Below are 288,358 nucleotides of genomic sequence, written 5' to 3'. Positions count from 1 at the left end.
AAGAAATAAATAAACGGTCATTTCACGCACTCTAAAACTAATAAACAGGAAGAACAATGGATTTAGAGACATAGGGAAATGATGAATCAAGTTCTGGACATTAGTGCACAAAACAATTATTAATAAGTTAATTAATAAATACAATTAATTAATAATTAATAAATCAATTATTAAACATTAATTGTTTGATTAAATTAATGAATGAATTAATTATTAATTCATTATTAAATACAATGCTCCAGTTTGAGCATTGTAGGGCCATCCAAGTGAAGTTTTCCTTTGGTCAGCTGAGTATTCTGATCTCAAACTCAAGAAGAGGTCTAGAATCAACAACATAGAAATGATACTAGAAGCCTTGAAGATAAAGTGTGTAGAATGGCAAAAAAAAGAATAAGCACAGAAATTTCGGGAACATCTGAAGTAAAATTCCTCAGCAAAGAACAAAGAGAGCTGAGAAAGTGACGTGATGGAAACAAAAGAAAAAACGTCAAGAAAAAGGAATGATCAACACTGTCAACTACACAAGAAAGAGCATATAATCTAAGTCGAGGAAGTACCTAGTGAATTTGATGACTGGATCACCGGTAATCTCTGTAAGAGATGCTTCCAGAGAATACTGTGCTAGGAAGCCAGATTGAGGAGCAACAGGAAAGTTAGGAAGTCAAGATAACAAGGATCATATCTGAAGAAGTTTGACCGGTAAGGAAGAAGTTCTGGTAGTCAGAGAGCGATGTTTTAGAAGGCGGATACAGGTACTTATCTGGGTACCAAGGGAAAGAATCAACAGAGAGAGGTAGTAGCAATATATAGAATGGAGGGTAATGGATGGACAAGCTCCAGGGAGAAGAAGAGGATATGTGATATAAAAGCACAGAGGGAGAATTGGCTTTAAATAGGAGAACAGATGTTCAGAAAGGAATATTTTACTTGGATGCTAGAGTGAGGGATAATGGGAAAGTCAGGTGCAGAGGAGTCTGCAGGTGAGGAAGGAAGGAGAGAAATGAGGAAAGTCACAACAACCACAATTTTCCCTCTGAGATAGAAAAAAGGGGGCATCTGTTTAGACAGAAGGTGGAGGGATTAGAGTAGACAGTTGAGAAGGTAAGAGGATTTGGAATAGCTATAATAGGAAATAGGAAAGGAAGCTGACCAGGAGCGAGTGAAAAGGCTGATGAGCTGAGGTGAGGCCCAATTAAGGTCAGAGGCCACTAGTCAGATCAATTGCACATCTGGGCAATTCTCTCCAGCAACATTCAGTATCCTGGTGACAGAAGTAGAGAAGATCACAATGGTGGGCACCTTAAGTGGGGTAGAGGTGAAGGTCATGAGAGTCAAAGAGGTTAAATAATTGTAGGTAGAAATGTAAATGGAAACTGAAAGCAATCAGGAAATGGAATGAAAAATAAACCTATAAGCTAGGTTCCAAAGTCCCCATAAATATTGGGTAAGCCAACATTTAAGATGAGGAGCAGGGGAAGTAGCATAGCTAGACCACATAAATTTCAAAGGAAAAGAGACTTTCACATGAGGATCCAAGAGAAATGCTTTAGTGGGACATGAAGAAACACAAACACCTCCCTTGGCCTACTGATGTGTGGAATATAAAGTATTTCCTCAAAAGGGCCACTGAAGAAGCAGGTTCTAGGGAAGAATAAATTTCAGTTAAAGTGAAAGGTGAAGAGAATTTCTGTAAGAAGTCTAGGATATAGAAAAGTTAATTTAAAATAAAATGAGTTTGGGGGGTGCCTGGGTGGCTCAGTCAGTTAAGGGTCTGACTTCGGCTCAGGTCATGATCTCGCGGTTTGTGAGTTCGAGCCCCGCATTGGGCTCTGTGCTGACAGCTCAGAGCCTGGAGCCTGCAAGCAAAGAATAAGGCAGATGTTTATTCATAGATGGGGAAATAAACGTATGTAATATAATCAAGTTCACATAACAGGTATGTCTAATTTGATTCTATTTTTGTAGGAAAATAGAGACTAAATACAATAATAATAACAAGCATTTACATAGCCCTTCCTATGTATCAAGCACTATTCTAAGCACTTCATGTACATTAACTCATTTAATCCTCACAACAACCTTATTATTGTCCCTCTGTTGCAGATGAGGACACTGAGGCACAGAGAGGCCAAGTACTTTCCCAACATTACACAGCTAATATGCACTGAAGCAGTATTTGAGATCAGGCAGCTGGATCCAAGAATCTGAAAGGTTAACCACTATACATACTGACTACATATGTTTACACATATATTCATGCTGAGATCAATACATACATAAAAGAAAACTGATAATTAGAAAATTTTAACTTTTTGTATTATTCAACCCTCCCTGACTTCCTTCAATCCTTACCTCTCTCCGTCTCAACCTTCTTTATCTCCAATTCCCTCCAACCAAGCCTTACAAGAGCAATCTACAATACCTATTGTATTAGGTATTAACTAATTACAAGCCATAATTTACATTTTAATTGATAACCCTTCAAAAGCAAAGTAATTTTACCATCCAAAAGAATGAGGCCATAATAGAATAGTAGAGTGATAAGTAGGGAGGTTTGCATTTTGGGGAAAGAGGGCTAAAATTCATTGTAATGAATGACCATACACTCTCAAGTTTTCTGTACATGTATACATGAGTGCATGTGTTTGTAATATGTGTGTGTTGTTAATATAACTTTGAGATTATAAATGGAAACTGTGCTTTCTAAATAAATAAATAAATAAATAAATAAATAATTTTTTTTAAATTTTTTTAACGTTTATTTTATTTTTGAGACAGAGAGAGACAGAGCATGAACGGGGGAGGGTCAGAGAGAGGGAGACACAGAATCTGAAACAGGCTCCGGGCTCTGAGCTGTCAGCACAGGGGCCCGATGCCGGGCTCGAACTCACGGACCGCAAGATCATGACCTGAGCCGAAGTCGGCCGCTTAACCGACTGAGCCACCCAGGCGCCCCAAATAAATAAATTTTTAAAAAAATTTTAAGAATGCAGGAAAACCAGTAATGTTACTCTTAAATATGACTAGTGAGAGTATGTATTGTCACCTCCTTTTCAGAAAACAAATTGGCCACTTGAATCAAAAGCTTTAAAATACCTGTAATCATTTTTTTAATCTTTTAATGTTTATTTATATTTGACAGAAAGACAGAGTCCGATTGGGGGAGGGACAGAGAGACACAGAATTTGAAGCAGGCTCCAGGCTCTGGGCCATCAGCACACCGTCTGATGTGGGGATTAAACTCACCAACTGGGGCGCCTGGGTGGCTCAGTCGGTTGAGCGCCGACTTCCGCTGGGGTCACGATCTCGCGGTCCGTGAGTTCGAGCCCCACATCGGGCCCCTGTGCTGACAGCTCAGAGCCCGGAGCCTGTTTCAGATTCTGTGTCTCCCTCTCTCTGACCCTCCCCCATTCATGCTCTGTCTCTCTCTGTCTCAAAAATAAATAAACGTTAAAAAAAAAAAATTTAAAGAAAAATAAAAAAATAAATAAAAAATAAATAAATAAACTCACCAACTGTGAGATCATGACCTGAGCAGAGGTCAAATGCTTAACCGACTGAGCCACGCAGGTGCCCGAAAATATTGGTAATGATTAAGAATAATGTTTTTGCAAGAATAAATGACATGGAAAGAGAATCATGACAAAACAGATGAACATAAGGGAAGGGAAACAAAAAGAATATAAAAACAGGGAGGGGGACAAAAACATAAGAGACTCTTAAATAAGGAGAACAAACAGAGGGTTACTGGAGGGGTTGTGGGAGGGGGGATGGGCTAAATGGGTAAGGGGCATTAAGGAATCTACTCCTGAAATCATTGTTGCACTATATGCTAACTAACTTGGATGTAAATTTTAAAAATAAATTAAAGAAAAAGAATAAAAAAGAAAAGAGCATGAAAAAATTATAAAGAGGGGTGCTCCCCTGACTCAGCCGGTGGAGTATGTAACTCTTGACCTCAGAGTTGTGAGTTAGAGCCCACATTAGGTGAAAAGATAACTTAAAAATAAAATTTTTTTAAAGAGTAAAAAAAATAAATAAATAAAAAAGAAAAAGAGAAAAAGAATCATGATGTATTGGTAGGTGAAAAAGTTTACAAAAGGTCATGTATGTTATGATCCCAATTTTGTAACTATAGGTATACATTTATATACGTACACACGCACATACACATATACAGTGTTCGTATAGATATGCATAGAAAAATTACTGAAAAGACATCAAAGTATTAACATTAATTGCCTCTGGGAGTTATGGTAATTTTTCCTTATTTATGATTCTCTCTACTTTCACACTTTCTACAATGTAAAGTTAATATATCCGCATTTAGGGGAAAACATTTTAAAAACGGATTCTTCTAAAACATGCAGCAATATAAGTGAAATAAGTCAGTCAGAGAAAGACAAATACCCAAATAAACCATATGGTTTCACTTGTATGAGGAATCTAAAAAACAGAACAAACAAAACAAGCAAACAGACTGTAAATACAGAGAACATGCTAGTGGCTGCAGGTGGAAGGAGTGAAATAGATAAAGGGGATTAGAAGGTACAAGCTTCCAGTTATAAAATAAATAAGGCAAGAAGATGACAGTACAGTGTAAAGGAACATAGTCAATGCTATTGTAATAACATTGGATGGTGACAGATGGTAACTAGATATCTCATGGTAAGCGCAAAGTAACGTAGAGAATTGTTGAGACATATGTTGTAGTCCTGAAACTAATATAATACTGTATGTCAATTATATTTCAATGACAATTTTTTTAAAAAAGAAAAAAAATAAGATGGAGTAAGAAAAGCAAGTACTCAGGACGAGAGAGAAAAAAGGGAGAAAAGATAACTACAAAGGACAATACGGATACAAAAGGAACTTGCTAAGATATCATGCCTGTAGAGATAATTCAGAAGATGAAGGCAAGACACATCCAAAGATGAATACGAAAAGACTAAAATACCAAAGGCTAAAATACCTGGTCAGGAAGTGGAAGCCAAAAGTGACCTGAGGCCTGCATCATTTGGAAGGACAACAAAAAGAACCATTTTCCTTATGTTTACACTGAGAAGATCAAGAAAGGTGTAAGTGTTATTTGGGGCAAATGGAGTAAAACTAATATAATTTGCATTTCCCAGTGCATGCAAACATGGAAATAACAATAGGCGGTAATAATGGACACAAATACTCTTTCTCTGGCTTCAACCCTACCCATTCTGCTGAACTTCTAACCGACACAGAGACATACACACACCCCAGAAGTTCCTTTTATATGGCTGTTGGAATTTCCAAAGCCAAATAGAGATAATACCGAGTCATCCAGTTTTCACTGCTATAACTGCCATTTTTCTCCTTTCCTGTGCTGGTTCTCCATGGAGAGTTCTCAGTTACGGTCCACACCCAAGGCAGCAGCAACTGCTGTTGCCTAAAAAGCCATCACCTCTGTCAACATCTTTCCTGCTGATAACACCAGTTCTCATAGCTTGTGCTCTCAATGGCCCACAAAAGCTACTAAGAAATGGCCATTTAGTGTTGGCTTGCTCACCCTGGGTTTGGGCATAATTGGGGGGGAGGGCTAGGGCAGAGAACAACTGAAATGACACATGGGGGACTGTGCTCAGAATTGCCTCTCCTTTTGATAACTGGCCCATCCTCCTTGGACCACCTTCTTGGCCTCCAAGAATTCTCTCATGTCCCTCTGCCTTTTCTGCTAATTCTATCTCTGGAAGATCCTCAGACCTTCAAATAAAGAACACACACTGTCACTCTGGGTCCATAATCGTTTGGGCATGCAAGCTCATATCTAACTTCTCAGCTAAAGCTGAGATTCCTGCTGGGCTAATGAAGGACAGTCAGAAACCATGACTCTTTAGCTTCTGTTTTGCTTCCAGCTTATCAGAAAATATCTTCTGGACATGGGGACCAAGGAGGAAATAAAACCCATGGTAAATGAAAAGCTGTGGTTTTCACCTAGATATTCAAAATAGTCATGTCCCCTGGCTCTGACACGTCACCTACCACCTCTGAAAATCTGCAGATGAAATGGCTGGTCATAATCAGTAATTAGTGAGAATTCACAGAAAATCACAGGAGGGGTGCTGGACACAGCCAGTCAGTCCCATTTTTAAGCACAGGAAAGAAAGAGAATTCACAAATGTGAGAATGGTGAATTTGAGCACCATATGGGCAAAACTCTGGATTTATTTTGTATGTAGTAGCTATTCAGTCTCTGGCCACAGACTCAAGAAATTTAACTTTCTTGAGTTTTCACAACTACTGAATTTCTCAGTGTGAGTGCTCATTTCCAGGCTAATGGAAAATTTTAACTTCAGGGTTTTCTGACATTACTCCCTGATCCTTGGGTCATATATAGAACCAAGATGTGAGACAGGTAGAGTAGGGCACTGGGGTGTAGGTGGAAATATGCTCTTTTAGTTTCCTCTAAGACTTCCTGTTCTTGTGGCCATTTGGGGTCCCAAAATGCTAATCTTTCAGGGAAAAAAAAACAGTAATCACTGATAATTAATTCTGCTGTACCAGGTTTATTGCACTTTTTTTTTTCCATAGCATTATGATCATGGTGTCTCCAGGGTATCAAGATTTCAGTAGAAGAGTCTAAAAGGTTTCATGATGTTTCTGAAAAAAAATGGATAAATGTGGCTAGATTCCAGCATAGTCAATCTATTTCTAACCTAGCTAATCATGATAAAGATGAGAGGCAGTCTAGGTCAGTGACTAAGAGTATAGATTCTGAAATCTAAATGCCCAGGTTCAAATTCCATCTATTTCACTACTGTAGATGTGCCCAATGGAAAGTACTTAATTTTTCCCCACCTCAGTTTTCTCATCTATAAAAATGGGGATGATCATAATTTTAACTTTGTGGCAGGGACTACTAATGTTCAGCAAATATCTAATGCTTTGCTAATTTATCGGTCCTCATGGGTCCAGATGAAGTCCTATGACTAATACAGGCTAATGGGATGTGAGTGGAAGACAAAGATGTGAGCCCTTAAAAACATCTTGGCCCTTAAAAACATCTATTGGTTTCCTCCATTCTCTTTCTCCCTCCCTTCCTTTCTCTCTGTCACCCTCTTTCCCTCTCTGCCTGTCTCGCTCACTCCCTCTCCTCTCCCTTTGCAATGGCAGCCTTGGAGATCACATGTTCCAGATGGAAATGGCTTGGTTTGCCAAGTCATCACTTAAAGGAAAGAGCTACCCTGAAGAGTTACGCAGCCCACATTGGAAAATGATATGAATGAGAAATAAACTTATATTGAATGAAGACATTGGGATTTTGAGGTTTGTCTACTGAGACAGAGCTAATTATCCTGCCCAAGAGGATAATAAAGCACTCACCACAGTACCTGCCAAATGAAGTATACCCAGTAAATGTAAGTAATATTTGTGGTCATCATCATCAGTAGTGGAAAGGCTTCAAAATATTGTGGGCTTCAAAATATTTGGGATTAATAAGAGACTCTTAAATACTGAGAACAAACTGAGGGTTGATGGGGGTGGGGGAGAGGGGAAAGTGGGTGATGAGCATTGAGGAGGGCACCTGTCGGGATGGGCACTGGGTGTTGTATGGAAACCAACTTGACAATAAATTATATTTAAAAAAATTAAAAAATAAAAAAACACAAAATTTTTTAAAAAAGAATATTTGAGATTAACTCCTAACTTACTATCAACAACAATGCATTTTGCCTCTCAGGACTTCATTTTATAAACAGAGGTAACCAACCTAGCCTCATGAGATTGTCGTGGGAATTAACATAGAGATGTAAAAAAAAATTTTGGAACTGACACATCAATGTTAAATATTTTTACCAAATGATTGTTGATTATTTCTAATTATTCACTGCCACCCATTGCCATACTTCTAGAACCTTCCTATAAAAGGAGTACGCACCCTCATCCTACTGATGTTGGGCTTGGTCGTGTGACTTGTTCTGACCAATTGTATGTGAGGGGATATGGCACGTACACACGCAAGCAGAAGCTTTAAGAACCATTGTGTGTGGATTAGCAATATCTCTCGTTCTCCCTTTGACATGAAATCACCCATTAGGATTTCTCCTTTTTCCTGGCCTTGCAAATGAAGACAAATGGAGCAGAGGCATGACTGAGCAGTAGTCAGCATAAACTGTGAGTGAGAAATAAACTCTCACTGTTGGAAGGCACTAAGATTTGGGGGTTGTTTATTAATACAGCATAACCTAACTATGCTTTAGCAGAGTTATATATTAACCAAAGGGTATTGACTAATAGAGTAAAAGTCAATGTAGGCAAAGACGTCCAGCAATTTGCTGCAGTTTTCCTTCCTTGACATTTTTCTAAAACAGCTTTTATTTTAACCAATGATTTAAAAGAGGAAATCGTGTGCAAGTGTGCATATGAAAAATATCCTGAGGCTTAATTGCTAATTGTTTGCAGGACAGAATGAAGATTCAAAACAAGATAAATAAACTGAAACAATGGGCTAGGTCTAGCAAGAAGTCACTTAACTAGAAGAAATGGAAGATCCTCCCCACAACTGCTGGATAAGGGAGATAGCAGTTCCCATGAAGTTTTATTTGATAGTCAATAGAATAAAAGGCAAGAGTATGAATTGGCTGCCAAAAAACAAATGGATCCCACGCTGCATCCATAGAAATGTGGTGCCCCAAATGGAGTTTTAAGTGTGATCATTTTAATTTATTAAATTCCCCCCTCAAAGTGTAGAACTTAAACTGAAAAGACTTAAATTTGGTTTAACTCCAAAAAGACAGTCACTAAGTTGTACATGCCACTTGTAAATCTTGTAGGAGAGAAGAAAAGGGAAATTTAAGGGGGGTGCGGGGCAGAGAATAGGAGGCCACCACCATAAGGGTGTCTAAATATATGAATTTAAATATTTGAAAACTTGTCTTTTGGAATAGGCATGAGAATTATTCTGCATGACTCTGAAGCATAAAACAAAGTCATAGTCAGGGGGTAAAGAGAGAACTTTCAACAGATTCCTCCAAAGATCGAATGGGCAGCTTAGGATGCTTTGGGATAGAGATCCATGCATTAACTCAGATATGGACTGGTCTCAAAGACGGCAAAAGTTTCTTCTAAATGAGAATCAAAACCAATTTACACAGGGCAGGAATGGATGAAGCCAGTGGAATACCTTGGGGAGGCTATTAATAATTCACAATTTGCAGTTCATGTTGGAAAATGAATTTCACTAACCAAGGAGAAGTGCTAAAAAGGTATTATTGAAGCACAAAGTGGGGGAAGGGAACCACAGCCACGACAGCCAATGGGCAAAGTAGATTTAGGAATAGGCTGATGTGTCATAGGTGGGCTTTCTTTCTCATGTCAGCGAAAGAAAGGCACATCTCTGGCAAACTCTCTGTTTTAGACCTGGCATTTCCATTTTTTATTTCTCTAAAACAGAGGGGATATGGTTATGGGGATACAACTAGTCCCAACTGGTAAAAGAGAGGCGAGTGGCCAACACAAATATTATAGCATGAGGCTGAACCAGAGGAGAAATGAGAAGAAAAGATCAGTCACTCCAAAAACGTTCTCTCAAAATAAAAGGTCAAGCCAAGGAAAGCCACAGATGCAACACCGCAAACCCAAGGAGAGCTTTAATCAGGAAAACCTGGCCTCAGGCACGCACGTGCATGCAGCTTGCTACCCGCCTTTCTGTGTGCCATTTTCTGACCGGAGACAGGAGGTTCATTCATGGCCAGATGAAAAAGCAATACACACTTGAAATGGCAGCCCTGGTAGGATTCATGTTTCCACAGCTTTTTTCCTCTTCCTCTCATAAATCTCATTCTATATACTCTCCCGGGCCATCACACTTGATCTTATTGTTTCAACTATTGTCTTTGGGCTGACCGCCTCTAAATCTAAATCTGCAGATCAGATCTGTCAGAATAACTAAAGACCTTCTATCTTATTGTTTATTAAACACCGCCCCCTTGAATCACCTACTGACACTTCAAACTCAAAATGTCCAAACCTCCCACATATATCCTCCTGCTATATTCCCCTCTACCTGAGTTCCTGCAACATCTTCCTAACTGGCCTTCGTGATTTCAATCTTACCACCCTCCAATCTATTTTCCACACCACATTCAGAGTACTCTTTCTACAAATGTAAGTCTGATCACATCCCTCGTCTTTTAAAACTCTTTAGATATTGCCTTTTGCCACCAAAACGAAGTTCAAAATGACTAACGTGAAATATAAAGCTCTTGTATTCTGGCCTGTGCCCCATCCCTAACCTCTCTCTAAACATCCTCCTCCTTGCACCTTTTGGGATGAGCACTGGGTGTTGTATGGAAACCAATCTGACAATAAATTTCATATATTGAAAAAATAAATAAATAAATAAATAAATAAATAAACAAACAAACAAACATCCTCCTCCTTCCTAAACAGGAACCCTCTTGCACTGTTGGTGGGAATGCAAACTGGTGCAGCCACTCTGGAAAACAGTGTGGAGGTTCCTCAAAAAATTAAAAATAGAACTACCCTATGACCCAGCAATAGCACTGCTACGAATTTACCGAAAGGATACAGGAGTGCTGATGCATAGGAGCACATGTACTCCAATGTTCATAGCAGCACTTTCAACAACAGCCAAATTATGGAAAGAGCCTAAATGTCCATCAACTGATGAATGGATAAAGAAGATGTGGTTAATATATACAATGGAATATTACTTGGCAATGAGAAAGAATGAAATCTGGCAATTTGCAGCAACATGGATGGAATTGGAAGGTATTATGCTAAGTGAAATAAATCAGTCAGAGAAAGACAGATATCATGTTTTCACTCATATGTGGATCTTGAGAAATTTAACAGAAGACCATGGGGGAGGGGAAGGGGGAAAAAGTTAGAGAGGGAGGGAGGCAAACCATAAGAGACTCTTGGATGCTAAGAACAAACTAAGGGTTGATGGGGGGTGGGGGAGAGGGGAAAGTGGGTGATGGGCATTCAGGAGAGCACTTGTTGGCATGAGCACTGGGTGTTGTATGGAAACCAATTTGTCAATAAATTATATTAAAAACAATAATAAATAAAATAATAAACATCCTCCTCCTTGCCCTCTCCCTTCCACACACACCCCTTCACATTCAAAAAAGCTTCATCATTAAGTTACTTATTTTATCCTACTTTCTTCTTAACTCTGAGCCTTTGTACTTTCTTTTCCTTTTGTCTGGAATGTCCTACCTCTTTGCTGCCATTTCTAACCACTGGATCTGACTCAAACTTTGGGACCACTGGGAAGCCTAGAAGACCCCATCAGTACCCTCACAATATGCCCTCGGCCTTCTACAGACTCTCTCCTTACATTCCAACAGTTTCCTGCATCTCACCATGTAAAGACATGTGTGGGCCAGGGGATGGCATTCCACCAATCAGCCAGGGTAACACACAGGAGTAACCCTCAACCAGTGAGTTAGAAGTTCACCCCTTGGTAGGACAGTTCTGAAATACCTTCTATGCTTTGGTAAGCGTACATAAAAGTCTTAGCAAAGATCCATTCAAATTTTTCATCTATTTTTGTGTAATAGAATATAAGTATAATTAGCATACAAAGACTCAGTCTATAAAATTCACAAAGCAGCAACGCTCAAAATGAGTTAAAAAATTCAACGCAAAGTACTGTTATACACTTACAGATTGAAAAAAAAGAGGAAACTTTCCTAAGTAATATGGAGTCAAAAGGGGGGAGCACAGTGACTATTTTTCAAATAGTGAGAATACTAAATATCAAAAATTATTATAGGGGCGCCTGGGTGGGTCACTGGTTAAGCATCTGACTTCGGCTCAGGTCATGATCTCACAGTTCGGTTCATGGGTTCGAGCCGCGCGTCGGGCTCTGGGCTGACAGCTCAGAGCCTGGAGCCTGTTTCAATTCTGTGTCTCCCTCTCTCTCTGCTCTTCCCCCACTCATGCTCTGTGTGTGTCTCTCTCTCTCAAAAATAACAAACATTAAAAAAAATTATTATAGCCAAGTTGTGCTCAAAGGCAAATCCGTAACTTTTATGCTAGTATACATAGCCTAGTATAATAGTGTAATACTAATTAAACAAAAAAGCTTGCAAATAAATGAATTAAGCATTCAGCTGAGTAAATCAAAATTGTTTTAAGGCCACAGCCACCTAAGAAATAAACTAACATGAAGGTGAAGGGAGTAATCAAAGAACCAATAAACGAGATCAATACAATTTAAAACTTTAGGAGCTGGTAATTAGCATAAGGAGGACAATACAATAGACATCTTCTGACACAATAAATCACAAAAAGGAAAGTCTTAGTAATATATGTAGGACACCAGAAACGACTTGAAAATTCTGCAGAAACATCTTTTACTGAGATTCTTGGTTGTCTTGATGGCTTCCAGACCTACCATGTCTTCTACAACAAGACAATTTTGGTGAAACTATAGAAACTACAATGTCATTTCCCTTGTGTTTAAAAAAATAATAATAGGGGCACCTGGGTGGCTCAGTCGGTTGAGCGTCCGACTTCGGCTCAGGTCACGATCTCACGGTTCATGAGTTCGAGCCCCGCGTCGGGCTCTGGGCTGATGGCTCAGAGCCTGGAGCCTGCTTCCGATTCTGTCTCCCTCTCTCTCTGCCCCTCCCCTGTTCATGCTCTGTCTCTCTCTGTCCCCAAAATAAATAAACGTTAAAAAAAAAATTTAAAAAACAAAAATAAAAAAATAATAATAATAATAAAACTGATTTTTTAAGGCCACACCCTTTATCATATTTTAATTTTGATAAAACTTGTCTCTATTATCGTAAATATCCCCAAAGATAGGTATCTTAAAGCCCTAAGGTTTACAGCTGAAAACAATGGACTGCCTATGACAATGGATACAAACGCCATCGGAGAATTTTCGTGATAATTACAATGATTTTGTTATGAAGTACATTAGGTTTTCAGTGGCTAGCCTTTAAACCTTTTTTTCTCATAAGTCCTGTAATTTTTAGTGTACAATTTTGTAGAACAAGAGGTTTTTCAGGAACACATATTGCATCAAATCAAAAATACCTGTATAGATAAGAATTTAGTATATAATAAAGGAATCATATAAACCAAAAGACAAAGTATGGGAAGTTAAAAATAATAATGTTAAAAATAGCTAGCAATTTTGGTGAGAAGACAATTAAATATTTACCTTAGATCAAAGAAAATTCCAGATAATTGAATATAAAAGATAAAGGTATAAGAAAATTTTAATGGAGTGCCTGGGTGTCTCAGTTTGTTAAGTGACTGGCTTCGGCTCAGGTCATGATCTCATGGTTCATGGGTTTGAGCCCCGTGTCCAGCTCTGTGCTGACAGCTGAGAGTCTGGAGCCTGCTTCAGATTCTGTGTCTCCCTCTCTCTCTCTCTCTCTCTCTCTCTGCCCCTCCCCCGCTGGTGCTCTGTCTCTGTCTCTCAAAAATAAATAAAAATGTTTAAAAAAATTTAAAGATACAAGAAAATTTTTAAATAGATAAATATTTAATGTTAAAATAGGGGTGGAATTTCAAAACACAGAAACAATAGAAGAAGTCACAAAGGAAAAAAATTAAAACACTTCATCAAATAAAATTTCTAAATTTTATCGGTCAAAAACATTTTTAAAAATGCTGAGAAATATTTGCAAAGGATAATATATTTTATTAACTCAAGAATAAGAGAAAAAGAACCTCCAAGACACACATATACACAGGATCATCAGAATAAAGGAGAGAAGAGAGAAGAATATTTTCAAGGGAGAAGAAAGTAATAATGTACTAACACATTTGAAAATCCTAATGAAGTGAACCTTTTCTGAGAAAACTGTCAACTCGCAAACAAGAATAAACGCATATACAGGGGGAAAGGTTTACATATGCATATTGAATGATTACATTCCAAAGCAGGTTTATTAGTAAGTTCTCTCAAACTTTCAATAAACAGTGACTTTTGCAGATATGAAAAGATGGAAAGATACCCAATTTAGTGCTTGAAACTAGCTAACTGATACCAAAACTTAACCAATTAGCCTCAGGGAACCTTGTTTCTGAAAGACTCTCCCTAGTAAGGAGTCCACACTGTACTTTTCAAAATACTCACACATCATAAATTTCCTGGTTTCCTCTGCTCTGATGGACACACATGCCAATGAGCCTCATGCTTGTCCTCTTGCCAACATTCAACCTCACGTACTCAGACATATTTGGCCTTAGGCACTAAGGCTGAATACATTCTCAAAACAGCTTTGGTAGGAAAGGCTGGTACATGGAAGGGAAAATAAAGGCTCCCTGGCCCTACATTCAATCCTCCCATCAAAAAGTTGCCTATAGGGGCACCTGGGTGGCTCAGTCAGTTGAGTGTCCGACTCTTGATTTCAGCTCGGGTCATGATCCCAGGGTCATGGGATTGAGCCCCACAATGGGTTCTGTGATGAGCATGGAACCTGCTTGGGATTCTCTCTCTCTCTTCCTCTGCCCCTCCCCCCCACTCATGCTCTCACTCTCTCTCTCTAAAATAAAAAAAATTAAATTAAAAAAATGTTTAAAGTTGCCTATAGAAATTTCTCTCCTAGGTATATACTTAACAAAAATGCGTACATATGTTCACCATGAAACATGTACAGGAATGTTCAGAGCAACACCATTCAGAGTTGCCAAAAAGGTACAGTTGCCAACACTATGCATAGTCTGCCACGTCCATCTATAGCAGACAGGACTGGGACAAGAGTGAGGTAAGTGAAGCAAAATTTAAAGGAGTGCCAAAAAAAAAAAAAATCTCATAGTCAAGATAAACAATATTTCAATGCAACATTTTTTCAATCAAAATTATACAAAACATCCATGATGAACAGGATATCACATTTTCTTAAACAGGCAGGATCAGGCTTTTGCCTCAGGCTGCAATATGACTCAACACAGAATTTAAAGGATGGACAAATAAATTGTGGAATACTATACAGCAATGGGAATGAGTGAGCTACAAGCACATACAAGAGCATGGATGAATCTCACAGACATAATGGTAAGTAAAACAAGCCAGACACAAAAATGTATGTACTGAGGATTCAAAAGCAGGCAAAGTTCAAGTTCAAAAACAGGCAAGACTAATTTGGGTATTACAAGTCAGGTAGTGGTTTCCCTTGGAAGGGAACATGAGTAGGTTTCTGGGACTCAGGGAATATTCTATTCCTTGATCTGTATGGTACATGGGTTTTACGTGGGAAAATTCATTAACCTGTTCACTCATGATTTGTGCACTTTTTATATGTGTTATACTCTAATTCAAAAATTTTTAAGAGTTGTCTTACTGGGAAGTTAAAATATATCGAAGCAAGTTGGAATTGAGTTGAGTCCCCTGGAGGAGGAGGAAGAAAAGCAATCAGAGCTGCAGGAGGCAGCTTTTAGGGCACTACCTTATTTCTGGGCTTCTATCCTCGACTAACCCCAAGGCCAAAATAAGTAAAGTGAATTCTTCATTAGCAAGCATGGCTAGGACCCAACGGACACCATGTGTTCCACTCATTCAGAACACTGGGCTGTCAGGAGTTAACCCTCCAGTGGGCATGATTCACCAAGTATTAATTACAGTTGCTGCTTGCTCAGATTTTTCTGGGGATAGGACAGGACAGCCCAGATTTCATCCAAATCCCAGAGGAACCTTTCCTCTAGACACCAGACCCTGCCATATCAGACATGACAAGACTTCCAAGCAGTAGACAAGGCAACAGTCCAGGAGACTGCCAGTCACTGGCCAGTTCTGCCAATACCCCCACGTGGCTGTCAGCATGACCAGCAAAGAACGTGGCAGTCTCCCTGCAGCCCACCACAGAAGTCACTCACTGAATGGCAGGGCAGGAGCCACTGGGGGCAAGGAAAGGCCATTTCAAAATGTGAACTGGAACCAAAGGTGGTAAATTGTGGCCTAGTTCCTAAACAGGAGCGGAGTCTGTCCTGGCTACCAACAGTACCCAGCCTCACTGCCAAGCCTGCAGAGGCTTTTCAGTGGGAATACTTGGCTGCTTTGGATGTTAATAGCCCCTGAAAAGGGGAAGGCAGCAGGCAATGCGAATGGCCAGCAGATTTTTTTCCTGAGTGTCCAGGAAATGCTAACAAGGCCATCACTAATCTCCTTGAAAGGGAAATGATCATCCAGGCACCCCTTTCTGAACTCAGGCCTAGGGCCTAAACCCACTTGCCAGTGGTCAACTTGTTCCTTTTCCCATTCCTAGAGCAGCTGGGGGCTACAGCATGAATGGACCACAAAGGCATTATGCTAAGTGAAATAAGCCAGTCACAAGAGGACAAATACTGCATGATTCCACCTAGATGATGAACCTGAAGTAGTCAAATTCATAGAGGCAGATAATAGAATGGTGGTCACCAGGGACTGGGTTTGGGGAAACGGGAAGGGTGGGAAATTATTGTTTAAAGGGCAAAGGATTTGCTTTGGGAAAATGAAAAGAGTCTGGACATGGACGGTGCCGTTGGTTGGACAACAATATGAATGTACTCAACACCACTGAACCATATGTTTAAAAATGTTAAGTTTTAGGTTATGTATACTTTACCACAATTTTAAAAAGAAAAAAAAAGCAGCTGGGGAAAGTCAAATTCTCAACCATATCCCCCAGGCTGTGAAGTCATCTTATCTCCCATCAGTTCTGCCCCTTAGGCTATGCCTTGACCCAGGTCTACCAGTGAGCTCAGCAATTTGTCTCCAGAATGTAGTCAGGGCAAGAAGGGCCTTTCTTCCTCATCCTTTCCCCAACACACCTCTTCCCCACACACCTACCAGGGAGGTAAATTGACCAATAGAATTATATCAAAAGACTGAACTAAAATATTAAGGAAATAGTTCAAGAGACAACCCTGAACAAGACATCAGGAAGAAGAAAGGTCAATAGCCAACCTTGGATGGCATATCCAATGTAGTTTTCTGCAGAACTTTTCATTCTATTATTTCCTTTCTTCAGTCTTCTCATCAGATACTTCTTCCCCAAACCTAGTTTCAGGTCTCCCGCTCAAGAAAAAAAAACCCTCTTTCAGGAAAGGAACCCAAAACTCAATCCCAATGAAGGTATAAAGTAAAAGCTTTAACTTGTTATCTCTAGTAAGAGTATCAGCTCACAGATTTTTTTCTGCAAACATGGCCTTAGGTGAAATCTGACTGAAGGATTTCATGAAGGGAATAAGAGAACTGGCAGGGAATGAGGGGCATGGAGGTCTTCAGAAACTCCTGAGGGAATATTTGATAGCTGTCTACTTCTCATCAAACAGTCCTAAGTTTTCCTCTGCAAAGACTTCTCTGTAGGCCCCACTCACAGATTTCTAAGCACGGAGAAGAAGAGAAAGCCAGGAATTACAAGAAAAAATATATATATAATTGCTACTTTTTTGGCATTTACTATATATAATACGTTATCCTATTAGTCTTAACCACTGCCTTATAAAGAGAATATTATTATTCACATTTGACAAATATGGAAACTAAGACTTTGCAAGAGAAAGCAATTACCTATTGTTTAACTTCTATATAAACACACAGATAGTCATGAATGGTCTTTTCCACATTTCCCTTTCTCTCAATTTTCCCTTTCTTCTCCATTTCTCCTTTCTCTTCATTCTCATTTAAGTATTGTGGACTCAAAATACCTGGACCCCTAGGCATTAAAGCACAGCAGTCAAGATCACACTCTAGAGTCCAAGAGTCCCTGTGTTTGAACTTATCAGTTACTAATTGAAAAACCTGTGTATAGGTGTTTGCAGCATCAAATCATGTGTCTGAGAAAGCATGTCGAAGAACGAACCCTATCTAATAAACATCCTTTATGTAACAAAGTTGTCTTCAGAATAAAAACCTGTAAAAAGATGTCTGAAAATGTAAGTCAGAACTAAGTACTGTGAACACATTCTATCTGGTTTGATCCACATCAAAGACAGCATGTTGCAGTCCAGATTGTACCAACTCCTCCCACATTCAGCAACAAATACATGTTGAGCACTGCTGTGGGATAGGAGATACAAAAATGAATAAGAGCCAGTCTTCATCCTCAAGTAGTTCAGAGTCCAGGAAAGGAGAGAGATGACTAGACAAGTAAGTGAGCAGCATGACAAGTTATAATACAAAGACGGACACAAAGCAATGGGTCACAAAGAAGCAGGTGCCTTGATAGGACCGGGAATACAGAGGAACAAAAGAGGGAAAACATTTCATAGCAGAAGGGAATAGCATATGCAGAGACACAGAAGCCTGAAGGAACATGGCACCCCCAGGTAGCTACAAGTGGTTCATGGCTAGAAAACAGGTGTGAAGTATGGCCGGGGACACAACTGGTCAGGTAGGCTATGGCTGCTTAGAAGGTCTGTCAGTCTCTCAAGAGTTTGGATTTCACTGTGCAGGTAATAGGAAACTATTCAGGGTTCTTAACTTAGCAGCGATGAGATGCAAAGCTCGTGTGATGAAGATTACTTAGGTCACTGTGTTGGAGGTAGATGGGAAGGAAGTGGGAACAAGGATACCCATGAAAGCTCATGTAGTTGTTCAAGGGAAAGAGAATTGGGGCTCGAACAACAGATTCAAGAGATTTTGTCTGGGAGATTACACAGAATCTGGTGAAGAGAAGGGGTGTGAAGGAGGAAAGATTTAAAACCATTCCAGTATTTTGGGCTTATAAGACAGTAGCCAACTGTTCAGCAAAGGGAAGAACACTCTCCCGTCAGTGAACATCACAACACATCATGGAAGCGTGTGGATAATCTAAAGCCTGTGAGTGCCTATCTACAAAGTAAGGGAGCCCAGAAAAAGCAACCTTTAGTTGTTCTTAAGATTCACCCCCTCTCATTGCTCCATCTTTCTGCTCACATGGGCTCAGCACAAAGCAAGACCTCCATGAGAGCTGGTCCTTCTGCACAACCTATCATCCATGCCCAAATGCAGGCTGTACCGAACTCATCTGTGTGTGCTGTGCAGAATCCTCTCCTTTGGGTTGCTAAAGTATGGCTTCAGGTAGTTAATCACCATGATGCAGCATATCTTTATTTTCTTAAACCACAATGGGCTGAGGGGTGCCTGGGTGGCTTAGTCGGTTGAGTGCCCACCTTTGGCTCAGGTCGTGATCTTGTGGTTCATGAGTTTGGGCCCCGTGTCAGGCTCTGGGCTGACAGCTCAGGGCCTGGAGCTGCTTTGGATTCTGTGTCTCCCTCTCTCTCTACCCCTACCCCACTCAGTCTCTCTCTCTCAAAAATAAAAACAAACATTAAAAAAAAGGAAAAGGAAAAAAAGAAAGCAGCTGGGCCTCTAAAGACTCCTGAAATTCTTATATGTCCTTAATTCATCCACAGTACAAGGACTGCCGGCAGTTCACCTGGGTCATCTGGCTCGCCTGCCCCAACCCAAGCCATGCAGTCAGCCAAGTCTGTCGGCAATACCCTCTGGGCTCAAGTGTCTTTGAGACTAATTGCCTGCAGGTCACAGCCAGAGAGTACACATTTATTCCCTCTACCTGAGGGAACATTTAGTCTTATTAATTTTTCACTATAGTCTTTATCTCTCATAAGGCTATACACACACGTTAGCTATAAAAATGCTCATCAGATCATTATTTATAACGTCAAAAAAGTTGCAAACCATCTGAATTTTCAACAATAGTGTACAAATAAATGAAATCCCATCTATATCATGGAATAGTATGTAGCCTCCCAAAACGTTGTTCCATAAAGGGATCTATGCATATGCAAACATGCTCACTACAGAATGCATGGCCGGGGACACATACTCTTAGAACATAAGCTCCATGAAGCAAGGGCTTTGCTTTGTTCATCAACGTACTCTTAATGTCTAGAACAGGGCTAGGCATATGGTAATCATTCATTAAACATCTGCTGATTGAATCATATAAGAAGTGGGAAAGACAGATAACACAAGAGTGTGGTTCCATTTCTGTAAAGAGAGGCACATACACACATATATGTAGACAAGGATCTGGAAAAATATGCATCAAAATGTTACCAGTAGTTTTCTCTAGGTGGGTGGACTTTTCTATACTCTTTTATTTTTATCTTTTTTTTTTTTCTGTGCACTGTTGAAGGTTCTATCGTAGCAAGGACCAAAACAAAAAAACTACTGAAAGTGGGGATCGGAAGGGGGATCCAATTACAAACTGAGGTCTTGCTTCTCAAGTTCACCTATGCACTCACTGTCCTTTGCATGCCAGAATAATACTACATTATCTATCCACGATCTCACATGTAACCCAGAACACTAATTTGCACTAACACAGAACATACCCCTTGGTGCTAACTTCATTACCAGCCTCTATTCCAACTAGTGCCAACAGGACCGCCATCAACTCTTGATAGTCCCTCATGACTGAGCTCTGTGGGAGCATCCAACTCCCTACCCCCCAACTGGGAAAGTTTTACTACTCTCTTCATAGAAATAGATTGCCCACTGGGGCGCCTGGGTGGCTCAGTCGATTAAGTGTCCAACTCCTGATTTTGGCTCAGGTCATGATCTCACGATTCGTGGGATCGAGCCCTGCAAAGCCTGCTTGGGAACCTCTCTCTCCCTTTCTCGGTGTCTCTCCCACTCCCCACTCATGCTTTCTCTCTGTCTCTCAAAAATAAATAAATAAACTTTCAAAAATCCTTTCAGAAGAAGAAGAAGAAAAGAAAGAAAGAAAGAAAGAGAGAGAGAGAGAGAGAGTGAGAGAGATTGCCCACATTTGCAGGACAGTTCTCCTTTCCTTAATACCCCAAGCATGAGAGTGTGAATACTTCTCACCCAGTTTCTCCACAGGCAATAAAAAAAGTTCCCAAAGGCATCACCTGCCGGGGCTGAGTCCCAGTTGAACTATGACTGCCCTGGAGGAAAACAGGGCAAGCAAAAACACTGAAACTTTGTAAAATCAGCTTGTGTCAAGTTGCCCTGGTACCAGAGCTGGTGTGTATAATCCTCTCCTGGCTGAGCTAATTGGCTTAGCTCACTGATGATTTTATAGCCCCAGAAGCCGTTCTCTGATTGCAAGAATGAGAGTTGCCAAATGATCTTAAACCACAGCACAGACGGGCCCAGTGCCATCAGAAGAATATTTGGGGAAAGAGCTATTTTAAACAAATGCTCCTCTGGGTATAAGGATACTTTTCTGTCTAGACTCCTGCTAACACCTGTTGCTCACTCATCCTGCCCCCAGACCACCTCCCCCTTAACATCACCGTGGCCAAGACAAACCATGGCCACCCAACATAGCCCAGAGATGTGACCACGTGAACAGCAGACCCAGGCAGCCCAGGCATCACATGCTCTGGCAAAGACAGGCCCAGACAGCTCTGCTGCCAGGTGTCCAGGAGCCATTTACGGGCAGACAGCAGACCTGGCAAGACATTACTTTAAACTTTCAGGTGGCCAGGGAGAGAAGCCTTCTTCTTGAGTGCATCACAGCTTTGGCTGTGACACCAAGCACATCGAAAGAGGATGGCAGCACGCTTGTCCAGACCAGTACACCCTTTCATACCTAAGTCCCCCTTCAGCATCCCCAGTAGGTGGCTGTCTAGCCTATGTGTGAATCCTTCCGGTGACCAGGAAGCTCACTACCTCATGGAACAGCTCACTTTATTTGAGAGCAGTCTTCCTTACACTGAGCTGAATCCCTTCCTGTAGCCTATCCTCCCCCTGTTACACTTTAGAAAGTTACATAGAAAAAATCTCATCTCTCTCTCATGCAATTAAAATCAACATAGGTTTCTGCACTAGGCACATAAAACAGTTCAGATATATAGGGTAAGCACGTACTAGAATCCTGGGGAAATTTGCCAATTCCTTGTAGCTTCGAGCCTGGATTTTAACAAAAGGGTAAGGCTGGGCTTGTGTAGGGTTAGATCAGATCTGAGATTACTGCATAAAGTCAGGATTCCAAAAGGGTAGTCCTCAGGAAAAAAAGAAAAGAATGACAGAAGTTAGTACCAAAAAGATAATGGGTAACTCAAACTAGACTCTGGATGGAACAGAAAAAGAATTATTTCCCCAATAACACCCTCAATACAACTTCACATTCTTTGAAACAAATATTCATTCTATATGTGGGCTGAAAAACTTAAGTTGAATGTCTTCACTTTAATGTCTTGAGTTAGTTGCACAAAATCAAAGCACATCCTCTCTGGAAGAACACACTTTAAACTCAAGCCTCAGGATTTATCACAAAGTTTCCAGAAAAAAACAGCTCAAAATAGAAAATCATCAAACATACAAGGAAAGAAGCTACTATGATAAAGAATCAGAAGAAAGAGAAAACTGCTGAATCAGAAGCATATACATCACAGATATTATCATTATCAGAAAGAGAATATTAAATAATTTATTGAATGTGTTTAGAGAAATTTTTTAATGTTTTGAGACCATGACAAAGGAAAAAGAAAGTTTATCAAACCTAATAGTTTAGATTGGAAAAATAGAAAATAGAACGCTTACAAATAAAAGAATACAAAAATTGAAATTATAAATTCAGTTGATGAATGAAACGATATAAAATGGAAAGAGAAGAAATATATTTAAAATATAGGTTGGAAAAACACACAAAACACACTATGGAGATACAGAGATGAAAAAACTGCAAGAGGTTAAAAGATACAGAAGAGAGGGGCACCTGGGTGGCTCAGTCGGTTGAGCGTCTGGCTCTTGATTTTGGCTCAGGTCATGATCCCATGGTCATAGGATTGAGCCCCACATCAGGCTCCCTCCCTTACTCATACACATGCATGTATCCTCTCCCTCTCTCTCTCTCTCTCTCTCTCTCTCTAAAATTTGAAGAAAACAAAAAGATACAAAGGATAGACTGAGAAGGTCTAATACATGTCTAATCTGAGGTCTAAAACAAGATAACAGAATGAGGTACAAGCAATATGACTCTTTCTCCAGGGAAAAATCCACAGATTCAGGAAGTACAACAAAGCCCAATGGAGATAAGAAAGAAAAAAGGAAAAAAACAAACCTTGACCCATTACAGTGCATCTGTAAATATTAAAAGCAAAGAGATCTTTAAAACAAGCAGCGAGAAAAAAAAGATTACCTATAAATAATTTAAATTACACTGACAGCTGATTTCTCAATTGCAACCATATAAGCCAGAAACCAATGAAAATGATAACCTTAAAGTGCGGAGAGAAAACAAATGTCAAACTAGTATTCTCTACCAAATGAAATTTACTTTAAAGACTAAGAGTGTAATAAAGACATTTTCAAAAACAATCAAAACTAACAGTATGCTACTAACAGAAACCCACTAGAGAAACTTCTAAAAGATGTCTTTAAGAAAGAAAATTATCCTAAAAAGTAGAGCTTAGATGCAAGAAGGACTGGAGAACAAAGTAAATGCTAGTAAACATGGAGTGAACATAAATAAACATTAATTATATAAATAATAACAATTATAGCCATTTGAGAGGCTAAAAGATCAATGTAGAACTAAAACAGTAAGTCACAGCAATAATTTATAATAAAAGAGAGAGAAGAAGACTGAAGTTAAGGCATTGATTTCTTGTATTATATATAAGGAGAATAAAGATAGTAATTATCTTTAGACACTGTTAAATGAAATATATATGTTAAATTTTCTAAGGTAACCATTAAAACCCCTGAAATAGAGTCTATAATTTCCAAACTACTGTAGAAAAATAGGGCAACTGGTGTTAATCAACACAAAACAAAAGGAAATAAACATTGAAAACATGGGTGGGAAGCAGATAATAAGATAAAAACAAACCCAAATCAAACAGTAATCATGATTTAAGGTAAAGAGATTAAGTTCTCCAATTAGAAGTAAATACGGTCAGTTTTATTTTTTTTTTTTAATTTTTTTTAATGTTTTTTTTATTTGTTTTTGAGACAGGGAGAGACAGAGCATGAACGGGGGAGGGTCAGAGAGAGGGAGACACAGAATCCGAAACAGGCTCCAGGCTCTGAGCTGTCAGCACAGAGCCCGACGCGGGGCTCGAACTCACGGACTGCGAGATAAGACCTGAGCCGAAGTCGGCTGCTTAACCGACTGAGCCACCCAGGTGCCCCTGGTCAGTTTTAAATCAAGGTATATACTAACTATAAAAAAACAGAAAATGATAAAAAATAAGAATGCAGAAACAGTGAAAGGAAAAAGATGAAATATGCCAAGTAAATACTAATTAAAATAAAGATGAGATAATCTTATCAGACAAAATACATTTTAAGTCAAAAAAGAAAAGAATTATTCATTACAAAGGTATAAAATCCATGATATAAGATGTAAGGCAAAGATACAAGGCAAAAGTTAAAGAAACCATAAAAACTGACAATTTCACTATTATAGAGGGAAACTATATACACCTCTCTTAGTGACTGACAGATCAAACAGACAAAAATATTACAAAGGATATATGGATTTTCCCACTAAACATCTATTCTAATCAAACTTTAGTATGTCTTCCTATACTGTGAAGCTAGAAACCTAAAACTACATTTCCCAGATTTACATGTATGACCCAGTTTTTCTGGGACAATTCTGGTCTATGCCCACTTCCCTGGCATAATTACTAAAAGCACCCCCTTCTACCCTGAAAAGTGTCTGTGGTGGATAATAAGTTATACTATTATGCGACTTATATGTAAAACACCATAAAAACAAAAGTTTCCTTCAAGCATGCTGAATTGGTGACTCAAATATCAAAAGCCACATTACATTCAGAGATGTAATTTTTCCAAAGAGGTGAACACTTTTGGACAAAACAGGATACAGTCTCCTTGAATTTACATGATATGACATTCTTGGAAAATTCACTGAATAAAAGACAAAGTCACTTTAGAAAGTCATGCAGGATGTGGGACAATTCTTCACTGTATGAGGCTGTTTTACACATTTCAGCACATTAAACATTTACTACTTCCTGCCCACTAAGTGCCAGTTGTGCATCCCCCGATTACTGTAACAAAATAAAAACACTCCCAACATGGTGGCTTCACCCCAGTTCAGTACCATTGAGTGCGGATGGCAGAGGCAATTAAGAGGCCATTTCACTTCTTCACGCGAACATCAAGAGCCTGAATAATACGCCATGGGCTCTGAAACCTTGCAGTACATACTCTTTTCCTAGAGGTAAAGTACCTCCTCTCAGGCTCCAGAGTAAGTTAGACAGTGGCTATGGGCCTGAATTTACCATCTCTCTACCCTATAAGACATTTCCAAAAATTATCTTTAAAAAGAAAAAAAATGAACTGTTTTAGACAGTTTTAAATTGACAGAAAACAACTCTAAAGATAGTTCCCATATACGCTACACCAAATTTCCCCTATTATTAACATCTTACATTAATATGGTACATTTGTTATAATAAACCAATACTGATATATAAAATATTGATACATACTTTTATAACACTACACAATATTATTATTATTATGACTAACTAAAGTCCATACTTGATTCTTTTCTCTGTTCCAGGATCCCATCGAAGACACCACATTATATCTAATAGTCATACCTCCTCAGACTCCTCTTGGTTTTGACAGTTTTTCGTACTTTCCTTATTTTTGATGACCTTAACAGCTTTGCAGAGTCCTAGCAGGTATTTTATAGAATGTCCTTCATTTGAGATCTGTCTCATAATTAGACTGTAGATATATGTTCTTGAGAGGAAGACCCCACAGATAAAGTACCGTTTTAATCATATCATACCAAGGATAACTGCTCTCAACATAACTTATCATTATTGATGTTAATCTTGATCACCTGGCTCGGGTCATATTTGTCAGATTTCTCTACTGTGGAATTACAAATTATTCTCCTTTTCCATATTGTACTTTTTGGAATGCATAGCTCACCCTTAAGTGTGGGGAGTTATGCTCACCCTCCTTGAGATCCGAGTATCTACATAAATTATTTGGAATTCTCCTACATGGAAAATTTCCACTCTCTCCCGTTTATGTATATATTCAATTATTTATTTAGATCAGTATGAACTCATGGATATTTATTTCATATTTTAGGTTATGATCCAAAAATATTTTATTTATCTTGTTTCTCAAATTGTTCCAGCTTTTGCCATTGAAAGCTTTTTCCCTTGTCTCCTGTGTCCTTTTTATACACACCCTGATTGTTGTGGGGGATTTGGAGTTTGGGGCATGGCTTTTTTTAAGGTCCTTACTTTCTGGTACTACAAGATGCTCCAGGATCATCTTGTGTGTATCCTGCACCACTCCTAGGTGCTATTTCTTCATTTCATTTATTGGAGGATTGAAGAATGATGTTATAAGCAAGATATGGTTCCTATCTGTTCTGCTTGCTATGGGCGGTAATGGTGCTTACAGCATCTTCAGCTGACAGAGCAACAAAATACATGTGCCTGTACTAACCCAGGTATATAATCATATCTATAAATATTTCTACACTTAACCATATATAAGCCTAAACATATTAGGCTATGAGTTCATACTGATATCTCCAAATCTCCACCTATAAGCGTTAGTCTAACATCTCCTTGCTTATCTGTAACCCCCATTCCAACACTGAAGAACCTGGCCCCCACCATCCATCATCCATTTACTTGATCATTTAATCCCATTACACATTCTAGCAGAATCAGAATTGTTAATTCACGTTCCCATTGGAAACATCATCAACCAGAGTACAGTGCTTATATACACTTCATGTGCCTTTAGTCCTACAGACCACACCATTCCCAAAGTTACTTAAGTCAGTACCTTTCTCTCCACCCCAACCCAGTGAGGTTCTTTCATACATCTGTTATGTAGCTAGATTGTTTTGTCACATTCTCCATGCCGTCCTGAGATCCCCTGACTTCCTAAATTATTTCTTTATTTTAATACATCAAGGTTTACTCTTTGTACTTTAAAGTTCCATAGGTTTTAATAAATGCATATTGTCATGAATTCACTATTACAGTAACCAATGGAACAGCTGGAACGATCCTTAAAAACTCCCCTGTGATTCGCTCATTCAACCCTCCCTCCCCACCCCTAAATCCTTGGAAACCACTGATGTTTTTTCCAACCCTATCATTTACCTTTTCCAGAATATCATATCATTGGAATCATACCATATGTAGCCTTTTTAGACTGACTTCTTTCATTGGCAATATACATTTATGATTCATGCACATCTTTTCATAACATGATAGCTCATTTCTTTTATCACTGAATAATATTCCATTGTATGAATACAACACAGTCTGTTCACCTATTCACCTACCGAAGGACATTTTGGTTATTTCCAGTTAGAAGTGACTATGAATAAAGCTGTTAAAAACATTCGCGTACAGGTTTTTGGGAGGGCATAAGGTTTAAATCAGTTGGGTAAATACTTACAAGCATGCTTGCTGGATCACATGGCAAGACTATAATTAAATTTGTAGGAAATTGTCATTCTAGTTTCCAAAGTGGCTGTATCATTTTGCAATGAATAAGAGTTCCTTGTGCTCTGCATCCTTGTCAGCAATTGGTGTTATTAGAATGGTCAAAATTGAAAAAACTAACAGGTGTGGAGTGCTATCTCATTGCTGTCTTAATTTACAATTTCCTAATGACAAATGATGTCTAACATCTTTTTATAGGCTTAAAATCTATACTTTTTTGGTGAAGTATCTGTCAGAACTTACTTCCATTTTTTTCAATTGGATTACTTTCTTACTGTTGAGTGTTAAGAGTTTTTGCATATTTTGGATACAAGTCCTTTATAAGATACGTGTTTTGAAAGTATTTTCTGCCAGTCTATGGCTTGTCTTCTCATTCTCTTAATAGCATCTTTCACAGAGCAGAATTATTGATTTTAATAAAATTCAAATTGTCATTTTTTTCCTTTCATGGATTGTTTTGGTGTTGTATCTAAAAACTAAGAGCCAAACACAAAGTTACCTAGATTTTTCTCCCATTCTTTTTCCAGAAATTTTATAGCACTGCAATTTACACTTAGGTCTATGATACATTTTGAGTTAATTTTTGTGAAAGGTATAAGATCTGTGTATAGCTTCATATTTTTACATATGGACATCCAATTGTTCTAACACCATCTGTTGCAAATACTATCTTTTCTACATTAAATTGCCTTTGTTTCTTTGTTAAAGATCAGTTGACTATATTTGTTTTGATCTATTCTGGGCTCTTGTCTGCTCCATCGATCTCTGTATCTATTCTTCAGTACTGTGTTGGCTGTTCCATATAAACTTTAGAACCAGTTTGTTATATTTACAAAATAACTTGCTGGGATTTTGATTGAGATTATTTTGAATCTAAATCAAACTGGAAACAAACGATGTCTTAACAATATTGAATCTTCCATGAACACAGACTATCTCTACATTTATTTAGATGTTTGTTTTTTTAATCAGTTTTGTTGTGTTCTGAATATAGTTCCTATATATTTTGTTGGATTTATGCCTAAGAAATTTTTGCTGCTATAAATGATATTTATAATTTCAAATTCAAATGCATTTGAATGCATTTAGGTATGCAAGTACCAATGCATTTAGGTATGCAAGTACCAAATGCATTTAGGTATGCAAGTAACTTATAATAGAGTATTCCTAATTCCTCCCTCCTATCTCTTAAGACAGTGCTGTCATTCATTTCATTTATCAATATGATTATAATCACCCAATAGACTGTTGCTATTAATATTTTAAACACATAGGTACCTTTTGGATCAATTAAGAATAAGAGAAATAGGGGCGCCTGAGTGGCTCAGTTGGTTGACTGTCCAGCTCTTGATTTCGGCTCAGGTCATGATCTCATGGTTTGTGGTATCAAGCCCCACATCAGCCTCTGTGCTGACAGCACAGAGCCTGCTTGGGATTCTCTCTCTCCCTCTCTCTCTCTCTCTGCCCCTCCCCTATTCATTCTCCTCTCTCTCTCTCTCTCTCAAAATGAATAAATACACTTTTTTAAAAATAATAAAATAAAAAATATGTATTCCTTTTCCAACATCCTTTCTTTATATAGATCTGAGCTTCTAACCTATTTCATTTTCCTTCTACTTGCAGAACTTCTTTTAACACTTCTTACAAAGATCTGGTCATCATAAGTTTCTTTAGTTTTTTTTAAATCAGAAAATGTCTTTATTTCTTCTTCACTTTTGAAGGATAATTTCAGTGTATATACAATTCTAGGTTGGTAGCGCTGTTGTTTACACTTTAGATATTTCATTCCACCCTCTTCTTGCTTGCATGGTTACTGATGAGTTCACTGTAGTTCTTATCCTTGTTCGCTTCAAGTAAGATATTCTTTCCTCTGGCTTCATTCAAGATGTTTTCTTTGTCTTTGATGTTCTGCAGTTTGAATATGAGATGCAAAGTAGGTATTTTTTCTGCTGGTGTTTTCTGAGCTTCTTGGATCTGTTCTTTGATGGCTGTCATTATGTTTGGAAAGTTCATGGCCGTTATTTCTTCTGTTCTGTTCTCTCTTTCTTCTTCTGGTATTCCAATTATACATATGTTACACCTTTTGAAATTATGCCTACAATTCTTAGATGATAAGTTCTATTTTTTTGTGGCAATTTTCTTCCATTCTTTTTTAATTTGCATTTCATTTTAGGAAGTTTCTACTTACCTATCTTCAAGGTCAATGATTTTTTTCTTTGGTTGTGCCCAGTCTACTAACAAGGCCACCAAAGAAAGTCTTCATCTCTGCTACACTGTTTTTTTTTTAATTTCTAGCATTTCCGTTAACCCTTTCCCAGAATTTCTATTTCCCTGCTTACATTATTCACATGTTCTTGCATGCTCTCTACTTTTTTTCCATTAGAGCTCTTAACTTATGAATCATAGTTATTACTTTAAAATCTGTATCTGATGATTCCACCATCTGTCACATCTAAGTCTGGTCCTGATGCTTGCTTTGTGTCTTCAGACTATTTTATTCTTGTCTTTGGCAAGCCTTGTGGCAAAGTATGAGAGAAAAATATCATCCTATCATCAAATGATCAAATCTCAATCTTTTAATGGGCCTGTATCTCTGGACTGTGACCTTCACAAATGTTTCTTCCAGCTTCTCTCCACATTCCCTACAGAAAGGATGGCCTGAAGGAGCTGGAGAAAAAAGAATGCCCTTTCCCCAGGGAGATAAGGCTTTGGCAAAGTATTTTCCCATGGAGAATAGGCTTTTGTTAGGGAACATACTCTTGGCATATCACAGTGATTAATCTTCCCCTCCCTCTGCCAAAGCCACGTAGGATCTTTCTTGGATCTTCATCATGAGAACCTGGTGGTATTCCTGAAGGTAAAACCCACAAAAGAGTGAGGTTCTCCCCAAGACCACAACATAAGGAGTTTCTCACACTCAGGCTAGCCCACACTCAGCTCCCAGAAATTCATGAAAATTACCACTTAATTTCCAAAATCTCCAGCAGCTTCTACCCCAGATATGTAGATCTCAGCTGTGGCTCTTTTGATTCACCTGTCTCTCCAGACTTCACGGGGATAATTTCTCCTGCAACTTCATTCCTGTCATGGGTATGAGAAAAGTCACTAATACTCAGTTTGTTTGTTTGTTTTCTTATAAGAATAGGAGTGATGACTTCTAATCTAAAGAGGTTTCAGGGCTGAAACTGAAAGTCTAAAAATCATCTATTTTAATTAGAAAAAAAATTTAAGCAAAATTGGCAAAATGTGGTAGTTGTTAAAGCTGAGGATAGATTTATAGTTCTTTATAAAATCTCTACTTTTAATTGTAGAAAAATTTGTTTGAAAATTTCCATAACAAAAAGGTTTGTTTTTAATAAAAATTGTTAAGTATCTGAAACAGGTCGGCTTTAATTAATAGGGATAGGGAGGAAAAAATCAGTGATTAGTCAACAATATTTATTAAATGTCTACTATGTGCCAAGGACTGTGCTAATTGGAATAAAATTATGAATACTATTGTTTCCTGCCCCCAAGAAATTTTGGAAAGGTTGGCATTAAATAAGTAATAATGAACTAATAACCTGTGCTAAGGGCTACAAAGCTGATTTGTTTTTGATGGTGCTGTGGGAACAGATAACAGAGAACATAGAATCTAACCTGGTCTGGAGAGTCAGGGAAGATCATCTCAAAGACTATCAGAAAATATGGCTGCAGGAAGAACCTTCATGCTGTGCCTAACTCCAGGACACCCAGCAGCATGCATCAATGATAAAACCTGAAGTTAGACAGGACCCAACGGTTGGCCTCCACGGGTTGGACATAATGATGATAATATTAAAGAGTGAGAATGTTTCAGAAGCAAACAAGCTTTCCATAGGTTGGAATCCCAGGCAACCTCTTAGATCTCTAACCACCTGAATTTATGGTGGACAATCATTGAGATTTTCACAATTCATTCTTGCCTTCTATAAATACTAACTTTCTCATGAGCCTTCCTTCCTTACACATTCAAATTCTCTTTAGATACCAGTCAGCTCTGGATTAACTTGTAGTTTTATTCCTGGAGTAATCACATAGAAGGAGGATTGAGGCTTCATGTTAGAGCTAAGGAAACAGGAGCTAGGCAATGAGAAAACATTGAAATTTCGGAATTCTGTGCTCAGATATGCTATGGCTGCAACACATAAATTAATGCAAGTTACATGTCTTTTGGGTGTAACATTTTCCCAGCTGAGAAAAATGAAATTATGCCACTTACCAACTCTAGCACAGACTATTATTAAGCAAGTTAAACAATTATGCCTATAGAAGTGCTCTCTATTGATTTATTATATGGCTAATGGTAATTTATGATGGTAATTATTAAAACATAAATTGATCGCAACATTTACAGCAACATCAAAACCTCCCAAATTATTATTATCAATTTATAATTTTTGAATAACAGCAATCAATCGTTATTATTGTGGCTAAATGATAATGATTTATAATATGGTATCATATGTTTGCTCCAAATATTAAGAGAAGCACTAATCTCTTATGGTGAAAATAATAACACTAATAATGATAGAGTGACGACTGCTAATCATTTCCCATTATTAGTATTAAAATGTTTAAATCATCAAAAAATCTAAGGAAATAAGATATAGCAGAGGCATATGGCCAAAAAAGTGATGTATTTTCACCAAGTTGAACAAATCAGGAATGGAGGCCAGTGTCCACAACACCAGCTGCCCATTAGAAAAGATAGGGGACTTTCTAAAAAGTATCAGTGCCCAGGCCCCACCTGCACCCCACTCCCCCAAGGGAATCTGATTTAATCCACCTGGGTGTGGCCAGTGTTTCGAAGGTTCCCTGAGAAATTCTCACGGGCAGCCAGAGTTGAGAACCACTGCTCCAGATGTTTGATTTTCATGCCTGAGAATATAGATGAATTTGCTCCTAGGGGCACATTGAATTTGGAAACCTACTTGCCCAACCTCTGTCAATCAATGCTGTGTATAGCAGAGGAATGAGTTGTTAGTTTTAGTTGTCAGGGAATTTTCTTCATGGAAGAAAAGTACATTAAAATACCAAATTACAGTATTTACATATTTCATGTTTTTTTCCAACTGCGTTCCCATAGCAACTAAATCCATTTGCTCCCTACTTTCTTCTGAGTTATTTTCCATCATGAGCCATGCTTTATTAGAGAGGCAAACAGTTTGCCCTCTGAAATGACTGTTTTGCTGTTTACTGTTTCTTTGCCAGAGAACTCAACTCGAGTTGCATCATCCTTACTCCTGCGCTACCCAAATTCAATAAAGTTAGCTTTGCTGGTTTGGGAAGAGATAGTGACTCTGACCCCTTTCCTCCATCTGGAGGAATCCCTGCATTTTTCTTCCAATGAGCTGGCCAAGAAAAGGCAAGTGGAGTGGAAGGCTTCCCTCAGGGAACCTGGGAGTGGGGAAAGAATGCAAGTGAGGAATCGATTAAATCCCAAACAGTGACCAATTCACTTAAATCAGCAGCGGATGAAGGATAACCCAGCTCCTTGGGATCTCACTGGGTTTGGTCAGGCAGGGGCACTGGCAGAAAGGCATTATGGTTGCAGATGGCCACCTGCTAGCAAACGGGAAGAGGGTGAGTCCCGCTCCAGTCATGAAAGAATTAACTGAATACCCTGAGAGGAGGCCCAAAGGAGTCATAGGACACTAACATTTCTTTGAGATTTCACCCAGACTTGGCAGACTGACTGCAGGGACTGTTCACTTAAAATGATGACATTTCACTTGCTAATGGGGCTCTGCTTTGCAGGGGGACAGGGATGCCAAAGAAGACCGCAGGAGGGAGGCATGAGGCTCAAAGCTTCAGGGCAGCTCTCCTGGCTGACTCCTAATGCCAGTATGGACCTGGGCTGCCAGTACCAGGGGAGAGACAAATGAGTGGCACCAGAGACCAGCCAATGCTTCCACACTGTCTATTCTCACTTGCTGACTCAGAAGCCTCCTTCTGTGCTAGCTGCACTAATGAAGAAGACTGGCTTCCTCCTCTCTCCCAGACTCTACATAAAATCCAGACCTGTGGTGCAATTGCCCCCAGGGCAAGGGTGCTGGTACCCCATGCAGCATCTCAGAATGCAGCAAAAGAAATCACATAGAACGAGTTTCCCTCCCACCTGTATGATCTGGGTGTAACTTACACACGTGAATTAGTTACACTGCTTACTGCCAGGCTCTAGGGGTCCGAGATAAAGTCCTTCAGGACCCTTCAACCAACATCATTTATTCAAGAATAACCCGCAGTGTCAGTTAGCATCCCAGCAGGAAACAGCACTGTCAAATTGGGTAATTTGAGGAGAGTTTAATTAAGGGACTATTTACGAAGGAAAAAAAAAAAACACACTAGAAATGGTGTATAACCTCAGAACTAGGAAGAGTAGGGCACTGTTACCACTCTGGGCCTAAGCAGCAGAATCCAGAGACAAAGCCACGTGAGGCTGACAGGAGCTGAGACCCTCGGCTTAGGGAGGAACCCAGCACACCGTGAGCACACGGGGAGGGGGCCAAGGAAATGAAACTCACCCACTTCAGGGTTATTGATAAGAAGACAAAATTTGCCAAACTGCTCAAAAGAAGAGAATGTGGGGTGGTAGAAATCAGATTCTAATTAATTTAGGCTCTCCTTGCTTTGCATGGCTTTTATTCAATATATTAATTTTTTCCTCATTGTTTGCCTAGTAAGTCATCCCATACGCTGGTCATCTAAGAACCATCTTCGCTGTAGCCCATAGCTATGGTGAGCTTATTTTCCCAAGTAAATATTAAAATTTACCACCTTGACATGTGCTAACCTGGAAAACATATGGTCACCATGGTTATGATACATACAGAAGCATACTAGGGGTAACAGCATCCACAATAATAGCCAAAAATAATCTCTCAAAAGCCTCTCCTTAACCCATGAACCTGTTCTCCAGGAAACTTGATTCCTGTGATCAGAGTGGTTCAGAGTTAAATTCAGACAAATGGGGGCATTTGTCACTTCCTTTGCACTTTCATCCTTCTGCCTCCCCATATCCAACAATCCCCCCTCTTCCACCCTGAAACAACACAGCAGACATGCCCAACACAAACCAATGCCCTCTGCTCTGCTCCCAAGCCAGGGAACTTCTCCACTTGTGGTCGCTGCACAAAAGCAATGGCTGTATTTGCAGAGCGGTAACCCCCGCTGCCCAGATGGCTGAGACCACCATCGTTGAGAAAGGCCCTTTGGTTGTCAACCTTTCATCTGCTCTCCACTGCAACTGATATGCAAGTCTTCACCCCTCTAGTCTCTTTCCAAGGCCCAAGTCAGTGACAAGAAGCACTTGGAAAGCCACGTGCTGTCTTGTGTGGCTGTAGACAAAGTTCTGGGGAGGAGGAATAAGACTGGGCCCAACTGAAAGGGCAGAATTGATCATCCTCCATCCACTCGGTTTGTAGTTGGATACAAGGCAAAGGATTTGTGTAACGTTTCCTGTTGGTAATGGGGAGCTATCACCGGTTTTTTAAGCAAGAATGTGGATTAATCAAAGCTAACTTTGATGACAATGTGGATGAAATGGGTGGGGTAGGGACATAGGACTACTGATGGGACACCAGGTGAAAGAAGATGACAACCCATGGCAGTGTCCATAGAGAAAGAGACAACAATAGAGAATATCTGGAAAGAAAACTGTTCAACATAATCAAATGATGTCATGAAGCTAAAGAGAATAAGATTTTTTGAATTTAGCTATTTGACTTTGGGGATGGTATTAAGAAACTTAAAAGGACATGATCCCTTTTCTCAGGAAATTTTACTCTAGTTGAGGAGCTCAAAAAATGTCACTGCAAAAAGTATCTAGAACACAGTTCAATGTCTATGAAATATTTGTTAAATGACTAAGAAGATATTTTTCCATCTTTTTTTCTTTTTTCCTTCCAGCCTCTTCACACTATTCTTCCTAGAGACCTGTCTCTTCCCAGGAGACAACAGACTGCCACAAAAATCAGTAATTTAGTTTATGAGTTCCTTTAATTTAAAGATATGTTTCTTTCTTTGTGTTGGTTTGAGCCTCACTTACCATGTTAAGTGGTGGGTTTTATTTTCTTTTCCTTGATTTACTTTTTAAATTATTTTAATATTTATTAAACATTAAATGTTTAATTTATAAAATTAATTAAAGAGAGAGGCAGAATGTGAGTGGGGGAGGGGCAGAGAGAGAGGGAGACACAGAATCCAAAGCAGGCTCCAGGCTCCGAGCTGTCAGCACAGAGCCCGACTCAGGGCTTGAACTCATGAACCGTAAGACCATGACCTGAGCCGAAGTCAGATGCCCGACTGACTGAGCCACCCAGGCGCCCCTATTTTCTTTTATTTTAAAGACCACTCCACTGAGAGGAGGGAGATGGAATGGAGGCAGGAAGGTAAAAGATTCTCTACCCCTTTTCTGGTCCCGTTAAAATGCAACCCCATCTTCCAAGGGCCAGATGATGGGTATTTACTCCTGACAAGGCAAATTCTAACTCCACTGGAACAAAACTAGAAATATGCAGCCACAAATCGAATCTTTTCCCCAAAACACTAGGCTTAGGATTATGCGGTCAGCCGCATTCTTGGAAGACGTAGTTCCTCAAAGGGAAGCTCACGATGCTCCAAGAAGAGATAATAAAGCTCTTGCTTAAATTATTTGCATTTAAGCACAAAATTCAGAGATGCCCAAGGTGTCAAGTTATTAAACCGTAAGACTGAATCTGCAAAGCACACAGAAACAACCAAAACAAGAAACAAATCTGTTCTGATGTTACAAAGCAACTATCAGATATCATAAAATCCTCTCGTGGTGTTCCGTTTTCTACCCTGAGCCTCTTTTCATGAAAATGTCCCAAACCACCTTGTGGAAATGTTTTACATGTCAACAGAGGCACAAACAGTAACCAGAGGAGACAAAGAAGAATCGAGCTCAGACTTACAGGTTTATATATAGAGTGGCCAGACATTCTTTTCCTTCTTCTGCCCTTTGCACTTGCATTCTCTAGATCAAATGTCTAATTGTTATGCTGGATGCTCCAGTGCCTCTGAATACAAGGTATCACCTCCTGTTGAAACCCACATTGTCCTCCCCTGGTTTTTGGTAGTCTTCCCACCCTCTATTACTAGTGTAGCGGTGGGTTTTGCTTTCATTCCTCAACTACATACACTAAATTCCATCCGGAGCACTTATTCGCCTGGCTTTTTTGGCATCTTTCCACGTGCGTCTGCATTCCTGTAAGGGTAACATCTTCATCCCCTTCCATTTCCCCTCTTTTCCATTTCCTATGATTTTCTCCGTTTTTGTTCTTTGGCCAACCCTCCCTGCAACTACATGTGTTTTCAAATCTGCCCTGTATTTTTAAATTATCCTGGTATTCTTAGCCTTTGGGCTTTCAGGACTCATTCAAACTCTCTCATCTTTCTTCTGCCGCCTTTCCAATTATTTCTGGGTTTCATTTTGCATGGTCTACCCATAACTTCATCTTAAGTAAAACTAACTTTCTCAACAGTGAAATGCTTTACCCGAGTAGATGGTTTCTGTAACCTGTCCTTGAAGCACAAATTCAAAGTCTTCCTGGTGAGCGAGCCACCCAACCACTTGCTTCCAGTCTGACTTATCCGGAGTTCTATTATCTCCTCTTGTTGTTGGTAATACAGACCAGCTTCCCCTACTAGAAAATGTTCCCAAGAATGGGGAATTTACGCCAAGAGTGAGACTGTACCAATGACGAGTTACCTGCATCTCTGCTCCTAGTAGTCTATATTGCTTGCCTTCCCACAATCTAATCATCCTTCCCAAAAGGAATTTCTGAGCTTTGCACAGGCACATACACGGAACACACAGATTCACAGTGGAAGCCTGCTAGTGAAAATTAACCAGTGATTATCCTACAATCCATGCGAATTGTCTTCATATTGGTCTTGATGATCAATAGTCAGACATGTGAATTCAGTTATTTAGGATTCATCTTCCTTCTCTGTTTTGTGAGCTGACACATCTTGACGAAAGCCCTCACTTAGTCGGGACAGTTTTGGCATCTCGATGAGTACAGTATAAGACCATTTTTAACTCCCATTTAGTTTTAGTTCAAAACACAAATTTTAAATGTCACAAAAAGCAGATTTGTGGATCATTCTGCCTAATGCTCTGCTTATGATAACAACACTACAGACATATGCTAAGATATTCCTACCTCAAAAAAAAAAAAGGACCATAATATAAGAACATTCATAAGAAGCCAATTTGAACCCAGGCATCAAATTCCCTTCTTCCTTCTATTCCCACTGAAATAGCCAAAGAAAATTAAAATCGGGGAGGAAACATCTATGTCAACCCTGGAAAACAGGGAAAGTTGTGACAAATATTTGACCCCCAAAAAATTGTTGTGACCTTATTTACTAAGAAAAAATAACATAGCAAAATTGACTCAAGAAGAGATAAGAAATACAAATAAGTTAATACCATCAAAGATACTAAAAATACCATTGAGAAACTGTCAAATCATAGAGGGCATTTGGCCTAGAATGTTTTGCAAGCCTTCAAGGAACAGGAAATTCTAATGCTATTTAATCTGTTAAGGAGACCAGCAAAAAGATCAAAATTTTCCAATTCAATTTTAAAAACCAACTAGCATAACCCTGGCACCAAATATCTGGCAAATACAGCACAGAAATCTATAGACCAACATCACTTAGGAATGCTCATGCAAATATTTTAAGAAATATTAGCAAATGAAATCAGCAACATGTTTTAAAAATAATAAACCATAACTGATATACATTAAAGATGACTCCAAGTTCTTTGCTGTTTCTCCCATTGGGAGGTAGAGCCTAATTCCCTTCCACTTGAATCTGGGCTGACCTTAGCAACTTGCTTGACCAACAGAACCTAGCAGAACTTCTGGGGTTAGGTCATAAGGAGTCCTGCAGCTTCCACGTCTGTTGAAAAAGCAAACTGCATGACAATATAGGTAGCTTGAGTCCACATGGGTAAATTAAAGACACAAACAGTAAAATAAAGTAAAAGCTACTTCCCAAAATACCAAGAGCTATTCTAAGAGATTATAGGGTGTTTTTTAATTTTTAACAATTTTGCCTATATGATTTTTCTAATTTTTCTCTGATGGCCATATGTCATTTTTGTGATTTAAAATGAAGAGTGTGGGCATATTTCTCAAATTGACCTAACTGCTTCTTAGATGAAGGAATTTCATGATTTTACTATAAATGTGTAAAACCACACTTCCTTTGGTTCTTTAAACTACTTTTAGTATATGTTCCTTATTTTTCTGTGGCATTACTCACCTGATTCATTCCCTTCATGACACTGGACATCTTTAATGACATCCCACTCCCCCTCCATCTTCCCAGATTGGGAACATTAAGTAGTCACCTCATCCTCATACAGAAGCACTCATTTGCCCCATCTCTGTTTTTACTGCATCATTAAAATGACCACGTGGCCAGAAATTAGCACTTTAAGGACAGTCCCTGACTTATGATCATTCAACTCACAACTTTTCCACTTTGCGATGGTGTGACAGCTACATGCATTTAGTAGAAACCGTACTTCCAATTTTGAATTCTGATCTTTTCCTGGGCTAGGGGTATTCAGTACAATCCTCTCTCTTCATGACGCTGGGCCCTGGCAGCAAGCCACAGCTCCCAGTCAGCCACAAGAGCGTGAGGGTAAGCAAGCCAGATACTGACAACTATTCTGTTTCTCACGTTCAGTACCATATTCAACAAATTACAGGAGAGTCAACACTTTACTATAAAATAGGCTTTGTGTTAGATGATTTGCCCAACTGTAGGCTAAATATAAGTATTCTGAGCACATTTAAGGCAGGCCAGATTAAGCTGTGATGTTGGGTAGGTCAGGTGTGTTACATGCATTTTGACTTAGGATATGTTCAACCCCCTGTCACTTTACCACAGTGTAACCCTGTCATTAGTCAAAGAAGATCTGTATTCCCAAATTATTTTTCCCTTATTTGTACTATATAAGAATAATAGCCCCAAATGTAAAATATCCTCCTCAATATAATTTATAAAAATATTTATTGGGGGGCGCCTGGGCGGCTCAGTCGGGCTGAGCATCCGACTTCAGCTCAGGTCGTGATCCCGCAGTTCGTGGGTTCGAGCCCCATGTCAGGCTCTGTGCTGACAGCTCGGACCCTGAAGCCTACTTCAGATTCTGTGTGTGTGTGTCTCTCTCTGCCCCTCCCCCACTCATACTCTGTCTCAAGAATGTACATTAAAAAGAAAATTTAAAATACACATACACACACAGAGAGAGAGAGAGAGAGAGAGAGAGCGAGCGAGCGAGAGCGCCAAATACGTGTATGGATTACTTCTTCACTATCCAGTGGGAAAGCAAATCTTTCTTTAGGGTCAATTTCAGTGACAACATCTATAACACTATAGCTTTTTACCTCCCAAATAGGCATAGATTTCTCTAGACTGCACAGATGGATCTGTATCTAAATTCACAAGGAAGGCCTTTTGTGAATCAATAAGTGCTATCCTGGTGTCATTTTTCTTGCTGTCAAAATGCCACAGTAAAGGGGAAAAGGTCCAAACTCAGCCTGTGTAAATTGTTAGTTTTAGGCTTTTCCCAAATTACTTGGGGGCTTGGGGAGGGACATGAGCATGCGCACGCACATACACACAGAATTTCTGAAATGGTCTCGTCAATGTGCAAAGCTACCAGGAAGAAAAAGAAAGTCTACTGTTTGATTTTGGATAAAAGAGCCTGAGAGTGGGGAGGAAACAGGGCAAGACCACGTAGTAGACAAACAGGAAGAGAGTTGAGAGAAGGTGGCAAAGGACACAACTCAGCCGCTAATCAAGCAGCTCCTATGGAGAAGACAACGAGGCTGGTTGCACAGCTGTGAGCCATTCTGATTGTCAGTATGACACTTGCTCACACAGGCTGGTGACAAGTGCACTCTTCTGCATGCACCATCTAACATCACACAGAAAAGGAATTATTAACCCCTCACTTCACCTTCATTTCTTCTCACCCAATATGCCACACCCTCTGAATACAGCTCCATTTCTCTCCACTTCATCTTACCCATTGGTGTGTGAGTGATTATGTTTAATAGAAAAAGGTGTCTTTTGGTCCCTTTTGCTTCCTCTGTAAGCCTTTCAGAATTGAGCAAAAATCCCATCACGTACCATATGAGTCCTTCCAAACCAGGCCCAGCCTCCCCTCCATGATTCACATTATTCCAACTCCCAAGTTGTTCTCTCCTCAAAGAACCCCTCCCTTGTCTTTACTGACCATCCTTCCTGTATCAGTCTTTAGGTTCCCATGCCCACTTGCCCAAATACCACCCACCCTTCTTTAAGACCAATTTCCCCAACTGAGACTAAGTAATCAACTTCTTCCTCTTTCCCTTTCTATTCTCAAAGCACTTTAGGTAGACCTCAATAAATCTGTTAGCACAATAAAACAATAATACAGAGCATTCATTAAATAGAGGGTATGGTGTTGAGTACTCATCCTAATTAGAGATCGTTAGGTTGTGGGAAAGAGAAATCTGCTGGAACCAAGAAAAGGGGGATTTATTTTAACACATCAAGAAACCCAGGGCAAGATATACAATCATGCTTCTAGAGGGACTGGAAAGTGATCAGAAATCAAAGAAGCGGCTCGCATACTCGCTTGCTCACTCAGGCGTGCATGTGCTTTCTCTCTCTCTCTCTCTCTCTCTCTCTCTGTCTCTCTCTCTCTTTCTGTCTCTACCTCTCTATATTTCTGTCCACCTCCAACTCTTTCAATCTCTCCCCCACCCTTCATTTAGCAATGCTTCTTTCTGGTTGCTGGGTGCTACAGTGGAGACAGTTGTGAAGATCCTCCTTCCCCCCCCCCCCCCAACTACCAGCCACTACAGAACCATTTAAATGACTCCACTTTTATTTAGTAGTGTTGAGTGAATGTTTTTTTTGTGTGCAGGTCATTATGTATAATAAATGATTTTTTCAAAAAGAGCAAAAGGTGATTGTTTGTATTAGGTAAACATACCCTAATTAATCAAGTCTAAGATTCCATTGATTGTGAGATTCACCTCCATTTTTTATGCATCATCAAGAAAGAAAAAAACTACCTTTTATCATTATTAAGAAGCTGTCAATTTTAAGACATCCTTATTTTTAGATATGTTAAAATGTAAAACAATAACTCTTGATGAGATGTTATATAGAAAATGAGGTATAAGCTGCCTTTGTATAGCACCTAAGATCTCAAAACAAGAGGCTGTTTATGCCATCTTCCAGGGAAAAGCCCCAAATCACCAGTTTACTACTACATAGGCCCCCAGTGGAGGACCTAGTAGCTGGGGCTCATACCAGAAACTGTCAGAAACCACATGCATTCATCTGAAAGACGACATCCATGATGGTAAGTCCGTAATTCAAAGCCTTTGGGGTCAGGACATACAGACTACCCAGATAAGACCTGCAAAGAGGTCAGAGGTTTCTTGTCACAGGTTTCTGACCCTGGAGCAGAAGAAAGATTGATTCCTCACTGTCTACCCCTTGATTCCTGAAGCAATTCAGTCTGAGTCCAGATGTTCAGACAAAGGGAAACCTTCAACCTCACCACCAACGGTAGACATCTTTTCTCCCTGCTACTCTCCCTCCCCTCAGGCAACCCATGTGGTGGGCCTGGATAGTGGTGACTGCCGCCCATTTCAGGCTGGGCTTCGTGCTCCACAGCCTGACCCTGAGCTCTTGTCAAGGCCAGTCATTGAACTGAGGACTAGGAGGATGGCATCTGGAACTCTTCCCAGAACCCAACTCTCTCCTTAAAGTGGCTTTATTGTCATTCATTATTGCTTCTAAGATCCATCCACGTTGTTGCATGTGCCTATAGTTCATTTATATCCACCCCTGCACATTACTCTGCCATGTGAATGCACCACAGTTTATCCACCTGGCTTCCCATAACCATTTGTTTTCCTTTATTTCTTCAATTTTTCTTCTGTTGTGAACAGAGATGCTAGGAGTTCTTATACACGTCTGCTCAGGCACACATGCAAAAGTTTTTCTGGGGCGCCTGGGTGGTGCAGTCGGTTAAGCGTCCGACTTCAGCCAGGTCACGATCTCGTGGTCCGTGAGTTCGAGCCCCGCGTCAGGCTCTGGGCTGATGGCTCGGAGCCTGGAGCCTGTTTCCGATTCTGTGTCTCCCTCTCTCTCTGCCCCTCCCCCGTTCATGCTCTGTCTCTCTCTGTCCCAAAAATAAATAAAAAACGTTGAAAAAAAAAATTAAAAAAAAAAAAAAAAAAAAAAAAAAAACAAAGTTCAAAATTAATAGTGAGTAATAAATTTTTAGGTATAGTATATATGCTTGTGATAAAACTATACTTTAAAAAAGAAATGATAAATACAAAATTCAAGATTGTAATTACCTCTAAAAAGAGGCAAGAAAATTTGGATTACTATATCTATATAGTTCATACCTATATAATGTACATACAATATATGTACAATATACATATTGTTTTCACTATTTTAAGTAACAAAATAAAATATTTTCATTGCTTTATTTACTGTTCCCACAAGACTAAAACAATGGTTGCAGATACCTTTGAAACTACATTCTTACAGTCTCATTACGAGAAAAAAAGATTCTTCCCTTCTAGCTCCAGACTGAAAAAAAAACATCTCAGGGAAGGACTCTGACTGGCTCAGACTAGATCACGTGCCCATCTCTGAACCAATCAGTATGGCCAGGGGTGATAAATCCCAGGATTGATCTATCTTGTGTCTATCTATGTGGCCAGAGGGATAGAATCTGTTGCTATAAAGTGTGGGTAGAAGGGTACGAAAACGCAAAGCATAACAAAAACCATCTGATAGATGTCAGAGCTGAGATTCAAACCCTGATCTGCATGACTCTGGGACCTAGACATTAACCATTTCAGTTCTAGCTCCTACTAGATTAAAATATGAGTTTTCTCTAGTGTTAGGCCAGGATTTTCTTAAAGTCTGGGACCCTGTCTTATTTATCTTTGTCCCTCCAGCTCCTAGAAATACTACCTGGCACTTTTTAGGTGTTTTGTGGAATTAAATCCCTGAACTACAAATTGCTTATTTGAACATATTCTTAAATCAACACGGATGTGACCATTTCTGAGACCAGCTGTGTGGGTCTTGTGCTCAGAAGGGAACAGATGGGGATTTGAAGAGTGGGAGGGGGTGGAACATTTTAATTTCGAGAACACTTTAGCACCACAAAAATCAAAAGGGAAATAGAAATACTAGAAATTTTATACTCAAAGCAAAATTGCCTGATGATCAGAAGTGAGCATAATAAGAGTAGCAATGAGTAGCTAGCATACATTTTTCTTATTGAGAAAATCATGACCTTTTAGATTTGTTATTTCTATTAGATTTTCTAATAACCTTTAGAGAAAGGAAAGAAGGATTGGGTGGGGCTAACAGAAGACCTTTCCTTTGACTGTATCCTTAAAATTATTATAACAAAAATGTACTCATAAGATTATTTGCAAATTTAAACATAATCACTCCCTAAATACATGTTTTAAGTTTTGGCAATAATTAGCAGTTTTCTGTCTCTTTCCACTTCCCACAACTGTGATGTGTAGGTATTGTTTGAGAAATGATCTTTATCTTCATTTATTTTCCTTTGGGGCATGTTGGTTTTTATCTTTTTTCTTCCATAGAATCATGTCTTTTCCTAGCATTTGTCTTTTACGTTCCTTTGTGCAGCCTAAAATAAAACAAACCAAAAACCATTTCTTTGTTAAGTACAATCTTCTCTTTTGTCACTATTCATTTTGTCTTGCTTTGGAATGCTTCTAGTCTCCTCTGGACTTTGTATCTACATACTTAAACTTTTATCTTCATTTCAGGCTTTCTTTTGTTCTCCTTTCTTTGTTTCACACACACATTTAAAAAAAATACTTCACTTTAAATGACTCACCATTGTATTGCTTCCCTGGCTTGCACAGCCATTAAGTTGAATATAGTCTATTAATTTAGAGTTGTGTTGTGCTGTCTCAGTTCAGGCTGCTTCTAATTTTGCTGAAGGATCTGTATGTGGCTGCAATTAATTTATTTTTAAACATTTTCTTTCTTTCCCTCTGTCCTCTTTTCTGTATTATCCAATCTGATATCCACCAGAGCATTATACTCTGATCCAAAGTTTGCCCCATTCCAAATTTCAACTTTTTCTTTTTTTCCCTCCTATTAGAGTTGTTTTGTTTCTAATTACAATCCAGCTACCCACAGGCTTGTTTCACCAGAGGCCTTCCCATCGGTGTTTATTCAGGTGATTCAGAAGTGAGTTTTATCCTGATTAACTTTAAAAAAGGAGAGGAGAGGAGAGAAATTGAAAATAATAATTGTTTCAGTCTTGAAACCAAATATTCCCTACTGGCTATGTATACTGCTAGGATTCTCTGGGGTCCTATGTAATCCTCCCACTGCTTTCCTGTATTGACTTATGCAGAGTAGGTTCAAGACAGAAGTAGAAGTCCTAAGAGTCCTGACTCAAGACCTATGGCCCCTTGTCCTAATTCTTTTTCCCTATCTCTTACTTAGCAAATCTACCCTTGTTCTTGGGACAAAAGAAGGAAGTTCCCTTTTACCTTCTTTTCCTCTGGTCTAGTTGATGTAAGCAAAAGAGAGTATAGTCTGGCAGTGCTCTGGAGATTCTTCCCAGATGACCTGACAGTCTTGTCACAGGTGCAAGATCTTCTAAACATTAACTCACAGAAAGCCATGGGGCAAAGAGCAGAAAATAGGTGTTTTATAGAATTAATTTAATCTCCAAACCACTGATTGCTTATTTGAACATTTTCTTATATCAACATGTACATGACCATGTCTGAGACTGGCTGTGTGGGTCAGGTGCTCACAAGAGAACACATGGGAATGAGAGCTCATCCCATGGAATATGAGAATGGGTAGGTCCATTGGTCTACCAAAGTGGGGGATGGAGTAAAAGCCACCCCTGCCATGGTCCTCTCTGGGCTACCCACCAGGTGTGAGATCCATGACTACAGTCATAAGCAAAGTGACTTTTACTCCCCAAATGAGCTCTGTGACCTCAGTTACAAAGAATGAAGCGTTACTCAGCTAATTATAATGCAGTGCAATGCATTCGCTGCTTCAGGTATGAGACTAATAGCAACCTGAGATTAAAATCTCCAACAGACTGGTTTTCCCCATGCCTTGTGGAGACACAGAAAGGCCTATGGAAAAACAAAAAAAAAACTTTGACATCGCAGGGAAGTTGGGTCCTGAATCAAGAGTCTGGTTACGTGGCCCAGATAATGTGGAGCGCCGTGGTGGGCATGAGACTTCAGTGGAGGTTGAATCAGATGACTACACTTAAGTCTGCCTCCTACTCACAAGATTTTCCACTGTCACCCCTACCATGATTCACCCCAGTCTGTAAAGCCCAAGTACAGGACCCAATCCCCCAGAAAACCATGAATGTGTCCCTAAGTCTTTTCCAGGCAAAGCTAGTGCTCTCTGTTGGTTAGAACAAATGCCAATGAAGCCAAAGCTTGGGCAATACATGAGCCAGTTTCTCACAGGAGAGAATTCTATTCTGTAGTAAGAGACTAAACCTTTAAGCCTAGCCAGACATTTTGCAACTACAAACGTAATAAAGTGAATTCTGTGTTCAATTATCTACTGTGTTAAAAAAGCTACTGTCACTTTAAATTCTGTGTCAGAACCAATCTCTCAAGAAGTCAGTTGCTGGAACAAAGTAGCCGGAGGCTATCTATAAAGAACCAGATAGAAAAGATTTCTTCTAAGAAAGCAAAAAAAATTAAAAGTAACAAAATCTGAAAAACCTCCTATGATGAGAGCAAGCCAGACATGGGTGTATTCAAGTCTCTCTATTTCATAGATGCAAAGGAAAATTGAAGTACTTCTTGGTAGCTTCTAAATTCAGGGAAAAATTAAATTACACAAATATCAAAGGCAATTGTTGGAGGTGATGCTAACAAGATGGTAAAGAGAAGCTAAATCCCTTCTCACTGAAAACCATCTCCTTCACCCCAGTGTGAACGTCCTCACAACTAATAAAGGAAGTGAAATACCTGGAAGAAACTACCAGGAAGTTGAGATCAAGATAAGAAGGGGGAATTTAAGAAGAAAAAATTGCCTCCTTCACTGTGACAAAAGTGTAAACTGGTACATTTCTGGAAAGCAATTTGGCAACATACTTAACAAAGCCCTTCAAAATAAGCGTTACCTTTGACTTAGTAACCCTACTTCCGAGCAACAATCCTAAGATAATAATAAAAATCGTGGAGAAATATGAATGCCACAGAATTATTTACAAGGGTGAAAAATTAGACATCTAAATCTACTATGGAACAACCCATACTACCGAAAATTATGCAATTATTTAAATTGTACCTTTCAGATTAGTCCGTATTATGAAAACACGCTCGTGATATGTTAATTGAAAAGAAAGGGTGCAAAATAACATAAGTAGAATTACTGTAGGTTAGTTTACATGTATATTTTAGGAGGAAATACAACATTGCTAGCTACCATTTGACTGTGGAATCAAAGTTCGTGTTACCAAATTTTCCACATCAAACCAGTATTACTTTGATAATCACCAAAAAGTTATTTTTTGAGAAAATTTAAAAGTTTTTAAATGGGGAGAGGGAGGAGCAGATCGCAAAACTGTATGGGGGGAGGGGGAGGCCAAAATAAAATACTTAAACTATTACAATATGAATTTTTGTTATCTTAGGATTATAGGTCACTGTATAATTTTTTGCTTTCTACTTTTTGGCATTTTCCTATTTTTCTTTAAAGAAAAGAAATCTCTTTTATACAGGAGAGATATTTTGAAAGAAAGAAAGAATGAGAGAAATAAGAATGAAAGGAAGAAGAAACACCCTTCTCATTAAGGATAACAAAACCACGTTAAGAAGTGAATCAGGGGCTTCCTTCTATTTGGTCTTTTATTGGAAGATGTAATAACATGAGGGTAACTTCATGTTGCTCCTAAAATGGGCTACCAAACCCAAAGTGAGTGAACCGTAAAGATGGCACATCATAAAGAAAAACATAAAGTGAGGGGAGGGGGCAGCCTCTTACGAGAGAAGACTGACCTGGCTCAGCCACCCTTGTCCGATCACCTCTCTCCAGCGTATACAGGCAGACAGCTGGGGGATGCAGAGGACCTAAGAAGTACCTTTGTAATCGTGATTCATTGGTCTGGCCTAAGGAAGAGCACTATAGGTGGCAGTTGCTGAGGCTGTGAAAATGCACCACTCAGATTTCCTAATGCATGGAGCATAAGCAATAGCCCCAGCTACAGCACAGTGGAATCCACCATCACATTGGAGCCAAGATCAGGCTTGTCATTAGCTGCTCCCAGACCGATGACTGAGTGAGGCAAGGATGATAAGGCAGACCCATTCCTGAGAGCCTTGATGGAATTTTCTTAGAACTGCACTGAAGTCTAAGACCTTCCTTCCTTTCTGCCCTATCTCCTCCACAGGGGTCAGACCAGCACAACAATCTGGTGGCTCTCTCAGCCTTCTCCCGCTCCCACCCCTTTCCTCTTATAAGCATTTCCCCCCAGTAAATCCCTCGCACATCTCATCGCATCTTGGCATCTCTGAGGACCTGGACTGTGGGAGATGCAGGAGAGGAGCATCAAAGGAAAAGACTTCAAAAGGGAAGGGCTGGAGAAGGTGCAAGGCCTTAGGACATGTTTACACAGCTGAACTCAGTGGCTGCAGCTCGAAAGGAACGCCTAGAGCCATCAACATTGTCCAGGGCCGGATCCTCCTTCACACCTGACCCTTCCTAGTGGTATAGAAACCAATTAACTCAAAATTCAACCTTGAAAAGCTAAACCATTAGATTGATTAACACACTTGCTTAGCTGACTTTATGCACATAGTCTTTAGCAATTATCCTAATAAAAAGAAGCTTCAATCTGGAGTCAGGGCCTCATTCTGACTCAAGTCTGAGGACCTTCACTTAACTGCACTTTGTTTGCGGACTTATCTTTTGCGACTCTGGCCATACTCCCTGCAACACTGGACTAACACAGAGGCACTCCTTCATCCATTCACCCACCTATAGAATCCAATAACAGACTCATTTACAGAGACTGGGGGTACTAAGTACAAAAGAGTGGATTGGCATCTCATATCTCAGTAGGAAATCTGTTTATGCAGTGGACTCATTGATGGGGCTTCAATATCTATTTTAGCATCAGGAGAAGAAAACCCCAAAACAATGGGGAGCCTTTGAACTGTCTACTCTCCCACTGGTTGGCACAAGTTTCTCGTGGGTCAAGAGAATATTGCAGCATGTAGATGGATTTGAATGGTGTCTCTATACTCACTCAATAGATTTAAACTCAGATTTACTCAGATTTAAAGGTGATGAGGATTCAAAGTAAGGGATTCCGCCACAAGCTTTGATGTTGTGTAAGGGCCTGGGGAAAACCTGGGAGAGGGCATCTGGAAAGGAACTGACAGCAGTCCCCAGCTGAGAGCCAGGGTGCTGGGACCTCAATCCTACAACCACAGGGTTGTCCTGCCAACAGCCCGAATAAGCATGGATGTGGGATCTTCCAAGATCCTCCAGATAAATGCACAGGGATACCATTCCTTGAGCACAAGACCCTAAGCAGAGAACCCAGTTGGGCCATGGCTGACTTCTGACCTACAGAAACCATGATAAAATAAATGAGTGTTATTTTGAGCCAATAAGCTTATGATCATTTGTAACAAAGCAGTAGAAAACTAATACACGGAGATTCAACAGCACACATTTGATAGCAGTAATTGGACAAAAGTAAACCATTTTGTTTGTGCCTTTACCAAGTTCAGAATGTTCAATAAAGTAATTACAAAAGCTTTATTATCAAGTTTGCCTTGTATTACTGAGTATGTTCAAGTGTTTCATTAGAAACTTATATCAATTATTGGACAATGTAGTGGTTGAAAATTTCATAGTAATCTCTTACCTCAAATTATAACTATTGATAACCAATCTGGTCGTTCCCTATGGTGTTCTGTTTAAACGACCATATAGATGTCTCACATCTAAGTAAATGGTACAATATTTAAAATAATCAACAATCTCCACAGTTCCTGAAGGGAGGCAAGAAAGGAAGAAAAACAAATCTAAGATAGTCTATTTCTGAGCTGGCCATAGGCTCACAAAAAAATAAAGCTGGTTTCTTCTTCAGGTAGGACTTCTCCAGAGAGACCACATGGAACCCTGCAGCTCAAAATAGTCCTGTGGCAGAGAGGGAGCACAAAGTATCTGCCAGGTCCTTACTGTCTCCTGTCTCTAGGAGTCAGCCCCCTGGGATAGTCAGGTCTCACACCACTTTTCAGCAATTCTTCCAACCTGGACATGGTAGAAAGCCAGGAGGGTGGGGTTGCTGTAATTCCTGCCCAGTAAGCATGGTGTAGTCAGGCACAAGCAGGGCCCTCACGCTGGGAAGGCTAGGAGGGCTGACGGCGTTAAGAAATAGGGAAAGATGGTGGCCAATGGTTTCCAGTGAGCATGTGGCACTGGCCCAGAAGGTGGGGTCACTCACATCCGGAAAGGTGCATTAACTTGGGCCTCACAGCTCCAAATGTGATGTCTGCACTGCACCACCCTTCCTCCCACACCATTATCTCGACAACCAGGTGATAGAGAATTAACCCATTCCCCCCACTGCTTCTAAGAAACAGCTACTTCTTTCCTTTGATCATCACTCTTAATTTGGGGTTCCTCCATCTGGTTTACATTTCTTCCAGAAAGCACTCGATGCCCTTATTTCCAAACACCTCTCTTTACATGAAGCTATTTCTCTCCCACCGATTTGTGTAATCCATTCTGGAAAACACACCCAGAGCCCCTGGGCTTCTGCCCTGTTCTGCTTTTCATTATTGCAATTGCAGTGTGGTTAAACCAGTAATGTCAAAACCGTGTGTGTGTGTGTGTGTGTGTGTGTGGGTGGGTGGGTGTGTGTGTGTGTGGGGGTGGGTGGGTGTGTGTGTGGGGGTGGGTGTGTGTGTGCGCGCGCGCGCGCGCGCACACGCGCGCAGTACATTCTACTCTAAAGTTTGGTAAGAGTGGTCTTACACAGGCACACGTGGACACACACTTCTTTTCTGGATAGTGCAGTGTTTGGGCAGAAGTACAATGACATCTCTTGGAAAGGAAGAACAGAGAGGAAAAGCCTGGGTCTGAAGTATAAGCCTTCCAAATTCAAAATGGGAAATATTTCAAAACCAGTTGCATTAAACCCTTATGTGCAGGGGACAAAAACCTTATGAGGAGCAGGAAAAATTAAAAACTAGGCCACTACTAAATACAAATCTTTTTCCCACAGATAAACAGGGCTTTGAGTGCTTTATCCAAGGCCTTCTTTTGACATTTCCGGGATTCTTACATTTATATTCAATCTCATCACAAATAATCCCCAAGTGAACGCAGTATCACTTCTCGTGGTTTTTCTTCTTTCCTCTTGATTAGTTTTTCTCTTTAGACTTTGGCTGACTGTTTTGCTACCATTACCAGGACTGAAGCTCCTAGTGGGGTTAAAAGAAAGAACCATGAGTAGCAATGCTGTGTTCTCAAGTTTTTTCACCCTGAGCAGGAAAGGACCATTTATGGATTGATCTCCCCATCAGAGAACCATGTCACCCAACCTCCCTGTTCTGCAACTTGCCACAAGATTGATGGTAAATATAATATGTATGAAAATGAAGGAGGAAAATGTATGCAAAGCTTCAGTGGTAGTGCAGGGGGCTGGAAACGATGTTGTGCAGTACATCATTTCATCTGAATTTCTCATTTTCAGGACATTGACTCTAAAATTACTACAGTCATAGTGTTTAATGTTCCTGTATTGGGATTCCAGGGTTTAAAAAAATGATTTGAAGCCAGAAAAGCAAGACTGAGTTACATGGACCTATGCTGTAGTGTGACCCCCAAAAAAATGCAAGAAAATAAGAAATGCTATAAACACACATACACACACACACACACACACACACACACACACACACACACACACACGGACTTACAGTGACTTTAATATAATATCTAGTAGAATACCAAGAAGGTTTCCAATAAAAGAGGGAATATAACATAATAGTAAACTAATGAAGCTTAAGTTCCAAAGCTCTAGGTCAGAGGTTTTTTGTAAAGTTTGTAAAACCTAGCTATTTTAACCAAAATGGTTACAATCGCTGTCTCTCTTCACTCCAATTTTCCCCTCCGTATTGGAAGGCATTAGATAAGTCATGAGCATATGGGGGATCCAGCTAAGAGAAAGCTGAGTTGAGGGTATGTTTCATGTAAGTTTAGTACAAGGGTAAAATATATTTACGTAGTTCTCAGTCATTCCTGTGTTGGTTATGTGATTGCTAGTGTCCTGGTAGAATAATGGCTTCCAGGAGTACTCAGATGGCCTCGGAGCGACATAGAGGTACAGGGTAAAAGACTTCACCTCAATATGAACATGTATTTCAGGAACATCAATTCATCATTTCATTGGACTTTCTTATCAGGGAATATGTAAACATGTGTTTCAGGACCAGGAGTGTGCTGGGTAGACCAGAGGAAACCCGGTTTGAAATAAACAGTACCAAAAGCCAGTCTATGAAAAATTCTTCTAATCTTCAGATCTACTAAAAGATCAGTAGCAGACTCAGATTTCATTGACACCTCATCAAAACAGAAGTTTTCTCCTTGATAGATATTTTTCTGAATTTGATAACAATTCTAAAAATTTATGTGATACGAGCCTAGTAAGTTGTGACACTGAAAAAAAAATTCTTTTCTATCAATAATTTTTTAACTTCACCCATGTTATTAAGAAAAATGAGCTACCTTTCTTTCCCCTCTATGAAAAGGATATTACAAAACTGGTGTCATATGAAGAGGCAAAGATTATGAAGTCAAAGAGTCTATTTTTGCTGTTCGTGCTATCAGCTTTTTCAAATTTGTAATTGGCTACAATTCTTTTCTCATTCTAAATAAATTTTCTTTTATGCTTAATTTAGCATTCATGATTTCCATCCTCTTGAAGAATGGTATAAGCTTCAGGCCCCTCCAACTCTGCCCTCTGACTCAAAACGTCAGTGCTGGCTCAGATCAGGCTCCCACCCAAGCAGCTTCTAACATCCACACATACGGTGAAGTTCAGCCCCTTTCTTTACCTCCTGGGGTCCACAGGCTTCCACTTCTGCATCCCTTTGTCCCCCTGCACCTTGGCCACATCTTGTTCCTTGTCTTGCTGTGGAACCTACTCCATCTCCAAAGTCTTAAGTTCCAAAGTGCCTACCTACAAGTCAGTTTATATAAATCAAACTCACCTTTTTTTCCAATTCCTTTTACACGTACACCTACACACACACACCATGGATCATCTTAGTGTGTTGTATTCTCCTTCCTTGTCTGCCTCTTCTCTTCCCTCACCTCCTGTCCTCATCTCTACTGCTCACTCAGAATTTTCCACATTAGGTCATCCTCTCTGAATCTTGTTCTTCCTACTCCATACTTCATAGCAATCCCTCCCCAAATCAGCCTGGGTAGCTCCAATTACATTTAATAGTTATGTAATATTTCACAGTGAAGATATATCATTATAAATTCAACATTGCCCCTTTGATGTCCATTCAGTTTGTTTTCTGTTTTCTTCTGTTTGTAGCAATATGAATGATCCTGCACTAAATATTATTTCACCTATCTCTTGGTGCTGTTATATCCACAGGATTCCCAGTACTTGGGCTGTTGGTTGAAAAAGTACACACATATATATTTTTGTTAATTTCATAGATGCTGCCAGGATGCTTCCAGAAAGCGTGTAACAATTCACATTTCCATGAGTTTGAGAACTCCTTCTCCCTGCCTACTTTTCAGCCATAGATACCATTGCTCTTTTTTTAATTTTTTTTTAACGTTTATTTATTTTTGAGATAGAGACAGAGCATGAACGGGGGAGGGGCAGAGAGAGAGGGAGACACAGAACCGGAAGCAGGCTCCAGTCTCTGAGCCATCAGCCCAGAGACCGACGCGGGGCTCGAACTCACGGACCGTGAGATCGTGACCTGAGCTGAAGTCAGACGCTTAACCGACTGAGCCACCCAGGTGCCCCACCATTGCTCTTTTTAACTGAAGTGCATGATACTTACTGTTACCTTCATTTTCTTTTCTGTGACTACTAGTAAATTTAAGCCTTTTTTTCATTGATTAATCAACTAGGCTTTTAGATTTTGCTCTTCTGAGAGTGGCCTATTCATATTCTTGACCAAATGTTGAGGGGAGGTCATTTGTTTTTTTCTCAGTGATTCTCAACCCTACTTGTACATTATAAATAGCACCTGTTTGCTATGCTTGTGGCAAATATTCCTTCCAAATCTACCATATTTCTCCTGTGTTGTAGTTTTTACATGTTTAAATCATCTATGATGGTATATATCATGGCCTCAGGGTTTCTTGAATTGGTTTTAAAGGTCTCTTTTATTCTTTGGTTGCATATAATCTCTTAGATTACCTTCTAAAATGTTGATTATTTTATTGTTTATTGAAACCTTCAGGCCATCTGGAATTTATATTTGCTTATTTTGTGTTATAGGGTCCAACTTTATTTTTTTCTAGAATGAAAGTGGCTATATCAACACTATCTATTAAATGAATCATTAATTTCCTACTGAAGTACCACCTTTATCATATGGTAATTTTTCATATATGCAGGATATATTCCTGATTCTCTGTTCTAGTTTACTGGCTTATTTATTTTTTGCAAATTAGTTTTTAATATAGTGGTTTTGTTGAATATACTGGTATCTAGTAAGAAAAGTATCCCCTAGCTGTTCTTTTTCATACTTTTCTTACTTTTTCTTGTGCATTTATTTTTCTATATGAAACTTGAGATGTTTTTGTTCAGTTATAAATGACTTGAGAGTCCACTGAAATTACACTAAATTCATACAATCATTTGGGATGACTTGACATTTTAGTAAAAGGCGAAAGATGTATTCGATCTGAAGAGAAACCAGAGTGATTTAACATTTTAGGATATAATGTGTCCCCATTCAAGAATGCGGTATGTACTTGTATTTGTTCAGATTTATTTAATATTTCTTCATATGGGCCCTTTACCTTTTGTGCCAAACTTATTTCTAAATATTTTGTAATTTTTTCAAATATTTTGTAATTTTAATTATCTGGATGTCTTCTTTGGAAAAGGGTCTATTCATGTCTTCTGCCCATTTCTTAACTGGGTTGTTTGATTTTTGGGTGTTGAGTTTGATATGTTCTTTATAGATTTTGGATACTAACCCTTTATCCAAGATGTCATTTGCAAATATCTTCTCCCATTCCATAGGCTGCCTTTTAGTTTTGTTGATCATTTCCTTCACTGTGCAAAAGCTTTTTATCTTGATGAAGTCTCAGTAGTTCATGTTTACTTTTGTTTCCCTTACCTTCAGTGACATGTCTAGTAAGAAGTTGCTCTGGCCAAGGTCAAAGAGGTTGCCGCCTGTGTTCGCCTCTAGGATTTTGATGGTTTCCTGTCTCACATTTGGATCTTTCATCCATTTTGAATTTTTTTGTGTGGGCAGTGTTAGAAAGTGATCCATTTCAGGCTTCTGCATGTCAAGGTCCAGTTTTCCCAACACCATCTGTTGAGGAGACTGTCTTTTTCCATTGGATATTCTTTCCTGCTTTGTCAAAGATGAGTGGGCTAGAAGGGCGATGGGAATTAAGGATGGCACTTGTGATAAGCACTAGGTGTTGCATATAAGTGATGAATCACTGAATTCTACTTCTGAAACCAAGACTGAACTGTATATTAACTAATTAAAATGTAAACTAAAAAATTATTTTGTAATTTTATGTCACTCCTTTGAGTGACATACTTTTCCCACTTCCATTCCTAGGTGTTATTATTAGTGCAGAGGGGGAAAAATTCATTTTCAATTATTATTGAATCCAGTCACTTTCAAAAACTGTGTTAATTCTTATGAGTTTTTACTAGAGCCTACTGAATTTTCAGTGTATACTATTAGATCATCAGCAAAAGGGAAGGAAAACAAATGTAGTGTCAACTATCAATTTTTCTAGCACCAAGTAGTTACCTGGTACTTACCAAACACTTTGTAAGTTTTCTAAGAATGAATGAACAAATAAATTAATGAATGAACAAGTGAAATGAGTCAGAGGCGATTCATACTGAGTATTTAAGGTTCTTTCTATTGTAGCACCCCTCCAATGAACTCCTGATCTTCCTTTTGAATGCCACACCCATTTCTTTGCTAGAAACCTCATGAGTTTCCAAAAATACTAAAACAGAAGAGGAATAAGAGTGATGGTCATAGGATATATGTTCTGACTATCAGAGGATCTTCCTGAGTGAGTTATAGTAGAGTTCCTCTCAGAGTCCTTGAGTTCCTCTTTTCATTTGAGCTGAGAGAAGAGACTGCACAGGGAGTCCTTGTTATTCTGACCAGGAAAGAAGCAACAAGCTGTCTTTGTACCTTAGAGTGAATTACAAGGCTTAAGGAGGCAAATTAATGCTTTTGTTGGCTGAGGGCAGGCAGCTAGCCAAAAGTTCACCTACAGAAGCATTTCAGTGAAGGGTCCAAAAACACAGACAAAAAAATACAAAGGCACCCTGGGAAGCTTTCTAAATCCAGGAAGACAGTCAGAAACAAAAGTATGCAGTAGTAATTGATGGAAAACCAAAGAGATGCCAATTTGTATACAGGCAATTGTGTTCAATTTAGTCATGATCCACATACTACCTCCATTGTTAAGGCCTCACAAATATTGCATAATGGAACTAAAAGCATGTGCTCACCTATCTAACCTCTGTACATCAACCATACTTAAGAAGGCCCAAGCCACTAGGCCTATAATCTCAACCACAGTGATTTCACCTTATGGCAGCTATTAGAATTCTAGGCATAATTTATTGCTGAGGTAATTAACCATTATCTCTGTTACATACTTGAAACTCTAACTCAACTAAGTGTCACACTGAGTCATACTAAAAATAAATAGTCCCCAAATGCTAGAAGCTTCTGTTTTGATGTTACCAGAACATCACTTAATCCTGCAAGTGGTTTTCCAACAAACCACAATAGCTTCCCGCTCTTTTACAAAATCAAAATATCCATATACAAACTCATGAATGCACATGAAGAATCATCCACTGTAAGAAACACCTGTGTTTGCAAAAAACAGAAATGATGATCACCAGGCTGGAAAGCAGGATGCAAAGGGCTCTCCATAAATTACCAGCAAGAACACCAAGTACTAAGACAATGAGAGGAAAAGGGTATGTTCAAGCCGTGGAAATAAACACAAACTCTGGCACAGATTACAAGAGGTGGTTACCCAAAGGGTGACCAAACTGTTCTTCTAGGGAAACGAAATGTTTCTATTAGAGAGTCTCAAGGGACATCCCTTGAGAGGCAGACACAGAAGCAGCGTAGTAATTGGCTAGATAATCCCAAACACTGCCTCTGAGCTAACAGCACAAAGCCAAACGAGGAGCATTAGCTTCCACGCACACACCAGGCTGCTGGGGAAGTCAGATGCTTTGAAGCATCTCTTCACATTTTGAGTTGATGAAAGGTTTATAAAGAAAATATATCCCTCTAAATAAGCCTAGCCCTGCAAACACACGGGTGCATCGGTGATATGGCTCAGGTCTTTAATTTGCTTTGTGTAGCAGCTGGCACCCTGATGTTTAGCCTTTGCTTACAAGGCTAGTTCTGATTGAAGTGCTCTTGCCCTTTTCTCTGAGGATCTGCATCCTTCTCATCTATTGTGGGTCTGCCAGACTTAGAATCACTTTCTTGCCTGCCAGACCATGCTTCAATTCTTTTGATCACAATGACATAGAATTTGAAGACACTAAGAAACAGACCTCTCAAAAAGAGTCACATGACCTTAATTCCCTATCAAAGGCAATGCTAGGAAGAGCCCAGATATTACCCATGCTGCCACCTGGCCTCTGCCCACAGTGAGAATCTTCAATCATCCAAATGGTCCTGAATCCATGAGCTGGCTTCTTCATTCAACAACTGGATAGACGACAAAAGACTCTTCCCTGCAGCCCAGGATAGGGCCCCTGGAGATGACCAAAAGGGTCACTCCAGCAAACGGAAGGGGTGCCCTTTATTTTCTCAGGGGGCAGCATTGTGATTCCAGATTAACGAAAGCCAATTGCAACACCCCTCTATCTGTAGAACAACCATTCAGTCGTGTTTGCTTCCAACAATCCTGGTTTACACCTATTGCCTCTGAGTAGTTATTTAGAGTACCTCCTTGCACTCTCAAAAGTGTTCCACTTCAGAAAATAAATTATAGTGTCAACCTACTTATTTAGGATACCAAGGACAAATTCCTCCTTAGCTCATCCAAAGAAGCACATGCATTGACAAGAACAAACAGGGTGCCTAAGTCCAGGGACTTGAAGCGGCAGGCTAGAAATGGTACACATTCTCCTTCAGTACAGATATCAAGCTTCTTTTTCTGTAAGGTTGCATATTGCTGAAGAAAAATAGCCATAATCTGGAATTCTTGTCTGTTCCCATTAAAAGAAAAATTTGTTATCTGAATGTATCATCAGGATCCCAACAGGATTTCCAAGAGGAAAGGGATGACCCTCCTGAACTAGGACAACTAGAGAGTTGATTTATGACAGTGTGGACAAAGCAGGACCACAAGGAATAGTAATGGAACCAAGCTGTCATCACCATCAGCTACAGGAAGGAGGGAGGGAGAGCATCTTGTAGAGCTGTGCCTTGAGAGGAGGAGAAGCTCCTCCTAACGTAGTTCAAATCTACCCTCTCTGATGAACCAGTCCCCACAATCTGGCCCAGAGGATGCCACCCTAAAGCCCTAGAACAAACCGCACCACACATCTGGCACATGTACATACTAACTCACCTTCTTACGCACACTTTTACGGCACAAATAGGTCCTGTCTTTTAATCTAGACCATAAAATCTGTGAAAGCAGAGACATATCTTACCCCTATATTGCAAGTTTTGCAACACCAGTGATTCTGAAATTTCTGTTTTTCCCCTACAACACATAAAATCAGTGACTTCGCACACGAGACATTCCCCAGAAGCATTCACTGGATTATACATAATTCCCACCATGCTTCACCATTTCTCCCCCACTTGAGGAAGCACTGCAGCATATAGACGAACAAGGTCAGATTATTTTACAGAGAATCCGGAGTCCACTCTGACTCCTTAATGTAAATTATATGCAAACTCTGATGATCTGTTGCTATTAACTGCTGCCTGGCAACACATCTCACGGCAGCTCTTGTACACTGCGTGTTATAGTGACACCAGTGCATAATATGCTTCGTGGAGAGAAGGAGAAAAGACTCACAAAGTGGAGAGAAAGTGCAGAAGAATGGGTTGTCACCATCATTTCAGACACAGGTGTACGACCACAGAAGAAACCCCAACCCCCCCAATACGCTACTGTTTGATCTTGAGAGAGATCACACAGGTACAAAACCAGCAAAATGTAGCTACAACTTGCCTTCTACACTACCAAGTCCAACCAGGAATTTTACAGGTGAAGAAATCAGGATATGGAATCGTCCCGTGATCCTATAAGATACTAATCAAGGTGGCACTGGAACCCCAAACTAAATCAAAGATATCCAAGGAAAACCAACAAAACTATTTTCTTGCCTGGGAACTGATAAAGTTTTTTGTACTTACTCAATGCAGGTATTTACTGGGCGTCTGCTCGGTGGCAGGTAATGGGGGTTCACAGTACACAAAGCAAACAAACACACAAAAAACTCTGCTCTCCGATGAGGATAGCATTTTATCCAGACCAGGGAAGACTTTCTTACAAGATAATGTTTGAGCAGAGATGTAAAGGGAAGAAGGAGTCACGTGGGTCTCTACAGCAAGAGTGTCCCAGGCAGATGCGGGAAACAGAGCAGCGTGTCCTTGGCATATTCCAAGTAAGAAGGCCGTTGTGACTGCCCTGAAGGGGGAACAAGGGGCAAGAGGCTGAGAGATCTGGGGGTTGGGAGGCCCTTCGTGTCGTGGTTTGCATCCTACAGCAAATAAGATGGAAAATTACTGAAGAGCTTTCAACTGAAAAGGACCATAGTCTATGTTTTTTAAACTATCAGTCCAGCTAGTACGTGGAGAAGAAGAGACCTGGCAGAGCAGAGGGAGAAGCAAGGAGAGAGCTAGTATAATATCACAGGGAAGAGATGGCTGCAGTCTGGACTAGAGTGATACAGATGTGAGGCAATGAAAATTGGTCAGATGCCAAACATATTGTCACAGTACTGCTGACAGGATGTGAGGCTTGATTGGACGTGAAATGTGAGAGAAAGAAGGGACTGACAGAGGAGGCCCAGGTTTGGGGGCCAAGTAAGTGAAAGATTGAAGTAGACATCTACCAAGAAGGAAGAAAAAGAGAAGAGCAGCTTTGGAGGGGAAGGTCAAGAGTTTTTTTGAACATGCCAGTGAGATGTGCCTTTTATGAATAGAAGCGGGATGTCCTATAGGCAGCTGGACACAGAGGTGTGGAGTTCAGAAGAGAGACTGGGGGTCGTCTGCAGAGAGGTGACGTTTGGAGGCATAGGACAAGATGTGAGGGCAGACAGAGAAGAGTGCCCAGGACTGAGTCCAAGTTCAAATATTGGGTTGCCCTTTCCAAACATCACATTTGCACTTTAACTTAGACTTGCTGCAGATAGTGTCTCTTATTCTCCTTCAACATCAAGTGAAGGACAATTCACTAGTGGAATGTCAATGAGCCTCTCCTTCCTGCTCAGGGAAGCAGCACTTCCTTCCAGCCTGTTCGCCAACCTCAGCAAGTAGCCGAAGGCCTTTCAGCGAAGCCACTCCAGCAAGAAGAATACTGAAGGGGTCAAAGAAACCACCCTGGAGAACAAGGAGCACTGCCACTGTGCCATGGTTGAGTGGGAGAGAGGGGGTCCCTTGCGGGCCTTTCCGAGACTTTGCTCACTGGGCCATCCCAGCATGGAGTGCACAATGAGGGGAGCAGAGGCAAGCCAAGTCAACACCTGAGCAAACTTCCTCGTGAGGGGCATATCCTGAAGAAGGAGAGTCTGATCGGCCCTGAGTAGTGATAATTATGTCCTTCATGCTATAAAAGACAATAACTGGCGCTCAACGTGGAATGCAGGGCTGAGAGCTACAGATATTCCGGGTTGAATAATTTTTTGTTGCCAAGGACAGAATGACAGCAGCAGGTCCTAACACTCAGTGGAAGGCTTTCTGGAAAAGCCCTTACAGATCATTTAATTTCACAGAGACTTTCTCTTTTTTTAAATTTTTTAATGTTTATTTTATTTTTGAGAGAGAGAGAGAGAGAGAGAGAGCGAGCAGGGGAGGGGCAGAGAGAGAGGGAGACACAGAATCTGAAGCAGGCTCCAGGTTCTGAGCTGTCCGCACAGAGCCCAACGCGGGGCTCGAACCCACGAACTGTGAGATCATGACCTGAGCCGAAGTCTGACACTTAACTGACTGAGCCACACAGGTGCCCCTGAGACTTTCTCTTCACTATGAATCAGAAATGGTTAAATGGACCTCCTTCGTGGAGAAAAAAAATTTTTCAGAAATAACTTAGGAAGAATTATTTTCTGAGTAAAAATAACACTACCACATTAAGTTTTAGACAGTTAAAAATAGGTAAACTCCCATTGTGATGAACTCAAGGAACTTGCCAATTATTTTAATTAACTAAATTGGTGCTAAAATTAACACATTGCTAGAAACCAGGTTCCAGGTTGAAGGATCGGGAGAAGAAAGAATGCCAACATCCAGCTTGTGCTTAACAAATCCACAGCAAAGGGAATTAAACCCAGCAGGGGAAAAAAAATGTCATGAATACAGAAACACATATATACCCCCTTTTCTCTCACTAGATTGCCGGGCTTTTGTCATATGTGGTTTTTGTAACATGTAATGGGACCCAATTAGACGACTAGTTCTGGGTAAAGAATAGGAATTACTGAAGAAAAACTGCTTCTATTGGAAGAATAAGCCTGCTAGGAGGAACTCGGCTATCTTTCCTTATTCACAAACAGGAAGCACACATTCAATGTCTCTTATTATTGGAGTGACTATAATCTAGACAGTCATTCTATCAAATTATTATTGCACATAAATGACTGAAGCCAGACCAACTAAGTCCAGTATGTAGAGCATAACACCACAACCATAAGTAAAAAATGTGAAATTAGACAGATGTACGGGTCCATATCCTACAAATTTCCAGCTGTGTGACCTTAGGCAAGTTGCTTTGGCTCTCTGTGTCTTAGCCTCCTCTTCTATAAGATGAAAACATAACACCTATCTCATAGGGCTATGAGAATTGAATGTGAGGATAAATGTACAATACTTAGCACATCCTGAAAGCAGCTTTTAACCATTCACATAATGAATCACCCAAAACCTGGATTTAATTTCATTGTCTAGAAAGCTTTCTTATAACAGTCTTTATTGTAATGATATTTAAATGAGAACGACAAGCAAAAGACATCTAAAATGCTAGTGCAGCTATCTAGGGGGTCCTCTGATATGCTCAGATTTCTAACAGACATTTAAGAACCAAGAAGGATAATTGCCCTATCCTTAAGGGCAAGAAGGATACAAAACCAGAGCGACCTGTTTTTAGTAGCATTAACCAACTTCTTGGCACAATAACATGTGAAATGAACTGAGGTTTGCAAAGAAAAAGTGACAAAGACAACAAAAATAATTTTTAAGGTTATCTTGTTGAGGAAAAAGCAAATAATATTGATGAAATGCTCCAAGACATCTCTGATATTCTAATGAAAACTTGCAACTTGACATTTCAAAAATGGAATGATTCTTAAGAACAAAAAACAAAAATGGAAAAATCAGTCCAATGGCAGAGTTTGGACAAATTTGTCCTCAATGTCCTGGGGGAGAGTGAGGCCCTTCTGTCCTAAAAATACTGACAACACGGGTTCCCTTACCCATATTCCAGCAAAGAAAAACTGCTGGCTGCTGGGAAATCCATGCATGTTAGGCCAAAGGATTAATGTATTATGATGCATGTAACCAAGATGTGAGAATTTTGAGGTCAGTGTTTAAGAAAATTATATTGGAGAATCAATCCATTCATTATTTTGAGATGAAGTATGCATTTATTATGGCTGCTAGATTTAGAAAATAAAAATAAAGAGCATTCAATTAAATTTAAATTTCAGCTAAACAGGGAATAATTTTTAGCATAAGTATGTCCCATGCAATAGCTGGCAACCCTAATGTTGGGCTATCAGTAACTTGTCACTGTAGCAGAACCTCATGCTAGAAAGGGAGTGACTCCCTTCAATTTTGGCAAAGAGCCCAAGTTTTGTGTGGCATTTTTCTTCTTATTTCTGAGGAAGGCATTCATCATGGATCACCGTCACTGATCTAGTCTATTCCAGTGGTTCTCCAACACACACACACACACACACACACACACACACACACACACGTCTTTAGAAAGCAACTTCTGATATGGAATCCTGACACATAACACAGATTTCTTTTTCTGAAAGGAGGAGAATGTCCTTTGGTTGAACAGTTGGGGATAAGATGGAGGAAGATGGAGGGTCTACATCTCTGCCCACTTGGCTTATCCACCATCTTTGCCCTCACAGTGGCCCCAAAGAATCTCCTCGGCACAGACTCTAGGGAACAAATATAGAACATCAAGCAATTGGTCAGTCCACCAAGTCTTATTGAAAACTGAATGTCCAGGGGCACCGGGGTGGCTCAGTTGGTTAAGCATCTAACTCTTGGTTTCACCTCAGGTCATAATATCACAGTTCGTGGGTTTGAGCCCCACATTGGGTTCTGCTTGGAATTCTGTCTCTCTCTGCCCCTCCCTTGCACTCTCTCTCTCTGTCAAAATAAATAAATAAAGGGGCGCCTGGGTGGCTCAGTCGGTTGGGCGTCCGACTTCGGCTCAGGTCATGATCTCACAGTCCGTGAGTTCGAGCCCCGCGTCGGGCTCTGAGCTGACCGCTCAGAGCCTGGATCCTGTTTCAGATTCTGTGTCTCCCTCTCTCTCTGATCCTCCCCTGTTCATGCTCTGTCTCTAAAATAAATAAACGTTAAAAAAAATTTTTTAAAAATAAATAAATAAATAAATAAAACATTAAAAAAAATATATCTTTAAAAATAAATAAAACTGAATGCCCAACAGAAGACATGAATAGACACTTTTCTAAAGAAGACATCCAGATGGCCAACATGAAGAGAGTCTCAACGTCACTCCTCATCAGGGAAATACAAATCAAAGCCACACTGAGATACCACCTCACACCTGTCAGAGTGACTAAAATGACCAAATCAGGAGACTATAGATGCTGGTGAGGATGTGGCGAAACAGGAACCCTCTGGCACTGTTGGTGGGAATGCAAACTGGTGCAGCCACTCTGCAAAACAGTGCAGAGGTTCCTCAAAAAATTAAAAATAGGGGCGCCTGGGTGGCTCAGTTGGTTAAGCGTCCGACTTCAGCTCAGGTCACGATCTCGCGGTCCGCGAGTTCGAGCCCCGCGTCGGGCTCTGGGCTGATGGCTCAGAGCCTGGAGCCTGCTTCCGATTCTGTGTCTCCCTCTCTCTCTGCCCCTCCCCCGTTCATGCTGTGTCTCTCTCTGTCTCAAAAATAAATAAACGTTAAAAAAAAAATTAAAAATAGATCTACCCTATGACCCAGCAATAGCACTACTAGGAATTTACCCAAGAGATACAGGATTGCTGATGCACAGGGGCATTACACCCCAGTGTTTATAGCAGCACTTTCAACAATAGCCAAATTATGGAAAGAGCCTAAATGTCCATCAAGTGACAAATGGATAAAGAAGATGTGGCTTATATATATAATGGAATACTACTTGGCAATGAGAAAGAATGAAATCTGGCCATTTTTAGCAACGTGGATGGAACTGGAGGGCATTATGCTGAGTGAAATAAGTCAGGCAGAGAAAGACAGATACCATATGTTTCACTCGTATGTGGATCCTGAGAAACTTAACAAAGACCATGGGGGAGGGGGAGGGGAGAAAAAGTTACAGAGAGGGAGGAAGGCAAACCATAAGAGACTCTTGGATACTAAGAACAAACTGAAGGTTGATGGGTGGTGGGAGAGTAGGCAAAGTGAGTGATGGGCATTGAGGACAGCACCTGTTGGGATGAGCACTCAGTGTTGTATGGAAACCAATTTGACAATAAATTATATTTAATATAAAAACAAACCGAATGCCCAAATGAACTTAATGTAGGCCTTATCTGTATATCTCCTTTTCCATGCCAGGGTTACTCCTCACTGCAGACAATATCATCAAACCCCCACAAGAGAAACACTGGAGTCCTGTTTGACTCATTTTAATCCTCCTTTTGCCATAACCAATCTGTTGCCACTGCCTGCTGTTTTTATTTTACAACTATGCCTTTGACATGAAATAAGCAGCTAAAAAGAGACAAACTCACTTCTACCATTTATCTAATCCACCTAATAGCAATAATCCAGGACGTGAAATAAACTTCCAAATGCTAAAATCTCCAGTTACCACCTAGATATTTGCTATCACATAGACATAGCTAACACTCTTCCCACTTCAGCCTTTTCTCTTGGGGGTGGTTTAGAAAAATGTTCTCACCATAGGGGACAAGAAATACTGCGTCATGCTGAAGTCTTTTCCGTCAGTCACTCCTGTGACCATTTGCAAGGGTGGCATGCCATCCCCTGCAGACCTACCTCCATCTGGTATGTGAGGAATGTCTTTGGACATACTTTTCATGTCTACGCAAATCCTCATTATTCTTACCCACCACAGGGCACCTTTAATGGACTTCCCCTGACCCCTGTCTGGGAGTAATCACTCATTATGATTTTATCTCAACCCATTCTCTACAAAAGACCATATGTTTTGGAAGAAGCACCACAGAGGCGTTCCCAGAGCACATGGAGGGCATCCATGACCAGCTTAAAAAGCCAACTTCAGGGGTACCAGGGTGGCTCAGTCAGTAGAGCATACAACTCTTGGTCTCAGAGTTGTAAGTTCAAGCCCCCTGTCGGATATAGAAGTTGTTTAAAAATAAAACCTTAAAAAAAAAAAGCCAACATCAAACCATCTGTAGAAGGTTATCTTTCACCTATAGATATGTGCCTGTTCATTTTGCTCAGTAAAATTTCTCACATACATGGGGCACCTAGGTGGCTCAGTCAGTTGAGCATCTGACTTCAGCTCAGGTCATGATCTCGCGGTTCATGAGTTGAGCCGCACATCAGTCAGCCTGCCAGCACAAAGCCCACTTCAGATCCTCTGTCCCCCTCTCTCTGCCCCTTCCCCACTTGCATGATTCCCCCAAAACACATTTTTAAAACACACAACAAAAAGTTCTCACATACAAAATAAGCTCCTAAATGTAATGTGCTAAATCGACAAAACATTGCTGAGACCAATTTCAAAAGACCTAATTAAAACCGTATTCATGAGTTGGAAGACTCAATAATGTTAAGATGCTAATTCTCTTCTAATTGATCTAGAGAGTCAATGCAACTCCAATCAAAAAAACGAGAAATTAGCCAACTGAGCTCAAAATTTATATGAAAATACAAAGGAGAAGAGCCAAAACAACTGTGACCAAAAACAAAAACAAAAACAAAAAAACAAAGTTGGAGGACTAACTGCACTTCATTTCAAAACTATTGTAAAGTCATAATAATCAAGATACTGTGATATTGGTATAATGGTAGACAAGCAGATCAATGAAACAGAATAAAGATTCTAGGAATGGATTTATACATACAAGGATTTTTGAAAAATATGAAAAGGCAATTCAGAGGAAAAAGAATAGTCTTTACAACAAATGGTGCTGAAACCATTATATTGCCATATGCAAAGCGTAAGGAGGAGAAGGAGAATGGGGTAAAACTTTAATCCATGCTTCACACTTATACAATAATTAACTCAGAATGGTTCATAGACCTAAAACTATATGAAACTAAGCTCAAAACTATAAAACTTTTAGAAGAAACTGTGATAAAAATCTTTGAGGTCTTAGGTTAGATAAATATTTCTTAGGTACAACATCAAAAGCCTAATCACAAAAGAAAAAAATCAATAAATGGAACTTCCTCAAAATTAAAGACATCTGCTCTTTGAAATGCATTCTAAGGGTAACTAAAAGACAGGCTACAGACAGAAAGAAAATATTTATAAACCAAATATCTGATAAAGAACTTAAATCCAGAATATATAAAGAACTCTTAAAATCAATAAGAATAAAAGTAACTCAGTACAAAATGGTCAAAAGATTTGAGCAGACACTTCATCGAAGAGGAGATATGAATGCCAAATAAGTACCTGAAAAGATGTTCAACATCATTAATCATTAAGGAGTCTGTAAAGTCCTAGAGAACCAGGGATCCACCTGCTTAATCACTTTTTCCAGCCTTCTTACCGTGGTCGGCTGTGGCACTACTCTGCGGAACATGCAAGTATCCTTCACCACTCTACCCCTACCCCCACCCCTCCACACTCTTCCTGCTTCATGTCCCAGTGTTATCAAACTACGTAAAGTGCCTGACGCCAGGTCCCTAAGCACACCATCCTCCTTCATTGCCCCGACCGCTACCCTCGCCTAAAACAGAGGTTGGCAAGCTTTTTCTGTTAAGGGCCAAATAGTAAATACTTTAGGCTTTGGGGGGCCACATGGTCTCTGTCACAACTACTCTATTTCTGCCATTATAGCACAAACGCAAAGACCACATATAAATGAATGAGTGTGGCTATGTTCCAATAAATCTTTATTGCAAAAAACTGGCAACAGACCAGATTTGGTCTGCAGGCCAAAGCCGGATCTAAAGAATCCTCCCTTCCAACCTCCATCTTGCTAGCTCCTGGCTCTCCTACAAGACTCAGCCCAGGTTATTTTCCTGAGAGTGCTTTCTCCTGTTCCAGGTTTGGACCCCCATAGCATATATACCGAACGTATTTTATAGGGACAGGAAAATCTTCTTCTCTGAGCCTGATGCTTCCTTCCATGTAAAGGAGTTCTGCTACCCTAACAGGGCTGGCTTCTCTCTACTCCCACTTCCTCCTTCATGGGAGATGGAGCAGCTTAGAGTAGGAGCAGGGAGTTAAATGCCCACAAAGAACGCGTAATTCCTCCTGCTTTCCTCAATGCCATAAGGGGCACACTGTCAACTACTTGAAAGTCCTGTCCATCCAGTGCTGCCTCTGCCCGGGTGCACAAATCTGTCTCATTCCAGAGTTCTCCATTATCAGTTTAATCAGTAACAACAGTAATATTTTCATCTCTATCCTCCTTCTGGATTATCTCTTAATTGCTTCAGAGCCCTAGAGGAAAATGAGGAAGCTATTCATTAGGCCCCCACTAAACCCTGACATACACAGCTAGCCATAGCACTCGGCATGTTGCGTAGAAATGTTCTTTGTATAACTTCCTTTCGCTTTGGTCAGTGATTCTCAGAGTAGACCTCGGTCCTTTAGAGAGCCCTTCCAATTGTCCTCCACATACTCAGAAATGCAAGTCTTTCTTTCAGACTGAGAGCAAATGACACACTTTCCATTAGCTTTTACTTTTGCCTACAACCGAATGTTACTCGCTAATAACCTCCGAAGTGAATTAACAGTACTTTCTAAGTCCAGTGTATGAAGAGAGTTTACTGAATTCAGTGTTCTGTTAAGTCTGGCAGCCACTCTTTTGGAAATACTGCAAAACTTTCATTGGGCATGAACATACAAGACAGAATTTCAATAGTTTTCAGGAAAGACAATTTGTGAATATTGCATCAGTGATGCTATCTTCAATCGGTCATGGTTTTCAACCCCAGCTATCCAGTTTTTGCTTTTACTTCATAAATGATTGTTAGTGTAGTATCTTTCTCAGTGTAGTTTATTACGCGTCATTTGGGTAACCTTCCAGTGTATAGTAATGCATATTTTTTCACCGGGAGGAAAAGGATAGGGTAAAGCAGGCACTGAGAATACAGGCTCTAAAGTCAGATTGCCTAGTTTGTATCTTCATATCACCACATACCAACTGTGTGACTTTGGGTAAGTTATTCAACCTCTTGTGCATCAGTGTCTTCACCATTAAAATGTGGAATAGTATCGGGGCACCTGGGTGGCTCAGTCGGTTAAGGGTCCAACTTCGGCTCAGATCATGATCTCACAGCTCCTGAGTTCGAGCCCCGCATCATGCTCTGTGCTGACAGCTCAGAACCTGAAGCCTGCTTCAGATTCTGTGTCTCCCTCTCTCTCTGCCCCTCCCCTGCTCACGTTCTGTCTCTCTGTCTCTCTCTCAAAAATAAACATTAAAAAAATTTTTAATAAAAAAATAATTTTAAAAATAAATAAATTATAAAATAAAATGTGGAATAGTACCTATATCACAGTGAACTGGGAAGATTAAATGAGATAATCCATGTAAAGTACTTAGACCACAAAATTAGCTATTATTGTTATTATTACTATTACTATTATATTATTAGTATGCACATGAACAGGATCTTTGGCCTCTAATTTTCCAATAACCAGGCTTTAAGCTATGGGTAAATGCAATTCAAATACAAATCATCCATAAATTTGTGGCTAATGCACATGTTCTTGGTAATTCTCCCCAAAACTTATTCACATTGTATGTTTCAATGGCGATGTTTTATAGCTCATATTTATTGGTTTGGTATCTATTGTCTATCTTCTCCACTGGAACCTAAACCTCCTAAGGGAAGATACCTCTCCTTATCTGTGAGTTCTCAAATATAGCCTCAATGCCTAGAACATGCCTGGCACATGATGGGCTCTCAATAATTTTTTTAGTGAATATGCTATGTACTGGTACTAAATAACCTGAAGCATAATGTTGAGTTTGGTGGGATAAAATTATTAGATTATCAACTTTTTGGTACTGTCTTATACCTTAAATCCACATGTTGGAGCACCTGGGTGGCTCAGTCGGTTAAGCATCCAACTTCGGCTTAGGTCATGATCTCACGGTTCGTGAGTTCAAGCTCTGCGTCAGGCTCTGTTCAGACAGCTCAGAGCCTGGAGCCTGCTTTGGATCTGTGTCTCCTTTCTCTCTGAGCCCGCTCCCCTCCCCCCAACCCGTGACTGTGCTCTCTCGCTGTCTCTCAAAAAAAAAAAAAAAATGTTAAAAAAATAATACAATAAAATCTTAAAAAAAAACACATGTGTAAACTCACACTGTCATTGTATTAAGTAAATAATGGTGATCTCTATATATCCTAATTTAATTCTTTGTTATCACTGAATTATTTTCCACTGAGAATACATAGGACAGGTGACTATGGGTCTTTGCAAGTCCTGAGTGAGCCACAGCCAAATAAAGTACTGTATTTTTTAATTCAACAACTCAAAAAATATTTTCAATGACCCAGCAGTTCCAGTTCTGTGCACATGCCTCAAAGAAAAGTCAATCAAAAGACATGTACAAGACGGTGGGGGATGGGCAGTAAGTAGGGCATTTGTTGGGATGAGCACTGGGTGTTATATGTAAGTGATGAATCACTAAATTTGACTCCTGAAAGTATAAGAATGTTCACAATAGCTTTGTTTCTAACAGCGAAAAATTGGGCACAATCCAAATCCCCATCGTAGAGGAATAAATAAATGGTGGAATAGTTATGCCACAGAATACCGCAGAGCAATAAAAAGAACAAACTACTTTTACATACTCTGACATGCAGCAACATAGACAAATCTCACATAAACAGCCAGACAAAAAGATAACATCTTGTATGATTCCATTTATATGAAGATTCAACTTTTTTGGATTTATGTGAAGTATATGAACTACAGACAAAACTGATCTGTGGATACAGAAGTCAAAATAGTGGTTATCTCTGTTGGAAAAACGTGAGAGGGCAAAAGAGAGCCTTCTAGCATATGGGAAATGCTCTATAATTAATTTGGGTGATAGTTGACAGCTGAGTGTTCCATGAGTATGTGTATAAATTCATCGAGTTGTACATGTAAGATCTATGCAGTTGACAGAATATATGTTACACAATATGCATAGTTTTGAAGAGAGAATTATTTCTGCATGTCTGACATTTGGCTGGGCCCTGGAGATACACTGATGATCAAAACAGGCATGTCTTTCCCCTTAGCATGGTATATCTCTGGCGCTAGTTCAGTATATATGCTCAGTAAATGGTTGGTGACCTGAACTGCGCACTTTTTTTCTTTTTACACACTAACCACTTAAACTTTTTAAAAATTGCTATTGCTGATGCTAATGGCGACAGTGGTACTTCATATTTCTTTGACAAGCATGTCTTGCTTCATTTTAGACTTTTTCAATCCGAGGTCATCAGGACTCCTCATTATGGAAAAATCCCAGAATGTTCTCCTCCCTCCAGCAAAAGCGCTACGTGCGCTTTCATCCTGCAGATTTCAGAATTGATTCTCTGTGCTGCTAGCATTGTCCGTATCCCACGGAGCCGTGCGCTAAAATCCAGAGCAGTGAACACACCTATGAAAAATGATGCTTTCGAGCCTGCCCCATGGTGCAGTAAATTTGAAAGTACTCTTAATAATAATAAGGATCAACATTGACTTTAATGGTCCTCAAATCCATCACGTAATTTCATTAGCCACCCAGCACAGATGCGAGCAGGGGTGATGTCATACTTTTTCCCCTTGCTCTGAAACCTGAGTCAGGCGCCAGAGATGGAAACCAGTTTTACAGACTCTAATCGGATTAAAGCTTCTGGCAGCCACTGATCAATATATGGTAGCTGGAGGAATCCCAAAATGTGCAAAGCCCTCGCAAACCCCTTCAGAGCCATGGCCTCCCTCAGGCAGAAGGGAGGTTTAGGTTGTCGCCTAGTATAAGGGGGGAAAGTCAAGATGGTGTGTCCTAAGGCACTGTGTGATTTTCAGTTTTCCCTAGAACCTAGGTCCACACAGTCTACAGATGTCATCACTTAGGCAACAGCCTCAACTATTGCTCTCTGATCTTACCCAAAGGGAATCTCTACTCATACGCCCATCATTTAGAAAACCAGCAATACAAATCACTGGCTTTGGAGTCAGGTGCAGCTTGATACAAAACCTAGCTCTGCCATTGGCTAGTTAACCCCGAGAGAGCAACCTTACCTGTTTGAGCCTCAAGTTCCTCATCTACAGAGTGGAGATAATAACGCCTATCTCATGGAGGTGTAGCGAGAATAAAAGGCCCATGTGTATAAAATGCTTAGGACAGTCCCTGGGCCTGTGGACTTACTCGATAAATGAGAGCTAATATTGAAAAGAAAGGAGCATCCATGACTAATTTCGTTAATCTATAAATTATCATTATAATTCAAAAAAAAACCTGAAATGCCCCCTCATATTCAGAGAAGAGAATTTTTTTTGCCTTTGTCATTTTACTTTACCTTGACTTTCCCATCTCTCAAACTTAGCACAAGCAAAGAGCCAGTGGCGAGATGTGCTTATAACCTCCAGGTTGCTTTAACAAGAACTTCAATAACGTAGCAAAATACAATGACCTCATCATTTCAATGTTGCAGCAGTAAAAATCAATGCTACTTAAAAAGCCTGACAATCAATCAAGGTCTAGCCAGATATCTTTGGAAGTCAAACAGGCCCGTATAAAAAAAACTGGTTCACCTAGGGATCTCATTAAAGCTCTGCAGCAGTATTTCCCTGATGTAAGCTGGGAGTTTTCATTTGGGTTGCCTTTTTTTTCAACTATGGAATCCCTGTGAGATCAGGGCTATATGTCTCCCCAGCAGCTGGCTCAGGAGCACTTTTATTAGTTGGATGTCCTCACTTGCATTACCAATGCAGTCACTTATATGTCAGTGTCACTCCAACCATCAGGGGTAACTCAGACAGTCTCCTACCGAAAGCACATGCTGCTTTGTCCAGAGCAAGCTCTTGAAAGAGGTCTAAACACACTTTATTCTTTTTTGTAATGTTTATTTTTTTTGGAGAGAGGGAGAGAGAGCACAAGCAGGGGAGGGGCAGAGAGAGAGGGAGACAGAAGATCCGAAGTGGGCACTGTGCTGTCAGCACAGAGCCTAATGCGGGGCTCCAACCCACACACCATGAGATCATGACCTGAGCCAAAGTTGGACACTTAACCAACTGAGCCACCCAGGTGCCTCAACACACTTTATTCTTATTGCATTGTACACAGTAGTGTAGAAGCTATAGAAGGCATAACCTTAAGAGAAGACATTTGTGTCCTATGGGCCTTTTTCTAAAACCTCATAATTCATATGTTAATGTAAAATAACTTGCGCTCTTCTGAGCTCAGGTCATTTTAAGAAATAGCACCTGGTGCAGCCACTCTGGAAAACAGTATGGAGGTTCCTCAAAAAAATTAAAAATAGAACCATGACCCAGCAATTGCACTACTAGGTATTTATCCGAGGGATACAGATGTGCTTTTTTGAAGGGACATATGCACCCCAATGTTTATAGCAGCACTATCAACAATTGCCAAAGTATGGAAAGAGCCCAAATGTCCATCAATGAATGAATGGATAGATAAGATGTGATACACACACATACACACACACACACACACACACACACACACACACACACACAAAATGGAGTATTACTCAGCAATCAAAAAGAATGAAATCTTGCCATTTGCAACTACATGGATGGAACTAGAAGGAATTACGCTAAGCAAAATTAATCAGTCAGAGAAAGACCAATATCATATGATTTCACTCATATGAGGACTTTAAGAGACAAAACAGATGAACATAAGGGAAGGGAAACAAAAATAATATAAAAACAGGGAGGGGGACAAAACAGAAGAGACTCATAAATATGGAGAACAAACTGAGGGTTCCTGGAGGGGTTGTGGGAGGGGGGATGGGCTAAATGGGTAAGGGGCACTAAGGAATCTACTCCTGAAATCATTGTTGCACTATATGCTAACTAATTTGGATGTAAATTTTAAAAACTAAAATTAAAAAAGATAATAGTAATAAAAAAAATAGCACCTACTATAGACCAGGCATCTTTGTAGGAACTGGAGATACAAAGATGGATAAAGCACAAGCCTTCTCTTTTCCAAGATCTTGTGAGACCAGCTAGAACAGATCCCACTAACTCCAGACCTAGGCCCTGAAAAAAGACAAACAGGATGTGGCACATACCACTATTCTTTCCTCTAACAGGGAAAAAACTACCAGTCTCTGGATTATCCATTCTAGAACAATCAACGTAGAGTGGAAACTTAAGCTAGAATGAAAACTGGATGAACCAGAATCAGAAGCCCCACTGTTCCCAGTGGCATTGGCAGCCTGTTCATTTAGAAACTCAGGAAAAGTCAATTCAGGACCCAATTCTTAGCATGCTCCATATCCCATGCATAGATGGTGGAAAAGGGAATAAGTTTATACGTTATAAATAATTTATTCTTTAATTCCTCAGGAGCACTCCCTAATTTCTTTATTTAGTCTCCCTATCTGTAAGTAAAATAATACATCATGGGGTTGTTGAGAGAGTTAAATGAAGATAGAGAAAGAGAGAGAGAGGCCCCTGGCTTATATTACATACTCACTAAATAATACCTATAAGAAAACTCAGTTCTGAGATCCATACTAAAAGAGTGTGACCACGGACGCTATGCCCTCCAGCTACTTTCTGTTTTTTCCTACTTCGAAGCAGCAGAAGCGGACATTTTTCCAGCTACACCAGCCTCGAAAGACCTGAACTCAGCTACTAGCCCTAGAAGCCCCTGGTACAACAATCCAAACTTGACAAGAAATCTAGAAACATGTCCAACAATAAACATAAAGATGACAGGAATATCAGGAATCCCAACAATTATAAATAGATTAAGTTCCCTGATTAAAAGATAACAACTTGCAGACTGATTACAAATAAAAGCAAGATCCAACTGTATGCTCTTTACAAGAGATATATCTAATACAAGTAATATTACAAAGTAACACAAAGGTTAAAAATATGCAGAGCCCAAATACCAGGCAAATATAAAGAAAAAGAAAGCACTATAGTAATATTAACACCAGTTCATATAGAATTCAAGACAAAAAGCTCTACATGGGGCAAAGAAAGTTGTTTCATATCAATAAATAATAGAGTCATCAAAATATATAGCAGCCATGAAGATTTTCACTCTCAATATCATATTGAGTATCATAGTATCATAGGAGATACATAAAAAGTAAGAGAGGGGTGCCTGAGTGGCTCAGTTGATTAAGCGTTTGACTCTTGATTTTGGCTCAGGTCATGATCTCAGGGTCCTGAAATAGAGCCCCCACCCCATTGGGCTCCTAGCTGAGCCTGGAGCTTGCTTGAGATTTTGTCTCCCTCTCCCTCTGCTCCTCCCCCACCTGCTCACTCACTCTCTAGCTCGCTCTCTCTCTCTCTCTCTCTTTAAAAAAAAAAAAAAAAGAGTAATAGAGTGCTCACAATATGTCAGGCACAGTTCTAAGCTCTTTATACGTAGTATACATAGAATCTTCCCAAGAGCCCTGTAAAGTAGGTGATGTGATTTTACAGTGATGGCAACTTGTCAATGTCAGCTTGTGAGGGTGGGGATGATATTCAAACCAGGCAGATGAACCAGCACCAGGGCTCTTAACTTTTTCACTATATTTCCTCCAAAAAGTAAAAAGAAGTGTTAGAAATGGGGAGTGGGGGGAAAGTCAAACCCAAAGGTATAGTGGGAAAGGTTAACAAAGCTTTCCCAAAATGTGTCATGTCAAGATGACAAACAAATATAGAAAGATGTAAATAATACATATTATAAGCCTGACTTCATAGAAAATCATGATATCTCTAGAAGGGGAGAGGTCACATTATTTTCAAACGTCCATGTAACATTTATTTAAAATATAGAGACGAAGGTCATTTAAGAAGCCATAATAAAACGTCTCAATAAGTTTCTAAAAGAAAATCTCTTATAGGACCCACTCACTCATTAAAATGTCATTAAATCTAAAACCTCACTCTTCCAAATAAATCTTGTGTCAAAGAGTAAATAAAAACTTAATTTATAAATTACTGGGAAACTAACATACGTTGAACACTACATGGAAAACTCTATGGGATGTAGCCAAACCTTACTCAGGAGAAAATTATATCCTTAAATAAATTTTTTCCTAAAACAAGAAATGTCTAGAATAAATATTTTTGAAACATTAGACTCAGAAACAGCAAAAGAAAAACAAAATAAACAAAGAAAACCGATGAATTAGAAACTTTATAACAACTAGAATTGTCAAGTAAAACTAAGACTAGTTCTTTTTTAAAAAGCATTAGGAGATGTTTGACAAAAAAAGCTTGAGAACACATATACAACATCAGCAATGAAAAATTAAATGTAACTACACATAGGGAAGAGACTATTTTTAATAAAATAATGCTATGTGGGGCGCCTGGGTGGCGCAGTCGGTTAAGCGTCCGACTTCAGCCAGGTCACGATCTCGCGGTCCGTGAGTTCGAGCCCCGCGTCAGGCTCTGGGCTGATGGCTCGGAGCCTGGAGCCTGTTTCCGATTCTGTGTCTCCCTCTCTCTCTGCCTCTCCCCCGTTCATGCTCTGTCTCTCTCTGTCCCAAAAATAAATAAAAAAATAAATAAATAAATAAAATAATGCTATGTAAAAACTTATACCAATAAGGTGGCAGCTAACAAAAGATAAACAATTTTCTAAGAAACTACTTGAATTACTTTTAAAGAACAGAAATTCAAAGAATTTAGGAAACCCAACTCTACAAAATGTTCCAAATGTTGGCTTTATCAGAAAGTTCTATAAAGCTTTCAAGAACCCCATTTCACGAGGCTAGTATGTGATATAAAAAATGACTGAGATAATGGAAAAAAGTAAACCAAAAGTCAAATTCACTTATGAATATATATATATATTCATATATACATACACACATATATACATACCTACACACACATACACACACACCTAAAAATAGTATTAACAAATAGACCCAACAACACAATACAAAAAAAACATGGAATCTCTAACCAGCATTTATTTTAGGAATTCAAGGATAGATCAACATTAGAAAATGTATCAATCTCATTCATTAGATTAATAGACTTAAATAAAAGACAAAATTATCATTTTAATAAATACAGAAAATATAGTCGATAAAATTCTTTATTCATTTCAGGTTAAACCCATGGGTAAACTAAGAATAGAAGGAAACTTATGTAATATAATACAGAACATTTTTTTTAATCTATAACAGCCTTTCAAACAGTCAATATTATCTGTAAATAAATTTTGAGTGACTGTTTTCTATTAAAAAGAAACTAAAGGTACCTGACAGTTAATACAATGAGTGAGCCTTTATATTAGATCCTTGGTTTAAAAACAATTTTAAATAAAGGCAGCGATAAAATATATTTTGGGAAGAAAATATGTAACATGTAGAGCAGTAAAAACATTAGTATCTCTATCTGCTGAAGATAAATAAGTTAAAAATAAGACAAGTATTCTTACCTTCCGCCAAAATAAGTAAAGACTCATGAACAGGGCAATTTCAAAAGAAGAAACACAAATTGCCAAAAAACATATGAAAAGGTATTCAACCCAATTAGCAATCAAGGAAACATAAATGAAAATAACAATGGTATATGACATTCCACCTTAAGATTAGCAAAGATTAAATGAAATATTAATATTCAAAGTTGGTGAAAGCATGAATACTCTACTGGTGAAGCATAAATTTGTTCAACACTTTGGAAGTAATGAATTAGACAATATACACCAGTAAGTAGTCCTGTTGAACTAGCTGTTAAACTTATAGAATCTGCCCAAAAGAAATAAATAAATGGACAAAAATTAATGTACCTGATTTCTTTTTGCAGCATAACCTATTAAAAAATTTAATGACATTTAATGACCAATTACATAACTTGTACTATAACCATATAACTTCATACTCTTTATTTTAAGTTTATTTTTATTTATTTTGAGACTGAGATAGAGAGCAAGCAGGGGAGGAACAGAAAGAGAGGAAGAGAGAATCCCAAGCAGGCTCCTTACTCTCAGGGCAGAGCCTGACGTGGGGCTCAGACTCACGAACCCTGAGATCATAATCCGAGCCGAAGTCAAGAGTCAGATGCTTAATCAACTGAGCCACCCAAGTTCCCCAATAACTGCACAATCTTAAACAGTGGAAAAAGAACAAGGAAATCTAAATGTATTAGTATAAGAAGATACCTGTGAAATAGTTTACATTAAGAAATTTTATAGAAAATTAAGTCTAATATTATTTTATTTACTTAAATTATATATATGCTTATAGATGCACAGAAAACTTCTAGAAAGGTTTACAACAAATTATAACAATGGTTATGTCTATGGTGTTGAATTAAGGAGACTTTTGCTTTCAGAATCATAATCATAATCAGAATAATAATAATAATAATAATAATAATAATAATAATACCAGTGCACCTAGGGGAGAAAGAGGGATACTTCACTGTCTCAGTGAAGGACATGTTGCCCCATCTCAGTGGGCTTCTCAAAAAGCACCCTAGGCAGGGTCACTGGGATTTGGCAAAAACTCTATCAGCACTGTGAAAATCTTGCTTTGTAAATCTCCACAAGCCTGAGCCTTCAGTCACATCAAACACTGGCCCCTCTTTAAGGTCACCCTTATTGCTACTGAAATAACTATTCCACATCTGGAAACAAGAAATAATTTCCCCAAGGAAACCTCTGTTTCCAAATCTCCACCCAGGTTTACCATCAGTTTAGGTTCCTGGCCTCTGATGGACCATCTGCTCAGCATGTCTCTTTCTCCAGTTAACAGCCCTCCTCATTTTTAAACCGCCGTTAAGCACCGATTCAGAGGCAAGGGCAACGTGAACGTCCCCTAAGTCTCTGAAATAAATCAGTCCCTGTAATCTGCTTCCCATGTCCCCTCTGTGAACATAAGCATTATAGGGGGTGTCATAATCATCATAACACCTTGGTCCTGAGAATCAATACTTAAAAGGAGGCACTTAGTACAAGATATTTGCCAGGTCAATCCAAGCAGAGACTAGGAGAGATTGCCAAAATGATTCCAAGGGGCATAGAGTATGTCTGGGGTTTCACATGCCCGAGGGTGATTCAGGAAACAAGTCTAAGATGCTGGGCTAGCGAGGAAAGAGAGGCTCTGGGTAATTACATTCATAGCTTGAATACCATGTGTGGGTAATTAATAATCTATAAATGTCCCGAATGAGCGCACATATTGAGTTATTCCATCATTAAAAAGGGTGCCAGTGTTAATGTGGTTCCTCTGTAGGGTTCATTAACTGGACAGAGTGTCAAGGCAGGGTGGATTTATTTTTTCATTTCTTCCATTTACTCTTTATTTTGTTCCCTTCCATTGTTCATAAATAGAAGTGGTAATTATTGGAAGGAAAAACAGCACTTCTCAATTCTTTTGCTGGATATTATAGGGAAAGGTAGGGATTATTTACCTCCAGTCATTTTGCCAAGTCTGCAGAGAACTAAGTGGAAATAAGCAATTAGCTGGAAGATTTTGGATTTTAAAGTACTTTGAAAAGTATAACGTTCTAAATATTAGTAAGCTGTTGTTTTTTATCTTGTACAGTGTCTATCTGACCTCAAAGTGATCTTCAGTCTCGAAAAATCACTGTACAGCGTAGTTCAAAAACCCTCGCTTGCCATGGAGGGCTGTAGATACCATGAAAAAGTTCTCTCTACCCTAGCTTCACTTCAGAATGCCACAGGCTCACCCACATCCATGGGGACAAGCCATCAGAAGGATGAAGGAAATTAGGCTGGATTCTAAGAAAAATGGAATATTCAATAAATACATGAGGGAAAGATGGATGGATGAACAGATGGATGGATGAGTAGGCAGGCAGAAAGATAAATGATACAAAGAAACAAAACAGATGAACACTGGGGAAGGGAAGGAAAAATAAGATAAAAAGAGAGAGAGCAGCAAACCATAAGAGACTCTTAAATACAAGGAACAAACTGAGGGTTGCTGTCTGGGTGTTGGGTGGGGGGAGATGGGTTAAATGGGTGATGTGCATTAAGGAGGGCACTTGTTAGGATGAGCACTGGGTGTTCTATGTAAGTGATGAATCACTAAATTCTATTCCTGAAATGATTATTACATTACCTGTTAACTAAGTTGGATTTAAATAAAATTCCAAAATTAGAAAAAAGAAACATAGATGTCTCCTACCTCCAAGGAGAGTTAAGATTACTTCTTCCCGGACTGGGTCTTCTCTCATCCTCTTGATCCCACCTCCTCCTGCTTTTTCTCAAACATGCTCCAACATCTGTTCCCTCTCTACTTGAATCTTTAGTGTCCACTAGACATTACCGACATCTCCAGTCCTCCTGTAAGCTAATGTACACCCATATATTCCCCTAACCAACTTCCCCTCTGGCTGAATTCCCTGCAGCCCCCTCAAGAGCTTCTCCTGGACAGTCTCTGATCAGCGACCTCCACCTCACCCCTCGTTCCTCTGCAACTCACCTGACAACCCTACCCTGCCACGCATCTAATGCCCCAGCCTCTTCCCGACCCAAATTCCACCTGTTCTTCTCCCTTGAATTTTTGGCCACTTTACTTTGCCTTGAAACTTTCTCCTCCCCAATCTTCTGTGAGAGTTTACTCCTCCGTCTCTTTGTTTCCACCTCCCCAACAAGGTTCCTTGAGTCCATCGCTCTTTAATTTACTGAACAAATACTTATTGGGCACTTATCCTCTGCCAGGCACTAAGCAAGACATGCAGGGAACACAAAATAACCGGGACTTTGACTTCACTCTCAAGGGCCTGAATAGAGATATAAGTGTGTGAACACGTGAATGACAACAAAATATGATAAGTGTAATCAATCGTCCATTCAGTGTTTCAAAAATACTAGGAGCACTTACTGCATGCCAAACACTGTCCTACATGCTAGGGATACAACCGGGAACAAACTGATAAAAATCCTGCCTTTATTAAGTTTATATAAAGGAAGAAAATATATATGAGTAAAATATATGGTAGGACAAAAAGTAATGTGTTGTGGAGCAAAATGAAGCAGGGGAAGAACAGGGGGACCCCTGCGGGATAAGAGGATTTGCAGTTTCCAATGAGACCGTCGGTGAAATGCTTCCTAGGAAAGAGATATTTGCACAAAGATTTTAAGAAGATGAGGGAGTAAGCCATGTGCATCCCTGAGGGAAAGAATCATGGGTAGAGGGAATGAAGTAGGATCATATCTACAGGATTCTAGAAAAGTGAGGAGAGTGGTGGAAAATGAGGTCCAAAGAGTACACTTAGGGAAGGGTAGACCATGTAGTCCATCAAAGGCCTTTGAGTGAGATAAGAACTACCAGATGGTTTGAACAAAGGAATAACATAATCTGAACTCTATGTTAAAGGATCCCTCCCGCTACTGTATGTAAAAATAACACACAGGCAGAAGCAGGAAAACCATTTAGGAGAAGGTCACTGCAATAATCCACAAGAGAGCTAGAGGTGGCTCAGAACATGGGCAGCAGTGGACAAGATGCAAAATGGTCACATGTGGCATACTTTTTGAAGGCAGAACTAACAGATTTGGTGATGGAATACAAGTGAGAGCCCCCCAGAGGTGAGGATACTCAGACAACCCACAATTGTGGCCCACAATCGAGTCAGACCGCCTGTGAGACAGCATAGTCAGGCGACACCTTTCTTGGTCCCATCCCCTGCTCCCCAGCCCCTCCTACTCTCCACCTTGAAGGTGATCTGAAAGAGTGGCCTTTATCTCAAAATGAGGGAGCGGGGGTGTGATGCACACTGAGGAAAAAAAGAAAAGAAACTGACCGGATCCCCTTTTACCCACAGCTTGTGGCCAGACTTCAGCAAGCCTGAGCTGGGAGAGGAGGAAAAGCGCTAACCTTTAACAAAATATACTCATTCTATTATTACACTGGCCTGGACATACTAACAGCATGACCTACTGCTAACTGAAGGTTGCCAGATAGCTCCTATAGTGTGCAGTAAATTGTATCTTTCATCCAGAGGCAGGAAAGAACTAGCTCCACACAATAAATGTGAAGGGACAGGGGAAGAAAATAATAATAATAAAGTTATTTTATGGTTATAAAGTCATGCTTGTTCAATGAAACATTTACTTTAGGAGGTCAAGACCGAAATGCTCAACAAATGCTCTTTATGGCAAAGGCCAGTTAAAGAAGCAAACTTCTGTCCAGTTGATGATATATATCTCCCACCCCAAGGAGAGCCTGTAGGAGCCCTTCTTCTAGGGTTAAATCTGCAATTAAAGACACAGGCACTGAAAAAGCCGGTCTCTTGGTCACAAAACTGTTAGGAGCCGGTAGGAAAATAGAGGGTTTATTGTTGATGCTACTGCTGGGGCTGTTATTCAGTAGAAGCCCTTAAGGTTTGGGGAAGCAGAAATTCTGCACTGGACTTATAATTTAAATAGATTCTTCACAAGTAAAGATAATCCTTCATTTGACATTTCTCCACTTAGTTGTTTTTTCCATATTACTCACATCGAGCCTTGCCGGTTGATTTATTCTTAACATAATGCATTTGTACATTTGCTGTTTTGATTATTATCTCCCACTTAAAGCTGACTTGGCACTTTCTTCCTGGGCCCTTATTCACAGCAGCTTATAAATTTTATGAACAAATTACTTTTTATTTATCAACCTCTTCCTCTGCCCAGCAGTGAATTTTTTGGAAGGTTGACAGAGAAAGCACAAATACTACTTTTTAATTAGACATCCTAATGAAGAAAGCTATCGTCCTTGGGGGGAAATATAAGCCAAGATGGTGCTTTCTTTTGAATTATTGCATTACTTAAAAATAAATAAATAAATACAATATAAAGCATAATATACATGGTAGTCCTCCAAAAACAGAATTATTCCTTGGGGGAGGTGTTTTGCCAGAATTTTCTTTCTTCTGGTATATAGCTTCTATGCTGGAGTGTTTCCTAAACAGTCATGATTTCCTAACGCCATCAAATTATGCAGGAAAATAGTTAGAAAGTCCATTGTGATTCCAGGAGTGACAGTTGACTTACATAGGAGTCAGAGGCTGTCAAACTCTGGATTGACAACGTCTTCCACTGGCAATGCTGTAAACAGATATTAAAGTCACAAGGGGGGACAGGGTCTATGTACATGAGTAAACTCCGAAAAAGGGATCCAACATTTCCTGACTGCTTTCTCTAGAACTGGCAAATCACCTATTAATCTCATTTAATCTTCAAAGGCTTTACAAAACAAGCATTATCCCACCTTGCAGAGACAGACATTGGAGGTCAGAGAGGTGGATTATAACAGGCCAAAGTTCACAGAGTCAGTGGTGGAGCCTGGATCTGAACCAAACCTATTTCTCTAAAATATAGCATTATAATCTTAGATAACACTTTTGAACATTCTCTTCCTTCCCATCAGTGTCTACCACCAATGCTTCTAAAAATAGCTGATGGGCAGGTGAGATAAATACTAAAAACGCTTGCAGTCAAGAGCTTGGGTGGTTGGATTTCTGGATGATCGTTTTGGAGATAAGGAACATGGCCACAGTGTCAGTATCCAGGAGTCAGGATTCCTGGAGTCTGGATTCAGGTCCATTTCTGCCTGACCTCTTTATCCACCATCTCAACCCCTCTCCCAGGAGCCGAGAGTCCGACCCTGGCAGGATTACTTCCATCCACACAAAAGTAAACTGAGGCACTCAACCATCCATGCTTACACAGACAAGTGTATCCCAACTTCTTCATAACTAGACAATGGCAAACAGGAATTAATGAATATCCAGAACAAATGTCACAATTACCTGGCACTAAGGAAATCCAGAACACAGGATGCCCAATTATCTCTGCAGTTGAAACAGTACCATCTGTCTTTAATAGACTAATAGGATGAAAAGTCCTGAAATTCTAAGAGATGGCAACAACAACAACAAAAAAGGCAGCCCATGAAGCTAAAACAAATAGCTTTGGATGCTAAAATAAGATGTTTTTAACACTGCCAAAGAAGGCAAACTTCAACGATAAGAGTATTAAAGAACTTTACTGAGGACGAAAAAGTACCCTAGGAGATTGTGATTCTGACCCTGCAAAAAGGCGATGATATTACGCTGCGGCAAAGGCTCAGGCTGTACCCCACTGCCTTGAAACAAAGAACTGTGCTCAGGTCAGGACACAGGCAAAGAAGTGAGTGCCAAGAATGGCCCTGGAATATTACATATTTAACCTAAAGTGGGCATCTGACGTTCCTCTTGGCTTCCCTACATGAACCCCTTTATTTGTTGGGAGAATGCCATACTTCATGAGTTTGGGTTGGGGGAAGACAGTCTCCTGCTGTAGGAGCTGAAAATGTTGGCTCTCCCCTCACCACAAAGGAGTAGCCATGAAGCAAAGTTGCATACCATCACACCAGGCTTGGTCCAGAAAGTACCCTCACACTAAGTACCCTCGATTTTCTCTCTCTATTTCTATCTCTCTATCTCTATCTCATACTAGTGGCCACAGCAGGAAATGTAAGGTGAAGTTCCTGGCACAGAAGTCGTATTTAAAACGGTGTCACCAAGTAATCAGTGGCTACACTGGTAGCACTTTCCTTATAGAACCAGGTCTTTGGCCTGTATTTGGGCATTATTTCAGGAAGCTTAGTCCCAAAACTGAGTGTCTCTAGTTTGAGTACCCCCTAGCCTTAATAAGCCAAAGGCCATTAACTGTAGCTTGCAACCAAGACTTCGGACTGAATGAAAACCCAGCACTGAAAGCACCTGCCTGTACAACCCACCAACGGTCTTTACAGAGGACATAAATCATTAAGAAAAGGGTTAGTTATATTTTATATATTCCAATTGCTAGGATATAGAGATTCTATTTTAGAAATTTTCCATTTCATACAAAAAACTTTGTTACTTAAACAAGTTATCCAAAACAACAATCATCCAAACACTTTATGCCAATCCATGCCAACAGCCTGAGGTATTACCAGGATATGATGTATAATACAGTATATAACACATACTTTCTATATGAAAGAAGTGCTTGGAAATGCCAAGAAAATATCTATGTGGCATGCATTTTGTATATCTGTGTCTCTACATGGGAAGCAGGAAGTGGGGGTGGGAGAGGGAAGGTGTAAGAAGCAGAAGCAAAAACTGGTTATGAACACCTCCATCACTGATTTGAGGTCAAGTGAAGGATTTCCATAATTTTCAAATTCGAACTCTGAAGTGATACCACACTGTGACTTATAATTACTGATAACTAATATAAAAGCCAGAGAAGAATGGGGGTTGGAGAAAGATTAGGAAATGTTTCTTAGTTCCATTTATACCCGGTTTTTAAAAAGAAAGCGAGGGGCACCTGGGTGGCTCAGTCGGTTAAGCGTCCGACTTCGGCTCAAGTCACGATCTCACTGTCCGTGGGTTCGAGCCCTGCGTCAGGCTCTGTGCTGACTGCTCAGAGCCTGGAGCCTGTTTCAGATTCTGTGTCTCCCTCTCTCTCTGACCCTCCCCCGTTCATGCTCTGTCTCTCTCTGTCTCAAAAATAAATAAATGTTAAAAAAAAAAAATTTTTTTAATAAAATAAAAAAAAAAAAGAAAGCGAGAAAAAATTGACCAACAGTACAGTTGGTAACCATTTTAACTGGACCATTAACCCAAATTTGATTATAGCAAAACACCTGGAGTTCAAGGGCTAGAAAAAAAAAAAAGCCTTAATTTTTATGAACTTACGTGTATACCATATATAAATAGACACACACTTTTTTGTTTTGTTTTACCACATTCATTTCTACTAGGCAGAGATGTAGAAATAAGAAAACTCTTGCTGTCCCCTCAAGCAATTACAGTCTATAATGTAATCTGGGGCAAATAGCTGCTCAGGTATTCAGGAAAAGCCCATACCTCAAAAGGAGCTCTGAGATCACTTTAAAACTAACAGAAAGAGAAGGCATTGAAGGAAAAGAAAATAAAGTTTGGAGAAAAGGTAAATTTCTCTGAGACAGAAGGCAAGTCACCATTGACGGTTGTTAAAACCATTTGGACTGAGCTCCTTCATCAAATCGATCAAATAGTTCAATGTTGTCAAAAAAAAAAAAAAAAAAAAAAAGGATTTAATGTTTTTGATGGAACTGACCAGATAATTAAGTGGACAGTCAAGTCACACAAAATAGTCCAAACACGTGTGTGTAGATGCAGCAAGAAAGCCTCAAAGGAAAAGATCCTAAAAGTGGTGGAAAAAACAAATGAATTCAGAGTGAAAAACAACGCAGAGAAAAAGGAAGATGGCAAGTTACGGACAAATCACCCCTCACAGGCTGTGAATGGTGTCGGGCAAATAAAGACTTCTGATTAGCTCCTGGCTGTGCTGTTAATAAGGGAGAATTCTTTGGATTACCTATGATTGCAGCAATTTTCGAAGCATTAGAACGTGCACGAGACAAGTGAGTGATAGTTCAAGGGGGTGAATGGAAAAAAAAGATTCTATAATATGTTTTTAGTGAAAAATGAGGGTGGAAACCAGCCATGAAACAGTGTCACTAAATAAAAAATGGGGTGGCAGAGGGGCACCCTGCAGCCCCAAAAGGAAATACTCCAGGCGGCAATAAATGGGTTGGTTCATAAAACAGAAAAGCACTCCCTCACACTTCCCCAGCTGTGCTTCAAAACAAACTCTTGAAATAGTTAATTCTATTTTTTTTTTTTTTGTAATGAAACATGTCACACAAAGATATCTTCTGTGGCAATAACTAATTATGTGAGAAGGAGAGTTTGTGGTGGGGCTGCTATGCTTTTCTAGACCTTTCTTTTGCTCTGTCCCTAATAAGTTGTCCATTCCCCTGTGTGGATCCACACAAAAGTCCCCAGTCAGCAGACAGTCAAGTATGTACTGAGCACCTACTGTGTGTCAGGCACTCTTTTTTTTCACATTTTATTTATTTTTGAGAGACAGAGAAAGAGGGCAAGCAGGGGAAGCAGGGGAAGGACAGAGAGAGAGAGAGAGAGAGAGAGAGAGAGAGAGAGACACACACAGAATCCGAAGTTGTCTCCAGGCTCCAAGCTGTCGTCACAGAGCCCAACGCAAGACCTGAACTCAGAGATCTTGAGATCATGATATGACCTGACATCGGACGCTTAACTGACTGAGCCACCCAGGCACCCCTATGCATTATTTTTAAGTCTATGCATTATTTATGTTGTTATTATAATGGAATATGAGGCAAAAATATGAGGGATCTGCCTAAGGACTTAAAAAAATCTAGTGTAGGAACCTGGCCTTGAACCTGATCCGCCTTCTGGTACAGCATTATTTCCCAGCACATCGAACCAAGTGTTCTATAAGCACTATGGAGGATGCACTCCTTGTGCTGGGCACTATGGGGGGTGTTTGCCGGCCCTTCCACAGCTGTATTTCCAGTTGGTCAAGAAAGAGCCCAAGAGTTCCGCCTGCTTCTGAGAAGAAGATGATCCTCTGTGTTTCCACACTTCCATCTGTGGCAGCTGAGAGAGAGTCCAGGAGCTGTGAGTGCTCCAGGAAATACCACAGGGGCAGGAGTAATGAGGGGTCCTAGAATTCTGTGTACTCCTGGCAGACCCCCTCAGTCGGCTCTCCACTCAGGCTCATAGCTTTGCCACTTTTTATCTTGAGACCCTCAGGATTAATCTCATCATGTACTTGATTGCACTTTCTATTAATCACCACGAGAAACCCAGAATTGGACAAATATTGTATGATTCCACTTATATGAGGTACCTAGAGAAGTCAGATTCATAGAGGTGAAAAGTAGAAGGGTGGTCACCTGGGAAGATGGAGATATGGGAGTTGTTTAATGGAGAGAGACTTTCAGTTTTGCAAGGTGAGAAGAGTTTTGGAGATTGGTTGGAAAACACCGTGAATGTACTTAACATACTGAACTGTTCACTTGAAAATGGTAGGTTTTATGTTGTGTGTATTTGCCACAATTTAAAAAAAGAAAAGAAAAGAAGCCTAGGACCCAAGCTCATCATTCAGCCCCTCGTGGCTCATCCCCATTTGTGTGTGTGACCGAAAAGCAAACCCTTCTGCCATCAATCTTGGTCGTCCCACTTCTGCTCTCTCCCTCTCCATAGCATCTATGACTGTCTGACCTCCTGCAAATGTTATTAATTTCTCTGCCTCCTCTCTCTCCCTTCAACTAGGATATTTGGTCTATTGGAGCAGAGACCTTTGTTTGTTTCACTTACTGCTATAATCACAGCACCTGTAAGAATGCCTGACACACAGGGGCACCTGGCTGGCTAGGTTGGGCGTCAGACTTTGGCTCAGGTCATGATCTCCCAGTTCATGGGTTCCAGCCTCGTGCTGGGTTCTGCACTGACAGCTCAGAGCCTGGAGCCTGCTTCTGATTCTCTCTCTCCCTCTCTCTCTCTCTCTGCCCCTCCCCCGCTTGTGTGCACGCTCTCTCGTGCTCTCTCTCAAAAATAAACATTAAAAAATTTTTAAAAGAATATAATTAAGCATTGCACAAAAAAATGACAGTGAGAAAGCCTTCTCAAAGGTCTTGTTTTTCATCTCTCTACACTTTCTTCCTAGGAGTTCGATTTGGGACATGTTAGATTCGAGGTGCCGGCAGGAGATGTCTAGCTTATGTTTGGAAATTTGAGTTTGGAGCTTGGCCTAGAGATCTAGAATTGGAAGTCATCCACTGAAAGGTAATAACTGCCATGGATGCCATCCAAGAAATCACAGCTCTCCTTAAAACTTATCCTAATACCCTACAGCTTTAGATCTTTCAAACAGAAGATGGTATTCATGCGGAGAAACAATCCACATATTCAATCTCAAATCCAGCCATGTAGCCATATTGCAAAACCGAGCAGATCCAGACTATTCCTCAGGTTTGTGCATGCCCAACCTTACTCAAACACAGGCCCCAGAGACCAGTTTGGACCAGGAGACAGGGAAGCAGGATGACCTTACATCTCACTCAGTTTGCCCAGGACAGTTCTAATTTATACCTACTGTCCCTGCATGATTATTAATAGTACCCCTTTCACTCTCAAAAGCATCCCAGTTGAGATGATAAATCAGACAATCTACTAATCCCCCAAATAACCAATTACTTGAATGACCCCTTCCCTAAATGATCAGTTTGCCTAAGGTTAAGTCTTTTAACATTCTAGTTTCATTGATTGGTTTTCAATTTGCTTTCATTGTATCATTTTAGGAAATGTTTTGATTGTCTCTTCCCCAGCTCCCTAGAACTTGAGCTGGAAACCTAAGTTCCTTTCTATCTGTTCCTCAGTTTCCCCCTCTCTGCCTCTAATTCTGTCTCTCAGTCTCCAACAGTAACAGCAAGGAGGTGAGGCAGAAAAAAAATTGAATGTATTCTTATGAAATATTCTCTTCATAAATATGTTACCTGAATATACTGAATGAAAATATTCTTTTTATGAATATATTCCTTATAAATAGTGCCTTCTGACATATATTCTTAAATGTAAAGAGTTCATATAAATGTATTATCTTTATGAATAATTATAACTTAATGAAAAATATATTTAGTGAAAAATATATTTACAACAATCCTTCCTATTCAAGAATATATCCTAATGAATGTATTTTTATTGTGGTCCTCACCACTCCCCAACCTCTCGAGCCTGACTAGGAAAAAAACAGTTGAAAAGTCCTCAAAATGTTGGTAGAAAGTCAAAATAAAAAGCAAAACTAAATAGTATAGATGACATAAATAATCTCGGTGAGTTAGTCCTTCAGCAAATTTGGCCATGCAATGAATTAGCTTTCAGCAAATTGATTTTCAATTAATTGACTTTTAGCAACCTGACCTATAGCCTTCCTGACCAGCCCATCTAAAACAAGCCTGCTATTACCCTAACAGGGACTTCAGCTCTACCAAATTTCTCTCCCAGATGACTTGTTTCATTTCTCCATAGTTCTGGAAAAACAAAACATAATTGCATTTTCCATTATCCCCACTGAAAATATCCTCATAGGGGCCGATGCCTCTTTGATTCTGTTCACCAATGATCCACAGTCCTATCACAATCTCTGGCACATAAATAGATGCCCAATAAATATTTGTTAAATAAACCAACAATGAGTGAATGAATGTGCAAGGGATCCCAAGAGAATCTCTAGATTCACGATAGAAACAAGAAGGAATAGAAATTGTATACTAACCCCTACCTCAGTTCTGACAACAACCGTCCCAACCATTCTCCTTTTCCATTGAAAAATAAACTGAATTTATTAGGCAAAACTTTTTAAAACGATATAAAAAGAAGGGGTGGGGTGCAAGTGATTGAAAAATGAATAAGCATTAAACCATACTTGAATCAGACAGAACCTGTCTGACCATCTGAAATCAGAATGTACTGAAGAAAATCTCTACCCCAGATGTTACAACATTGCCCATTTAGGACAGTGAGACTTGAGAGCAGATGGCGGTGAGTCAGGACTTAACAAAGACCTTAATGGCTCTCCTGCCAGCCCCTGGGCCATCATTTGCATAGGAAGCAGATTTGGCTTGGCTGCTGATGGTGATCGCCTCTCACCCACTTGGACATGACCTCATTTTCACATCTCCATTTTCCATCTCTGCCATATGCAGTCATAACCTTCTGGGAAATACTGTGCCACAAAATAGAAAATAAAAGCAAGTACTGATCATTTGAAGTACTATTTTAATTGTGATTTTACTGACATACCTCCTCATTAGAAATTCATTTTTAATCAGTCCAACACTTCTGAATTAGTGTGGCATGGTTTCCTTTTTACCCATTTAATATCTCAAGTCAGAAGTTTACAGCATTGCATCAGGGCAATTATAGGAAGGGAAGCCATTTTTAAAGATGCATATAATTTTATTATGGATTCGCACTGTTTATGAATTCGGTTTATAGGCCTCACCTCGCTTCTAGATGCACTTATAATCAACAGAAGGAGAGAAGAAAGACGTTTCACAAATGAAAGCATAACCTCTTTCCCATTTGGAAACAAATCTTCCAGCCCTAAAAAACGAAAAGGCATTTATTTGCACTTAGATGATTTACCTGGGGGGCAGGGTGGGGACAGGAACAAGGTCTTCATTTATCTGCTATTTCAACTCACAGAGGTCCAGCCAACAACGTATTTCCTCAGGAAAGGACAGGAGACAGAGGGGCTAGAGAGTGATATTATTAACTGTACTTTCTGAGAGCAGGAGTTCAAGGGACACAGCAGGAATCCTGGAAAGTCTCAACTGTCTTCCTCTCCTCTCAAGTCCCCCAGAATTACCCAATCCAAAGTTCCAATATTTAAGTCTCATCACTTTTAAGCTCTCAAATACCAAAGTTCCAAGCCAAGTCCTTAAGCCTTAGCCTCCCTCTTTCTTTGATTCTAGAAGTCTTGAGAGTAAACTAATTTATCAAAGGAAGAAAAGTAAAGCATATCATAAACATATAAACCAAGTGCCCTATTTCATAGCATTGCTGCTTATAGCAATGCTGACACCTGTCTATAAGATGCTATTGCTAAAAGTGTAATTCAAAACCTGTTAGAGATGGCAAATTATATGTTTTTAATGAAATAAAGTAGAATATTATAAAATAGAAAAAATCAAAGTATATTCACTAATCAATTTCTGCTTCAGATATTATGTGTGGAAGTATATGCATACTGGGTCAAATACAAAGTTATTATTAGCAAACACTCATATAATGCTCACTGTGGGCCAATATGCCAGGGGCATTTACGTGCATTAACTCATTTAATCATCAAGATCATCTGATGAGATGGAACTATTTCTTATCCCAGTTTATAGTTGAATGAACTAAGACTCAGAGAATTTCAGTAACACACCCATGATGGCCCAGCTAGCAAGTGACAGAGACAGGATTTGGATCTAGGCAATCTGGCCCTAGAGTCTATGATCTTAACATTATACCAGCCTGTCTCTTCTAAATGTTTGTTGCTATAGGGTTTAGTTTAGGGGAAAAAAAAAAAAAAAGCTTAGCAATACCATCTTAAGGGGGTTATATATGATTATATCCCTAGGTTACTAGGTTACTTTCAATTTCAAATATTTAATGCAACTGTCCTTATACCATTAGGCCATATGATCTAATGTTTTGCTCAGGAAATGTGGTCCCTGTGTCATACATTCCAGTGTCACTAACGACCCCACCCCTGCACCAGTCATAAACCAGAGATCTTCTGCCTTGGTCACCCAGTCCATGGGATAGTGTTGGTTCTTATGCTCAACAGTCCCAAATCACATGGTGCCAGAGTTAGTAAGAAAAAAAAAAAAAAAAACCACAGCTGTTTATATTCTGGCAAAACTATTACACCATAAGCAATGAAACCTAAAGCTTTTGAGAGACTGCTCAGTCTTGGGTGGGTCAGGAGTGGGGGGGGGGGGGAGCGGAAGGAGCTATAGAATTAAATCATAAAATAACCACTACAAGGTTTATTTTCCTTATCCTAGTTTACAAAGACCTGGGCTAATTACAAAGAGATCAGATAATCCAAGGAAAACATCCTTAAACTTCTAGGCACAAAATCTGACCTCTGCTCTGCCAAAATTATGTAACAGAGGCAAATCACTTATTCACAATAGCATACATTAGTTAGGACTATATACTTTATACTTTATACGAGAAACCCAGAATTGGACAAATATTGTATGATTCCACTTATATGAGGTACCTAGAGAAGTCAGATTCATAGAGGTGAAAAGTAGAAGGGTGGTCACCTGGGAAGATGGAGATATGGGAGTTGTTTAATGGAGAGAGACTTTCAGTTTTGCAAGGTGAGAAGAGTTTTGGAGATTGGTTGGAAAACACCGTGAATGTACTTAACATACTGAACTGTTCACTTGAAAATGGTAGGTTTTATGTTGTGTGTATTTGCCACAATTTAAAAAAAGAAGAGAAAAGAAGCCTAGGACCCAAGCTCATCATTCAGCCCCTCGTGGCTCATCCCCATTTGTGTGTGTGACCGAAAAGCAAACCCTTCTGCCATCAATCTCTGAGGAAGAGAGAGATGGCTATCAGAGACGGGGCATTTCCCTTCCTATTTTCCCTCCCCTCTGTAGAGGTCAGAGTTCAGAGCCATCACTGGGGGTGTTTCACAAACAGTGGAAGATCAGGGCCCTGTGATGTTTCACTTGGCGTGAAACTAATGTGGGGAGCCCAGCTAAGGCATCCCTTTCTGAGGAAGTGCTTTCAGAGCTCCCTCCAGATCTCCTAGGTTCCATGAATCACTTCTCTGTACCATACTCCAGCTTCTGTGTGCGGCTTTGCTCCCAATGGCGGAGTCTGCAACCTTCTTCCGTGAATTAATGAGAAGCCACTTCACCTGGATGTACTTGGAGCCATGGGCGCTCAGGAGTTCATGTCCCACCCTCACCGCACCCTGAAGTGGCTCCAAACCAGTGACTGGATGTGCAAGAATGTGAAAGCCCATGTTCCTCAACTCTGGTGAAACTGATTCTGAGGTATCAGTTATACTCAGAGCCGCCCACAGCATCTGGCAGTTCTGGAATGGTATCCATGCTTGGTCTCACCTTCCCTGCTCTCTCTGCCCACTCCCTTCAAGTATCCCTCCCACTCCCTACCCAGGGCATTTCCAGAAGCAATCTCTTGCACCTGTATCCTAGCCTCAGCATCTGCTTCTGGGAACATGACCTAGGCTCTCTCCCTATTGCAGGTCTAGGCCTATCTGAAGAGATTTTCTCTTTCTATTTGGCCCCTTCTTCCCTGACAAGTAGTTAGGTCAGGGCCTGCTTGACAGAGGTGATGGCCATCTTTTTTTTTTTTTTTTTTTTTTAAGTCTACTTATTTATTTTGGGAGAGAGAGAGAACCAAGCAGGAGAGGGGCAGAGAGAGAATGAGAGAGAATCCCAAGCGGGCTCCAGGTTGCCAGGCTGTCAGTGCAGAGCCCGACGCAGGGTTCAAGTTAACAAACTGTGAGATCATGACCTGAGCGAAAATCAAGAGACGAACGCTTAACCTATTGAGCCACCCAGGCACCCTGGTGATGGCCATCTTAAATTCAAGGAGGAAGCAGAAACCTCTTGTAAGTCTTCAGGCCATAGGTGGATCCTCCAACTTAGCTTCTACCAGAGCCATGCTTTCGAGCGCAGTATTCATTGGTCACCTATAACACAGCAGGATTTTGAGACCCACTTAGCTACTGTTCTTAAACAGTTCCCTCAGCTAGAAAACTGAGGAGAGAGGTGGTAAGTGATTTAGGTATCCCTGGTTCGTTGGCCCTAAAACTGTGATAATAGCAACAGAGACCTCACCTCCAGCTTTCTACAACTATGTTAGCAGCCTTTTAGACAGTAAAAGTCATCCTGTACAGCTTAAGAGCTAGAAGAGACCCTTAAGATCTACCTCTTACCATACAGATAAAGGAACTTATGGTAAGACTAGGCATTTTCCCAAGGTCAGATCATTGACAGCAAAGCTTTTCAATGAATCTGGGTCTCTAGACTCAGAGAAGGGCAGTGAGTTCTGGCCACAGAACAAGGCCGCAAAGCCAGAGGAAGAGAGGCTAGTTGAGTTGACTGCTATCCTCTCAAATCCCAGCCCCCAAAAGCATCTCTAGGTATCTGTAAACACAGCCAGGACCATTGATTGGTTTGAACTGCTTGATCTTTCGCCATTAACACAAACAACATAAAATGTAGATTAACTCCCATCATCTGCTCGAAAGAAAGCGTAATCAATATCATCAGTTCGTTAAGGAGATTCTTAGTCACATCACACTACATATACCCAGATCCACCACCACGTCTGCCATATAGTGAGCACTCAGACCACTTTTACAGGAAATTCACCGGATAAAAATTCATACTGAGCACTCAACTATGATTGCAATAATCCTCAACTTTATTCACAGGGAAAACTGTAATAGAGTTATGGCAAAATATCATAAAATGTTGATACATTTAATTCCGCCACACAATTTATAAACAATTTTAACACCAGTAAAATATAGCTATAAATACATTTTATATCTTCTGTCTCTGCACTCGAGAAACAATAACACACGTAAATTTTAAGGGATTATTTTTCAGGTACGTGGTTTTTTACTCTAGCTATTCATAGTTTACTCACCAGCCGGCCCTCACTGCCAGTGAAGCAACATAATCAAATGCAAGAAGTTTTGTAATTCAGAAAATATTCTGCTCATTGATTTACTTTTCCTTGAAAGTAGCAAAACAATCACTATTACTTGGCTTCTCCATGAACCAAAGGTCCAGGTTATATAACAGCACTGTTCCTCGAGAACATCAGTTTGAAAGCACAACACTAATGCAGTTTTCACATGAACGAACTCTAACACAGGTTAGTATTAGGTGATCTTAAGATAGACAACTGAATCCCTATCTGGCCCATACATACTTAACTGCTGCCGATCTCCAAACAGGGAAAACTTGCTATCATAAGCACAAAGAAAGATTGAAATAAAAGTTTAGGTATACACCCCAAAACCCTAAAGACCCAAGCAATGCTTACAAATTGGGAAAATGAGGGGCGCCTGGGTGGCTCAGTCGGTTAAGCATCCGACTTTGGCTCAGGTTATGATCTCACGGTCCGTGGGTTCGAGCCCCGCGTTGGGCTCTGTGCTGACAGCTCAGAGCCTGAAGCCTGTTTCAGATTCTGTGTCTCCCTCTTTCTCTGACCCTCCCCTGTTCATGTTCTCTCTCTGTCTCAAAAATAAATGTTAAAAAAAATTTTTTAAAAAAACAAATTAGGAAAATGAAGATTACATTTAGGTCTTCTCTGCAGGACAATAAATTTGCCAGATTTCTAAAAAGGGATCTATGCAGTATATTCATGAATAGGGTGAGTGATTACTCTTTAAATGTCTTCAAATTTTACATGTAATTCCATAAAAAAAAAATATGTCAGGAGGAAAGCAAAGTGTCTAATAGCATAAACAAGGAGTTGAGAGGGAAGAAATCATGGCATCTAGAGCTCTCCCTTTATTGAGATGGTACCCAAGATCAGACATGGGAGGTTGGGAAGGAGAGAAGTAATCCAAACTTGTTGTAATGGGAAGACAACCCAGCCCTAAGAGTGAGTTCTGCAGGGCCAAGGACAGCCAGATCCATTGAGTTCAATAGGCAATAACTGTCCCCTGCATGTCAAGTTCCATGTTCTGTGCTAAGGATACAAAGATGAATATAACACCACTCCTGCCCTGACACGAAACCAAATTGAATAATCACTAAGTGGACACTTAGAGGACAGAAGGAATAATAAAAGGATAACTGAGGGGCCCTTGGGAATTCAGATGGAAATCCCCAGGCTTTGTCCTGGTGCTGAGTAGGACAGGAAGATGATCTCATTGTGCTTGAATAAAAGATTCTAGTCCTCATTTGCACTAGCTGACAGACCCACTGCTTTCCATCAGTTGCTACCCTGAGTCTTTAACTAGCAGCCATTTCCTGTAGAAGCATGAGGAACAAGATCATGGAGAAAACCCCAGGCTGTGAGAAATTACTGCAAATTTACTGCAGGCACTATTATCTCCATTGAAAAAATGATAAAATTGGGGGTTAGAAAAATTAATACCTTGAGCACTTCTCAAATGAAAGAACTGGCATTCAAATCATCACCCATCTAACATCAAATTCTAATTCTACCCTACTCCTTTTAATGTAGTGTGTCTGACTACATAATACTTTTGCCCCAAGAGCCACACAGAGGACAACAGGGAGACAATGTCATTCTCTCTGATTCATGGTCAACATCTAAGAATGAGACAAGAGGCCATGAAATCCCAAACATGACTTATGTACCTCTGGCCAGAGGATTGAGATTCCCAAATACTATCATCCCAGATGCCCCTCAAAGGCATGAATGTCAAAGCCTAAGGCTCCCCACATTGGGACACATTTCAGGTGGTTTTCACGCTGCCTTCAGCTGATGGATTTGGAGATTCCAGAGAGCAAAGAGAGAAATGGGCTGTGGGCCATAACCATGATTTAGAATTAGGCCTGGCATCTGTTAAGGTGTTCCATACATTCCAGTGTTTCACCTCATTTTATGAAATGAGTCTTCCCATTTTTACTCACAGACTTCCCTCTGCCTAGGATATACACTTATGTCCACGAGGTTGGCTTGGGGAAGAATCAGAGACAGCTTCTTCACTGTACAATATCCCTTCTCTCATTGCACACCTAGGCTGTGGTAGGCTCTGTTCTGGGCACAGGGGCTAGGGTAGAAGTCAAAAAGGAAAAATCGCTTGTATCATGAAACTTCCTTCCTATTCAAGGAGGAGAAAGATGATAAATAAGCAAACAAAGCAATGAGAAAGATCATTTTCGATGGTAATAAACACCATAATGAAAGCTTTTAAAGGCTGGAGGAATACAAGAGAGACGGGGAGGGGTAGTAAGACAGGATGATCTAAGAACTCTAAGGAGGAAACGTTTAATTAGAGGCACAAACTATCATCCCCTTTTGGGATCTAAGATTGCTTAGTAAGGTCAAACTTCTGGTGTCTTGCTCTTCCTTCCTTCCTGAAGAATTCCTTTCCCAAAGAATCCTAATCCTTGTATACAGTATTTTGGCCATCCTGCCCTACCAATTTAATAGACAAACCCAGACACGTGCAGATTCCCCTTGGACAAAAGCTGTCATCTCTGTCACATCAGTGACAGCATCAATATTGTTACTTCCAGTATTACTGCAGGACTACACGTCTCCTTACCAGCTGCAACTAAAAAAAGAAACAGAGCCCAGGAAAGAGCAGGTGGGTGTGGGCTTCCAAAACCAAAGGAAGTAAAAGCACGTTTGATCAAGTATCTCAAGGGCAACAAGAAGGTGCCTTTTTTCTTTCTTTTTTGTTTCTTTTTCTTTCTTTTTTTCTTCCTTTTGGCATAACAACCAAGATCTATGCTTGCTAACAGGTGATAAGACTCTTTAAGGAGATCCAATGAGAAGATTAACTCTCACTGTGTCAAATCTGATTTTTTTTTTTTTAAGTATCTAAAGGCAATATAAAAGAAAAGCATAAAAGGGTATAAAAATGGTAAGCTGTCCCTGAAGTCACAACCACCTGTCATCCTCTCTCTCCCTCACACCCAGATCTTGGAGTTTCTACCTTCTCCTCCCCAGCAAAAGAAAGGCCAGGGAGAGACTAGCTGGGGTTTCTATCTATGATGAAGGAATTAGGATGTCTGAAGCATAAGAAGAGGGAGGACAAGGAGAGAAGGAGACTTCTGGAAGAAAGGAGGAAAGAGAAGGGTCTGACCTGAACACTCTATCAGCCAAAGGAACCCCCACATGAAAGCATGCCAAAGGTCTGCTCAAGGAGGCCCTTGCTGGTGTGAAGAACACAGAGATGAGTCATCTGAATGCAGGCTGTGGCCCCTCACGTTGCACCCTCACCCCACTAGAACTTCACATGCTGCATGTTCTATCATCGTAGACCTAGAGGAAGGAACTGAAAGAAATTTCCTCAGAGTTTATGTGCTTGTGTTAACTCACCAGAGAGGGAAGTAGACCACTCCCCACTGCACCCCACAGCCTCCATCCCAAAGGCAACCAAGATATCTTCAGGAACAGAGAGAACCCTTTGCAGCCATCACTGGCCCAGGGTCAAGCTAGTTTCCATGACCTTCCTCTTCCACCTCAGAAGAGATCCCCAGATTACCACCTCTCCCACCCCACTCAACTCCACCCCTTGTCACCCCTCCCCCAGCCCAAAATAGACTAGCAGCGGGTAACATGATTTTCATCTTTGTAATCACTGGCATCACAATCTCTTTTTTTCCTTTCTCTCCCCATTTTATGGATTCAGTATGATTATGGAATTTTCTTTTTGTTATCTTTTGTTTTCCTAAGAATTGGTCCACATTTTAAAAAAAAATTTTTTTTTAACGTTTATTTATTTTTGAGACAGAGAGAGACAGAACATGAACAGGGGAGGGGCAGAGAGAGAGGGAGGCACAGAATCCGAAACGGGCTCCAGGTTCTGAGCTGTCAGCACAGAGCCCGACGCAGGGCTCGAACTCACGGACTGTGAGATCATGACCTGAGCCGAAGTCGGACGCTTAACCGACTGAGCCACCCAGGCGCCCCCACATTTTTATTTTAGAGTCCATTCCTTTGAGTTCCTGCATTTCCAAAGTAACCAGATTCACATTACACTTAGCACTCCTGGTATCAAAATTAAACAACTACCCTGGGGGTGCCTGGGTGGCTCAGTTGGTTAAGCGTCCAACTTCACCTCAGGTCATGATCTCTCAGTCCATGAGTTCGAGCCCTGCGTCGGGCTCTGTGCTGACAGCTCAGAGCCTGGAGCCTGTTTTGGATTCTGTGTCTCCCTCTCTCTGACCCTCCCCTGTTCATGCTCTGTCTCTCCCTGTCTCAAAAATAAATAAAACGTTAAAAAAAATTTTTTTTAAAAAAAAAACAACTACCCTGGCTTCAAAAACAAGGTAGAATGATACATATCGACTCTTCTTTGCCTTTTTTTTATTTTTGAAGATTTTAAGTAATTTCTACACACAACGTGGGGCTTGAACTCACAACCTTGAGACCAAGAGTCACATGCTCAAGCAACTGAGCCAGCCCAGTGCCCCTCTTCTTTCCCTTTAATACTGCAGAAGACAGTAGAGCACAAAATAGAATCACACACCTTTTACAATGCAGTGTGTGAGGCATATTATTTTTATTAAAATCCAATTTGGGACATAGGAGAATAAGGAGAGTTTCAAAACTTAAGATATCTAAAATGTCTCACGGGGCACCTGGGTGTCTCAGTCGGTTAAGCGTCCCACTTAGGCTTAGGTCATGATCTCACGGTTCATGGCTTCATGAGCCCCCACATGGGGCTCTGTGCTGACAGCTCAGAGCCTGGAGCCTGCTTCAGATTCTGTATCTCCCTCTCTTTCTGCCCCCCCTCCCCTTGCTCACACGTGCATGCACTCTCTCTCTCTCTCTCTCTCTCTCTCTCTCTCTCTCTCTCAAAAATAAACACAAAAAAAATTTTTTTTTAATGTCCCAACACCGTCTTTCTCTTCCAACCAACCAGCAGTTGGCACATTCGATTTCAATGGCTTGGGAAGAAAAGAACAGAGAAAAGCAGGGGATCATTTTAACCCTGAAACTCGTGGCTTTTTAGGTCACTTCTGTAAAAAAAAAACTACTTAAATCAGCTAAAAGTCTAAAAACAGTTCATATTAACAAGGGAGAAGAATATAGGAAGCACCTGGAGAAAATTCCTCCACTCAGTGAGGAGAAATTTAAGCTACAGACAATTTACAGCGCTGGCAAACACCTGAGCTGAAACACAAGTTTTGAACCTCTAAACTCAAATCCTGTTCATCTTTCCACCGCACCACAAAGGCAGACCTGATTCCAGGGCAGGAACTCAGAGACGGTGCTGAGGAAAAATGGCCCCGTGTCATGCAAACCCTTATAGCAACAGCTCACCAGACAGCTAAGCAAAAATACTCTGCTCTCCAACATCTTTTTCTCCACCAGCCATCAGATCTTAAATGTTGTGGGGGAGACTGAGTGGCTCAGTCAGTTAAGCGTCCCACTCCAGCTCAGGTCATGATCTCATAGTTTGTGGGTTCGGGCCCAACATCGGGCTCTGTGCTTGGAGCCTGGGGCCTGCTTCAGATTCTGTGTCTCCCTCTACCTCTCCCCTGCTCGTCCGTGCTCTCTCTCTCTCTCAAAAATAACAGTAGAAAAAAGTATTTAAGAATTTTTTTTAATGTTTTTATTTATTTTTGAGACAGAGAGAGACAGAGCACGAGCAGGGGAGGAGCAGAGAGAGAGGGAGACACAGAATCTGAACCAGGCTCCAGGTTCCGAGCTGTCAGCACAGAGCCTGACACAGGGCTCAAACTCAGGGACTGTGAGATCATGACCTGAGCTGAAGTCGGACGCTCAACCGACTGAGCCACCCAGGCACCCCTGAAAAAAGTACTTTTAAAAAGATCTTAAAAGTGGTAAAAAGCCAGTTCTTCCCCCAATATTAAATCATAAAATCCAGAGACTTAAAAGAAGAGCTATTCACCACCCCCACCAATCTCCCTGCCAATCCAAATTTTGTTCTTTCTTCAACCTCCTTCTCTTACCACCCCTGATTTATATCACTCCAACCTTAATAGGATTTCTAATTGTACCTGTTCAGCATATTCCAGTCCTGACCGAAACAGAGTTCCTGCCTAGAAAAAAGTCAAATAATGTGGCCAAGCCACAGTTGATCCTGCTTCCTAGAAATGCCTGCTCCCCACCCACCCCCACCAAAAAAAAAAAAAAAAAAAAAGGGAAAGAAAGAAATGCCAACTCCCCAGCCTTGGGCTTCCATAGCCTCTGAGGGCCTGCAAGGCATCAGGGGTACACAGAGCGAAGCAGCAGGAGTAAACCCCAAAAGTCCTCCGATGAGGTCACGGCTAGGCTTTGGGACGGCTACCACAAACTTTCCCACTCGAATCTCAGTGGACGCACTCAGGATGCCAGAGCTGCCTTTACTTTTAGTATTTCTAAAACCCCGCTGAGGCCCCAAATAGCAACAATTAACAACCCAATCCAAACCGATAGCAAGCATGAACCTCAAACGCACGCAGACCAGCCAGAGGCATTCTGTAACAGTCGTTTGTTCGCTTAGGGACTCACTGTGTATACTTCCTTGGCATCCCCAAACTAGCCCCTACATTTGTAGATGTAATGTGACTTTTAGAGAGAGATCTTTCCCCTCCCTCACAAAACGTCAGGCACCTTCTGGACAAAATTACCCACCTTCTGATTAGCTCTAAAAGGCCAGATTTGATGCGGTGAAAAGACAGTCTATCAGCCTGAAGGGGATCTTCTTGGGAGATCTCCCAGTGTAGTGGGTCTTTCTGACTGAAGAGAATTCAAACGTCCCCTCACTCCAGGCCTGCAAAGTTTAAAAGGCAAGATGTAACACGCATGGGCGAGGCAGGGCTATGGTGCTCAGCTGTCTCCAGCATCACGTCTGGTTCAAGCCTGCACACCTGCTGTCTGACCTACACAGAAGCGGGCGGGACAGGATTGCAAAGCACACACACCCGTGTGCCGGGCGCTGCCGGAGAACCTGCTTCCTCAGGGTGAGAGTCACAGTACTTCAGCCAGACAATATCACTCACCCCTGTGGCCGAGGTGTACCTGTCATGCTGCCATGGTGCCCTCCGGGGAAGCTGAAGCTGAGGGGATTTTGGAAGTACTCCCTGCTCAAGCAGGGGCTCCACCCTTATCCCCGTGTGGTGCTGGCTCCCTTTTTCTCCACCAGCAGGGCGCTGCTATTCCCTGCCTTCTTCTCTGCCTCCCACCCCATCACTACGCGCAACAGGTGCAGCAGGAACGAAAGTTTGTTTCTGCTCCTTCCTCTAGGATACTGTCCCAAAACTGGAGTTGCTAAAAAAAGGTATTTTAAAGATTTGGGGTACATACTGCTAAGTTGTCCTTAGTATAGACACACATTCACCTTCCTGCCTCTCTTGCCTTTGGAGAACCCCTTCCCATTCCATAGTAACCCAGCCCAAAACATGTGGCTCAGCTGATCCAGCTCCCTGGCTCCAGAGCTCAGATGGTGACCTTGCCTGGCCAGTAAGAGGACCCCATCCCTTGACCCAGGAAGTGGTTCAGGAATGGACACATAACCCAAGCCAGGCTAACTGGAGATTCCCCGGGACTTGTGCCGGAGATCCTTTAAAAAGAGATGCTCACTCACCCACAAATCTAAGACAGAAAGTAGCCTAGCATAGCCGTTGCCTAGGACTGAGGTGTTGACACAGGAAGGGAAGGGGAATGAAGAATACTAATTGGTATGAGCTTTCTTTTGCAGTGATGGAAATGCTCTAAACTTGAACGTGGTGATGGTGCACATCTCTGTGAATATATTTTAAATCCATGAACTGTGTGCTTGAAATAGGTGCATTGGAATAGTATATGAGTATCTCCATAAAGCTGTTATTTTACAAGGAGAGAGAAATGCTGACTCTCACCCTCTCCCTTTCTCTAGAACTGCAAGCAGCAAGACTCTGTAAAGTTGGGTCAGCAGCAGCCATCTCTTCGCCTTGTAGAGAGAACCTGCCTGACAATACAGCCGTGTGGAGGCAAGCAAATGAAAGAGACAGTGACAAGACAGAGACACCAGACCCAACTTTGCATAAAGCCATTCCCATTCCTTGAACTTCTTGATGCATAAGCCCAAAAATATCCTTCTTTTGTTTCAACTGGTTTAAGTTTAATTTCTGTCACAACCGACAAAGTCCTGCTGTAGCCTTCCTGAAAGGATGCCCAAATGCGTTCCTCACCAGCTGTGAATGAGTGTCCAGCCCCCCAAGCCTCCTACACAAGAATTATTTTTAATAGCTTTGATCATAGATAGGCCAAAAAAATTACAAATCTTAGATTCCTACCAAGGTCATACATCAGTATCGACCCTTATTTTTTCCTTCATAAAATTGTCTATTTTTGCGTGAACTATGTATAGGATAATGTCAGTAAACCTTTCATCTATGACTATTTTTCCTAGTTATCACTTGACCTTTTGATTTTTAGGATACATTTTATATGCAGAAGTATTTTTATGAACAAAACCTATTCAATTTTCCCTTGTAATGCTATTGTTTTTATTTTTAGAAGGTCTCCATCTAAAATTAAAGCAATATTCTCATGGCTTCATTTTTTAATTGAACACCCTGATCCACCTGGTATTTCAGATTATAAGGAGAGCTTAGCATGTTATTTTTACCCAAACTAGTGCTCTAATCGTCCCAGTATTCATTAAGTAATTCTTTTTTTTTTCCAACTTATTTATGATGGCTACTTACATCAGATATTAGATTCATTCACATAGTAGAGTTTCTTTCTTGACTGTGCATGTGGTTATGTTGAACTGAGCACCAATCTTGAGCAATTGCTCTGCTAGTTTACCTACTATAACCTTGTATTACAGTTTTGGGGTATTTTTTATTGTAGTAAAATAGGCATAACATCATGAAACTTAGCATTTTAACCACCTTTAAGCGTATATTTCGGTGGCATTAAATACATATACAATATTGTACAACCATCACCACCATCCATCTCCGGAACTTTTTCATCTTCCCAAAATGAAACTCTGTACCCATTAAACACTGACACCCTACTCCTTCTCCCTCAAGCCCCTGGAAACCACTATACTACTTTCTGCTTCTGTTCATTTGACTATTCTAGATACCTCACATAAGTGGAATCATACAATATTTGTCCTTGGATGTCTAGCTGATTTCACTTGGCATAATGTCTTCCGGGCTCATCCATATTGTGGCATGTATCAGAATTTCATTCCTTTTCAAGGCTGAATAATCTTTCATTGGATGGACATACCACATTTTGTTTGTCCATTCATCTATTGATGGGCATTTGGGTTGTTTCCACTTTTTAGACATTGTGAATAATGTTGCTGGAACGCTGGTGTACAAATATCTGTTTGAATCCCTACTTTCAATTATTTTGTGTACGTACCCAGGAGTGGACTTGCTGGATCCAATGGTAATTCTATGTTTAATTTTTGAGGAACTGTCATACTGTTTTCCACAGCAACCGCACCATCTGACCTTCCCACCAGGAAAGCACACTGGTTCTAATCCCTGTACATCCACACCAACACTTGTTGCTTTCTGTTTTGGTAATAGACATCCTAATGGCTGTGAAGTAGTGTAATACATTTTAATACATGATAGTACAAGTGTTCTCTCATTATGATGCTTTGTCAAAGACATTTTGGCCATTCTCTATTTTTTTTTTCTCCCAGAAGAATTATTTTTAAGTCCCCCAAAGATCTTATATGAAAAATAATTAGGATTCTCCTGAACTTACTTTGAAAAAAATCACATAATTCATATCTTTAAGACGTTGAACCCCACCACCTACAAAGAAATGAAATATTTTTCTATTCCCCTTAGGAACGTTTGAGCTTTCTTCATATTAGACCCAAGCATTTCTTGTTAAGATTATCACTAGGTACTTCATATTTTTATGATGTTGTGAATGGAACAATTGGCCTCTTTTTAGAAAACAACTTTTTTTTTTTAATTTTTTTTTTAACGTTTATTTATTTTTGAGACAGAGAGAGACAGAGCATGAACGGGGGAGGGTCAGAGAGAGGGAGACGCAGAATCTGAAACAGGCTTCAGGCTCTGAGCTGTCAGCACAGAGCCCGACGCGGGGCTCAAACTCACGGACCGCGAGATCATGACCTGAGCCGAAGTCGGCCACTTAACCGACTGAGGCACCCAGGCGCCCCTAGAAAACAACTTTTAAAAGAAGAAACCCCATAATCAACAATCACACTCATTTATGAGACACCCGCTATTTGAAGATCAGTGATAAAGGTCAACAGTGCCTGTCTTCGCCATGGAAATTTGCCGAAACAAAAAAGAAAGCATCGGTTAAAACTTCATTGGATTGCCTCTTTTAAAGGCCCAGAGCATCACTCCTGAGGAGGCAAGTAAATCACACCTAAGGAGGCAAGTACAATTGTGGGTAATTTAATGTTTAATCAATGTGTGTTATAGCTACCATTAATTTTAGGTCAAATTTATGATACACGAGTTTTCTTGTGTCCTACGTGTACCTTGCATTACACTGGCCCTTCTTTGTGGATTTATACCCATTTTATTACTTCATTAATTCACCATTTAAATTATTACTGAAGTTTACACCTGTATTTCTCCTCTACAATATATTTACGTATCTGTGATTTATTTACTATCAACCCTTCAGTCAGAAAAACAATCTGTAATTTTACTATAGCTCCTAGGAGGAAATATGATTCACTTTATAACAATTTACTTTAAGACATTCCACTCTCTACTATGCAGTTTCTGGGCTCATTGCATAGGAAAGCTTTCACTGACAAAATTCTTCCCTTGCTGGGGGAAAAATGTCAACCCTATTCTCAGTGCTGAGTGCAGAGTGGCTATATAATAATACACATCAAAAATACATGGTTTATTTATGAAAAACTATATGCCAACAAATTGGACAACCTGGAAGAAACGGATAAATTCCTAGGAACATATGAACTACCAAAACTGAAACAGGAAGAAATAGAAAACTTGAACAGACCGATAACCAGCAAAGAAATTGAATCAGTAATAAAAAAAATAAAAAAAATAAAAAAAAAAAAAAAGAATCCCCCAACAAACAAAAGAAAAAAGTACTTGGTTTATGAAATTGAATATATACAGCCTAGTCCTCTGGAAATGTATGAAAGTTTTCCTGTCCTCTTCCAAAACTGGCCTAAGAATGTCAAGAAAGAACAAAGATACCACCTCATGCAACTTCCTCCCTGACATTTGTCCCCCTTGACAGGGGAAGAATTCTGTCACTAGAGGGAAACTGTCGACAGCAATCTGAGTCCTGATGAGGTTACACATCAACCCCATGTGCCTCCATCTCACCTTAACCCTCACCGCATTAAGATCCGTGAAAAGCATGCGAGTTGTGGCTTCTCTGTTTTTTAAGATTCATACTTTTGGCCAAGAAAGAGAAACAAAGGGGTATTTTTGTACTAAGGGAAACAAAAAAAGGAAACAGAAACCCATTGAGGTGAACAGTGGACCTCAAGCAAGTCATTATAAACCCTCTGGCTGATGCCATCTATTTTAATAAACTTGTCATCCTCCCCCACCAGTAACTCCACTCTCATTCCAACCCTTCATTTATGCACACAAATAGGTGCAATAATATAAACGACTCAAAGTTGGACACAAAAATGACATCACTACTGTAGGCAATGCTTTGCTTTTTTTTTTTTTTTTTTTTCCCATACTGCTACTGGGTCTCTTCTGATTATTAAAGTTCCCACCTTCAGAAGCAAGCTGATTACATTTGGGACATACGTTTCAATTTTGGACGCTGGAATACGACATATTTTACTTTTCAGATATAACAGTAACATTATTTATTGCTCTAAGGGAGCAAATAGTATCACTTATTACTGATTAGGAAAAGGAAAAAAAAAGATCCAAGCCAACCATTAACTTGCTTTTAGTGTTCAACCCTTTATAAAAATAGCTACCAAACAATATCTATTTTTTGGCTGTGGGGTTGGAAGGGCAATCTCAAACTAATGACTACTGAGTGGAAGAAACCAGAGAGGAAAGTCATATGAAAGATTCAAACCCATCTCCTCAATTTCCAACAATTCTAGTTAACAGAAAAATCTTGTGTGTCCACTAAATTGTTTCCATGCTCTGTTCTTGCAACTCAATCTAACTGGAGAGTATTTTCATGAAATAATCTTGGTACTGTGTAATTTGATTTGTCTAAAAGCATAAACTAAATACTAAAAAGAACCTTAACTTGAAATATAAAAGAGAATGGCTGTTGTATAGAGACAAGCAAACAACATAAATAAAGCTTAAGGCTTAGGATCACCCATGAGCTATAACCATTTTTAAGTCAACATCTGTTTTCATAAAAATTTTATACACCTAAGGCCTCTGAATAACTTCCACCATCTCTGTATCAGTCAGAATAAGCTAAATTCTGCTATGATAACAAATAATCCTAAAATCTCAGTGGCTGACAAAAATATGTTAATTTCTTGCTTATACCATATACCCATCACAGATCAGCCTCAGCTCTGTTCTACACGGCCTTCGTTCTGGGCTCCAGGTCGATGGAGTAACTTGCATTTGAAACATTGTTGTTGGGGAAGAGGGTATCAAAGAGAAGAAAGGGTATCGTGAAGCAGAAACTGACTTTTAAAGCTTCTGCCCCAAAGTGACGTATGTCACTTTGGCTCACATTTCACTGGCCAAAGCAAGTCACAAAAGTCACCTGAGTTAAAGAGGGCAAGGTTATGTAATCGTCCTCCCACAGCCTCTTAGCTGGCCTTCTTACCTCTAATCTACTTCCTGTCAAAGTCATCCCCTCTGCATTACTCCCTGCGGTGCCTGTCCAAACCTGACCATGTTCCTCCACCACCCAGAAATCTCTACAATGGAGCTTTCCCCTATTTGTATACGAAATGTTACTAGAGTGTGTGCCAATGGACCAACGGAATAGGAGAGTTCCAGAATAAATGTGGTGGCTTTTCCAGAATGCTAATGTTACTTGAAGATTTAGAAATAGATATACTTTTTAAATTCTTCTAAATGTTTTATTTATTTTTGAGAAAGAGTGTGAGCGGGGAGGGGCAGGGGGGTGGAAGGGGGGGCCTGGACAGAAGATCCAAAAGGAGCCCTGTGCTGACAGCAGCGAGCCAGATGTAGGGCTGGAACTCACAAACTGTGAGCTCATGACCTGAACCGAAGTCAGATGCGCTCAACCAACTGAGCCACCCAGGGACCCGAGAAAGATACATACTTTTTTAAAATAAAATAAACCTGGATCTCTTTAGCAAGAATCTCTAAAGAAAGTTGGTGTTCGAATCGGGTCTCACTGGGCTATCCACATCTCCTGGTGTTATCAGTGCAGCAGCCTTGTTTACTCTCAAGGGCGCTTTAATGAAAGAGGTTGAGAAACACAGGGCTTTCATTATCTGGCACTTCCTACCTCTCTAGAGCACCACTGTCCATTACGGTAAACAATAACCACATGTGGGTATTGAGCACTTGAATTGTGGCTAATGTGACTGAGGAACGGAATGTTTAATTGTATTTATCTTCATTAAATTTAAATACCCACATGTGGCTAATGGCTACTGTATTAGACAGCACTGACAGAAAACATTCCCAGCTTTGGTAGGCAGAGTAATGGCCTTGCAAAGATGCCCATGTCCTAATCCCCAGGTCATGTGAATATGTTATGTGGCAAAGGGGAATGAAGGAAACAGACAGAATTGAGTTTGCTAAACAGTTGACCTTAAAATAGGGATATTATCCTGGATTATCTGTATGGGCACATTGCAACCACAAAGGTCCTTAAATGTGGAAGAGGAAGGCAGAAGAGTCAGGGTCAGCATGATGTGATGTGAGAAAAATTCAACTAGTGACCATTGGCTTTGAGGATGGAGGAAAAGACCACAAGCCAAGGAAGGCAGGCAGCCTTGTGAAGCTGGAAAAGGCAAGAACATCGATTTGCCTCCAGACCCTCCAAAATGAAGAGAGCCCTGCCAACTCATTTATTCTAGCCCAAAGAGATCCACTTTGGACTTCCGACCACCAGAATTGTAAAATAGTAAGTTTGTGTTGTTTTAAGTCATTACGTTTGTGTTGATTTGTTACAGCGGCAGTAGAAAACCAGTATACCATTGTTGCAGAAACTTCTTTTAGATAGGGCCATTCTGGAATCATCTCTCCCTACCCTCAAAGCAGTTAATGACACAGCAGCAACTGTAAATTATCTGTCCGTCTCCATACCCAGCACATGGTCTCATGATGTTCCATCTGCCTAGAACCCCTTTCTTCTACCCCTTCTCCACAGATAACTCCTATTCGTGTTTTAAGACTTAATCCAGGTGCCAGCTTTTTAAGAAAATCTTTCATTATACCTCTGGCTGAGGGTCTGGTTCTATAGTCTCTTGAAATCCATGCAGAGCTCTGTAATAGGTATGAATTTCAGCCAAATCAAGTATTAACAATATCTGTATCTTCATTTTGCCTCTGTCAAGTTAAACCTAGCCCTGAGCATGCATCCTAATGGGCTGGCAGAAAACTCAGTCTGTTATTTCCAGGGTTTGCCCTCTGGTCCCCTCTGGTCATGCATATCTCTTCATACAGGTAGGTGAGTGACCGGTGAGATGCCACTGCCTAGTCCTCATGGAATCTCTTCCGTGCCACACCTGGGGTCCAGACTGGGTGGACACCCTGGTGCTGGATCCAAGATCCAACTATCTCTGTGGTTGCACGGCTCAGCCCCACCTCTGAGACAGGCTGTCCTCCCCAGGGACCTGCCTCCAAGCTCTGCTGCCTGCTTTCCAGGACCCACTAACCTCCTCCCATCTTCCCCTAAGACTTCTGTATCCACCACTCGTCTCCAGGACTCCTAATTTAGAGTTTTATGAAAAAACAGGCAGGAAGGGGAGTGACTTAAGAACCTTCCTCGAAACAAAAGAGGAGACAAGAAGGGTGCAGCCTCCTGTTTGAAAGGAGAGAGCAGGGGGAAAATAGAAAGGAAACATTTAAGTCTCAATAAATACCTTGCCATATCACCTTTCTAAATAGCATTTAAAGCATTAAATTGAAAATACAGCCAAGCAAGAATCACACAGCCAACGTCAGCACCAGCATATCAACAGTCCTGCCTGGGGACTCGCTCCATTTTGTCATTTCATCGAAACACCAGTTTCATGAGGCAAGTATTGTTTTGCTCATTCTATAAATGAGGCCACTGAGATGCTGAGAGTTTGGGTAAATTTTCCCAAAGTCACATGGTTATAAAGTGACAGCGTAGAGCTTCAAACCCAGACCAAAAGCTTCACACCACCCTGGCCCTGAGTCTCCAGGACAGAGTCGTGCTGGATCAATGAGACCAGGCACACGGACCCACATCGGCAAGCCCCCAGGGACTCCCGCTACAATTTTTCTCTGGGTCTAAGTCCAGAACCAACACACCCTTTCCTTGTTTTCCCTTACTACAACTGAGAGAAGCAGTTGGGTTCAAGCAGCATTTATTTAAAAACCTAGAGCTAGGGAAAATGAGTAAAGAAAACACAGGATTAGACAGAGACATAAAGGAATGTGACCCCAAGAATCTCAGGAAAACTATGAAAGTGCTTTGCTGAGCCCCAGTCTTTCCTCCAGTAACTGTTCTTGAAACGCAGACAACTCGGTCCGTTGTGTATATCCATAGTGCTATTTATTTAGGGCTCTTCTCTATGGACTCCCCTGCCTCTGGATCAAAATGGCAGCTTATTTTTACTCGTCAAAATGTGAAGGCTATGGAAGTACTCCATCCAAGTCTGCCTTCCAACTTACAGTCAAAGGACCAAAACCCAGTTCTGAGTTTCTCCCCCAGGATTCAGGGGCACCTCAAGGACAGATTCTACACACTCTGGCCAGCTATCACCTCCACCCACTCACTCACTGGGCTTGTGACTCACCTACCAGCTCCTTCCCCTCTCCTTCCCCACATGGCCCACCCTTCAGGGAAGTGGTCTCTTATAATTAGAGTTTTAATATTTAAAATTAGCTTATGCATACGGTGACCATGACACAAATAGAGTACAGCAGGTTATTCTCTCACATGGCCTTTCCTGCGTATTTATACAAGTCTTCCTAATATAGCAGCCTGTTTAATAAGGGTGGTCCAAATGTGTTTTAACTCTTTAGGACCTAGAAACTAAAATGAACGTGCACTCTTACCCTTTATCTACAGAGATCCCAATCTGGTATTATTCCAAGTGGGGGAAAAAATCTTCAGCAAAAGCCAAAACAAAATATCATTAAGCATTATTCTTATTTTTGCGTATAAAAATATGTTGGGTTTTTTTTGCATTCCAGTTAATTAATTTTCCTCCATAATTAAAAACATCAGACTATTAGATCATACAAATCCAACATTACTGGATTTAGAAAACAATATAATTTCTAAAGGAGCTGATAATATGCACTAACCCTTAATGTCAAAGCCAAAGATTGAAATTCTGTAGGAATGCATGAATCCATTAAGCGGGAGTCATTTTCAATTATTAAGAAGCAAAGATCTGTATTCTTTATAGAAATTAGAAATGGCAGAAAATAACATCAACATTCATAACTGCTACAATTAGGACTAATAAAATTTTTAAATCAAATTAAAATCAGAGTGATGATAATACAAGTAATGAAATTTACGTAGCACCATGTGGCTCTATTTCCTCAAAGAAACCCCTGAGTCCATTATTTTGCAGGATGAATAAATCAGTAGTCACTGCTTGAATTTTCCAGGACTAAGGATTCACCTGTCCCCACAGGGAAATGAATCCAGAGCCATCACATGTCCATGGGTACTGCCTCTCCAATTTCAACACAACACCCAGCCCTTTAGTTTCACCTCACTTGTTGAGTTCAGCTGGTGGTCAGGGCAAGTCAAGCTTAAGAAATGCCGGGGGTTCCGGAAGATGGCGGCGTAGGAGGACGCGGGGCTCACAGCGCGTCCTGCCGATCACTTAGATTCCACATACACCTGCCTAAAGAACCCAGAAAACCGCCAGAGGATTAGCAGAAGGGAGTCTCCGGAGTCAAGCGCAGACGAGAGGCCCACGGAAGAGGGTAGGAAGGGCGGCGAGGCGGTGCGCGCTCCACGGACTGGCGGGAGGGAGCCGGGGCGGAGGGGCGGCTCGCCGGCCAAGCAGAGCCCCCGAGTCTGGCTGGCAAAAGCGGAGGGGCCGGACAGACTGTGTTCCCACAGCAAGCGCGACTTAGCGTCTGGGAGGTCATAAGTTAACAGCTCTGCGCGGAAAGCGGGAAGGCTGGAGGACAAAGGGAGGGAGAGCTGCTGAGCCCCCGGACCGCAGAGCTCAGCTTGGCGGGGAACAAAGGCGCCAGCGCCATCTCCCCCGCCCATCCCCCAGCCAAAATCCCAAAGGGAACCAGTTCCTGCCAGGGAACTTGCTCACTCCGCGCAAACACCCAACTCTGTGCTTCTGCGGAGCCAAACCTCCGGCAGCGGATCTGACTCCCTCCCGCTGCCACAGGGCCCCTCCTGAAGTGGATCACCTAAGGAGAAGCGAGCTAAGCCTGCCCCTCCAGCCCCCGTGCACCTTGCCTACCCACCCCAGCTAATACGCCAGATCCCCAGCAACACAAGCCTGGCAGTGTGCAAGTAGCCCAGACGGGACACGCCACCCCACAGTGAATCCCGCCCCTAGGAGAGGGGAAGAGAAGGCACACACCAGTCTGACTGTGGCCCCAGCAGTGGGCTGGGGGCAGACATCGGGTCGGACTGCGGCCCCGCCCACTAACTCCAGTTATACACCACAGCACAGGGGAAGTGCCCTGCAGGTCCTCACCACGCCAGGGACTCTCCAAAATGACCAAACGGAAGAATTCCCCTCAGAAGAATCTCCAGGAAATAACAACAGCTAATGAACTGATCAAAAAGGATTTAAATAATATAACAGAAAGTGAATTTAGAATAATAGTCATAAAATTAATCGCTGGGCTTGAAAACAGTATACAGGACAGCAGAGAATCTCTTGCCACAAAGATCGAGGGACTAAGGAACAGTCACGAGGAGTTGAAAAACGCTTTAAACGAATTGCAAAACAAAATGGAATCCACGATGGCTCGGCTTGAAGAGGCAGAGGAGAGAATAGGTGAACTAGAAGATAAAGTTATGGAGAAAGAGGAAGCTGAAAGAAAGAGAGATAAAAAAATCCAGGAGTATGAGGGGAAAATTAGAGAACTAAGTGATACACTAAAAAAAAATAATATACGCATAATTGGTATCCCAGAGGAGGAAGAGAGAGGGAAGGGTGCTGAAGGGGTACTTGAACAAATTATAGCTGAGAACTTCCCTGAACTGGGGAAGGAAAAAGGCATTGAAATCCAAGAGGCACAGAGAACTCCCTTCAGACGTAACTTGAATCGATCTTCTGCACGACATATCATAGTGAAACTGGCAAAATACAAGGATAAAGAGAAAATTCTGAAAGCAGCAAGGGATAAACGTGCCCTCACATATAAAGGGAGACCTATAAGACTCGTGACTGATCTCTCCTTTGAAACTTGGCAGGCCAGAAAGGCTTGGCACGATATCTACAGTGTGCTAAACAGAAAAAATATGCAGCCGAGAATCCTTTATCCAGCAAGTCTGTCATTTAGAATAGAAGGAGAGATAAAGGTCTTCCCAAACAAACAAAAACTGAAGGAATTTGTCACCACGAAACCAGCCCTACAAGAGATCCTAAGGGGGATCCTGTGAGACAAAGTACCAGAGACATCACTACAAGCATAAAACATACAGACATCACAATGACTCTAAACCCATATCTTTCTATAATAACACTGAATGTAAATGGATTAAATGCGCCAACTAAAAGACATAGGGTATCAGAATGGATAAAAAAACAAGACCCATCTATTTGCTGTCTACAAGAGACTCATTTTAGATCTGAGGACACCTTTAGATTGAGAGTGAGGGGATGGAGAACTATTTATCATGCTCCTGGAAGCCAAAAGAAAGCTGGAGTAGCCATACTTATATCAGACAAACTAGACTTTAAATTAAAGGCTGTAACAAGAGATGAAGAAGGGCATTATATAATAATCACAGGGTCTATCCACCAGGAAGAGCTAACTATTATAAATGTCTATGCGCCAAATACCCGAGCCCCCAGATATATAAAACAATTACTCATAAACATAAGCAACCTTATTGATAAGAATGTGGTCATTGCAGGGGACTTTAACACCCCACTTACAGAAATGGATAGATCATCTAGACACACAGTCAATAAAGAAACAAGGGCCCTGAATGATACATTGGATCAGATGGACTTGACAGATATATTTAGAACTCTGCATCCCAAAGCAACAGAATATACTTTCTTCTCGAGTGCACATGGAACATTCTCCAAGATAGATCATACACTGGGTCACAAAACAGCCCTTCATAAGTTTACAAGAATTGAAATTATACCATGCATACTTTCAGACCACAATGCTATGAAGCTTGAAATCAACCACAGGAAAAAGTCTGGAAAACCTCCAAAAGCATGGAGGTTAAAGAACACCCTACTAACGAATGAGTGGGTCAACCAGGCAATTAGAGAAGAAATTAAAACATATATGGAAACAAACGAAAATGAAAATACAACAATCCAAACGCTTTGGGACGCAGCGAAGGCAGTCCTGAGAGGAAAATACATTGCAATCCAGGCCTATCTCAAGAAACAAGAAAAATCCCAAATACAAAATCTAACAGCACACCTAAAGGAAATAGAAGCAGAACAGCAAAGGCAGCCTAAACCCAGCAGAAGAAGAGAAATAATAAAGATCAGAGCAGAAATAAACAATATAGAATCTAAAAAAACTGTAGAGCAGATCAACGAAACCAAGAGTTGGTTTTTTGAAAAAATAAACAAAATTGACAAACCTCTAGCCAGGCTTCTCAAAAAGAAAAGGGAGATGACCCAAATAGATAAAATCATGAATGAAAATGGAATGATTACAACCAATCCCTCAGAGATACAAACAATTATCAGGGAATACTATGAAAAATTATATGCCAGCAAATTGGACAACCTGGAAGAAATGGACAAATTTCTAAACACCCACACTCTTCCAAAACTCAATCAGGAGGAAATAGAAAGCTTGAACAGACCCATAACCAGCGAAGAAATTGAATCAGTTATCAAAAATCTCCCAACAAATAAGAGTCCAGGACCAGATGGCTTCCCAGGGGAGTTCTACCAGACATTTAAAGCAGAGATAATACCTATCCTTCTCAAGCTATTCCAAGAAATAGAAAGGGAAGGAAAACTTCCAGACTCATTCTATGAAGCCAGTATTACTTTGATTCCTAAACCAGACAGAGACCCAGTAAAAAAAGAGAACTACAGGCCAATATCCCTGATGAATATGGATGCAAAAATTCTTAATAAGATACTAGCAAATCGAATTCAACAGCATATAAAAAGAATTATTCACCATGATCAAGTGGGATTCATTCCTGGGATGCAGGGCTGGTTCAACATTCGCAAATCGATCAACGTGATACATCACATTAACAAAAAAAAAGAGAAGAACCATATGATCCTGTCAATCGATGCAGAAAAGGCCTTTGACAAAATCCAGCACCCTTTCTTAATAAAAACCCTTGAGAAAGTCGGGATAGAAGGAACATACTTAAAGATCATAAAGGCCATTTATGAAAAGCCCACAGCTAACATCATCCTCAACGGGGAAAAACTGAGAGCTTTTTCCCTGAGATCAGGAACACGACAGGGATGCCCACTGTCACCTCTGCTGTTTAATATAGTGCTGGAAGTTCTAGCATCAGCAATCAGACAACAAAAGGAAATCAAAGGCATCAAAATTGGCAAAGATGAAGTCAAGCTTTCGCTTTTTGCAGATGACATGATATTATACATGGAAAATCCGATAGACTCCACCAAAAGTCTGCTAGAACTGATACATGAATTCAGCAAAGTTGCAGGATACAAAATCAACGTGCAGAAATCAGTTGCATTCTTATACACTAACAATGAAGCAACAGAAAGACAAATGAAGAAACTGATCCCATTCACAATTGCACCAAGAAGCATAAAATACCTAGGAATAAATCTAACCAAAGATGTAAAAGATCTGTATGCTGAAAACTATAGAAAGCTTATGCAGGTAATTGAAGAAGATATAAAGAAATGGAAAGACATTCCCTGCTCATGGATTGGAAGAATAAATATTGTCAAAATGTCAATACTACCCAAAGCTATCTACACATTCAATGCAATCCCAATCAAAATTGCACCAGCATTCTTCTCGAAACTAGAACAAGCAATCCTAAAATTCATATGGAACCACAAAAGGCCCCGAATAGCCAAAGTAATTTTGAAGAAGAAGACCAAAGCAGGAGGCATCACAATCCCAGACTTTAGCCTCTACTACAAAGCTGTCATCATCAAGACAGCATGGTATTGGCATAAAAACAGACACATAGACCAATGGAATAGAATAGAAACCCCAGAACTAGACCCACAAACGTATGGCCAACTCATCTTTGACAAAGCAGGAAAGAACATCCAATGGAAAAAAGACAGTCTCTTTAACAAATGGTGCTGGGAGAACTGGACAGCAACATGCAGAAGGTTGAAACTAGACCACTTTCTCACACCATTCACAAAAATAAACTCAAAATGGATAAAGGACCTGAATGTGAGACAGGAAACCATCAAAACCTTAGAGGAGAAAGCAGGAAAAGACCTCTCTGACCTCAGCCGTAGCAATCTCTTACTCGGCACATCCCCAAAGGCAAGGGAATTAAAAGCAAAAGTGAATTACTGGGACCTTATGAAGATAAAAAGCTTCTGCACAGCAAAGGAAACAACCAACAAAACTAAAAGGCAACCAACGGAATGGGAAAAGATATTTGCAAATGACACATCGGACAAAGGGCTAGTATCCAAAATCTATAAAGAGCTCATCAAACTCCACACCCGAAAAACAAATAACCCAGTGAAGAAATGGGCAGAAAACATGAATAGACACTTCTCTAAAGAAGACATCCGGATGGCCAACAGGCACATGAAAAGATGTTCAACGTCGCTCCTTATCAGGGAAATACAAATCAAAACCACACTCAGATACCACCTCACGTCAGTCAGAGTGGCCAAAATGAAGAAATCAGGAAACTATAGATGCTGGAGAGGATGTGGAGAAACAGGAACCCTCTTGCACTGTTGGTGGGAATGCAAATTGGTGCAGCCGCTCTGGAAAGCAGTGTGGAGGTTCCTCAGAACATTAAAAATAGACCTACCCTATGACCCAGCAATAGCCCTGCTAGGAATTTATCCAAGGGATACAGGAGTACTGATGCATAGGGGCACCTGTACCCCAATGTTTATAGCGGCACTCTCAACAATAGCCAAATTATGGAAAGAGCCTAAATGTCCATCAACTGATGAATGGATAAAGAAATTGTGGTTTATATACACAATGGAATACTACGTGGCAATGAGAAAAAATGAAATATGGCCTTTTGTAGCAACATGGATGGAACTGGAGAGTGTGATGCTAAGTGAAATAAGCCATACAGAGAAAGACAGATACCATATGGTTTCACTCTTATGTGGATCCTGAGAAACATAACAGAAACCCATGGGGGAGGGGAAGGAAAAAAAAAAAAAAAAAGAGGTTAGAGTGGGAGAGAGCCAAAGCATTAGAGACTGTTAAAAACTGAGAACAAACTGAGGGTTGATGGGGGGTGGGAGGGAGGGCAGGGTGGGTGATGGGTATTGAGGAGGGCACCTTTTGGGATGAGCACTGGGTGTTGTATGGAAACCAATTTGACAGTAAATTTCATATATTAAAAAATAAAATTAAAAAAAAAAAAAAAAAAAAAAAAAGAAATGCCTACCTCCCATGAACTATTGGGACCTCATCAAAATAAAAAGCTTCTGCACAGCTAAGGAAACAATCAACAAAACTAAAAGGCAACAGACGGAATGGGAGAAGATATTTGCAAATGACATATCGGATAAAGGGTTAGTATCCAAAATCTATAAAGAACTTATCAAACTCAACACCCAAAAAATAAATAATCCAGTGAAGAAATGGGCAAAAAGACATGAATAGACACACTTTTCCAAAGAAGACATCCAGATGACCAACTGGCACAATGCTCAACATCACTCATCATCCGGGTAATACAAATCAAAACCACGAGATACCACTTCACACCTGTCAGAATGGCTAACATTAACAACTCAGGCAACAACAGATGTTGGCGAGGATGCCAAGAAAGAGGATCTCTTTTGCAATGCTGGTGGGAATGCAAGCTGGTGCAGCCACTCTGGAAAACAGTATGGAGGTTCCTCAAAAAACTAAAAATAGAACTACCCTACGACCCAGCAATTGCACTACTAGGCATTTACCCAAGGGGTACAGGTGTGCTGTTTTGAAGGGACATATGCACCCCCATGTTTATAGCAGCACTATCAACAATAACCAAAGTATGGAAAGAGCCCAAATGTCCATCAATGGATGAATGGATAAAGAAGATGTGGTACATATATACGATGGAGTATTACTCGGCAATCAAAAAGAAGGAAATCTTGCCATTTGCAACTACATGGATGGAACTAGAGGGTATTATGCTAAGCGAAATTAGTCAGTCAGAGAAAGACAAATATCATATGACTTCATATGACAAATATCATATGACTTCACTCATATGAGGATTTTAAGAGACAAAACAGATGAACATAAGGGAAGGGAAGCAAAAATAATATAAAAACAAGGAGGGGGACAAAAACATAAGAGACTCTTAAATACAGAGAACAAACAGAGGGTTACTGGAGGGGTTGTGGGAGGGGGGATGGGCTCAATGGGTGAGGGGCATTAAGGAATCTACCCCTGAAATCATTGTTGCACTATATGCTAACTAACTTGGATGTAAATTTAAAAAATAAATAAAAATTTTTTAAAAAAGAAAGAAATGCCTACCTTCCTACTGGTACCCTGCATTCATTTGGCTCTGGTGGGTCCCTAATCTAGGTGCCAGACACCCATGGGAACAAGAGTCAGAAGGGTTTTAGAAATGAGTCAGATTTCTATACTTTAGCATATCTATGGTGACTACAAGTGTTTGTTTGATAAGGCTTATCATAAAGATCTCACCCTATCTGTATAATGCACATTCTCATAATCCTAAAATCTAAAATTTTTAATGGTTATTAACCTATTTAAGGCCACAAATCACCACAAGAGTTTGGTAGATATCTCAAAACTTCTACCCCAAAAATGCATACAAAATTCACTAAAATGTTTTCATTCAATTTAGGAGGTTCACAAACCTATCCAAGCCCAGTCAAACTTTCGGGGACCTATAAACTAATTCCAAGCTCATAAACCTGCTTCATGGTCTTTTTGCTTTTCCTTGATACACAAAGTTAAAAGTAGCTGGCTTCCCAGACACAGACAGACAAATACTATGTGATCTCACATATTTGTGGAATCTGAAAGAGTCAAACTCATAGAAGCATGGAGTGTAATGGTGTTTGCCAGGGGCTAGGGAGAAGGAAATATGGAGATGATGGTCAAAGGGTCACAAAGTTTCAGTTAGGCAAGATAAATAAGTTCTGGAGAACTGGTGAACTAATAAATTTGCTAAGAGGATAGTTCTTATATTAAATGTTCTTACCTCCAATAATAATAATAATAATAATAATAATAAATATAAGGGTGGAAAGAAATGTTGGGAGGAGATGGATAGGTTTATGGCTTTCACGGTGGTAATGTTTTCACAAGTGTATACTTATTCCCAAACTCATCAAGTTGTATACATTAAATATGTACAGCTTTTTACAGGTCAATCATACCTCAGTACAGTGGTTTTCAAAAAATTAAAAGTTAGGGGCACCTGGGTGACTTAGTCGGTTAAGCATCCGACTTCAGCTCAGGTCATGATCTCATGGTTTGTGAGTTCGAGCCCCACTTTGGGCTGTCAGCACAGAGCCTGCTTCCTTCTGATCCTCTGTCCTCGTCTCTCTCTGCCCCTCCCCCACTCATTCTCTCTCTCTCTCTCTCTCTCTCTCTCTCTCTCTCTCTCTCTCTTTCTCTCTCTCTCTCCCCTCTCAAAAATCAATAAACATTAAAAAAATTAATTTTAAAAACTAAAAGTTAAACTAAATTAACTGGCTTCCCTCCCAGAAGTTAAAGGGCTAAATTAATGTAGGGTATTACTTATTAATGTTATTGTGCACATTGGGCTATGTCAAGACAGTTGGATACCTGGACCCCAATCTTGGTATCTCTCTGGGCCAAATATGAGCTGAAGAGAAACAATATAGCTCCATGGAATTATCACTGGGCTGAGCATTGAAGTTTTATTCTGATGAATCAGGCTGTCCCAACGTCTTTCCCTGAAGCTGACACAGCTTGTCTTTACCACTCCTGGCAGGGAGAGGTGACACTCCACAGAGAGCACGTGCTTCAGGGAACACATCCTCAAAGAAAAGCGAGCACCTTCTTCCTGTACCTTCTGAAAACTGGAGATGTCATAGGCACTTAAGAAATAAAGATAATAAGGGGCTCCTGGGTGGCTCAGGTCACGATATTGCAGTTCATGGGTTCAAGCCCCGTGTCAGGGTCTGTGCTGACAGCTCGGAACCTGGAGTGTGCTTCATATTCCGTGTCTCCCTCTCTCTCTGCCCCTCCCCTGCTCGTGTTATGTCTGTCTCTGCCTCTCAACAATAAATAAATATGAAAGAAAGAAAGAAAGAAAGAAAGAAAGAAAGAAAGAAAGAAAGGAGGGAGGGAGGGAGGGAGGAAGGAAGGAAGAAGGAAAGAAAGATAATAAGCCATTTCTCATCTTTTTTATGTACCTGAGTGTCAGGGAGCCAATTCAGACCCATCATACAAGTTGGGACTTCTCACCTGTTACCTCTTTCTGAACCAAGAAATAGTGGAAAATCTGTGACAGGTTCTCCCTTCTTTGTGGGCCTCTGTTTCAGACACATATTTCAGCAGTCCACTCTAGGACTCCTCCTCTCTTCCTGACGTGGATTTAAGGCACTGATGAAGAAACCATGAGTGATGGGGAGCAAAAAGATACCACTGTGGTGCCCCTTCGCTACAGCAATGTCTTAGTCCAGGCTAAATCCATGACCAGAGACAGAGGAGAGGTCCCTCAGGAAAAGCCAACTATCACCAACAAGATTCCCAAATATTTTTCAATTTTTTTTTAGTTTATTTATTTATTTTGAGACAGTGGGGGAGAGGCAGAGACAGAGGAAGAGAGATAATCCCAAACAGCCTCTGGGCTGACAGCACAGAGCCCAATGTGGGGCTCAAACTCACCAGCCGTGAGATCATGACCTGAGTGGAAACCAAGAGTCAGACGCTTAACCGACTGAGCCTCCCGGGAGCCCCAAGATTCCTGAATATTATATCCAGGGTAATGTGTCCCTGCCATCTCTCTTAGAAACTGTCAGCTCTCTCTAAATGACTCTGATTATTCGCATTACCTTTTTTGTGGTGCCTCAAGCTGTTTCAGAGGAAATGTGAAAGATACAGACAAGAAATAAGATCTAAGCATAGAACAAGAATGAAAGGGCAACATGGGAGTTCAGAAGAGCAAGCAGGTGAAACCGACAGGTGTGCTGGCCGACGCCTGTCCTGTAGGTCCACAAGCATCAGAAAGCACCACTGTGAATGTTACTTTGAGGGTGAAAGTTAAAGTGAACCCACTTGTGAAAAAATTGGGTGTTTTGCCTTTTTGTGGGTTTTTCTGCTAAGTTTGAGAAACTCAGTTCTGAAAGCTTTTTAAAACAAATGTGAGAGTTTTTTTTTTTTAATTTCTCAAAACCTGTTCCCACGTTCCTTTTGCTCTTGACTTGTCACTTAGGATTTCCACATCCTAGAGTGACGGGTATAAGAGAAGGAATGAGAAGTGGGACCTTCCCTGTAGGTAGAGTTTCCCAGAATGGTGAGCAGGGGACAGTGTTGAGGGCAAGGGTGAGAGCCTGTATTTGTTCCCTCCCCAGCCGCATCCCTGCCCACACCTGCCCAGAGCCTCAAAATCACTGCATGATGACCGAAACTCATTTACAACTCCATTATTCCTGCATTATCATTGTTTTTAAATGCCATTTTTCTTTAATTACCCCTGCCTAAAGAGAAATGAAGACAAGAGAAGACAAAAAGGCTAATGCAACATTCCAGGAGAATCACAAACGCAGGGCATGGGACTGTCTTATTAACTTCATTGCGGTGATGTGTTATAAAATGCAAATTGCAGAAAGGGGGCAGTAATCTGTTAATAAATATGTTAATTAGGCAGAGTAAATGCCATACTGCATGGTGGGGGAAAAAATTCGCTGATTGTAAACTCCATGCACAGCAGATTTCAGAGGGCAAAATGTAGTTAATAAAACTACCTTTATGTTTTATATTGCTGCTCTTTAGCATAAACAGCTAATAACCAATTTACATTAATGGTGTGGGCACAAATGTAAATTAGCCCCTTTTTGGTTTATATTACTGCAGTGCAATCCCAATGCTAAAGTGTTGCATTGGCGATTTCATTAAGGGAAAGATCTGAGACCCCGATACAGTCCTAGGGCCTGCTTCAAGGAATTTTAATATGAAACCAAAATTACACTGCACATCCTTGTTCACCACGTGGGAATTTCCAGAAAGGGCTCTGCTATCAAATATTTTTCCTATCCATGGCTATGTCCACAACCCCGCTCTCCTGTGGGTGTTCAAAATGTCCCGCTTGCCAAAAAATGCCTCCCAAGCCCAAGGCTGCAACAATATGGTCTTGTACAACGGCAGTCTGGACTTCTACTTGACTTTCTTTGCTTGCCGACTGGTAGCAGCCCTGACTTGAGGACAAACAAAGAGACCCTTGTATCTCATGGACTTTCCCAGGTCCAGGTGGCTGAAGGAGGAAGAGAGAAGGACCTTCAGGGCTTTCTGAGTCTGTGTTCCTAGTAGCCACAAAGACGGAAAGCAAATGCTAACAACACGCATTTGTGCTGTCTGCACCAGTGGAAGTTTCCCATTTCTGGCCTCATTCATCTGCGACCTCTCCTACTCACAGGGTCTTTCTTTAGTCATGCTGTGCAAGCAGCTACTGTATATACCAAAAGTTAATTTTACTATACACTTCACTGTGTCGCCGGAGGTGCAATAAATCACGAACCAATTTCCAATTTTGTTATGCCCTACTTGATAAGGATGTGAAGCATTCTTTTCCCCCCATATACATGTTTTTAAACATGAGCTTTGGAAGCAGGGACACGTCTCTTGATACGCAGTGAAATTTTAACCTTCCTTTTCAAGAGAAGTTGACCCCTGCTGGTCCTATTAGAATAAAACATCAACTTACACTTTCTTTAGTTTGGATCTTGGGTCCAAACACTGCCTACAGGCCTTTATGCTGCAGAGCATTTCTTAAGAAAAGGTGTGGGGTTTTCTTTTTTCTTCTTTTTTTTTTTTTTTTTTTGCAACTTCAGCAAATAAATTTTTCAGTTGAAGTACAAATTGTTGGGACAGTGTTATTCTGAATTGTGCTGCATTTTTTTAAAGGTACAGAATAAAGATTTGTACATATTTAAATTTTCATACAATCACATTCTTGGAGATGGATAAAGACACTTCATTATTCCTTCTACAACTTCTAATTTGAATACTTCAGTATTAGCCCATTGCACTCGTGAAATAATCTAATTCTAAGGAGTTTTGGATTTTTTATCTCCTGGGGGCTAGGAAGCTATTGTTTATTGAGTGAGAATTCACAAGTTAGATGATAGCAATTAGCCCTTTATGTTTACTAATTCCTTTGCTGCTTTGTCTATATTCACAATAATAATAGAATATATTTCTTGAGGTTATTTTGAGGTTTAAATAAGATTATACATAACTAATTGGCAACCACCACAGTAATAAATGTTTTCAGCAGTAATCATTGCTGGATGCTAAAACTAGTGGGCAAAAGTTGGGTGAAAAATGGAGTCAGGGGCATTTGGGTGGCTCAGTCAGTTAGGCGTCCGACTTTTGCTCAGGTCATGATGTCACGGTTGGTGGATTCAAGCCCCACATTGGGCTCTTTGCTGACAGTGCAGAGCCTGCTTGGGATTCTCTCTCTCCCACTCTCTCTGCCTCTCTCTCTCTATCTCTCTCTCTCTCTCTATCTCAAAATAAATAAACTTAAAAAAAAAAAGAGTACAGTTGACCTTTGAACAATACAGGTTTGAAGTACATGGGTCCATATACATGCAGGTTTTTTAGAAATACAATATCATACTATAAATGTATTTTCCTTATGATTTTCTTAATAACATCTTCTTTTCACTAGCTTACTTTATTGTAAGAATACGGTATACATATACCGTATACATATACATATGTATACATATGTATATGTATACATATAACATATAAAATACGCATCAATCAACTGTTTATGTTATGGGTACTTTCCACTCAATGGTAGTTATTAGTAATTAAGTTCTGGGGGAGTCAAAAGTTATACATGGATTCTCAACTGTGCAAGGGCGAACACCCCTGGCCCCCATGTTGGTCAAGGGTTAAAGGGTTAACTGTATTACATAGTCCCAAAGAATGTCCCCACTAAAAACTAGAATGATATCCACCCAAAAGTTGGTGCTGGTTAGTCTGGTGAGCACAGTGAGAATGGAGTAGAAAGATTTTCATGGGAAATATGTATTACTTGAGCCTCCAAAAAAAAATGGAGTTAAGTTTTAGAAGAAGGAAGAAGATCCAGAGGAAGAGGAGAAGAAATGCTCCAATGAAGCAAAGATCAAAGAAAGCCAAGCAATGAGGTTTTTCTTTACAATCACATAAACAAAGTACAACCCAAGTTACACATAAACTCATATTTTTATCTAAGTTCAAATTTTTGCCATTGAAAGATGCACACATGCAAAGAGGTCAAATGCCTTCAGGTAAAGAGACAGACTATGAAGCAACAAAAAGTACTCAAGGCTCAAAGTAGAAATCCTAGGTTCAAATCCCAGACCTACCTCTTGCCAGAATCACATCTTTTGAAATAAATGGCTGTTGATAAGTAAATCAATAGAATTTAAAAACCTAGAGATTGCCTATTATACCCATATAACACCCTAGGACAAGTTTTTCTATTGCTTAAAAGTAAATTTTAAAAGAATACATCCAATCACTTTGGAGAACAATTTGGCACTATGTAGAAAAGCTTAACATGGGTATCCCATGACTGAACAATCTCATTCCTAGGTATATAGAGTCTTCAGAAACTCACACACTTACATAAGGAGGCACACACAAGATTGCCCATTACAGTATTGTTTGTGCCAGCAAAAACTAAAAACGGTTCAAAATTATCCATCAAAAAGAGAATTAATGTATGTATACATTGTGTATGTTCATGCGATGGAATATCATACAGCTATGAAAATGAATAAACTATACCTATATAAATGATTCTTATAATACTGAGTGAAAAATCATGTCCCAGGAAGAATACCCACAGTATGATTTCATAAACATATTGTTTAAAAGTGTCGCCACAGGGGCACCTGGGTGGCTCAGTCGGTCAAGTGTCCGACTTCGGCCCAGGTCATGGTCTCACGGGTTCGAAGCCCGCGTCAGGCTCTCTACGGACAGCTTGGAGCCTGGAGCCTGCTTCCAATTCTTTCTCTCTCTCTCTCTCTCTCTCTCTCTCTGCCCCTCCCCCACTTGCATTCTGTCTCTCTCTGTCTCTCAAAAATGAATAAACCTTAAAAAATTTTTTTAATTTAAAAAACAAATAAAAAATAAAAGCATCACCACATATTGCTTAGGATACATAAATGTATCATAAAAGTATGAGAAGAGGGCATGGAAGCCAAATTCAAAAGAGCAGTTACCTCTTGGAAGGAGATGGAACAAGAAAGAGGCTTTAAATGTTCAAGTGACAGGAGTAGTAAGGGCAAAGATGTATAAATACAAAGAGCAAATATTTATACTTATTGGCTTTATTTATTAAATTGGAGGGTGGAAATGTTTACGTTTATACCATTATTCTTCATACTTTTTTGTGTTTCTTAAATATTACCTAAATGCTAGTTACCTAAATTTCAAACAAAACTATCTACCTATATACAAATACATGCACAGAGATTTTCTGGAAGGAATTGAAGGAAATTATTGACAGCATTTGCCTTTCGAGAGTAGAACTGGCCCCTGGTGTGGGGGCAAGATTCAGTTTTACTGTTACAGTTTCACTATTTCGCAGTTGGAAGTATACTGTTTGAATGTATACCATGTGAAAACGTTATTCTCATAATAAGGATAATTTTTCTAACAACTTAGCAAACAGGAAATGTGATGTTAACTCTGCAGAGGGATATGGGCCACAGACGTCATGAACTCAAGGCACATCATTGCTGCATTTCACTCTATGGGTAATATTTTATAATGCCTCCATGAAATCCCATGTATGGGATTTCATAAACCTTCACAACAGTGGAAGAAAAAGTCCCACTACGTTACTTTGTGATAGTGACCATTAATATTTTGTGCCATAGAATAGAGCCTAGTGCCATTTCAAATTCAGAGCAATCCAATTCAATGACTGTTTATTGAATTTCTACTATGTTACAGGCTAAGGTAGAAATATGAAAAAGATAAGTTCCTGCCCTATAGGATAGAAACTTGTACTCTCTGAAGCACAACTGATCTGACTTTGCCTTCAAAACTCATCACCTAGGTTCAGCGGGTTTGGGAGCAGACACCAATCATCCATTGCTTACTTTCTTTCTTCCTTCAACCCTCAGTGAAAATAGCAAGTGTGTTCCAGGGTAACCTCCAATGTTCTCAAGGTGTGAGAAAATGTTCACACTATGTGAGTAACTCATAAAGAGTAAGCAGTTGTGCACAATGGTTAGTACTGCAATCAGATGAATCTTACAGCCAAGTTGGTCTGGCACACATTTGATGATATGCATCATCATCATCATGCAAGCTGGTAATTAAGGATAATTGGTAAGTAATTCATGTAAATTACTGTCGTTGATATAGTTTTGCAATTCAGCCAAGATTTCTGGGGTCAGCTAAGCGGGGTTTAGAAGAGGTTAGTTGGCCCAGCTGAAAACTCCCCAATCAGCTAACACAGAGGAACCTTTTCATGCCCAAGCAGGGCCTACCACTGTCTTTTGTTTCCCAGGAACCCCAAGCCGACAGCCGAGCCCACTCCCCCAGGGATCCCCAGCTCTGACACCTCTGAGGTTTACAGTCGCACTTGGCTTCCTTCAGAGAGTGGGGTTTTCTTCCATTTTAGAAGGACAAAAGATGAACAATATCAGTTCAGATCTCAGGCTCTGGACCAGAAGTTTGTGAAAGAATAAGGAAGTAGGACTAAGTCTACCCTCTAGCACTGAAGGGGCCAGAAGTGTTTTTTCTGAGTGCTGTGACAGCAACTTAGATTTACCACTCCCAGCAACTTAGATTTACCACTCCCTGCTTTTTTTTTTAAGGTTTACTTATTTATTTTGAAAGAGAGAGAGAGAGCAGGGGAGGGGCAGAGAGAGAGAGGGAGACGGAGAATCCCAAAAAGGCTCTGTGCCGTTAGCATGGAGCCCAATGTGGGGCTCAAATTCTCAAACAGTGAGACCATTGACCTAAGTCAAGATCAAGAATCCAACACTTAACCGACTGAGCCACCCAGGTGCCCCTACAATTCCCTTCTTAAGGCCAGACCCACATTGGGAGAAATCAGCAAGGAACATGATTTAAAAAAAAAAAAAAAAAAAATTCTCCTGACTAAAATTTCTTGCCTGAAATTCTCCTGATTAGAGAGGCATACAGACTAGCACCCTGGGAATGCAAAGGGGGCCCTCAGTCAGTCACATCTCCATAGTTTTGTTTACTCTGCTTCCTTTCCCTTCCCCAGCTAAGGGCAGAACAGCAGTGGGAGCTCCGATGGAGGTGGGAATCATTCGTGAGAAATCACTCCTGAGCAATGAAATGTGACAGAAAACAGGAGCCAGGACGAGGCAAAGTGGTCACTGGGTGCCTAAGCAGAAAAGAACCAAAGAGCCCAAAAGGGAGAAAAGTAACTAAAACACCCAAGTGCCCTTCAAAGAATACATTAGAGCACAGAGTCAGGAATACAATGTGATTTTTGTCTTAATCCTATGGCCCAGGCTTATCTCCCTTTTCACCTCAGTGTGTGATGAAAAACCCTGTGAGCATCATTTGCTGAACCAAGAAGAAGCCTCAGCAGACCTTGTGTCCCAGCAGTGCTGAGGCCAGGGCAGGTCCTTCAGGTAACTCAATGCTTATCTCCTACTCTCTGTTATGGTCCACACGTGGCTAATCTCTCTGCACGGGTAAAACATCCACATGTGTGCACAAGATGTGTATTCTAGGAATACACTTCAAGTGCCTAGCATCTCTGGGCCCACTGCACTGATGATGCCAAGTAATTTGCCTGTGTTTTTGATGCCCTAATGGAATAACTCCAGTGACGCAGAAGTCCGGGGGAAGCCCCAAGGAAAGGAAAACCATTCTAGAAATGTTGGAAGGCATAGGTCTAGAACATTGGAAAGGCAGTAGGGAGCGGGTACAGCAAAGGGTTCAGAATAGTTGAGCTCCAATGGACAGACATGAGTGCTATCCCTATGTGAGGAAACACCAGAACCTGTTCTGGAGACTATAGACCAGACCTATAGTTTCCTAAGCATAGACAGTAATGAGTCCACAGAAAACTACTAAAGATTTCTTAAAGAGTATTTCCAGAACAGTAGCTCTATGAGATGTTAATAGATTCAACAGTCAAATAAATTTTGGAGCCTCTGGTTCAAATAAATATAAACACATTTTCATATTACAGGACTTCTCAGAGCCTTTGATATGTTAATATACCCTGTGGAAACCCAAGAAAGGAACAGGATATGCAATGTTTCCCAATCTCACATGATAAAATTATTTTGTGGCATGCAAAATCACATTTTCTCCTCATCCTGCCCCTTTTCCCTTCCCCCATTAGAAGAGAAAGGTTTTACTCTTTCTTGCCTCAGGGAAGAGACATGGCAGAGCTTCTTGATGTATGTTTCCAAATCAAACAGGGTTAGAGGAAATAGAGGTTTGGGGGTTCCAAGGGTAGGGACAATGCTCCCTGTTCCCTCCCAGCTCCCAGAGTCAGATCTTTCACTGGGGTTTCCAATCTCACCAAAGACTACGTGCCCCAAGCACAGCCCTGCAGCAGCAGGGAGCCCATAGGAAAGGACTGTGCAGAGAGTGAGCACCTGCAAATAAAGTCATGTAGATAGACATCACATGAGTGCCTAAGCATTCTGTGAGACCACAGAATCTTGGCAAGACCCCTTGGAGGGAGAAGAGGTAGGAACTCCAAGGATACCCACGTATGGCCCAACAATCTGCAGGGATGGCGGATGAGAGTTAAAATCAGGTTGATTCACGGATAGTCATGAAATGCAGTAGTTCCCTGTACCACTGTTTGTGAGATGAGATTCCTACCTGCAGTGTGGATTTGCCCGTGGAGCTTCTTTTTGGTATCCCACAAGACTAGTTTCTTGCAGAACACAAGTAAGAAGATGCTGAAGTAGATTATCCCACTTAGAAGAGACCACCCCCAATCAATAATCTTGATTTAAGGACTGTTGCCTTTATTGAAAAGCTGTGGTCTCTGAGCAAATCAGGAAGAGAACACCCAGAATCTTTTCTGTTAATACCCCAAATGCCCAGAGAAAGCTGTAAGCCCTTCGAGGAAATGTGTTTATAGGTACTGTGATGCTTGAAACCCCATTCTCTGAAAAAAATAATTTGAATGGCTAGCAAACATCTAGAATTTTTAACAAAAATCCTGGGAAACACCAAAAAGATTCACAGTGGGGACACCTGGGTGGCTGAGTCAGTTGAGCGTCTGACTCTTGATTTCGGTTCAGGTCGTGATCTCACGGGTTCATGGGTTCGAGCCCTGCATCCAGCTCTGCACTGACAACGTGGAGCCTGCTTAGGATTCTCTCTCTCCCTCTCTCTTTTGCCCCTCCCCACTCGCTCACGCTCTCCCTCTCCCTCTCTCTCTCTCTCAAAATAAATAAATAATTTTTTAAAAAAAGTTAAAAAAGATGTGCAGTGGAAGGAAAGGAAACATTCAAGGACAAAATTTGTTCTTTTTAACAATTCACTGAGCCAGCTCTCCTCAAGTCCATGAACACCAACACAAGGAACAGAACTCACTCTGTGCCCATGGGGGTCTTGGGCTTTGGCTGCTCAGTCATTCACGAGCATGGGAAGATTCAATGGGATGGTTCTCATCAGAGGACTGACCTATGGCAAACATACCTGCTGGTGGGGGTTGTAGTGGTGACAGTGGGACTACATACAACCCAAAGGCCGGCAGGTTGTCTCTTGCAGCAAACTGGCGGGGGGTGGGAGGGCAGTTACAATGTGGGTATGTTGGAATTGGAGTGTTGTTATAATCCTAGGAAGGAAGGCAAGGTATGTGAGCTGGCAGCCCGCCAGCCCAATGCAGACCCCAACTACAGAAAGAAGAGCTTCTAATTAAATTTCTACCTTCCAAGAAGCATTTCAGGGTATTAGGCTATCATTACTAATGACCTTAGATATTATCACTTATTTGTCAGAAATAAATCTTCCTTTGGGCACCTAGAAACTGCAAATGGAGAAGAAGTCCCAATAAGATAAATTTGGATGTTTTTAGATAACATTCCAAGCCTGTATGAGGTGAGACAGTATAAACACCTCTGGCCCAGGAGCTATAGGCCTGATACTTTTTAAAAAATTAATTTCTTGCTCTTTGGAATCTCTCAGAAGTACAGCACTGTCTTGCCCTTTCCCAGATTCAAATGACTCCTAGAAAATAATCCTTCTATAACTCTAGAACCACTGAGAATTAATCCTGTTTTTAAAGGCATGTTCCCCTGTTTTCCCACCTTCTCTCACTTTCCCCAGCAATTTTTTCCTGCTGTAACAAGCTGCCATTATCCGCTCATTTCCACACAGGGCAGCCGCCTAGAAGAAGGAGGTGAAGAGAGACCCTGCTCTCAGAAATCCCCCTCCCACGTGAGGTGTGTGAAATGCAGAACGGATATTTTTAGCTTGTAAGTCTCTATCAGAAATCTCTCATTATCTAACTCATCTGTTCTGAGGAACGTGCACCCACATCCATAATTTTTTGGCTTCCTTTGGAACTCAAAGTAAGTTCTAAACCTCTTCATTTTCTTCTGTGACCATCTCTCCTCAAAGTTGACAGCCTCAGAGTCCCGCAAAGTTGGCATACAAAGAAGCTCAACTACTGACTCTTTCTTAATGCAGAATTTCAGCTATACTACTGGGTTTAATTTAATCTTATCTGGCATTTGTTCTCTTGGACACAGCCTACTTTGTTGAAAATCAAACACGTAAATTGGGATTAGATGATCCTTTATGAAAAGACAGTAGAGCGTCGTGGCCAAGAGATCAGACCCGCTCTGGTCACGTCCCAGCTCTACTACCTACAAACCGAAGATCTGACTTAAGTTACCGCACCTCCCTGTACTTCACTGTCTGCATCTATAAAATGGGAATATGTAAGGACCCACCTCAAAGAATTGCTGTGGGGACTAACCATGTGCTAAGTAAGTACTAAGTAAAACACCGAGGAGGGTGTCGGGCACACCGTAAGCACTCAAATTTCAGCTGTAGTGATATTAATATTAATAATATTGACTGTGCCTATAATATTAATAATGATAATAATATTCCTCTACGCATGCAACCATCAATGTTATTCTATGTGTGTTTGTGTAAATCGCTCTGTTTGTTTATACAGTTTTAGTTCATTACATGGACTGCTGCTACACCACTGAATTGATTCTACCTGAGAAATGCCAATACTTCAAATCTTCCCATCTTTACCTATTTGCTTCTTGGTTTTCACAAGAACGTGCCCACGGGAACAACAAATGCCAAAAGTATGCACCCAGTAATGAGAGTGTATCTTTACAACATTCAGCACAGGCCTTGGAGAGAGGATTCTATCTCTCATGCAATGACTTCAGGACTTATTTCCTGAGGATGCATTGCACCTCATACTAGGGCTACCTGGGCTTATTACTGACGCGATACAGCGAGCTACACAATACACACATCTCCACAACAATTCTTCTGTGCAGAGGCTGTCCAGTGGGTTGCTTAGCATAACACAAAGGAGGCCAAGTTCTGAACAATCTAGTAATCCTACTCCCGAGAATAAGGAATTAATTCAAAATAGGGGGGAAATTTATATGTAGAAATTTACAAAGCCATATATCACATAATTAATAATATATATAAACACTTGTTGCCTATGCAACCAGCAGTAGGGAGATGATCAAATAAATGATGATAAATCAACTTGATAGACTACGATGGTGCAATTTTAAAATAATGATAACCCTGGGGCACCTGGGTGGCTCAGTGGGTTAAGCGTCCTACTCTTGATTTCAGCTCAGGTGATGATCTCAGGGTTGTAAGATTGAGCCCCATGTCAGGCTCTGTGCTAATATATATATAGATTAGCTGAATAACCTTAGGCCAGCTCCATAAGCTATCTCAAGCTCAGTTTCTTCATCTATAAAATGGGCTATTTATTTGAGGATTAACTCAATACTTAATTGACTTGTAAGGATTAAACTAGCCACTCAGTAAGTATTTGTTGAGTAAGTAGGAGACAATGCATGCAATGTTCATACATTGGCATCTGGCACAGGGTGAAAGTTCACTGAATACTGTCTACTGATACTCAGATATCAGGCAAAACCTACCCCCTAGAAATCTAGATCAGCTTGGAAAGAATCACCAACACCTATGAAAATCCGGAGGCTTCACCAGTTTTCTGCATATTCCCAAAGGTTTGCATTCTCATGACCCCTGTCTCCTGGCACCCGTGTCATCTGACTGATCCAAACATAAAGTCAACAACCTAACTGCCGTGAAACACTAGTGAGCTTAGCAGACTTTATCAAAAATTGGGCCAGGAGCAGGGAAAGGCAAGTGAACAAGTCAAGGTCATGGGAAACAGAGACCATCACAGCAACACACACTCAGAGGGGCATCACAGTTCTTTACATGTCCTCTGGCCCACCATGATCACCTTGCCACGTCTGTGGCACCATTGCCTTCTTGCTTCCCTCCTTGCAGGCTCCTCTCCTCCTCACCCTATTCTTTTCCCTCTTCTAAAAACAGTGGAGTTCTCCCAGTACCCACCTACCCACCGCCCAACTCCTGTTCCCAGATTTTCACAACAGAATCTGAGGCACTGGGCAGGGAAGAAGCCTTACCTTTATCCAGACCCACCCTCCTTCAAAAACGCCACTCATTTAAAAATGAAGTTTTGTGGGGCACCAGAGCGGTTCAGTCAGTTAAGCGTGTGACCTCAGCTCAGGTCATGATCTCGTGGTTCATGAGTTCGAGCCCCGCGTGAGGATCTATGCTAACAGCTCAAAGCCTGGAGCCTGCTTCCGATTCTGTGTCTCCAGCTCTCTCCCCCTCCCCCACTCACACTCTGTCCCTCTCACTCTCAAAAATAAAGAAACATTAAAAAAATTTTAATGAAATTTTGCTTTCTGTACATGTAAATCACAATAAGGATGAATTTTTAACCTTCATTTTTCAAATGAGAAAAGTGAGACTAAAAAAGGTTAGATCTCTTTCCCAACTCAAAGAGTAGAACTTGGATCTGAACCCAGGCCTGCTTAATTCCACAGCCAGTACTCTCAAATACTGCACTAACAGAAATAAAATCCCAAGAAGCCATTTGGCAATATGCAAGTCTGTGGCAACAGTTCATACCTTAACTTCAACCAGCTGTCCTTCAGAGAGACACCAATGCTTTCAAGGGACGTGGGCAAAATAGCATGAATTATTCAGCACAAACCATCAGACCCATTATAGAAACAATGCAACAAACATAATCCACCATCTTGTATGGAGGCTGATTTTCGTATTCACTGGAAATGCCATATTCTTTTGATTTTATGTCTTCAGGCAAGTTGTTTGTGCATACAAGCTCTGAAAGTCTCTTATACTTGGAAGTACAGAATGTATAAGTCAGTGCATAATGAACTAAGTGCTCACTGAGTACTTGATGATGAACTAAATGAATGACAATGTTTCAGTAGTGTGCAGCAGATGCTGGGTAGGAGGAAGTGGCATTGTTGAAGGGATTTTGATCCGAATTTCATTTGAACCCAAAGAAGGTGAATTCATTCTTCTTCACAATGATCCTCCAGACCAAAATTCATGTTTATCTTATTGTTCCTCTGTGAGGATTAATTTATTCCAAGGGGCAAAACACTTCTTTCTTTCTTTCTTTTTTCAATGAAATTCCTTAGTCGTTAGTTATTTCGAACGACGTTCGAAGGAACATCCAAATGACGAGCTGAAGGTTTCAATAGTGTTAATCTAAGACCATTGGTTTTGAAAATATCAGGGAAGTAGCATTTCTACCTTGACAAAATAAGATCTGAGACAATCCTTACCACAAATTGTATTGTGTTGTGGTTAGGAGCAGTCACCACAACTCTGGGGGCACCTGGGTGGCTCGGTCGGTTGAATGACCGACTTCAGCTCAGGTCATGATCTCACAGCTCATGAGTTGGAGAGCTACTTGGGCTCACTGCCAGTCAGCCGATCAGCACAGAGCTGATTGGAATCCGCTGTCTCTCTCTCTCTCTCTCTCTCTCTCTGCCCCTCCCCGACTTGTGCTCTCCCAAAAATAAAAAATAATAAATAATTTTTTTAAAAAAAGAAGAAGAAGCAATCATCACAACTCTGGAAACATCTGCAATAAAAGAAACATTCAGTGGCAAAAATTGAAATTTCAAGGGCCCAAGGTGAAATTTCACAAAGGGACCTCCCCTTAAGGCCGCTGCTCCTGAAAACATCCTCAGTGTCCAATATACCCTTTGGTGAATTTCCTGAGAGTTACAAGAACCTTTTACACAGTCACCAGCTTAAAAGAATTTTCCAATGACATTCAGCCTGCTTCCACCTCACATGTGCCGCGTTCGGCAGTGTGGCTTTGAATAAGTCATTAAACGGCTGTAAGCTTCAGTCTCCTCCTGGGAAAAATGAGAGGCTGGCACTTACACTCTCTGGGGCTCCCACTGCTGATATTTCATGATCCAATCAAACTCAAAAAGAAAATGGCAGACTGTAATACGTAGGCTTGACATTAGGTCCAAAGGCATTTCTCAGAAGTTGGAAGTGTTGGTGGCAGGGCCAGCATATCTCCATCTCTGGACTCAGGTTCCCTCCTATGCCACACAGGGTGGGTCCTGCACGGGGAGCAAGAGCAGGAGTTGCGCCCCCCACCTCCCCCCCACACACCCCCCCCCCCCGGGCCTTGTGTGTTCACAGGCAGAGGGGCCTCCACCCAGAGGGACGCCTCTTCTCAATTCACTCTCAAGAGCTGTCTGAGACCAAGAGAAAAGCAACTGTTGAGTGAAAATGTACTTCAAGGTACTAGCCTATCTGGTAAGAGAATGCAAAGCACCGATACCAGAGGGTCTGTAACTTCCTACTCATTTCTCTCATTTGAACGACAACAGCAAAGCCAACTTTAAAGAACTAAAATAACTACCCTCTTACAAAGACTTTGAGAGAAAGCAACATAGGATTTAAGGACATTTCTTGGTAAACAAGCTACAGAAGATACCAAGACTTGGATTCAGAGGATATGTCCATAATTTCAAAGGTTTTTCTGAGGTGTGTCAGATGGGTCTTCTGAATACTCAGCCTCTTTGGTCTCTCCTGTCAATCCTGCCATCACTCTTTCTTCCTGGTTTAAGCCTCCTTCTTAACCCTGGTGCCACAAATAAACTGGGGAACACTCAGAAGGCCAAATCGCACAGTGGACGAGCCCACCCTCCCTTGCCTTAGACCAGGGTGTGCAGAAGTCCGGAGACCAGATGGGGAGCGATCCGCCATTCACACTGCATTTCCACTCACACCATTTGGGGCCAAAGCAAGGGGATCCAGATACCCTGTTCCAGGACTTCAAGCTCTCTTCTAAAATACCAGGAAAGACCTCTTAAGGAGGCGACATTAAACTGGAATCCTAATGCAAACTGGTGCAGCCACTCTGGAAAATAGTGTGGATGTTCCTGAAAAAATTAAAAATAGAACTACCCTACAACCCAGCAACTGCACTACTAGGTATTTATCCAAAGGATACAGGAGTGCTGACTCGAAGGGGCACATGCACCCCAATGTTTATAGCTGCACAATCAACAATAGCCAAAGTACAGAGAGAGCCCAAATGTCCATTGACTGATGAATAGAAAAGAAGATGTGGTCTATATATACACAATGGAATATTACTTGGTGATTAAAAAAAATGAAATCTTACCATTTGTAACAACATGGATGGAACTAGAGTGTATCATGCTAAGTGAAATAAGTCCATCAGAGAAAGACAAATATCATATGATTTCATTCATTTGTGGAATCTAAGAAACAAAAGAGATGAACATAGGGGAAGGGAAGCAAAAATAATATAAAAATAGAATGGGGGACAAACCATAAGAGACTCTTAAATACAGAGAACAAACTGAAGGTTGCTGGAGGGGAGGTGGGTGCAGGGACGGGCTAAATGAGCGATAGGCATTAGGAAGAGCACTTGTTGGGATGAGCACTGGGTGTTATATGTAAGTGATGAATCACTAAATTCTATTCCTGAAATCATTATTACACCATATCTTAACTAACTTGGATTTAAATTTTTTAAAAAGTAGAATCCAAACTAATGAGGAATCAGCTCTGAGAAGTGTAGGAGCAGCATGTATCGAGAAGTCTAGAATATTTAGGAACTGTAAAGAACAATGTGACTAGAAGACAGTTTGTTGGGTACAGGGCTCTAATGGACTTAGGAGAGGTGGACAGAGGCCAGATCAGATAAGACCTCTGGCTTTGCTGGGTTCACCTGAATCAGGCCATGAATGAGGATTTGAATGCAAGTAGTTTATTTGGGAGCAAGCACAGACAGGGAGCAGGAAAATGACACAGAAAGGGAAGGAAGGTGGTACAGGGTGCATTAATGAGCAGTTCACCGCCATGGGCAACTGGGGCTCAGCCACGTGGGGTACTCTGGCAGAATGCACAGAACACACCTCAGAGTCCCTACCACATGAGGTCAAGAGAGTTGGGGCATTCATCCACCAATGCTTGTCCATCCCTGGTTGAGACCTGCTCTGGGGGCATTAACTCCCAGAGACTTCCTGTCTAGGCCTCAGATGGAAAGCTGCACATGACTTCAGTAGAAAGCTGCCCAAGTACACAAGTCCCGAGGGGAAGTGGGAAGTACTTGCTAGAGCCTCATAGACAAAGGTCAGGACTCTGGATTTTATTCTCGGTGCCGTAAGACGCAGAGTACTAGGCCAGCCATTGACACTTTCCAGCTTACAACTTAAGATGGTTGTTCTTACCACTGGGTAGACATGGGTTGAAGGCAGGGGGGCAGCACAGTGGAGGCGTCACTTATTCTAAAATGCAGTATAGTTCAAGGCTACGTAGTTTTCCCAACCTCTCTCTACAGAAGCCAAACCCCAGTATCTCCTGACCGTATCTACCCTTTCAGCCATCCCTTCCTAAAACCCCCTTCCCTTTTCTTTCCCAAAGGTGCTTAATCTTCTCCTCCTTGACCATTCAGATTCAGGCTCTTTCAGAAAGAGCCCGAGCTTCTTCCTCACCTAACAGACCCACAATGTGTCATTTACACGAGGATCAAGTGCCACCTTGCTTCACAGCAGCACTCTACATCCACCAGCAAATGGAGGACACAAGGAAAAGGTTACAGTTTCAGAAAGCACTCGAAGCTATATTGAGCTAGACAGTCTGGGTTCAAATCCTGTTTCTCCCATTACTTCCCACGTGACCTATGACAAATTACTTAACCTCACTGAGCCTTTAAACTGGGGATAAAATGTCTTCCATGGAGAGCTGTGAGGCGTAAGTGAGATATTATAGGCACGAGTACCTGATATATAATAAGTGATCAATAAATAAGTGTTCATTACTATCATTATTGTTAATGTACAATGAATATTCAAGTGTGCCCTTACCCCAGAGTCACATTTTGGGGGTTAGAAAGAAAATAAAGCTGAAACACACATTCACACACACACACACACACACAAACACACACACACACACACCTTTGTTTATTCTGAGCTGTCTGGTTTGGAGTAATCCAGGCCAAGGTTTTCTCCCATTATGCTGAAAAATTACACACTGGCTGTATTCACTGTTCCCTGAACATCTAAGAAATCATTTGACTTATTGCCTCGGCACTTCAGAATGTCAGCACAAAGAACGCCAAGCAAAATTTAAGGAATACTAAGCAAATACCTGATATCACCTGATACTTCTCGTGGCAAAGGAAACCGGGAGAACTCCATTCCTATTTTAAAGCTACTTTATAGGGATAAAATAATGACTGGGCCTGGAAATTCAAATGTTATGAGCAAAAACTACTAATATGATGTGGAGGATCAGATCCCACCCGCTCTTCCCCATTTATGTGAACAGCATGACTTTGGCAGCAATTAAAAGCTAATGGCTTGCCAATGATGAGCTTTTCCGTCAAAAAGATAAATTAGAGACAATTTAGGACTTGTTTGGTTTTGACATCCACCCATTCCCTAGTGCCCACAATTAAAAACGGGCCAATCAAATCTCACATTCCTCATTTATTTAAACAAAAGTGGAAAATCACTGACCCACATACGGATTGACCTTTTTAACAGGTATGGAATCTGAAAAACTAGTGAGAGAAAAGTGCTTCTAACTCTACAACTCTTCTTTTCTACGCCATACCCCATGATTACTAAGCTCACAGACTGTGTGGAGATGCTTCCATTAGGGTGTAGCTTAAAGAGCACTGAGCTAGGAGCCAGGAAACTCCATCTCTGGACCTCCATTTTGTCATCTATAAAATGAGAGTGTTGAATTACAGTGTGAGGTGCTGCTAAGGCAACTCAACCCATGTTTCCCTACCTAAAAAGAGGGGAGGAGCTTCTAAACTTTTCCAGAAAGGAACGATGGTGATGGAGCAGGAGCAGGGGTATGGCACCAACAGAGAAGGACACAGCAGCCATTCTTGCTAAGAAGTTCTCTGGAAAACACTATGAAGAATGACACAGAATAAATAAAAAGTCAGTGAAATGACACACCTCCTAGCCCCCGATGGAGAGATGAAGAGAAACGTTGATGTTCTCCACAACTCTAAAATATCCAAGCTTTACAGCACATATTCAACTTTCAAAGGACTGATAACCCTTGAACTACATGGGTATGAACTATGCAGGTCCATTTACATGCAGATTTTTATTGATAAATACAGTGCAGTTTATTATTAAGAGTGTTTTCTGTTCTTTATGATGTTCTTAATAACATTTTCTTTCCTCTAGCTTACTTTATTATAAAACAGTATATAACACACATAACATACCAATATGTGTTAATCAACTGCTTCTGTTATCAGTAACACTTCTGGTCAACTATGGGCTACTGGTAGTAAAATTTTTAAGGAATCAAAAGATTTTTTTACTGTGCCAGGGGTAGGCACCCTTAACCCCCGTGTTGTTCGAGGGCCACATATATATATTTATTTTTTTAGGTTTATTTATTTATTTTGAGAGAGAGAGAGAGAGCATGCCCATGCACACATACAAGTGAGGGAGGGATTGGGGGGGGGGGGGGAGAGAGAATCTCAAGCAAGCTTTGTGCTGTCAGTGTGGAGCCTATTGCAGGGCTCAATCCCCTGAACCGTGAAATCACGACCTGAGCTGAAACCAAGAGTCGGATGCTCAACCCACTGAGCCACCAAGGTGCCCCATGAGTATTTTCAAAATCATTTCAAATTTGTCAACACTTTAAGCATCCTTCTGAATATGTAATAAATTTTAGCATCTTCTTTTAGAGTTTGTATGTCAGAGCACAATGCCACCCTTAGTGTTTTAATTCAGAGAGTGTTCCGTCTCTGCAAACTCCAACATTACAAGGACTGTGGGGCTTAAGGATTCTATTTGACGATTTCTTCTATCAGCTTCATGCTCATACAGACCCACTATTTTCTTTTGCCAATTCCACACCCTGTACCAGAAAAGAAAAAAGCAGAAAGTTAAAAGTTCGAGGGAGAGTCAACTTTAGCAAATTTCCTCTTCTCCTCTCTCAACAAATGCACAAAGACAAGACACATATAGAAGCATCACCAGTATATGCCTGAGCTCAAGCTGTCAGTCACATTGCAACAATGATTATGCCAACTGTCATCATACATATTTTGTTCCTGTTGTAGTGAAATTAATATAGGGCAGAGGTTCTCAAACTTGAGTGTGCATAGAACCACCTGGAAGATGTTAAACCACAGACTGCTACTGTCCCCCTGTTTCTGATTCAGTCTAGGATGGAGCCTGAGAACTTGCATGTTTCATAGGTTCCCAGGTACCTCTGATGTTGGTGGTCCAGAAACCACATTCTGAGTATCACAGTTGTGGGCAAATCCCTGAGCATCCAGAAAGGTGGAGCCGACTCGTCCCTGGCATCAAAAGAAGTCAGAGAAGGAAATCTGGGTTCGTTTTATTTCTTCCTTAAATTCAGAGCCAATTTACATTTACTGAGCTATGCAAGGCAGTGGATTAAATGCTTTCAACTTTTAATTCTCATGACCACTGCTATTGCTACTGTCATCCTTGTTTTCTTTCTTTTAAATGTTTGCTTATTTATATTGAGAGAGAGAGAAGCATGCATGTGAATAGGGGAGGGGCAGAGAGAGAGAGAGAGAGAGAGAGAGAGAGAGAGAATCCCAAGCGGACTCTATGCTTTCAGCGCAGAGCTCAACTCAGGACTCGATCCCACGAACCGTGAGATCAGGACCTGAGCTGAAATCAAGAGCCAGATGCTCAGCCGACTGAACTACCCAGGTGCCCCTGTCAGCCTCATTTTAAAAAAAAGCAAACTGGGGCGCCTGGGCGGCTCAGTTGATTGAGCATCCAACTCTCGGTTTCAGCTCACCTCATGATCTCATGTTTCCTGAGTTCGAGCCCTACACCGGGCTCTAAGCTGACAGTACGGAGCCTGCCTGGGTTTCTCTCTCCCTCTCTCTCTGCCCCTCCCCCCGCTGGTGCTGTCTCTGTCTCTACATAAATAAATAAATAAATAAATAAATAAATAAATAAATAAATAAATAAGAGAAGCAAACTAAGACTGCAGAGAGATTGAGAAAGTTGCCCGAGACCACAGATCCAGCAAGAGGAAAAACCAGAATTCAAGTTCAGGTCCGCAGACTCTAAGTCTGTCCAGTGACCTCAGCGATGCTGTCAGTTCCCACTCTCTGGAAGCTGCCAAAGGCCTCTGAGCAGAGGTTGTGACTGGCATTGACAGAGGATGGGGAGGTACTGTGGGAACTGCAGAGGGAAGGGCGTTAAAGGAACTCTCTTCACATGCACATCTGGCTAAGTGGGCTGACAGACCAACTCCTTTCCCTGTACCTCAGCTCTGCCAACTGTGCAATGAAAGACCAAAATAGTTGCCACCTACCCCTCAGCTTGTTCCCCAGAATGAGATAAGAGCTCTCAGCTATTATGTAAGAAGCACTTTTCTTTCCAAACCCTCCACTTGCTGGATAGTCTGAAAGACTCCGAATCTTATAAAAGACGGGGTTCGCCCTTACTGGCTTGAACTGATTGCAATGGTCACCCCGTTCTCCCATTCTGACCTCCATCCCCTCCCCTGGCCCTAAAATCAACAAGCTGGTAACTCAAAGTTCAAAGCATGCTTCCAAAATATGTGCATTTCAGAAACTCCATTTGTTCCTGCAGAGTACTTGACTGGAGAATTTTTCTGATAGCTCAGTTGGACACATTTTGAGGTGTTTCTCAGATTCCACTCTCACTCTGTACCTCACAAGCCCTGAAGGCATATGCTGTAGGCTCTGCCTGCTGAGTAACTGGCAGGAGGCCTGTCACACCTATTTTGTAAGCTGAGAAGGGCTGTATCAAGAGCCTCATCTTATAATTAAGACTCTTGTGGAGTTTAGTTGGTCTCATCTCATGAACAGAGAGAAATGCTCGGGTTCAGCATTAGTCAACGACCAAATATTGCAGAGAACACATAAGTGTTCCAGAGTCAAAGTGAGCAATAAAAGATTGATTTTCTTTTGTTTCCTTTTCTTGGCTTTGGGTCTCAGAAATATGGCCAGTTTCCCCTTTCCCCGACCTCTCCTTGTGGGTGTTTGTTTATTAATGCAATGGAGTGACACCCAGAGAGCCGTACCCTTGCTCTGAAGTTCTGATTGTAATGGAAACAGTAGCAGGGGTGAAGTGTCACTGTGGTTATCTAATGATCAAGGACAGCATGCCTGAGAGAGAGAGAGCAGCCAGGTCTCCGGCTGTCACCACATGGTTCATTCTGCCTCTACTCTCACTGCCCTGCCAGTGACTAATTGATCTGTGAAAGCCCTTGGAGGTACTTTGAGTAAGAAAGACACATTGTATCTGCTTACAACAAATCCTCAGAGGGGAAAAAAAAAAAAAAGTTTCATGCACAAATTTCTCTGCTTGACTCTTTCTCCCATTCATTTCCCTACTAAGTCTTCAGCACCCAAAGAATTAAGTAGACGGGAAAAAAAAAAAAAATTCTTCTCGTGGTCAGTTCCCACCAAACAGAGATTGGCACATAAAGAAAGGAAACCAGAATCGATAGTAAAAATGAAGGAAAGAAAAGTAGGCAGTAAGGATGGAAAGTGGTTCTGTGGCCTTGAAGCCACTGTATTTAAGACAATTACCGGATCTCAAAGTCAACATGCTCTGTTTCGACCACTGACCAGTAATGAGGATAACTCATAAAAAGGCAGAATCCTGTAGTGCAGCTTCCTGGCAACTTCATTTAACACACTACATTCTAATAGACTAAATTTCTACCTCCAGCAACCAATCGAATATTTCTATACATAGATTCAAAAGTGCTGTCGGTCTGTTGTAAATTCATCCTCGCAAATGTACCAAAGGGTTTATTTGAGATGTCTTGCTCCCCAACTGTGGATGAGACTTGCATTTTGGCTTTCTGACTCAGCTTCTGCCTATAGTGCATTTGCTTTTCAAAAAGAGTTTGCCAGAGCTGCAGAAAGAGTTGAAGGAATATTGATAGGAATACTGGGCTTTTATCAAAAGCTTCTTCTTGTAAGTGAACTTGGCCCAAACTCAGAGTTCTTCCCCTGTTGCTGACTGATCCCAAGGTACCCTTGGGTAAAAGCCAGTAAAGTCATTCTTGGGCCTTTTGCACATGCCTGTGTTAAGCACTTTGGACATCTGGTATAAGGAGGCTGTATTCATTCCTTTATTCACTCAGTCAGTATTTATTAGGTATCTGAAATGTGCCAGACTCACAAGTAGAATTTATTTTTTCATCACTAATTGTCACATATGGTCCGCAGAAATAACTGGTCCATTTTTCTTGAAACAGTATGCCACAAGACAGTGGATGGAAGATCTATTCTTCCCCCTTCTTCACAGCCTCTAAGGTAAGTTCCACAGGGGAAGAGTTCTGGAGCATTGAGCCAACTGCTAACTACATCGAATTCCTTTGGTAACACCTATTCCATTGGCTTAAATCTGATACAACACAGGATAACACATAGCTTTCCAGAACCACGCACACCCAGAACCCACGTAAGTGCAACCTCACTTAGGATATTTTCTAAAATACCTACCTATGCAGCAGAGAATTTTCTAAATGACTTTTAAAGACATTTGAAGGTTGGGGCGCCTGGATGGTTCAGTCAGTTGAGCGTCCAACTTCAGCTCAGGTTGTGATCTCACGGTTCGTAGGTTCGAGCTCCACATCAGGCTGCGTGCTGACAGCTCAGAGCCTGGAGCCTGCTTCGGATTCTGTGTCTCCCTCTCTCTCTGCCCCTCCCATGCTCACTCTCTGTCTCTCTCTCCCTCAAAATAAATAAACATTAAAAAAAAAAAAAGATGAGAGGTGCCTGGGTGGTCAGTTGGTTGAGCATCTGATTTTAGCTCAGGTCGTGATCTCACAGTCCATGAGTTTGGGCCCTGCGTCGGGCTCTGTGCTGACAGCTCAGAGCCTAGAGCCTGCTTCGGATTCTGTGTCTCCCTCTCTCTCTGCCCCTCCCCTGCTCATGCTCTGTCTCTCTCTCTGTCAAAAATAAATAAACATTAAAAAAAAAAGATTAAAGACATGTGTAACTTATTCTCCCACTCATTTCTGGGCTCTCTCAATCACCAGAGGTAACCAAGCAGACTCAACATCAGAAACCCATCAAAATAACAGGGCTGGTCTTTTTAATCTTTTGAAAATTCAGTCAAATTGCCATCACTCTTGTTCCATAATGTGGACAAGTATTTCTTGTCCAGCTTCACAGGATTCAAATCTATTTATTGCTATATAGACAAAATAATACAAGTATAATAAAAAGAAGTTGTATTTGAAGAGCCCTTACTGGCTTATAAAACATGATATTGTTAACAAAAGCATTTTCTCATTTAATCACAGCACTTTAACATTCACTGAACAAACACTTATTAACCCCTTCATAGATTTCCCTGGTGCCTAGCACAACACGTGGTAGGTGAAAAATAAGACAGGGTCTCTGCCCTCAAGAAATCCAGAGTCTACTGGGTAAGAAAGACAAGTCAACAATAACTACAGTACGATATAAGGGCAATAGAGAAATATATTACAAAATATTTATATTTTATCAATATAAAAATAGAAGCAAGATAACAGACATTAAGTATTCAACATTAAAAATGGTATTTAGAGGAGCTTGGCTTACTTATAAATTCCTAGACAGCAGAGATATCTAGGTATATGTGCATAGATAGGAACATAATAAAATATTTTTGACGGTAGTGCACAACAAGGGGTGGAAGCTATTCCGGCAGAAGAGCTGGAGGTGGTAGAGACGGTGATGGTGGTGGATTGGGGAAGAGTTGGGCATTTCTTGGTTAATCAGAACCGATGCCCTTTCCTCTTATGCCACTGATACCCAGCCAGCCCTGAGACATCTCTCTTCATAGCCCAACAGCCCAGTGGTTCACCATAGAACTAATATACACGCAACCATAGCAACAACCACCACAAAAATATTAGCTGTGACTGATTATTTGCTAACAGAGCATGTGCTGAAGAACTCACAGCCAGTGGCCCCTTAGAAATGTACCTGAATGTCAAGAAAGCAAAAAAAAAAGAAGCCCTCTACTCAAGCTTGCTTTTGATTAGTTGAGCACCATGTGCATGAACAGAAGAGGCAACGATAATTTTAAGGAGGGTGAGAAAGGCAGGCAGGGAGGAAGAAACCAAACACGAATTGAAAGCAGATGACACAAAGCCCCTGGCTCATGTAGCTCCACAGGAATGAGTATTAAGTAAGTTTCTTGCAGAAGGACAACTATCAGAAAGAGAAAAAAAAAAATGGTGGTAATAAATCCTAACAAAAGCCAACAAAAGAAAACGTTGGACAATTTGTTGGACAAATATTCAGTAAGGCCGATCCACCTCACCGCGTTGTTGTAAAGAACAGCTAATAAAAAAAATTGTCAAGGACACTACAAACATAGAAGAACTAACCAATAATAAGAACATTAATAATAAGGGAGGGTCTAGGAATGAAACCAGTTCCATTAAGACCAAAGATGTTGAGCAACCAGCACAGAAATAAAGAAAACAGATATGACCGCCTGGAGGCGATCCAAACAAACAAGAACCAAAATATTTTTTGCTCTTAATTTTTAAAAAGAAGACAACTTTACAGGGTATAAGACTATAAATAAATATTGGTCAATGGGCTCTTGCTTTCCCCAGAGGCAGCTCCCTTTGAAATGACTTCCTGGACAGAGGGCATAAGGGAGTTGAAGGCTCCTACTCTCCTCCCTAGAGATCATGGTCCAGGACAGGAAGGCTTCCCTCCCCAGTCTTCACAATTTGGGATTGGAAAAAACACTGGAAGGAATCCAAAGCTGTGGTTCATTTCATTCTTTCATTTCCTGCCTTTGCCAAATGCTTAACAATTACAAACAAATGTCTTCACAGATACTTTCTTCTAGATGAACATTCTGCTCATCTTGGTTGCTTATGTGTATGTGACTTGAGAAACACTTTCTAAATCCTCAAGGTGACAGGATCTCCACGTAATGATAATGATTATTTAATGTCATCATCACAATAGGCTTCCTGGGCAAATGAAATGCTTGCTGGGTCTAAAGCATTCACTCAAGTGAGGTAAATTAACACTTTCCAGGGTACCAGATTTCCCATTGGGACGCTAAAGAAGGTAATTCATTACCCAGGCATTCTCCACCCTCAACACTGCTGTCTAGCAGCAAGTTCTTCACTTGCTTAACTGTCAGACTTCTCAGCCAGTGTGGGGAAGTCCAAGAGAGATAAGAATATGCTGAGAAGGTCCAGGCTGGGTGGATATTTTTAGTCATCTGAAGATAGTTCCGGGTGATAATAGTCCTCATAATGTAACCCACATGAATGTGGCCCATCTCACCTTTCAAAGCACTTTTATGGCATAAATCATCCCCTTTGATCCTCACAATAATCCCTGAGGTATGCAAAGCAGGTATTATTATAGTTAGCACCTGGCTATGGCAGCAACAAAGGCATAGACAAATGGCATGGAGTAAGCCTAGAAGACATAGGGAAGCAAGAAAGGGGATACCAGGAAGAGGGGCTAAACCCCAAAACCAGTAGCATCAAAAGCATTGGGTGTCTGGGAACAGGACACACAGTTGCACGTGGATGGAGAAATGTGAACAGGCTCAGGTGTCTTAATGGGTAGACTAGATTTAAAAGATGACTATTTCTAAGACCAAAATCAAGAAAGACGGTAACTAAAAGGAACCAAGCAGGTCTGCTTATTTGCCAGGTGTTTTCCTGTAAGATATTAACAGGTTTCATCTTCACAACTGATCTATGCAACATAGATATTATGAACCCATTCTTTACAGATGAGAAAACTGAGGCTCAGAAGAGTGATGTTATCTGCCCAAGGCATCATATCTGCTAACTGGAGAAGATGAGATTCAGGGTCTAGGAGAAGGACAAAGCAACAGAGGGCTGGGGGCTCTCAACAGGAATGACTAGCAATCAATTTAGGGCAGCAACCATAAGAGTATCAAGAAAAGAGTTTAAGAATAAGGAACAAGGGCCTCCAGAGCCCTGGATTCTTTGTGTACTGCCTGCCCTGGAGGTGTAGCAGAGGCTGGGCTCACACTACCTGCTGAGGAGCCACGTCTGACTGAGTTGGGAGAGGCAGAGTAACAAGCGAGATGATTCCTGGCACTTATCCCCCTTTTACAGGTGAGGAAACTAAGTCCCAGAGAGGGAAAGTCCCAAAGAAGTGGGAGAGAAGTTGCTTTTCATCTGCCAGAGCAAGAGGAAGGAGACTATCTGAAAACACACAAGTCTGGGAGGATCATGAAGGCTGGCAAGAAACCTGCTGCTGGTGAGAAAGCTCAAGATGATGGAAGAAAGTAGAATGGTCAGAGCCCAAGGAACAAAATCAGGACTTGAGGTAGTGGAAAGGAATATTCTATCACTTCTGTGTTGTAGTACATTGGACAAGATGCTTCTCTGAGTTTCATCTGTAAAATGGAGTGATTCTGTGAGAACTAAACGCTTATAAAATTCTGAGCACTATTCTTAAGCATTTGAAAGAAGTTTTGATGTTGAGATAGACAGAATGGTCTCTGGGGACGTTAACACAACAGACAAGGGTAGCATTTGGATTTGGAATGATCTCCTTCTTTGCATTTAATAAAAAAAATCTTATTTAAAATTCGATGGGGCACCTGGGTGGTTCAGTTGGTTAGGCAACCGACTTCGGCTCGGGTCATGATCTTGCGGTCCGTGAGTTCGAGCCCCGCGTCGGGCTCTGTGCTGACAGCTCGGAGCCTGGAGCCTGAGTTGGATTCTGTGTCTCACTCTCTCTCTGCCCCCTCCCCTGCTCACACTCTGTGTCTCTCTGTCTCTCAATAATAAATAAACGTTCAAAAAAAAATTCAAAAGATTGTTCTCCAATCCTCATGAATTCAACCTATGTCATAAGCAAGACTTTTGATTCTAGAAAGGTCACTTCCGTGACCTTTCACTTCCACAAGACTTATATAACATGTTTCTTCTGACAAACTATGAACCATTCTGCTTTAAACAAAGAAGATTCCTCCTGGAGGGAGAATTAATCAAGGCCAATAACATTCTCCCTGACCCTTATTAGCACATAAGGGTTATATCCAGTAACAGTGCATGAAGACTTCAACCAAACTGCCTACAGCTTCTCTAAATTGATTTGCCCAAGAGAGCCCATATTCATGTCTGCAGTGACTCCAGGCAGCAAAAAGAGCCATTCCCAAGGAGCCATTGTGGCCATTGTGAGCAGTGTCATTTGTACAATTAACTACAAAGGTGCTTGGAAATTTTCACTTTACAGGTCTGGAATAATTCAGAGAATCTTACAGTTAGCAAGAACCTTGTAGGCCCCTGATCTAACGCCCAACTCTAACCCCCCCTCATCAGTTAGCTCCTCCCAGAGGTCTTTATACAGACCTGGGTTGGGGGAAATTATTTCTAGGAAGTGCCCACAGGACTCTTGGATATAAATTCATTCACTAGTGCCAGGAGCCACTAAATGACTCATTCAAAATGTCTCCAATCTCTCTAATCCTCTTATTCTGTTATTATTTTTGAATGTCCATAGTTTACAATACTGTTTTCTTATACAACCTGCCAGAGCCACCACAAGCTGCTTAGCCTCCTGAACAGTCACGACACCACACATCCTTTTCCCCCTCCCCCCACCCCCAGGCCCCTCCACGGGCCACAGCACTAGCTCAGCTTCCAAGCACAAACCCAGCGTGGGCCGAAGACACTGGCCACAGAGATGACCTCTCCTCCCGGCCCTCCCCATTTGCCGAGTGAAGACAGGGCCAGACCAGCCAGACCTGCATTTGGCCCTGGCCCTGCCCGTCAGCCCCATCACCCCATCTGGTGGCACCATTCCATCACGGGGCATTGCAAGTGGACATCAGTTTACTTTAGATCTGACAAGGAAGGCCGCCTGACTGCCACCAGCTGGGGACAAAAGGAGGACCCCAACAGTTATAAGCAGCCTGCAGGAAAGCCCAAGAACCTGAAAAGGGCTACAGAATGAAACTTTTGACCTCCCCACTTTGCAGTTGCATGTGTGATGCATGGTGCTTCTGCCACGGAGTTAGGTGGGCCTGTGTGGAGCTGTCAAAGTGGGAAGCAAACCCTGGGCTCCAACTGCATCGCATAGGTTAGCCAGGAAAATGTCACTAACAACACACAGCGGAATTGAAGACTCCAGGTCAGCACAAACTATTTAAATCAAACAGAGTCAGAGCTTGCTCCTCAGTGAGTTTTATCTTGCTGTATCTCAGGAGTAGGATAAGGCTTAGTTAACATTTGCTTCAGGTGACTTAGGCATCACTGAAGTGGAGAAGGGGGGAAACCCACCCAGCTATCTCTACCTAAATAAAGCCAAATAAATACCTATCTCTACCTAAATAAAGCCCCAAAGCAGCCACCGTTTGGCTCAGCTTAATTCACAACGGCAGCAGTGTTTTTTTCTTCTTTTCACGATGAGTGGTTCCCCACATGAGAAACAGGGAGAAAGGCCTATAAAGGCTGAGGCCACCAGGGATGCAAGAAGCCTGCAACAGAAACCATCTCCCAGAATTTCACCACAAATGAGAAGCGTTTTTCAGAACACAACCTTGCAAGAAACTGTATAGGACCTCAAGGTTGCAGGGAACCGGAAGGCCTGTCTGGAACTCTCCCCAGGGGGAATGAGCAGCTGGCTAACTTGGTAACTAGCAGTTCTCTCCTGCCTCCCAGTGCCCTTGGCTGCCCAAAGTCCCCACTGTGCCCCAGACTCCAGATCTTTCCTCCAAATCACCTTCTTCTGTGTCCTATTCCCTCAGGGCAAAGCACTGTATTTTCCAAGGTAACACCTAGCTAATCTAATATAATCTAATCTAAAAGAGTTAGTGAGTATTATTGGATTAATGTGCTATTACTCCTAGAAAATACAATTTGCATTCTGGAGACACACAGCCTTAAACTAAAGGAGTGGGAATTCCCATTACACCAGCAAGCTAGGGACAGAGGCGATTTTTGCAATGGCTGGGAACTCGAAGACCAGATTTAAAAATGGAAAACAGCCCTGCCTATTCCTACAGCTGGGATGGTTTTGAGTTCCATTGTTTGAAAGTAAACAACCTTTGGCTCCATGTAATCTCTTTCTAACTTTTCCCCACCTCCTCAGTATTGATGTGTTCAGAGGCCCCAGGCTTTCTTTCCACCTCAGATAATAACAATGTTTGGTAATGCCTGGGCTGTGTACTTCATCAGTTGGGATTTTAGTACTTCCCTAAAAGGAGAAAAAAATACTAAAGTATTATTTAAGTATTATTTAAATATATTTATTTAAATTATTTAAAGTATTCACGCCTTACATTTAATTCTTTTTATTTGGGTTTATTTTTGGTCAAAATGAGCCTCTTCAGAGATATGCAAGAACTCTTAGAAAAAAAGAGCTGTATATGTACTACATGTCTGTATAATACAGTATATGTTCCACAGGTCTATGTATATATGTATATATGCTACATGCCTATATAATATGTTCTTTTTTTTTTAATTTTTTTTTTTTTTTTTTTTTTTTGAGGGACAGAGAATCCCAAGCAGGCTCCACGCTGTCAGTACAGAGCCGGACAAGGGGCTCAATCCCACGAACCATGAGATCATGACCTGAACCCATATCAAAAGTCAGACACTTAGCCAACTGAGCCACCCAGGCTCCACTATATATGTTCTAAACTAATTATACACATTGTCTCACTGCTCATAACAACCCTGTGAACTAGAAGCTATTATCCCCAATTTTCAAATGAGAAAACTAAGATGCTGAGTCCAATAAATTAGACAAGATGGTTGAAAATGATGAAGAAAAGAATCCAAAGCTCTGAGTTCAAAGCTTTCCCTCTTAATCACTATTTTCTCTTACCAGATATGTGAGGGAGGGGGTAGGGGAGAAGCAACAACATTTCTACTACCTTGACCTTTTCTACCTTGCAGTAGTGAGTCAGACATTTTCAAAGTATGGTCCCCAAACAAGCAGCATCAGCATCCCCCAAGAAACTTGTTAAAAACTGCAAAATCTGGGCCCCACTCCAGACCTAAAGAATCAGAAACTCTGGGGGCAGGGCCCAGCAATTTAACAAGCACTGCACATCATTCTAATGCACACTCGGGTTTGAGAACATTGAACTAAGCCATCAATGTAGAATCTTGAAGTTTGAGGAATGGGTCAGCAGTAACTCCTTTTTAATATCTAATCCTTGAATAATTCCCTTTCAATTAGAAACTTTCACATGATTTTATTATAACTCTACAGAGATGTGAACAAATGAACATTACTGGCACATGCTCGACAGGTGTGTAAAACTGTAAATGGAAATGAGGTAATCAGTGCAAAAAAATAGTTTCTCAAAATCCTATAAGATAGTCTAATAAGACTGAGTTTAATTTTTTTAATGTTTATTTATTTTTGAGAAAGAGAGAGACAGAGTATGAGAGAGGGAGGGGCCAAGAGAGAGGGAGACACAGAATCTGAGGCCTGTTCTAGGCTCTGAGCTGTCAGCACAGAGCCTGATGTGGGGCTCGAACTCAGTAACCACGAGATCATGAGCTGAGTAGAAGTCAGAGGCTTAATCGACTAAATCACCCAGGCACCCCTAAGAACACTGAGTTTAAAAGCAGTTTAATGAGTATTCTTAAGTTTCAAAAGGGGGGAATGTTTATCTACATTGGCTATACCGAGTCAGATCCCATTAGTCTGCTCCCTACTTATACCAAATTACATGGAACACCAAGAAAAGCACCTATTGGCCTCATTTGACTAACATCTATAAACAGCTTGCCTCACCCTTACTCTTCACTCGGTGCTGCTTCTTTCTTAAACCAAAATAAGACTGAGAGACCAGCTTTGGCCTGGGAAAAGCCCACCAGTCTGAGGCCTTCCGGTAGGTGGAAAACCTCTGGCTGGCGGACAGGAACAGCCCAGCACGCAGGCGCTCTATGCACACCACTGCTTAATGACCCGGGCCTCAGAATAGGCCATTTTCCAGGAAGCAAGTTCTATACTCAATTTCTCAGACCCCATGAGTCTTCTGTTTCCTTGGAACTTATTCAGTATTAGCTTAGGTGTGCCCTAAATAAAATAGGAAATGCATGGGCATCAGTATATCTGAAAAAGAAATGATTTGCATCGACTCTCAAACTGAGCCAAAAGTCAGAAGTAGAGGGGGAACTTCCTCCCTGGGGCTGAGTCAGTGGCCTCAACCTTCTCAGACTGGGGTTAAACAGTTCATGCCCTACAGGGAGGGAGCTGTTCTGGTAGAAAACAAAGTTTGGAGTCTACAGTCACATTGGCCAGCCGGGCAACTCCAGCTGGGGAACCTGCTAGCTTTTTTTTTTTTTTTTTAATGTTTATTTATTTTTGAGAGAGAAAGACAAAGCACAAGCTGGGGACGGGCAGAGAGAGAGGGAGACACAGACTCTGAAGCAGGCTCCAGGCTCCGAGCTGTCAGCCCCGAACCTGAATGCAGGGCTCAAACCCATGAACCATGAGATCATGACCTAAGCCGAAGTCAGAGGCTTAATCGACTGAGCCACCCAGGCACTCCAGAACCTGCTAGCTTCTAAGTGGTAGTTTCTACCTGTGTGACTTTGGGAAATATATATACTTCACCTTCATGAGTCTCAGTTTCCTGAACTGCTTTTTTTTTTTTTTTAAATGGGGGATTGTACAGGAAAACAGGAGTAATTTCTACCAGACATGAGGAGAACTAGGGCATAGGGCATAGTGGCCTATCCTGCCGGGGCTACCTCAGGAGATGCTAAATTAATGTTGGCTCTCTTCCCCTTTAAAGTGCTGAGGTGGATTTTCACCTGACTCCATGGGAGCCTTAGCCTCAAAGAGCAGTCACCAGGGGTTATATAAACAGGGCTTTATAAACAGGGGTTAAGACCTGTTAACAGGTCTCACAACCATATCCCAGGGAACCTGCTACAGGAGTAAGCGGTTTCTCATCTTGAAATAGAGAACAAGGCTGGGATGCCTCACATTGTAGAGGAGAAAGCTATAATCCCCTAGTCTGGGTCAGATCACAGACCTTCCCCTAAGACCCCTGGGGAACCCACTCCTCCCCACAACTCCTCACAATTAAACACACCTAAAAAACTGATAAAGGAAGCACTAAGTTAATTCCTAAATGTTCGGGGAAACGACACATCAACCAACTACACAGAAGGGAAACACCACACTCTTGTCTGGGTATTAAGTTGAAAAACTTACCCACAGACCTTTTTATTTTTCCCGACAGGAGGGAGCCCTCTACTGGCAAGTTAACACTCTGCTAGGAAAGAGCCCCATTCTGGAGAGCCCTTAGAAGTTGTTTCTTGCCTTTAGGGCAGCAAATATGTAAGTTATTACTGAATAGCTAAGTTTGCATCCATGGTAGGAACAGATGCAGGTATGAATTAATGAAGGTTGATGGTATAAAACCCAAATTCCATGTATAAGACTCTCTCAGCTAGCCTGATTACAGCGTACCATAGAAACAGAGGGGATAAAGAGGTGTAAGAACCTTCCCTCTCCTCCCTAGTACATGGATAGTCTTCTAGAAGTGTTATGTGCAGAGAAATGGCTCCGCCCAGTGTTTGGGCTGTCAAGACATCCTATCAGACCATTGGGAAGAGACTGCAAACAACCTAAATGGCCACCAAGAGCAGATGAGAAAACAGGTTATTGTACATTAAAACAATGGCATAGTATGCAGCTTAAAAAAAAAAAAAAAAAAAAAACAGTGACGAAATTCATTCTATACCCCTATAGAAAGACTGCCATATCTTTACTTTTTCCCATACCTTTCAGTTTAAAAAAGAAAAATCAAAGCACGGAAACAACATACATAATACGCTATCATCCGTGTAAAAAGGGTATCTATTTGTGTTTGCTTCTACGTGCATAAAGTAAAATATTTCTAGAAGTTTGAACAAGAAACGAACAACAGTGGTTACACTTTGTAGGGAGGTGAGAACTAGAAGAATAATGGACACAGGCGAGGAGAAGCTTTCGCTTTGTTACATGTTTTGTCCTTTGATGCGAATGTTTTAATTAATCGAAACATGAACCAAGTGGTTTTTCAAATGACAGCCTGAGTGGGCATGAAGTTTTTCCTTTCTCAACACTTTTGTAATGGTTAATGCTTATGTGCCAGGCACTGTGCTAAGCCTTACCTGTATCACCATTTATTCAACCTTCCCAGTCACACCAGTAGACAGCAACTGCTCTAGTCATCCGCACTGTTGAGACAAGGAAACTGAGGGGCAAAGCGGTTAAGTTATTGCCCAAGTTTACAGAGACGGGGCTTCCAGGCAGGCTGACCTCAGAGTTTCTGCACTTAACCACCAGCTACGTGGCCACCCCAGAGAAAGTTTCTCCAGCACAGTCAAGCTGGGATCAGGGCTGTAAGTCAAACATCCAGGAACCGGTTAAGTTTGGAGAAGCCCTTTACTCGTGGTCTCCAATATGAGAGTTCCTTTGACTGGACAACACACACACCAGTACTCACACACATACACTCAAATATTCTCACATTGACACACACTCAAAACCACTGCCCCATATTCTCATAGTCACACATACACATTCATCTGTTCTCACACACATGCTTTCTCACACCCCTTCACACACACTCACATACACTCTTATATTCTGAAATGCACTCACACACTCATTTACTCAACACATTTTCACACACACTTGCACACTCACACGCAAACGCATATGGTAATGGCTTTCTCTGGCTCCAAGCCCAACCTCTCCTTCATTGCCTGGCACAGCCCCAGGATGCTGCTATACTCCAGCCCAGGGGTTCCGGGCCCTCTCCCTTGCCAATTCTCAGGCCTCCTCTGAGAATGCACAAACCTGTATGCATAAACCTGTCCCAAATAAAATACGGGTACCCATAGTTCTATCTCAGCCACCCCATTTGTACTCCTGAATACGCTCCATTAGTCCCCCCTGACAAGGAGGGAAATTTCCTCTTCCTCGGGACCTTAAGAAGGAAAGATTGTCTTTCCATTCTACTTGGGCTTCCAGCTCCTCTGCTTGCCCAGTGAATGAAGGATGACATGAATTTGATTTGTGACAAGAAAGAGGTACAACCCTCCATCTGTCTAGGAGACCACGCATGCCTCCTCAGCCGATCATAAGCACCTTTCCTCCCCAGCTCTGGAGGACACGCAACCACCGTGAGACCAACATTCTGTGCTGCCAACAAGCCATTTGGTGTCCCCAGAGGGCTGACCTGCAAATGTTCTAGATGCAAAATCATTTCAAAGGGAGAATGAGATACAGCGTCTGACATGTACTCTTTTAATTCCTCTCTGGGTTTGCTCCCACTTTAGAGTGCAACAGTTTTTAAACATTTTACTGCTGCCCCCAAATTCCATGTTACCCTGCTGTTTCAAAGACTGGAAGGCAAGCTACTTTCATCATCTTATTATACAGTGACTAAAATGGTATCAAAATTCCAGGCACCCTTCTGAAATCTCTCAGAAATTTTTCCCTTTATAATAATTAATAACATTAGAAAGCCCTTCACAATAGACACTTCTCTAAAGAAGACATCCGGATGGCCAACAGGCACATGAAAAGATGTTCAATGTCGCTCCTTATCAGGGAAATACAAATCAAAACCACACTCAGATACCACCTCACGCCAGTCAGAGTGGCCAAAATGAAGAAATCAGGAAACTATAGATGCTGGAGAGGATGTGGAGAAACAGGAACCCTCTTGCACTGTTGGTGGGAATGCAAATTGGTGCAGCTGCTCTGGAAAGCAGTGTGGAGGTTCCTCAGAAAATTAAAAATAGACCTACCCTATGACCCAGCAATAGCACTGCTAGGAATTTATCCAAGGGATACAGGAGTACTGATGCATAGGGGCACCTGTACCCCAATGTTTATAGCGGCACTCTCAACAATAGCCAAATTATGGAAAGAGCCTAAATGTCCATCAACTGATGAATGGATAAAGAAATTGTGGTTTATATACACAATGGAATACTACGTGGCAATGAGAAAAAATGAAATATGGCCTTTTGTAGCAACATGGATGGAACTGGAGAGTGTGATGCTAAGTGAAATAAGCCATACAGAGAAAGACAGATACCATATGGTTTCACTCTTATGTGGATCCTGAGAAACATAACAGAAACCCATGGGGGAGGGGAAGGAAAAAAAAAAAAAAAAAGAGGTTAGAGTGGGAGAGAGCCAAAGCATAAGAGACTGTTAAAAACTGAGAACAAACTGAGGGTTGATGGGGGGTGGGAGGGAGGGCAGGGTGGGTGATGGGTATTGAGGAGGGCACCTTTTGGGATGAGCACTGGGTGTTGTATGGAAACCAATTTGACAGTAAATTTCATATATTAAAAAATAAAAATAAATAAATAAATAAATAAATAAATAAATAAATAAATAAAAAAGAAAGCCCTTCACAGTCATTATTCCATTTAATCCTCTGTGACAGTGACATTCTTACTAACCCCATTTTGCAGATAAAAAGGCTGGGATCACAAGGGGGAGAGCCAGCGGTCCAAGGTCATATTGCTGGTAATTAGTAACACGAACTAGAAGCTGAAGGCGGATGTGCTTCAGTATAAATCCACACCACACTGCACTGGCCTTAAGGGCCCATCTCCAGCTCTCCATTCTCAGTGGCTCAAATGCTCAGGTCTGGCAAACCAAAACAAAGGAATCAACATTCTTGAGTATCAACTCTCTGTATGGCATATCATTATGTACTGCTGTTCATCCCCTGCCTTTGAGATTTATTATTGCCTTGTATTATTATTTACACTAAGTATTAGTCTCAGTGTTAACTCTTTACATTCAGACAGTGTATCTTTTCCATCTCTATGCCCCCATACTTAGAAGAGTCTTTTGGGGGCGCCTGGGTGGCTCAGTCGGTTAGGAGTCCAACTCTTGATTTCAGCTCAGGTCGTATCTCAAGGTTCGTGAGTTCGAGCCCCATGTGGGGCTCAGTGTGGATATCACAGGGCCTGCTTGGGATTTTCTCTATCTCCCTCTCTCTGCCCCTCCCCCACTGGCGCTCTCTCTCTGTCTCTCTCCCTCTCAAAATAAACTTTAAAAAAAAAAAAGAGTCTTTTGGGAGTGCCTGGGTGGCTCAGTCGGTTAAGCATCTGGCTCTTGATTTAGGTTCAGGTCATGATCTCACGATTTGGGAGATCAAGCCCCACGTTGGGCTCTGCACTGACAGCGTGGAGCCTGCTCGGAATTCTCTCTCCCTCTCTGTCTCTGCCCCAACCCCTCACTCACACACATGCACATGGACCTCCTCTCTCTCTTTCTCCAAAAAAGCATTTTACACATTTCAGGTGATTTCTAGATGCTTATTGATGGTGGCTTTTCACCTCTCTAGGATTTCCAGACAACCTCTGCACAAATCAGGCTTCTTTGCCTGTAAAGATATGTGGGCAAACATGTTTGCCTCAGCATCCTATACAAAAGCAGACAGGAAGCAACCAAAACATCTCATAAGGGAAGAGTGGTTAAATAAACTGTGGGACATCTGCAGAATGAAAAGTTACACAACTATTTAAAATCATAGGTTTTTTTAAATTTTTTTTAATGTTTATTTTTCAGACAGAGAGAGAGACAGAGTGCGAGTGGGGATGGGGCAGAGAGAGGGAGACAAAGAATCTGAAGCAGGCTCCAGACTCTGAGCTGTCAGCACAGAGCCGGATGTGGGACTCGAACTCATGAATGGTGAGATCATGACCTGAGCCAAAGTCAGATGCTCAACGGACTGAGCCACCCAGGTGCCCCTAAAATCAGGTTTTAATAGACTATTGAATAACATAGGAAAATGTTTACCAAATATCATGATACATTTTTCACCAATAGCAAAGAAAAAAAGCTTAGAGAAAATACATCAAAAATGTCAGCTTTTAGTATCTCTGAGAAGGGAGATGAAACTACAGAGAACTTTTATCTCTCTTTCAGAACATTAACTCCTTTCCTGGTGATCCTTGAGACCACTCATTTCAATCTTGTGAACTTCATTTTTCTTTATAAAACACTAGTAATATTGGTTTCCTCACAGACTCTTGTGAAGAGTTTAAACTTTTCCAATAAGAAATGCTTTGTAAGCATAAGAGACTGTTAAAAACTGAGAACAAACTGAGGGTTGATGGGGGGTGGGAGGGAGGGCAGGGTGGGTGATGGGTATTGAGGAGGGCACCTTTTGGGATGAGCACTGGGTGTTGTATGGAAACCAATTTGACAGTAAATTTCATATATTAAAAAATAAAAAAATTAAAATTAAAATTAAAAAAAAAGAAATGCTTTGTAGATTAATAACAATGGCATTAAATTATGCAATAAAAGATTATGTGATCTTTATGCAGTTTTCATAACAAAGACTTTACAGAGAATAATGCCTTACCAACTAATAGTGGAAATTTTAGTGGAATTTGTATCTTCTTTTTTTTAAATCTTTTTTTTAAATTTTTTTAATCTTTATTTATTATTGAGAGAGGGACAGAGTGCGAGCAGAGGAGGAACAGAGAGAGAAGGAGACACAGAATCCAAAGCAGGCTCCAGGCTTCAAGCTGTCAGCACAGAGCCTGACACAAGGCTCGAACTCACAGACTGAGATCATGACCTGAGTTGAAGTCAGCCGCTTAACCAACTGAGCCACCCAGGCGCCCCTGGAATTTGTTATCTTCTAAAACTCTACTCCTCTTTCTTTTAAAACTAAGCTTATGCTTATCTTACATTCAGTGAATTATTATGAAATGATTCTCCTTGGATGATTCAAGAAAAAAAGAAACACACCTACATCAAGAACGTAAACAATTCAGCTTTTTTTTTTCTTTTCTTCTTTTCAGTGAATAGGAACTAGAGTTATTACAGCAATAGCCACGGGCTTCTTCTTACTTTCACCCAGTCACTGTGGCCCAGAGGATCAGGCATGCCAAGAAGTTCCTCACCAACCTGCTGAGGTACCACTATAGGTCTTACACAGGGTAGGGACAGGCCATACTGGCATGGATACGAGGTCAGCCAGTCTTCTTACCTGATGGAAGCACCTCCAGGGTCCAAATGCCACACAAAACAGCCCTTACCCAAGAAGCAGAGGCTACCACAAGCAGGTTCCATTTCAGACACCCTTAACTTGGAACCTGGTCCTGCCCAACCTCCCCAAGCTGACTTTTTCCTCTCCTTCAACCATCCTCCATCACATTCAGGTTCAGGAGTGACCACCAAAGCACCAGGTGAGAGTCAGTCTTGAAAGAAGCTCCCTTCGGTTTACAACACATGCACTCAGCACCCATACTGTGCCCAGTGGCACCTGCGTCCTACACCTCCACCCTTTCCTTCAAACTTGAGCCGTTTTTTTAATGCTTTTTTATTTTTGAGAGAGAAAGAGACCAGGGGAGGGGCAGAGAGAGAGTCATAGAATCAGAAGTAAGCTCCAGGCTCTGGGCTGTCAGCACAAAGCCCAACATGGGGCTCGAACCCGTGAGTGGTGAGATCATGACATGAGCCAAAGTCAGTTGCCTAACCAACTGAGCCACCCAAGTGTCCCTAAATTCGGATCATTTTTACAATGGCTTTCCCTCTTCCCCACCTCATCTCCTTTCTACACAAGCCAGTTACATGTATGACTTCTTTGGTAAGTGATCAATATCCCCATTTTTTGCACCAAACAGTTAGTTGTTTAAACTTTATAAATCAGGAGGAAAAGAACAACTGTCAGTCTCCTGGTAACACGTCAGCCACCCAGAAGTCTTTGGAAAAGCCAAACTTCCCAGATGCCTTCAAGTCCTACTGCTTTAAGCATCAAAACTTTTAAGACACTCATGGTTTTCCATGGAAATCCTTCTCATTATAGTCTATGCTCTCTGCTTTCTTAAACAGATTATCCTGAAATTTTAATATCTTGTTGATGATTCATCCTCATGCACGTCAGTGACTGTCTCCATGGGGGCTGTACTTTTGGGTAAGACTCTTTACTCAAAAGTTTATGAGCCCCACACTCTGTCTTCTGTGGTTTTAGTTTGTTTGTTTCTTTCCTTTGGGAAGCTCACAATTTCTGCTTCTCTCCAGCCTTCCCAGCTCCCTTTTCCTAACCCACAGCTAATAATCTGCTAGGCGTTCAGAATCTACTAATCAAAACTTGTTGGTTACAGGGCATAGAAAGAGTTGGGTCTGGGGGTCTCTGCAATAAGTAAAGTTCCCACACTTCAGTTCATCAACTCGATGCTGCCTGTTTGGCTGCTCTGAGCCCTCTTGGCCACTTTCCAGTTCTTACTACGTTCTAGGTAGACAATCCAAAACAGACATTTCAGAAAGTTGAAGCTTGTACTGCATTTTAGTCCATACCTGAGATCTATTCTTAAGGTAATAATTCTGCAATGACCCCTTGAAGAACAAGTGTGTGACTTGAAAGGATCACACCCTTGTAGTGAAGGCTAGAAGTTTCAAAAACAAAAATTAAAAAAAAAAAAAACAGAGCAAAAAGAAGATTTTTAAAGTTTCTTTTCTTCCCTAGGTTGCTCCAAATTTTGAAATATGTACCTCCTCCCTTCAACCCTGTTCTATAACCTCAATCAGAGGGTAAAAAAAGACTACCAAAGTACATGATGGAAAATTGGAAAAGTTCATTTAGAGCTAATGTAATAAAGGGAGATAAAGATGACTCCAGACATGAGAGTGGGCATAATGTATTCTGAACTCATTCAATCATAAAAATAAAATTTTATTTTGTTTCAGGACGAAACCGGCTGAAAGGGCAAGACTTGTTGCTAGGAAACATACTGCAGGTTTTCAGGCTTTGCAAAAACCCTTCTTGAGGGACACAGAGTTTCTCAGTTGTCTCCTCAGACTCTTCAGAGCTATCTGATTTTGCACGCATGTTACCAAAACGCCTCGTGCTAATTCTAATGCCTTGTTCATTTGATAACATTTCCCCAGGTCCTGCTGCATGCCTGACTCTCCCCAGGAAATGGTCACAGCAGTCCTTCCTCTGCTTTTCGTGTCCCCCTGAGTAGAGATAACCAAATAAGGGCGCCTGGGTGGCTCAGTTGTTTAAGCGTAGGACTCTTGATTTTAGCTTGAGTCACGATCTCCCAGTTCTCGTGATCATACTGTCAGCATGGAGCCTGCTTGGGATTCTCTGTCTCCCTCTCTCTCTGCCCTTCCCCAGCTCATGCTCTCTCTCCGTCTCTCAAAAATAATAAATAGTCAGTTTTCTTAAAGAAAAAAAAAGATAACAAAATGGTCTAGAACTTGTTGTTGAAATGCTTCCTAACTGTAGGTTCGTAAAGTAGCCCTCCAAGGAGGTGGGGACAGAAGAGAGTGGCCACCACTGCAGGGCGGTAAGTGACAAGTGTAACCAGCAACAGAACTTACTTATGAGGCAAGTCTCAAGCAGACGCAGGACGAGTAGCTCTCAGCTACCAGAAGCTTTCAAGTTTATATGAAGGCCTTTATATAGTGGGTTCAGTCACTTCAAGATGGTCTCAACAACACCTTACTCTGTCAAGGCTATGTCCTTGAAAATGGCTCCCACTGTGGGAACAGTGGGGAGTACACATTCCAAGGACATGGGTGGGGGTGAGGAGCCTCCCATTGCCCTGATCCAGCTCTCGGGTCAACCCACGGTCACGTCCTCTCCATGACCTCCTCCAACATGAACAAATGAACAAAAGTGTGTGTATAAGCTTGTTCATTTCACTATTGTTTAAAATAGCAGACATTGGAGAGAAACTAAATGGTTTAAAACAGAAAATTGATACAAAAGAATATGATGTGGATTCCATCCATACCTGCTGACCCAGGAATATATCATATTCACTTTATATTAAGAAATGAGAAAAATGTATATTTTATAGGCCAGTAAATACAGCAAAACCACTTTTTGTTTAATTTTGTTAATGTTTATTTATTTTGGGGAGAGAGACAGAGGATGAGCAGGGGAGGGGCAGAGAGAAAAGGAGACACAGAATCTGAAGCAGGCTCCAGGCTCTGAGCTGTCAGCACAGAGCACAGAGCTCAAACCCATGAACCCCGAGATCATGACCTGAGCTGAAGTCAGATGCTTAACCGACTGAACCACCCTGGTGCCCCAGCATAATCACTTTTATATGAGGGTATTATTTATAAACATATAGATGCATTTGGGGGCCTAGAAGAATATACATCAAAATAGGTGATAGAATTGTGAATGATTTTCTTCCATTTTTGCTTGTCTCTGAATAAAAGAAATAATTGTCTTGCCAGTCACTACAAACCTCACTAAAGTTGGAAAAATTCTCTTCCTAAAACTAACTGCAATAAATCCAAGAGACAGAGGTCCCAATAAACTGAGCAGTCTGTCGCTTTAACCACTATGCATACTGCCATATAAAACATGAATTGTTGAAGTGTCGTGCTATCCAGACTGAAACAATGGAAAGGCTTTTGGAATATAATTGCAAATGCTACTAGCAAGCAGATTATGAATGCATTGAGTGTACCCTTGAGAGACTTGGCCATAAATTTCCAGCTGCAGAACAATGGGACCTCAAAAGCTCAGAACCTCTCAGAGAAGATGGTACTAACTAAAAAGGATCTACGTTATTCAGAAACCTCAAAAATGCTGAGCTAGAAAGTTAAGCACAGATAACCAAATGAATGTAATTGACATCTATCAGCTGGATGTTCCTATATTATGTCTTATATAAGTATTAGAAGCCTTTTTTTATTTTTTTTTTATTTTAGAGAGAGAGAGCATGCAATCAGGGGAGAGGGGCACAGGGAGAGAAAGAGAATCTTAAGCAGCCTCTGCACTCAGCGTGGAGCCCAACACAGGGTTCATGGGATCATGACCTGAGCCAAAATCAAGAGTCCGCTGTTCAACTAACTGAGCCACACAGATGTCCCTTATAAGTCTTATAAAAGTACATAAGTTAAGAAAAAAATTTACAAAAACATTAGAATGACTGGTAAATAAAACAATAAATATTGACTTCCAGTCAAGATAGTGCAATGAGTTCACGTTTTGATTACTCCCTTTATGCTCCAAGTATATAGTAATATGTGGTCAAATATGAAAAGAGAAAATATCTCTAGATTTGAAACAAGATAAGCAACTCCACGGAACAGAAATAAAAAACTGAGAGGAAGGATGAAGCTATGGCTATGCTGGCCAGGAATTCAGCCCTTCAGGAGTCAAAGAGTTCTAAAAGCTCCATAGATGATGGGGAAGAAGGCTCACTACTGAACAAAACATAGCTGACTTCTGCCTAGAGCTAGAACAATGTTTTTCAATTTTTTTTTCATTATTATCCCCCTACAAAGAACATTTTAATTTAAATTTCCCTAAAGAGAGAAGTTAAATGCTAAGTAATAAGATTTTTAAGGGTAGGGTTGAGCTTTGAAGGGCCACTGTAATACCTAAGATTTTTAGCCCTCCAAAAATCCATTTTCACCATATTGGGGGGAATATTGCCCCTGTAAAAAATACATAAGCTATCGCTTTAAAACCCACAGCCTTGCTAATAAGAACTGATCCAAAACTGCCCACCAGCCATTTGACTGGTTCTTGAGTACCCTTCCATCACTATGGGACAGAAACCCCAACCAGAAATTTAAAGCCTGGTTACAGATTAGGGACCGGAAGAATGCTTGGTGAGGAGGGTACAACAAAAATGCTGGACAGAGAGGCAGATGGGGTGAGTGGGAGAAAGAAAGAGGAGCGAGAAACAAAAAGTCTTATCTAAAATTACTGGTAAACCCAAATTCCAAAAACAATAATTGGTTGCTAAGAAAGAAAACCAACAAAATTAACAGTCATGCATTCGGTCTGGAAAATTAATTTTATAGAACAGCTTACCAAAGACTTTAAATTAGAAACATGGAATATTTGCAAAAAAAGAGAGAGAGTGCATAACCTTCACTCAAAAAGAATATAAAATTATTCAACAAAACCAAGCAAAACATGAAACAAGAATAGGTGGATATTTAATAGAAGCAATTAGAAATTAAGAAAGGAAACAGAGTGATTGAATTTAAAAATACAATAAACACACAACAGAAATAAAAACAATAATAGAAGAATATTATGCACAATTATATGCCAATAAAATGGGTAATCTGGAAGAAATGGACAAATTCCTAGAAACATATACACTACCAAAACTGAAACAAGAAGAAATAGAAAATTTGAACAGACCCATAACCAGTAAGGAAATTGAATTAGTAATAAAAAATCTGCCAAAAAACAAGAGTCCAGGGCCAGATGGCTTTCCAGGGGAATTCTACCAAACATTTAAGGAAGAGTTAACACCTATTCTCTTGAAGCTGTTCCAAAAAATAGAAATGGAAGGAAAACTTCCAAACTCTTTCTATGAAGCCAGCATTACCCTGATTCCAAAACCAGACAGAGACCCCACTAAAAAGAATTATAGACCAATCTCCCTGATGAACATGGATGCAAAAATCCTCAACAAGATATTAGCCAACCAGATCCAATAATAGATTAAAAAAATTATTCACTATGACCAAGTGGGATTTATAGCTGGGATGCAGGGCTGGTTCAATATCTGCAAAACAATTAATGTGATTCATCACATCAATAAAAGAAAGGACAAGAATTATATGATCCTCTCAATAGATGCAGAAAAAGCATTTGACAAAATACAGCATCCTTTCTTGAAAAAAACCCTGAAGAAAGTAGGGATAGAAGGAGCATACCTCGAGATCATAAAAGTCATATATAAACGACCCAACACTAATATCATCCTCAATGGGGAAAAACTGAGAGCTTTCCCCCTAAGGTCAGGAATAAGACAGGGATGTTCACTCTCGCCACTGTTATTCAACATAGTATTGGAAGTTCTAGCCTCTGCAATCAGACAACACAAAGAAATAAAATGCATCCAAATCAGCCAGGAGGAGGTCACACTTTCACTCTTCACAGATGATATGATACTCTATATGGAAAACCCAAAACATTCCACCAAAAAACTGCTAGAACTGATTCATGAATTCAGCAAAGTTGCAGGATATAAAATCAATGCACAGAAATCGGTTGCATTCCTATACACCAACAATGAAGTGACAGAAAGAGAAATCAAAGAATCGATCCCATTTATAGTTGCACAAAAAACCATAAAATACCTAGGAATAAATCTAACCAAAGAGGTGAAAAATCTATACACTGAAAACTATAGAAAGTTTATGAAAGAAATTGAAGAAGATACAAAAAAAATGGAAAAAGATTCCATGCTCCTGGTTAGGAAGAAAAAATATTGTTAAAATGTCAATACTATCCAAAGGAATCTACATATTCAGTGCAATCCCTATCAAAGTAACACCAGCATTCTTCACAGAGCTAGAACAAATAATCCTAAAATTTTTATGGAACCAGAAAAGATCCCAAATAGCCAGAGCAATCTTGAAAAAGAAAACCAAAGCAGGAGACACCACAATCCCAGACTTCAAGCTATACTACAAAGCTATAATCATCAAGACAGTAGGGTAGTGGCACAAGAACAGACACTCAGATCACTGGAACAGAATAGAGAACCCAGAAATGGACCCACAAACGTATGGCCAACTAATCTTTGACAAAGTAGGAAAGAATATCCAATGGAATAAAGACAATCTCTTCAGCAAATAGTGCTGGGAAAACTGGACAGCGACATGCAGAAAAATGAACCTGGACCACTTTCTTACACCAGACACAAAAATAAACTCAAAATGGATGAAAGACCTAAATGGAAGACAGGAAGCCATCAAAATCCTCGAGGAGAAAGAAGTCAAAACCTCTTTGAGCTCGGCCTCAGCAACTTCTTACTCAACACATCTCCAGAGGCAAGGGAAACAAAAGCAAAAATGAATACTGGGACCTCATCAAAATAAAAAGCTTCTGCACAGTGAAGGAAACAATCAGCAAAACTAAAAGGCAACCGACAGAATGGGAGAAGATATTTGCAAATGACATATCAGATAAAGGGTTAGTACCCAAAATCTATAAAGAACTTATCAAACTCAACACCCAAAAAACAAATAATCCAGTGAAGAAATGGGCAAAAGACATGAATAGACACTTCTCCAAAGAAGACATCCAGATGGCCAACCGACACATGAAAAAATGCTCAACATCACTCATCATCAGGGAAATATAAATCAAAACCACAATGAGATACCACCTCACACCTGTCAGAATGGCTAACATGAACAACTCAGGCAACAACAGATGTTAGCGAGGATGTGGAGAAAGAGGATCTCTTTTGCATTGTTGGTGGGAATGCAAGCTGGTGCAGCCACTCTGGAAAACAGTATGAAGGTTCCTCAAAAAACTAATAATAGAACTACCCTACGACCCAGCAATTGCACTACTAGGCATTTCTCCACGGGATACAGGTGTGCTGTTTTGAAGGGACACATGCACCCCCATGGTTATAGCAGCACTATCAACAATAGCCAAAGTATGGAAAGAGCCCAAATGTCCATCAACGGATCAATGGAAAAAGAAGATGTGGTATATATACAATGGAGTATTACTCGGCAATCAAAAATGAAATCTTGCCATTTGCAACTACGTGGATGGAACTGGAGGGTATTATGCTAAGTGAAATGAGTCAGTCAGAGAAAGACAAAAATCATATGACTTCACTCATATGAGGACTTTAAGAGACAAAACAGATGAACATAAGGGAAGGGAAACAAAAATAATATAAAAACAGGGAGGGGAACAAAACAGAAGACACTCATAAATATGGAGAACAAACTGAGGGTTGCTGGAGGGGTTGTGGGAGCAGGGATGGGCTAAATGGGTTAGGGACATTAAGGAATCTACTCCTGAAATCATTGTTTCACTATATGCTAACTAATTTGAATGTAAATTTTTAAAAATAAAAAATTAAATTAAAAAAATTAAAATACAATAAACAGGACTATATTGTTCTCACTTCTAGATAGAGATAGAGAATTGGGTAGATAGATAGACAGACAGATTTAAATGAGCAGTTAAGAAACATGGAAGTAGATTAAAAGATTTCAACATTATAATAAATAGGAATTCCAGAAGAATAAACTGAAATGAATGATTACTTCAACTGTAATAGTTGAAGAAATTATTATTGATAATTTTCCAGGATTAAAAGAAATAAAATCTGGTGAATAATCAGCTCAAAATAACCCCAGTACTAAGCAGAATAGATACGAATTAAACCAAATTTGAACACACTAAAGTGAAACTGTAGAAATTAAGAATAAAGAGATAATCTTTAAACTCAGCAGAGAGAAAAGACAATCTAAAACAGAGTGACATTTGTAGTGACAGCAGATTTCTTATTAACAAACTTAGGAGTCAAAAGTTAATGGAATGATGTCTTAAAAGTATAGAGAGGTGGTCATATAACATGTTAACATAAAGGAGAGAATCAATGAGGAGTTTATGAAAACTGTATTATCCTTGCAAATTTTCTCTAAATCTAAAATTCTCCCCAAAAAATTTTATTTTAAAAAAAGTGCAGAGAGGAAAAAAACTTAAGCTAGAATTTTATAGCCAGCTAATCCATCTGCCAAAAACATAAAAATAATTATTAAAGGACACATACCAGCAAGAAGTACACTGAACACAGAGAAAGTTGTAAGATTACAAAAAAATGATGAGCCTAGAAATTAGTCAATTTCCTTCTTTCCTTCTTCCCTCTCTCCTTCCTTCATGAATAATTCAGTTCACAATCTATTAGGTGGTGCCAAGCAAGGTAGGCATCTGGGAGGTGTGAGGAAGGAAGTAGTAGCAGGTAAACATGGGGTGTTGAAGTCACAGCAAAATGAGATCCTCTATGCAGCATAGTATGGGTTGTCCAAGCTGAAGCAAGGGAAGAGGGTGTCCACTCAGGAGACAGGTGGTCATACCCCAGCACAAAGTGTCAAAGTCCAAGTAGAGTGAGGAGATCATCTATGCAAGGAGAAAGAGTGGTGGTGAAGAGAGATTGATTGTAATAAGTAAATATATTGAGAATAATAAAAGCCATGTTCTTCACTGTCAGAGAAGAGAATTACATATAATGAGAGAAAACTAGAGTGAATTCTGTGATGGTTGGGAAGTGCAAGTATTGATATTAGCTGGTGGTTTTCAATATGGGGGAAGCAGTATATGCATACATAGCTTTGTCCACTGAGCGGGCCTAGGAATACCAACACCCCAAAAATAATAATATACATAGTATCTAAATCTGGGTTTCTGAATACTATTCTTCCCTGAAAGGAACCAAGGCTTCTAGAAGATATGGCTACTTTCAGGAGGAGGGCAGGGAAAGCCTGGGATAAATACTATGTTAGTCTAGAAATTAAGTGTTCATATTGGTGGGAATGAAAACTAGCATAGCCACCATGGAAAGCAGTATGGAGATTCCTCAAATAATTAACAACAGAACTACCATATGACTCAGCAATCCCACTTCTGGGTATATATCCACAGGAAATGAAATCAGTATCTCAAAGAGATATCTACACTCCCATGTTCACTGCACCTTTATTCCCAATAACCGAAATACAGAAGCAACCTAAATGTCCATCCATGCTGGAATATTATTCAGCCATTAAAAAGAAGAAAATCCTGCCATACAAATAGTATGGTCTCACTTATAAGTGGAATCTCAAAACATCAAACTCCTAGAAACAGAGAGTAGAATGGTGTTTGCCAGGAACTGAAAGTGGAGAGAAGAGGTGGAAAAAATGGGGACATCCAGATCAAAGTGTACAAACTTTCAGTTTAAGAGGAATCAGTTCTGGGGCACCTGAGTTGCTCAGTCGGTTAAGCTCCCAACCCTTGGTTTCAGCTCAGGTCATGATCTCACAGTTCATGAGATTGAGCCCCACACTGGACTCTGTGATGACAGTGTGGAGCCTCCTTGGGATCCTCTCTCTCTCTCTCTCTCTCTCTCTGCCCCTGCCCCACTTGTGTTCTCTCTCTTGCTCTCTCTCTTTCTCTCTTGCTCTCTCAAAATAAATAAATAAACTTAAATATTTTTAAAGAGGAATCAGTTCTAGGGATCTAATGTACAACATGGTGACTAAAGTATTGTATTCTATACTGACAATTTGCTAAGAGAGTAAATCTTAAGCGTTCTCACCAAAAAAAAAAAAAAAAAAAAAAAGTAGCTATATGAGATGATGGATGTTTTTTAAATTTTTTTTCAACGTTTTTTATTTATTTTTGGGACAGAGAGAGACAGAGCATGAACGGGGGAGGGGCAGAGAGAGAGGGAGACACAGAATCGGAAACAGGCTCCAGGCTCCGAGCCATCAGCCCAGAGCCTGACGCGGGGCTCAAACTCACGGACCGCGAGATCGTGACCTGGCTGAAGTCGGACGCTTAACCGACTGCGCCACCCAGGAGCCCCGAGATGATGGATGTTTTAATTAACTTGATTGTGGAAATCTCTCACAATTTATAGATATATCAAATCATAATGTTGGACACCTAAAATATATACAACTTTAGTTGTCAGTTATACCTTAATAAAGCAGGGGGAAAATAACAAAATAAAGGCAAAACTACCAGCAAAGAAATCTTAATCTTTGTTTATATACTTTACTAAAAATTACAGGCATGATATTTTGGGAACAAATATATTAATATAAATGGAAAAAGAGTGTTTCTGTGTAAGGAAAAAATAAATACAATTATAACACCAAAGAATTTAAATAAAACCCTAAGACCTAAAAAAAAAAAAAAAGAAAGAAAGAAAGCACAAAAAAATCATGAAAGGCAAAAGAGAACAGTCTCTTCAACAAATGGTGCTAAGAGAGCTGGATACCTGCATGCCAAAGAATGAAGTTGGACCCCTACTTCATGCTATATATAAAAAATTAACTTGAAATTTATCAATGACCTAAATGTGAGAGCTGAAACTATAAAACTCGGAGAAAAAGACAGAAAAGTAACTCTTTATGACAGTGGCAATGGTTTCTTAGCTGCAACACTAAAAACACAGCAACAAAAGAAAAAACATGTAAATTGGACTTGATCAAAATTTAAAATATTTTGGGCACCAAAGAGAGTACCTATTGAGACTAAAAATACAACTTGCAGAACAGGACAGGATATTTGTAAGTCATATATCTGATAAGAGTCTAGTATACAGTGTATATAAAGAACTCCTACAACTCAACAATAAAAAGCAAACAACTCAATTTTTTAAATGGGTTTAATAGTCATTTCTCCAAAGAAGATATATAAAGGACCAAACAAGCACATGAAAAGATGCTCAACATCATTAGTCATTAGGGAAATGCAAATCGAAACCACAATTAGATACCACTTCACACTTCCTAGGATGGTTACAATTGAAAAAGGAAAACAAGTGTTGGCAAAGATGTGAAGAAAATGGAACCCTCATATATTGCCTGTAGAAATGTAAAACAGTGCAGCCACCGTGGAAAACAGTTTGGAGGTTGTTCAATGTATTAAACATAGAATTACCATATGATCCAGCAATTCTACTGGTAGGTATACACTTAAAATAATTGATGGGGCACCTGGATAGCTCAGCTGGTTAAGCGTCCAACTCTTGATCTCTTCTCAGGTCATGATCTCAAGGCTCATGAGATCAAGCCCCACATCGGGCTCTGTGCTGACAGCATGGAGCCTGCTTGGGATTCTCTCTCTCTCTCTCTCTCTCTCTCTCTCTCTCTGCCTCTTCCCTGCCTCTCTCTCTCAAAATAAATAAATAAACTTTAAAAAAAAAATTGAAAACAAGTGTTCCAACAAAAACTTTCATATTAATTTTTATAGCAGCACTATTTAAAATAGCCAAAGGTGGAAACAACCTGAATGTTCAACGACAGATGAAAAAATAAACAAAATGTGGTATAAACAAAATCATGGAAAAATGAAGTATTGATACATGCTACAAGATGGATGAATCTTGAAGACATCATGCTAAGTGAAAGCAGCCAGACATGAATGGTCACATATGGTATGATTCCATTTATATGGAATATCCAGAATAACCAAATCCTTTGAGAGAATCAATTTATGGTTTCCAAGAGCTACAAGGACAGGGGAATGGGAATGAATGTCTAATGGGTATGGTGTTTCCATGTGAGGTGATAAAACAATGTCTGGAACTAGGTAGTGGTGATAGGTGCACAACATCATGAATGTACTTAATCCCACTAAATGACACACTTCAAAAACAGCTAAAATGGTAAAAATTTATGCTTTATGTATTTTGCCACAACTTAAAAATTAAATAAGAAACCATTTGCAGCAACACGAATGGATCTAGAGAGTATAATGCTAAGCGAAATAAGCCAGTCAGAGAAAGACAAACACCATACAATTTCACTTATATGTGGAATTGAAGAAACAAAACAAATGAACAAAGGGAAAAAAGAGAGAGAGAGAGACACACACACACACACAAACCAAAAAACAGACTCTTAACTATTTACAAATAGAACAAACAGATGGCTACCAGAGGGGACATAAGTGAGGATATGGGTGAAATAGGTGACGTACACTTAAAAGTACACTTGTCGTAATGAGCACTGAGTAATGTATGGGACTGTTGAATCACTATTTTGTACACTTGTTACTACTATAACACTTGTATGTTAACTACACTGGGATTTTTTTTCTTTTTTCTTTTAATATTTATCTGGGGGAGAGTCCAAGCAGGGGAGGGGCAGAGAAAGGGAGACAGAGGACCCAAAGTGGGCTCTGCTAACAGGCTGACAGCAGCGAGCCCAACGTGGGGCTCGAACTCACAAACCACAAGATCATGACCTAACCCAAAGTCAGGTGCTCAACTGACTGAGCCATCCAGGTGCCTCTGGGATTTTTTTTCAATGTTTATTTATTTCTGACAGAGAAAGAGAGAGAGCACAAGCTGGGGAGGGGCAGAGAGAGGGGGAGACAGAGAATCCCAAGCAGCCTCCACACCAGCAGCACAAAGCACCCTTGTGGGGCTTGAACTCATGAGCCGTGAGATCATGACCTGAGCCAAAGTCAGACACTTAACCGACTGAGCCACCCAGGCACCCATACGCTGGAATTTTTTTTTAATTAAATGAGAAAAATAAAATTATAGAGCTGGATCTAAAGGACACAGGAACCAGCTTGAAGCACCTCCTAATGGCCTATATAGGAAAATTGAACATGAAAATAGGTAGTAATAGAAATAAACTATATACCATTGAATAGAAAGGATATCTATGAGTCCAAACTAATATATGAGCCCAAATGGGGAAAAAGAAAACTTTTCCTTACAATGAAATGCCAACTGATATTTGTAGAAGGAATGATATAATTAGAAAATCACCATCTGGTAACCATTATAGTAATAATTCATTTAGACAAGAAACATCAATGAGTAATAGCTGGTAAAATTTGATGAGGAAGGAGATATATACAAGGTCTTAAAGTACCTCTCCACAAAACATGTATTAATTACAAAAGGAAAATGAATAACTTATAGTGGAAAAACCTGATCCCATGTTTATCAAGTGATCAAAGTTACCATTAGCAGTAAGTAATAAGACAAACTAAAATCAAGTGCAGCGAGAACACAGCAGCACCTCTATCATCAGTTAGGTTTATAAAGTTTACCAATATCCAAAATCTATAAAGAGCTCACCAAACTCCACACCTGAAAAACAAATAATCCAGTGAAGAAATGGGCAGAAATCATGAATAGACACTTCTCTAAAGAAGACATCCGGATGGCAGGCACATGAAAAGATGCTCAACATCACTCCTCATCAGGGAAATACAAATCAAAACCACACTCAGATATTACCTCACGCCAGAGTGGCCAAAATGAACAAATCAGGAGACTACAGATGCTGGCGAGGATGTGGAGAAACAGGAACCCTCTTGCGCTGGTGGTGGGAATGCAAACTGGTGCAGCCACTCTGGAAAACAGTGTGGAGGTTCCTCAAAAAATTAAAAATAGACCTACCCTATGACCCAGCAGTAGCACTGCTAGGAATTTACCCAAGGGATACAGGAGTGCTGACACATAGGGGCACTTGTACCCCAATGTTTATAGCAGCACTCTCAACAATAGCCAAATTGTGGAAAGAGCCTAAATGTCCAACAACTGATGAATGGATAAGGAAATTGTGGTTTACATACACAATGGAGTACTATGTGGCAATGGGAAAGAATGAAATATGGCCCTTTGTAGCAACATGGACAGAACTGGAGAGTGTAATGCTAAGTGAAATAAGCCATACAGAGAAAGACAGATACCATATGTTTTCACTCTTATATGGATCCTGAGAAACTTAACAGAAGACCATGGGGGAGGGGAAGGAAAAAAAAAGAGAGAGAGAGAGAGGTTAGAGTGGGAGAGAGCCAAAGCATAAAAGACTCTTAAAAACTGAGAACAAACTGAGGGTTGATGGGGGGTGGGAGGAAGGTGAGGGTGAGTGATGGGTATTGAGGAGGGCATCTTTGGGGATGAGCACTGGGTGTTGTATGGAAACCAATTTGACAATAAATTTCATATATTTTAAAAAAGAACAATAAAGGATAACTAGGGGTGGTATCTCAGCAAAAAACAAAATAAAATAAAAAATAAAGTTTGCCAAATGACTCACCTCTTTAGACCTCTATTCCTTCATATGAAACAAAAAGGAAGTAGACTAGATAACATCTATTTTCTTTCCAGCTCTAAATTCCTACTATTCCAATACTTATTGACCTAATCTAAATATATGCCATCATGTTCATAACCTGGGGAGGTAGAAATTGTTCTCTTCGTTTAAGCGGCTAATGTTCTTATAGAGACAAATCAGGCATAAAGTGCACAAAATGACATACACAGTAAAACTTACGACCTAAGACTAATTTCATAGGGAGTACAGGAAAAGTCCAAGTTAGAGGGCTGTGGGGGTTTTTTTGTTTTGTTTTATAGGGTTTTTGTTTTGTTTTGTTTTGTTTTTTTGGCGGGGAGCACAAGTGGAGGAGGGGAAAAGAGAGGACAGAGGATCCGAACTGGGCTCTGCGCTGACAGACTGACAGCAGCGAGCCCGATGTGGAGCTTGAACTCACAAACCTCGAGACCATGACCTGAGCCGAAGTCAGATGTTCAACGGACTGAGCCACCCAGGTGGCCCCAAGTTTGAGGGTTTTTTAAGACCATAATACTCATTCTTTTTAACAGCATACCTAAGTTCAATGGTAAGAAAATGATGATATGTAAATGAGTGATTATATAAATAAGTGCTTGAAAAGGTTTTTTTCCCCTGAAGAATGTTGAATATGCCTCCTCCCACTTTGTAAACACCATCCAGGATCTTAGCAAAGTCTCTGAGGTATGGAAAAAATGCTACAGGCCTTTCCTTCATGGCTCTCACACATTCCAATCACTAAGAGCATCTTAGATGCTCTAGACAGAAATCTCTACTTGGCCACTAGGCATTGCTTCAGAGGGGTAAGATTAATGTCATTTAGTTAAGCAGGAGAGAACCGTTCTGTAAAATAACTCAGGCCCTTAAAGCAATTCAAATTACCAAGAGCCTCATAAATAAATGCAATCATATCAATAAACAACTGGCAAAGCATCAAAAAGTGAAGTCTGAACCGATCTTATTATACCATTTGGCTTTCAGCTACCAGCTTTTGTGCAAACAGAAACATATTAATTGGTTAATTCATAATCTTTTAAGCTTGGAAGAGCCAATGTGCTATAATTATTTTTACTATCCCTTCAATATATAGAACCAACTATATAAATTCAAACTATCGGAGTTACTACAGGTTCTAGTAAAGAATGAGTTATTAGCTCATGTTGGGCTGGGTTATTATTATTATTATCATTATTATTATTATTCCATCCTACACTAAAAACATTAATTACAGTACCCTTGAATCAGTTGGACTTCTTTTCTCTCCTTCACCACTTGTATCTAATCAGTCACAAAATCCTGTCAACTCTCTTTTCAAATGTGTCTAGAGTCTAATCCGCCACTCTCATGAGCACCATTCCAGACCAGGCCGTCATCACCCCATACTTGGTTTAGCACAACAGATACAGGGCATGTACTATGGCTCACCGCATTTTTCAAAACCTGCTAATCAGGGGTGCCTGGGTAGCTCAGTGGGTTGAGCATCCAACTCTTGATTTCAGCTCAGGTCATGGCCCATGGAGCATCAAGCTCCCTCTCTTCCCCTCTGTCTCTCTCCCCACCCTGTCTCTCTAAAATATAATAAGAGGCACCTAGGTGGCTCAGTCAATTAAGCATATGACTCTTGATTTTGGCTCACAGGTTCTTGGGTTCGAGCCCCAAGTCAAACTCTGCTCTGACAGTGCAGACCTGCTTGGGATTTGCTGTCTCCCTCTCTCTCTCTCTCTCTGCCATTCCCTTGCTTGTAGTCTCTCTCTATCTCAAAATAAATAAATATTAAAAATAAATAAATACAACTTAAAAAATAAAATAACCTGCTAATCAATCTGATGTAACTATCTCCCCATCTTTGTATCATTGCAAACCTGACCCAAGTTCTTTGTACTCAAGAGGTTTTTAACCAGGTTCATGACCAAGACCTGAGGTACTCTCCTGTAGATCTTCGAGTTCCCACCCTTATTTGGTGCAAACAGTCCTAACCCACCTACCTGTACTACTATCCTGCCCACACTCTTCCATATCCCATTCATCCCTTACAAATGATTCTATTAAATTACTTGCTGAAACTCCAGAAAACCGTGTCTTCAGCATTTCCTCAATAATAACTCCTGGGTCTCATTTGTGGCACCCTTTCCTCTGCTAATCTTCTAAAAGATAGAGTACTCTGAACTCAGGACTCCGCATTCTTCTTCTTTCTACTTTTATTCCATCTCCAGATGATCTCATCCAGTTCCATAAATATCTTACCGACCGACAACTCCCAAATTTGTATCTTCAGCCTTGCTCCTTCCTGAACTCCCAACTCAAATATCCGACTATACACACAAAATTTTTCCTGAGAAATCGAATAAAGCATACCCAAAGGCTTAACCCATTTCAGCAAATGGTTATCACCATCCAATTACTCAAATCAAAAACTGTGAATTCACTTGACTCCCAACATCCAATCCAACAATATACCTCTATCTCTCTGAAATATATCCCAGATCCAACTTCTAGAACCACTCTATTGCTGCTACCCTCATCTGAGTCATTAACATTTCTCACCTGGATTATTTCCATAGGCTCCCAACTGGTGATGAGGATCTGTCACTTACCCAAATATTCATTCAGAATATCAGACCTCAATGAAAAAGGAAAGAAGGTTAACTTGACATGATAAGCATTTAATGAAACCCTATTGCTGTTAGAAATGACCACTTTGAGGGTGCCTGGCTGGCTCAGTTGGAGGAGCATATGACTCTAGATCTTGAATTCAAGCCCACCTTGGGTATATAGATTACACACATACATAAATACATACATACATACACAAACGAACAGATAATCTTTAAAAAGAAGAAAGAAAGAAAGAAAGAAAGAAAGAAAGAAAGAAAGAAAGAAAGAAAGAGAAAGAAATGACCACCTTGTTTCTTTCTTTTTTTGTCCTTTCCTCTTTCTATAAGTATCTCCCTCTTTCTTTCAGACTCCTTTTCCTTCTCTCCCCCTCATCTCGATTTCCTTTCTCTCTTCCTCTCCCTATTATTTTACTGAACAACCAGGCCAAGAGTATAGCAGGAAAATGCTAGGAGTTAGAAGTAAAGGTTTTATTCCTGTGGTCTGTCATGGTGAAGGAAAGTAATTATGATGAAGTCAGTTTATATTTCTGGCCCTCAGCTGTCTCATCTATTAAATAAAGAGATTATAGTGGATGGTCTCTGAGGTCCCTTAAAGTTCTAGAAATCTATTCAAGGTATTTATTGAGTAAAGTGCTATGTTCCTTGTTCTTAAAAGTAGGTAAATTCAATATTTTATATTTCCCTGAGGTGAAAAAAGCAAATTAGTTTTTTTTACAAGGCCTTCAATTGATCCTTTTCTACCAGGGGTCAGTGGCTCTCAATAGAAAAAAAATGCACCTCTCCCTTGGTATAGTCTAAATGTTCAATATTTCTGTAGTTATTTCTGTCTTTGGGCCCTCCTTGGGACAAGCAGTTTCCAAGAAGAGGCCAATAGGCCACTTAATATGAAGGCTATTAAGTTGTGTTCCAGGCTCTATGCTAAGCCTTTTTTTTCTCAATCCTTGAAACAAGTCTACATAAGGTGGGTAATATATTATCATTCCTCTTTCACAGAAGAAGAAAGAAACTAAGGCACAAAGAGGTGAGGAAATTTGTCTAAGGGAAGACAGCTAATGGGTGGTGGAGCCAAAATCTAGACCCAGATCTATCTGACTTGAAAGCCAATGCTCTGAAAGATTACCCTATACCACCTCCTTCCAGAAATACTACCGGCAGTCTATCCTTGCAGGTGTCTATCTCCTGTTGGACTGGCAAAACATGTGACCTCTGATGTCCTGGAGACCACAGCCCACCCTCTACCTGACCCAACAGGATCAAGCACACAGCAAGGGTTTTAAAAGCAAAGATTTGTAATTCCTTATGGTACTGGTACCAGCATGCGGGCCCTCAATAGACACTGTTGACTGAGAAAGGCCATGGTAAGAAGCAACTCATCATCTAGGACCATCTAATGCAAATTCTAGTGATGTAAAGTAAAAGGTTAGACTAAGGGAAAGATTGTACTAGGACTGGAGATATGGTCAGACTTCCCAGAAAGTCTAATTTCCATGACCTCATTATCATTTGCAGAAAATCGAGAGAGCTAGTGATAGCCCTAGAGAATTACTTTAGAAAATGATAGAAAAATTGTTTTAATTAAGACTCTAGGTATTTAAGTGAAATATCAGGTCAGCACATTTGTGGAAGTATTTCCCTTTTTTAAAAGGCTTCAAAAAGTCTTCAGAAGTAGGATTTAATTTGCATGACCATGTCCTGAGCAATATCGGAGCAGAATCAACTCTCAGGGGGTCTTTTGTACCTAAGGAATGTATGGATTTTCTGGCCTGTCACTAAGAGAACTGTGTTTGGGAAGAAGGAAGACCCTTGCTCGAGTAGGCTACTGAAACACCAAGATGTCTTCCTGGGTCACTGGTTTGGTACTGACAAAAAAGCAAAATCTGTAGCATTGCACATTGGCATTCAAATGTCCACAACCCATCTTTGGGATTGGTTGTCTAAATCTCCTTAAAACAAAGAGTTCTAGGTGGATGGAAAGATCCAGACTACCCTTTGGGTTGTTCTTGAGTTAGAGAACTAGAACGCTGGTGAGGAAACAGAGTGAGAGGCATCAGCAGACTGGCATAACAGGGTCATCAAAGTGGTGGATAGGAACTCCCAATGGAGGCCAACCAGCCCCAAAACAAAGACGAGCACAGGGAATAGCAGAAGAGATGTTTGAGAGGTTGAGATTCTCAATGGAGAAGATGTACATCAACAAGGACCAGGCCAAAGAAAGGGAAAGAGCTAGAAGGTGAAAAAAGGAGGGAAAGTTTGAGCTCCCAATGGTTTTGCTTGGTAAGTGCTCAAGGTCAAAATTATTTATGACCTTCACCCTCAGCTTAATCTTCCAAACCCGTCCCCTCAAATCGGCCTGATTTGGAAAAACATAATTAGAAGCATTGTCAAGTAATAGTACTATTTCTGCAGGTGAAATGCTTATTCTGGATATTTCTTCTCTTTCTTATGTTTCCTGATAAGAATATTTTTCCAGCCCATTGAAAAAATGGCACAAATGCAGCCTGTTTCTGATTTATAGACACATTTTCTTTTATTGTGCTTCACTTTGTTGCACTTCACAGATACTGTGTTTTTTTTACAAATTGAAGGTTTGTGGCAACTGCATCAAACAAGACTCTCAGCACCATTTTTTCTAATGGCATTTGCTCACTTTGTATTTGTCACATTTTGGCAATTCTCACAATATTTCAAACATTTTTGTTATCATATGTGTTACGGCAATCTCTGATCAGTTATCTTTGATATTACTATTGTAATTGTTTTAGGGTGCCCATGTAATTGTTTTGGGGTGCCCGTATAAGACAGCAAATTTAATCAATAAATGTGTGTGTTCTGACTGCTCCACCCACTAGCCAATCCCCCATCTCTGTCTTTCTCCTCAGGCCCCCCTGTTCCCTGAGACACAACAATATTGAAATTAGTCCTAATGAATAACCCTACAATGGCCTCTAAGTGTTCAAGTAAAAGGAAGAGTCTCACGTCGCTCACTTTAAATCAAAAGATAGGAATGATCAAGTTTAGTGAAGAAGGCATATCATAGATATGATAGATTGAAAGCTAGGCCCCTTGCATGAAATAGTTAGGCAGGCTGTGAACGCAAAGGAAAAGTTCTTCAAATTAAGTGCTGCTGCAATGAACACACAAATGGTAAGAAAGCAAAGCATGCATCAAAAACCTTAAGATACCTAGGGATAAACCTAACTAAAGAGGTAAAAGATCTGTACTCTGAAAACTATAGAACACTTATGAAAGAAATTGGAGAGGACATAAAGAAATGGAAAAGCATTCTGTGCTCATGGATTGGAAAAACAAACATTGTTAAAATGTCTATACTACCCAAGGCAATCTACACATTAAATGCAATCCCTGTCAAAATACCACCAGTATTTTTTGCAGTGCTAGAACAAACAATCCCTTTTTTTAATGTTTTATCTATTTTTGAGAGAGAGAGCATGAGCGAGAGAGGTACAGAGAGGGTGGGGAGGACAGAGGATCCAAAGTAGGCTCTGTGCTGACAGCAGAAGCCCAATTCAAGGCTCCAACTCTCAAACTGCGAGATCATGACATCAAGCCGATGTCAGACACACAACTAACTGAGCCTCCCAGGAGTTTCTAGAACAAACAGTCCTAAAATTTGTATGGAACCACAAAAGACTCTGCATAGCCCAAGCAAACCTGGAAAAGAAAAACAAAACTGAAGGCATCACAATTCCAGGTTTCAAGCTATATTACAAAGCCGTGGTCATCAAGACAGTATGGTACTGACACAAAAACAGACATTTAGGTGAATGGAACACAACAGAAAACCCAGAAATGGACCCACAACTGTATGATCAACTCATCTTCAACAAAGCAGGAAAGAATTTCCAGTGGAAATTCAACAAATGGTACTGGGAAAACTGGACAGCAACATGCAGAAGAATGAAACTGGACCACTTTCTTACACCATACACAAAAATAAACTCAAAATAGATGAAAGACCTAAATGTGAGACAGGAAACCATCAAAATCCTAGAGAAGGAAAGAGACAGCAACCTCTTCGACCTCAGCCAGAGTAACTTCTTATGAGGCATGTCACTAAAGGCAAAGGAAACAAAAGCAAACATGAATTATTGGGACTTCGTCAAGATAAAAAGCTTCACAGCAAAGGAAACAACAAAACTAAAAGGCAGCCTATAGAATGGGAGAAGGTATTTGCAAACAACATATCTGATAAAGGGTTAGTATTCAAAATCTGTAAAGAACTTATCAAACTCAACACCCAAATAGCAAACAACCCAGTGGAGAAATGGGCAGAAAACATGAAGAGACACTTTCCACAAAAGACATCCAGATGGTTAACAGACACATGAAAAGATGTTCAACATCACTCATCACCAGGGTGAATCAAAACCACAATGAGATGGGGCACCTGGGTGGCTCAGTCGGTTAAATGGCCAACTTCAGCTCAGGTCATGATCTCATGGTTTGTGAGTTTGTTTTTTGTTTGTTTGTTTGTTTGTTTGTTTGTTTGTTTTAATATATGAAATTTATTGTCAAATTGGTTTCCATACAACACCCAGTGCTCATCCCAAAAGGTGCCCTCCTCAATACCCATCACCCACCCTCCTCTCCCTCCCACCCCCCATCAACCCTCAGTTTGTTCTCTGTTTTTAAGAGTCTCTTATGCTTTGGCTCTCTCCCACTCTAACCTCTTTTTTTTTTTTTTTCCTTCCCCTCCCCCATGGGTTTCTGTTAAGTTTCTCAGGATCCACATCAGAGTGAAAACATATGGTATCTGTCTTTCTCTGTATGGCTTATTTCACTTAGCATCACACTCTCCAGTTCCATCCATGTTGCTACAAAAGGCCTTATTTCATTCTTTCTCATTGCCACGTAGTATTCCATTGTGTATATAAACCACAATTTCTTTATCCATTCATCAGTTGATGGACATTTAGGCTCTTTCCATAATTTGGCTATTGTTGAGAGTGCTGCTATAAACATTGGGGTACACGTGCCCCTGTGCATCAGTACTCCTGTATCCCTTGGATAAATTCCTAGCAGGGCTATTGCTGGGTCATAGGGTAGGTCTATTTTTAATTTTCTGAGGAACCTCCACACTGCTTTCCAGAGCGGCTGCACCAATTTGCATTCCCACCAACAGTGCAAGAGGGTTCCCGTTTCTCCACATCCTCTCCAGCATCTATAGTCTCCTGATTTCTTCATTTTGGCCACTCTGACTGGCGTGAGGTGATATCTGAGTGTGGTTTTGATTTGTATTTCCCTGATGAGGAGCGACGTTGAACATCTTTTCATGTGCCTGTTGGCCATCCGGATGTCTTCTTTAGAGAAGTGTCTATTCATGTTTTCTGCCCATTTCTTCACTGGGTTATTTGTTTTTTGGGTGTGGAGTTTGGTGAGCTCTTTATAGATTTTGGATACTAGCCCTTTGTCCGATATGTCATTTGCAAATATCTTTTCCCATTCCGTTGGTTGCCTTTTAGTATTGTTGGTTGTTTCCTTTGCTGTGCAGAAGCTTTTTATCTTCATAAGGTCCCAGTAATTCACTTTTGCTTTTAATTCCCTTGCCTTTGGGGATGTGTCGAGTAAGAGATTGCTACGGCTGAGGTCAGAGAGGTCTTTTCCTGCTTTCTCCTCTAGGGTTTTGATGGTTTCCTGTCTCACATTCAGGTCCTTTATCCATTTTGAGTTTATTTTTGTGAATGGTGTGAGAAAGTGGTCTAGTTTCAACCTTCTGCATGTTGCTGTCCAGTTCTCCCGGCACCATTTGTTAAAGAGACTGTCTTTTTTCCATTGGATGTTCTTTCCTGCTTTGTCAAAGATGAGTTGGCCATACGTTTGTGGGTCTAGTTCTGGGGTTTCTATTCTATTCCATTGGTCTATGTGTCTGTTTTTGTGCCAATGGTTTGTGAGTTTGAGCCCCGCATCAGGCTCTGTGCTGATAGCTTGGAGCCTGGAGCCTGCTTCAGATTCTGTGTCTCCCTCTCTCTCTGCCCCTTCCCTGCTCATGCTCTGTCTCTGTCTCTCAAAAATAAATAAATGTTAAAAAAAAATGAGATACCACCTCACACCTGTCAGAGTGGCTAAAATTAACAACATAAAAAGCAACAGGTGTTGGTGAGGATGTAGAGAAAAAAGGTGAGAATGCCACTCTGGAGAACAGTATGGAGGTTCCTCAAGAAACTAAAAATAGAGGGGCACCTGGGTGGCTCAGTCCGTTAAGCATCTGACTCTTGATTTCAGCTCGAGTCATGATCTCATGATTTGTGAGTTCAAGCCCCACATAGAGCTCTGTGCTGACAACAGGGAGCCTGCTTGAGATTCTGTCTTTCCCTTTCTCTCTGCCCCTCTCCCCACACTCTTTTTATCTCTCTCTCCCTCTATAATAAATAAACATAAAGATACTAAAAATATAACTATCCTACAATCCAGAAATTGCATTTTTAGGTATTTACCCAAATGATACAAAAATACGAGTTCGAAGGGGTACATGTGCCCCAATGTTTATAGCAGCATTATCAACAATAGCCAAATGATGGAGAGAGTCCAAATGTCCATTGACTGATGAATGGATAAAGATGTAGTATATATATATATACCATGCAACATTACTCAGCCATCCAAAAGAATGAAATCCTGCCGTTTGCAATGACATGGATAGAGCTAAAATGTATTATGCTAAGCGAAATAAGCCAATCAAAGAATGACAAATACCATAGGATTTCACTCATATGTGGAATTTAAGAAACAAAACAGATGAACATATGTGAAGGGGCAGGGGAAGAGAAGAGAGGGAAACAAACCACAAGAGACTCTTAATGATGGAGAACAAACTGAGTTAACAGAGGGAGGCGGGTAGGAGTTGGGCCAGATGGGTGATGGGTATTAAGAAGGGTACCTGTTGGCGCGCCTGGGTGGCTCAGTCAGGTAAGCGTCCAATTTCTGCACAGGTCATGATCTTACAGCTTGTGGGTTAGAGCTCTGCGTTGGGCTCTGCACTGACAGCTCAGAGCCTGGAGCCTGCTTCAGGTTTTGTGTCTCTCTCTGTGTCCCTACCTTGCTTGTGCTCTCTGTCTCTCTCTCTCTCTCTCTCTCTCTCTCTCTCTCTCAAAAATAAATAAATAAACATTTTTTAAGTTTTTTTTTTAAAAAAGGGCACTTGTTGTGATGAGTCCTGAGTGTTGTATGTAAGAGACGGATCACTGAATTCTACTCCTGAAATCAATATTGTACAGTATGTCAGCTAAAATTTAAATAAAAAATTAAATTAAATTTTAAAAAGACAACGAAACAGCCTTATTGCTGATATGGAGAAAGTTTTGGTGGTCTGGATAGAAGATCAAACCAGCCACAACAGTCTCTTTAGCCAAAGCTCAATCCAGAGGAAGGCCCTAACTCTCTTCAATTATATAAAGGCTGAGAGAGGAGAAGAAGCTACAGAAGATGTGGGGGGGAGAGGATTGTTTTAAGTTTATTGATTTTGAGAGAGAGAGAGAGTATGGGGGTGCAGGGGGGGGTGGGAGGGGCAGAGAGAGAGGGAGACAGAATTCCAAGCGGGCCTTGTGTCGTCAGCATGCAGAGCTCAATGTCACAATGAGATTGTGACCTGAACCAAAGGTAAATGCTTAATCAACTTAGCCACCCAGGCACCCCTCAGAAGAAGATTCTTTAATTAAATAATGTTTGTTGTTTTTTTTAAACCTAACGCTATTGCACACTTAATAGACTACAGTACAGTGTAAACATAACTTTTATATGTACTAGGAAACCAAAAAATTCATGTGACTCAAGTTATTGCGATATTTACTTTATTGGGGTGGTCTGGAACACAACCCACAGTATCTCTGAGGTATGCCTGTATTTTCTCCAGTCAACTCCAGCATACAACTAAAAGAGAAGAATTCAACCAAAAGAAAAAGAAAAAGAAAAAAATGACAACAGACAAGAATTCAAGTAAACAAACATAGTCTGTCTTTCTTTTAACTCAAGAAAGGTAACATTATTGATTCTACCCACCAAAAGAACATTAAGCACTTTATCCATCCCACAAAACTCTCATTTTTTTCTGCTTTCTTTTCAAAACTAACTTTTAAATTACAATTTTCCTCAAAGTGTATCGAGACATGACATTCTAAGCAATCACTGAGAAGTGTAAAGGAGAGTATAATAGCTGCAATTAACTTTGTTTATATATCAGACAGACTTACATTTCACTATAAATATTCCACATGAAAATCTGTGAAAGAGGGCCAATTATGCTGAGACGTTTATCTGTATGACATTTGTCAAAAGAAAAAAAATATGCTGCAGTTCCTATTTGAAAAAATTATTTCCTGGCATAATGCAAGATTGTACACTTACCAAAGGAAAAAATGAGGAGGAGTCTTGAGCTAGAATGATAAAGTGCATCTACTTTTAGCTGTAGGCCTCTGCTCCTGCACCCCCATCCTGTCATAAAAACACAGAGCACACGTAAAGGGGTGCTAATTCGTATCGCCTTAATTCCCTAGGAAACATCAGTGGACCCAGAAAATTTCCCTATCATGCATGCTCTGCTACAGAAAAATATATTCTGTTCCTAACCTTATAGCTCAAAATGAAATACCACTTGAAATTAAAGTCTGTTTGCCCTTATAATTCTTACTTGGAATGTGTTACCTTCATTTTGTTCTTCCTCCCCAACTGGTCACATACCGTTTATCTTGGTTTTTAGGGGAAGAAAGACAAAACTTTTCGGTGTTTCTGTTTGCTTTCTGTCCTTTTTGCCACCCCCCCCTCCCCAAGTCTCCTTATTACAAATGTGGCCTTCAGCCTGGGTGGCTTAGTCAGTTAACCATCTGACTTCAGCTCAGGTCATGATCCTGCTGCTCGTGAGTTCAAGGCCCGCATCAGGCTCTGTGCTGACAGCTCGGAGCCTGGAGCCTGCTTCAGATTCTGTCTCTGTCTCTGTCTCTCTCTCAAAAATAAATAAATATTTTTAAATGTGGCCTTCAATCAAATTTAGCAGAAGAGTTTGCATATATTTTCAATAATAGTTATAACTTCTATGATCTGGTCCTTTTAGGGCCCTACAAGTTCCACTAATTCAATCTAGAAAACCAGTTCCTTTGATCAAGGTATTTCTGAGAAAGACATCCACACATCTAGCCAGATAGTCCTTGGCAATAGGAAACAGGACTATTATTCATTAGCTGGGCCCTACCTGTTGCTCACAGCCAGCATCTGTTCTGAGAGGTTGTATCTTCTATCCTGATTAGTCAGTGACCAAGCTATCTCAGCTGTTCAGTATTAACACCCTAAATATGAGTCAAAGAAAGCCTTTATCAAGTTCAGCTTTGAAATCCTTCAAGAATAAAACATACCTACCATATAACCAAATTCGTTAGCTCGGGGGTTAACTTCATTGGAGCTTCATTAATGGCCTTACCCCGTAATTCCACTACATAAGAAGTAAAGAGCGGTTTTCCCACATACCTCTCCAGCTACCACCAAACCCTCGCAGCAAAGCTTTTGGCCAGACTTGCCTACATACTACCTTCACCACCTCACCCTGCATTCAGTCTTCCAACCCCTTCCCTCACCACAGCATTTTCTCTCCCACTAGCATCTCCTCCCACCGCAACCTTCAAAGGGCTCTCAGGGAGGCCACCAATGATCTCCCAATTGTTTACTCACTGGGCCTTTTCAGTTTTTATCTCAGTTGATTTCCCTGCAGTATTTCCCCTGTTGACCATTTCCTCCTTTCTGAAACTCTCTCCTCCCATGTCTGCTACGGTATTTTCTCTTGATTTTTCTCATATCTATTTCTCAACCTTCTAACCTTCCCCTTTCTCCACAAACCCATAAACCACGGACATTCCCCAGATCTTCACTCCATCTATACCCTCACTTAGGGTGATCACATTCCTTTCTGCCTCTGTATCAATGTGCATTATTGTAAATGTACAAAATTGAACTCAGCTTCTTTAAATCTGGTACTGAGCCTAAATCTCCTAGTTCAGCAACGACTCCCTTAACCAACCAGTCACCCAAACCAAAAACCGCGCCATTATTCCTGACTTCTAATTTCCTACTGACCCTCATATTCAATAGCCCAACCAATAATTCCAGTCTATTTTCCCTTCTTAGTACAGCCTGAACTTTTGACACTCATTCTCTCTCTACTAATACAACTCCAGCTCAACCCCTCACACTTCTTCCATTTCTCCCACCATGGAACCAGAGTTTGGCTCTCTAACTGATCTCTTTGTTTTCTCTTTATTCTCCAAAATGATGCCAGAATCATCTTTCTGAAATGACTACCCACACGCATGCACGCACACACACACACAGTCTAGGACTTGCTTTCATTTATAAACTTTTGTAGCTCTCTGTGCATAGCACTATGCTAACACTATCATACTATACTCTAATGTGTTGAGAGTTATTTGTCTGCCTCCCTAGCTAGACTATCAGCCAGCTGAGGGCAGCTGATATGATGCCTAATATAGTAGGTGCTCACTTAATAGTTGTTGAATGAATGAACTGGAAAACCCTCCTGATACTACATGAGAAGAATTTAAGAAATGAAAGTGAGAGTTTGAAAGGGATAGGGAAACAAGGCTACCTCTCTGAAACTTCCCGATGGAAGGAAAAAAGAATGTAACTAACACAGGGCTTCTTAACTTTTGCTGGACTATGCATCCTTTTGAGCATCTGATGAAAATGAAGGGCTCTCTCTACAGGAAAAAAATATCCCTAAACACATCACACAAAATTCCACATATAATTTCAGGGATTCTCTCTACAGACTTCCTAAAGATCCATAAATCCAAAGTGTCATGGGAAAACATATGGAATAGTTCAGGTTGGTGTAATGAGAATGAGAATTTGTTCCAGGAAGAATGAAAACTTTTCCTACCTCACATATTACCAAAAAACTATATATCAGACTCATTAAAGGCCCAAATTATGTTTTTAACTACAAGGTATTAGGGAAAATATTTTTATAATCCTGAAACAGGTACAAAATTATTAAGCCATAAAGGAAAGGAATGACAGATTTTACTACATAAACTTCTGAACAAAATAAGGCACCATGGGTAAAGAAAAAAAACAAATGTCAAAATCTATAAAATATATAAAATAAGTATAAAGACCCTGAAGAGCCAAAGTAATTTTGAATGAGACCAAAGCTGGAGGCATCACAATCCCAGACCTTAGCCTCTACTACAAAGCTGTAATCAAGACAGCGTGGTACTGGCACAAAAACAAACACATAGGCCAATGGAATGGAATAGAAACCCCAGAATTAGACCCACAAAAGTAGGGCCAACTAATCTTTGACAAAGCAGGAAAGAACATCCAATGGAAAAAAGACAGTCTCTTTAACAAATGGTGCTGGGAGAACTGGACAGCAACATGCAGAAGGATGAAACTAGACCACTTTCTTACACCATTCACAAAAACAAACTCAAAATGGATAAAGGACCCGAATGTGAGACAGGAAACCATCAAAACCCTAGAGGAGAAAGCAGGAAAAGACCTCTCTGACCTCAGCTGCAGCCATTTCTTACTTGACACATCCCCAAAGGCAAGGGAATTAAAAGCAAAAATGAACTATTGGGACCTCATGAAAATAAAAAGCTTCTGCACTGCAAAGGAAACAATCAACAAAACTAAAAGGCAACAAACAGAATGGGAAAAGATATTTGCAAATGACATATCGGACAAAGGGCTAGTATCCAAAATCTATAAAGAGCTCACCAAACTCCACACCCGAAAAACAAATAATCCAGTGAAGAAATGGGCAGAAAACATGAATAGACACTTCTCTAAAGAAGACATCCAGATGGCCAGCAGGCACATGAAAAGATGCTCAACGTCGCTCCTCATCAGGGAAATACAAATCCAAACCACATTCAGATACCACCTCACACCAGCGGAGTGGCTAAAATGAACAAATCAGGAGACTATAGATGCTGGAGAGGATGTGGAGAAACGGGAACCCTCTTGCACTGTTGGTGGGAATGCAAACTGGTGCAGCCGCTCTGGAAAACAGTGTGGAGTTTCCTCAAAAAATTAAAAATATCTACCCTATGACCCAGCAATAGCACTGCTAGGAATTTACCCAAGGGATACAGGAGTGCTGACGCATAGGGGCACTTGTACCCCAATGTTTATAGTAGCACTCTCAACAACAGCCAAATTATGGAAAGAGCCTAAATGTCCATCAACTGATGAATGGATAAAGAAATTGTGGTTTATATACACAATGGAATACTACGTGGCAGTGAGAAAGAATGAAATATGGCCTTTTGTACCAACGTGGATGGAACTGGAGAGGGTTATGCTAAGTGAAATAAGCCATACAGAGAAAGACGGATACCATATGTTTTCACTCTGATGTGGATCCTGAGAAACTTAACAGGAACCCACGGGGGAGGGGAAGAAAAAAAAAAGTTTAGAGAGGGAGGGAGCCAAACCATAAGAGACTCTTAAAAACTGAGAACAAACTGAGGGTTGATGGGGGGTGGGAGGGAGGGGAGGGCGGGCAATGGGTACTGAGGAGGGCATCTGTTGGGATGAGCACTGGGTGTTATATGGAAACCAATTTGACAATAAATTTCATATTTAAAAAAATAAATAAATAAATAAAATAAGTATATATAAGTATATCCAGAAAATATGTAAGGAGTGACCCTAAGGCAACAAAATAACAAACGCCACAATAGAAAAAAATGGACAATGGACAAAAATAGACACTTCACAGAACAAATGCAAATCGTCAGTTAGTACAAGAAAAAATGCTCAACTTTTACCAATCAAGGAAAAACAAATTAGAATAACTAAGTCATTCTTCTTTATCCACCATATTGGCAAAAATTAACAAGATTGATGATATCCAGAGTTGTTGGGGATACAGAAAAAAAATGGGTACTATCACGTACACTGATGGTGGGTATGAAAATCAGTATCCTTTTAGAAAGACAATTTGGCAATATCTGTCAATATTGTAAATACCCATACAGTTCTGCCCAGAAATTCTAGTCATAAGCCTCTAGCCTAGAGAACCGTTCGCACCTGTGCACAAAGAAGCATAAATAAGGATATTCACTGAAGTATTATTTATAGTAGAGAAATGTCTAGAGTAGATACTACAGTAGATACTAGAGTAGATACTACATCTAGTATAGTAGAGCTAAATGTCCACCTAAAGGAGACCCATACTACAGTTTAAAAGAAGACAGTGGGGGGCACCTGGGTGGCTCAGTCATTTAAGTGTCTGACTTCAGCTCAGGTCATGATCTCACCATTCATGGGTCCCAGCCCAACATCCGGCTCTGTGCTGACAGCACACGGAGCTGGCTTCAGATTCCGTGTCTCCCTCTCTCTCTGCCTCTCCCCACTCACATTCTGTCTCTCCGTCTCTCAAAAAATAATAATAATAATTAAAGAAATTTTTGAAGAAGGCAGTTGATCTGTTTACAGTCTCCAAGACATATTGGTAAATGACAAGAAAATGTGGATGTATACAATGTAATGTATACAATGTATACTTACTTTTTATTCTATATTCTCAGATTATTTGACCAATTTGCAACCAGGACAAATGGGAATGGGGCGAATTTTTAGGGAAACATTCCATCCAATTGCCCAAGTCTTTCATTCTTTCTGGCCTCTGGAATGTATCACAATTTTGTCTAATGTCGACTGTTCACTGACATTTCATTTAATCCACAAATTGTATGCTCCCTCCTAGTGCACACCAGAACCTTGTTCCTGTGGGTGGCTGTCACCAGCCTTTCATCGTTGGGGTGGGAAGTCACATCACTCACCAACTACAAAGTCAAGACAACATCATAGAGTAGCTGGAGATGTTGACCCTGTGTTCTATTTAGGCCATCTATTCTGTCCTCTTTGAGAAATTTGCAGAGGAAACCATGTGTCTGTATAAATGGGTAGTGGTCAATGATAGGTCTATATTTGGTTGTAAGTTAAATGACATTGCTTTCAGAATTTAGCATGTAGGTTGTGAAATATGTAAGTTTATGAAAATGTAACCAAATGGGAAATAGAGAAGATAAAGTAGGCCAAATTGCTTCTAGTAGAGATCACTGTGGTAATCTGCTGTTAATCCCTCTTCATCCCAGGAATTAAGTATTCATTTCCCCTCTGGATTTCCTCAGGATAATCATGTTCTAATCCGTAAGAGTTCTTTCCCTCTCACCTCCAATTACCAGATTGAGTTCGTGACTCTTGAGGGACATTTTACCTACACCCCCCCCCAAACCGGTCCACCCCACCCACTATTCTGTTAAAACGGTGGTCTCTTAATAAATTTAAACATATACAGATAAGTGTTCCTAAGCTACTTTTCAGTCGGACAGATTTTCCCAAATATTCTTTTCTTCTACTAAGAAAATCTGATTTAAATCTTTATTATTTTCAAAAACTAGGTATATTTCACGTAAACAAGAAGTAGTACCATAACACATACGGGCATTATGTCTCGGCACTAAGGGGAAGGTCAGCATTAACATCTCTGTTTATGAGGAGAGGGCTGAGACATGGAAAAGCTTAGGATTCTGGAATTCACAGCAAAATCTGAACCTGGAAATATTACCAGATTCATTTATTCCTTTCTTATGCACAAAACTGATGCCTGCACGTGGTGCTAGCATGTTCCCATAGTAAGCACCCCAGAGAGCCCTCAGGCCCAAGCCAGTCCCTGAACTGACCCTCAGGTGCTCATCAAAATAGCCTCTGCGTTTCCGCAAAGTTCAGCCGGCAGCCCCGGCAAGGACGAACGCAGAACTCCAGGCCTTTCACCTTTGTTACCTCCTGCACCTGAGCCTTGTCAGGGTGGGAAACCGGACACAGTGCATTCACATAAAAGCAAACAGCAAAGTTCCTCTTTACATGTTTAATGTCAATTGGATGATTTGTCTTTCTAGACTACCCCACAAACATAACTAAAATGTGCCCTTCCAAGAGGCACCTGTGAGGAAGACACGCTGCCCGCATCCTATCTCATGTTCATCCTGCGCGCTCAGGCTACGGAGTGAGCTCTATGAATCGGGATCCATTTTGCAGAGAGCAGCTGTATGCATGCCCCATATAAATAGGCCGCTCTGTGTCCTGTGTGTTATTATAAATAATGCTCCCACACACCACAGATTTTAATGCCTCCTAGAAAGCAAATCACTGTCAGTGAGAAGTTATACGACATTCCTGACCAAATTAGTTGGTTATTCATCGGAAGACCAACAAACTCAGCCTCTGTTGAGCTGTGAAGGAGAGGGAAAAGCATCAAATGATTATATAGACATTCTATAATTAGGGGTGGGAAAATGACTACATTGGAATCCTTTCCTGAACATGGCTAAACTACAACAGGTCTGGAGAGGTCAAGTAGTGCGGCTCCTGCCTCGGCCTGCTGCTGACTCCAGGGATCTATGAGCATAGGCCAACAGAAAGGAAAAGCTACATTTTTCCTAGAGCTACTCCACTGGAAGTAGAACAAGATGTCAAGAATAACGGAGGAGAAGTTAAAAAAAAAAAAAACTCCAAGGGACATGTAAGAAAGTCGGCTATGACGCGAATAAATGAAGCAGGAAAAAGGCAGAAGGCAGCATTCAGTCAGCTCAGATCACCCCTCACCTGGCCAACACAGGCTACTCACCAGCTGATTCCAATGCAGTAGCTGGCCGATGAAGGAGAAAACAGGGTTTGGGAGCTAATTTTTTTTTTTATTTCCTTGCTTCTAATTGTTCTTAATCCACATTCCTGAGATGGCTTAAGCATTAATAGGCTGAAGCTATGCTCTAGGATAACACTGGGCTAATTATATTTTTTGGGTTGCAAAGGACAGTCATAATTTCACGTAGGCTACATGAGGTAATGAGGTATAATCAGTTATACAGGGTTATACAGTTAACAGTTATACAGTTATACAGTGTGTGGCTTCTCCTTTCTCTACCTGTCCAGACCCACTCACCATTTCCTAAGCCCCAATCCAGCTGACTGAGCTCCATATTTCTCCAGAGATTGTCTGTTTACCAATGTAATTACTAGCTCTCACTGGCCAGAGCTTTTCCTGTTAGGCCCTCCTACTAGCTGTCTACCAGCCTATGAGCTGGCTGCCCTTGGGATAAGGTGTCTACTTCTGATCCAATCAGATGCCCACTCAACAAGGTACTGCTTAGGGCAGGTTCTTTAGCAAAGGGCTGTGAACAAAAGTAGTTTTCCTTAGAAAAGAATGGCAGAATGGGGCACCTGGGTGGCTCAGTTGGTTGGGCGTCTGACTCCCGATTTCAGCTCAGGTCATGTTCTCATGGTTTGTGAGTTCAAGCACCGCATTGAGCTCTGTGCTGGCAGCATGGAGCCTACTTGGGATTCTGTCTCCCTCTCCCATTGCCCCTCCCCCGCTTGCTCTATAATCTCTCTCTCAAAAATAAATAAAAATAGGGGCCCCTGGGTGGCTCAGTCAGTTGAGTGTCCGACTTCAGCTCAAGTCATGATCTCTTGGTTTGTGAATTCAAGCCCTGCATCAGGCTGTGTGCTGACAGCTCAGAGCCTGGAGCCTGCTTCAGATTCTGTGTCTCCCTCTCTCTCTCTGCCCCTCCCCTACTCATGCTCTGTCTCTCTCTGTCTCTCAAAAAATAAATAAAAGTTGAAAAAAAAATTTTTAGTAAATAAAAATAAACAAAAAAAAGAATGGTGAGTGTCTCAAGCACATGTCTATGTTAAACTACCACCAAATACTTAAGTAGAAATAAACCATTAATTTAGGGTTTTTTTAATGTTTATTCATTTTTGAGAGAGAGAGAGACAGAGAGCAACTGGGGGAGGGGCAGAAAGAGGGAGATAGAATTCGAGGCAGGCTCCAGGCTCTGAGCTGTCAACACAGAGCCGACACGGGGCTCGAACTTGTGAATGACGAGATAATGACTGGAGCAGAAGTCTAACACTTGACTGAGTTACCCAGGTGCCCCATAAATAAACCATTAATTTGGAGGCAAGAATCTTTACAGGAGCAGGACCAGCTTCATGGGCTTATGATCTATGCAATTGCACAGGAGCCCTAGGCTTAGAAGGGCTCACACACTTGGCTTAATGCCCCACTGTGGCCATCTCGACATTCTTAATAATTTTTGAACAAGGAGCTCCACATTTTCACTTTGCATGGGGTCTTCCAAATTATCTAGCTGTTCCTGTATAGAATTTTTTATTATAAAAAGTGAAGGGAGTTTCATAGAATCAAATAATTTCGGATCCAAGGATTCTTCTGAGATCATTTACTCCAAATATTCATTTGACAGATAAGAAAACCAAGGTCAAAGAAAGGATAATTGGCTTATTCAAGATCCCCCAGTGAGTCCTGGCAATGTCAGACTAGAAACAGATTCTTATCACTCTGTGTCCAATCTCCTCATTCCTCCATGTGGCAGCCTTCCCAGCAGAGAGGACTGCCTGACACTTAGTCTATTTTGCCAAAATATTTGGTAAGCTGCTTAGAATTCTCATAAAATGAGGCTGATATAAAAACACAAATGTCAGGGCACCTGGGTGGCTCAGTCTGTTAAGCTTCCTACTCTTGATTTCAGCTCGGGTCATGATTTCACAGTCGTGAGATCAAGCCCCGCATAGGTCTCCACGCTGAACGTGGAGCCTACTTGAGATTCTCTGTCTCTGTCTCTCTCTGCTCCTCCCCCACTTGTTTTCTCTCTCTCAAAATAAATAAATAAACATTAAAAAAAAAAAAACACAAAGAGGGGGGTGCCTGGATGGTTCCATTGGTTAAGTGAACGACTCTTGGTTTCAGCTCAGGTCATGATGTCACAGTTCATGAATTCAAGCCCCACATCCGGCTCTGTGCTGACAGTGCAGAGCCTGCTTGGGATTCTCTCTCTCCTTCTCTCTCTGCCCCTCCTCCACTCGTGATCTCTCTCTCTCTCTCTCTCTCTCTCTCAAAATAAATAAATGAACTTTTTGAAAAAACACAAAAGTTGATCTTTCCTTGTTCAATCTTACAGTTTATTTCTTCACCTCTACACCTTTGACTTCCTCAAAACAAACGGCACCGACAATCCCCAAAATCCAAAAGGAAAGCTGGGTGGAGGAATGTAGACTAACGGAAATTCTGTGGAGGATCTTTTGGTAATAGATATCAAAATTGCACTGTTCATACCCTTCAACCCCGCAATTCCATTTCTACACATAGTCTCACATATGCACAAGGACTTCTGGGTGCCCAAGCCTACTTGCTGCAGTATTGATTATAACAGCAAAAGATTGGAAACAACCTAAATATCCATCAACAGGAGACTGGCTTAAAGAAAAAGATGATAATACATTCATGGAACAGAATATTACGTAGCTCTTATGAAACAAAAGAACTTAATCTCTATCTACTATTATAGTAAAAGACCAAATTACTGTTACATGAAAAAACAATGTACAAAACAGTATACACCATGCTTCTGTTTGTGAGGGGCAGGTTATTTCATTATATGTTCTATAATTACTTACACACGTTTGGGGGATTTGGATATGCATGGAATTTGTCTGGAAGCATCTGCAGAAAAAGAGTGACTGCCTCTGAGGAAGGGACATGGGAGACTCAGAGATAGGAACCTGGGGGAGATTGTCATTCTATGCCCTTTGTTCCCTTAAAATTTGTACTCTGTGCACATACTATGTTTTCAAAAACTAATTAGTTAAAATAAATGAGTGTCTGAAGAGGGACCCCATGACACCACCAGTATTATATCACATCTATAACAAAGAGAAACATACTATTGCCATCATTTTTACTTTTTCTGGGACCTTGTATTGAACTGGCAGACAAAGGAAATGATACATAGTTAAATCAGAGCTTGAAAAACAATTCTCTCCCTTTCCCCTCCTCTGTTCTGCATTAAAAAAAAAAAATCTGCATGACCCATTGCTTGTTTAGTCATTGGCACAAGTGTGTGACACAGTGGAGAAGATGAGGAATGTTCCCAATCTTCCTTTGGAAAGTTGCCAATATCATCTATAAAGTGCCCTTCAGACATAATCCACGTACATTTTCTCGGTGCACCTACCATCAGCGTTCCTACGCACTTTAACGAGAGTTTTATTTTGAACCAAAACCACAAAGGGGGACAGAATCTTCGATACTGCCCTGGTTTAACAGAAGTATGTTTTCCTCAGGTGACAGCAGAAGAGGTGAGCTTAGTCGTCTCGGTAAACCCACTTCCCTTGGGAAAACTGTGGTCCTTAGTTGGGAAGCAAACACAAGGGAGTATCTTTCCACCTCATATCCTCTTTGCAGCTCCTCCTCTACACAGCGTACCTTTATACAACGCACATGTGGTGGATCAAAGACAGCCACAAATTCTTGGACACTCCTCTCCTTGGAAAAATGAGATCTGTTTCCATTCTCCTTGATCCTGGGCTGCCCTGTGACTGCTTTGACCAATGGAGTATGGCAGAATTGGCGCCATGCCAATTCCAAGTGCTGTCTCTGCGAGAAGCAGCACCTTCCTCCTTGTCTTCTTAGAGTCTTAAGCAAGGCACTATGTAAAAGTCCGAGTGCCCTCTTAGCACATGAGATGCCCTAGGACTACATGGAGATGGAAAGGGACCTAACTAAAGTCACTCCTATCAGGACATCAGGCTGTGGGTGAAGCCATCTTGGTCCCTTCAGCCCAAACCAGCCACCAGCTGAAGAGCACCAAGTGACCCAGTCAATGCCACATGGAGCAAAAGAATCGCCCAGCCAAGCACTGCCCAAATTCCTGATCCACAAATGAAGAAATACAACAAATGTTATTTTAAGACACTAAGTTTGGGGCTCGTATGTTATGCAGAAATAGATACCCCGTATACCACACCATCACTATTAAGCACCGACAGCTTCAAACCTTTCATACTCAGAATTCTCTTTCCTAATTTGCCTCCGAATTATGACAGAAGGATCTCACGCCAGGCAGCCATAGCTACTGGGAAAAGGGGCCAGATCCAAGCTGAAACAACAAAAGAATCTCCAACTCCCAACACCTACTCCCCACAGTGCTAGAGATAAGTCTACATGGCCAAGTTGAATCACCATCCCCTGCCACTGAGGACCCCAGAGATCGCGGGCCACAGAACTTGGAGTTTGCCAGTCCATATAGGGCCACTATCCCGGAGGGTGTCCTTTGCCCCCCCAACCACTCCAGTGCTCCACCAAACCCATGTCCACCAACCCCCTGTATACCACCTCATGGGGGTCACATATGTTTATTCTTGGATATGGGGTGAAAACCACACCCTCTTACTCGAGCCCTTGCCCTTTCAGGCTGGGCTGAGAGAAGGAAAGCTAAGTCTATGAAAGAGAGATTTCTGGATCAACTTCCCAGGCCCACAACGACTGGCAGGTCACCACCCACTCCAGCCCCTGTGCCTGTTCTCACCCACCCACAGGGTTACCAAGGCCTCAGGGAGGTGGCACCGTCAGAAACCATAATTACAGATTTCATCATACACTTGAGCTCCCCACGAACAAATTCTTCCATACAACATGCAAATCTATTGTTCGACTTTCAAACATCCAACCAACTTTCAAACACATTGTGGGGAACCCACTAAGTACAAAAGTAACACGTTGCCTCTTCTGAATTGTAGACATGGCCTTGAAATTCAGAAAAGGGCATTTTCAGGGTTGAGGCAAAAATGGAAGATTTAGAAGTAACATGGCGAAGGAGGACAATGAGGCTAGCAAACATGGTTTACAAAGTCCAGGTTGTGCAAAGGGGCCCATGAGCAGAGAAGCCGTGTGAGGGCAAAAGGGAGGTCCCAGGTGGGTCTCTCCCCTCCTGCTTCCTGGCTTCCAAGGAGTCAAGTCCCTTTCATTGTGACTGAAGGCCTTTCCTTCACCATGGTCTATATAGACAAACTGGAGTGGTGACTTGGCCATCTGAATAACCTATTTTGATAGATCTGAAAGTCTGAATATTACCAACGAGAAAGGTGTTGGTTTGAGAGAAAGCTGTTTCTCACAAGCCAGAGGAAGAAATTTTAGGATTTTCCTAAATTATCTCAACAATTTTCTCAATCTCTCACTTCAGACAAAATATTTAAAGAAAAACTCTTTCTAAAGCATTCTTGGGTCAGGTCTTACAGAAGCAGAGAAGAGAAGAGGGAAGGGTAGAGCCACCCAGATTACCTGTCTGGTTGCTTAGACTGGTCCAATTTCACTAAGAATCACACAAACCTCTTCATTCCTTCTGCCGTGTTCACCTGACCTTTTTCAATTTCTTTTTCTTTTCTCCATTACCTTAAGGGAGTAATCTAGACACTCTGGCTTTCTTTGCATGCAAAATGTAACAGTTCTTTCTTCTTTTCAGATAAAGGCAGTCTTGGGGAAAGGAAAAGAAAAGCGCCTGGCTTCTTCAAATTAGCTCTGAAATAAAAGTCACTGCCAGATGTTATATAAAAGGTGACGTAATCCTAAAGTACTTCATTACATATGCAGCTCTGCTCTTCAGCCCAGGAGGAGTTTATTACATTTTGTCGATCCCATTTTCTATACCCACATCATTTTTACATAATTTTTCCTGCCTGACAGACATCTTCACATTTTCACAGCAACCCATCAAGATAGCATTACAACAGCACAGGGAGCCAGGTTAGCAGTTTACAAATAACGGTGCTAATAAGCCAGATTTGTCCCTGAGATACAAATCAGGGGTAAACGGTCTCTCCATGCATGTGAGAAGCACATCTATTTTAGAATAATAGGGAAGAAAGCAGACCTCCATTCCAGCTGACACCATGTTCTTCCAGAACATGGACCAAATCTATTCCACAAGTAGGAAAATGGGGAAATGCCAATCTAAACTTATTTCTGCAATTCTCTTTGTTTTCCTAATAAATTCCTGGCTCGTAGTGAAATAGATAGCCATGGCAAACGCCATTAAGATCGAACTTCCTGCCTTTTGGGATTGGCACAAGATTTAGAAGAAAACGCACCGTTTGTACCAATGCAATATCTAGTTCCTGAGATGCTGTAAGTGCGCACCCTGCGAGACACTTCCTCCCACTCCCCAGGTGCTAAATATCTTTCCCCCTCCTTCCCAGGCACTCGCGGCCCCACTGCCCTCTGATGGTGAAAGGCGGCAGTGCAGGTTGGAAGCTTAATTGCTGCAGAAGGATTGAGTGGCTGGAGGGAATGGCTGGGAGATCATCTGCCTTAACGTCAGTGTCAAAGGCCAGGTACATTCAGCTCTTAGCTACTTACCAGAAATGAATCTATCTGACTTAGAATTCCAGTGGGATAAGAAAATGCCCTGTAACTGTCACCCCAAGGAAACAAAAATGCCATTCATCTTGAGAACCTCCTTAAGTTTTAAGGAAAGACACCTGTTAAAATGAACTTTGTGGTTTTAAAGTATAATTACATACTTAGGGTAACAGAGGTGCTCATTCTTTTATAAGAGCAGGATTTGAGGGGCGCCTGGGTGGCTCAGTTGGTTTAGCATCCAACTTCGGCTTGGGTCATGATCTCGCAGTTCATGAGTTCAAGCCCCGTATAGGGCTCTATGCTGACAGCTCAGAGCCTGGAGCCTGCTTGGATTCTGTGTCTCCTTCTCTCTCTGCCCTTCCCCTGCTTGCTCTCTCTCTCTCTCTCTCTCTCTCTCTCAAAAATAAACATTAAGGGGCACCTGGGTGGCTCAGTCGGTTAAGCGTCCAACTTCGGCTCAGGTCATGATCTCATGGTTCGTGGGTTCGAGTCCCGCATCAGGCTCTGTGCTGGCAGCTCGAAGCCTAGAGCCTGCTTCGGATTCTGTGTCTCCCTCTCTCTCTGTTCCTCCCTCGCTTGCACTCTGTCTCTCTCTCTCAAAAATAAACAGACATTTTAAAAATTAGAATTAAAAAATAGATATTTAAAAAACATTTTTTTAAATAATAATAATAAAACAAAAAAAAAGAGCAGTGTTTGAATACAGGATAAAGGGACATGTGAAGGCTTTATAGAAGAACTCTGACCTTCCCTGACTGCCAAGGAAATAGATACAGATCTGTGGATAACTAGCGCACCAAATAAATGTATTCTATTTCTTATTTGTGTCCAAAGGCAACACATTCCTTTGTTCTACAAGTAATTTCCTTCAGAGGTTCAAAAATTCTTTTCCTTTTTAAAGTAGTTTTTCTTTATATGAAGGTTATTCATGCACATAGTGTAGAATCAAATAATTCTACAGGTCTCATTCCAAAAACAAGGCAGTCCCAGCCACGCTCTCCTTCTGTTTTTAGCTCTGTTAACTGGATCACTTGCTATGTACATCCACATTTCTAAATAACCTCTTTATGTTGCTACTTCTCAATATTCCAGTTTAGGCACCTTATACTGACCTTGCACTATGGAAGATGATTTCATACACACACACGCACACACGCACGCACGCACACACACACACACAACTCCACCACACATATATAGTTCCCAGTATAGAATAATTTGGGTAAGGTTAATAATATTTATAACACTATGAGTAGTAAAGTCTTGACAGCTAAGTCATGCGGTACACCCTATTTACCCTTTCTCACATTAACAAGTTTTTAATTTTCCTTGGAGTTAACAAATAAAGTTAACTTTTTTTCATATGCTACGCTTTCTTCATTGTATTAGTCTTGTCAGGCTGCTATAATAAAGTACCACAACCTATGTGGCTTTAAACAACAGAAATGTATTGTTTCACAGTTCTAAAAGCTAGAAGTCTGAAATCAAGGTGTCGGCAAGGCCATGCTCTCTCTGAAGTCTACAGGAGGATGATCCTTCTCTGCCCGTCTAGGTCCTAGGAAGATCTCTGCTCTGATGGTCACCTGTCCTTTTCCCTGTGTATATCTGTGTCTCCATCTGGCATTCTTCTTACTTTGTATGTGTCTGCGTCTTTTCTCCTCTTGTTATCAGGACATCAGTCTTCTTAAATTAAGGGCCTGCCCTACTCCTGTATGACCTCACCTTAACTTACATCTTAATTACCTCTGCAAAGACCTTATTTCTGAATAAGTTCGCATTCTCAGGTATCAAAAGTTAGGACTTCAGCATATTTGGGGTGGGGGTCATTATTCTACCTAAAACATTTATCTTCACTAATTTATCTCAAACTCTGTCCAGTTCTCTAAATCTCCTCTGAGTGTATTCAAACATTTTCTGTTTCCTATCAGGTTTCATCTCTTGGGTTAGTTTACATTCAAATGGGCTTTTCCTATATGATTGGCTACAGTTACAGCCCCGGGTAGCTTCAGGTTCAGTGCAAAAACAGTGTATGTTTCCCTCTTAATAGTCTCATTGGCTATATAGGGTCACATGCCAATCTCAAGCCAACAATTACAGGCAGGAGAATGCTGTGTGCACATTGGCTTAGACCTGCGTCTTCTGTTCCATCACCGAAGATGGGAGTAGGGCAGCTTCATTTAACTACCTGATCTGAGCATGGGGAATAGGTGATTAAACATGAGGTGAATAGATGCGGAGCACCAAAAGTAACTTAATGTCCACTATAGCTTGTTAATAAGCACTTTAAGAGGGGTCACTTTCCCCCAAGGCCCAACACAGATTTGGGCCCTTTACAGAATTTTATGATAATCTACTCACTCCAAGAAGGTTAAGAAAACAGAAAAGAAATTGAATGAAAATACATTTAGATCTACACTTTATCCTTTTTCTGATATTATAGGGATTCATTTGGTAATGTCTAAGGGAAAAATACTTGTCACTTGAATACATTTTTATGTCCTAAAATGTTTGGAGAGAAGGTATTACCCCTCATACAAAATGTCCTACAAATGGAAGGAAATATCCTGTGGCCAAATCCCCATGATTTCAAACAGAATGATTCAGAAAATAAAAAATTCCAACCAGGCAGGCAATCACCATCCTGTTGATAAAAATGTTCTCCTGCTGAGATGCCACAGAAGCTTTCTCCAAATGAGTTTTCGCACCACACTCCAGTTGTCCAACATCATCTCTTCCCTTCTATGAAGGAGAGAACAGCAGCCTCATTTCCCATCCACCTTACAGCACCTGCCCCCGGGAAGGAACAGAAAATATTTAACTTTACATTTCCTTTTTATTGGTTCCCCTATTAATGTTTTCCATCTTTGACTAATTTTTTTATACTTTTGAACTACAGGTCCAAAACTTTAACAGTCACTTTATTCACGGAAACTGCACATTTGAGCCTAAGAATTAACAGTCTTCCAGCGTGAGTGGCTGGGACAAGGCAAACAAAACCTTAAAGACATAAGTACCTGGTGGCTCAGTCCAGTAAGTGTCTGACTCTTGGTTTCAGCTCAGGTCATGATCTCACAAGTTCCTGAGTTTGAGCCCCACGGTGAGCTCCATGCCGGTTCAGAGGCTGCTTGGGATTTTCTCTCTCCCACTCGCATGCTCTCTCTCTCTCGTTCTCTCTCTCTCTCTCTCTCAAAATAAATCCATAAATAATAAAAATAAAATAAAATAAAATAAAATAAAATAAAATAAAATAAAATAAAATAAAATAAAATAAAGATATAAGACCTAAGACAACAAAATCAAAAAGAAAAATGAGGGAAACAGGAGAAGATGATGTGATGATTAATTTCATGTGTCAACTTGACTGGGTCATGGGATGTCCAGATATCTGGTTAGACATTATTTCTGGGTCTGTGAGGGTGTTTCAAAAAGAGATTAGCATGTGAATTAGTGGACTGAATAAAGCAGACTGCCCTCCCCAGTGTGGGTGGGCCTCATCCAATCCTTTGAGGGCATAGGTAGAACCAAACGGCAGAGAAAGGCTGACTCCTCTCTGCCTGACTGCTGGAAGTGGATCATCTCCTCTGCCTTTAGCACTCCTGCTTTTCAGGTCTTTGGACCCAGACTGGAATCTCCAGCCCTCAGAGCTTCAAACTACACCCTTAATTCTCCTGTGCCTCCAGCTTGCAGATGTCAGGATCATGAGTCTTCTCAGCCTCCATACCATGTGACCGAATACCTTATAATAAACTTCTTTATATATATGCATATACCATAGGTTCCGTTCCCTGGAAAATCCTAATACAGATGGAGTCAGAGCGGGGCTAGGAAAAAAAAAAAAAAAAGGAAGAATAGAGAGAGAAAGCCAAGAAAATGGTGAGAAGACAGAGAGACTGATATAAGAGAGGAAAAGCCCTAACCTCCATGTGAGGATCAGCACTCTGTAATTCACACCCAGCTGCTCCGTAATTCACTGCCTAACCTGTCACCTCTCGGGGCCTCAACCTCCCCACTGAGAGGAGTGACCAGACACATCTCTTGAGTCCTTCTGGTTCTACACACTGTCATGATCCTCTGCGGGTGCCACCCACTCAGTTAACCCTCACGCTATATGGGTGCCTACCTGGCAGGGTCCTTACCCATATAGGATGGCAGTCAAGCAGTTCACTGTAGGAACTAGACGTAAATGCTGCCTTTGCCAGTATAGCCATCTTCAGCATTCTGAGATCAGAGAGGGAGGATCCCAGGGGGCTGGGCAGCTAAGTGCTGGATGTAAAGCTGCCAAACCATCAGGCCCAAGGGAGGTGCTCTAAGAAGAGCATTTCCTAAAAACTCGGCATTTAAAATGACACATCTTAACATGCCATTCCCAGAACCCATCATCTCCCCTCCTATGGGGTTTTAATGGTTGAAAAGACAATGAGGTCTCTTTTCCAGGTCATATTAATGAAAGACCTATTTCCCAGATCAATGCCCTCCAAGGCAAATATATACTCTCTTTATGTTGTATTCACCCTTCTATTTGTTGCTGCTCTACATGTAAGGATATGAGATTTTATAGTGTGATTAGTAGTATTGAGAAGTTTGGGCCAGCAGTGATCTTCAACTCTGGGGCATTAAATCATGTAGAGAGCTTTTTTTTTTTTTTTTTAATATGAATGTATGGGCCTCTTTCCTAAAAATTTTCATTTAATTGGTCTGGTGAGGAGATCCAAGCCTCAGTCTTTTTTTTTTTTTTTAACCACTCCCCAGGCAGTCTAATGTGAGGCCAGGTGAGAACCACTGGGCTGAGGGATTGCGGTGTTTCCAAAAGGTTCAGAGTGGCCACGAACACCTCTGACACACGTGCTTTACATTCCCGGTTTTTTTAGCCAAGAATTCTTAAGGAGAAGTTCCACCCACAACAGCAATAGATGCTGTGTATTTGGGTCCAGCTTTTCTCTTTCCCATCTAGAGTTTACAGCTTGTATAGACATTCCCCCAGGCAAGCAAGGGTCCTAGCAAGGGTGAGAACACCACCAAATTTTCTGCCAAGCTTTTAAACTTGGGTTTATGTTGCCATTTCAGAACTCACACTAATAGTCTAGTACTTCCATCTAAGGGAATGAATTCCAATGCCAAGTCCTTGTAGTTTTGTGATATATTCATCAACAAAACCATATCTTGGGTAGTGGAGAATGTAGAGGCAATGCCCATATGTTCCTGAATCTTAAGTTTTCTCCAGTATTCCGAAGAGTCGGTCTCTCTACCGAGTTTAAAAGAGCTATATTCTCCTGAGCACTATCACACAGTTTGTTGTGGATTTTTATTTATTTTAAAGGCTCTTTGTTAATGTTTATTTTTCAGAGAGAGAGACAGAGTGTGAGTAGGGGAGGGACACAGAGAGAGGGAGACACAGAATCCAAAGCAGACTCCAGGCTCTGAGCTGTCAGCACAGAGCTCGACGAGGGGCTCAAACTCATGAACTGTGAGATCATGACCTGAGCCAAAGTCAGATGCTCAAGTGACTGAGCCACCCAGGCACCCCTGTTGTGGATTTTTCAAGAGAATTATTTTGTTTCTATGGCCTTTTTTCATTTTCTGAAATTTGGCGATAATAATCCCCCCTATAACCTACCATATATTCAGTCCTTAAAATAGATCAGTCACTATATCAGGCACTAAAATATACTATCTCTAATCCACAGGACAACCATGCAAAATAAGCACTGTTTCCCCAAATTTACAGATGAGAAGCTTCATAGCTGTAACTGTTAGAGCTGGGATTCAGATTCAGGTCTGTCTGGCTCCAAAAATAACAATCTTTTCACAATGCTCCACTGCCCACAGAAAATCTGTTGGAAGGTCAGTAACTGTAACAAAACAATAAAAGTGGATATTCTTATAACAAATGTTTTCTCCTGAGCCATGGAAGTCACAGTTTCTACATCCTCAACTACATTAGAGTCTTTGGAGCCTCCAGAAAGGAGGCTTTGAGAGTGGAAATACTTCCTGATTAACTTGTGTGATGTGTTAAAAAGTCATTTCTAAAATATATACAATCAAGTCCTATAGATGATTAATAAGTATGGCTAGTAGAGTAGGAAGCAGAAGGTCCAAGAGATAGACAGCTTTTTGAGTCAACAAGGAAAATCACTTTGTAACAAGGCATGTGAGTTCTTCTGCAGGTGGGGATCCTTGAGAGAGAATAGAGACTTTGGGCAGGGATGCCTGGAATATTGATTCAACCACATTCAAAGAACAATGGTGAAGAAAAAGCACACATGCACTCAGTCCCTACCCTCACAAAGCTTTCAATCTAATGGTGGGGAGACAGGTATTGATCAAATAATCCCACAAACATGATCATGTAAAAAATACTCTGAAAGAAAAGCACAGGGTTCTTTGACAGCATATAGATCAGTGGCCTTGATCTAATTGAAGGCAAGAAGGAATCATGTACAGTGAAGAAAGACTTCCCTGAGGAATTTCTATTTTCCCAGTAAGAGTTCGATGTTTCCAAGTTAGCCGATGGCATGTTCTGTTTTATGTAACAATGACAGCTAGGAACAGCCTACTCTCCAACCTCCACTTCAAAGCCACCAACCAAACCCATGAGATGATGGATATGAGCCATTAAATTGCCACCTGCCAATTTTTCTTATCACTTTTCTCTTCCAGGGTTTGAGTTTCTAAGTTTTAGGTTTAGCAGCATGGACTCAATTGCTTCCCTTTTTATGACCCTTCTGCGCTTCTCTTCCCCACTCTTTATACCCAACCTAACAACCATATACCCATGGGGTGATGGCAATTCTCCCATATCTTCAAAAACAAGGAAATTAGGATTCTTGCCAGATTTTTTAAAACAAAGAAAGATCCCCCCAGCACCCTACAAGCCAACTGAATTGACTTAGAGCCTATAATATTTGGTCAGCTACATCCACCCAAGGATGTCTTTAGGAAGCCAGGAAGAGCAAGACCATAATAGACAAGCCCCTACCTCACTCCATAGGTCATGCAAAAGCTGGAGGAATGTTATAGTTTCAATGTTTAGATCCCAGCAGACTTGGCCCTTCCCACAGAGACCATCTAGTCTTAAGGAAAGACTGTCCCCTCTTCTCTATTAGTAGGCAGGGGCTGCCTCACCATCCCCTCGAGAACCAGGAAAGCCTATTATCTATCTCTTAGATTTAGTGAACCAAACAGAAGTTTGATTTCTTTTCAGATAAAAGAGATGATGCAAATGAGAATTTTATCTTGCACGGAGGAGTGACAAAGTAGGAGAATGAATCCTACTTGATTACAATCTTCCATCATTCTGATTTTATAATTACTGAATGGAATCAATCAGCTTTCAATTGTTACCTTGGTGAAAGATTAAAACATCATTACTTGTCCTACATATTTCACACTTTAGCAAATTTTAATAAACTAAATGCATGAGAAATGGTTATATTATCTTTCATGATATTGGGATGCTAATGACATTTCTATTGATTTTAATTCACATTTGTTGGTCAAAAAGAGTCAGATTCCAACGAGGCATGGAATCCTATAATCAACACTAACAAATGAAGACCACTGAACACTGAAATAGGCCAAATGAAATCATTAATCAGAAATATCATAAAATAATTACCAAAAAACTAAGGAGGTCTTATCTTCCTAATGAACATCTTTTATGGTATATTGATTCATTTATAACTCTTACACATTGGTGATTTCTCTATTAAAATGTTTTCCGTAAGTATAGAAAAAGCACTTTGAAAAGACAAAATCGGAAAAGCACCAATTTATCAGCAAAGGGGATCATACACACCTCCCCCTAAAAAGTGAAAAAGAGTCCTGAAGATCATATAGGACATGCAACCCCTTGTTAAAACCATTTGTATCTGGGACACCTGAGTGGCTAGTCAGTTGAGCGTCTGACTTCAGCTCGGGTCATGATCTTGTGGTTTGTGAGTTCATGAGTACAAGCCCCAGAGTGGGCTGACTACTGTTAGCACGGAGCCGACTTCGAATCCTCTGTTCCCCTCTCTCTCTGCCCCTCCCCCACTCACACTCTTTCTCAAAAATAAATAAACATTAGGGGTGCCAGGGTGGCTCAATCGGGTGAACATCTGACTTTGGCTTAAGTCATGATCTTCCGGTTTGTGAGTTCGAGCCCCGCTGTCTGCGCTGACAACTTGGAACCTGCTTGGGATCCTCTCTCTCTGCCCCTCCCCGGCGCTCTCTCTCTCCCTCTCTCTCCCTGAAAAATAAATAAATATTTATCAAAAATAAATAAATAAGTAAACATTAAAAAAATTTTCACGTCTGAAAAATTCTTAGCCCAGTAGGGGAAAGATTATACAGAGTAATCAATAACAGAGAATAGAGTAATAGTGAAAGGTGAAGGTTCTGCAGTTAAACATCATGGCTTCAGGTAACTTTGTCTACTTTACTTCTTTGTGCCTCAGCCCCTTCATCTGTAAAATGGGGGGAGGAGGGTATAATAATAGTACTCATTTCATAGTCCTGGTCACAGGATGAAATGAGATGATGTGTATGTATAAAGCATGGTTAAAAACAGCATTAAACTTCATGTATGTGAAGATGTTGTTTTGATTCTCTCCAATGCTCTCTTGGTTTGAATTTTTTCCATTACTTATTCTCTCTAGCTGGTCAAGTGGACTATGCCTCCTAGGGGACAAATCAAGTCTGGGAGGGTCTGATATCTGGAGTTCACACTTACAAGAGGCAAACAATGAGGGGTGAAGTGGGGGCAAGACAGACCAGGCTTTTAAATGCTCTAGAATGTGAAAATATCCCCCACAGCCTCAGTCTTTAATAGACCTATAAAAATCATGATAAATGTCATCTATGGGACTTAATTTCTTGTAAAATCTGGAAAAGGCAATGTTTGTCTCCAAGAGAATGTAGAAGGTAAAATACAGATGGCCCTGTTAAGACAATGAGTGAAGACTGGGGAACCCAGCCTGATAACAACAAGGACCCAGAGAGTTACAGGAAAGTTGCTGGATGGGCCTTAGCCAAGGTGACTTGAATCTCCAAGAGGTGGGAGGTAGAGGAACAGAAATGGGGGTCCCAGGTGATACCACTGGGGATTTCCAATATCAAATCAACTCTTCAAAAAATAATAATAATAATAATAATAATAATAAAATAAAATAAAATAAAATAAACTCTTCAAAGGCCCCATTTCCTCAACTGAAAATTTCCTGGACTTCTTTCCATTTGGGTTTTTCCGAGAACCTCAGGCCACCAATTCAACACACTATTCTTCAAGTTCCACTTAAATTCGTTCTACTACCTTTTTAAATCCGATTTTTATTATCCCACATCTTCCTTTAAGGTTGTTTGAAATTTTAGAACAGTGTGATATCAAGACTTTTTTTTAATCAAAGCCCTAGGTCAGAACACCTCTTGTATGTGCTGCAGAAAAAAATTACATAAGCCACCCATACCTTGTCCACAATGATGACAACGGTAACAGTTATTGTTTGTTTATGGAACACTCACCATAAACCAGGTATCACACTAATTATGCTTTACTGGCATTAATGTATTTAACCTTTACAACTGCCCAATGAAATAGGTTCAGTTATAACAGATAAGGAAACTGAAGTCAAGAGAGGTCACTTGTCAGAGGGGAGGTGGCTGGGGGGATGAGAGAAATAGGTGAAGGCGATTAAGTGTAGACTTAACTTGGTGAGCACTGAGTAATGTACAGAATTGTTGAATCACTGTACTGTACACCTGAAACTAATGTAACCCTGTATGTTAAGTATACTGGAATTTAAAAAAAAGAGAGAGAGAGAGAGAGAGGTCCCATGTCCAAGGTCACAAACTTGGTGGTGAAACCAGGATTAGTTCATTTTTTCAGCAGTTATTCATTAGGGGTAAAATATAGCAAGTAAGTCACACTTTTTCAATCTAGGTTAGAGAAAAGAGAGGTGTATTTATTCACAATAAATAAGTGTATTTATTCACAAGAGCTATAAAAGCAAACACACATCACAAATAAATAGTTTTACTTCAAGGACCTTGTTGCAGGTCTCATTTTTCAAAACTAGCCACAACAATAACTCACATCCTACATGCCCTCAGTGTGATGTTAACTCTCCTCACATCAAGATATGGAAATCTAGGTGTGCCTGGCTGGCTCAATCGGAGGAGCATGTGACTCTTGATCTCAGGGTTGTGAGTTCCAGCCCCACGTTGGGTGGAGAGATCAGTTAAAAATAAAATCTTTTTAAAAAAGATACGGAAATCTAGGTTCCCTTCTTGAATGTGGGAGGGTTTATGACTAACGGTGGAAGTGACACTATGTACTTCCAAAACTAGTTCACAGGAAGTTCACAGCTTCTGCCTGGTTCTGTTGAAATGCTTGCTTTTGGAACCCAGCAACCACACCATGGGAAAGTCCAAGTACAAAGAAGACAGCTCTAGATGTTCCAGCCGAGTTTCCAGACAAGATCTCAGCCAACAGTGAACATCAACCTGTAGACACAAGAGTGAAAAAGCCTTTGGATGATTTCAGACCATCATCAAGTTGACCCCTATTCTCCAAATGTTTGCACCTAAAGCCCCAGACATCATGGAGCAGAATAAGCTGTGTCCATTGTGCTGATTATATTCTTTCTCAATTCTGGACCCACAATACCCATGAATGTAATAAAATGGCTTCTGTTTTATAGCAAGTTTGGGATAATAAATTAAGCAGCAATAGCCACTGGAACAGCTTTTAACAAACATCATTGGTTTTTGCAATTAATCAAGCACCAAAGCACAGAAACGTAAAATTGTAGGTAACCTGTTCAAATTGTGTGTTGACCTTTTCCTTAACTTAATCATGTTATTCTTTAGTTCTTCCAAAAAAGAAGAGCCTCTTTAGCTTAACAGGGAATTTCTGAAATATTCATTAAAATGATCACAGCAGATACATACTGCATTAAAATAGGAAAAGGCTTCCAATATGATATTAAACGGAAAGAAAGCAGAATACCAATTTTTATACATGTTATGATTACCCTATGTAAAGATTCCTTATGCAAATGGAAAAAAGTCTAGAAGGGAACTCTGGAAAAATTAAAATAATCAACCTGATATTTGGTAAAGTCTCTTTTTTTTCACAATTGATACATGATGTGGATATATGACTTGATATATGCTTGATATATATAGATAAAAATATATTAAACTAAAATCATCAGAGAAAGAAATTGGGCAAATTTCCACTCCCCTCCTAGGAACTCTTTCACATGACTGGAAACATTTCCTTCATTACACAATCTCTCCGTGTCTCACTTTTCTTTCCTAAGAAATGGGAGTAATAATAACACTTATTTCATAGAGTTGTTATGAGAAGTAAATGAGTTGAGTTAATTAGGGGAAGCCTTAAATAGTGCCTGACACATAGAGAATAACAAACATTAGCTCTTTGAATTATCTCATTCACTCCTAATATTGTAGATGAAGATCATCTCCATTAATCCTGCCTTTAATTCCCAAACCCTGCCACTAACAAGCACTGGAGGACTGAACTAGGAATGAAGACATCTGTGTCCCAGTGTTAGCTAAGGAAATGAGCTGTGTGATCTTGGCCAAGCCACTCAGGCTTCATTTCCTTGTGCGTATAATGAATCGGATGCCTACCTTTTTGGATTTTCAACTGAAAATCAAATGACATAATGCTCTGAAGGGATTTGGTCAAAGTCCAAAACAAATGCCATTTGTCTATCTTCTTATTTTACCAATTCTATTCATTTGCTAGGGCTGTTATAACCGAGTACTGTATACAGAGTGACTGAAACAACAGAAGTTTATCATCAGCAGGGTTGGTTCCTTCCACCTACTGTGAAGAAGAATCTGTTCCAGTCCTCTCCGCTGGCTTCTGGTAGTCTGCAGGCAATGTTTGGTGTTCCTTGGCTTATAGGCACATCAACCTGATCTCTGCCTTAATATTCACATCTGCTCTCCCTATGTGCCTGTCTCTGTATCCAAATTCCCCCTTTTCATGAGGACGCCAGCCATATTGGATTAATACCCACCCTAAAGAACTCATTTTAACTTGATTACCTCTATGAAACCCTATCTCCAAATAAGGTCACATTCTGAGGTCCTGGAGGTCAGGACTTCAACAGGTAAATGTTGTGACACAATTCAACCCATAACATTGATGATGAAATGAAATCCCCAAATGGGTAGTCTATTTAGGAAGAGTGGGACATAAATCCAGCAGACATTGACAACTTGTTTGATGCATACTGAAAGAAATGTGCAAAACACTTCTTTTGAAATTCCAGACGAAAGAAACTCTGACTGAATCGTTTTATGAACCTCAAATTCAGCCCAGATTCATAAATCCTTGAAGAAAACCCAAGCCAATTTTGGAGTTTCCGACAAGATTCAGAGGCTGAATGGATCAGACAGAATTTCATTTGGTATTTAGGATTATTGAATCTAACCTGAAACTTAATGCAAATTCATGGAACACAAACCCCTTACAAATTGAATAGAAGCAAATACTAAGGGCTCATGAGCCATCTGGAATGCACATGCTGAATGTTGAGGTTTTCCCATTGCAATAACAAGGTAGGGAGGGGAAAGCCAGGCTGGTAAGTTCTCACCATCACCAACTCTATAATATAATGTATTTGCATCTCATGTGAATTTGAATTATTTCAAATAGTGTAATATACAAATAATAATAAGATCTCACTTTGTGAGCAAAATTTTAAACAATATGAAATCTCCTTAAATATAAACTTTGTCAAAGCTTGCAAAATTTCAAGAAGGGCAGGCTGACTGACTTGCAAACTATGTGTTGGTTAATGCCATAGGAAGGTGTCCCTTTAACTGGTTAACAGAAATACCTGCATGGCACAAAAACAGACACTCAGATCAATGGAACAGAATAGAGAACCCAGAAATGGACCCACAAACGTATGGCAAACTAATCTTTGACAAAGCAGGAAAGAATATCCAATGGAATAAAGACAGTCTCTTCAGCAAATGGTGCTGGGAAAACTGGACAGTGACAGGCAGAAAAATGAACCTGGACCACTTTCTTACACCATACACAAAAATAAACTCAAAATGGATGAAAGACCTAAACGGAAGACAGAAAGCCATCAAAATCCTTGAGGAGAAAGCAGGCAAAAACCTCTTTGAGCTTGGCCACAGCAACTTCTTACTCAATATGTCTCTGGAGGCAAAGGAAACAAAAGCAAAAATGAACTATTGGGACCTCATCAAAATAAAAAGCTTCTGCACAGTGAAGGAAACAATCTTATAGCAAAACTAAAAGGCAACCAACAGAATGGGAGAAGATATTTCCAAATGACATATCAGATAAAGGGTTAGTATCCAAAATCTATAAAGAACCTATCAAAATCCATGCCCAAAAAAACAAATAACCCAATGACGAAATGGGCAAAAAGACATGAACAGGCACTTCTTCAAAGAAGACATCCAGATGGCGAACTGACACATGAAAAGATGCTCAACATCACTCATCATCAGGGAAATACAGATCAAAACCACAATGAGACATCACCTCACACCTGTCAGAATGGCTAACATTAACAACTCAGGCAACAACAGATGTTGGAGAGTATGCAGAGAAGGACGGTCTCTTTTTGCACTGCTGGTGGGAATGCAAACTGGTGCAGCCACTCTGGAAAACAGTAGGGAGGTTCCTCAAAAAATTAAAAATAGAAATGCCCTAAAACCCAGCAAATGCACTGCTAGGTATTACCCAGGGGATACAGGTATGCTGTTTCAAAGGGGCACATGCACCCCAAAGTTTATAGCAGCACTATCAACAATAGCCAAAGTATGGAAAGAGCCCAAATGTCCATCAACAGATGAATGGATAAAAAAGATGTGGTATATATATATACAATGGAGTATTACTTGGCAATCAAAAAAGAATGAAATCTTGCCATTTGCAACTATGTGGATGGAACTAGAGGGTATTATGCTAAGCGAAATTAGAGAAAAATAAATATCACATTACTTCACTCTTATGAGGACTTTAACATACAAAACAGATTAGGGAAGGGAAGCAAAAATAACATAAAAACAGGGAGGGGGACAAAACATAAGAGACCCTTAAATATAGAGAACAAAAAGAGGGTTGCTGGAGGGGTTGTGGGGGGGGGGGGATGGTCTAAATGGGTAAAAAGCTTTAAGGAATCTCCTCCTGAAATCATTGCTGCACTATATGCTAACTAACTTGGATGTTAAATAAATATATAAGTAAATAAATCTTCACAGAAAAAAAAATTAAAAAAGAAATACCTGTAATCGTTGATCAGCAGAAACTATTACATATGGACATCCAAACTTGACCAATGGTTTGAATAGCTAATATGCTCTCACTTTTTTTTTTTAAGTTTATTTATTTTGAGAGAGAGCACAACCAGGAGAGAGGCAGAGAGAGAGGGAGAGAGAGAGAATCCCAAGCAGGCTCTGCAATGTCAGTGCAGAGCCCTATTCAGGGCTTGACCCCATGAACTAGGAGATCATGACCCGAGCTGAAGTCAAGAGTCAGAAGTTTAACTGATTGAGCCACCCAGGCTCCCCTGTGCTCTCATTTTAAGTTTGGCAGTTGCTAAGAATTAAAATCTTTTGGAGCACTTGGGTTGCTCAGTGAGCTAAGCATCTCATGGTTCAGTTCATGAGTTCGAGCCCCACATCAGGCTGTCAGTGCAGAGCCCACTTCAGATCCTGTGTCCCCATCTCTCTCCACTCCTCCCCCAGTCATGCATTCTCTCTCTCATTCTCTGTCTCTCTCTCTCTCTCTCTCTCTCTCTCTCTCTCAAAAATAAGCTTTTAAAAAAGAATTAAAGGGATGACTGGTGGCTCAGTCGGTTGGGCGTCCGACTTCAGCTCAGGTCATGATCTCATGGTTCGTGGGTTCGAGCCCTACATTGAGCTCTGTGCTGACATCTGATAGCCTGGAGCCTGCTTCGGATTCTGTGTCTCCCTCTCTCTCTTCTCCTCCCCCACTTGAGCTCTGTCTCTCTCTGTCTCTCAAAAATAAATAAATGTAAAAATTTAAAAATTTTTAAAAAGGGATTAAAATCTTTTGAATAGTCTTTAACAGTGTCATGCAAGTGTTTACTTAAGTGATGGCCCAATTACTGAAAAACTCACTGGAAAATCAGTCTCTTGGACTGGAAGTTATTCCAGTTCAAAAAGCTACAGAAGTCCAGATACCAACCTCAAAATACCCTATTGTTAAATTAGGAAAGTGTATTATGTGAGAGATGTAAGGCTAAGAAAATAAAAGCACTTCAAGCAAAAAGAGGCCAAAACAGGTGTAGGGTTTTACACTTTGAGAGTACATCCCCTCTGCTTTACACTTATTCCTGTGGGAAAATTAGCCTTCACTTACAAAGATTTTAATTATGCAAAGCCCTCCAGGAACATGTCTCTTGAATTAAGGGCCATCATGCTGTATTTTCTTAACAATTTCATCGAAATATCACTTATACACCATGAGATTCACTCCTCCTGAGTGTACAAGTCAATGATTTTTAGTAAATTTACTGAATTATGTAACCATAACCATACTCTAGCTTTAGAGCATTTTGATCACCTCGGTAAGATTTCCCATGCCCATTTACAATTAATCCCCATTCCTACCTCCAGCAACCTACTAATCTACTTTTTGTTTCCTTAGAGTTGCCTTTTCTGGACATTTCATGCAAATGAAATCGTACAATACATAGTCTTTTGTGTCTCGCTTCTTTCATTTAGCATGATGTTTCTCAGTACATCCATGTTGTAGAATGGTTCTGTATTTCATACCTCTTTATTAATAAATGGTATTCCATTTCATGGATCCTGTAATTGTTTTTAGGCTTGAGTTTAGATGGCCCAAAGGCATAGCCACTTCTTACTATATGTGCCAGATGTAAGTATGGCAGAAAATACCCAAATGTGGCCACCAACAATTCCTCCCCTCTTGCTGCACACTCCTAACATTGAGAGGTGGAGTCTACTTTCCTTCCTTCACTTTAGAATCTGGACCAGCCCTGTCACTTGTCTTGTCCAATAGATGTAGCAGCAGTGATGTCCTGTCACTTCTGAGCCCAGTTGAGAGAAGTGGCAGCTTCTGCTTCCTCTTGGAAGTCAACCATCCTACTACAAAGAATTGAGGGCTGGTCTACAGGATGATGAGACATCCCAAGGAGAGAAACTTTTGACAGTAAGAGGCCTTCTCGGGTGTTCAGGCCCCAGCCAAGCTCTCAGCTGAATGTAGCTCCATGAGTGACTGCAGTTACACCCATATGTTGCTGAGAAACCAGCCAGCTTAGCCCAGACAACTCATATAATGAGAAATAATGGATTGTTGTTTTAAGCCACTCCCTTTTTGGAGCAATTCGTTATGTAGCAATAGGCTACTGAAACAGAACAAGTTAACCAAAGTCTTTCTCTTCCATTTTAATTCATGTTGATTTTGTACTTTTTGAGTTTTTATAGTTGTTATGTCTTCGCTTCCAAGAGATTTCTAATAGGCCTTGACTTCAACATCACTTCCTTGGCTGTTTGTGATACAATAAAGAGTTTTACATCGGTCAGCCTACTCTCTGATATTCATACGCTGAAATCTTAAGGGAAAGTTTTAAATTCTCGGAAGAGAATCACCCGGAAAGCTTTATAAAAATGGATGCTCCACCCTCCCCTCCCCTCTTTCACCACAATAAATAAGGAATCAGTATCCAGCTGCTCCCATAACACTTTACAAGTTAATTTAATAATCTCACCAGGAAAACTCAATCACTCAATCAAGTATCTCCTGAATTTTGATCAAAGGCAAATAAGCATGCTAAACACTGTGCATAAAGACATAAAAACTATCAAAATATAACCCTTACCCTCAAAAAGTTTAGAATCCAGTTGCAAAAAAAAAAAAGAAAATATATCATATCAGTATCAGTGGAACATTTAATCAGCCTACACTAGAGATACAAAATTAGGTCATTTTAACTTACACAATGTTAGCTATCAATTATATCTCAATAAAACTGTGGGGAATGGCTTCCTTCTGTGGAAAGCCATGCTGACCCCTTTCCATACACTTGGTCCAGGAGTTACTGTCTCTGGCCTAGCTAATCAGAGGACTGCATCCTTCTGGCCACGGTGATAAATTCAGGGATGAACATGTAACCTAATCACAGGCAATGAGACACAATCACTAGACTTTTGTTGGGACTATGAGAAAGAGGTACTTTTTTTTTTTTTTTTTTTAGACCTGTTAACAACCATCTTGCCTCCTCAGGAGGAAAGAAGCCTGTCTTAGAAGAAAACTGAATATTAGGAAAACAGAACTGGAAGTTGTCTAGAGAAATTGGACCCTGATGGTATCAACTGAACACCTCTTTCATGGCACACTGAAAGCTAGTTCCTGCTCTGGACTTTTCAACTCTCTGAGCCAAAACACACACACACACACACACACACACACACACACACACACACACACAGAAAGACATACCTTTTGTTGCTTAGGTCAGTTTGAGATGGATTTTCTATCACTCATAATACATATTTCTTAGAAGCATGTTTATCATCTGTAAAATGAGGATAATACTTGCTACCAGGCTTTGGTGGGTCTGAGTATTTTGGAAAATATAAAGCATATTCAAATATAAAGTATTTTCCTACTTCCTCTTGTCCTGTTCCTCCCTGTTCCTTGCATACTAACACTTTTAAAGCATAAAACATAATGCTGGACCAAAAGAACATTTCATTACCAGATATGCCCATTCTATGTTCAGTTCCATGGAATGTTTCATCTCGTAGAATTCTTTGAAACCAGATCAGCAAAGTTCTGTTTCAGTGAGCCATTTTTTCTTTAGGTCACAAAAATAGCTTCTGCAAATAAAATCCTATGTTAAAAATGGTGTTCACGAAAAAAAATTTACCTGTGATACATGCAAACATGCTTTGGAAATGAAATTGCCTAGGAGATTCACTGTTGATGTTTGGAACATTGTCATTACTACTAATTAAAGTCCACTTTCCTTCTGGTTTCTTGATCGTGGGACTTGCTGCTCAAAAAAAGACACAGCCAAGTGGGGAGCCAATAATGAAAGCTCTTTGGTCCTTATTCAAACGGCAGATTTTCTTTTCAATAATCAACTGCTCATTTTACTTCTAGAATTCTCTTTCCTTCATTTCTGCTCTTCCCTCCTTTTCATGATTCCTTAAACCACCTTTGAAATTTGATTCTTTGATTTGACCCATCTGCAGTATTTGTTCCTCAAAACTACTATCAGTGCCTTTGCAGAAATTTATCTGATGCCTGTGAACATCAGAGGACAGGAATATAAAAAATCAGCAAACAAAAGCAGTATTTTTGTATGTGAATTCTATCTCAATAAAGCTGTTACTTAAAAAGAAAAAAAAAAAGCAATGAGTTAATACTGATCCAGCATTCAAAGAACAATACAGAGTCACATACTGCTCCTCCCCAGAAACAAACCGTGTCCAGGGTTCATCAGCATGAACGATGGTGATATTCTTCTCTTGGCATCCAAATAAAACCCAGCAAGCCCTCCCTCAAGTGTTACCAGTGAGGCATGTGGAATCACAGTGAGTGAATTGAACTGATAAAGGCATTTTATCTGCCAGCATTTAAATGTGCCCTTTAAAGACTAAAATCAATTCCAACGTCCCTATTTATACTCTGGTGGGACCCATGTGCATATATAGCAAAACAGCCATTAGGAAAGAGGCTTTGCATCTTTCCACATAATCCAAAATGATGGCAAATTATGATGTAGTGATTAAATCAAAACCATACATAAGAAAAAATATATTGCGGACTGGATATACGCAAAGCTACCTTCTTTTTAAATTTAACTTTCCATTCCATTTTTTACGTTTAATCCCACCTTGCCGGTGCACTCTCCCTGTAATTCATTCTCTAGCTCAGCTGGACTCACTGCTACTTAGAATGGCAGATACAACAGTGAAAAGATGATGTCACCCTTTAGCCAAATTGCACTATTATTACAGAACTGCATGTACTCTCATTCATTTATCTCTGCTGACATCGCTCCACGGGAAGGTTTTCCAGGGCAGATGCGAGCTCCCTTGGCAACAAAAGTGGTAGAGAGTGCACATTCACTTTAAAATCCTGAGAGGTAGAATTTAGTAAATCTTGACTCTTTGGAAGCATATTGTGAATAAAGGAGACATCTAATGTCCTCAAATGTATTCTGATTAAAAACCTCAATCTTGAGTATGAAACAACCCCCAAAATTTATCCTCATCACAGACATATTTTCTCCATCTAAAGGCATGCTTTTGACCCATAAAAATCATGCAGACTAAAGTAGTCTATTTGGCAGGTATAGGTATATATGCTAAGAAATGACATTACACTTTAGTTATCATTTGATTAGGAGTTGAGCAAAAATTAGTAAAAGTTAATTATGCAGAGTTCTATCCAAGTGTGCAAAAACAGCTTCAAATTTGAATACAAGCATTAGAGAAACAGAAAGGAGTTTTTGAAAAGGAAAGCAAGCAATCAGAGAGGCGGTTGAGAACAGAAAAGGCAAACCAGGAAATGAGAGTGAAAAGAAAACCCAGGAAAAATCAGGTTCATTTGAGGGATTCTTTCCCCCCCAAAACTGCTCTTCCTCTTTCTTTCCTCCCTGGCTCTTTGGAGAAGTAAATAACATTTAAAAATACAGTTTCTGGGGCGCCTGGGTGGCTCGGTCGGTTGAGCGACCGACTTAGACTCAGGTCATGATCTCATGGTCCGTGAGTTCGAGCCCCGAGTTGGGCTCTGTGCTGACAGCTCAGAGCCTGGAGCCTGCTTCTGATTCTGTGTCTCCCTCTCTCTCTGCCCCTCCCCCACTCATGCTCTGTCTCTCTCTGTCTCAGAAAGAAATAAACATTAAAAAAAATTTTTAATACAGTTTCTTTCTTTTTTCTCTTATCTTTTTGAAATATAGTTAATGCACAGAACAGAAATTCCGATAGTACAAAAGGGTATCTGAGAAATAGGAAGTCTTGAGGCACCTGGGTGACTCAGTCTGTTGAGCGTCCGGCTTTGCCTCAGGTCATGATGTCACAGCTCATGAGTTCAAGCCCCACATGGGGCTCTGCACTGAGTCTGCTTAGGATTCTTTCTCTCTCACCTCTGTCTCAGACCCTTTCCAAATCATGCTTTCTCTCTGTCAAAATAAATAAATAAATTTTAAAAAGAAGAAGAAGAAGAAGAAGAAGAAGAAAAGGAAGGAAGGAAGGAAGGAAGGAAGGAAGGAAGGAAGGAAGGAAGGGGCACCTGGGTGGCTCAGTCAGTTAAGTATCTGACTTTGGTTCAGGTCATGATCTCGCAGTTCGTGGGTTTGAGCCCCACATCAGGCTCTGTGCTGACAACTCAGAGCCTGGATCCTGCTTCAGATTCCATGTCTCCCTTTCTCTCTGCCCCTCTCCTGCTTGTTCTCTCTCTCTCTCTCTCTTTCTCTCTGTATTTCTCAAAAATAAATAAACATTAGGGGTGCTTGGGTGGCTCAGTCGGTTAACCTCTGACTTTGGCCAGGTCATGATCTCATGGTTCATGGGTTCAGGCCGTGCATCAGGCTCTGTGCTGACAGCTCAGAGCCTGGAGCCTGCTTCTGATTCTGTGTCTCCCTCTCTCTCTGTCCCTCCCCCACTCACACTCTGTCTCTCTCTCCCCCACCCCCCCCAAAAAAATGAATAAACATTTTTAAAAATTTTTTGTCATAAACAAACATTTAAAAAATGGGGGCGGTGGTGAGGGGCCAAGATGGCAGAACAGGATGGAAGTTTTTTTACATCTCTCATCCCTGAAATGCAGCCCAGATCAACACTAAACCATCTTGCATACCAAGAAAGCTGACTTGAGGATTAACAGAACAATTTGCACAACCTGAACCGCAGAATTTGGCAGGTATGCAATGTAGAGAGGTGAACTGGAGGAGAGAGAAGCCCTGGAGTACAGGGAGCTGTTTTCGTTTGCAGAGAGAAGACAGAGATGGGGGTGGGGGCAGAGTATGGGAAAAGCACCCCCATCAAAGCAGCTGGAGAGAAAAAGGAAGAGTGGAAACAGCCACAAGGGACTGAACAAAAAAGGGAGAAAGGGGAAAGGAGACCATTTAAATACCATTAAGACTCTATAAACGGGGGGAGCACATAATCTGAAACTCCACAGCTTGATACCTGGCGGTGCTCTGGTGGGAAGGGCATATCCCCAGGAGCAGAGAGCAAGGCCCAAGAAACCCTCGGGCCACACGGGGAGAGACAGGTCCCCTGCTGGTAGAGGTGGTGTGGCCTCCCCACAACCAAAGGTCCCAGCAGACCCCGGAGAATGGCCACATCCACTGGGATTGGAGCAAGGATGTTAATGGTAAAGCCTGGTGCCAAATGTGTGCTGTGATTTGCCACAATCCCTGAAATGCTGCTGCTACACAATTGCACAAACTTTTTCTCGAGTGGGCTGGTGCTGGCCACAGTCTCTGGGCATAGGAAGTGGCACAGTCTGGCGAACGTTCCTGGGGGCGGGCTGGCACCTGGCCATTGCTCAGTGATACCCTCCCCCAGAGAGTCAGAACGGGTCAAAGCCACAGTCCCTCAGAAGTGAGGGGTTGGGAAACACAGCCCCATTTGGGATAAAACTCAGGAGGAAGGTGGTGCCCGGCAGCCTGACAGCTTGGTCACGAACAGTATAGAAGCAGGGAGTGGACAGAAGCCAGATACAACACAGCGGTGCTGGACTGCAAGTCATAGAGAGCACACAAGTCTGATACTAGAGACTGGGTAGGTAGGTGGTGCCATTTTCACCCCTTGCACACATGCGCATACACCGCTACATGCACCACAGCAATCCACCCCAGTAAGCTAAGTAGTGCCATCTAGTGGAGAAGGGAGCTGTTACACTAAGCCTCACCCAGCTGGGCCAACCATGTTCTTGAGGACCACCATAAGTCTCTCCTGCTTAGTTTATGGACTATAAAGTGCTTCATGGTTTGAATTCTAGGGGAAAACAATGTAATTTCAATCATATTTCATTCAGTTCACTGGTCCATCTATTCAATTTTTTCTTTTCTTTTCCTATTCTTGAATACAGAAGGAAAATTTATTTTTATTTTCCATTTTTATTAAAAAGATTTTTCTTTAGGGGGACCTGGGTGACTCAGTCAGTTAAGTATCCAACTTTGGCGCAGGTCATGATCTCACCACTCGTGAGTTTGAGCCCCGCGTCGGGCTCTGTGCTGACACTCAGAGCCTGTAGCCTGTTTCAAATTCTGTGCCTCCCTCTCTCTCTGACCCTCCCCTGTTCATGCTCTGTCTCTGTCTCAAAAATAAATAAACGTTTAAAAAAATTTTTTAAGATTTTTCTTTAATTTTTTTACTATGTTTTTTACTTTTTTGTAAATTTTTTAATTCTATTTTACTTCCATCATTTCATTTTATTCTGTTTTATTGTATCTATTTTTTCAAATTTTTGAACATTTCCCTTTTTTTCTTTTTTCCTTTTTTTAATTTTCTTATCTTTCCCTTTTTTCTCTAACTAATCAAGGTTTTTTTCAATAACCAAACCAAAACACACCTAGGATCTAGCGTCCTTTATTTGATTTTTTGTGCTGTTTTTAATTTTTTTACATTATTAATTCCTTTCTTCCTTCAAAATGACTAAACAAAGGAATTTGCCCCAAAAGAAAGAACAGGAAGAAATAACAGCCAAGGACTTAATCAACACAGATACAAGGAAGATGTCTGAACCAGAATTTTGAATCACAATAATGAGAATACTAGCTGGAGTCGAAAATAGATTTGAATCCCTTTCTGTGGAAATAAAAGCTAGTCAGGATGAAATCAAAAATGCCAAAATTGAGCTGCAACTTCTAATGGATGCCACGGTGGCAAGGATGAATGAAGCAGAGCAGCAAATCAGCGATATAGAGGACAAATTTATGGAGAATAACGAAGCTGAAAAAGAGCGAGACTAAAGCAAAAGAGCACAAAATAAGAATTAGAGAACTCAGAACTCTTCGGGGGCCCCAGAAGATGAAGAGAAAGAAAAAGAGTGAGGAGGTTTATGTGAGCAAATCATAGCAGAAAACTTTTGTAACCTGAGGAAAGACACAGACATCAAAATCCAGAAAGCACAAAGCACTGCCATTAGATTCAACAAAAACTGACCATCAACCAGGCATATCATAGTCAAATTCACAAAATACTCATGCAAGGAAAGAATCATGAAAGCCGCAAGGTAAAAAAAAAAAAAAAAAAAAGTCCTTAGCCTACAAGGGAAGACAGATCAGGTTCACAGCAGACCTATCCACAGAAATTTGGCCAGCCAGAAAGGAATGGCAGGATATATTCAATGTGCTGAATCAGAAAAATATGCAGTAAAGAATTCTTTATTCATCAAGGCTGTCATTCAAAATAGAAGGAGAAATAAAAAGTTTCCCAGACAATCCAAAAATTAGAGTTCATGACCACTAAACCAGCCCTGCAAGAAATTTTAAGGGGGGCTCTCTGAGGGGAGAAAAGATGGAAAAAAAAAAAGACCAAAAGCAACAAAGACTAGAAAGGACCAGAGAACACCACCAAAAACTCCAACTCTACAGACAACATAATGGCAATAAATTCATATCTTTCAGTAGTCACTCTAAATGTCAATGAACTAAACACTCCAATCAAAAAGACATAGGGTAAGAGAATGGACAAGAAAACAAGATCCATCTATAAGCTGTTTACAAGAGACACATCTTAGACGTAAAGACACCTTCAGATTAAAAATAAGAGGATGGAGAACCATCTACCATGCTAATGGTCTCCAAAAGAAAGCTGGAGTAGCCATACTTACATCAGACAACCTAAATTTTAAAATAAAGACTGTAACAAGAGATGAAGAAGGGTATTATATCAGAATAAAGAGTCTATCTGCCAAAAAGATCTAAGAAGTGTAAACATTTATGCTCCAAACGTGGACACACCCAAATATATAAATCAATTAATCACAAACATAAAGAAACTCATTGATAAAAATACCATAATAGTAGGGGACTTCAACACCCCACTTACAACAATGGACAGATCATCTAAACAGAAAATCAACAAAGAAACAATGGCTTTGAATGACACACTGGACCGGATGGACTTAACAGACATATTCAGAACATTTCATCCTAAAGCAGCAGAATACACATTCTTCTCAAGTGTACATGGAACATTCTCCAGAAAAGATCACATACTAGAACACAAATCAGCCCTCAACAAGTACAAAAAAATTGCAATGCATGCATATTTTCAGACCCCCACAATATGAAACTCCAAATCAACCACAAGAAAAAATTTGGAAAGATAACAAATACTTGGAGACTAAAGAACATCCTGCTAAAGAATGAATGGGCTAACCAAGAAGTTAAAGAGAAAATTAAAAAGTACTTGGAAGCCAATGAAAATGATAACACCACAACCCAAAACCTCTGTGATGCAGCAAAGGCAGTCATAAGAGGGAAGTATACAGCAATCCAGGCCTTCCTAAAGGAGGAATAAAGGTCTCAGATACACAACCTAACCTTATACCTTAAAGAGTTGTAAAAAGAACAGCAAATAAAACCCAAACGGTAGAACAGATCATTGAAACAAGGCGCTGGTTCTTTGAAAGATTTAACAAAATTGATAAACCCTTAGCCAATTTGATCAGAGAGAAAAAGGAAAGGACTCAAATAAAATCAAGAATGAAAGAGGAGAGATCACAATCAACACAGCAGAAATACAAACAATAAGAGAATATTATAAGCAATTATACGCCAACAAAATGGGCGATATGGAAGAAATGGGCAAATTCCTAGAAACATGTAAACTACCAAAAGTGAAACAGGAAGAAATAGAAAATTTGAACAGACCCATAACCACTAAAGAAATTGATTTAGTAATCAAAAATTTCCCACAAAACAAGACTCCAGGGCCAGGCGGTTTTCCAGGGGAATTCTACCAAACATTTAAAGAGTTAACACCTATTCTTTTGAAGCTGTTCCAAAAAAATAGAAATGGAAGGAAAACTTCCAAACTCATCCTATGAAGCCAACATTACCTGGATTCCAAAACCAGACAAAGACCCCACTAAAAAGGAGAACTACAAACCAATTTCCCTGATGAACATGCATGTAAACATCCTCAACAAGATACTAACCAACCAGATCCAGCAATACATTAAAAGAATTATTCACCACAACCAAGTGCGATCTATACCTGGGATGCAGGGCTGGTTCAATATATGCAAAACAATCAATGTGATACATCACATCAATAAAAGAAAGGACAAGAACCACACGATCCTCTCATTAGATGCAGAGAAAGCATTTGACAAAATACAGCATCCTTTCTTAATAAAAACCCTCAAGAAAGTAGGAGTATAAGGATCATACCTCAAGATCATAAAAGCCATATATGAAAGGCTCACTGCTAATATCATAGTTGATGGGGAAAAACTGAGAGCTTTCCGCCTAAGGTCAGGAACATGACAGGGACGTCCACTCTCACCGCTGTTTTCAACATAGATTGAAAGTCTTAGCCTCAGCAATCAGACAACACAAAGGAATAAAAGGCATCCATATCAGCCAGGAGGAAGTCAAACTTTCACTCTTCACAGATGACATAATACTCTATATAGAAAACCCAAAAGATTCCACCAAAAAACTGCTAGAACTGATCCATGATTTAGCAAAGTCACAGGATATAAAATCAATGCACAGAAATCAGTTGCATTCCTATACACCAAAAATTTAGCAACAGAAGGAGAAATCAAGGAATCGATCCCATTTATAATTGCACTAAAAACCATAAAATACCTAGGAATAATCCCAACCAAAGAGGTAAAAAAATCTATACACTGAAAACTATAGAAAGCTTATTAAAGAAATTGAAGAAAACACACAAAAAAAGGAAAAATATTTCATGCTCCTGTACTGAAAGAACAAATATTGTTAAAATGTCGATACTACCTAAAGCAATCTACATATTCAATGCAATCCTGGTCAAAATAACACCTGCATTCTTCACAGAGCTAGAACAAACAATCTTAAAATTTGTATGGAACCAGAAAAGACCCCGAATAGCCAAAGCAATCTTGAAAAAGAAAACCAAAGCTGGAGGCATCACAATCCCAGACTCCAAGCTGTATTACAAAGCTGTAATCATCAAGACAGTATGGTATTGGCACAAAAACAGACACTCAGAAAAATGGAACAGAACAGAGAACCCAGAAATGGGCTCACAAACATATGGCCAACTAATGTTTGACAAAGCAGGAAAGAATACCCAATGGAATAAAGACAATCTCTTCAGCAAGTGGTGCTGGGAAAACTGGACAGCGACTTTCAGAAGAATGAACCTGGATCACTTTCTTACACCATTCACAAAAATAAACTCAAAGTGAATGAAAGACCTAAATGCAAGACAGGAAGCCATCAAAATCATCGAGGAGAAGACAGGCAACAACATCTTTGACCTTGGCCACAGCAACTTCTTACTCAACATGTCTCCAGAGGCAAGGGAAACAAAAGCAAAAATGAACTACTGGGACCTCATCAAAATAAAAAGCTTCTGCACAGCAAAGGAAACAATCTTATAGCAAAACTCAAGGCAACCGACAGAATGGGAGAAGATATTTGCAAATGATATATCAGATAAAGGGTTAGTATCGAAAATCTATAAAGAACTTACCAAACTCAACACCTAAAAACAAATCATGTAGTGAAGAAATGGACAAAAGACATGAATAGACACTTCTCCAAAGAAGACATCCAGATGGCCGACTGACACATGAAAAAATGCTCAATATCACTCATCATCAGGGAAATACAAATCAAAACCACAATGAGATACCACCTCACACCTGTCAGAATGGCTAACATTAACAACTCAGGAAACAACAGATGTTGGTGAGAATGTGGAGAAAGAGGATCTCTTTTGCACTGCTGGTGGGAATGCAAACTGGTGCAGCCACTCTGGAAAACAGTAGGGAGGTTCCTCAAAAAATTAAAAACAGAACTACCCCACGACCCAGCAATTGCACTACTAGGCATTTATCCAAGGGATACATGTGTGCTGTTTCGAAGGGGCACATGCACCCCAATGTATATAGCAGCACTATCGACAATACCCAAGGTATGTAAAGAGCCCAAATGTCCATCAACGGATGAATGGATAAGGAAGATGTGATTGATATATATATATTATATAATATATATATAATATATATATATTATATAATATATATTATATATATAATGGAGTATTACTGAGCAATCGAAAAGAATGAAATCTTACCATTTGCAACTACGTGAATGGAACTAGAGTGTATTATGCTAAGCGAAATTAGTCAGAGAAAGACAAATATCATATAAGTTCACTCAAATGAGGACTTGAAGATACAAAACAGATGAACCTAAGGGAAGGGAAGCAAAAATAACATAAAAACAGGGAGGGGGGCAAAACATAAGAGACTCTTAAATATGGAGAAAACAGAGGGCTGCTGGAGGGGTTGTGGGAGGGGGGATGGTCTAAATGGGTAAGGGGCAGTAAGGAATCTACTCCTGAAATCATTGTTGCACTATATGCTAACTAATTTGAATGTAAATTTAAAAATTAATTAATTACTTAATTTTTTTAAAACAAGAATAGAAAGTCTCTCTCCCAATCCTGACCCCAGGCCCCTAAGTATCCACCTGCACCTCACCCACCAAAGCGAGCACTGTACTACCTTCTTGTATGTCTTGATTTTTGTGCATGCACCATGCACTCATTAGCTGTCTGATAAAGCCTACGGATGCCCTTGAGAATAATGTTTGAAAATATGTAAAATAAAATACAGAGAATTAAAAAGAAACCAATTATATTGAAATATGGTTCTATCTCCGAAGCACTTAGGGTTCCATGGACTCCAGAATAAGAGCCTCTGCTCTTAGTTCCCATGCGTACAAGCATATTTATAGGCATTGCTCCTCCCACAAATGGTAGCACGTCTTCTGCAGTGGGTACTGCTGGAGCTCTGCCCAGACCTCCTGTACAGCCAGCTCACCCATTGCCTGGCTGCTGTGAGTGATGGCTTCTAGTGGCTCACAGCTGCCCTCTCCTGAAGGGAATCCTCTCCCCACCCTCCAGCCTGTGACATACCACAGCCAACACAGGGGTAAAAGGTTGGACGACTCTGTGGTGCAATTCAGTCTTCTGTGCTTCCCGTGGGATCCAGCTAAAGCTGATGTCCATTCAGACCATCTCCTTGCTTAGCTTTCTCCCCTCCCCTTGCCCCATTCTCCCACTCCCACAGGCCCTCCTAAAAGCACAAGCATCCCTGTCTAACTCTTTGATTCTAGAAATCCTGATGCCAGACCCATATTTACCTTCCCTTACCTTGACATTTCCAGTTATTGATTCCTTGGAAAGGATTCCATATCTGTACATATGGATCTGCCACATTCTTTTAACAGCCACATACTATTCCATTAAATGGATTTACCATAATTAATTTAGCACATTTCCAGCACAATCATTTCCAAAATTTCTCTCTGGGAACTTAAAAAATTCAATTTTTACACATTTAAATGTGATTACTGCCTTGCCATATTTTAAGTATCTAGTTAGTTGCTGAGAAGCCTTTCTTCAACTTCATTAGCTATAAAACTTTAGTCCTTTGCTATTTTTTGGAATAAAGCTTTATTCTCAGGGCAATTTATCTTTAAATTTGACAAGCTATAAAGATTCAGCTGGCCCTTCCATCTCCCAGTCCCCACAGCCAAAGTATATTCGCACCCAATCAAGGACCCTTCTCCATTCTAAACAGCGAAAAAGTAGGAGCTGCAAACACGGACCTTCAAATCACTGGGCATCGATGCCTTCCTCCCCACCAGTGAGAGAAGCAGACACCTCTTGAGTCTGGTAGGAACCCCCAGGCCCCTTGCCATCTCACACATGACTCCCCACAGCAAACACCCATTCCCAAGGACAGCACAGTCTAAACCCACAAGGGGACAAGAAGCAGTTCCTCTCTGCATCCCCAAGAAAGGTGGATTTGTCCCCCCCCACCTCCCACCTCCCCATTCCCCTCCTCCCTCACCAACCCACACCATCCCTACAACCGCCCCCATCCCACCCCACCCCAGTGACACTTGTTTTTGCTTTTATATGAGGTCGAACTGTGCCTTCTGAAGAGACTTCCTCTATGCAGGAATTTCCCCTAATCTCTGTTCCACTTCCCCAAGATTGAAACCAGAACTCTTCCCACCTAGCAGCTGCTCACAGTGTGCACGGTGATTAAACCAAGAGCAGAGCAACACGAGGAAGCAGGTGCCGCTAGGAAGCCATTTTCTAGCCAGGAAGGAAGAGAGGGACTGGGAGGGGGATCTGGAGACCCCCATGCTCGATTTCACTCAAAATCAGGGAAATGCAAAACAAATCAAGAGAAATATTTTTTTCTACCTATCAGACTGGCAAAGGTGGAAATGTCCAATGAACTACATTAGTGTGAACATGGGAAAACACGCTGCCAGTGGGAGAATAAACAGGTACAACCTCCATGGAGAGAACCGGGCCATAAACTATCCAGTGTGAAATGCAAAACCCCTGACCCAGCAATTTCACTAATTGGAACTTATCCTATAGATCAGAGTCCAGCCAACCTTTTCTTTAAAAAGCCAGGTAGTAAGTATTTTGGGCTTCCACGCCATGTATTTCTGTTGCAATTACTCACCCCTGCTGTTGTAGCATGAAAGCAGCCACAGGCAATATGTAAACAAACAGGCATGGCTGTGTGCCAATAAAACTTTATTTACAAAAACAAATGGCAGTTTGAAATTGTCCCACAGGCTACAAATTGCCAACCTCTGCCAGGTTTTCTAGCATGTATATACAAAAACATGTATATTATATTCTTCATAGCAACAACCTAAGAATGGAAGCCACCTTGATGTCCACCAAGAGAGGCCTGGATAAGTAAATTTGACTACATCCTTTCAGTGGAATACTTGTAGCCAGTAAGAAGGAGGCAGCTCTATGTGTACTGATAAGGGTGATACCCAAAATATATCAATTTTTTTAATGCAAGGTGGAGAACAGGGTATGCTTCCATTTTTTATTAAAAATGTATATGTTTGGGGTGCCTGGGTGGCTCAGTCAATTGACCATCCAACTTCAGCTCAGGTCATGATCTCACAGGTTGTGAGTTCGAGCCCCATGTCAGCACAGAGCCTGCTTCAGATTCTCTCTCTCTCTCTCTCTCTCTCTCTCTCTCTCTCAAATAAACATTTTTAAAAAATCTTTAAAAATATTTATACATGTGGGGGTGCCTGGATGCCTCAATCGGTTAAGCATCTGACTTCAACTCAGGTAGTAATCTCATGGTTGGTGAGTTCGAGTACCGAATCAGGTGAGCTTGAGCCCTGCCTGGGGTAAAACATGAGCTCTGCCTCTCTCTCTCTCTCTCTCTCTCTCTCTCTCTCTCTCTCTCTCTCTCTCCTCCTCCTCCTCCTCCTCTCTCCCCCCCCCCCCTTTCTCTCTCTCTCTCCCTCTCTGCCCCTTGTGGGATTCTCTCTCTCCCTCTCTCTCTCTGCCCCTCACTCGTGCCCTGTCTCTCTCTTTCTCTCTCTCTGTCTCTCAAAAAAAGGGATATAGATATACATAGATAGATAGATAGATAGATAGATAAATACACACATACTTGTATATGTATGTTTGCTTATCTAAGCATAACACATATCTGAAAGGACACACAAGAGGGTTGGGGAAGGAAACCAGGTGATGAACAGGAGTATGAAGGAGGCTTTTATTCACTGTCTGCCCTTCTGTGCCCTTTGAATCACATACCATGTGCTTCACCAATGAAGGGCAAATAAACACAATTTAATTTTTTAATTGCATGTGCACTTATAGTACTGTTCTGGATCACCAAGTATAGACCGAAAAAATAAAGTGGGGCCTCTGGGTAGCAGACCTAGCTATTTCCAAAGTCCCCTCTCATGGACAGAGGCTATGGTGTCTGTCAAAGAGCACTGTGGTGGGAATCCAGAGACCTGGCTCCAAGTCCAGCCTCTGTTACCGACTCAGTACTGCCCTGGGCCAGTCAAACTCATTGTCCTGCCCACCCCTTTCCTCTTCTGTAAAATGCTGGCAATAGTGCTTTTGAGCTATGTAATATAAAATAATATTACTGTTACTGGGGAAATCTCTTAATGCCTCTGGGCCACTTTCCTCATCTGCAAAATCAGAAAGTTGGACAAAATGAGGATTTTCACTGTCAAATGCATGATCCCATTAATACACAAAGTGGTCATTTACAAAAATTCAGGCAGAATCATGAAGTTGGCAACCTAGTAGGGACCGCTTCTTGCTTATCTCAATGGAATGACTTCCAAATCCAAAAAAGAAAATAAGATATCTGTTTGCACATAGAGATCCAGTCCAACCTGGAGGCGGGAAATGTCCAAGGACACCACCTCTCTTTCCTTGGCCAGCAGACCCAGCAGTTGTCACATTCAGGAAACTTTTTTTTTTTTTTTTAGCTGCCACTGCATATAGAACATAGCCCATCAGAAAAAAAAATGTAGGAAATGTCACTTACAAAGAGAGATACACTATTGGTGTCAAACAATAGATTCATGAGAGCTGGCAGGAGAAAGAAATGGAAGGGTCCTGCTCAGGGGAGCCATACAGGGAGGGCCCTGCCCTGTCCTGACTTCTGGCCTCTGCTAAGAGCTACCATTTGTATTGTTTCAGGAACTCCAGGGAGATGACAGGACAGTGATGAGGAAGATCAGGGCTGCACTATCCTCCCATTTCTGAGAATTTCTGGTTATTGTTAAACAAAAGTTTGGAGAAGTTAAACTGACAGGAAATAACACGTGTGTTGACTTATAAGGTGGCAAATGTTGTGAAATCCTTTTTCAGAAAAGGCCAACCAGAGGAGAATGTGCCGATGTGATAAGGAGCACAGCTCTTAAGACCATCTCAGTGGGTGAGAAGTCTCTGTTTTCCTTCCTCATTTCCATGAGCTCGGGAGTATACACTCAGATGCTTTGAAAAGCATCTTGCAGAGATTCTTCATGTCCCTGACTTCCAAGAACCTTTTGTTCATGAATAAACCATTTTTGGCCCCTCAATCTTAGAACCAAAGCATCCAGTCAAATCTAAGAGATTTTAACAAATTGCAGACTCTACCTGAAAATGCAGAGAGCACAGTGGGGATATATCCCCAGAAATGATAGGCCGGGACAGGCAGGGAGGGAATGGGAGGCCATAAGGCAGCAGAAGAAAAGGAAGGTGAGATTTCAAATGTGAATTAGAGAATTGCACTTTCTCTTTGAGTGGTGGACGAAATATTCATTGAATCGGGACATCAGGGTTTGGTGAAAAAATGGGTAGATTATGGGGCAACTAGAAAGAGGATGACAAAGAGAAAAGAAAAGAAGAAAAAAGAGAAAGTGAATTCAGTATAAGAATTTGCTATGAGAGGGGCGCCTGGGTGGCTTAGTCAGTTGAGAGTCTGACTCTTGATTTTGGCTCATGTCATGTCATGGAATCGAGCTTCAAGTTGGGCTCTGCACTGACAGCATGGAGCCACCTTGGGATTCTCTCTCTCCTTCTCTCTTTGTCCCTCCCCTGCATTCTCTCTCTCCCTCCGCCCCCCCTTTCTCTCTCAAAATAATAAATAAACATTAAAAAAAGAATTTGCTATGAGAAAGACAAATACCATATGATTTCACTTGTATGTGGAATCTAAAAAACAAAAACTAGAAAGACTCACAAATACAGGGAACAAGCTGGTTCTGGTATGGGCAAAATAGGTGAAGGGGATTAAGAGGTACAAACTTCCAGATATGAATAAGTCACCTGGATGAAAATAACGTTGTGTGGTAACAGATGGTGACCACACTTACTGTGGTGAGCATTATGTAACATATAGAATTGTTGAATCACTATGTTGTACACCTGAAACTAATATAGCATTGTATAGCAACTATATTTCAAAAATGAAAATTTTTTAAAAAGAATTTGCTGTTTACTCACTTTGGGGGCTGCCTAATACAGAGAAAGTTCCTGATGGGGGACTCTGGGCTAGAACAGGCAAACCCTGATGAGGTAGGGGGCTGAGAGAGAACATTCCAAAGAACCAGAACCCAAGGGTGTCCTACAATTTAACTCAATTATGACACTACCCTACTGAAGATTGCATCAGATCCCACAGGTGAGGGGCTCAGTACGATAAGACTGCTCCCCATTTCAGATGCCAATTGCAGACAGATGGTTCCCACATTACCCAAACCTCTGTCTCACTTGGATTACAAGCTGGAGGGTCCCATGACCTTCTCCCCCTTGGATTTGATTCTTTGCTAGAATGGCTCGCAGAACGCAGAGAAACACTTATATTTACCAGTTTGTTAAAGACTATGATAAAGGATACAGATGAACAGCCAGATGAGATACATGGGGGAGGCCTGGGAAGGTCCCGAGCACAGGGGCTTCTGTCCCCATGGACCTGGGGTGTGTCACCCTCCCATTGTGGATGTGTTCTCTCACCTGGAAGCTCCCCAAATCCCATATGATTGGGATTTTTATGGAGGCTTTCTCACATAGGCATGATTAATTATTAACTCTATTTCTAGTCCCTTTCCCATCTCAGGAGAATAGGGGGTAAGGCTAAAAACTCCAAGCTTCTAATCAGGGGTTGGTCTTTCTAGTGACCAGTTCCCATCCAGGATCCATCCAGGAGCTTCATTAGAACAAAAGACACTCCTATCACCCAGGAAATGCCAAGGGATTTAGTACCCTGCTTCAGGAACTGGGATCAAAGACAAATACTAGAACAAGAGATGCTCCTAACACACTTATCATTTAGGAAATCACAAAGGGCTTAGGAGCTGTGGGCCAGGAACCAGGTGTAGAGACTAATATATGTTTTCTATCACCTCACAGTAACTTACATCCAATTTTACAATTTTTTTAGTGTCTATTTATTTTTGAGAGACAGAGAGACAGAGCATGAGTGGGAGAAGGACAGAGAGAGAGGGAAACACAGAATCCGAAGCAGGCTCCAGGCTCTGAGCTGTCAGCTCAAACGCACAAACCATGAGATCATGACCTGAGCCAAAGTCAGACACTTAACCAACTGAGCCATCCAGGTGCCCCCAATTTTAAATCAATTTGCTAAATACCAAAAATGTTGACTAACTCACAATTCCCTGAAAATTCTAGTGGTCTACTGTAAACGTTTTACATATTTTTTTAATTTCTGAATGTTTATTTATTTTTGGGAGTGAAAGAGAGACAGAGCACAAGTAGAGGAGGGGCAGAGAGAGAGAGAGACACAGAATCCGAAGCAGGCTCCAGGCTCTGAGCTGTCAGCACAGAGCCCAACATGGGCTTGAACCCACGAACCACAAGATCATGACTTGAGGTGAGTCAGATGCTTAACTGACTGAGCCACCCAGGCACTCCATATATATTTTTTATTTTTAAGTAATCTCTGCACCCACTGTGGGGCTCAAACTCACAACCCCGAGATGAAGAGTCACATGCTCTACCAACTGAGCCAGCCAGGTGCCTCTACTATAAACTTTTAAATGTTAATGATGACAATTTGAAATTATATAGGAGCAAAAAGCTTAACCGCAGGGCCAGATACATAATTTGTGGAACGCTTGATCTATTTTCCACCTTTCATCTCTAACAAGGAGAAGGATTATTGGACAGAAAATAGTAATAACAAGCATTCAGATGAGAGACCTAAAAACCCAAACTGATGGACAGAGTACAAGAGAGCACCTGGGTTCACGACATCAGCGCAAACCTCCTACCCCAACAAACTACATCCCAGTCTACTACTAGAAGAACGTGGTGATAAAATGAGCTGCTGTTCGTTATCTCTGAAGCATCTTAGAAAATGGGGCAACGATGGACAATGCAATTCTCAGACAGGCTATTGAACATCACTTTGAACACAGAGAGGAGGACCGGAAGCACTTAAACATGCCCAGGAGTCAGGAAGGACAAGTCAGAATTTAATGAATTAACAGCACTTCCCTTCCTTTTTTTTTTTTTTTTTTTTTTTTTTTTAAACTCTGCCAGACTGGTAAATCAGAGAAAGCTGTCAAGGCTGTGCTTCAGCATTTTAGCTCAGTGTTTGACAGAGACATCCACCTGTGAACAAGATGGAGGAGTGTGGTCCAGATAACCACAAAGATAGATGGTAATTATGAATCCATGGCAACCCAGAGTCCCTAGACTCTGTCTTCAGCCTCGTCCTGTTCATTGAGTAGGTAGCTGAGTGTATAGCCAGCTTGCTTTTCCTCTGCCTTGATGACTGGGAGAGGTAGCCAATATATTGAATGGCAGAGTGAAGATTCAATGGCCATAAAAACAAGCTAGATTTAACAATGAAAACTTTGAAATAAACGTAAAACACTACACTTACATTTTTTTAATGCATAAGAGTCAGAAAAACGTGACTATGCTTCAAATCAAACACGGTGGGTTTTACCTCTTGCTTTTATTTCTTCTCTTTCCCAAAACCTACCAAAACAGGGGTGGCTGGCTGGCTCAGTCAGTAGAGCATGTAACTCTTGATGTCGGGGTTGTAGGTTCGAGCCCCACGTTGGGTGTAGAGATTACTTAAAATCTTTGGGAGGCGCCTGGGTGGTTCAGTCAGGTAAGCATCCAACTCCAGATTTTGTCTCAGGTCATGAGCTCACAGTTGGGAGATTGAGCCCCGCCTCGGGATCTGCGCTGACAGTGAGGAGCCTGCTTGGGATTCTCACTCTCCCTCTCCCTGCCCCTCTCCCACCTGTTCTCTCTCTATCTATCTCTCTCCCTCTTTCTCTCTCAAACTTAATAAATAAACATTTAAAAAATAAAATAAAATCTTTGGGGCGCCTAGGTGGCTCAGGCAGTTAAGTGTCCAACTCTTGATTTCAGCTCAAGTCATGATTTCCGGGTCCCTGAGATGCAGCCCTGAGTCAGGAAACAGCCAGAGCCTGCTTGGGATTCTCTCTCTCTCTCTCTCTCTCTCTCTCTCCCTGCCCGCCCCCCTGGCTTGTGCTCTCTTTCTCTCAAAATAAGTAAATACACTTTAAAAAATAAAATTAAATAAACTCTTTTTTAAAAACCTACCAAAACAGGGGCGCCTGGGTGGCTCAGTCGGTTAAGCCTCCGACTCCAGCTCAGGTCATGATCTCACAGTCCGTGAGTTCGACCCTGCATCGGGCTCTGTGCTGACAGCTCGGAGTCTGGAGCCTGCTTCAGATTCTGTGTCTCCCTCTCTCTGTCCCTCCCCCATTCATGCTCTGTCTCAAAAACAAATAAATATTAAAAAAAAACTACCAAAACAACAGTAAATGAATGTTTTTTAATAAAAGCATAAACCCACAAGCACAAAAAGGAGTGAGGAGAAAAAGAGGACAGGAGATATAGGCAGTAATTTGAAACATGGAAAGCAAAGGAACTGAATTGGCAGAACCCATCAATGAAGTGCCTGCAAAGAGGGATACACTGAGAATGAAGCAAATTCATGTCAAACAACCTTGAAAAGGCTTGGGACTAGGAGGCCCAGGTACTGCAGAAGGGAGTGGGGAACCACAGAGTGAAAAGTAGCATTATGTGGAGGGCCTGGGTGGCTCAGTTGGTTAAGCGACCGACTTCAGCTCAGGTCACGATCTCACGGTTGGTGAGTTCGAGCCCCGCGTCGGGCTCTGTGCTGACAGCTCAGAGTCTGGAGCCTGCTTCGGATTCTGTGTCTCCCCCTCTCTCTGCCCCTCCCCTGCTCACGCTCTGTGTCTGTCTGTCTCTCAATAATAAATTAAAAACGTTAAAAAAAATTTTTTTTAAAGTAGCATTATGTGAAAATATGAATAGAATGAACTGCTTGGTGAGAGTGTGTTTCCATTCACTGAAGTTAGAAAACCACTAATCAAATAATTTATACAAGTGAGTGGGTGGCTCAGTCGGTTAAGCGACCAACTTTAGCTCAGGTCATGATCTCGTGGTTCTTGAGTTGGAGCTTGGCCTCAGGCTCTACGCTGATGGTTCAGAGCCTGGAGCCTGCTTCAGATTCTGGCCCACGCTTTCTGCCCCTCCCCCATTCGTGCTCTGTCTCTGTCTCAAAAAATACAAAAAGAAACGTTAAAAAAATTTTTTTAATTGATTCAAGCTTTCAGTAGAAAGCTGGATCCTGGGGCGCCTGGGTGGCGCAGTCGGTTAAGCGTCCGACTTCAGCCAGGTCACGATCTCGCGGTCCGTGAGTTCGAGCCCCGCGTCAGGCTCTGGGCTGATGGCTCGGAGCCTGGAGCCTGTTTCCGATTCTGTGTCTCCCTCTCTCTCTGCCCCTCCCCCGTTCATGCTCTGTCTCTCTCTGTCCCAAAAATAAATAAAAAACGTTGGAAAAAAAAAAAAAAAAAGAAAGCTGGATCCTTTGAAGTCCCATCCTCTCTAAAATCCTGTGATTCTAATCATTCATTAGACAGGTCTCCAATAGATTTTAAGAACTTCTGCATGTAGTTCCTAGAAGTTTCCTATAGGTGGCACTGTGGTATAAGATAAAGCAGCAAACTACATCTACCTGGTTCTTGCAGGCTACAGTAGAGTATGTATGGTAATACCTAATAACTAGAATGTTTCTGAGTTTTAAAAAATCAGAAGCCTGAACCCAAAAATCAGAAGCCTAGAACACCTAGGTACAATAGTTCCAGTGACCCATGAGCCCTTGTGTGCATTAATTTGTCATCCTTCTCAGCTCTGGCCATGTGCCTTATTTCATATCTCAGCTGTGACATTTCTTTTCAATCTATTTGTCACTCTTGGATAGTAAAAGAAATGATAATGCAAAGCATCTGCTCCTTCACGTCTCAAAAGTGTCCTGCCTCATCATGCGCACCTTTTACTTCCAAGCTCCTGGGAGTGTGGCGTCCTACAAGCTTTATCCCCCTTGATTTAAAGAGTAATAATAATAAATAAGAACAGAAGAAAAAACTTCTTTTTCCAGCACAAGTTCAGACCAGGGTCTCAAATATGATTGTCTCTGGCTGTCTTCCCTTTCCACAGCTAAAGGAGATTTATGCTTTGCTTCTTACAAATTAATCACTTAATTAATATCTAGCTCTTCCTGACAAATTTTGCTATTCATCAAAGCTATAAATTTTGGTTTATTTCTCTTTTCTGTTTCAAACTTACAAGGTCCATGAGGAATATCTGCTTCTCATCAAGGAACATCTCCATGAATTCCATAGATTCAGATAATTCTGCTCCTACATTCAGGTCACAATTCCATGAAAACTTCTAACATTAGGAATCTATAAAACTGTCAGATATGCTCATTTTTGGCATACCTTGCCTCTGGGCTTTTCAAACTATATATATTTTTTTCTAAATGCCATTAATAAACCCTAAAACTCCAGACTGCCTTTTTTTATGCTGGGTTTAGTGTACCTGACAAAAAATTATGAGTTGAGCAGTAAAAAAAAATCCCACATTCATTCTTTCAGTGATTAGATTTTCAATAGAAATGGTACCCTTGGGGCACCTGGCTGGCTCAGTCAGTAGAGCATAAGACTCTTGATCCCAAGGTTGTAAGTTCGAGCCCCACGTTTGGGTGTAGAGATTACAAAGGAAGGAAGGAAGGAAGGAAGGAAGGAAGGAAGGAAGGAAGGAAGGAAGGAAGGAAGGAAATGGCACTCTTACACCCTATTTCAAGTATGTATCCTAACAGCCTTGGTCAGTTATAGGCACAGGCCTCCAATATCTGATTGAGTCTGTTCGTATTATTTGTGGTTTTTTCGACAGTGCCCTCTTTAATAACGTGATCTGAAGAATATGCTGTCGTAGCTCACAATATTTCCCATCTGTTTTAATTCTTATACCAACTTTCTAGACTTAGTCTTTCTGTCCTTCTCTGGAGAGAACAGAAATAATTTATTTTATATTTGGAGCAATTAAGAAGCACTTACAGAAACACCTTTGAATTGTCCCACAGAAAGAACCGTGGCACCTGGCTAGGTAGTCCTCCAACTTAATTATTCCTATGGTTTCTCAGCATTTCCAAGATTATCAGTGTACGTGAACACCCATCCTACCACCATATCACCAAATGGAAAACTTTCAAAGGAATGCTATGCATGTGACCTACAGATCCTGCTAGGTTTATTTTGTTTCTTATCTTATTTATAGCACATACTTAAGTCCTTAAGTAGCTTATAAAACAGGAAAGTGCTCTAGTGATCCTTGTAATCTACTGCTATCAGGCAAATTGCAGAGCTTTACAAAAAATGAAAGAATTTAAACTTTGTGGATTTCAGATTCAAATTCAGCATTCAAGCGTCCACACAAGCCAAATTCACTACTGCTGTGATGGAAGTGTGTCCTGAGTAACCCTAAGGATGAAACAAACCAGGGTCTCGGTCTGTATTTCATGCATCTTGTTACAGATGTGGCTGGTGTAGGGACCAAGGCAGGATGCCCCCAAGATGGGTCACTCTGACATGAAGATTACTCTGAACTGAAGACAACTGAGATCCTACAGGTTCAAGAGAAACTTTTGCCTCTCCCTTAACCACATAGTAGAATCTAAATTATTTCCAGAATAAGGGTTATTAACAGAGGTAAATTTCATCTGAGTGACCCATCTGTCTGACAAGGCAAACCTCTGATTACCAAATATTTGCTCTTCTTATTGCCCTGTGAAGTGCATTCCTTTCCCCTGAAATCCCAGACCCCTACTTCTTTCTCCTTAGGTCAGGATGACATATATACCTCATTCTGCCTGACTATCTTTGGAATCTCCATGTCTGTGTGGATTCCCTGTACATACCCTATCAAATTTGATTTCCTCTTGTCTTGTGTCAATTTGATTCTTAGCCCAACCAGAAGGACCTTGAAGACAACAAGGATGCTTGCTCCCCAACACAAGCATAACACCAGAATGAAGGAGAAGCTTCCAGAGCTGATGAAAGAGCTTCTCAAGAAAGAATAAAAGTTTTTGTTTCTAAGGGGAAAAAAAAATGACTTGAGCCTATACTTACTTCAAGAAAATTTGCAACGAGCTTTAACACATACATTAAGCAAAAACAACTTAACAGACGCTCCAGAATTAGTTTCTCATTAGAGCACATCAAGGGGTGCTAGGTCTCTCCAAAAGTCTGCTCAAAAAAGACTCTGAAGATTTCCCCAATTTATGTCTGTTATGAAGTTCATCTTCCCGTGTTTCTAATAAAACTAAAACCAGAACTATGAAGCTAATGTTGAGGAGAAAAAATTTCCCTTCTTCCTTTCTAGGTTCTTTGTCTGGCCTAATAGTTAAATAGACATAAAAGAGATTCACAGGAGAAAAACAAATTTAATTACATGTATCCTGGAGCCCCACAATGACACAAGACTGAAAGGCAGTCATGCAGTTGAGGCTTACAAAGCAACATGAGCTAAGGAAAAGGGGGTAAGGTCCTGAGACTTCAAAGGGAAGGGAGACAAGTAACAGGAATACAGAAGGGCAAATGTGTGGTAAACAGAAGTTTGCCAGGCCATGCATATTAGTCTTTTCCTTGTAAAAAGTTATCTCTGGCTATAGCTTTCTTCCTGGTACAAGCTCCCTCTCTAAATTCTTTTAGGCAGATAAGGGAGAGGTAAAAAGCTTTCCCTGAGTCTGTTGGGTCTTGATCACCTTCAGCTCAAAATAATCCACATGCCAAAATGGCACATTTTGGAGTGGTATATTCTTCTCCCTTTCAATAACAACTTTGACTAGGCTTCTGTATGATTATAGCATATGAAGTGTAATTATATATAGTATTTTATTGTGACCTGCTTGGTCAATGTAAACAATTTGGAAAGCTTAACACTTTACAAATATAGTGTTTTGGGATGACTTCTTTAAAAAGAAAGGGGCACCTGGGTGGCTCAGTCGGTTGAGTGTCCAACTTCAGCTCAGGTCGTGATCTGAGGTTCGTGGGTTCGAGCCCCACTTTAAGCTCTGTGCTGACAGCTCAGAGCCTGAAGCCTGCTTTGGATTCTGAGTCTCTCTTTCTCTCTGTCCCTCCTCCTCTCATGCTCTCTGTCTCTCTCTCAAAATAAATAATTTTTAAGAAACATTAAGAAAAATAAATAAAAAGAAATCAAGCCCCAAAGCAAGGGTGACACCTCCCTTCACTACTTTTGTTTCCACGAGAAACTAAGATTCAGTTTGATGTACATCAATTTAAAGAAACTTTTCTGGGGGTCCCTGACTGGCTCAGTCATTTGAGCTTCTGACTTTCGCTTTTGGCTCAGGTCATGATCTCACAGTCTGTGGGATCGAGCCCTGTGTTGGGCTTCTGCGCAGGCAGTGCAGAGCCTGCTTGGGATTCTGTCTCTCCCTCTCTCTGCTTCTCCCCTGTTTGTGCTTTCTCTTTCTGTCTCTTTCTCTCAAAATAAATAAATAAACTTTAGAAAAAAATTTTTAAATAATTAGTTATGAAGTGTTCATAAGTTTTAACTCTGAGTAAATCAAAGTATATTACGATGAAAACAAAGTAGGCTGTGAGCTCCCAAAATTCAGCTGCATGCAAAGGAATAAAGTAAGCACCTCTGAAAAGGAGGAGGTATTCAGCAGATCTGCTAGACGCAGGAAAAAGCCAAACACAAACTAGTTTTAGGAAACAGCATATATAACCAGCCTGTGAAATGGGTGCTAGGCAGAACAGTATGCACAATTTTTTTTTTAACATTCATTTATTTTTGAGATAGAAAGAGAAACAGAGCACGAATGGGGGAGGGGCAGAGAGAGGGAGACACAGAATCCGAAGCAGGCTCCAGGCTCTGAGCTGTCAATACAGAGCCCGACTCAGGACTCGAACTCACAAACCGTGAGATCATGACCTGAGCCGAGGTCAAAGGGTTAGCCGACTGAGCCATCCAGGCGCCCCAAGTATACACAATTTTTTATTGACAATAGATCGGGCTAGAAACCTGCTTCCTTCTCTAATCATTCCCCAGTCATTCCTGCTTCACTCTTTTTGCCCCAGTCTGGCTTTTTGCAGCAAGTACTGTACAAATTCACGGAGAATTCTGTTGTATTACACTGTCCTCTAGTGGTTTCAAACAGTTCTCGTCTTCCTTTTCTAAGGGCAGTTTTTATCACAGAGCCACACAGAACATATGGTGTTAAAAAAAAAAAATACCTGTTAAATTGACTGGAATGAATGGCAGAGACCCTATGATGACCATGACTAGATAACCTTGTTCAGCTTCCACGAGAGAATGGGTACCCAGGTAATTTAGGCTCAGGTTCCTTACACCATCTTTGACTTTCCTTGAAAGAGGATAATGCTGTGGCTTTTGCCTTTGCCTCTAGTTCAGGTTCAAGGACCTCCAGTGTAACCTTTTTGGGTAGTATAGCCTGGGAATGCAAAATTTCAAAAAATTATAACTTCACATTCTCTATTGATCAGAACAACGGTACACAGTTGACGTGTTAGAAGCTGGTCTCTGTTCCAGAACATTGTAACTGCAAGGCATTTCAAGTGAGCCTTCACATCTCAGTCATGTCTGAAATGTGAACAGCTCACTTACTAAATAAGGAAACTGTCTACACTAAAGACCCATTAATCTTTCTTTTGTCTGTTTGGTATATTGTGTGTTTGGGTTTGGACTTTTTGTTTTTACTTTATGTAGAATTCAACAACTGTTTATTGCTTCTGCTATGTGCAAGGCACCCTGATGATCATTCTGGGGGTGTGGTGGGGGGGGAGTGTAAGTGAGACATACCCTTGCCCTCAAAGTGCCTACAGTGTAGGGACAAACCAGAGTTCACACAGATTCTACATAACCAGTATTTCAAAGTGCCCAAGAGAGGGGAGCCTGGCTAGCTCAGTTGATGGAGCAGATGACTCTTGATCTCAGAGTTATCTCAGAGATCTCAGACTTCAAGCCCCACATTGGGTATAGAGGTTACTTAAAAATAAATAAATAAATAAAATCTTGGGGTACCTGGGTTGCTCAGATGGTTAAGTGTCCACCTCTTTTTTATATTTTTTTAATAGTTATTTATTTATTTTTGAAAGCAAGAGAGAGAGAGAGAAACAGAGCATGCGGGTGCAAAGGAGGGCAGAGAGAGAGAGGGAGACACAGAATCCAAAGCAGGCTACCGGATCTGAGCTATCAGCACAAAGCACATGGGGCTCAAACTCAGGAACCGTGAGATCATGACCTGAGCCAAAGTCAGATATTCAACTATTTGAGCCACCCAGGCGCCCCAAGCCTCCAGCTCTTGATATCAGCTCAGATCATGATCTTCAGGTTCATGGCACTGAGCCCTGCATCGGGCTCTGCACTGATAGTGTGGAGCCTGCTTGGGATTCTCTCCTCTTTCTGTCCCTCCCCAGCTCATGCTTGTGCTCTCTTTCTCAAAATAAATGAACATAAAATTTAAAAAATAAATAAATAAATAAAATTAAATCTTTTTTAAAAGTGCCCCAAGAGAGTGATAGAAAGGTAGTTTTAAGGAGTTCCAAAAAGGAAGGGGTTCCCTCTGAAATAATCTTCTTTGAATGTATGGCACCTGTCACTCCTGATTGAAGACCATTCAATAGCAAACAAACCACAGCGAATTAACAATGACTGAGAGCTAATATCATCTCTCTGTAATGAAATTGTAACTAAGGACAAAATTTTCCACACCTGTTCTTCAGGAAACAAAAATACTACTGTATTTCAACTCAGAAAAAAAAAAATCACTCAATAAATACTGGCTTTAAGATACTTTACCAGGTACAAGAAAAGAAAAAAATAAGATATTGACCCTGACCCAAAAGTAGTACAGAAAAGTTGCTTAAAATTAGCAATCATGCAATGTATCAGAACTGAGATCTTGTGAACAACCTTCCCATCTAAACTGAGCTATTTTTTTGAAGTTTTATTTAAAGAATGTATAAATACCTGGGTATTAGTATTGGGTTTATGGGTTTCTTTTATATTTTATCTTTTTTTGCTGGAAGAAAATGTTACAAAACATTGGCTAACAAAGGAATGGTATTTGCATAATATAAAAAACTCCTACAATTCAGTTTAACAATACAAATCACCTGGGGCATCTGGGTGGCTCAGTCCGTTGAGCATCTGACTCTTGATTTTGGCTCAGGGTCGTGGGATCCAGCCTCCCCTGAGGTGTCCTGCTTGAGATCCTATCGTTCCTTCTGCCCCCTCTCCCCCACTTGTTCTCTCTTTCTCTCTAAATAATAATAATAATAATAATAATAATAATAATAATAATAATAAATAAATAATAATAATAATGGACGCCTGAGTGGCTCAGTCATTTAAGCATCCCACTTGGGCTCAGGTCATGATCTTGTGGTTCCTGAGTTTGAGCCCCACATTGGGCTCTGTGTTGACAGCTCAGAGCCTGGGGCCTGCTTCAGATTCTGTGTCTCCTTCTCTCTCTGCCCTTCCCCTGTTTGCGCTCTATCTCTTTCTCTCTGTCTCTCAAAAATAAATAAACATTTTTAAAAATTTTTAATAAAATAAAACATCTTTTAAAAATAGCAATGACACGGGGTGCCTGGTTGGCTCAGTCGGTTAAGCGTCCGACTTCGGCTCAGGTCATGATCTCGTGGTCTGTGAGTTCGAGCCCCACATCAGGCTCTGTGCTGACAGCTCAGAGCCTGAAGTCTGCTTCAGATTCTGTGTGCCCCTCTCGCTCTGCCCCTCCCCTGCTCATGCTCTGTCTCTCTCTGTCTCAAAAATAAATAAAATATTTAAAAAAAATTTTTTTTAAATAACAATGACACACAAAAAGTTTTAACAATAAAATTGCCCCAAATCCTTGCCCTTTTATTTATTTTTATTTTTAGGGTATCAAAAAATACATTCCAAACTTTTAAATAATACCTTTATTAAGATGTAATTCACAGGGCACCTGGGTGACTGTCAGTTAAGCATCCAACTTTGGCTCAGGTCATGATCTCACAGTTTCTGAGTTGAGCCCCATGTGGGGCTGTCAGTGCACAGCCCACTTGTCCCCTTCTCTCTCTGCCCCTCCCCAACTCATGCCCACTCGCACTCTCTCTCTCTCTGTCTCTAAAATAAATAAACATAAAAAATTTTTTTTCAGGGGCGCTGGGGTAGCTCAGTTGGTTGAGTATCTGACTTCAGCTCAGGTCATGATCTCATGGTTCATGAGTTCGAGCCCTGCATTGGGCTCTGTGCTGACAGCTCAGAGCCTGCTTCAGATTCTGTGTCTCACTCTCTGTCTGACCCTCCCTGGCTCACACACTCTCTCTCTCTCAAAAATAAATAAACACTAAAAAAATTTTTTTTAATTTTTTAAAGATGTAATTCATCTACCATCCAATTCTCCTATTTAAAGCATACAATTAAATGGTTTTCAGTATATTCACAGAGTTGTACAGCTATCACCACAATCAATATTAGAACCTTTTTATTGCCCCCAAAAGAAACACTACCCTTTAGCCATCACTCCCTAGCCTTAGGCAATCATTAACCTACATTATATATAGATTTGCTTGTTGTGTACATTACATATAAATGGAATCATACAATATGTGCCCTTCTGTGATTGATTTCTTTCACTTACATGTTTTCAAGATTCATCCATGTTGTAGCCTCTACATAAGACTCTTACCAGACATATGGTTGCAAATATTTTCTCCTATTCTGTAAATTATCTTTTCACTTTGCTGATAGTGCCCTTTTGAAGCACAAAATTTTTAATTTTAATGAAGTCTCACTTACTCTTCCTTTTGCATCTTTTTTTAAGTAGGCTCCACATGAGACTTGAATTCATGACCCTGAGATTGAGTCAGATACTCTACCAACTGAGTCAGTCAGGCACCTCTATCTTTTTCTTTTTCTTTTTCTTTTTTAATCTTTTTATCTTTTTCTTTGGTTGCTTGTGCTTTTGTTATAGCCAAGAAACCATGACCTAATCCAAGGTCATAAAGATCTATATCTATATTTTATTCTAACAGATTTATAGTTTTAGCTCTCAAATTTAGATTTTTAAATATTTGAAATTAATTTTTGTCCAAGGTGTGAGGTAGGGATTCAGATTCATTTTTTTGCTTATGAATATCCAGTTGTCCCAACACCATTTGTTGGGAAGATCATTCAACCTCCAATGAGTTCTCTTGGCACCCTTGTTGAAATCAATTGAGTATTACATGTGAGGGTTTCTTCTTAGACTCTCAATTCTACTTCTTTGACTTATATATCTATTCTTATGCCAGTGCCACACAATTTTGATTATTGTATTTGTGTAGTACATTTTGAAATTGGAAAATGTGAGTCCTCCAACTTTGTTCTTTTTCTATATTATTTTGGCTATTTTAGGTTCCTTGAATTTCCATATAAATTTTAAGATTAGCTTGTCAATTTCTTCAAAAATCCAGCTAGAATTTTTACAGGGAGTGTACTGAATCTGTAAATCAATTTGGGGAATATGCCCACTTCAATAATATTAAACATGAACATGGACACCTTTCCATTTATTTATGTTCTCTTTAAAAAATTTTGTAACATTTATTTTTGAGAGAGAGAGAACAGAGAGAGCACAAGTAGGGGAGGGGCAGAGAGAGGGAGACAGAGGATCCAAAGCAGGCTCTGCACTGTGAGCAGAGACCTCAATGTGGGGCTCAAACCCATGAACTGTGAGATCTTGACCTAAACTGAAATCAAGAGTTGGCTGCTGGGGCGCCTGCATGGCTCAGTGGGTTAAGCATCCGACTTTAGCTCAAGTCATGATCTCACAGTTCATGAGTTTGAGCCCCACATCAGCCTCTGTGCTCAGAGCCTGGAGCCTGCTTCAGATTCTGTGTCTCCCTCTCTCTCTCTGCACTCCCCCACTCATGCTCTGCCTCTCTCTCTTTCTCTCTCTCAAAAATAAAAATAAACCTTAAAAAAAAAAAAAGAAAGAGTTGGCTGCTTAACCCACTGAGCTACCCAGGCATCCCAACTTAGGTTTTCTTTAATTGTTTTCAACATGATTCACAGTTTTCAAAATATATATTTTATACCTCCTTTGATTAAATTGATTCCTAAGTATTTTATTCTTTTGATGCTATTATAAACGGAATTGTTGAATTGTTTTCCTAATTTCATTTTTGGATTTTTCATTACAAACGTTTAGAAATGGGCACATGGGTGGCTCATTCAGTTAAGTGTCTAACTCTTGATTTCTTTTCTGGTCAGAATCTCACTGTTCTTGATATGGAGCACTGTGTTGGACTCTGCACTGACAGTGTAGAGCCTGCTTGGGATTCTCTCTCTCCTTCTTTCTCGGCCCCTCCTCAACTCATTCTCTCTCTCTCTCTCTCTCTCTCTCTCTCTCTCTCTCTCTCTTTCTCTCAAAATAAATAAATAAACTTAAAAAAATGTAGAGAAATGAAATTTATTTTTGTTTATTGATCTTGCATCCTGTAGCCTTGCTCAACTTGTTTATTTCTACCAATTTTTTTAGTTGGGTTCCTCATATTTTCTGCATGTAAGATCATGTCATCTATAAATACCAATATCTTTACTTCTCTCTTTCCAGTCTGAATACCTCAAGACCCCTGAATACCCACACCCCTCATGATAGTGTACTATGAATTTTTCTAATTAAATGATACGTAAAATTTTGGTGGGGGGAAGATGTGGCAAGAACCATGAAGGGACTAAGATGTTACTGTGCTTGCAAACTCACAATTAGCCTGCTACAGTTTCCTGAAGCCAGCAGAAGTCTGACCAAGACTCCTGGATCAGAGACAAAGGACTTTGTTAACCACACAGGTAACATGAACCTCACGTTTGCATCACTTCATCTTGCCTCCCGCACCTTCAAATCCCATGAGGGTGATGCCTCACAGCCTAAGTAGTTGCTAAGCATGCAACTGAAAGTTTAGGAAATTCCAGTCCTTTTTGAAGAGTCTGCTAGCCAACCTCCCCAACCCTTGTCTTAGAGTGAGCCTTTATCTTTTTTATCCTGATCAGCAATAAATCTTCCCTCTGCCCCAAAAGGAGTTATTACCTCTATCTTCCAAGGCTGTTTGCTATACAAACATCCTTGAAAACATAGTCTCTAACAAAGGCTGTCAATGCCTTTGCTGAAAAGACACGCAGAAACACAAAAGGCCTATACAGAATTGTCTTTTGGCAAGATTCTTTTCAGTTTGTTTTCCCCCAAAGTGTGTTGCTATCAGCTGAGTTTCTCATCAGTTTGAGAAGAAAGATAATAATACTGTGTTTTCCTCCACTTTGGAATATAAGTGGTACTGGCACATAGTAGGCCTTCATTAAATATTTCCTTTTTGACAGCTGGGTGGATTAATGGATAAATGGAAGGATATATTCCTGAAACACATGGGGCATAATTAGTAAATGAATTCTTGAATGAAACTTCGAGATTCACAATAAAATTCTGATTTGCTAGTTGAAAATGTGCAAATATGAACTATATCTCTCCATCTCCTCATTTGCATCCTCCTCGTCACTCCTGTAGATAGTGTTTTTCATTTTTAACTGCCCACATTTAATGTCTGCTAAAAACATTACACAGAGTCCCTAACTGCTAAGAACTCAAATCCTTAAAACAACACACTACTTCCCTGTATAGCTTTGCAATGGTAGTGTGGAGCCTGTTATCTCTGAGAATATCGATATCAATATCTCTGAGAATTCCAACCCCAGTCTGCTTCCTACCCTGGTCAGGACAGATATGGAATTACTGAACATTGTCTTACTTGGCTTTTCTGACATCAAATAGAGGATAAAAATATGTTTGGCATCAGATAAAGTCCTTGTGTGAGTTTGGGGAAGCTTTCTCCACTAAGGTGCAACATATTAGGAGTTGATTTTTAGAAGCATGGTACTGTTTCTTGGTCTAAAGTAAAAAGCACTTAACAAAATCTATGTGCAGCTTATTGTTAGTCAGGGTTTGGTACCATATCAGCCGTACCATTCAGTGTTCTTAATTGCAAACCACCACCTCCAGTCTGACTAGTTCATGCAGGAATGTATCAAGGGATATTGGGTAATTCACGGAACCTTTGTAGGACCAGAGAGCCAGGCTCTGCCACTGGGCAACCAGAAGCAAGGTCCAACTACACCAGGGGGGTCACTTGGCCAACAACACCATGGTCACTGCCGCTTGGCACCAGTGACCCCTAGGAATGGACACCAGAAGTTCTGCCATTGATGCTTTCAAAGTACTAAATGCCTCCTCCAGAGAAGAAAAAAAGTGTCCCCACTTGCTGCTTTCTCAGCTGAAGTTAAGTCACACTTGAATATGTCTGACTGATGAGACCCAGGTCATATACCAGAACCCTCGCTTCAAGGAAGTCTAGGCTATGAGTTTTCTGGTTTCAGCATTGGGACGGTAGAATACAGCACGTGGAAAATGACCAAAATATGTGTAATCTTATAGCGGATACTGTCAGTAAGGCCTTTGCCTATATGCCCTTGGATCCCTTTCCCATTATTACACATGCAAGGAGCACTCCTAACAACCAATACCATCCTCTCATTGTCAGAGAACTCTCAAAATATCCCAATTCCCTTGCATTATGGTCTGAATGTTTGTATTTCCCCAAGATTCCTATGTTGAAATGCTAACCCCCAAGGTGATGATATTAAGAGTTGGGTCTTAGGGAGGTTATTAGGTTATTACGTTCTGCCCTCATGATTCAGATTAGTGCCTTTATTTAAAAAAAAAAAAAAACACATAGATGGGACATCTGGGTGGCTGTCAGTTGAGCATCCGACTTTGGCTCAGGTCATATCTCATGGTTCATGGGTTCAAGCCCCACATTGGGCTCTCTGCTATCAATATGGAGCCCATATCAGATCCTCTGTCCCCCCATCTCTCTGTACCTCCCCCACTCACGCTCTCTCTCAAAAATAAAAAAATAAACATTAAAACAAACAAATACATAAAAAACACACAGAGAGCTAGCTCACCTCTCCCACCATGTGAGGACACAGCAAAAAGGTGACACCAGGAAGTGGATCTTCACTAGATACTAACACTGCCACTGCCAGCATCTTGATCTGGGATTTCTCAGCCTCCAAGCCTAGGAGAAATAAATGGGTGTGGTTTATAAACCACCCAGTTTATGGTACTTTTGTTATAGCAGCCCAGACGCACTAAGACAGCTCACCTCCATCAGGACCCTCTGAGGTGTGATCTTCACGGTATCCAAGCTCCCCAGTGGGACTTTTCCTGATATCACATCCTTACTTGTCTTTCTTTCCTGTTCTCCTTCCACTCTCCTGCTTTTCCTGGAGATATTTACTAGTAAGTCACTTTTATTCAAATTCTTACCTCAGAGTTTGCTTCTGGGAAATGCAACAAGTACCTGAAAGTGGACCTAGAATATGGTAAGCACTCAACAAAATTCATTGGAAGGAAGGAAGCTGGTGCTAAGTTGCCCCTTATGACAACGTCCACCATATTCTTTAATCAAGATTCCCACAAGTGGTTTATGAAACAGGCGCTCCCCATATGGTTCTCTTACTACATTGGAGTCAGTTGTCACTCATGCGATCAGGAAGAAAGGAGTAAAACAGCTGACACTGAAGGGCACTTTGCCATTCTAGGGGGTAGTCTTGCCTTACTAGTTATATAATAACTGACAATTTACTTAACCCTTTTTGAGTTTAACTCTGCAGCATAAAATAATGCCAACCTTGAAAGGATCTCAAAATTAAATGAGGGGTATCTGGGCAGCTCAGTCGGTTAAGCCTCTGATTCTTGTTTTCTGCTCAGGTCATGATCTCATAGTTTGTGAGTTTGAGCCCCACATTGGGGTCTGCACTGACAGTGTAGAGCCTGCTTGGGATTCTCTCTCTCTCTCTCTCTCTCTGCTCCTCCCCTGCCCATGCTGGCTCTCTCTCTCTCTCTCTCTCTCTCTCTCTCCCTCTCTCAAAAATAAATAAATAAACTTTAAAAATATTAATAAATAAAAACTAAATAAGAGATTACCTGGTTCTTAGAAGAGCCACTCCAAAAATTTAGTTCCCTTTCTTGCTCCTTCCAGATGATGGGAAGTGAAAGTGAAAGAAAATGTTTCAGCTCCATATTTGTCACTGTGTGCAAATGAGTCAAATGTAGATTAAAAAATAAAAGCTGGGAGGGAGAAGTCTCAGCCCTCCCAGGCTAGCATGAGTTGGCTGTGCCAAAAAGGAGATGACCTACATGATCATGAGATGGGTTACACACAAGAAGACTGAGAAAATAAGACAATATATTGAGGATAATGGGAGCCATGTTTCTCATTCTCAGGGAAGAGAGGTAGAAATACAAGGGGAAAGTCTAGAATGAAACATCTACAGTTGGATTGTAATTGGAGGTATCAGTGTGAATTCCTGACTGATTCAAGTTTGTAATGGAGGCCCTTAAGAGTAATGGAAAGAGCGCCTGGGTGGCTCAGTTGGTTAAGCGTCTGACTGCAGCTCAGATCATGATCTCACAGTTTATGAATTCAAGCCCTGCATCAGGCTCTCTGCTGTCTGCACATAGCCTGCTTTGGACCCTCTGTCCCCTCTCTCTCTGCCCCTCCTGTGCTCTCTCTCTCTCCTCTCTCAAAAACAAACAGACATTAAAAAAAAATTTTTTAAGAGTAACAGAAAGCCACTGAAAGACTGCAGGGTGAAATGCAGTGGGGTAGGCAGTTCATTATAAGATTTGCATTAGGAAAATATTACCATACTATGACAAAATGTGGAAAACAGATTGGATAACGTAAAAGACTGAACTTGCAAAATGAGTAAGGGGTTACTGTGGTGTCTGGGTGGCTCAGTTGGTTAAGCTTTGGCCTTCAGCTTAGGTGAGCTTGAGTCCCACGTCGTCAGGCTCTGCACTGACAGTTCAGAGCCTGGAGCCTGCCTTGGATTCGGATTTCTGTGTCTCCCTCTCTCTCTGCCCCTCTCTTGCTCGCTCTCTCAAAAATAAATATTTTTTTTACTTAAAAAAAATTGGAATGGGTTACTAATGTGGCTGAAACAAAAGTTAATGGTAGCCTAGACTTGATGGTGGTAATAGAAATGGAAAAATTTAGATTGATTCAAGAAATATTGAGAAGGTAAAAAAATGACATGAATTGGTGATGGATTCAATATAGATCACAAGGAAGGGGAGGTGTTCAAGATGATAGCTAAGTTGTTGGTTTGCTAAGCTAAATAAATGATGCCATTCAATGAGGTAGAAAACATTAGAAGAGAATCAGGTTTATGGGAAAGATCACATACTGGCTTTGAAACATAAAGAACTTGAGCTTCCTTTGAGACAACCATTGTGGAGTTCACAAAATCAACAAAAAGGAATGTTTCAAGAAAAGAGTTCATCTATGTCGACAGCTTTAGAGGGGTGAGGTAATATATGGCTCAAAAATATCCATGAGAGAGCTATTTCAGGGTACTGATGGATGGAGAAGCCAGGTTGAAATGGATTGAGAAGTGACCAAAGGGAAATAGCATAGAGGCACTTGTCCTTCCACTACAACTTCCACAGTTGTAGGAAATGTCCTTAAATCGGCCTAAAAGAAAAGTGCCATAATTCTAACCAAATCAGAAATATCAAGTGAATTCAAGCTCACACGTGTCATGTTACCTCGTTTTCTGGGCTCCAAAAGAATGGAACTTGCTCTAGAAAAACAATAGTTACTTGTTAACGCTACCACTCTAATTGGAAAATAAAAATTCTACAAAAATTGCTACAGAAAAGTCACTTGGAGTCACTTTAGCTTTTTTTTTAATGAACTTCTTTTTTTTTTTTAGTGTTTATTAGTTATTTTTGAGAGAGAGAGAGAGAGAGCGAGAGAGCACCTATCTGCAGGAGGGGCAGAGAAAGAGGGAGACAAAGGATCTGATTTGGGCTCTATGCTGACAGCAGAAGCCCAATGCAGGGCTCAACTCAAGAACCATGAGATCATGACCTAAACCAAAGTCAGATGCTTAACCAACTGGACCACCCAGGCACCCCTGGAGTCACTTTAGCTTTTAAAGTCATGCATTCCATGGAGCGGCTAAGTGGTTCAGTAGGTTAACTGTCCAACCTCAGCTCAGGTGATGATCTTGCGGTTCTTGAGTTCAAAGCCCACATGGGGCTCTGTGCTGACAGCTCCGATCCTGGAGCCTGCTTCAGATTCTATATCTCCCTCTCTCTGTCCCTCTCCCGCTGGCACTGTGTGTGCAATCTCTCTCAAAAACAAACATTGAAAAAAAATTTTTTTAAGTCATGCATTCTTGTGTGTTTTATACATGGGATGTGTCATCCCACAGTGCTTTCCTCCCATATCTAAAATCTTATCCAAGTTTCAGGTCAAGTTCTGTCTATCAGTGAGTCTTTTCTAGGTATAATCATATCACACCTTATTTGGGAAACCTTAGCATTTGTGCCTTTAACCTTTACTGTGGTGAACCAGGCCTTGCTCGCAAACTGCTAAATATTTCCACAATAGATTATGAAGCCAGAGCAGGCACAGACAGTGATTTCTCAATCTTTTATAGGTTTTTAAGACTCTTTATCTATATTCAAATTAAGTACAGTATTGTAAACCGCTCCAAACTCCATTCCATCTCCCAACCCAGTCCACAAATTTCCCTATGAGTAATAATAACAGTTAACATTCACTGATTACTGTGTACCTTTCAAAATGTTCTAGACATTTTCACATAACATATAATCTTCCCAACAACCCTATGACATACATATTTCTATCCCTATTTTACAAATAAGAAAATTGAGGTACAGAAAGGCCAAGTGACCAATTATTAAGTGGCAGAATTACAATTGAAACTGGCAGACCTCACGTTCCTAAATTTTTAGCAACAGAAAAAAAAAAAAAAAAACCCTAATAAGGCCTGGTCCTCTCTACCCAAGATTTACTGATGTACCAGGATTAAGTCTAGCATAGTCTAGCAGCCAAATTTTAAAAGATACTGTATTGTATTTGATCACACATTGTCCATTTTCTATGCCTTCTTCCGCGGTGCTACAAGAATCGGCTGTATTCCTGACGGCACAGAGGTGGCGCTGCAGGGACAGGTAAGCGCGACGGCAGCGTCAATACGAAGAGCTGATCCCGAGAAACGATCCGATCCCGTCACCCGTGTAGGCGGTGCCTAAGGAAGGGCGAAAGAAAGCGAGTGTTCTGTTATGCGCAGGCGCAGGGCTGGGCACTCCCCCGGGAGTGAGGGCTGCTGGGCCCGATGACGTGGCCTGGCAACGTCCGCTCCGGTGCGCCTCGGGGGAGCCTGGCGCCGCCGGAACTGCCCGCGGCCTAGTCCCGACGCGTGTGTGCTAGTGAGCAGGAGCCGGGGACGGCGGCAGCGGTGGCGGCCTGGCCTGTGGGGACCCGAGGGGGCCGCTATCATGGGGGAGTGACGCGCCTGCGCCCGCTGTTCCGCGGCAGCGGCGAGACATGAGGAAACCCCGCGGCGGGGGCAGCGGCGGCGGCTCCTGAGCCCCGGGATGGAGGAGAAATACGGCGGGGACGTGATAGCCAGCCCCAGCGGCGGCGGTGGCCTCGGGCCGGTGGACGTGCCCAGCGCTCGGTAGGTGTGACCCACCCAGCTCGCGCCTCCGGAGCGGCTCTCCCACTCGCGGACCCGGACGGCAGCTGCCCCCCGGGCGCGCGGGCACCGGCGTCCCTCCTGTCCCATTGACAGCCCGGTGCGCCCTCAGCTCAGCTCGCGCGCGCCGGGAGCCGTCCGTCCTCTCCCTCTGCCTCGGGTGCCTGTGACTTTCATTGGCTCCCCCGTTGCCCGCTGCAGAATGAACGCTCTAAAACCCAGGGCCGTTCTGCTGGAGTTTTTGGTCTGTTCAAGGCAGACCGTTAACCTTCGCTCTGCCCGCCGGCCCGTGCACGGGAGACGTTTCTCTGGTCCGTGACAAACATTTCTGTTGGCTCTTTCTCCCTGCAACAGTAGTTTAGTGACTACTTAACCTTTCTGGCGTTTCCCTGCGTAAGTTAGGGGAAGGTGTCACCATCTTCAGGCGAAGAAACCAAAGTGCAAACGGATGAACTTCGATATTCAGGTTAACCCCGTACATCAAAAATGCAGCCCGGCATCTAGTTTTCTTTATCTTTCTGATTTTATTTTTTTTATTATTAAATGAGAAATGTGTGCTCATGGTAAATACCAAAAAAAAAAAAAAAAAAACCCACCTCAAACACTACAAAAATTTCTAGAATGAAAAGCGGAAATACCACTTTACCAGCGGCCCCCCCCCCCCCCATGTTCCCACTAACCTCCACAGGTAAGTACAGTAACCACTTGCGAGTGTCTCCTTCTTGATTTGTCTTAAGTTCTGAAGTAGTGTCAAAGATGCATAGAATTCAGCCCAACGGTTTTGTTGGAATTGGTATTTAGTGTCTTCATTTTTAATGAGGTTCTGTTTTTTCCTTACTCCTTTTGAGATTTAAAGATTGTTTTGATAAATCCTTTGAAACTGTCGAAATAGCGTTGCTAACACACCCTTTTTTACTGAAAAGAAAAGAACACATAAAATGCTGGAACAGAACTTTAATCAATTGCATTTTTGTAGTATAAGTTTAATTGTCTAATCTCTTGTAAATAACAGCATCGCATATTATTGACCGAACCATGACAGGGAAATGCAATAGGCGATTCTGGTCTGGATTTTCGTAGTAGAGGGAAAAAATTGCTGTAAAGAACAGTAATAGGTCTGTTGACAAAATTAGACCATGGGTGATGAAGTAGCATAAAAATGTTAAATTTTCTGAAGTTGAAAACTTTCCTGATTTTATAAGAAAATATCCATGTTCTTAGGAAATCCAAATTTAGGGGTAAAAAATGTGTTGTAAGTAACTTATTCTTAAGTGGTTGAGGAAAAAAACGCCTGTATTTAAAGAGAGAGAGAGAGAGAATGCAAATGGGACAATTAACAATGAGGGAATCCAGGTAAAGGGTATATGATTCTTGCCACTTTTCTGTAAACTAGAAATTATTTTTATTAAATAGTTTCAAGCTATTATTTATTCAGGAGATTACTATCTTAAGTAGATGTAGTAAACAGTCTTTTGCTTAGCAGAACTGCTCTTGTAGTTCATTAGAAAAATTCAACTCAGGAGTGATTGCATTTTTAATAGATTCCCAGTTGCAAGAATTTTCCTTTGTCTAGACTGATAATCCAATACTAGTTATAATCTGTAGCAGAAACTAGTTCACAAATCCTTTACTTGTGGGTATTTTTATGCCCAAATTCACAATTTAAAACAATTGTTTAAAATCTTTCTTTTCGGCTTCTGTAAGTACTCTTTGCAGGAAACAGGGTGATGGTCAACATTGTTGGACACCTGTGTCCGATGTGCTTTGAGTATAGCATCTAATTTAATCCTTAATACAGTGCTACAGACTACATAATAGTATCCTTGTTTCACAGATCAAGAAACTGATATAATAGAAAAAAGTTTATTGTCAGAAGTTAACAGAAAGAATAACTGAACTAGGAATCAGTTATCCTAAACCCCATGCCTTACATGTACTGATTTTGTTTTTTGTTTACTGGAGAACCATGAGCTGCTGCGCTGGGCAAAGCCCAAGAAGCACATTTAGACCCAAACCCAAATTTCAGTAATTCCAGGTTTAGAGAACCAGAGATCTTTGTAATCCTATATATAAAAGACCAGTGATATGTTTGATGGAACTAGTTAATGGCCAATCATGATTTATAACTTGAGTAGGTCAAGTATGTCTCCCAGAGTTGCCCAGAAAGTAGCTCAAAGACCACTGCCCCTGTTGAAGAGCCTCCCTCTCCTCACCCCCACATCTTTCCTTAGTAAATAAAGCTGTTTCAGTGTTTCCCTGCACAATATGACCTACAGTACCTACTTATTAGTATAAGGTTATTTTGCCTTAGCTGGTGTTTCATCTGTAGGCCTACAGGAAAACTTCGTTGAGACTTTAAAAATCAGAGTCCAGGGCAGCTGGGTGGCTTAGTCGGTTGAGCATCCAAGTCTTGATTTCTGTTCAGGTCACGATCTTACAGTTCATGGGTTCAAGCCCCACATCGCACTCTGTGCTGACAGTGCAGAGCCTGCTCTCTCTCCTCTCTCTGCTCCTCCCCCGTGCTTGCACATGTGTTCTCTCTTTCTCTATCTCAAAGAAATGCTCTCAAAATAAAATCAGAGAGTCCAACTTTTAACTAAATGTTAAAATAATTTTCCTAGTTTAATAATAGTACCAAAAATCTTCAACATGTTACACAGAAAGTCACATAGCAATATCAAAATATGTGTACAATTGTAAATATGTCAATATATAATATATGCATGTGTCTATGAAGAAGTGCAAAGGAAATGGCTTGGAAGGATGACCAGTTGGTCACCTATGAGGAGGAAGTTAGGAACCATTTTACCTAAAATTTTAATAACAAGCAGCTTCTCAGGAATTACTTTATAGTCTCTGTAGTTTAAAAATTAAAAAGGGAATAAAGAAAATTAGTGTCATCATAATAGAGGGACACCTGGGTAGCTCAGTTGGTTAAGCATCTGACTCTTGATTTTGTCTCAGGTCTTTATCTGTCTCTCTGTTGTGAGATCCAGCCCTGTGCTTGAACCTGCTTAAGGTTCTCTCCTTCCCGCCCCCCCCTTCTGCCTCTCCCCCCCTCAAAAAAATTAATTTTTTTAAAAAAGATTATAATATGGGGCACCTGGGTGACTCAGTCGGTTACGAGTACAACTTAGGCTCAGGTCATGATCTAGCAGTCTGTGAGTTCTGCCCCTCTTCTGGTAGCACGCTCTCTCTCTCAAAAATACATAAACATTAAAAAATATAAAATAAAAAAGTAAAAAATCATAATAGTAGTAAGTTATCAAGAACTATTTTACTTAAATTAATGTTCCTTCTGACTAAATCTTGTGTTTGAAGTACCAAACTTATTTATTTTAAAGTTTTATTAATACTTTAAACAAAAGTAACTTAGAGGCTTCTGGGTGGCTCAGTCGGTTGAGCTTTGGCTCACGTCATGGTCTCATGGTTTATGAGTTTATGAGTTTGAACCTACCCAGGTGCCCCTCTATTATGATACTAATTTTTTTTTTTTTTTTTTTTTTTAACATTTTTTATTTTTATTTTTGGGACAGAGAGAGACAGAGCATGAACGGGGGAGGGGCAGAGAGAGAGGGAGACACAGAATCGGAAACAGGCTCCAGGCTCCGAGCCATCAGCCCAGAGCCTGATGCGGGGCTCGAACTCACGGACCGCGAGATCGTGACCTGGCTGAAGTCGGCCGCTTAACCGACTGCGCCACCCAGGCGCCCCATGATACTAATTTTCTTTATTCCTTTTTTAATTTTTAAACTACAGAGATTATAAAAGTAATTCCTGCATTAGGGTCCTCTTTCCTCCTCTGTCTCTGCCCTTCCCCCACTCACACTTTCTCTCTCTCTCTCTCTCTCTCTCTCTAAAAAATAAAAACATTTAGAAAAATAATAAAAATAACTTAGAGGGGCACCTGGGTGGCTCAGTCAGTTGGGCAGCCGACTTCGGCTCAGGTCATGATCTCGCGGTCCGTGAGTTCGAGCCCCGCGTCAGGCTCTGTGCTGACCGCTCAGAGCCTGGAGCCTGTTTCAGATTCTGTGTCTCCCTCTCTCTGACCCTCCCCCGTTCATGCTCTGTCTCTCTCTGTCTCAAAAATAAATAAACGTTAAAAAAAAAAAAAATTTTTTTTAAACTTAGAAATAATTTCTCCTATTGCCCCATCTTGGCAGAACAATTTTATTAAAGATAACTTGCCTTTTCCTTAATAACTTCTGGTCATTATGATCTAGTTAATTGAGCTTAAATACATTTATTCGAAGGCTTAATCCTAGTATTAGTATTTTCCAAATGCTGCTGTCTGCTTTGAAATACCCTTTCCCTTTTCTTCCATTATAATTCCTACTTAGTCTTTAATACACAGTTACACATCTCAAACTCTGAAGACAGACCTTTGCTTCCAAAGTTAGGGTTAGTTGCTTCTACATCTATTTTAAAAGTCCCATTACTTATTTGGGTCACATAAATACTTGTTTGCTTGCCTCACTTTCTTAGGCCTCAGATTCCTTGAGAGCATTGTCTCTATTAAGAGTCACAGATAGCACCTAGAAATATATTTAGTTGTAAGTAACCAAACTAAGAGCTTTAAACAAAGAGGGATATATTCTTCTCACATAAAAGAAACCAGAGATTGCAGGTATTTGTTCAGAACCTCAGTGATACCATCTAGGACCCAGATTCTTTGCCTCTGCTTTCTGCCATCCTAAGTGTATCAGCTTTCATATTCAGGCTTGTTAGAAGATGGATAACACTTTTTAGATAATGTTAACATTCTGATAACATTTTTTAGATAAAGCTCCTCCCTTGAAGGCAGAAAGAAGACAGAAGCATTTCCAGCTGGATCTTGCCCTTTTATCAGGAAGAGGGAAGGCTATACTTGAAGCCACCCTGTCAGTCTTCCCTTAGATCTCATTGGCCACATATGGCATCTGACATATAGTACGTGTGCAAACAAAATTTGAAGAAAGGCTAACTAGCCCCATGGAGAATGTACAGGTCTCTTTGCTGACATTGAGAATTCCCACACTGGTGATTTTTAATGTATGTCTGTCTGGTTTTCCTGGTCTTTGTTTTTCCTCTCCCTATCTTGGCATTGTTGTTCTTTGTGTCCTTGCTTCTATCCTACTGCCTTATTATTACACCTAATTAAGAGTTTAAGGAGTAAAGCCCTTGAGATTTCTAGTGTCCCTCTCTACTTGATTTCATTCTTTTCTTTCATTCTGAGTCCATGCCTGGGTTGCTGATAGTTCAGATTGCCACAAGCTTGGACTACCTCTTAAGGTACTCTATTTTTGCACTCTATATGTTACTGTATGAGATGGTACTGTAACGCATAAGTGTAGTTGTAGAGTTCACATTCTTTCATTTGGTGAACATTTGCTGACCACCTATAATGACGGTCCCTGTGTTATGAACTAATAAACAGTGGATTTCTAGCCCAACTTTTATTTTCATTGGTTAATTTTGAATTGCTACCCTAACCAGAATATTTACTTAGCATTCATATAGTTAATATGTTCACTGTACTAAAGTCTATATGACTGTTTTTCTCCAGCTTAAATGGGCCAAAATATAAATTAATCCTAGGTTTTAATGTGCATTTTGTCTTTCATATTTAAAGATGATTTGGGGGCTCCTGGGTGGCTCAGTTGGCTAAGCGTCTGACTTGGGTTCAGGTCATGATCTTGCAGTCCGTGAGGGGTCCAAGCCCCACATCACCCTCTTCACTAACTTTGCAAAAGCTGCTTGGGATTTTTGGTCTTCCTCTCTCTCTCTCTCTCTGCCCCTTCCCTGCTCGAATGCTCACTCTCTCTCAAAATAAATAAATAAGGGGCCCCTGGGTGGCTCAGTCGGTTAAGCGTCCAATTTCGGCTCAGGTCATGATCTCACAGTTTGTGAGTTCAAGCTCCATGTCACGCTCTGTGCTGACAGCTCAGAGCCTGGCGCCTGCTTGGATTCTGTCTCCCTCTCTGTCTGCCCCTCCCCCACTCAAACTCTGTCTTTCTCTCTCTAAAAAATAATTTAAAAAAAATTTTTTAATAAAGGTGACTTTACTATTCGTGTAGGCCACTACAAATGTATAATTTAAAGATGATTTTACTGTTTGTGTGAGCCATTATAAATGCGTAATAAATTATTATGAATGTGTAATGTGTAATTGAGATGGGAACCCTCAAAGCCTTTGGATGAACTTTGATTTTGTGTGTGACTTATTAAAAAGAGCATACTTGGGCACCTGGCCAGCTCAGTCAGTAGAGCATGTGACTGTTGATCTCCGGATCGTGAGTTCAAGCCTCACGTTGGGCATGGAGCCTACTTAAAAAAAAGGGGTACCTGGGTGGCTCAGTCAGTTAAGTAACAGACTGTTGATTTCGGCTCAGGTCATGATTTCATGGTTCATGGGATTGAGCCCCCTGTCGGTCTCTCAGCTGATATCATGAAGCCTGCTGGGAATTCTCTTTCTCCCTCTCTCTCTGCCCCTCCCTCACTTGTGCTCTCTCTCATTCAAAATAAATTTTTAAAAAATTAAATAAATAAAGTGAGCATACTTAAGGGACAGGGGCTTGACCCTAGCTAACTTTGTGGGCTTTAATTTCCCAATCTGTGACAGGAGAGGAATTGAACTAGAAAATTTCTAAGGTATTAGTGTTGAGTTTTTCTAGCACATGTACATTTACTTTCATACTTGTACAATTACTAGACATTTGGTAGATTTCTTTTGTTTTACTGTGTGTTTTTAGCCAGTCTACAGACAGTCCAAAAACAAAATACACTTGGGGTGCCTGGGTGTCTCAGTCAGTTGAGCTTCCGACTCTTGATTTCGGCTCAGGTCATGATCCCAAGGTCGTGGGGTCGAGCCCCACCTGGGGCTCCACACTCCGAGTGGAGCCTGAGTAAGATTTTCCCTCCCTTCCTGTCTCTCTCTCTCTCTCTCTCTCTCTCTCTCTCTCTCTCTCTTTCTCTCTCCTGTCCCTCTCCTCTGCTTGTGTGCATGTGCTCTCTCATGCTCTCGCTCTTTCTCTCTCTCTCTCTCTCTTAAATAAATAAATAAATAAATAAATAAATAAATCACTTTATTTTAAAGGTGTAAGTTTGCATTTTTCACAAATGTGTAAACCTATGTAACTTCCAGCATGATCAAGCTATAGGACATTTTTTATTATCCCAGAAAATCTGATTTATCTTTTTTTTTTAATGTTTATTTTTGAGAGAGACAGAAACACAGCATGAGTGGGGGCGGATCAGAGAGAGGGGACACAGAATCTGAAGCAGGCTGCAGGCTGTGAGCTGTCAGCACAGAGTCTTATGTGGGGCTCAGACTCACAAACTGTGAGATCATGACCTGAGCAGAAGTCAGACGCTGAACCAACTAAGCTACCCATCGCCCCCTGATTGATCTTTTAAACAGAAATTTTAAGAAAGTTTATACTGATCAACAAATGGGTTAAATGGGAACTTCTTTAGAATGCTTTAGGATGTGATTTACATGATTCGACAGTAACATTTTTATTAGCTTTTGGGAGATTAATTTTCACATAGTTAAAATCCCCAGTTTGCACTATAAAAGGCCCCCCAGATTATGTTCATGATAAGAAAAACCACTTTGCTTCAAATCTTTTTTTCTTTTTTTAAATTTAGTATGATACTATCTGGACTAAAACAGAAAAGGAGCCATCTTGGCTGGTGAAGATGCTGAGATTCATTCTTTCAAGGACTAAAATTTTTTTTAATAATTGCATCAAAATCTTCCTAAAGTCTATATTTTCATGCCTTCTTAATCAGATTACTGTTTGTTTAGTGTAGTTTAGCTCTTTCATGTTAATTCACTGCCATGGCACTTGATTATTCACATTCATCAAGTTTTATACTGTCCTATATACATTGATATCCCCATTGATGTCAGATTATTTTAACTCTGAGTGACTTAGGTTTCTTTTAAAATTCTGTTTGCTTTTTGAATTTTTTCTCCCATTGGTAGAGACTTCTCATCTCTGCCAGTGTGCTGGCCTTGGACATCCCTTATACCTACTTTTTAATGTACTAACACCTGTTTGATGTAAACTTAAAAAGTGGTCTCCTGAGTATTACTTACACAAGATCTCCTATTAGGGTGAAGGAAAAAATATTAAATTTCTCAACTTTTTATTTTTTATTTCTAATTTGTGTATGTTTTATAATGTTCATTATTACAGTATTCACGGTTCAGTATTACACGGTTACAATGGACACACAGATAATGGGTTTCATGCAAAGAATAATGGTTTTATTCTAAGAAAACTACTAGGCCAGAAAACTGAAGTAATTTCTTCCCTAATTTTAGTTTCTTTTTCAAGAGCTCCTTTTTTCTTCCTTTTTATGGCAGCCTAATTTTTTCATGCGTGCAATATTCTTTCTTATATCTCAGAATATTATTTATTCTTTGTTGTTTTCTGCTATTACCTGTAATATCTTTATCTGTTAAATTTGTTGTTTCTGTTTGTTTGGCCTTTCATAAGCTTATCTTAAAGGATTGATTATCTATGTTTGCTATTCATATTTGAGTGAGGGCTAAAAAGCTAATTAGAATGAATACCTGTGTGAGGCGTAACCCTAGTGGATCCCTAGAAGGGTTCTGCTGGGAGATTGCAGCCCAGCCGTTAGGATATTGGAGGTAGAAGAGGAAAGGGAGGTGGGGTGGTGTTAAGAAACTTCCTTTAATTTCCATGGTTTTATTCTAGCACTTCATGCCTCCTCTCTTTGCCTTTTGTCTAGACGTCTCCAGAAGCTAAGCCTCATCTGTCCTGTCATGATTGAGGAGAGGTAGTTGCCTGGCTCTGCTGGGTGAGAATGTGGGGATCTAACTACTTGGAAGACTTCTTGATGCTTCTCTTTTTAACTCCCCAGGCCTTTCTCAGGTGCTTCAGATTCCTGAGCCTTTACAAGACTCTGTGGGGCAGGTTGTTTGACTTTTCAACCATGACTTTCACTGCAGCCACATAGCAAAGCAGAGGAGGGGTAAATCTAAGGCATTTACCATTCCTCTGTTTCTTCCTACAGCGTGCTCTTCTAGTTTCATTGCAGGTAGACTTTGGTGTCTGTTCTTCAACAAACTATACACACACATACACACATATACATAGACACACAGTCTATACATTGAAAAGAATCTGGGGGCACCTGAGCAGCTCAGTTCGTTAAGAGACCATCTCTTGATTTCTGCACAGGTCAGGATCTCACGGTTCATGGGGTCGATCCCTGAGTCAGGCTCCACACTGAGAGCCCAGAGCCCGCTTGGAATTCTCTCCCTCTTTCTCTGCCCCTCCCTCCTCCCTCTATCAAAATAAATAAATAAACATTAAAAAGAACACAATCTGCAAGTATATATACCAAAATGTTAATAGTAGTTATGTAGATGGTGAGTTGTTTGGGCTTTTGTTTGATGTTTTTAATGAATATCTGAGGTTTTTCTAATGATCCCAATACTTGTATAATAAGAAAAGAACAGATGACAGAGTTCCTTGTGATTTTAATGATACTGAAACTTGTTTCTGCTTTTATTTTTCAGATTAACAAAATATATTGTGTTACTATGTTTGACTAAATTTTTGAAGGCTGTGGGACTTTTTGAATCATACGATCTCCTAAAAGCAGTTCACATTGTTCAGTTCATTTTTATATTAAAACTTGGGTGAGTGTGTGTGATTCCTTTTTCCTTATGTTTTATTTATTTGAAACTCCTGTTTTAACTGAGTATCTTTAAGAAATTTTAGATAGAATATATTGTGCTATTTATCCCTCCTCACTAATGTATGATAATTTAATAAAAAAATAGAATACCTAAGGTTAGAGGTACAAAGAGAATTTTTTAAATGATTATTGTACTGTAATAGCTTGCCAAAACTAGACTTATACTGTACTTTGCATTAATGAAGTTTTTGTAGATTTCTTTTAATGTCCAGCTTAATAGAAGATTGCTAAGTTCTCATATCTGTTTCAGCGTTGAGTCTGTTGCAGGATCTCTTTTATCAGTTAACCTCTGAAGAGCTCCACTGTATACCCCTGAGAGCATAAAAGTGAAAAGAGCAGATAATTTATTAGAATTTTTGTAAAAATAGTTTTGATGCTACAGTTTCCCTAAAAGAGTCTCCAGACCATACCACTGGTGTAGTTCAGCCTTCCAGCAGGTAGAATGTTACCTGAGACTTGTCTTGGCACAGATGTTCCTTATTTTCTAAGTTAATCTGTGCTGGGTTTTGTTCATTATATGTTCCCTTCACACTACAGGGTCCTCATATAATATAAATTTACATTATTCTGCATATTGCAAGAAATTCTCTGTAAATAAAGTTTCTCTAGATCTTGAGATTGATAGCGACTACTTTCTGTTAATAACAGTCTATTAAAAACTCCTGGGAGTTAATTTTAGCAATTATGGAAAGTGATTCTTTACTAGGAAATTTTAAGCAGTTGTATGCATTTTTATATAATCATTTTGGGAATGTGAAACCTAAAGACATACAATAAGTACTTTCTTCATTTCTTTTATTTCAAGATTTGTTATTAAATTTTGGAGAAGATAGATTTTTTTTTTTTATATTTCCCAGTATGAAAAAACATTGAGACTCCTTTTCTTTTGTGGCTTGTGAATTGGTTCTGAAGATAATTACAAAATAAGCATTCCCCAAAATGTTGCAGTGGAAGCTTTATTTGAATAAATATTGTTCTCCAGTATAATTTTTTAGAGGGTAACATACCTTTCAAGTTCTAGTGTATTTGTTTAAGATAAATATCTTAACATTACACTTGTATATAAGACAAATATTAATATATTAATGTTTCAATATCCACAGAACTGCATTTTTTATGGTTTTGTTTCAAAAGCCATTTTCTTCTGGGAAAAGTATTACCAAACACCAGGTGAGTTTTTTGCACAATTCTTTTTTCCTAGCAGCTTCCTAGTTAGTGGGCCAAGAGACAGTGCCCTTTCTTTGAGCATGGTTACTTAAAAAATGACTTAAGTACACAGCAGATTATTTCCAGAGTTAACTTGGTCTTGATTTGTCTTTCAGTATTGAGGCTTTAAGAGTAAACTAAAGTGTTAAGATTACAGAATGTTTAAACATGCAGAAGAGGGTAGTACCTGGCTGGCTCAGTCCGTAGAATTACTTAAAAATAAAATCTTTTTTTTTTTTTTCAGTATATGAAATTTATTGTCAAATTGGTTTCCATACAACACCCAGTGCTCATCCCAACAGGTGCCCTCCTTAATACCCGTCACCCACCCTCCCCTCCCTCCCACCCCCCATCAACCCTCAGTTTGTTCTCAGTTTTTAAGAGTCTCTTATGCTTTGGCTCTCTCCCACTCTAACCTCTTTTTTTTTTTCCTTCCCCTCCCCCATGGGTTTCTGTTAAGTTTCTCAGGATCCACATAAGAGTGTAAAGATATGGTATCTGTCTTTCTCTGTGTGACTTATTTCACTTAGCATCACTCTCTCCAGTTCCATCCACGTTGCTACAAAGAGCCATATTTCGTTCTTTCTCATTGCCACGTAGTACTCCATTGTGTATATAAACCACAATTTCTTTATCCATTCATCAGTTGATGGACATTTAGGCTCTTTCCATAATTTGGCTATTGTTGAGAGTGCTGCTATAAACATTGGGATACAAGTGTCCCTATGCATCAGTACTCCTGTATCCCTTGGGTAAATTCCTAGCAGTGCTATTGCTGGGTCATAGGGTAAAAAAAAATATGAAGAAGAAAGTAGAAAAACATTAAGGTATACAGTACTTGTTTTGTAATGTAGTATCCTTATTCTGAAAGATTTATGAATGAGACATGGAGACATACCCAAGAGCCTAGTACAAGTGTCATGAGGAGGCAGATAAAGCATAGGGGTTAAGAATGAGGCTTCTGGAGGCAGACAGATGCATATTCTGTCTGTCCTTACAAACTTTTACTTTGAACAAGTTAATTAATTTCTCCGTTAATATTTTCACCTATGAAATGGAGTTAATAATACCATTGTAATGAAGCTGTGAGGAATAAATGAATTAATACATATAAAGTTCTTGAAGTAGTGCCTGGGATATAGTGACTATGCAGTAAGTATTAGCTGTTACTCTCATCTTCATTATTATTTTCTATAGACCCCTGAAGTTCAGGATACATAGCAGAAATGTCCTGCATTTTGCATAGTCACCTCATATTATCACCTCTTTGGACAGTAGAGGTATATCCTACTACGTGTTTGCTGTATGCCACAACTTAGAAACTTGTACGGCAATTTTTTATTAAAATGACAAACGTAGGTACCTCTCTTTTAGAGACCATGCGTGTTTTAAAAATGGGATTAATATTTTAAACCCCATCATAACTTTTTTTCTCTTTTCAAGTAATTAAAGCTCTGAATATCTCTAGAAAAGAATTTAAAGACTAAAACAATACATGTTCCTAGCAAACTAGTGAGAAACTAATGAAAAAAAAAAACATTTATACTCTATAGAAAAAGATCTCAAAATCTAACAACAGGTAAGAATATAGAAAATGGAAAACAGACTACTGTCTTACAAATCTAGATTTAGTCAAAGGATCTTAACATTTTCTATTTAATTTCAAGATATGTAATTATTTAGCCTTTAAAATATTTAAGTGTTACCATTATTTTCTTTCCCTATGTGTTTTGTTTAAGACTTTGAGATAATAGCAAAACATACATGAGTAAAATTTTTAACTTTTTGTTTCCATTTATAGTGGATCAAAATATTTAAGCATGCAGTTGCTGGGTGTATCATTTCACTCTTGTGGTTTTTTGGCCTGACTCTTTGTGGACCACTAAGGTAAAAGTTCATATTTTGAATGTTTGTTTGTGTTTCTTAATTTTGAATATTAGTTTTCTTCCATTATATATAATATCAAATGCTTATGTTATGTGCAAATGCTTCTATCGCTTGTATAGCATTGGATACAACTCAACATATAGAGTGGGGGAGAGAGGGAGGGAAGGAGAGAACCTGTTGAATTTGTGGTCTAGCTTTTGGTGAACACCATTAATGTATTGTTCATGATCTGTCATGATATTTTAATAGTTAAGAATCTAGTTTCAGGGGCGCCTGGGTGGCTTAGTTAGGCGTCTGACTGGCTCAGTTCATGCTCTCACGGCTTGTCAGTTTGAGCTCTGTGTCAGGCTCTGTGCCGACAGCTCAGAGGAGCCTGCTTCAGATTCTGTGTCTCCCTCTCTCTGTCCCTCCCCTGCTTGCACTCTGTCTCTCAGAAATAAATAAACATTAAAAATTTTTTTAAATCCAGTTTCAGAAAATTTTTAGCATAGGTGGCTTTTCATCATACCTTGGTGATCCCTTTTAGCAACTGATTTTAGAAACTAAAAGGTCTGAAGTGGTAAATAAAATCAACCAGTAGAAGAGCAAAATCTTTATTTAAACACTTTTTTCTTCACCACTCTGAAATACTCTTACCAACAGAAAATTCTTAATTTTTTTTTTTTTTCAACGTTTTTTATTTTTTATTTTTGGGACAGAGAGAGACAGAGCATGAACGGGGTAGGGGCAGAGAGAGAGGGAGACACAGAATCGGAAACAGGCTCCAGGCTCCGAGCCATCAGCCCAGAGCCTGACGCGGGGCTCGAACTCACGGACCGCGAGATCGTGACCTGGCTGAAGTCGGACGCTTAACCGACTGCGCCACCCAGGCGCCCCAGAAAATTCTTAAAAAATATGGTCGTAAACAAATGTTTTGACAACAGTGTGTCAATCATCAGATTAAAGATGAGGTAACTCTCATATTCCCCTAGATCTATATAGAGCAATCTTTTTATGTAATGGACCAATTCCCCGGGGGTGGGGGGTGGTGCTTAAGGACCACTTAATAGGAATTGTAATATGTACAACTGTGCATAAACATTTTTAATGCTTCTCTGTAGCTAAAGGGTTTTACTCATTGATTGAAAGTATAAGAAAAAGTACCTGGCCATTGTTGGGAGGAGGGGGGTATGATGATGAGAGGTAAGGAATAAAATTAAGGATATTTTAAAGAATCTCACTCAGAATAATGGGGTAGACAGAGTAAAAATGATAGGTGGAAAATGCTTTGTGAAAATCCTTTCCCCTCTTTTAGCTAATAGAATAGCTTCCAGGTTTGAGTCCCTTTAGGTTGTTTACCGTGTACTTCGTCAGATGCAGGGTATACATAATTCCAGATGTCATGTCCTTGTCCATGACAGCAGCAGCATCCTGGAATGGTAGGTAAGGCAGCTGGATTTTCTCAGCTTGGGAGAGCTTTTTCACTTTATGCTTGAATATGATTAACAGTATTGTCATCTCTAATATTTAAGTTTCTTTTCCATGAAATTATGTTTTGTTCTGTATGTTATTAAATCACTGTCCCCACATATTAGGGTAGGGAAAGAAGGGGAAAATTGTTAAATTCTTACTTGACTCCTTATTTAGTCCTCTACTTCCTACCCTTAAAATCCCTCACTGCCAGCTCCTGTGCCAACACTGCCCCTCTCATTCTTTTATTAAAACCATCGTGCAGGGTGCCTGGATGGCTCAGTCGGTAGAGCATGCAACTCTTTATCTCAAAGTGGTGAGTTCAGGCCCCATGTTGGGCATGGAGCCTACTTAAGTTTTAAAAAATAAAAACTATCATGCAATTTCTTGACTAGAAAGACTTTGTGGAGTTGTGCCTGGGTGGCTCATTTGGTTGAGCTTCTGACTCATGATTTCAGCTCAGGTCATGATCCCAGGATTATGGGATCAAGCCCTGCAGTGGGCTCCATGTTCCCTGTGGAGCCAGCGTAGGATTCTCTCTCTTTCCCTCTGCTGTTCTCCCTCATGCACATGTACACACACACATACTGTCTCTCTCTCAAATAAAAAAGACCTCTTTGGTGTTCCATAGCCTGTCTCATTTCAGGTTGGTATTACTCTTTTGATATATTTATTTTCTTAAGTTGTACCTCATAATCATTAATAGAATTAAAGTTAGTATTGCTGTGTTCTGTATTACAGATTTTTGAGTAAAGAGAAAAAATGAAAATGTGTTAAAAGAGCAGCTGAAAATCTTACTATTTAGATCCTATAAGCCCTGTTTTTGCTGGTGATAGTTTTTCAAGTTTTTAAAATATTTCATACAGATAAGAGAGGAAATATGTTTAATAATAGTGAACATTGACATATCCAACATCCAGTCCCCCAAATAAAATCTTACCAATACTTGGGGGCACCTCGTTGGTTCAGTCAGTTAAGGGTAGTGACTCTTGATTTTGACTCAGGTCATGATCTCACAGTTGTGGGATCAAGCCCCACATGGGGCTCCTGACTGGGTGTTGAGCCTGCATAAGATTCTCTCTCTCCCTCCTGCTGCCCTTCCCCTATACCGCATGCTTACTTGTGCATTCTCTCTCTTTCAAAAAAAAAAAAAAATATATATATGTATATCTGTATATGTGTATATAACACGTGTATATATATGGGGATCCTGGGTGGCTCAGTTGGTTAAGCGTCTGACCCTTGATTTCAGCTCAGGTCATGATCTCATGGTTTGTAAGTTCGAGCCCTACATCAGGCTCTGTGCTGATAGTTCAAAGCCTGCTTGATATTTTCTGTCTCCTCCTCTCTCTGCCCTTATCTGCTTTCTCTCTGTCTTGAAATAAATAAACTTAAAAAAAAAAAATACCTATCTTACCAATGCCTTTGAATGCTGGTGTTTCCCTCCTGATTGTATCCCCATCTCCCCCTACCCTTGGGTGTAGTCAGCATCTTAAGTTTTGTTTTTCATTTTCTTGGTTTCCTTTATAGTTTTTCACATATGTACCTAAGTCTTTTTTTTTTTTTAATGTTTAATTGTGGGTTTTTTTAATGTTTACAAGTTTTTTACTTTATGTACCTAGATGATTTTGCATGTATGTTCTACAGTGTACTTTTTTGCATTTAAATTTATGTTTGAGACTTGCCCGTCTCGATGCATGTTATATATATATAGTTCATTTTTATGGCAATTTTTAAATATAAGATTCACATACCTTAAGATTCATTCCTTTTTTCTTAGTCCATTTGGGCTGCTATAACAAAAATACCAAAGACTGGGTAGCTTTTAAACAGCACAAATTTACTTCTCACAGTTCTGGAAACTGGCAAGTCTCAGATCAAGGTGAGGCAGATTCACTGTCTGGTGAGGCACTGCTTCCTGGTTTCTCTATAACCTCACATGGCAGAAGGGGCAAAGGGAGTGCTCTATCGTCTTTTATATGAGGGCTTTAATTCCATTCATGAGGGGATTCACACTGGGGATTGAGTTCAACATATAAAATTAGAAGGGATGCAAACGTGCAGTCTGTAACACATTTAAAGTGTAGTATTCACCATTTCTTAATATATTCGTATAATTTTATTCATTTTTTACTGTTGTAAAATAGTCCATTGAATAGATACACTCTAATTTATATTTTTCTCTTACCAGTAGCATTAAGTTGAGGCTACTGCAAACAAAGCTGGTATGAGCAACCTTCTAAGTGTTTCCTGGTACACGTACACAAGAAATTGGTGTGATATAATCATGCAAGTAGTATTACCAGGTAGATAATGCCAAAAGGTAGCTAATTCTAAAGCATTTGTACCTATTTATTTTTCTCAGTGTTTTATGAAATCAGGAAGAAATACTTATTTTCTCTTACTCTTGTTGAATTCATGTTTCTTGGTAAAGATCGGATATATTTTATGTGAATGATAATGTTTTTGTATTTTTCTAGGACTTTGCTGCTATTTGAACACAGTGATACTGTTGTCATCTCACTACTCAGTGTTTTGTTCACTAGTTCTGGAGGAGGACCAGCAAAGGTACAATTTTCTTTTATTAGTTACTTGAAAATTGAAAGTATACGTGTAAAGTATTAACTAAAGCAATTACATAATATCTGTTAGCATTTAAAAGAATGTAAGGGTGGGGGCGCCTGGATGACTCAGTCGGTTAAGCGCTGTCTCTTGATTTCAGCTCAGATCATGATCTCACAGTTCGTAAGTTCGAGCCCCACATTGGGCTCCTCACTGACAGCTGGAAGCCTGCTTGGGAGTCTGTCTCTCTCTCTCTCTCTCTCTCTCTCTCTCTCTCTTCCTCTCTTTCCGCCCCTTCCCCCATGCTTGCCCACACACTTTCTCTCTCTCAAAAATAAATAAATAAAAGAATTCAGGGGCTTTTTCTGCTAATTTTAACTTTTTCTTACAAACTTTTTTTACTTTTTATTCCAAAGTCATCATATGTTCCCAGAAAGTGGCAAAAAGAGCACGAAGAGCACCCTTCACTCAGTTTCAGTGGTAATTTCTTACCCAACTCAAACACACTATGGAAACTAAGAAATTGACATTGATATAATCCATAGACCTTGACAAGATTCAGAACTGTTTGATCACCACAAAAATATCCATCATGCTGTAGCCAAGCCTGTCACCCACCTTATTCTTTTGTCTTTCTTTTTTTTTTTTTTTTAATTAATTTTGAGAGAAAAAGAGCAAGGGAGGGGCAGAGGGAGAGAGGGAGCGAGAAGCAGGCACTGAACTGTCAGTGCAGAGCCCAACCCGGTGCTCGATCTCACGAACCATGAGATCATGACCTGAGCCAAAATCAGGAGTCAGCTGATTAGCCACCTGAGCCACTCAGGTGCTCCTCGCACACCTCATTTTTAACCCTTATTCGTCATTTTTGGAAAATACCTAAGAACTTGTTATAAAGTCTCATGAGCATTTTGCCAACTAGGCAGCTTTATTTATCTTTTTTTTTTTTTTTTTTTTTTTTTTTTTTTTTTTTGAGTGCACACATGAGCGGGAGAAGGGTAGAAGGCTTGGAAGAGAATCTTAAGTAGGCTATACACTCATTGCAGAGACCTACTCAGGGCTCAGTCTCACGACCCTTGAATCGAGAGTCAGACATTTAACCTACTGAAGGTACCCCAGAAGCCTTCTTTATCTTAAATAACTTAAGAATTATCCTTCTTTGGTAAATGAGTCATAAATCTGCAATTCCAAATTCTTAAAACTACAGTATTTCTGTTTTACCAAATTGAATGCTTTCTGTGCATGGTACATTGTCCCAGTTACAGGGGAAAGGAGAAATAAAGATAAATAAGGTGTAGTAGTCCGTGTTGTAAAAGGAGCTGTTTCAAGCTGAGTATTGGAGGCACATGAATAAAATTAAGTGAACAAAGTAATATGCCAAGGAGAGCAGGGAGGCTACCCAGCTCATAGATTTCAAATAGGATCATTAATATTAAAGCATATGCCAATATTTTTTTTCTTTCAATGTTTATTTTATTTTGAGAGAAAGAGAGCATGAGCAGGGGAGGGGCAGAGATAGAGGGGGAGAGAGAGAATCCCAAGCAGACTCTGTGCCATCAGTACAGAGCCCAACAAGGGGCTCGAATTCACAAACCATGAGATTATGACCTGAGCTGAAATCAAGAGTTAGTTGCTTAACTGACTGATCCACCCAGGCGTACCCTGTATGCCACTCTTTCTTTGATCCCATTCATATATTACGCCATAATAAATGTCAAGTGGAGCACCTGAGTGGCTCTGTTGGTTAAGTGTCCGACTTCAGCTCAGGTCATGATCTCACAGTTTTGTGAGTTCAAGCCCCACGTTGGGCTCTGTGCTGACAGCTTAGAGCCTGGAGCCTGCTTTGGATTCTGTGTCTCCCTCTCTCTGCCCTCCCCCGCTCATGGGTTTCTCTCTCTCTCTCTCTCTCTCTCTCTCTCTCTCATTATTTTAAATAAATAAATATTTAAAAATAAAAAAATAAATGTCAAGTGGATTGAAGAGTTTTGTGGACACAAATATATAATAAATGTAGAATTAAAATATGTAAAATGTATTAAATAACATAAATATATAACATACAAAATAATATAAACATGTATAATGTATAAAATAAATATAAGTAAAATAAAATAAATTATGAGGAGAAAACCTTCTGAGCATAAAAGCAGTGGGAAAAAATCACAATGGGAAAACTCAGTAAATTTGATTTCATTATGATTATAACCTTCTATGTAACAGAAGTCATTGTGCAGACAACAAACTAACAATAACAACAAAAATTACCGCAAGTAAAAGTTTTACATTTCTTTTAAAATATAAATCACTCAAGTAAGTTAAGAAAAATGCTTAAGATTCTCAGTAAAAATGATCCAAGGGCAGGGAAAGACAATTCACAAAAGAAATACAACTGACTTTAGGGGCACCTGGATGCCTCGGTCAGTTGAGCATCCGACTATTGATTTCAGCTCCCATCATGATCTCAGTCTCATGATGTGAGGTTGAGCCCCACGTCAGGTTCTGCACTGACAACATGGAGACAGCTTGAGATTCTCTCTCTCACTCTCACTCTCTCACTCACACACACACACACACACACACACACACACACTAAATGTTTTTTAAGAAAGAAATAAAAATGACTTAAAAACAAAAAATTTGTTGCAGTTAGACTCAGAAATGAGAGTATAAATCATATATATTTTCTCATTAGTGTGTTACAAATCTGGGCATCTATCCAGCAGCAGGGTTTTTTTCTTAGCTGTGACTGAAGCGCTACAAAATTTCATTTGCTCTCTTTGACAAAAGATTAAATTACATTCTCCATAGCGGGGTATTGTTGATATTGTGTGGTTTATGTGTACTGACTTTTGTCAAAATATCCACCACTCTAAGAGAATTTATCAAGTATAGTGGTGATCACATTAATGAATAGGACTCTTACTTTAAATTTTAACTTTTATTTAATGAAAGTGTATGGTAGTACACCTATAAATTTATAAATACAGAATGTATAATAATGCTATTTGGATGGCTTTTATACCCAAAATTCTGAAGTATTTGCATAAACTAGGCAGTATGTTCCTCCTATGATTTTTTTTTTCTTCAAAATCCTTTCCCTGGAATAAGAATATAAAATTTAAAAATTTATCAGCTTTTAAATGCTCTGCACCTTTACTGTATATGAGAAATGACTGCCAATTTTCTTAATGTGCCCTCTTAGTTCTGTTTCCATAGAAGAGTCATAACTAGAATATTGATATTATTATCAATAATTAACTGTAAATTAACTGTCTATCACTTGCATGTTGTAGAATAAAGTAAGTTCATGCTAATAATTCTGTAGCTCCTTGAGCTTTTCAACCCGAAGCAAAATAACATTTAGGGATATTAATTCTGCAAACATAAATGGTTTGTGCATGGTAACATGCCTAGTCCTATGAACAAGGAGACAGTTGAAGTCATCATTATTATGTGCCTTAAATGCCCTTAAACTATTCTGCAGAATTTGTTGTAGCTCTTTGCTTTTTTTATCTGTTAATACTGCTTATTTATGCTATATAGTAGAAGGGTTTTAATGTCAGATGTTATTTTTTCTTCACATATTTATTTGAAAACAATTTTTCTTTAGTATTTGTATAGTCATGGTCTTAAAAATCAACTCTTAAAATAGTCATCCTAAGTAATATTTTCTTCATTTTCAGACAAGAGGGGCTGCTTTTTTCGTTATTGCTGTGATCTGCCTATTGCTTTTCGACAATGATGATCTCATGGCTAAAATGGCTGAACACCGTATCCTTTTGCAATAGATTGGAATTATATAGTCTTGAAAATAGGAAACTGGCAGAATGGGACAAGGAGGATTGAATTAAACTAATCAGTCATGAATGAAACTTCCATGAGTTAATGTAGGTATTCAAATAATGAGTAAATTTATTCTAAATTAAATATTTTATGGCATCCTAATCAATATATTCTACAGAGACAGTGAAAGAATATTTTAGAATGTCCTGGTGCTTAAAACAAAACAAAAAAAAAAGGATTTGCCAGTCAACAAAATCAATCTGTTGGCTCCCTTGTAACAAATTTAACAATTCAAATACTTGATTTAGAAGTCAGTTGCAATTATTAAATATAAACTTTTTTTTGAAATTTAATGAAAAATCTTTGGCATCTTCTTGCCGAAAAGAAAAAGTTGAAATTCCTTAACCTGGTAATCACTCTCTTGATCTAAACTGTTATTTCCAGTTCAGCTTCTACTCTTCTATAACCCCAACTTTCCAGTCAAATAAGTATACCCCTTTTCCTCTACAAACAGACATGCCTTGTTCCTTCCTGTCCATACCCCTTTGCCCGCTCCATTTAGCAGAACTTGGAACACCAGTTTTAATTCTTCTGGTTACTGATACTGTTCTAGAGCCTGTTACTTAAATAACAATTTACTTTCTTAGACTGAAAGAGGGTGGCATGACTGCAAAACTCCACATTGCTTATGATATGTCTCCGCCCCACCAACCCTTTATACTTGCTGCTTTACTGAGGCTTACGTGGTCAGTGATTTAGAAATAGATTTAGGATTGATTCGACCTCTTGTTCTGAAAGAGCAACCTTAATTCCTTGGTAGGAATGGTCCAAAATGTTCCTTGGTCTTGTCCCTTTGCCCTACTCATAGTATGCATGCATATACTTTTGAAGGTTAACTCCTGAAATTTAACAGCTGTATCTCAAGCACTATTATAATTGTTTTGGAGACAACAAAAATACAAGCCATTCCAATTTATAAATTGTGTCCCAAAATTAAATGTTTAATTGTTTTGTTGTTAAGGGCAATATATTGTTGCAGGTAGTCAGGTTTGGGGTTCCCAAACTGGTCTCTAGTCAACCCAAAATAATGTAGCTAAAATTTTAGGAGGACTTCAGAATTCAAAGAGTTAATATTTGGGGTTTTTCTTCCTTTACTGCAACTCACTTAGCTGAAGGACATCATGACAGCGCTCTAACTCACATGCTTTACACAGCCATTGCCTTCTTAGGTGTGGCAGATCACAAGGTATGTTCTTTTCTGTGTTCCTAACATAATCAAGAGATTTTAAAAAGTTACCACAACTGTAACTTTAAAAGTGCATTAAAGTAAGTTATCAGTAATTTACAGTACTGCCTGACATTTAAGTAGTTCGGTAATTTAGGATATGGAAAAAACATAATAGTTCCATTTCTTCCAATACTGTGTATTGAAGGATTGAGTGAACCGTGTGTTTCTAATGAAACTTATGTAATTTTATTTATAGGGTGGAGTATTATTGCTAGTACTGGCTTTGTGTTGTAAAGTTGGTTTTCATACAGCATCCAGAAAACTCTCTATAGATGTTGGTGGAGCCAAGCGTCTTCAAGCTTTATCCCATCTTGTTTCTGTGCTTCTCTTATGTCCATGGGTCATTGTTCTTTCTGTGACAACTGAGGTAAGAGCAGGAATGTATTGGTAATAAGTAAAATGAATTGCTGTTACTTATAAATTTTAGTTCATTTCAGTACATTGTATTTTATTTCACTTCGAACTTACAAGTGTTGTAAGTTATGCTTTTTTTCATAATTTTTGAAAAATTTTTGGAATTTTTATTGCTTATAGAAAATACAAATCAAGTACTATTAGATATATATATCCTCCCATTCCTGTAGCTCAAAAGAATCAGTTAAAGACATAATTTAGGAGGTACCTGGGTGACTCAGTTAAGCATCCAACTCAGGATATCGGCTCAGGTCCTGATCCCAGGGTCGTGAGATCAAGCCCCATGTTGGGCTCCATGCTGAAAGGGAAGCCTGCTTGGATTCTCTGTCCCTTTCGCTTTCTGCCTGTCTCCCACTCACGTGTATGCACATGTGTGCTCATTCTCTCTCTCTCAAAATAAAATAAATAAACATTAAAAAAAAAAAAAAAAAAGACACGGTGCCTGGGTGGCTCAGTCAGTTGAGCCTTTGACTCTTGATTTTCGCTCAGGTCATGATCTTGGGGTTTTGTGGGTTCAAGCCCTGTTTAGGCTCTGCACTGACCCTGTGGAGCCTGCTTGGTTCTCTCCCTCTCCCTCCCCTTCTCCCTCTCCCTCTCTCTCTCTTTCTCTCTCTCTCTCTCTCTCTGCTCTTCCCCAGCTAGCACTCTCTGTATCTCTCTCAAAATAAATAAACTTAAAAAATTTATTTTAAGTGCGGTAACGCAACTGATCCTGGAGAAGCCGGCAGGAGCCCCGGGGAGAGTTCTCTTTTCTTTGTGAAGGGCAGGGCGCCCTGGAATGGGTTTGCCCCGAGAGAGGGGCCCGTGCCTTGGAAAGCGTCACGGTTCCAAAAAAAAAAAATTTATTTTAAAAAAAAGACACATTTTAATACTTAACCATGTGTTACTTATACACAAGGATTGTGGATCACTTAGTATTTATAAAATTATTAAACCATAATGCTTTTGTTCTTTAATACTTTGGGGACTACTAGGAAAATGCAGTAATATTTTATATCTCTTATATTTTGGCATTTTATGAATCATATTTAATCACAGTATTTGTTTATATATAAAGCGATTAACTAAAACATAAGATATGAACTTTATACCTGTGCAGTACTGACAATTTCTTTTTTTCTTCTCTGTTTAATTCCTAGAGTAAAGTCGAGTCTTGGTTTTCTCTCATTATGCCTTTCACAACAGTTATCTTTTTTGTCATGATCCTGGATTTCTATGTCGATTCTGTTTGTTCAGTCAAAATGGAAGCTTGCAAATGTGCCCGCTATGGATCCTTTCCCATTTTTATTAGTGCTTTACTTTTTGGAAACTTTTGGACACATCCGATAACAGACCAGCTTCGAGCTATGAACAGAGCAGCACACCAGGAAAGCACTGAACACGTCCTGTCCGGAGGAGTGGTAGTGAGCGCTATATTCTTCATTTTGTGTGAGCACTTTTCCCCTTAGGAAATTTCATCTTATGGATTCTGGTGTTGAAGTCATTTACTTAATTTGGGAATTTGTTCAGTGCTTGCATTTAGTGCTGACGGGTACGGTGTTGGTTTGGTAGCTTAAGCTTTTAAAGCTTTTATAATGTTCATGGGTTTTTTTTCCTTTTTTTAGCTGCCAACATCTTATCATCTCCTTCTAAGAGAGGACAGAAAGGCACTCTAATTGGATATTCTCCTGAAGGAACACCTCTTTATAACTTCATGGGTGATGCTTTTCAGCATAGCTCCCAATCGATCCCTAGGTTTATTAAGGAATCACTAAAACAAATTCTTGAGGAAAATGACTCTAGGCAGATCTTTTACTTCTTGTGCTTGAATCTGGTAAGATTTTTAAATATTACTGACATACCTTAAAAAGTTTAATCTTTTAATTTTGATATTTCTGGTAGAATTTTAGTAATTACCAAAATTTCTGATCATCAGGGGCTAAAACTATATTTTCTCTAAGTAATAGGAAGATTACAGGATCATATTCAGACTATTTATGCAACTTTTGAGGCATTTTAGTTGCATCAGTTTAGTGTACTATTTCAAATCAGTAAATATAGTATCCTGTAAAGATTTTTATCTACTGTTTACAGGATCTCACTACAGACCACAGTGCTAACATTTTGTAGCCTAGTTTATTGAGTTCTACAGTCATATAAATGAAACTGTCTCCTTTTAAATGATGTATAAGATGAACCTATCTGATTTAGTATCTTAACAGTTTATATGAAATGAAATAAAATATCAGTTATATCATCAAGTAAGGTTTGTGTAATAAACGGTTAAAATTGTCGTGATTGCATTCTGATAAATCTATTGAAACAGTATTTCCCAACACATTCCTCCCCTATTTGTCTTTAAACCTATTTTAGCTTTTTACCTTTGTGGAATTATTCTATGGAGTGTTGACCAATAGTCTGGGTCTGATCTCAGATGGATTTCACATGCTCTTTGACTGCTCTGCTTTGGTCATGGGACTTTTTGCAGCCCTGATGAGTAGATGGAAAGCAACTCGGATTTTCTCCTATGGGTAGGTACCTTGACCATCAAGGTGATGTAACAAAATGAAAAAATTCTCAGGGCAAGTTCCATCTTAGGAAATAAAATTTTTAAAAAAATTTTTTTTAATTTATTTTGAAAGGGAGAGAGAATATGCATGTGTGCGTGAGTGGAGGAGGGGCAGAGAGAGGGGGAGAGAGAGAATCCCAAGCAGTCTCCATGCTGTTAGCACAGAGCCTGATGAAATCAAGAGTTGCCCCCCCCCCATGCACTGAGCCACCCAGGCACCCCAGAAAATACAATTGTATTACTTTTAATACAAATAATTTTTCAGAGCTTTATTTTTCTTTAATTTGAATTAAGTAAGAGGAAATAAACCAAGCATGATACTGAATGGCAGTGAGCTCAAGATTATACTCTCTGCCAAATCCATCTTACATGGAGGTAGCAAAACTTAGTTAGATTTTGAGCTCTTTGCCTAACAGTTTCTTTGAGACAATGGAATGTGCATGGTCATTCACATCTTTGCTTTTATAAACAGTATTCAAACTTTGAAGTGGCTATGCATGAAATGCCCTTTCATTAACTGAATTCATTTCAACTGAATTCATTTCAACAAATACTAGAATCCCTGATGTATATGATGAATTTTGATAAGACCCTAAATAGATTGATAAATTCAGCTATTTTCAACTGTTTATATTCTGAAAGACAGAGGGGCCAAAGATACAAATAATTTTGGTACAAAGCAGAATCTGTGTGTTGTGACAGAGGTACAGAGCCCATCAAAGGCTTAAAGGAGAGAGAAGTAACTTCTTGCTAATAAATTAGGCAAGGCCTTGTATAAGAGAGAACATTGAAGAAGGACTTTGATAAATATTTAAAATTTTAACAAACTTTTGTACAGAAAGACTCAGCATTGGTGTGGTGTTTAAAATCTCGATAATTTTCTAGTCTTACTAATTATGTACATAATTGAAGATCTAGACTTATATATCCTCTTTTGTAACATAATAATGTTTATGCTTTAAAAATATTTGTAGGGGCGTCTGGGTGGGTTGAGCGGCCTACTTTGGCTGAGGTCATGATCCAACCATTTGTGAGTTCGAGCCCCACATCGGGCCCTGTGCTGATGGCTCGGAACCTGGAGCCTGCTTTGGATTCTGTGTCTCCCTCTCTCTCAGCCCCTCCTCTGCTCGCACTCTGTCTCTCTCAAAAATAAATAAACATTAAAAATTTAAATAAATAAAAATAAAATAAAAATATTTGTCATTTTCCTTTCTAAAAATATTTTTTACATTTCTAGGTATGGCCGAATAGAAATTCTCTCTGGATTTATTAATGGACTTTTTCTAATGGTAATAGCTTTTTTTGTGTTTATGGAGTCAGTGGCTAGATTAATTGATCCTCCGGAATTAGATACACACATGTTAACAGTAAGTCTCTTTTTTTCCTGTTTGATTTTCTACTCATAACCCTTTAGCTTTTTCCATGCTAAAGTTTAACTACCTGTAATTAATGATGTAGGAAGGTTTTACTTTATTTTTATAATTTAAATTAACATAAGCTCTTGACCCTGTATTTACATTTACACTGCTGACTCTTAGAAATTAATCCTTTTCTCTCATATGTTAGCAGTCAGAATATTAGATGACATTCTAATACATAACAGCTATCTTTCTGACTTATGCAGTGTTTTTGTATGAAGATGTGCTTTTATTTTTTTTTTTTTAATGTTTATTTATTTTGAAAAGGAGCAAGCATGGATGGGGGAGGGGCAGAAAGAGAGGAAGAAAGAAAATTGCAAGCAGGCTCTGGCTGTCAGAGCAGAGCCCTACGTGCGGCTTGATCTCACAAACCGCGACATATGACCTGAGCCAAAATCAAAAGTTCAACACTTGCGAGTCACCCAGGTGCCCCAAGATGTGTTTTTAAATACCTGAGGAAATTTGCAAAATGTTAGCGAATCAGAAAAATACTATCATTTTAAAGGCTTTATCTTATAGATTATTTACTGTTAGAAATTTTTAATGTTCTCCCTGTATTGCCATACCTTTATATGCGCTGTTTCTTGAAGCTGGCATGCCCTTCCCTCACATCTACCTTTCCACCTTCCTCAAGACTTTGCTTGTGTGTCTCAAGTGAGAGATTTTCCCTTAACTCCTGTCTTCCTTCCTCAGTTTCTTAGATTTCCCTTTCTCACTATTCACATTATATCTTGCTTTTTTTTTTTTTTTTTTTTTTTTTTTAAGCAACATTGAGTTAACTCCTTTGTCATTCTTCCACAATTAAAGATGTAAGTGAAGTATCTCGGGGACCTGAATGGTTTATTATTAAGTGTTAAATTCTAGCACCTGGCTTGTAGTTATGAATCTGGTTGGTGGAAGTATATGTTAGTAAAATGCTTTGGATTACAGTTTGGAAATATGTTTTGAATTTTAAATGCTCACATCCTTTAACCTTTAATATTTATTACAGAAATACTTGCACAGGTGTGTAAAGGTGCATGATTCATTGTGCCATTGTTCGTTATGGCGAAAAAAAATCAATAAAAAGACTAATTAAATAAAGCTGTTGTTTATAGAAAGCTAGGTGGCCAGTAAGAAAAATGAGGCACATCTGTATATACAGGCATGAAAAATATTTGTAAGCTGTACTAAGTTAAAAAAATTTTCCAAAGCGGTATTATAACATGATGCTATTATTGGTTGAAAAGGGGATTGATGTATGTATTTTAGTACATGCATAGAGTGTACACTATTCTCTTAGTGACTAACTCAGGGTTAGAATTATAAGGGGGATTATACTTTCTATGTTTTTTTTTTTTTTTCTGGTGAAATCTATACAAATGAAGTATTTCATTAGAGGACAAGTAGTTGAGATGATGGGGATCTCTTTATGCAGTATTTGATTTAATTCAAAGTTCAGTAACCATCTTCAAGCTCATAAAGCTAACTAAAATTTTAAAGTCTGACCAACAAATGAGCAACAATAAGAAATAGATAGTTTCCATATATGATTACTAAAGTAAATCTCTTCTCTTACATCCTTTGGAAATTGATTACAATTATCTGTACCCATTATTTTTATATATTCTTTTTATAAATCAAATGAATTCCTCTGAAGGAGAAATTGTAGACGTACATAAATTAAGTAACACCCTTAACTGTTACCCAAAATCATTTTGTAAGGATAATCAAGGATAAGTAACTTTATGTATCCTTTAGGATGTTGTTGTGGCATTATTAAATCCAGACAATGCCATTTATATCTTTGCTTTTCCATTATACTTTTTTTTTTTTACTTTGGCAAATTTTACTGTATTTAAGACACAATAAGACTGTATGTATTTGGAGTCTACTAGTTAGTAAATTATAATCATTGCCTTACAAACTGAAATTTACCTAGTAATATAAATGAGATTTCAACTACAGTATATACTTAAGCAGTACTTTCAAACTCTATTTAAATAAATAAAACAAAACTTTAGCATAATTTATTTATTCATAAACCATGAACCAGGTGCATATGATTCTTAATCACTTGCTTAAAGCAAGTCCAAATCCTTCTACTTGCCAAAACTTTGGTTTTTGGAAGTTAAAAATGTTTCTTCTAAAATACTCAAAAATCCGATTTTTAAAAATTTTGGATTTCCTAACAAAACTACATTAATAAGTAAATTAAACTTCTGAATTTCCTTATTGAACTTTGTGAGGTTTTACCATAAATACTTTTAAAACCATAAACAGAAAAACATTTAGATCTGTAGTAACTTTTAAGTAACAAATTTATTTTTTTTAACTACAAATTAAAGGTTTTCTTTTCTCCTTTTACTAGCCAGTCTCAGTTGGAGGGCTGATAGTAAACCTTATTGGTATCTGTGCCTTTAGCCATGCCCATAACCATAACCATGGAGCTTCTCAGGGAAGCTGTCATTCATCTGATCACAGCCATTCCCACCATATGCATGGACACAGTGACCACGGGCATGGTCACAGCCACGGATCTGCAGGCAGAGGCATGAATGCTAACATGAGGGGTGAGTCCTTGCCAAATATTGTCCTACCTTTCAATTGTGTTCTGAATTGACACTGTCTTACTTGTATGAAGTATTAGGCTTCTGGTACAGCTTTATTTTTGTAAAACAATCTGTGGCTAAAAAATAAATAAATAAAGTCATCTGTTGTAGAAAATGCTCACATTGGTTCATAAATGTCAATTTTTAAACAGATTATTACAGAGTCCTTTTCCTGTGACATTTGCATAAATATTATTTGGAACGGGAACACTGAGTGTGTCATTATGAACTTTCACTACAAAAGAACCAGGAAATTTTTATTGTATTATAAATATACATGGGGGAATTTTTATCACTTACTGTGTTAAATTATATATTCTGATGGTTTAATAGAAGTAATTTGCGTAATGTCAAAACTTGGCTCATGTGTGATTTCTAGGAAAACCACACCATCATAAAACTTAACACTCTGTCTTACTGTTGCCTACATTTTTCCCTTTACCACTGGGCTGTGAATTGTTTGAGAGCAGTGCCCTTGTTTTTTGTTGTTTTTTTTTTAAGTACCATCCCCTAGCAGAATTTCTGGTGCATAGTAGATACCCAGTATTGTTTATAAAATGGATAAAAGAACTAAATTAGATGTGCTTTCATTTTTAATGTTTTCATGTGTTTTACTTGCAGGTGTGTTTCTACATGTTTTGGCAGACACGCTTGGCAGTATTGGTGTGATTGTATCCACAGTTCTCATAGAGCAGTTTGGATGGTTCATTGCTGATCCCCTCTGTTCTCTTTTTATTGCCGTATTAATATTTCTCAGTGTTGTTCCACTGATTAAAGATGCCTGTCAGGTTCTACTTTTGAGATTGCCACCAGAATGTGAAAAAGAACTACATGTTGCTTTAGAAAAGGTACTGTGTGTAATTTCTTTACTATATTTTTTCCTTTTATTGTTATTTTTTAATGTTTTGTTTTATTTTTGAGAGAGAGCATGTGCACACATGCAAACGGGTGGAGGGGCAGAGAGAGGGAGAGAGAGGATTCAAAGTGGGGTCTGCCCTGACAGCAGAGAGCCCAATGTGGGGCTCAAACTCACAAATGGTGAGATCATGACCTGAGCTGAAAATGAACACCGACTGAGCCACCCTGGTGCCCCTATTTTTTCCTTTTAAAATAGCATTTGAAATTGAGTAAGTTGACCCAACTAGGAATGTGAAAAATATGAATGAAGAAAATACAGTCTTATTTAAAGGACATAAAAATAAGTACTGAATAAATGGAGAGATTTTTCTTGGATAGGAAACAGTATTGTAAAGAGGTTGCATTTCTTTTATTTAAATCTCAGTGCAGTTGCCTTTCCTTGGGATTTTTGGGTTTTTTTCCTTATGTTTGTTTTATTTTGTTATCCAGTATTACTTGGAAGCTTATTTGGAAGAGTTAATGCTTGAGAATAACAAAAAAAACCCATAAATTACAGAATTAACTAATAGGATGCTGTTTGGTGATTTTAAAGTTACGGAATTATCCAACACAAATAATAGTTTTGTTTTTGCACAACAGTAAACACATAAATCAATTTTTTTTTAATTGGTGGTCCAGAAACAGACCCAGGAATTTATGGAATTCAGTATGTAGCAAAGCTTGGCATTTTAGATCAGTGGGGAGAAAGGGTGGACCTAATTAATACTTCTACTTAGTGGAATATAAAAAGCTGTATCTTGGGGCGCCTGGGTGGCTCAGTCGGTTGAGCGTCCGACTTCGGCTCAGGTCACGATCTCGCGGTCCGTGAGTTCGAGCCCCGCGTCAGGCTCTGGGCTGATGGCTCAGGGCCTGGAGCCTGCTTCCGATTCTGTGTCTCCCTCTCTCTCTGCCCCTCCCCTGTTCATGCTTTGTCTCTCTCTGTCTCAAAAATAAATAAACATTAAAAAAAAATAATAATTAAAAAAAAAAAATAAAAAGCTGTATCTCTTTACCACCAAATATCAAAATGTATTTCCAATGTACTAGATATGTAAAAGATAAAAAATAATGAAGTTACTAAAATAAAATAGAAGAATACTTTCAGAGCTACAGAGGTAGAGAAAGCCTTTTTAATAAGCTTAAATTGAAACCAGAAGCCAAAAAAGGACAGAAAAAATCTATAGATTGAAGCAGTTAAAAATTGTTGATTGGCAAAAGACTCCATTAACAAATAAATACAGAAGGCAGACAAGAGAAAAATATTTGCAGCACATATAAGCAACCAGAGACTTACTGTGCATAATTTTTTAAATTAAGAGAGTCTTGGGGCGCCTGGGTGGCTCGGTTGGGCGGCTGACTTCATCTCAGGTCATGATGTCACAGCTTATGGGTTCAAGTCCTACATTCAGCTTGGAGCCTGGAGCCTGCTTCAGATTCTATGACTCCCTCTCTCTCTTCCCCTCCGCTACTCACATTCTGTCTCTCTCAAAAAATAAATAAACACTAAAAAATTAAAAATTAAAAAAATCAAGAGAGTCTTGAGGCGCCTGGGTGGCTCAGTGGGTTGAGCACCAGCTTCAGCTCAGGTCACTATCTCACAGTTCGTGAGTTTGAGCTCCATATCAGGTTCTGTGCTGACAGTTCAGAGCCTAGAGCCTGCTTCAGATTCTGTGTCTCCCTCTATCTGCCCTTACCCCTCTCATTCTTATTCTCTCTCTCTCTCTCTCTCTCTCTTAAAAATAAAAAAATATTTTTATAAAACAAATTTGTTTAAAAAAGAAAGTCTTGTAAGAAAATGGACTAGAATATAAATCAACAATTCACAGAGAAAACAAATACAAAAGAAATTTTTTTCAGCTTGTAGTTTGCCATGTCATATTTTCTTTTAAAGTAAGCCTCACCCATTGTGGGGCTCAAACTCACTCAAGATAAGAGTCACATGCTCTACCAACTGAGCCAACCAGGCACCCTTGCCATATCACATTAAATCAAGATCTGCTGATGAAAAGTTGGCATCTTGAATATTAAAGGAATAGCATCTTAACCCACTGTTTTCATAAATAAAATTAGTAGTACCCTCACCTTCTTGTTATTAGTGAATACTACATTCTTCTAAAAGTGAAAAAAAGTTTTATTTCAAAAATAATGTATGTCCATTATGGGAAAAGGAAAACTTCAAAATACAGAAAAGTACACACACACAAAATCACATATAATTCTACCACCTAGAAAGAAACCTCTTTATATTTTATTTTATTTTATTTTATTTTATTTTATTTTATTTTAGTAATCTCTGCCACCAATGTGGAGCTCAAACTCATGATCAAGAGTTGCATGCTCTAGGGGTTCCTGGGTGGCTCAGTTGGTTAAACGTCCAACTCTTGGTTTTAGCTCAGGTCATGATCTCACGTTTCAGGAGTTCGAGCCCCACATCGGATTCTAAGCTGACAGCACAGAGCCTGCTTGGGTTCTCTCTCTCTCTCTCTCTCTCTCTCTCTCTCTCTCTCTGCCCCTCCCCATTTGTGCTGTCTGTGTCTCTCTCAAAATAAGTAAATTTAAAAAAATATTAAAAAAAAAAAAAAAAAAAAAGAGGGGCACCTGGGTGGCTCAGGTGGTTAAGTGTCCGACTTCGGCTCAGATCATGATCTCACCGTTTGTGAGTTCAAGCCCCACATCAGGCTCTGTGCTGACAGCTCGGAGCCTGGAGCCTGCTTCTGATTGTGTGTCTCCTTCTCTCTCTGTCCGTCCCCTGTTCACGCTCTGTCTCTCACCCTCTCTAAAAATAAAATAAACATTTAAAAAGAAAAAAAAAAAAGAGTTGCATGCTCTACCAACTGAGCCAGCCAGGTGCCCCTGGAAAGAAGCACTTTTAAAAATTGTTTTTCTATATTTTAGGTATTTTGAACATGGCAAAAAACTATTTTGTGCTACTTTGTAAATTTTTCCCCATTTAATTATGTCATATTGATAAATACCTTTAATACATCTTTGATGACAGTGTCCTATTACATTATGTGTGTTGTCTGTTTTTAACCAGTTCTCCATTACTAAGCATAAAGGATATCTTTTGAACATGTTTCTATACTAAATAATATGTGAATGTATGTATCAACACGAGGAAACCATTTAGTCCATTGAATGTATACCAAAGTTTAGCATCAGTAAAGTACCTCTTCAAGAAGGGAAAATGGGTGTGCAACTATTATTCACTTCCCATTCAGAGCTGTCTTCCTTGGCATCACTCTGTTGGAAATATTTTACTTCAAGCAAGTTGTCCCTTTCCTTTCTCACTTCCTTGCTCTCCTTATTATCTTTTTTTTTCTTCTTAAGAGAGGGAGAGAGAGGATCCCAAGCAGGCTCCACACTTGTCAGCACAGAGCCTGATGTGGGGATCGATACCACGAACCTTGAGATCATGACATGAGCCGAAATCGAGAGTCAGACACTTAATCATCTGGTTCCTGGACCAAAAAGGTTGCTTTGTGTTAAATAAATTAGGCTTTATGTCCATTTATATCACCTCTTTTTTTATCTTACAGATACAGAAAATTGAAGGATTAATATCATACCGAGACCCTCATTTTTGGCGTCATTCAGCCAGTGTTGTGGCAGGAACAGTTCATATACAGGTGGCATCCGATGTGCTGGAGCAAAGAATAGTACAGCAGGTGATCAGCTTTTCTTTTTAAAGTAATTTCAGTTGAGTTAATTCATGCATAAATTTGCACACATCATAAATTACACAGTTCAGTAATCATTTGACTATTCAAAAACATCAATCTTTTGGCTGTCTAAAGATAATATAACTTATTTTTTACATCTAGATTTGTTTTCTGCCCAAAAATGGTAAAAATTAAGTTTTAATATTTAGAGCACAAGCTTAAGGTAATGTTAAAATATCACTTGTGATCCACCTTGGTTCCCAATAGGTTATCTAGAAATTATTATAAATATAGCTCTAGATTAATAATAATCACAATAAAGTTGGCAAGGTATATGCTATGGTTGGAGGTAAGAATCAAAATAGTTTTAATATCCCTTTTCTAAACATACCAAATTGAAAACAAAAGCTGTTTTCCTTTTCAAATTGGAATGTCAGGTCAGTAATTTACAGGTCTTCTAAAAGATTATATTTAACATTTTACCAAGTAAATAATAAACATTACTTTGAGGATTATCTTTTTTTTTTTTATGTTTATTTATATTTGAGAGAGAGCGTGGGCAGGGGAGGGGCAGAGAGAGAGACAGAGACAGAATATGAAGCAGGCTCCAGACTCTGAGCTGTCAGCACAGAGCCCAACGCGGGGCTCAAACTCACGAGCTGTGAGATCATGACCTGAGCCGAAATCAGATATTCAACTGACTCAGCCACCCAGGCGCCCCGGGGATTATCTTTGACTATCTGTGGCTATGAAAAAAATGTCCTATCAGTTATTTAAGACATATGTACTAAATGCACTAATCTAAATGCTTTAAAATGTATGGGTTTTTATAACAGGTTACAGGAATACTTAAAGATGCTGGAGTAAACAATTTAACAATTCAAGTGGAAAAAGAGGCATACTTTCAACATATGTCTGGCCTAAGTACTGGATTTCATGATGTTCTAGCTATGACCAAACAAATGGAGTCCATGAAATACTACAAAGATGGTACTTACATCATGTGAGATAACTCAAGGATTACCTCTGGGGTATGGACAGTGAAGATTAAATTGCTCGGTATTTATAATATTGCCAGAAGGAAGAAAATTGCACATAATTGTACAGAAACATTTTGCTGTATTTGAGACAAATTCTAAAGTTCCCTGCTATGGATCAAGGAATCTTTCATAAAGGAAATTTAAATACAGAATGAAGCATTAATTGTACAAGTAAAATAATTACTTGAATTATGTGTATAATGAGAATCTTAAAATTTGAACATGATGTGTTACATCATCTTCGAAAATGAACATATAATGATGGATTCTGGTGAAGACCAAAATTACTTCTGTGTGTTTACTTTCTGTCAGAAAACATCTCCATTGTAAATAATGTATTTACATGTTTATTACAACGACCCAAATGAAAAATTTTTAGTCAATTTTTTGCATAGCCCTAGGATAAAATAGGAATAAAAGTTCTATATTTATGGATTTTCTGTATATAAAACTGGTTTCTAATTATAACTTAAATCCATTACGTAAAAGCTGTATTGCCACTTTAAATGTAAACTAAATTATTTAGGAGAAACCAACCACTGAAATGAGACAAGCTGAAATGAGAATAGGGAATTAAAACATTATTGATGTATTGAAAACCAACCACTCTGTAAAATAAATTTTTTTTACTTTTGGTAATATTTGCAAATGAATAATTACTTTATTAGGGTAAAGAATTTTACCAAGTTGTGTGCATATTATTCGATCACTTGTCTTCTTCCTCTGTAGTAGAATGTTCCATTTCTTGTAATGCATCTGCCATTCCAAGTTGCTTATCAAGCTGGTATCCACGCAGTGCTAGGGTTTTCATCTATTCAGTTAGCTCCATATTTTGTGGAATAGCCAGTTGAGAGAATCATAGATAATTGTCAATTCATGTTTGAATTTTCTGCCTTTAGAGTAACGTAATTTTTTTTTTTTTAAGTTCTGGAACATGTAGATCGATAAGAAATATCAAAGAAAAGGTAGTTATTTTAAAGTTTAGTAGGTAAATCTTGTCCATAAGTACTTGGGCACCATGACATCAAAATACTTACCCTGTAACTACTTTCTATAGCAATATCTAATTTATATTTTTTCATTTCCAGTTTAAAATGAATTTATAGTCTGAAAAGACTGTATGA

The 288,358-nt window shown here is 40.2% G+C and overlaps 1 protein-coding gene and 2 long non-coding RNA genes across 7 annotated transcripts; 1 reads left to right on the top strand and 2 right to left on the bottom strand.

Annotated features, from left to right (window-relative positions):
• Positions 1 to 50,551: 50,551 nt before the first annotated feature.
• Positions 50,552 to 183,469, bottom strand: LOC132681310 (uncharacterized). Its single transcript, XR_013554098.2, has 5 exons — positions 182,867 to 183,469; positions 175,898 to 175,973; positions 138,559 to 138,686; positions 101,210 to 101,348; positions 50,552 to 50,972 (listed from the first exon to the last, which is right to left on the bottom strand). It is a non-coding gene; the product is annotated as an uncharacterized LOC132681310 (long non-coding RNA).
• Positions 183,470 to 208,157: 24,688 nt separating this feature from the next.
• LOC132681309 (uncharacterized) lies at positions 208,158 to 252,311 on the bottom strand. 5 transcript variants are annotated; one of them, XR_009610988.3, is made up of 5 exons: positions 252,144 to 252,311; positions 249,186 to 249,233; positions 248,362 to 248,482; positions 248,162 to 248,274; positions 208,158 to 208,699 (listed from the first exon to the last, which is right to left on the bottom strand). It is a non-coding gene; the product is annotated as an uncharacterized LOC132681309 (long non-coding RNA). The 5 variants fall into 5 exon arrangements; XR_013556588.2 differs by having other exon boundaries at positions 249,186 to 249,289; positions 252,164 to 252,311; XR_014135255.1 differs by lacking the exon at positions 248,362 to 248,482 and adding an exon at positions 215,968 to 216,088 and having other exon boundaries at positions 249,186 to 249,289; positions 252,164 to 252,311.
• Positions 252,312 to 252,438: 127 nt separating this feature from the next.
• On the top strand, positions 252,439 to 287,875 carry SLC30A5 (solute carrier family 30 member 5). Its single transcript, XM_060635641.3, has 16 exons — positions 252,439 to 252,757; positions 262,311 to 262,433; positions 263,596 to 263,662; positions 265,500 to 265,585; positions 269,515 to 269,602; positions 273,277 to 273,364; positions 274,546 to 274,622; positions 274,861 to 275,031; positions 276,218 to 276,506; positions 276,683 to 276,891; positions 277,431 to 277,588; positions 278,864 to 278,993; positions 281,395 to 281,596; positions 282,257 to 282,483; positions 286,072 to 286,200; positions 287,031 to 287,875. The coding sequence occupies exons 1-16, from the start codon at positions 252,675 to 252,677 to the stop codon at positions 287,199 to 287,201; spliced, it is 2,298 nt and encodes a 765-aa protein (XP_060491624.1). The 5' UTR covers positions 252,439 to 252,674; the 3' UTR covers positions 287,202 to 287,875.
• Positions 287,876 to 288,358: the final 483 nt, after the last annotated feature.

Source organism: Panthera onca, chromosome A1, assembly GCF_046562875.1.
Source record: "Panthera onca isolate mPanOnc1 chromosome A1, mPanOnc1 haplotype 2, whole genome shotgun sequence".
In the NCBI taxonomy this organism is placed as follows: Eukaryota; Metazoa; Chordata; class Mammalia; order Carnivora; family Felidae; genus Panthera; species Panthera onca.
This window is presented reverse-complemented; position numbering and strand designations above follow the sequence as displayed.

Bases quoted from the DNA above. Each gene is read 5' to 3' on its own strand.
- SLC30A5 (XM_060635641.3), top strand. From the start codon at position 252,675: ATGGAGGAGAAATACGGCGGGGACGTGATAGCCAGCCCCAGCGGCGGC. The intron at 252,758-262,310 runs GTAGGTGTGACC...TTTATTTTTCAG, and splicing joins GTGGACGTGCCCAGCGCTCG to ATTAACAAAATATATTGTGT. The intron at 275,032-276,217 runs GTAAGAGCAGGA...TTTAATTCCTAG, and splicing joins TTCTTTCTGTGACAACTGAG to AGTAAAGTCGAGTCTTGGTT.